Source organism: Adiantum capillus-veneris, chromosome 2, assembly GCF_014529385.1.
Source record: "Adiantum capillus-veneris isolate H3 chromosome 2, ASM1452938v2, whole genome shotgun sequence".
Classification (NCBI taxonomy): Eukaryota; Viridiplantae; Streptophyta; class Polypodiopsida; order Polypodiales; family Pteridaceae; genus Adiantum; species Adiantum capillus-veneris.
This window is the reverse complement of record NC_140932.1, coordinates 95,365,873-95,654,230: the sequence shown is the minus strand read 5'-3', so window position 1 is coordinate 95,654,230 and position 288,358 is coordinate 95,365,873. Positions and strand designations below refer to the sequence as shown.

Here is a 288,358-nt window from a genome sequence, read left to right as displayed (position 1 = left end):
TGCAACATTATATTTTCCATTAAGCCAACTATCAAGTGGAGTTTTACAACAGTGAGTGACATTAATTGTCTTTGTGCATCACCAAGAATCTTGCTCTTTGTGCAACTAAGAACATGGATGTGCATAGGTTAATCATAAGTGTTTGTTTGCAGGTTGTGCCACTATTTTTCATGGAATTATAAGGTACTCGACGACCTAGGAGTGTCATTGACTCCATTTCATGCAGCAATGTACAAGATGACAGTGGATGTTGGGTGATGATGGAGTTCAAACGATTAATGTGGGTGACAAAGCAGCCCAACTCAAGAGGTGCACACAAGGTCTCAAGGCGACACATGGCTTCTTGAGCACACAATTGGAAGGGAAGGATCATGGAGTTCAAGCAAACCCATGAAGGAAAGGGGCTTGCAAAGCTACATCATGTGTATGCAAATTGAAGCTAGAGACAACATTGGCTCGATCGAGGTTTCCTGCAAGCTGTAATTGCACTCCTCTGTCAAGTTTTAGATTGTTTATTTTGTATTCTGTCGTATACGCTACTTTGATGTCTATATTCATTGCTTGTTCATGTTTGCAGATGTTTTCCCATCCAATTTTGTAGAGTGGGAGCCAATAGAGTCCTTCATAGGAACTTTTCAAGCCATCCACGTTGACCTTGGCAAGCTGCTCTATGATGGTTGTCCATCTGCGGAGTTTGTCCCACGGGACATATTTTTTACAACCATACTTATGTAACGCCTAGGCAAACTGGGTATGGTAATCTGTCTCTGGTTCACCCACCAACCTTGCAAAGTAGGCAATGGCCTAAGCGAGATAGTGCCTTGATCACAATATCCAAAAGGAGAATCGAGACGGATGTGCATGCAGCAATGAAGTGCACCTATGGTTCCCACAAAGCTTCGCTAACTTGGTTTATGTCCCTTCATGTGTTTGTGTTTATCTTTTGACTGGAGAGTGTTCACATGACACCAACAATGTGGACTTGCAAAGGGGGAAGTGCGATCAACAGCTTCCTAGCAGTTGGATGGGAGACTAAGGTGGTCAACCACCAAGGAGATACAGTCAAGTGATCTATAGTTGATGAGAATGTGGTGTGCAAATACCATATTGCGAAGCAAAGCTTGTCAATTGTCTTTCCCTACAGAAGATGGAAGCTGACGAAGGGAGAATGGGAGGCACTAGACTCTGATGTTGCCGCTAGAGAATCAATTGATCTACAAATATGCCTCCACGACGATGCAGTGCACGACATCTCAATGAATAACGATTAGAATCTCAGTCACCTTCGCGAGTATCTTAATCTTAGATATACCTTGTCCAATCAAAATGTCTTTGTAATCAACAAAAAGTTTGTTCGTTCGTTCTAGAAAAGAGAAGAGCTTTTTGTGTGCAAACACTGGTTTTTCTCGATGTATTAATGTAAAAGATTGTATCTGAAGCAAATTTCACTCCCATTAATACATATAGTGTTTTGAATCTCTTCTCTACGCAAACTTTTTCATTCTTAATCTGTTCAAGATTTTGATTGAAATGTGCAAGTTTTTTAATTTGGAGCGTGAATGCTTTCAATGTTGGTGTCTTTCAACGTCTTCTTGCGTGATTTTGTTTATAATTATAGTTTTAAGTTAATTTGACATTAATTTTAAGTGATTTTAAAAAGTGACATTGAGTGTAAAACTAACTTTCTAGATTTTAAACTTCATTTGTCACATTCACCAAACTCTAGCTTTCAGCTCTCTTCCCATCTTCTTCTTTTTTTATGCACTTCTCACACAACTAGGAAAGATAGGACTTACCGATCGTGCACATGAACTAGTCAGTGTGTTTGAGGGGACGATCAACATGCATGCCACTGCTAACCTTCATGTAGAGGCATTCCAAAGCTTTCTTGACTACATGACGGAGCACATGGAAGAATATGCACTAGTCTTTGAGGGATCTGACATGGCGTGGTTGCCTGTGGATTTTCTCAAACACCTCTACCTGGCCGAAAAACACTTTTGTTGTCGCTTGTTGAGGTTTATTAAAGGGCTCACTGAACGGGCCTGCAAGACACAGGATGAGGATGACCTCATAGACTTGGGCATGTTGTGCATAGGCACCCAATTCATCTCTTGGGACATGGTTATGGTCTTGCTTGTGCTTGAGGGCATGGAGAAGGGAAAATCAAAGGAAAAGGCCAGCCAAAAACCGCCTATGACCATTGTGGAGAAATCAAATGAAGTTATCCAAGAGGTTGATGAGCAAGCTGAAGCATCTATGGCACTCATCCTCCTGCAAGATCCCAGCTCCACCAAGGACGAAGATAAGATGACAAAGGGGGATGAGGTGTTGGAGAAAGTTCATAACCTCCAAATTCTTACTTTCCATGCAGTCGTGGTGGATGGTCGTCACTTTTTGTTCCTTGATGACATTGCAAAGGCACTAGTACTTAGAGAAGACATTTTTTTTAAAAATCTTGAGAAGGAGACAATTAGTCTTTGTGTGTTTCAAGTTCATTGATTAAAACAGAACTAAAAATCGTTTGTTATGCTTTCGAGCTAACCTTTTAGCCTGAGTGTGACTAAGAAGAGGTTCTAGATCTAACTTTTGGTTAGCTTGTAATATGATTGAGTATTTTTCTTCCACCTCTCTTTATTCATCTTGTGGAGCATGAAATATACTTAGATGAATATATGAAAGATAAGAGAGAAAGAGCTATGTAACCAAGAGAGTATATGCCATGATTCAAAGAGAAAATTAGCATAAAAGATGGCAAAAGTGTATCTTTTACAACTACGTTTGGATGGAGATTTTGATGGCTCCATTGGCTTTGAAAGGGGGGTAAAACCTCAGTTCACCTACTCAAGCTGCTCTCAGAGTGCTTGTCTTTCTCGTGAAGAGCCAAGAAGTTGATTCTAGCTAAAAAAGTGTGGTGCGCACAAAGACATGATTTTGGGATTCTCTTTCTCTCTTCATGCATGCACCCAAGAATAGTAGGTAAAGGAGAGTTATATTTACACTGCTTCTTTTGAATGGTTTCTGTAAATAAAACATAAGCAAAATAGCTAAATTATCCAAAAGTAGTAATAGTGATAACACACACACAGATGGTGGAGCATGGAGCAAGCTTTCACTCCTACAACTATTCGCGCTAGGCTTCACTATGTACTCCTTGTTCACTTGTATAGAGATAAGAATAATTTAATGGCTAGTGAGTGATGAGTGGGTGACCGACCATGGCTAGCTTGAGCATAATGGTCCTTTACCCAACATCTAGTATGCAACCAACCATCTCACAAGTAGTATCTATGCTGTAATGCCATGAAGTAGCATGGTAGATGCCCATGCACTTGACATGAATTCCAAAATCTTTTTCTTCAAGTTCTACCTGCACAATACAAGTCTAAAGCAATTGGCAATGGAATTTACTCAAGAAAAATAGGAGTGCGATTTGAAATCATATCTAGATTTCTTTGGATTTGTATGATCCAACTGTAAACAATAAGCATATTGGCAATGGGATTTAGTCAAGAAAAATAGGAATGCAATTTGAAATCATATGTAGATTTCTTCGGATTTGTATGATCCAATACAAAATCTCACAAATGCAAGGTGACATCTAGTTTAGCACCACAACATTGTGCTTATGCTGATATAATCAACCATAAAGGTCTTGTTAAGGTTATAATTCTCGCTCTTATTCGTTGGATTCCTACATGCTTGAATGGATTTTTTTAATACTAGTGAAGAAACAAAGGCCTTGCCTTCCTTTAATTTTGATACTTCAAATAGTTGTAATAAGCATTTGTTTTGTAAAAGACATTCTGAGAGCAACTTCTCAAGGAGAACTAGAAAGATCCCCAAACAATTGCTCCCACTAATGCTACTCCCATGCCAACTTTTATTGAAGAAACCCTTAAGAATATCAATTGTTGCAAATGCCATGGTTTTTGTCATTATACAAACACGTGTTCTCTACGCTCTACAGGCTCTGACAATAATGGTGATGACTCCAAAAATAAACATTCATTAGATGAGACTCTATCAACATCATAAGCCATGAATTTAAAGTGGAAGACTATGGCACAATTGATGCCAATTTTGGCAATCCCATGGCCCAAAATATGATGGTAATGACAATCAAAATACTACAAGTAACACCAACTCTCTTCACAGACAACTTAAGGTTAAGGGCATAGTGCAAGTCATCAATGTCACAATTGTGCTTGATCACAAAAGTAGTCATGATTTCATTTCCTCATAGTGAGTACAACTCAATCCACATCAAATACAAAGTGAAATCTATTATTAACAAAGATATAGCTACAGTCACCACATATAGCTACGAAACTCTAGACAAGAAAGACCAAAGTATATGCATCCTTCTTGGTAGTGATCCACCTTGTAGAGCACTTTATAGAATAAATCCTTTATCACAAAAGAGATACATCCTTGTGTACAACATATACTAGATAGAGAACTCGTTATGACCAATTGTTCACAATATCGCACACATGTGCTTCTTGTCAAGACAAAGAATGATACTTTCTATATGTGTTTGGACACTATAGAGCCTTACATAAGATCATTATCAATAATTGATTTCCAAATTCTTAGGGTAGACGATCGACCTACTCGATAGACAGAAAAAGACTACCATGTTTAGCAAGATAGACCTTAAATCAAGATATCACCACGTATGAATAGTAGGAGAAGACATTTGCAAGACTATCTTTAGGGCTACGACAAGGCTTTATAATATTATATTCATTCCATTTGGGTTAAATAATGCACTCGACATGTTCATTTGTATAAAGAATCATTTTTTCATCGATCTCTTCAGAATTTTATGGTTGTCTTGCCTTTTTCGTATGTTTGTGCTAAAGAAACAATAATCTTTATTTGAACCCATGAGAAAAGCACGTTCTTATTTTTTAATATTGAATACTTAAGACCTATATTTTTTCAAAAATGCAAATTATGTGGATCCTAAAAACATAAAAGCTCTTAGTTCTTGTCCCTACATGAGTTGTGAACATCCCTTTACTTTTATACTTATTGTCAAATGTTTGTTAGGAATGTTCATCCCAGTCACCATTATCTTACTTTGTTGTTGAAGAAAACTACATCGTATATACGGTTTAATTTAAAGGATATTACTTTTATACTTATTGTCAAATGTTTGTTAGGAATGTTCATCCCAGTCACCATTATCTTACTTTGTTGTTGAAGAAAACTACATCGTATATACGGTTTAATTTAAAGGATATTCATTTTCTTTTTTTTTTATTTTTAGTAACACATAGGTGAAAAAAAGTGTTGGCCTTTTATAATTGTCCAAAGGAGGTAGCTTGGTTGGTTGAGCACTCGACCACCGTGACCCGGGTCATCAAAGCGACCCTAGTAGTGCTTACAGACATTCGTATCGCCTCACACAGGATATGTGCGATTTGCTACAAAAACAAAAACAAAAAACACTTTGAGGTGAAAACGTTTTGGCCTTTTATAATAAATCTCTCAAACCATATATTTGAAGCTTTCTTTGTCCCTCTTTATATGGAGTATTCACACACTTAATGTTCGCTTTTTTTAAGCTTTCAACAACTTCACTCATCGATGTCACGTGTTGAGGGTTCATTGGAACTTTAGGAAAAGTGTTGAAACTTCACGTTCTCTTCCTTGGTGGGGTTATTTTTCACGTTGTACACAAAAAAGACAAAAGGGTGTACTATTGAAATCAAGCATAGCCATGTGGATCTTAGTTGCAACTTAAAATTTTCAAGGCCAAAGAACTCTCCATGTGTCATTCATTGGTTCACTCAAAGAAAGCCTTACAAAAAATCTAATCTAAAACTTAGGAAGGGTTAGATTTAAAATACAAACGTGAAAGGTAAGCATTATCATCGCCGCATTGCATGCCAATTATGTTCACTTCATTGATGAATGTACAAGTGCCTTGGATGCTTGGGATATCTCGGAGAAGAACTTTAGGACATAGAAAAAGAAGAGTAGAGTTGGCCTTAAGAGACAATTCTATAGGCTCACCATGGAGAGTGGAGAGGATATCGCAAGCCTAACTGTTAGAGTCATTCATTTAGTCACCCAACATACCTACATAAAGTGTGAAATCAAGGAAGAAGATAAAGTTGCAGGCACCAAGGAGCACTTCCACCACAATATGACAACACAATCACTATCTTGGAAGAAAAGGAACCACCACCAAATCTTCAAGTTACAATCAAGTCTCTATAACAAGAAGAGAAGAAGCACAAGAATCAAGCACAAAGAGGAGTGTACCTATCCTTGACATCAAAGACCAAGTGTTTTACTTGTGGCGAGTTGGGTCATCAAGCTAAGGAGTGCTCCACAATTAATAAGTGCACCCATTGTGGCACAATAGGGCATTCTCCTATATGTTTCTACTTCAAGGATCAACCTAAGAAGAAGAAGGCCATCACCAACAAAGAGTCAACTAAGAATGAGGTCAATGTTGTAGATGATGATGAAGAACAAGGCCAAGGATCTACTCATTTTTGTGTCGATTCTGATTCCGACATTGTTCAGAGAGCACATATGATTATCACCATGTGCGCATATGCATCACGTGTCAAAGCAAGGGACTTGCCATACACTGTGTGCGAGCCACAAATGGCTGCAAGCACACAACCATATTAATATAGCAAGCTCAAGAGAGCAAGGGTGTGTCACTCACCGCTCTACGCTCGTCTTCGTGGAGGATTCCTTGCTGCAAAAAAGAGGGAGCTACCACCGTGCCACGCTCAATCCCCTCGCCGCTGCCGTGCCATCGCAATGCTCGATCACACTCTCTCTCTCTCTCTCTCTCTCTCTCTCTCTCTCTCTCACACACACACACACACACACACACACACACACACACACACACAAGGAGATGAAGAAAAAGATGGAGATGGAGCAAGAGCACTCTTCAATTGCACAAATGAGAGAATGAGTGATTTTAGGTTTAGGTGACTTTTATATGAGCCTACCCATTCACACTTGGCGCCCATGCTTAGCCAACTAACCCATGAATATTCCAGTTAGAGTGCGCCTCTCATCAGCGATCACTCTTACCCTTTTCCTATTGGACCAACAAGCCCGGCCTATGACTACTAGAACTGGATGCCGATGCTTAACATGCCCCGCTTCTTGTGATGTAGATTCCATCCTCGTAAGCTATTGAGTCGAAGCTCGTTCATCGAGGTGGAAGAGCATTTGAGATGAATGCCCTTAGTCTTCTTCAGTCACTACAAAATCAAACAAAATTGGCACGGTATTTGCATGCTTATATACAATTAGAAAGCACATGCAGTTGTAGGCAGACAAATTGATTGGTAACATAATATTAAACAATTTGTCAGCATTAAACATTAAATTGTAATATAATCAAACGCATAAATAGTTGTAAAGGTAAAAAAGTAAACAAGTATGGGGTTGCTAATTTAACGGTCGAAAGGCACTAGAGATCAACTATTAATACCATGGGCAAACTTCTCAATTTTCTAAGGTCAATTAAGTTGTTTAATCGCGAGAGCCAAGTATTTCATGTCCGAGGGCTGACTAGAGGCTATACCTAGAAGACCTTGTCGTTAAGATATGATAAAAGAAATTGCTTATGAAATTATTGCCTGACTTATTTCCTTTTCTTTGACCCACCAAAGTCTTTTCACATTGATTCAATTTCGATGTGTGTGCTTATTTTGTATACCTTGGTTTTTTTTGCTTTTCAAGGAAAAGCGCCCACATTGGGAACCTATAGGGCTCTAGTACCATAGGTGATACATGTGAGTGAAGTACCAAATCAAGCTGAGATTTCTCTTCCCGCTTAAGATTTTACATTGTGGCACTTTGTTTTTCTTTTGTTTATTCGTTTTCAACATTTTAATTTTGTAACTTTGGGGAGTCATATAACACTATTACCCTCCCCACGCTCATCACATTAGTAAACTCCCTTTATAATACTTAAGCTAAAGGTCAATAGGGACTAAGCCCACTAGAAAGCCCTAGTACATTAAGTAGCCATTGATTATTAGGAAGGCAATCCCCATGGTATTAAGAGAAGATCTATAACACTTAGCTTGGTCAAACTAGCTTAGTCGGATTGCTTGATTTTTAAACCTAGACAAGTGATTATGACAAAAAAACTACATTGAATTTAATGTTTGATACTAAGCAAATGCGTTGAATATTATGCTACCAATCACAATTAAGCAGACAAACATGGATGCAAAAAAGATTAGGGACAATGCTAATGGACAAAAAACACCTGTTTGTGTTGATGATCGCACTTGATTTGAAGAGTGAAAGAAAGAAAGATTCCATGAAGGTCCAAATCCTAACAGCAACAATACGTTCATGTACAGACTAGGAAACACAAAGAATACATCTAGGAGGCACATCGATGGAAAGAGGTACCAACCCTTATTGAACACAATTAAACAACATAAGGAACCCTAACCTAATTATTTGCACTCCCCCTAGAGAGTCAAGGGAATAGGATATTGTAGAGATTGGGGAGGAACCCTAAGGCTAAACCCCTATCTTCGTCGTCCAGAAAAACAAAGTCATCATCCGTGAGACCATATGTGCCATCCGTGTAATCATGTAAATCATCTTCATCATTAGAGGCACCAATGTTTACTAAGAAGGTCATTAGATGCCTATAGTCATCTGGTCAAGAGGATAGTCTTATGCAATTGGGGTGACGTCCTCTACTAAGTATGGATTAGTTGTGGTGAAGGGACATATCAACCATTCTAATTCCTCAAAATTCCTCTCACATACTAGCGTACCTACCAAATCCCATTCACATGCAAGCACCGGGTAGACTATGTGAAACACTTGTGCAAAGTAAAGAGGGTACCTCTCAGCCAATGCAGGAGTGGATGACTCTAGCGTACTAGCCTTATCTGTACACACAGATAGATGGTGGTTAGAGTGCAAATATTACAAGGGTAATATCAAAAGTTCATGTCCTTGTGTATACTGTGTTTTTATGATTTTATGTTATGTATAGAACTCGTAGGTTTCCAGATTTTTGTTTGGTGGCTCTTGCTCTTTTACTTTCTTATTTTTGTTTTTTGTGAGTATAATGCTTTATATATACATTCCCTAAGATTGGGAGATTGAGAGGTCAAGGAGGAAGTTTGAGAGGGAAGCAAGTGAATGATGGATGTCAGCAAACACTCCCCCCTTCCTTGGGTAGATCATACCTTTTGGAATGAAGTCGTCACCTTTTGAAACCAATTGTTCCAAGTTATTATAAGTGAAGGCTTTAACCAATACTTTTTGACCGCTCTATGCGTTTCATTTAGTTGCAAGGGTGGTAAGGTACTCTCCCACTATTTTATTTGCAACGTTGTTGTAGATGGTGAACTTACAACGGGAGGTGCAAACTCTTCCTTGTTTGTATGGATATGTACAATGGTAGGTGGAGGTTGTGTCGAAGCTTCTATTTCCGTATAGGAACTACATGAAGAGCAAAAAGCTTCATTTGACTACCCTGTTCCTGAGCTAGGTGGAACAAATCGTTCTTTCTTTGGTCCCCAAACTAGCTTTGGAGTGGGTGTGTAGCATTCTGTGATTTTTTTCTTTCCGCCATCATCAATTCGTTTTGGAGCTACAAGATTGGGCTCACATGGGTCAGGTGACAGGTAAGAGCACAATTTATGTTTTGACACCCAAATTTGATCATTTCCTTCATATTAGCCTCGGGATTCCAATAGTTTTTTATGAATCCAACGCAACGTTTCTTTACATTTCTTGGGAGCAGTGGGACGTCTCTTACCAAGTTCCTGCTTTTTAGCACTAGCTATGGTCACTAAAGAAGCTTTAGGGATCCACTTGTATGTTTTCTTTGTTATATTAGGATGGGTCTTGTGTATCTCAAGCTTTATTTCAACTACAGCAGTTGAAGCTCTAGAGAGTTGGGCTATGGGGACATATGGTTCAACCTCTTGGACATGCAATGTTTTGGGTTTTATTTCCTTAAGAGGCAATATCTCAAGGACTATGGCTTGAGTGGCAGGGCTAAGAGTTGGTTTCTGCATTGTGACACCCCCATTTCCCCAATCAATAGTGCATTTTGTGGCTATCATTCACGTGCGTCCTAGGTTTATATTACCCTCCATAGTTCCAGCAGGCATAGCCAAAAAGTCTTGAGCTACAACCCATTGTCATAACTGATAGAAGTGTGCCAAATTCCAAAAACTTCTTGTTGACACCCTTGACTTGGATAATACTCTCAGATAGAGGTGGCTTCCCTAACTGACACCACACCCCATATATTGTAGATTATACTTAGCACCCATGTCCAATAACGTGTTATATAGCACTTTTCCATAGGTGCTAATTAACTCAATAGGGTATCGTAGAGGTGTGTCAGAGTCCAACCAATCATCCTCTGTTTCAACATGGAATGCATGTGTAACTCCAAGGTTGGCCTCTCGTTGGCGTCTTAAGCGTTGTTGTCGCTCTTTAGCCTCAGCTTGAGCTTGTATCTTCTTCAATTCTGTTTGTGCCTTGGCTGCCTTTTTTTTTATTGTTGATGGCACGTAGCTCCTCTTGGCTTAAAGGATCATAAATTTTTTAAAATTTGCTACCATTGAGGAATCCGATGGTTTCAACTCCATCGAGAGTCTCCACAGGAGTGGTTCCTTGTGGGGTGATTTCACATACTCTACATGGTCCTTTTCCCGTATATTTCAACTTTTTCTTTTCGTTACGCACTCCATACATAAGGACGTTATCACAAACATTGATATCCTTGTTCTTTAGATGACGGTCAAACCATTTCTTCCTCCTATCTTTCTCCACAAGTGCGTTTTGCACAGCCAATTGCCTTTCTTCATCTAACCTCTCAAGGATATATAAGTCATTAGGAAATTTTGGAGGTCATTTGGAGGGCCTTATTAAAGAGGGAGAAAAGAAGGTGCAACCAATGAGGAGCAACCTTACGTAATGTAGAAATGCATGGAAAATATCACAAAAATGAAAGAAAGCATTTTAAAATATTGAGATTTGTCCCATTTTTGTAAGGTAACTTCCTCGTCTCACAAAGTAGGGCCCACTACAAGTAGCCGTCAAGTTGCTGAAACCTGACTACTAATTGATAGCTAACTCTCTCCCTTCATTAAAAGATATCCACTTCCTTTATGAAAGACTTTCAAAACTCATTCTCCCTCCATTATAGTTGTGGCTTCGTCTTCTTCCCGCCCAAGAAGTTCTAGAGATTGCTCTACACTGTTTCAAACTAACCTCACCATTAGTGTGCCAAGAAGACCATGTAGTAGCATAAGCATTATTTCAATCTCAAACTCTCTCACTACAGATAATAGGTGGCAAGAGCAGAGGATAAGCAAAGGTTATTGGGTTCTTATGCAGCCAAGAAGGAGAAAAAGCTTGAAAGCAACAAATATCTTTGGTTCTGCATGGAAAGCAAGAGTTCTGGATTTCAAAGTCGAGGTTGGTAAGAAGACAGTGAAAGAGGTCTGTGTTCAACATGTTTTCACTCACTTTGATGTGATTGCTAATGGTTGTGATGTCTCCATGGTGCATAATCCATGGTGCAACTGTGATTTAATTATTTAGCACTCCTCTATAAATGATATCTTACATTTCAAATGTGAATCTGTTTTTTTCTTCTCTTATTACAGATATTTAAGTAGGTTATACAGATGTTTGTATTTATTTCTATTCTTTTACATTCACAGATGTTTATCCTTCCTCATATGAGGAATGGGAGCCACTGAGTGCATTATAGGTCTCATCTCTGTGACCCATGCTCATATTGGGGTCTTGCAATATGCGGGTAGAACTAGCAAAAGCCTTGCAGACGAGGGTATTTTCTTCTATGAACATTTCTACCAACTCAATCAAAGGAATCAGAGAGGAGTGTTGGTGAAGGTTTCACTACCAACCAACTGGAACTCAGTGGATTGGCCCATTCTCAACACAACAATGAGTGAGGCATTGAGGAGCAGGCTCTATAGGGATGTTCAGAGGCCTCTCCAAAACTCTGTACCCACTAAATTGGTGAAAGTTGCAAATTTCTATCCTATTGGTCTCTTTGTTGAGATATTTCATACTTGCAATGTACATGTTGCTAAAACTATGCTGCTCTGCAAATCATTTGATTCCCTCTAGTGTGATAAGCTTCTTGATCGAGGGTGGTATGTGAAAGAAACAGATGGCATATGTTGCGAGATTGCTCTTGACACTTTCATTGTCAAGTATATGCTTGCGACATAGACATTAATAATCTCCTTTCGATACAAGCGTTCTCATGTTGTTGAAGGTTGCTATGTGCCTATGAATCAAGAAGCAGCAAGTTTGGCAAACAATGTTGTCATTGACGTGGAAGTGGTGGACAAAGACCTAAATCTTATGACAGTAATTACAATAAGGCAGCAATGCAATCTTTTGCAACTTCGACATGACATAGTGGAGGAGACTGCCGACATTGACTCCATAAACTTTTATTTCTTGTTGGGCGGATGAAGAGTAATGCAACGAAGGGAGAAGCATTTTCTGTGTGGAGATCTTTCTAGCCATATTCAAATTGTGCCCATGTAATCTAGCGTGAATGGATTCTACGAAATGTAACTTTTTTGACTAGTTTAATCTTAATATTAAGTGTTTGCTCAAGGCTCTCTCTCTCTCTCTCTCTCTCTCTCTCTCTCTCTCTCTCTCTCTCTCTCTCAGTATTCGAAACACATAGACAGGTAGACAGTATCAATTTTAATGTATAAACAATGAATTACTAAGTACATTTGTAAGTACAAATTTCGATGTGCTCAATGGGCTTAAGTACATTCCTTGTAGGTATGGGACCAAAATGTTCTCTAGGTAAAAATTGTGAAGATGCCCTTCAAATGAAGGTGGGAAAATAGTAGTGCTGGGTGGATTAAGTAAACCCTTATGTGGTGTGTCATCAATCAACAAAGTATTGAGAGCATCATAACGCACACTGATATGTTCAAAGGGCTTGTAGAAAAGTGGTACATTAGCTTTAGTTGGGTGGAAATATCCCACAATGGTATTACAATTTCTTTGACTATACACAAAATAAAAATCCGATCTCTAAATTTTAGCCAAACTGCAAACTATGGAAACAAGGGGATTCAAGTTTTGGGCCTGCATTGAAGACCAAATAGCAACCCTAAACCTTGAAATCAAAAAATTCAAAAATTCCTTTGTGTATGGTCAAATTACTAGTATGAGATTTCCCAAGTGAAAATTACGTAAATCGGAGATCTCTGTATGTACACTGTACGGCTGTCGTAGTAGCAACAATCCATTGAGATCCAGAATAATTAGTCTCAGCAATCATTGTGTGCATACATATAAGTAGTTAAAAACAAAAAAGACTATATTATTTAAGTACAATGGATATTATCGGAACAACCATATCTACTTGAAGCAAGAGTCCATACCGGTCATTTCTAATGTTGACATTCTATTGTTGAGTGTCGATGTTCCCTTTTGTATTGCCAAGGGTATCCACCTCTTGTGGTTGTGCAGTACAGGACTCTTATGTTTCCATGGCCGAATGGTTAACTTGTTCTGTTGTCTGTTCGTGGCTTTGATTTGCAATGTTGGTCTCCTCCTCCACATGTCGAGACACACTGTATCTTCTCTCAGCTCTGAAGAGTTCTTCACATCAGCAATTATAGGAGCTTGGACTCCCTCATATTGATCATGTGCCTCATCCTATGCCACAATAATAAGCACTCCCTTATCCTCCTCTACTCGGCCTAGACCCTCTATTGCATTCCTTGGCTCTGAAGAGCATTTTACATCTGCATTTTCAAGAGCTGTCTACTTCACATTGATCAACCCCGACTTCGGTTTCAGCCGCTCCAACTGCAAAGCAAACCGATGTCTGTTCCTCTAATATGGGGTCAGTCTTAGGGATTTGGTTTCCAGTGGTGGAAACTGGCATGACTTCCTCATCACCGGTCATTGTTAAATTTATTATATGGTCATCGACAAAACTGTCTTCTGCAACTAAAACTCTTGGAATTGAAAGAGATAGTAGATGTTGAATCATTGATGCACGTACCTTTGTAAATATTCCAATGTATAATATTCCACAGCATTCTGCAAAATTAGTTTAACTTGTGGTCAATACTTCAATTAATAATAGCACCAAGTTGGTCCAAACCATAGCACGGAAATACCTTAGACATAAATGGATTCAAAGGAAAAAAACTCTTTAGTATGTACTCTGCGTGGAGAAGGCATCTCCAACCATAGGAATTTAGATCTGTTTGATTAGGCACTTCAACAGCTTTAAAGGTTGCTCTGTAGAGTTCATGATTTCCACAAAGCCTTCCATAGACGTGAAGTAATCTTCTACACATCTATGAACAATGAAAGTTATTTGTTATTAACTTATTGAGGTCATCATCCATAGCCCAAATAAAAACTCAAGGTTATATCAACACTCACACTCTTATCTATGAATGTGTTCCTCGTATAGAGTTGATAGTCCATACCACTTGCTTGTCCAGTTCAATGCATACAAGGCTCCAATGATTATTTGATCCGTATGGAAACACCAGAGTTGTGACCTGAAGCATTGGACAGTGGACAAACCATCTATCCAATGTGCCATGAGGGGTGTTTTTTATTCGGAGTGGCAAAGACAGCTGTGGACCTAAAACGTGTATTTCACTATGGGTTTGTTGAGGGAGTTGGCTCTTTATTAAGCTACAATCAATAACAAGGATTCAATTAGAGACCAAATACAAAAGTAAAGGATCTTAAAGGTAGAGAAGAGAACCTCCTTTAGGCATAAATAAACAATAGAGTTTGTAATTTATGCATTGGGATCCTTGAAAATCCCAATATCAACAGAATCCATAGCTAATTGTCGAGTACCATCAGCAAGGGGAATGACTGCTAACAGTCCTTCTTTCATAAAATGTAAAATATCGTTGTTTCTTTCATTTAAATCTGTGGTAACTTACCCATAATTTCTCCTCTATGCCTCTTCATCAACAGCAGCAGTCTGTATCCTCTTTAATTTCTTTGATTCCAGGTAACGTCTTTCTTCTTGCTCAGCTCTAGCTTTGGTGTTCACATCATGAGTAACCTCATGAATCTTAACCCCATGATTCCGTCGGCCTGGTGGTAATAGCAATATATCCTTCATTTTAGGGTCAATAAACTCATTAGGGATGAGGAGCTTATCGTATCTCCAACGTACTCTCTTGAGCGTCTAATTGTCCTTGTCCATTATTGTGACCTGGTGAGCATGAGCAGCAACAATGGTGATATCATTAAAGTACTCCAATAAAAAATCTTTTGCTGCTTCTTGAAGACAAAGCAGGGCAACAGCCTTCCATCTCATTGTACCAACACATGCTTCCTCGCAAATTTGCCTTACTTCTCTTTGGAAAGGAAGTTTAGGGACACAAAGCTAAATGCATTTCTGAGCTTTTCTGATCTCTCTAAATAAACACATATTTCTCTGAATATTCTTCATTCTTGGTCCCTTCAATATCTTCATTGGTTTACCTGAACTTTTCTTCTTACTAGCAGACCTTCCACATGCTTTCTTTGCAAGCCCTGGTCCTTTCCCTGCCTTGCTTGTTGTTGCCTTTGTTCTTGCCATTCCACTATAAGAGATAAATTCAAAGGATCTCTCTCTCTCTCTCTCTCTCTCTCTCTCTCTCTCTCTCTCTCTCTCTCTCTCTCTCTCTCTCTCTCTCTCTGTGGATCACGGTGCGCAGACTGAAAATTGAGAAGAGAATATAGCCTATCGTGCATCGTCCACCAATTCTTGAATTCCCTCTCTCTCTCTCTCTCTCTCTCTCTCTCTCTCCTTTCTCTTCCCCTCTCTCTCTCTCTCTCTCTCTCTCTCTCCTCCTCTCCTCTCTCTTCCTCTCTCTCTCTCTCTCTCTCTCTCTCTCTCTTTGTATGGATCACGACATGCGAGCTCAAAATTGAGTAAAGAAAATAGACTATCGCATGCCGTGCTCCAATTCATGATTTCCCTCTCTTTGTCTCTCTCTCTCTCTCTCTCTCTTTGTGTGTGTGTCTTCCTCTTTCAAACCCAACAAACACACAAAAACACTTTCTACTTTCTCTCTCTCTCTCTCTCTCTCTCTCTCTCTCTCTCTCTCTCTCTCTCTCTCTACATCAACAAACACTCTAGAAATACCTCTCTTGGTGGATAGAAGTGGTTTGAAATGAGTATACGAGGCGGATTCTCCTATGTGCTGTTTTAAATTGGTTGAAAACGCTCGAAGGATCTTTGCACCTTGGTTGCAGAGGTCGTCTCGGAGGTTAGGTCTCTCTCTCTCTCTCTCCCTCTCTCTCTCTCTCTCTCTCTCTCTCATCATGAATCCAAGTGTGCATTTGTTACCATAAATAGCACGGGTATTTTTTGGTTGTAAAAAAATATTTATTGTGGTCGTACCAGCCATTTATTGCATGTCGGCGTGCTTCATTAAAAATGTTAACTGTAATGTTTATTATTGTATGAAAAGGAAAGAGGAGAGAGAGAGAGAGAGAGAGAGAGAGAGAGAGTAACTTAGTAAAGGGGAGAAGAGAAATCATATTGGAGAAGAAAATACAGACATCGAGAGAGAGAGAGAGAGTTAAAAAGGCCTCTGCCTCCTACAAGGTACAGGAATCAGAAGCGTGAAGACCAACAACAACATTCCCAGTCCTAAATCTCTACTCCAAGAGCAATGTCTAATCCTCGCAAAGTCAAAGGCAATCTCTTCACTTTCATTTGGTCCATAGTTTAGCTGTGTCTAGGAATTATGCTTCAAAATGTAAAAGATCATTTAACATTTCACCAACCAAAATTGGATCACGGTGCACTGATAGTGTTGTGGAGGTTCGTTTATGTACTGCGCGCGTCGTGATCCACTTTTGAAATTGTAGAAAGGTTTTTTTTTGGAGATAAAATTCTTTGATGTTTTGGTAGCTATTACTTTGTATAAAAACCAATCAAGTGGATCACGGCGCGCCAGTAGTTTTGTGGAGTTTTGTTTATGTACTCCGCGCGTCGTGATCCACTTGATTGGCTTTTGCTCTTCACAACTATAAAGCTATTTTGCATTCTATCAAAGGATGCACACATGCTAATCATCTTGTGTTATTGTCTATATGATTAGTTGGAAATAATTGAGAGATACCTACCTATTGTTTGTTCAAAACTTATATGATCATGTGGTGCTCTTCTTGTTATTTATGTTTGAAGAAACTTATATTTCTCAGTATGAAAAATTGGCAGGATTATGATCTCATAGGAGGAAGAGGCAGAAAATAGATCATGAGCGCATCGTTGGCCAAGAAAACGTTCTAAGAAGATTGCCAAAACTGTTATAAACTTCAATGAAGAGGAATGTAGACTTCACAAAACCCATTGATATATCTAGTGCAAAGCCTGCCATGAGTTTGGAGAAGCTTGAAACTGATCCATCTGTCAAAATGGAGTCCCCTTCTACTCCAAAATTTACTTTGCTGAACTCACTTAAGAGAGATGTGGTGTGCAGAGTGCCCAATGTGTTGCAACAATCCCAAAGAAAAAAGAGGTAGTTATTTATGAAGACCCTACAAGGATTGATGAAAGGATTTTAAATTTTGCAGTTTCGTCTAGGGTTGGTGATAAGTTTGACTTGGTCTCCTGTATTTTTAATGCTCCATTTAATCCTGATGTGTTTATAGCTGGACAGAGTGAACACTTGAATCTGGAACGAGAGAAGTTTGAGCTTCACACTCAAGAGGGCAGGGTTAATGTTGGTAGTCCATTTAAAAGAATGTGATCCTAAAAGACAGTCTTACAAGAAGTATAATCAGCTGTCTCTTATATACAGACCCCATTGGTGCAACTTACATGAACGAGAGTGCAAGCTGGTTCAAGAATCCTTTGGATTTATAATATTTTTAAATGGATTATTTACAAGTCTTATGAAAGATCCTAAGGAGGTCATGGAGGAACACAATTTACCAGCAAATGAAAAAGAGGAAAAGGATGAGGAATATATTGAAGTGATGGAGATAGAGGAGTCCATTGATCTTGAAGAAGAAGCAAAAGAGGTGGAACGAAGCAATCTTCTCACCGCAGATATCAAGCTTCCTCTAGATGTGTCAGGTTTCAATGAGCGACAAGCCACCTTAATGCTACCAAGAGTGCTAGAGTTTAAATTTGCGGATAGGTCATACATTTTCCTTCATGATATACAAAGTATTTTTTGTTTGCGGGAGGACTTTGCATTGGCCACTATCTCCAAGTATCAGGAGGAGAGGAATGGATTTGTTTCAGATGACAGTAGTGATGACGAGGCAATGGAGATCTCTAGTAACCCACTGGACTACCTCAAACTCTGCTTTAAAAAGGAAAAAAAAGTATAAAGAAAGCCTTCCTGATGAAGCCACATTTCAAACTATTCGAAGTAATCTCAAGCCATCAACTTAGTAAACAGAATATAGAGGATTGGTTTAAGCGACCAGCCCAGAGGTCAACCGAATCAGTCAACCTATGGAAGAATGAGCTTTTTTTGCAAGATGAGAGTTTCATGGTATAACATCCTGCCCCCGCTCCCCCCCCCCCCCCCCCCCCCCCCCCAACCCCCTCTCTCTCTCTCTCTCTCTCTCTCTCTCTCACACACACACACACACACACACACACACACACACACACACACACACACACACACATACACACACACTTCTTTTGTTTAGAGTCATGGATTACTAAAAAGGACGACTTTTTTCGTCATCGAAGAAGACAATTCTGTGGTAGGGATGCAACTCTAGGACAATATCTTCCTAGTTTATGTGAGGCACCCAGCCTAATCTTCCACAACGGAATGTCATAAGAGGGAAATACTGCACCCTACACTTTCAAGACATTATCTCGCTTCTTAGGTGGTCCAATGCTGCCACAAAATGCTGACAAAGTTATCCTCGTCGACAAGGTTTTTGGGAGAGAATGTTTTGGTTACTCGCCAGGATATACTGGGGGCCATGCAGCATATTACTACACATACACAACAATGGCATTATCTTTAAGGAATGAAAACCCTATTGTACTCGATATGGCAAACATTTAATGATCAGATACAAGGGTGAGGTTCCAAATGATATTTGCAAGTCATCAAAAGTTTAAAATAGTTGTGGTACATATTGAATTTAATTCTACAGGCATTTGTGGTACATTCGATCATCTAAACTTTAATTCTCTTGTTTCACCGATGATTGGCAAATTGCATTGTCTCGCTCCACCTCATTTGACTTTCAAGAGCACTTGAGTTGTTGAATGCATCTGCTTGCTTTCTTTTCTGAAGTTGCAAATGTCTGATTGCCTGTACGATTGCTGAAGAGACCAATACTTGCTTTTGTTGCATGCGATGAATGATTCTGCGATAAAACCATTGAAATAACTCCTTCAAACTATTTGACTTATTTTGAGAGCCTCCATGCTGTGTGTGTCTGAAGTAGGCATTTGTAGCCATGTAATAAGACTTCTCCAGGCCCTGGGTGTTCCATTTACCTGGATTCCCATACTTTTGGATGAACTATGGCAAATGATTAAAAATAATGTGTTGCAAAACAAGCAATTTATTTAGAAATTTAAACACAAACTTAGTACTAAGACTATCTGAGGTGCTTTGAATTTACCATGTAATGAGTGATTTGAGTGTCAGTCCATGCCGTCTTGAAGGATTTTTCCAATAGCCGAAGGTTCTGTTTAAACTTGCTCATATTATCATGCGACCAATCATCATTCTCACACATTTGAAATAACGTGTCAATGGAACGCCACACATCACCCTTTGCATTGCGAGTTGTTGGCTCTTGGTCTTTCACTACTAAATTAAGTTTTTTCCAGTGTATATACTCAACTGTGCTAATGTAGGTAGAGTGATATACTCTCCCTCGTTTTGGTAGCTTCACATCTTTCATATCTTCAGGTTTAGATAGAAAACGGTGTGCCTTGACCCCACCTATGGATGGTTTGAAGGGTACATCTTTCTCATTGGTCGACCTTTTTTCGTCTCGCTGGATTTTCACATTGCCCCCATGTAGACCAATATCTAACAAAACTAATTCCAAAGCCTCTAGAATGACTTGTCGTTCAGATGACTTTTTGATTATCCAAGCAAACCGAATGTATAGATATACCAACTTCTCTACAATTCGGTAGAGACCATGCATTGTACAAACATGGACATTAGCAAGTGGTATATCCAGAACTGGTCGGAAATTAGAGTCTTGATTGTGACTAATAGGAGCTTTTCGCCACCACTTTGGGTCCATCACCTTTGCAGGCTCCATGCAATACAAGCATGGAGACTTTGCCATGGCACCCATTCCACAATTATACATACACTTCAGTGTTATAAGGTCACCTGCAAGATGCCATTGAACTTGAAAGTCTTCTCTCCCATCTACAACCAGTACCTCTCCTCGATTCATTTGCCTATCAATGATATCTGGAATAGGGGTTTGATGGAACAACACCCAAAATAAAATGTCATGGTCTTCTTTCTTTACCTGCAAGATTAATCCTTATGAGATACGAAAAATAAATCTAAAATTTAGGTACAATAGAGGGCTTGCTAGATCTGCAAAATTGGAAATAAATGGATCACCTGAAATGCACCAAGCCACCATATGTTTGTTTCTGATTGAACACTGAAGTTTGAAGGGTCATCAATGGGACATTTGGAACGAGCCCTATTCATTAACGTGTTTGTAACTCGCTCTAGCTTCTTCTCTTTAAGAATCTCACACTCATCTAGCTTCAAAACAAAATGTAGAACGCCACCTGTCTCTTCAAATGTGATAGTGTAGAATTCTACCATTCTAGTTTGCAACAAAGTCAAGTCCATGAAGATATTGTTGTACTCGTCATAAGTGACAGTAGTTCCATGTGAGCTATAAATATGTTGAATATGAAATGGACATCCAATGAAGTCAGTTTGTTCATTATTGAGCTGGAGTCTTTCCTTCCAAACACTTGCAGTTGTTGGTAAAAGCTTAGACTTTATTCCCTTCTTCACAAACATGGAAGAGATAGATTGTTGAATAGCTGAGTAACCTCTTTTACTAACGCCAAGGGAGTCCAATGTACCATTTGTTTGCTTGGCAGGCACTGCATTCTTTGAAATGAATCTGTCAATGACATCCCGTTGCAAAACCTTAAACTTTTTATCATGCATTATATCCTTTGCAAGACCACTAGTTATCAATAGCTTTAACTGCTTTCCTACATTGGCCTTCGGATCTATGTTTTCTTTGTCTGGATAGATAGAATCTCTACAAAAAAAGCATAACTAACATAAGCAAAAACTTAGATTAGTTTAAATTAATTAAACAGTTTACAATGCTCACTTCAATGCATGGATTCTTTTCTTAAGGCCGCCAGAGCCTACCTTCAACGTTTCAAGATTTTGTAGTTTCTTCTTTCGCACACGAGTGCCTGACATTGTCTCTTTGTTTTGTAATGACCGCACCTTTGTTCGCAAGACCTGTGATTCTTGTGTGTGCTGCATTACAGTCTTTTGGTCCTCATAATGCAAGTTTGAAAGTCTCTGAATCTCATTTGCTTGGTACTTCACCATGTCTTTATAAGTTTCTGATTTGTTGTTTAGAGCTTTACAGTAGCCAAGCAATCCATTCTCTCCATTACCTGCAAAGGTCAATAAGTTAGTGGGATTTGAAAATGAAGGGAAATCATTGGTCATGGGATTCAATGGATAGAGTGAGCCTTTTGTCCAAATATCTAAGTGTTTTGCTCCCTCTGCTCTGAGTCTCTCTGTCATGGTCGGTGTCACTTTGATGTTAGTTTTGCCTCGCTTACACAATGGCGTATATTGGGGATCCAGGTCAATGTGTAGATGATAGAAGGGTCTTTTAAGGAGAACATTTGTGGGGGTGGAAGAAGAAGCCATGTATGCAACAATGCAAGAAAGGGAGGATTTCTTTGAGGTCAGCGCACAAACAGTGAGAGAGTAAGGAGAGAGCAGGTTTGGAAGGATATGTCCTATTTCCTTTAGTCATACATTCCACGTACAGGAAACTCCCTCGATTTCTAAGACGTTCATTAAATGCAATTGAAAACGATTTGTTCTTGAATCATCACGGCCATTATGACGCTGTGGCAAGAATCTAGTTGTAAGTGCACTTTTCGAATGGTTATTCCAAGTTTACAATTGCTTTTACCACACTTTTTTTCTAGAGAAAGAAAGTCAAAATTCTATTTTTCTTAGAAGGCCCTCCAAATGACCTCCAAAATTTCCTAATGGCTCAACTAAAGGGTTACCATCCAACCTTCTTGTGAAGCTATGCGCAGACTAGGAATTACAAACTCCCATGGCATAACTGCTTCTTGGCCATATACCATTTTGAATGGTGTACAATTAATAGCCACTTTGTAAGAAGTGCGATAAGCCCATCGGGTTGAAGTCAGCTTCAAATCCCAATCAATTATAAACCTGTTTCCCAGAGGATGTGCTCGACCAGTTACAAGATCCACTCGAATGACAGAATCTTGGAACTGCAGATAGACATGGTTTTTAGACCAGTCATGCACCATTTTTGCTTCCCTCATGAAAGGATGTTCTAAGATCATCTCGGATATCATAGTGTGCTTGAAGAAATCCATAACAATGAAGGTATTTCTTATTTTATGTCCAAAGGCCTTGATCTTAAGATCTTCTAGCATCCCAATAGGTTTAACAATAGACCCATTGGCCATCTTTACTACTATGGTTGTGGTCCCAAGGTGAGGTCTTCCCATAGTTTCCTTGCAATTTTTAGTCACAATGCTAACCCCAGTGCCACCATCAAGAATTCCCTTCATAGTTAATCCCTTGGTGGTGATTGGTATGGTTGCATTGGATTCATCACCCCTAAGAGTATTGTCCCAACTTATTAACAGGTATTTCTACAACAGGGTTCTCATCTAGGTTGGGTTGTGGATCTAAGTGTTCCTCCTCTATTGGCATATCCCTAGCTCAATCCATCTGTTCAAATTGTGGTAGCCCGACCTTTAGTTCTCCATTGAGGAAAGCTCGAAGAGCTAAGAATAGCTCAGGGTCTCCATATAGTTTGGACATGATGGTGGTTCTAACTTTTGAAGCCATGAAATCCATCAATTTGGTAATTTTTAACGGAACCTTTTGGGCTTCAGTCCTTTGACGTGGGGAAGATGGGATCTTCGTTTCTTCCGTAGGGTCAAGTAGTCCCTCTGTAAACATTCTTTCCAACAAAAAGTGAGTCCGTCCACTTTCCCATGACTTTAAGTCACTTTCTTCTTGGATGACACTAAGTATGGCTAGGGGTCTATGGAATTTGTGAGGTTGTTGTTGCGTAGGGAACAATGTGTCTGTAATCTGGATATGCCTAGGTGCTGGTTCTAGATCCCTTTGGGTATCTTCTACCAAACTCCTTAATTGCTTGACTCGCTCGATCTTCGTTGCAGGGTTTGGGTAAGTTCCTATCTTCTTCTTGGGTCCTGGCCATTGGGGCTCATTGATCTTCCTTGTTGGTTTCTTTCTTAGTGGTCGTTTTGGTCTCCATGGTTTCACCTGAATCACAATTCTCTTCAGCGTCGTTCATATATATGGGGTAGTCACCAGTCCTTATGTTGGTCTTTGAACTGGGGTCTAACTTCGCTGCTTTTTGCAATCTCTTTCTTCATGTTTTCTTCTTCTTCTTCAGAGATTGGGCAATTGATGCCGTGTCTCTTTCTTCAAGATATAATTTTGTTTTTGGAGCATCGATCGTGTGAGTACATTTACTGGTATCAGGTGTACTTTGTGATGGCTCCTCGGTAACCTCAATGAAGTTTAATGATGTGATCTTTAGCGCATTTGGATTATTCAAACATTGGGCAATCAAATGATCTATGCCACATCGATTACACATAAGTATTGGCATTGTAGACGTGCTCGGTTGATTGGTTTGCATTAGTGTGGCGTTCTTTTGTAGCCTAATAGGACACTCGGCCACACGATGTAGATCTCCACACTCATAGCATTAAAGAGGTGGTCTCTTGGCAGTGTAATTGATATTTTGGCCTCTTCCAGCAAGAGCAGCTACTTGATAGACATGTTTGACTTGTCCCCAGTAGTCCTCCATGTAGTATTGTGGACTTTCTTCAAGCATATCAATCCCATAGGCAATATTAGGGTCTATATCTTCCTTAGAGCCTTCCAAACAAGCAATAGATGACTCACAACCCACTTGATTCACATAAGTGATTCTTGAATGTGGTGGTTGCTGTCCTAGCACTGGAGGTGGTAAGGGTGTTGTTTGAACAACATTTTGGGCCCCAGGGACCATGTGTTGTACGTTTGTTCAAGAGGTTGGGCCGGCATCAATGCAGTCACTCGAGGTGTGTGTCCATGCTAAGGTTGGTCTATTGGCCATCGTGCGCTTAAATACTATGTAATCCTTAGCTTGATGACCATACCATTGCAATTCCCATTGAATTTTACTCTAAAAGTAGGGCATTCACTGGTACTATGTGGACCATAGCATAATGAGCACCATTGTTGCTCCCTTCTTAGATACACATGATTGTTTTGCAGAACACGATTGTCTCTAAGACTCTCTTGAATGGCCTTGGTGAGATCTGCTAAAGTCATCTCAGATATCTTTGGCTCCTTAGCAATAAGCTTTAGGGTCATTGGTTGATGCCCCGACACTTGCGAGGTAGTAGATTTAGGCTCAACAGACACTCTTTCTCCTTGAATCATTAAATTATCCTCCAATTGGATCGCATTGGTGGTGACTGCTTCCCAAGTAGTGATATCTCTAATGACTAGGCCATTGTAGACATCCTCATCTCATAATCCCCTAATGAATCTATCAAGCAATTGATTATTATTGAAGCGCTCATTTGGATTACAACGAGAAAATTCAAATGCTTCAAGCAACTAATAAAGTCTCTGCTTTCAAGAGTTGAGAGGCTATACCCCAAATCACTCCCTCTCGTATATATTCTTTCAAGAGCAGTCTCCTAGAGTAGGGTAAATAGTTTTTTCTTCCATGCTTAGGGTTGTATACCAATCCCCAGCCTTCTCACTTAAGGTTAGACTTAAATCATTACTCTTATGCAGGTCATTGTGTTCTCCTAGAGAATCACATATTTGTTCAAACACTTCAATATGTTTTCTCACATCCACGTCTCCTCTAAACTTTCGTGTGAGCTTGGCTATTTGTACTCCCTTACTTCTAGGCTCTCTATCAGGCGTGTTACGCATATTCTCAACAATAGATCGATCGATGCTTTGATCAAATGTTGCCAAATCTCCTAAATAAGCAGGTATAGTGGTCGCAAGTGCTAGCGCTCCTAGAACTACATGTGGGATGGGAGTTGGCCTTGGCCTTGGCATACGGGCAGCCCTCGGGTCCCATTCCTCGTATGGTGGTGTACATGGTGGTCCAAAGTTCATAGGTGTGGCCCTGGGCATAGCCGGTGTCGGATACAACATGTTATTGCTAAATAGTATGGCCCCACTTGAATAAGAGCTCGGATAATGCCATCGTGGAGTGTGAGCCCTTGGCATAATTGGGGGTGTGGGAGCTACGTGGGCATGAGGTGCAACCGGTACATAGGCTTGATGCACACCTGTAGGTATTGTTGGGGGCACTGTGCTACTAGGTAATGGTGCAGTGCTAACAAACAAGGTCCAAGGTGTACTTTTTGTACTCATCATCGGAGTAGGTATCATAGCTGTAGTGTCTCCGAGAGACATATGAGCTAGATTTGGAAAAGTAAAACTACTACTTGTGGGTTCAGACTGTATCGAAACTCCAGGCGACACAATATATGAAGGGTCCATTAGACTCACCGAAGGAGTTTCCATATGTGATAGTGTCAGTTATCTGGCCTTGCCCGTATCCAAGTATCTCATAAGGCCCGTTGAAGGAATGTTAATCCCTCAGTTTTGTCTCTCCGTTGGATGATATTGCATACCATCTGCTGTCTCTCCTCTAAACTTGTGGCACTAGAAGATTGTACAAGTTCTAACCAACCTATATGGTATGTGTAACCCGTGTACAGGTTAGTCAAGGTTTCAGTTTGTAGGTCATATTCCCAATTTTCATTGAGAAATAACCCTTCCAAGCCGGGCGTACTAGAGGTTTCCCTTTAGGTGGAAGCATTGTTGTTCCCCACAATTTGACCCACATTGCCTACTAACTCAGGAACACTCGATTGCACGATTGCTATGCCTGTTTTCCTAGGGGTCTTTCCCTTCATGGCTCGGTGTTTTTGTAGGAAACTCTCCATTTCCCTCTCCCTAGCCGCTTGCATATAGGCTCAACTTCTTGCACCTCCGCAAGACTCCTACCATCAGGTAGTAGAACTTCGGGGAGTGATTGCTTTGAAGGGTTTTTCCATGAAAGCAGGGGGCAGGATATAGACGTGGACACTCTTGGGGAGTATAGGCTCCCCCTGAGATACCAAAGGTGAATCTACCTCTCCCTCACCTTCGTTAACTTCACTAGCCGCAGGCCCAGAGCGAGTAGCTCTCCTAAAGGTTTCTATAAAGCGGCTAAGCACACTAGATCCAAGCAAAAACAGGTACATTTTCATTTACTTGCTCAGGGTTTGATTTAGGATGCCCTGCCATAATATCATAGCCAGATGAAGAGTCTAGCCACTATGTTTGGGTTGTACTACCTTGGGTCCCCACCTAAGTGGGTATTGAGAATCCGCGTACGTCGAAGTGCTTGCTAGTTGCTCGGTCTCTAGCACACAAATAGAGCACCGATGCATGTGCCTTTGGCACCCAAATGTCGGCAAATACCCTCGAAGGTTAACCGCTTGACTTTATAGGCGTTTTGCACCTCGTTTTCACTCGTTTTTTGATGTTTTTTAATGTCTTTCTACGATCGGTTTTTGGATCAAAGCGTGTGATAGCTCGGAATGAGCGTATCGCTTAGGGGGGTCTTGGTGTGCTTTACAGCACAGTGTTTGGTTATCCGAAGCTCCGATGGTCCTCAAAAAGGGTCGATTTTTACTTAGGCATGAGGCTAAAATAAGTAAGTCCAAAGGGTGACTGAGGCTGAGCTCGGGCTTGGGGAATGTTCCTGATCCCGGTCCTTCCTTTTAAATAAATTTTTATATTTTTTATTTTTTTGGATAAAGTCACCGCGCGTGCGCGTGCACACCTAACCTACCTACTTGCAACTAATAGAGCTAATGTTACACATTGTTTAACATAGTACTACAGCAATTAATTAACTAGCATATCTACTTACTGCACCTTACAAATCTGACATTATAGATCTAATACCTTAAATTTCACACCTCATCAACAGAAAACAGTACATTGTAGCAAAAAATCTAACAACTTATTAACAGAAAACAATACACTGCAGCAAAAACAAAGTTCACAGATCCTTTTTAACAGCCACACACCTTCTTTCTCTACCTTTCCTACATCTCATATTGCACCACAAAGCAGCGTAGAGTGCTATTTGAGCTTAGTGCAGGGCATCTCCCTGTCAACGGCGCCAAAAATGTGCGCATCTGTCGCACGTGTCAAAACAAGGGACTTGCCGTACACTGTGTGTGAGCCACAAATGGCTGCAAGCACACACCCAGATTAATCTAGCAAGCTCAAGAGAGAAAGGGCGTGTCACTCACCGCCCTACACTCGCCTTCGTGGAGGATTTCTCACCGCAAAGAAGAGGGAGCTACCGTCGTGCCGCGCTCTACCGCCTCGCCGCCACCGTGCCGTCGCAATGCTCGATCACACACACACACACACTCTCTCTCTCTCTCACACATACACGCACACACACAAGGAGATGAAGAAGAAGATGGAGATGGAGCAAGAGCACTCTTCAATTTCATAAATGAGAGGATGAGTGATTTTTAGGTTTAGGTGACCTTTATATGAGCTCGTCCATTCACACTTGGGTGCCCATGCTTAGCCAACTAACCCTTGATGTTCCAGTTAGAGTGCATCTCTCATCGGCGATCACTCTTACCCTTTTCCTATTGGACCGAGAAGTTCGGCCCATGACTACTAAAAGTAGATGCTGGTGGTTAAAACGCCCTCTTTTTCTATTGTATCAAATTATGAGATATTCCCCATGAGTGCTTGGTCTCGATTTTTGAGCACTAGTTTGAGGGGAGGGTACATAAGTCACATTGGCACCCATGATTATTCTATGATCATGGAGCCACTTTCACATAGTCATAGTAATTAAAGAAAAATAACATGTACCTAAGTTTGGAAATGTGGTCAATTCACTTCAAGATGAAGAAAAGAAGAATTCTAGCAAAAACTCTACATCAAATGGAGTTTATGCAGTGCAAAAGGCTAAGTGCAAGCATTGTGGCAAGCGCAATCACAAATCAAGTGATTGTTTCAAGGTCAAAGCATGAACCTTGTGCGGAAAGCTTGGTCATACACCCTCAACATGTTTCAAGAAAACTCAAAAGAGGGATAAAGGCAACATCAACCTCACCGATGATGGAGAAGGAGAAGAGGAGCCATCACAGACATATGAGTGCTTTCACACAGTATAGACCTTAAGGTGAGGCTTGTTGTGTATGGGATGTAGTCTATGAACAACTTCTTACTCCATGTACATTGATATTACATGAGATGACACCACATTAGATGAAATGATATGCACGTAAGAGTTCATGCACTTTGTAATGAGTCCAAAAGCATCTTCTATCATAATGGGTAGACCCACTTTTTTGAGGACTTTTGCATGTGCCTTTTGGCCTCTTGTATGAGCCATCACTTACACTAGAGGCACCTAATCTCATGCCAAGCTTCGGGCTATTAAAAAAAGTCCTTATACGAGTTTTTCCTCTAATTATATAATCAAGCTTTGCATCTTCCTTTCTCTATTGTGTAACTGTTGAGCGGATGTTCATGGTGAATGGGTTTTTGTCCAATCCAACATAATACTTTACTCCATCAATCTTCTCTCTGTCTCTCTCTCATATATATATATATATATATATATATATATATATATATATATATATATATATATATATATATATATATATATATATATATATATATATATATATATATAGTTTTAATGACTCTACAAAAAATAAAATCCCTACAATATGTAGGGGAGGGAAACAAGCAAGGACATACCAAAGACCCATAAATGCACTCTTAATGGGTGGGAAGAAGGCTTTTTGACTTTTCATTATGTCAACCTTTCATTTACAATTTCATTTAAGTTCTCATTAAGATTAATAGGTCCTCCCAATTTTTAGAAAAAATATTTTTTTGTACAATACTCGTTTGGATTCCCTCCAGACTCCAGAATAAATTGGGATGGTTGTCATATTGTAAGGTTGTTAGTACTAACTAGGGCCCCACTATTTGGGAAAAATGAAAAGCCATTTGAAAGCTCAGTTTGTGTCTCTTTATTGAATATGGAAGGTTAGGAGTTTGAGTGCCATCATCTACGACATATCTAGAGCATGATAGATGCCATCCTTCATTTCAAACACACGCAAGGGATTGATCAAGAGTAGAGTGCATGCCTGTGCACTTGTGCCCCATGATAGAGAAGATCCAAAAGGAAAGAATTGTAGATGGCTTGAATATCCTCTCGCACCCAATCATGCCTTGGCTCTTCTCTTCACAACTTCATAAGTAGTGATAGCTGCAGCAAATGGCTAGCCAAGGCTGGAATCAGGAGCACCGCTCGGACTCAAACTAAAGCTATATGTTGCAGGAAAAGAACTACTCTGTGAAGAAAAAGGGTGAGGTTTCCACTACCACAAAGCATCATGAGGAGGAAGACAAGCAACAAGCCATTCAGGAATAGGGTGATGGTGACGCCACGCAAGGTGACAACGAAGAAGCAGAGATCTGACATGGATTCCAAAATGAAGACTTCACTGAGGTGCCTTTTCTGATGGCTTGTCACAGAGCCATAATGGGCAACAAAATGAGGCTAGGCTATGGTGCTATCAAGCTGCAAAAGCCCACGTGGACACCATTTGTGTTCCCTAAAAGCACTCTAGTATACCACCAAGCGTCTCTCTTGCATTTCTCTCTCTCTCTCTCTCTCTCTCTCTCTCTCTCTCTCTCTCTCTCTCTCTACGTTGCGTTTCTTAACACTTATGATTAGTTTGTTGGTGCATCCCATAATAAACGCTACTCGATCATCGAAGTGCTCGTGAAAGAGCATCTCGCAAGAAATGATGCATTTCAATGTTTTTATAGCCATTCTTCTATTTGTTATTTTATTCATTTATGGAGGTGAAATGTAATCTATAATGTACCTCGGCTATGGGATTACATGTGTGGAAAATGAGTTGAGTGGTCTGGCCTCGACACTAAATCCCACGGGCTATTAAGTGAAGTGAAGCGATGGGATCGATGATGGGCAACTACACATGCAAATCTCAAGGCGTTGGAGGGTTGAGAAAAATGTGGCGCTCAGTGCCCCTCACGGGATTTGAACCCTGACGGGCATCGTCCGAGGCGTGTGACCTATCCAACTCTCCCATGTGCGTGTGGTGATCATGATGGGAAAGAAATGCATTATAAGTAAACTTGGACATGGATAAGAGTAAACTAGGACAAAAAAGGTAAACTCGGACACATGGGGTAAAATCGGATGGATGAGCTGATCTCGCATCACTCGTGCCTAGTTCTCCACCATAAATCCCATTAGGGCCTTTAGCCTTGAGGGTGGTCACGTATGCTTAGAGACCTCAACACTCATTGACACGCTATATTGAATGAAGTGCAAGCGGTGGGATCGACCGCACTGAAGTGAAGCTCGTTTCCCGCGAAGCTCGGATGTCATTTGATTTATCCGTGTTTACTTTTCCGCTGTTCGAGTTTACTTTTTATGGGAGTGGAATGGCCTTGGGGGCAAGAAACCCCACACATGCACGTGATTAGGCCATTGGGTTGTCGTGTGCCAAGTCGTGGGTTCAAATCGTGGGCTAGAGCCTCGGGTGGGTCATCACATTGACTTTTTGGTATCATTTTGGTTCAAACCGTGGGCTTGAGTCTCGGGTGGGTCATCGCGTTGAATTTTTGGTAGCAGTTCCCCTTCCTCGAGATATGCACGCAACAACGTCCGCTGTCGATCCCACCACTAATGGCACGAAGGCTTTTTTATCTAACCTTATCGTCTGTAGTGGCTAATGGCACAAAAGGCTTTTTGAAAATTTACTGCAAACAAATGATAAGGTTAGATAATAAAGGGTATAGTTTAAAAGAAACTCCAAGACTTTTTAAAATTTTACTGCAAACAGACGATAAGGTTAGATAATAAAGGGTATAGTTTAAAAGAAATGTCACGTCATCACGCTTAGCATCAAAGAGACAGAGGCTCACGTACAGGCTGCTCGAAGCCATGCCAACTCAACAATCAACACAACGTAGGAGATAGACCTGCGCTCACCCGACACTTTGCGTGCTCCCACCTGCTCTCGCGAGGGCTAACCTTTGACAGCTTCCTCTGTGTGTGTGTGTGTGAGAGAGAGAGAGAGAGAGAGAGAGAGAGAGAACTACCCGCTAGGGCGGTTAGCCCTGGTTACACATTTCCAGAACTCCCTTTGCCAAACATGCTATTTTCAAAATAGCATGTTTGTGTGGCTTTTCAATTTTCAATTGAAAGATGGAGGGAATCGCCATTGGTATCCCATCAAAAAAGCCCACACTCAACATGTGGGTGCCCTATTTTTCAAAATAGCATGTTTGTGTGGCTTTTCAAATTTCAATTGAAAGATGGAGGGAATCGCCATTGGTATCCCTTCAAAAAAGCCCACACTCAACATGTGGGTGCCCTATTTCGTGGGTATGCTTTCTTTAGTTGCATTCCTCACATTTACACAATAAACATCATTGAGCTTAGGTTAAGGTTAATTATTATTGTGCACGCGGGAGGAATTCTGCGTACATGGCATGGTGGCCAGGATGACCAAGAGAGGATGAGCAGGAGAGGAGTATGTTGTTACTTCTGAGGGGGCGTTACTGGGGCGGGCGCTTGGTGTGCTCTTCCTCTCCATCCTTCTATATATGCCATTGCTCTCCGGCAAGCGACAGTTCTGTATCCATGGCGTTCCGTTCACCTCCCGGCCTCGCTTGTGATGACCTACCCAACTTCTACCACTCTCTTCCTCACCTCGGGCTTCGCTGTCTCCGTCACAACCACCTCCTCTCACTCCCTCTCAGGCACTCTTTCTCGGTTAGAAGCATCATGACGGCGCACCAAGGTTTGCCTTTGTTTGTTTTGATCGTGCATGCATTTATTCACCGTATGGAGTTGCGTGCGCGCGCACACACGCACACACACACACACACACAGAGAGAGAGAGAGAGAGAGAGAGAGAGAGAGAGAGAGAGAGAGAGAGAGAGAGAGAGAGAGAGAGAGAGAGAGAGAGAGAGAGATTACTATCTGTTAATGACGGAGAGTTACAAACATCGTCTAGTAAGTGGGCAAATGAGAATAAGGAAAGGGGGGGGGGGGGGGGGGTGGGCACTAGCAATGGTATTGTTGAATGAGCTAAATGTAGGATGTAATCAGATGAGCTCAATTGAAAAGGCAGGAAAACACAAAATTTTCTGATACAAGCGTACATAGAAAGCTGGATTTTTTCTCTTTTTTGGGTTGTGTGTGGGGGGGGGGGGGGGGGGGGGGGGGGCATCACAGACCCTTCATTGATATCACACATGCCCCATCAACTTCACACGCTGCTGTTGATTGTATCATCCAATGAAATGGTGCATGGGTCTTTGCAATGTAATATCAATCTCCTCCAAAGCGAAAAATTATCGAGTCTTTGTGCAATGTCAAGCAATAATGTCCCGGACACATTAATCCAGTGTTCGTTTTTCCAGCCATGTATGGTTTCATTAATTCCAACACATCTACCCTGTTAAACCATGCCTTGATACATCTACAGATTATTTGACTTGTTTGTGCTAGTCTGGGACCACTCGGTCCTGCCCTCAATCTATAGACACATACAACAGAACTTGCATCATAATTGATAACTCTGCTCGTTAAAACCTCCAACCAGAAAGTCAAACTATCTCTTCAAGAAAAATCCTTGTATTGGGGATCATGGGAGTCTTGTCAAGCTTTTCATGCAAAGTATTAGACTTCCCATGCCGTTGAAGCGTGATCAATTTATTTTGGAAAATATGAATTGGAAAATTGGAAGATGTATGTTTTAATTGTGGAGAGGAAGGACATATGAAGCTCGTCTGCCTTGTTCAGTAGCAATGGCAGGAACAAGCAAGCTTGAACTCCATTCTTGATGTACAAGGGAATACTACTGAAACGGAGAAAGGGAAGCGTTAACTCCTAAAAGGTTGGGGATCTCTAAGTGATCATCGAGTATTGATTCTATGATCTAGGATCAACGGACAACTTTGTCTTACTTGATATTGTAGAACGCTTGAGCCTCACATTGGTGTAGCTATGCACGTTGGATCAGCATTTGAGGGATTGACCACCAATGCAACTCGCGTGCAAGGACAACTCAATCTTTGGATTGGCGAGTATAAGGATTGCGAGTCATTTTTGATGGCACCCATTGAGATATGTGATATCATCTTGGGTATGCCATAGCACTTCCACATCCAATCGGTCCCAGAAATATGTGGAGAAGTCCCTTACCTTTGAACATGAGGGCAAGAAAGTTAATGTGAGGATTAGTGGTGCTAATCCTAGAAGTAAGACTAAAATTTGTACTTAAGATTAAACTGAGACTCAAGAGAGGAGAACACTTGTTGAATTGATTTGATTGAATGAAAATGAGTACAATAGACTCCTTATATAGGAGACGAAGTGTCATAAATGAAAAGACGTCTCATGGTAAAAAGACATGTCTGTAGATATCCTTTAGACGAAGAGCTGCAACCATTGGTTAAAGGGGTGTGACCAGTCGTCGAAGAAGTCCTTTTGGCGAAGAGACATGTCTATAAAGCAAAGAGTCATGACCATCCTAGTGTAGGGGTTCTCCTTGGCATGTCACTTCTCGTATTCGCAAATAGGACTAGATGTAATAATGTAACATAGTCACAATGGTGACATTCCCTTCCATTTAAAATGAGAGTCTCGGTTAAAGAAATGACTTTTGATGTTGATAGAATTCTGGAAAAGAAGCGAATCTCCAAAATTCTTCAATCTTTGAGTTATCTGGAACCTTTGTCTTGAACTGTTGCTTCTTGTGAAACCTTTTTGTTTTGACTGCTAATCCCATGTCATTGCATTGTTCAAAGACTTTTTACAGGAATCTGGTTTAATCAGGTTGATAACAACAAGAGAGTGATCTTCAAAATCCCTTATGTGATGTAAGTAAAACTTCTGGTTCAAAATCTTCCAATAAGTGTGAAATATCAAGAGAAAAACGTCTTAAGGCATTCTTCGAATGGGGTGATGCCAATTTACGAATCATTGGAGATGATTTTTGATTGAGACTGCAATCATCTTTCAGTAATGAATCCCAAAATTCTTCAGAATCATCTGCAGAAACTACCACTTCATGACTTGCAATTGGCATATCATCATCCAACAAAGAATCAAAGAAAGCATAATTGTCTTCTGACTCAAAATGTGCAACTGTGTCTTTATCTGTGTCTAGTAATGAAGTATCACTGAGAATTTCTTTTTGCTTGATATCATCTTCGTCCTCATCAATTGATTCAGGAGAAGTTAGTGAATTAAAAAATTCATCAATAATATTTTTTGCATCCGCATTGGAAATCATATTCATTTCATAATCCACTGCATCATGTTGTTTTATTTGTACACGTGAGGCTTGAATCACTCGTTCCCCATGATAAAGCCCGTGTAAAATAAGTTTTTGTCCATCTTTGAACAAATTGATAGTATGTTCTCGAAAGCTAATTGCTGGTGTCACCAGGAGGTGTATTTTTCCTGTTGCCTTCCGTAAATAAGTATTAGATATATTTATTTTATTTTTACTTGTTTGTCCCAAAACCCTTGAAAAGGTGCAAGTGGACATTGCATGGCCAATGTGAAACGGCTGCAGCCAAATGGGTTTCTCACATCGGGGATCTAGGTCGGTCAGACAGGGACTGCCCGGGCCAGTTAGCATTGAATTCTGATGAGTATGGAAGCTCGTGTGCGCCAAACTGGAATTTGGGCCACTCGTCAAGTCACTGTAACTTTATAAGTTGAAAGGGGCCAGTAAATTAACCCACATTGTAGATGGTGGTCAAATGGTAGTCTTCAATGATGGTCAGGAGACCGATAGGGACGCCATGGAAGCATCTCCTAAAATTTAGGGAACTCTTATTTTTGACCGAAAAATGTGTTCGCGTCATTAGCTCTAGAATGACAAGGGGAACATTTTATTGCTCTGCTGCCAAGTCAACTGACGCACCAGTTGAGATATTTTTAGCAGGGAAAGCCCAAACTCGGAAACTGGGCGACGTGTCAGCCTGTGAGCGATTCTGCCACTCTGGGAGGCAAAAACGAGCTGCATATCAACAAAGGGGGTGCCATTTTCAGCCTCAGGTGGATTGTAGCAGGTACAGAAGCTATGGAATGCTTATCTTGCCCTCTATGCACAGTATGGTGACGGGAGTGATGCCCCGCACGCTACATACTGCTCTCTTTCTCCCCTACGTACAATATGTTATGCCCCACTAGTGGGCTTCTCATTTGACCTATGTACAGTTCTGGGGGTTTATGCGCGTTTGCCAAGGCAAGAGCCTTCTGAACATGAACCGGATTAGCTAATTGCTAATCCCCCACAGGTACGCACAGTTCCATCACGAAAGATTGCGAGTTTGGAGAGTTTTCTCGCGTGAAAACTCGTTCAATTCACAGGGGAACTGTCCCATTGCGTGCGGGAGCCCTTGGGACACGCGTAGGCGTGTTTGCTCCGCTAAAAACGATCCGAAACAGGGAATTACAGCCTGCTATGTTTTTCTGCAGGTTTAGGGTTTCGCACCTAAACTGCAAGGGAACATCGGGGGAGCCTCGTGAGAGCCTTGGGATGCGTGAACAGGCTTTTGGGCTCCCGGCAGTGAAAAACAGAGAATTACAGCCCGCTGAATTTCTGTGACAGCTCACCAGAAAGCTTCCAGATATCGAGGGAATCCGTCCTAGATAGGTGTTTTTGACCTACAGGGTTTTTTGCGTCGTTATGCTCTCGAAATCCGGTCGAAAACCTGCGTTTTTAGCCCTCGCCAGGTTTGGACAGCTTTGTGAAAGCTTGTGCTAAGTGGTCGGATCGTCTACCTTAATTTGAATAAAGAAATACCGAAAGGGGCGCCAGTCTTTGGGGCCTACAGGGTGTCGGTCTCGTGTGCGCAGTGACCTTCTAGTCGCTGGACGCAACTGTGTTCTCTTCCCTTCTCAGTGCTTTGTGTAAAGTTAACAGGTAATTGAAATAGTACCGCCCTCTACGTTGTACGGGCCGGTTATATGGTTCCATCGACGGGATAGTCACTTTTTCTTCAAAAAGTGCAGCGTGGATTGTTGTGGGTGAAAGCAACACAGAGCTTGTCGATATGGCAGAGAAGAGAGACCAAGTACGTTCCAGTTGTTTCTGCTTCTTCTATTTCATCTGTAATAAAGAATCATCTTTCTGCGTACTTGATCTTTGCAAAAGAAGTACCTCAAGTTGTATCTAATTTGTCTACCTTAGATAAAGACAGGTCAACTTTTTTGAGTGGTTTCAGTGATTGTTTTTCGGACTCTTTGCCAGGGGAGTTACCTCCTGAGAGACCTGAGGATCATACTATAGATCTTGTGCCAGGTTCTAGTCCACCGAATAGACCACCATACAGGGTTAGTGCAGCCCAGCAGAAAGAGATTATGGGTCAGGTCAACGAGCTTTTAGAGAAGGGGCTGATTCAGCCCAATTCATCCCCTTTTTGTTTGCCTGTACTCTTGGTGCAGAAGAAGGATGGTTCATGGCGCATGTGCATTGACTATCGGGCCTTGAATAAGAATACTATCAAGAATAGGTTCCCCATACCGAGGATAGATGACATTCTTGATCGGCTTGAGGGAGCGTCATTGTTTACAAGAATAGACCTAAAGAGCGGGTATCATCAGATACGCATTAGACTAGAAGATGTCGATAAGACTGCGTTCAGGACAACATTTGGTCTCTATGAGTTTCTTGTCATGCCATTTGGTTTCACAAATGCTCCTGCCACACTTAATAGGATGATGGACATAATTTTTAGACCACATAGAAACTTCGTGGGTACCTTCTTTGATGACATGATTGTCTACTCAAAGTCTGAAGAGGAGCATAGGAATCACTTGACCGCAGTTTTCATTGAGCTACGCAAGAATAGGCTACTCATCAATGCGAAGAAAAGTGAGTTCTTTTTGCAAGAAATTCACTTCCTTGGGCACATTGTTTCAAAGGATGGGGTACGCATGGATCCCGCTAAAGTGGAAGCAATTAGGTCATGGCCAGACTTGAAGTCCGTACATGACATTCGAAGCTTTCTAGGCTTATGTTCCTATTACAGGAGGTTCATCCGAAATTTTGCTGAGATTGCTTCTCCACTTCATGCACTGCAAAGAAAAGGAGTTACTTTCAAGTGGACAGCCAAGGAAATTTTAGCGTTCAAACACTTGAAAGAGAAGCTGACTTCAGATCTGGTAATTATTTTGCCAGATCTTTCTAAACCTTTTGTGGTTCAATGTGATGCGTGTGGCCATAGTCTTGGTGCAGTTATGATGCAGAATGGCCGAGTAGTCGCATATGAGAGCAGAATTCTTTTGAAGACTGAAAGGAACTTGCAAGTCTATGAGAAAGAATTGCTCGCAGTAAGTCATGCTCTCACTAGTTGGAAACACTATTTGCTAGGGGCTGATTTTGTTGTCCAAACGGATCATCAAACCTTGCGATATTTTCTCACACAGACGAAGTTGTCTGAGAAGCACATGCGATGGGCAAACATCTTGTCAATGTTCCATTTTCAGATTGTGCATGTGCAAGGGAAAAAGAACGTGGTGGCTGATGCGTTGTTACGAAAGCCCCAAATTTCAGCAGTGTTAATTCCATACCATTGTGAACTAGACGAAATGAAGACACAATATGCTGAAAATTCAGATTTTGCAAGGATCTATGACCAGCTTGTTGATGGGCAACATCATGAGCACTATATGCTTAAGAATGACTTTCTCATGATGCATGGAAAGCTATGCGTTACTAAATAGTTACGGCCAAAGATTTTGATGGAAAGTCATGCTCCACCTTATGCTGGGCATCGTGGAATTGATGCGACAGTGAAAGTGGTTGAGGCATTCTTCTATTGGCCAGCTTTGCGTCAAGATGTTGACACATTTGTAAGATCATGCTTAGTATGCCAAAAAGTCAAATTTGACAGACAAAAGCAACCGGGATTGTTGCAGCCATTGCCGATCCCTGATAGGCCATGGGAAAGTATAGCAATGGACTTTATCTTTGATCTTCCAAGGACGCAAACAGGAAATGATGGGATTTGGACTATCATTTGTAGGTTTAGTAAGCAGGCCCATTTCATTCCTGTCAGGAAGAAGATAAAGCCAGAACACATGGTCAAGATATTCATGAGCAATATCTTTAAATATCATGGGATGCCTCAGTCAATTGTCAGTGACAGGGATCCACGTATGACGAGTCTTTTCTGGAAGGCATTGTTTGAGAACATGGGCACTACGCTCAAGTTCTCTTCTTCGTTTCATCCGCAAACTGATGGACAGTCAGAAGAGGCAAATTCTACTGTCTTGGACCTACTCAAATGTTATGTCTTAGAGCACAAGGCAACTTGGGAACACCATCTCCCATTGGTTGAATATGCTTACAATAACACTGTGCATACATCAACAGGTAAGGCACCATTTGAGATAGTGGAAGGAGGAAAGAAAGTCCCACCCATTTTGCAGACTAAGGACAAGATATTTGAGGCAGACAAGTATGTGCAAGATATGGATGAAACATACAGGAAGATAAAGATTGCTCTTGAGAAGACTCAGGCTAAGCAAAAGAAAGCTGCTGATCGTGACCGTCGTGAACTTGTATTTTCACTTGGTGATTGGGTACTTTTGCGCTTTGAAAAGGCCAGGTTAAGGAAAAGGAAAGGCAAGGAACGCTTGTTTCCTAAGCTCAGTATGCGATATTATGGTTTTTTTTAGATTTCAGAAAAGATCAGCGATGTAGCTTAGAGGTTAAAGCTACTAGAAGGCTGGAAAATACATAATGCTTTTCATGTCAGCCTTCTAAGGCCCTTTGTTGGTGATGTGCCAGAGAATATGCTTGATGAGGAACAACCCGAAGTGGAAGAATTGGATGAAATCCTTGTTCCTGAACAGATATTGGCACATAAAGAAAGAAAGGTTAGAGGAAAGGTTGCAAGACGCTATTTGGTGAAGTTCAAGAACTATCCATCATTAGATGCCAAATGGATGGAAGAGTCTGAATTGCTTGATTCACCTCAACTATTGCAATTGTATCTTGAAGCCTTTCAAATGGAACCCGCAGTGACTTGATGCAACCTTTTTGGAGCAAGGCAAGAGCATGGTTCATGATGCTCAAGAGAGTAGTTAAGCAATTGTATCTACTCTTTCCATACAGAATTTAGCTAGAGAAGTTTGTGCTCAAGAGTACACTAGAAGACTTCTATGCTCGATATATATGTCGTAGCCAGGTTGGTGGGATTGTTTAATCGTCCAACGCTACATTTCCGGAAGCATGTATATCTTGGATTTCCCATCATAGAATATATGTGATATCAGGAGATATCTGCATGTATTATTGGCATGCAAGCGAGGTCGCTTGCAGTATTTCAAGGGTGGGGTGTGTCACCAGGAGGTGTATCTTTCCTGTTGCCTTCCGTAAATAAGTATTAGATATATTTATTTTATTTTTACTTGTTTGTCCCAAAACCCTTGAAAAGGTGCAAGTGGACATTGCATGGCCAGTGTGAAACGGCTGCAGCCAAATGGGTTTCTCACATCGGGGATCTAGGTAGGTTAGACAGGGACTGCCCGGGCCAGTTAGCACTGAATTCTGATGAGTATGGAAGCTCGTGTGCACCAAACTGGAATTTGGGCCACTCGTCAAGTCACTGCAACTTTATAAGTTGAAAAGGGCCAGTAAATTAACCCACATTGTAGATGGTGGTCAAATGGTAGTCTTCAATGATGGTCAGGAGACCGATAGGGACGCCATGGAAGCATCTCCTAAAATTTAGGGAACTCCTATTTTTGACCGGAAAATGTGTTCGCGTCATTAGCTCTGGAATGACAAGGGGAACATTTTATTGCTCTGCTGCCAAGTCAACTGACGCACCAGTTGAGATATTTTTAGCAGGGAAAGCCCAAACTCGGAAACTGGGCGACGTGTCAGCCTGTGAGCGATTCTGCCACTCTGGGAGGCAAAAACGAGCTGCATATCAACAAAGGGGACGCCATTTTCAGCCTCAGGTGGATTGTAGCAGGTACAGAAGCTATGGAATGCTTATCTTGCCCTCTATGCACAGTATGGTGACGGGAGTGATGCCCCGCACGCTACAAACTGCTCTCTTTCTCCCCTACGTACAATATGTTATGCTCCACTAGTGGGCTTCTCATTTGACCTATGTACAGTTCTGGGGGTTTATGCGCGTTTGCCAAGGCAAGAGCCTTCTGAACAGGAACCGGATTAGCTAATTGCTAATCCCCCACAGGTACGCACAGTTCCATCACGAAAGATTGCGAGTTTGGAGAGTTTTCTCGCGTGAAAACTCGTCCAATTCACAGGGGAACTGTCCCATTGCGTGCGGGAGCCCTTGGGACACGCGTAGGCGTGTTCGCTCTGCTAAAAACGATCCGAAACAGGGAAGTATAGCCTGTTGTGTTTTTCTGCAAGTTTAGGGTTTCGCACCTAAACTGCAAGGGAACATCAGGGGAGCCTCGTGAGAGCCTTGGGATGCGTGTACAAGCTTTTGGGCTCCTGGCAGTGGAAAACAAAGAATTACAGCCCGCTGAATTTCTGTGACAGCTGACCAGAAAGCTTCTAGATATCAAGGGAATCTGTCCTAGACAGGTGTTTTTGACCTACAAGGGTTTTTGCGTCGTTATGCTCTCGAAATCCGGTCGAAAACCTGCGTTTTCAGCCCTCGCCAGGTTTGGACAGCTTTGTGAAAGCTTGTGCTAAGTGGTCGGATCGTCTACCTTAATTTGAATAAAGAAATACCGAAAGGGGCGCCAGTCTTTGGGGCCTACAGGGTGTCGGTCTTGTGTGCGCAGTGACCTTCTAGTCGCTGGACGCAACTGTGTTCTCTTCCCTTCTCAGTGCTCTGTGTAAAGTTAACAGGTAATTGAAATAGTACCGCCCTCTACGTTGTACGAGCCGGTTATAGCTGGATCATATTGGAACAACCAATGCTGACCAAGAATCATGCCGTAGTAGTTGATATGCGTAATTTTGAATATTGAACTGCAATTGTCGAACTGTCTCATCACAAGTTAAGAATGATCCATTTGCTAACTCCACATCATACAAGTGAGATGTCTTTTGAGTTGGCAAGCCAAGTTGTTGAACTATCTGAGTGTTGACGAAGTTTTTAGAACCACTGTCCACCAAAGCATTGATGGAGCGACCATTGAAAGTTCCAAGAAGGCTCAAAACTTGCTTTAAGAGAGGCTCCAAAACTAGAGAATCACATTGAGCATGCTTCATAGGATACTCATTCGATGATGTTTCTGCGTTGGAATTTCTTCTCAAATTAGACAAATTTGGTCTCTTGGGACACTCATACCTACCATCTATGGTCACCACCACAAATTATACATAATCAATCCTTTTTTGAAGTCAAAGAAGCATTTGACAAAGAGCCTTGTTGAGTATTGGAACGCCGGTCTTGAGGAAAATCATGTTCTTTACCATGATAAAGTGGAACATTTGAGGGAGATCTGCTTTGAGATTGTGGATCTTGAGAGATTAGAACCTTGAAGTTGAATAAGGCATCATTGTTTGCTGTCTGAATTGAGATTGTTGCCGATTGCACTGTGACAAGCGAGCCTTGTTTGAAGATCAATCACCAGGAAGACAATTCCTTGTTGGGTGACGATTATTGCCAAGACGTTTCACATAAGCAATAGCAGTATCCAAGGTGGTAGGGTTGTACTACAGTACATTGTCCTTCAAGGTTGATTCAAGCTTGTCAATGAAACTATGTAGTTTATCAAAGGGGTTGAGGTTCTCTATCTTCAGAGTTAGTTTCTGAAACTCTGTTATGTACGCGGCCAAGGAACTAGTCTGGCTTAGGCGGGAAAGAGAGGACCGGGCATGAAAATCCGCATTAGCAGGTTCTAAGGCCTTGCAAATAGTGCGGTGAAATTTATCTCAAGGTGTGTGTTTGCCATCAACAACCTGTCGTTGCCACCAAAGAAATTATGTGTCTTTTAACAGAGAACTAGTAAATGCAACCTTTTTGCTCTCTACTAGATCCGTGTTGGACAAGTAGACTTCCATTTTGAACAACCATTGGTCGAGTATACGCTTGTCACGGCGTCCATTATAAGGCTCGGACAATTTTACATCCAATTTCTTCTTTTGTGCAACATTAAAATTTTATGAAGTAGTTGAACTTAACGATTGTCTACCTTTTGGGTCTGGTTATTCGTGTTTGTCCACAAAAGTTTGGGAAGAAGATAGCGGAGAAGCTTTATGGGTAGCTCAAGAAGCAGTATGGTGAGTCTATGAAGAGGTTTGCGTCTGCATTTTTGGGAGGTGAGTCCGAATTGATGCGAGGCTTTATGGGTAGTTCGAGAAGCAGTATGGTGAGTCTGTGAAGAGGTTTGCGTTTGCATCTGTGCGTGAAAAACTGGGTTCCTCGCAATTGCCAATGTGCTTTGACTGTCAGTGTAGATAGTGTTGGCAGTGTCTTGTCCAACACCCAAATCAGCCATAAGGCGTCTTAGCCATATACACTCAGCCGTAGCTGTGAAGACTGCCCTGTACTCAACCTCACAACTAGAAGTGGCCACAGTAGGTTGCTTCTTGCTCAACCATGATATACATGAATTGCCAAGCATGAAACAAAAACCTCTTGTGGACACTCGCGTGTCAAAACAACCAGCCCAATCTGAGTCCGAAAAAGCATGTAAGTCTAACGGCAATGATCCCCCCTTGGGATAAAACAAGGCAAGATGTAAAGTGCCACTAAGGTAGCGGAAAATCTTCTTGACAGCTTGCCAATGCTTAGACCCTGGGTTATGCATAAATCTGCTGACCTGTGAGACTGCAAACTGAATATCCGGCCTCCTGTTGCATACATAAATGAGGCATCTGTGAGACTGCAAACTGAATATCCGGCCTCTTGTTGCATACATAAATGAGGCATCCAACAGCGGTTTGGTAAAGAGTGACATCTGCAGGATCACGAGCATCATGAAGACTCAATTTTAAACCTGTTTCCATGGGAGTGGCAATAGGTTTGCAATCTTGAAGTCCAAACTTACATAGCAATGTCTCTATGTAACTTTTTTGACACAAGGCAATACCACCATCACATTGCTTAAACTGGCCCAAGTGATGATGCAACAGCCCCAAATCTTTCATCTTGAAAGTAGCATTCAAATCAGCAATATGTCTCTCATTTGGTCCAATGATCAGCAAATTATCTATATAAAGAACCACAATGAGAAGTACATCAACCTCACGCTTTACATACAATGTGCTTTCTGTTGGACTGTTACAGAAAGCCTCGTTTGACCAAATGAGTGTCAGCTTTTTTATATTAAGCACGAGGAGATTGCTTCAACCCATACAAAGCCTTCTTACATCTGCACACTTTGTCCTCTTGTCCTTTCTTGACAAAACCGCGAGGCTATGTTACATAAACTTCCTCAAATGTCACGTGACATATCCAACCCTATGTGTCCGTGGACAAGCTACAGCATGATCAGGGTTCAGTCAGTCCAGTCAAGTCTAGATTTAGAAGTGATCTGGCACTTTTGTGAGTCTATTCGTAGACCGTGCATGCCCAGTCACTTAGTGTAGATGCATATCCTCTGGTTGCACACAGCATGATCATCAGTATTGCCTTCAGAATCCATCAGATTCAGTCAGAGGAATTTTCCAGTGCATTTAGCTTATTTTCCCTATTTTTGGTATTTTTCACTTATTATTTTTAAGTAACTTCCCAACAAAAGTAGGTAGGGCAATTTTGCTAAGTTTATATATAAGCAAACCCAAGTTAGCACTAAATGGCATAAGAGGCAGTAGCAGCACATGCTCAACAGGCACCTTCTCAGCAGAACCCCGCAAGAACCCCTTTGCGTTTTGATCTCCCCATCCTCGCCACACCCCCAAGCACCTAGCGTTTTCTGTCCTAGCAGTTTCCCGCATCAGCAGTACCCGATTCCCCTTGGCGTTTCCAGTCCCTGCATCATCGCCATATTCAGCACTCTGGCGTTTTTCTCCCACGATCGCCAGCCCCCCAGATAGTCATCAGATTTTACTAACGCTAGCAAGGGCCATTAGCGTTTTTGGTTTTCAGCCAACCCTCGGCAGAAGCAGATCAGCGTTTTGATTTTCAGCCCATTTGTAGCAGATCAGTTCAGCGTTTTCAATTTCAACCTGTTTTGAAACAATTGCAGCAGCGTTTTCAGCCTTCAGATCGGTAGCAGATTCAACCCTAGAAGCATTGCAAAAGACCCCCATTTTCAGCCATCGAAAACACAGCCAAAACAGTCATCTTCAGCCACCGAAACAGCCCCAAAATTCAGCAGATAGAAGACCACAGATTTCAGCCCTAAAGTCGTCGTCGTCATCACCGTCGTCGTCATCGGCATAGTCCCAGATTGCATCAGTCCATTGCATCGTCATTGTACCTCTTTGTGCAATCATAAGTAGACCACTCTCACCGACGAGAGTGGGCCTTCGGAGGAGGGTTTTACAACGTCTCTGGTGTCATATCTCTCTTCTCTCTCTATCTCTCAGTCTCATACACTTGCACGCACAGTGTCCATTCACTTTGCTTGTGATCATAGCACTCTCTCATTAAGAACGGAAGGCTCTACCTTCCATAAGAACAAAAGGAACCTTGAGCACAGTTCGGAGCACTCATCTTGAGCAAAACACAAACAATCATTCCACTGCACCTAACATTGGTATCAGAGCTTTGACAGTGTTCTGTATCACTCAAGGAAAGAACCACAAGAACCATGAGAATTTTTTTTGCTTGTTGAGGTCGCACGAACCCAAGTTCGCTTGGGCGTGTCGATTCCTAATCGTGTTTTGTTGAAGAGTGAAAGGAATCCCAAGAAAGAAGGGCTTGTCCAGCCTCCCCTTGTGTCTCTTTTCACTCATTGAGAGCGGACCGTGCACTTAGCGGCCGGCCAATCGACGTGAGGTGGGAAAAAGCAACCTTGGTGTGAGTGCAAGGCCGCCAAGGGGTGCGCCCGCGTAAAAGAGTAGAACTCGGGTGAAGAGAAGATCCTTCTCCAACACGGTTTGCAAGCGAAAGAAAACCTCAAGAACCTCAAGAACTCAAGACCCCCAAGAACCCAAGTTCCTCGTGAACTCAAGAACTCAAGACCCCTAAGAACCCAAGTTCCTCTTGAACTTGAGAACCCAAGACCACAAGAATCCACAAGAAACCACGACTTCAGAATGGTCATCACTCGAAGCGGAATGGATACTTCGCTTGGAGGTGATGAGCATGAGAGAGGCGAAGAAGAATTTTCCCCACCAGGAGGTTTTTTCGACCCTCCCCTTCTCCATCTATGACAAGGATTGCACTAACTCCTATGGAGGCTTTCGACAAGAGGATGATGGACAGGAAGTTAGAAAGCGAAGAAAGAATCGCAGCCATCGAGCGTAAGTACCAAGAAAGAATGGTAGCCATAGCGGGTGACCGCGAGCAAGCACGCTTGGAAGCCAAAGCAAGAGAAGCGGAATTTGATCGAGAGAACAAAGCAAGAGAAGCAAAATTTGATCGCGAGACCAAAGAAAGAGAAGCAAGATTTTATTGCGAGAACAAAGCACGAATGCAAGAGATGTTGCGACTCTTTTCTCAAGTTCAGGCACCGATGCAAGAGATTCGGGAAAAGAAGACTTTCTCAATCTCTTCTTCTCCAAAGCAGGACACACAGGATTTGCATGATTGTGTGAAGGATGATGATGATTTGATTGACAATGACTTGCATGATGTTTTGATTGACAATGATAAGCACAATGATTTGGATGACAAAGATAAGCATGATGATTTGAATGATATTGCTAAGCATGATGATTTGCATGATCAAAATGTGATTTCTCACGAGCATGATGATTTGCATGATCAAGATGTGATTTCTCACAAGCATGACGAGTTGCATGAAGATGATGTGATTGTTTGCAAGGATGATGTGTTAGTTGATGCTTTTTCTAGCGAAGCCAACCTCATTGCAGATTCGATCAATCACGAAGGATCGATCTTGGCTCTCGAGCCTAGGTCCAAAGAACCCTCATAGGAAGTATTATGTGTTCGCATGATTAATACGCACACATTGTTCGAGTGTTTCATTCGTGATCGTTTCCTATATTTTAGTCAACGTCTTTATGTGATCCCTTTTCTTACGCATGACATATTGTACGTTGAGCACGTTTCACTTATGAATGAGCACGAATGTATGCGGATTGTTCGTGAAAAGTTGAAAAGTATGTATGTAAGGAAGTCACATTCCATGTCTCTTCCTTGGTACGACACAGTTGTAGAAAGAGCACATGAAAGTATGAGCACCAAGCATGGGCATTTCCGTTTTGAATTGCCACAGTTGATTGTTCTAGATCATAAGAGAAAGATTCGATCTCATTGTTTGCAATGTGCATGTGTTTGTTGAACGGGTTGTCACTCCGTCTCTATGTTCATCTATATTGCATAAACAGTCTTTAGAGAAGACAAGATTTTTTTTCTTCACTTTACATGAAATGGGTATCTTCATGGTTTTGTGTTGGAGATGGTTTCAGGAATTTTCAGCCATGGAGATTCTTGAAGACGGAAGAAGCAGGTCTCTAGACAAAGTTGAAGCAAGGGAGGAGCCATAGAAGACTTTGAGTCGCTTTCGGGGCGGCCCAAAGAAGCAAGCGTTGCAGACCTTTATGAAGTTCAAATACCGCACGACCCACACATCAGAGTGGGCCGGCGAAGAGTCCCTTCCAGGATTCCGGATGCTATTGGCGATCTCCCTCGACGCCATACGGTTCGGTACCTGTACCTCATTTTGAAAAGGAGGGGATGTCACGTGACACATCCAACCCTATGTGTCCGTGGACAAGCTACAGCATGATCAGGGTTCAGTCAGTCCAATCAAGTCTAGATTTAGAAGTGATCTGGCACTTTTGTGAGTCTATTCGTAGACCGTGCATGTCCAGTCACTTAGTGTAGATGCATATCCTTTGGTTGCACACAACATGATCATGAGTATTCCCTTCAGAATCCATCAGATTCAGCCAGGGGAATTTTCCAGTGCATTTAGCCTATTTTCCTTATTTTTGGTATTTTTCACTTATTATTTTTAAGTGACTTCCCAACAAAAGTAGGTAGGGCAATTTTGCTAAGTTTATATATAAGCAAACCCAAGTTAGCACTAAATGGCATAAGAGGCAGCAGGAGCACATGCTCAACAGACACCTTCTCAGCAGAAGCCCGCAAGAACCCCTTGGCGTTTTGATCTCCCCATCCTCGCCACACCGGCAAGCACCTAGCGTTTTTTGTCCTAGCAGTTTCCCGCATCAACAGTACCTGATTCCCCTTGGCGTTTCCAGTCCCTGTATCATCGCCATATTCAGCACTCTGGCGTTTTTCTCCCATGATCGCCAGCCCCCCAGATAGTCATCAGGTTTTACAAACGCTAGCAAGGGCTAGTAGCGTTTTTGGTTTTCAGCCAACCCTCAGCAAAAGCAGATCAGCGTTTTGATTTTCAGCCCATCTATAGCAGATCAGTTCAACGTTTTCATTTTCAGCCTGTTTTGAAGCAAATGCAGCAGCGTTTTCAGCCTTCAGAGCAGTAGCAGATTCAGCCGTAGAAGCATTGCAAAAGACCCCCATTTTCAGCCATCGAAAACGCAGCCAAAACAGTCATCTTCAGCCACCAAAACAGCCCCGAAATTCAGCAGTTAGAAGACCACAGATTTCAGCCCTAAAGTCGTCGTCGTCATCGGCATAGTCCCAGATTGCATCATTCCATTGCATCGTCATTGTACCTCTTTGTGCAATCATAAGTAGACCAGTCTCGCCGACGAGAGTGGGGCCTTCGGAGGAGGGTTTTATGTCGTCTCTGGTGTCGTATCTCTCTTCTCTCTCTATCTCTCAGTCTCATATACTTGCACGCACAGTGTCCATTCACTTTGTTTGTGATCATAGCACTCTCTCATTAAGAACGGAAGGCTCTATCTTCCATGAGAACAAAAGGAACCTTGAGCACAGTTCGGAGCACTCATCTTGAGCAAAGCGCAAACAATCATTCCGCTGCACCTAACATCAAATATGTCACCATTGAAGAAAGCAGTAACAATGTCTGATTTATGTACATCCCAACCAAAATGAGTTGCCAATGCACATAGAAAACGCACAGTGACAAGTGGGAGCAAAAGTCTCTTCATAATCTATGGCCTTTTGTTGTGCATAACCCTTTGCAACAAGTCGAGCCTTATGGCGATCGATCTCACCATCCGGCTTGCGTTTCAACTTGTAAACCCACTTCGTACCAATGGCCTGTTTGCCAAGAGGCAAATCACATAAAGTCCATGTGTCATTTTCTATAAGTGCATCATATTCTGATTGCATGGCAGCCTTCCAATTTTCTGAATTTTGTGCTTCATCAAAAGACAGAGGTTCCTCAACATCATGTAAGCTAGACACAGTCAAAGCATAATGTATATCTGCACAAGTAATAGGCCGATCTGCAACATTTTCGGAAACCCCCATAGGAGGCTGTACATTTGCCTCATTGGAATTTACATTCGCACTTCCATCACTGAAAAGAGGCAACAAAGTGTCATAAATGTCTTGTACATTACTGTCTCTAGTACATGACAGCAAGGGTTGAACAGAATCTTCCACAAGCACAACATCCCATGAAACCAGATACGCTTTGTTTGCGGATGATACAAACTGTAACCTTTGCTTTCACCACTATAACCAACAAAAAACATTTGACAGCCTTATCATCCAATTTTCTGCGCCGTGTTTGTGGCACCAAAGCATATGCCAAACAACCAAAAACACTTATGTGCTCAATAGAAGGCTTTCTATCATGCCATGCTTCATATGGAGTAATAGACTGCAGAGCTTTCGTAGGATACATGTTAAGTACATAAGTGGCATACATGATGGCCTCAAGCCAAAAAGAATGCGGCAAAGCTTGACTTTTGACCATACATCGTGTCATTTCCGTAAGTGACCTGTTTTTCCTCTCAGCAACACCATTTTGCTGAGGTGTATAAGGCACTATACATTGGTGTTTTATTCCACGACTAGCGAGAAATGCATTAAATTCATGAGACATATACTCCTCCCCTCGATCGGAACAAAGGTTTCGATACATTTTTAGCCATAGCCAGAAATTGTTTGAAGTACATAAAAACTTCGGACTTCGCTTTAAGCGGAAATACCCATTCACGTCTGGAGTAATCATCAATGAAAGTCACGAAGTAAAGGTAATTGCTCGGAGTTTGCATGGGCCGACAAACATCACTATGCACAAGCTGCAACGTGCATGTGGCCCTAACTGAACCATTCTTTGGAAACTACGAACGCTGCATCTTACCCAAAATACAGCCTTCATAAACATGTTTGACAGGTGCTTCAAGAGGCGGCAAAGAAGCAACCATATTGCAAATGTAGCAAACTGGCAAAATTCAGATGCCCAAAACGTGCATGCCACAGTTTTGCATCTAAAAGAGCCCTTGAATCTGCAACTGCATTTGCAAAATTTTGTCTACACTTATTATACAAAGTGAGCTTATATAGCCCACGACACAAAAGGCCAGATGCAACAATTTCATCTCCAAAACTGAGATCATGAATTGTACATCTGTCATCCACAAATTTGACTACAAGTCCAAGTCTAGCAAGTGCAGATACAGACAAAAAGATTCTTCTTGATCGCAGGTACATAAAGTGCATCAACAAGTATGAAAGAACTGCCATTTGCATTAGTAAGCACAATCTTTCCAACCCCCTGAACCGGATAAGAGGTATTGTTGGCACAAGTGACTGAATTCCCATGAGAGACAGACTCAAGAGGTGTGAACAATTCACGATGTGAGGTAATGTGCTTTGTAGCACCACTGTCGAAATACCACACGTGAATCTGCAGCAACTGACATGCATGCATCATTGACAGCAGGATTGGAAGTGCACTTTGCACTAAAAGCCCATTCTGCATCAACATCAGCATCACAGTCTCCTTTCACAGAAGACTCAACAATGGTTGCATTTGTAGTAGAACCAGCATTTGCAGTGGAACCACCCTCTTTCTTCTTAGCCTCTTTGGCCTTCAACTTAGGAAACTGCTTGATGAAGTGATCATTAGCTTTACAATAATGGCAACGCATCTTCTTTTTGTCCTTGTCACCAGAATTTCCAAATGAATTGCTGCTAGCAGAAGCATTAGGAACATGTGATTTTCCACTCGCAGAAGGACCATAAGCAGTGGCTGCATTGATGTTACCACCCTTTCTTTGAGAAGCAATAAAAGCCTGTTCAATTGCACACTCTCTAGTCCTGTTTTTCCTGGAAAGTGACTCTTGCAACAGCAATGTGCACAATGTATCAAACTCGACAACTTCATGATTTCCTTGGGTCATAAGTCTCCAAGTACTAGCAAAAGTCTGGTAAGAATCTGGTAAGGTTTCAAGGACAGTCTGCACAAGGGAACTGTCTGAAGTGACTTCACCTGCAGAAATAAGTTGCTCATTGATATCCTTGACACCAGCAAGGAAAGTGTCCATATCATCTTCTTCGTGCATAATCTTCGACTCCAGCTCTTTACGTAGCAATGCAATTTTAGCCTCATTGCGACTTGCATAAAGACCAGCTAGAATATCCCAAGCCTGTTTTGCAGATTTCGCTGAACGAATGTGAGGAGTAATGGTCCGCTTCACAGACAACGCAATCAAGCATGAGCCTGCGCATCCTTTACATCCCAACGAGCTTGTTTTGCTATAGGCAAAACAACTTTTATAGCAACAATCCGTGCAGCAAGACCTGCAACATTCTCATCATCGCCTACATCCTCAGAACCAGGGCGTACATCAATGCTTTGCACAATATTTCAAACGCCCTTTGACACAAGGACATGTTGCATCATGTAAGCCCACATAGGGTAATTGTCCCCATCCAATCTGTCCTCAACAGCAAACATCTTGAACACATCTGTGTTGTTGTCAGCCATGGTAAATGCTGCACTTGATGTGAAAACTGCCCGAAAAGAGGAGAAACGAAGCGGGAACAACACGAGCTTTATGGCACAAGCTGTAGAAGACTGTTAGGCACCTGGTTATGCAGAAAACGGCACTAACATAAATTTTGCACAAAATGACGAAATAGCCTGTGGAGTGCTACATGTAGTGGAAATGGAGGCCGAAATGAGCTCAAATTAGAAATTTGAGCCCAAATTTTTGTCGACCTGCGAACGCTTGCCAAAGCTCACTGAAATTGGAGAAAGTGAGCATGCGTGTGCTGGAGCTGCTGGCGCCTATGCCTGGGAGGACGGAACTTGCTCTCATACCAATTGTTGGAATTAGGGTTGCAGGAAAACACACACAGCTTGGAGAAGACGAAGGAAGCTCAAGGCACACAATAGAGTGTGTATTACTTAGTGTGCAATGGAAAGATAGATAGCCCTAGAGTGATGGGCGTATATACAATGCACCGGGGAAAAAACCTCCTAAAGAGGGAGAAAATGCCTTGGCGGTCCTAGTGTGTTCACACATTACTACCACATGTATATGGTAACATATAGCTACCAAGCCGCACGCTCCAAGGACTTGGCAATATTTTTGCACGGAGCCACATGACTTCCGTATTTGAAGTACAACTTCTGTCAAAATGGGGTAACTTGAAAATGCTTTCCACGAAAACCATGGAAGATTACAATCAAAGGGTTCTCGATGTTTATCTTCCGGTGTCATTCTTCAAGCTGATCACCTTGGAGGACCAATGCGAGCGTTGTACTATTGGACTTCCATCACCTTTTCAGGAGTATTGTTTATCCAAACAAGTTGCTAAGTTGCAAGAACTTATGAACTATGCTACAGTCAGATACAAGCTTATGAAAGGAAAACTAGAGTTTATTATAGAAGATCAACCGGCAAAAATAAGAATCCTTGACCACAACGAAAAAATTTCTCGGATTCTCTTGAAAATTCAACACAAAGGCCTCATTTGACGCTACAACAACGAGAAACTCTATTACAAGAAGGCTGATGTTTTGGATGTTTTCAAACAGGACATAATTTTTATAGATGTCCTTCAAGAGCAGATACACCCTCAGAGCAAACTCCTGCTCAAAGAACTGATTAAACCTCAGGACCACCTTCGGCTAAAAGAGCTGAAACTGCGATTGGACTTGTTCTCGACATTTATGGAATAAATCTTGAAAGTTCTAATGAATTGTGCAGAGCCTATGTAAAAATCAATGGCTTTAAAGCACTTATCTTCTCTCACTGGGGAGCCACTGAGAATTTTATCCAACCAAACTTCTTGAAGTAGATGGACTTTGAGTATGTTCAGTTTGTTGGAGAACTTGAAGCCAAGTTAGCCACATCGGAAACTCAAAAGGTTGTACCCCTCATTGGTTCTCTTTCGGTCACTATCCAAGGGTACCATGGAAAGGCAGACTTCCACATTATGAAGTTAGGCAATTCTGACGCTCTCTTGGGCATGCCTTGGCATGACAAGAATGATGTGACCATTTAGATCCGGAACAGAACCATCACTTTGATGCAGAAAGACAAGCTAGTCGTCCTTAGAGTTTGATTGTTAGAGACAAACCTTGCATGAATTTTACAATTGCTTTGTATTTATATATTTTTTGAACTTTGTTTGAGAACATTGTTTGGAATTTGTTTGAAATGGATCTATTTGTTTTGAACCTGTCTTGGTGCCGATTTGCATTGCTTGATTCTGGTTTTGATGGTGGTTTCAATAATGTTGGAAGACCTTTGAATCACGCATGGCTCGGGCTTTCTTGAGAGGAGTATTCAAGAGGGAATTGTGATTGAAAAGTTGTGTTGTACTCATGGTTCGGGCTTTCCCGGGAGGAGTATTGAAGAGAAAATTGGTGTTTGATAATGTTGGAACATATTCGGCTCAAGCTTTCCTAGGAGGAGTGGTCATGGTAGTTGTAGATCCTCTCAACGTTATAGGCTGCTGTAACAAACTTGATCACTCCAAGTCGAGAATCTACCACAACAAACGCGAGAAAATTGAAAGAAGTGAACAAAACTGAGAGAGAGACGACATGGCATGGCGAAGTTTTGCTCCTAGAGATTGGTCCCAAAGATTGGCGCCCCTGTCGGTATTTCTTTATTATTAATGCTTCACAAAGTACAATGTCCGAGGGTCCTTGTGTTAGCAATGCTCCCAAGCGTATCTGCCCAAGTATGAGGCCTTGACACTTTATTTATAAGCCCTGGGCCTTCCAAAAGCAGTGAAAGGCTTCAAGTCTAAAAGCATATGGGTCCCAAAAGCTAGCCAACGCAAATCGCATAATTTTTGTACAGGTGCCAAGTCAGCAACGTGAATCGCGAAAATCCGTATGACAGCCACGCCAGCAGCGCAAATTGCGGAGGTCCATACAATTGCCACGTCATCAGCCTTTTATGCTTGTCTTTATAGCCTTTGTCCCTTTGGGCCCCATCGGACAAGACCCCATAAGTTGGTACAACTTATAGAATTGGGTGTCCTTTCATATTTGGCCTCTCGGATTGGTTCTGCTAGTTGTCACAACTTCTGTTGCATCTTTCAACGGGGCTCTGACCTCTTTCTGGCAGGAGTCTGTCCTTAATAAGGTCATGCCACATCATCACTTTGTGACATACCCCCCTCTTGAAAGGAGTGTAATCTCCCTCGATTACGCCTCCAAAACCAACACAAGCCAACAACCAGTTCAGTTGACACTGACTCTAAGTACCGACACACTGGACAACATATATCTAGTACTCGCACGAAGACGACAATCACTGAACATTCACATGACATTCACATCACTATCCCTATCGAGATCTTTGATGAGAATCATGATCATGGTAACGTATTTAGCAATTACATCCAGATCTCACTGATCTCTAGCACATGTCGAAATTGATTAAATCTTGTCACTATCATATCCACATCACCCCTCAGGTGAATCAAGACGAAAATGCTGCAATCATTTCGTCTTTCAATCATGCACTCAAACATATCACACATGAGAGAGCACGTATATCAAAATCATTTAAGGAATTCCATTACAAAGTACTTCGTTTCTTAAAGTCATACAGCAGAATAGTGTCAGCCCATCAACACCCTTGAAATTTGACAAGAAATCAGTGACTTGAATCCATCTGGGTAATCTGTGACAAAGGAGCGGAGTAACTCCCCTCTTATGCAGTACGTACCGCACCAGATTCAACCCGCTGATCATCGGTAACTCTTGGAATAGTCGAAGCTAGACCAAAAGCCTCAAGGTAAAATTCTAAAATCTGAGGAGCATCTGCTAGGTCTTCCTCCTCCATCTATTTTGCATCCAATGTCGGATAGTTCTTAAACTTGACTAAGTACTGACGTATCACTTTACCTTTCACTTTCCTTTCCTTGTGAGCCAGTATCTGTTCTGGAACGAGAATTTCCTCGGTTTCTTCCACTTCAGGTTGCTCCTCAGGCTCCCTATCCACTTGCACCTCACCTTTGAAAGGTCTCAACAGACTCACATGAAATGCATTGTTAATCTTCCAAAGTATTTGGTAACTTCAGTGTGAAGGATACATCATTTATCTTTTCCTAAATCTCGAAAGGACCATAGTACTCATACTCAACTTTGCAAAAAGTTCGCTCCTTACCCTTTCATTTCCATAGGCGTGCCTTCTCAAACCGTAGAAGCACCCAATCATCTTCCTTCAACTGCAATTCACGTCGATGCTTGTCCTCTGCCTTCTTATGCCATGCTTGAGACTTCTCAAGAGCCTCGTGCACCTTTGCAAAAGCAGTCTTCAGATCCTGAACATACTAATCTGCTTCAGGGATCTTATCCTTGGTGCGCTCAAAATAGGTGGAACCTTCTTAGCACCCTCAATGATCTCAAATGGTGTCTTCCCCGTGTTACACCACTCTGTTGCTTCACAGGTCTAGGGCATGCATGTACGGCTAGTGTGCCTTCGGGTTGGCCACCCATAGCATATGCATGTAGGCTGCATTGTCCGGCCGCCCACTTCTGGGCCGGCCGCCTTCTCTTGTCCAGGCGCCCTACACAGGACTCTATTTTGCTGGGTCGTGGGGCATTCATCTCGATTGCACGACCCCCCTTGGGCACTCGTATATACAGGTTGAGGGCATGCATGTACGGCTAGTGTGCCTCCGGGCTGGCCACCCATAGCATATGCATGTAGGCTGCATTGTTCGGCCGCCCACTTTTGGGCCGGCCGCCTTCTCTTGTCCAGGCGCCCTATATCACAGGACTCTATTTTGCAGGGTCGTGGGGCATTCATCTCGACTGCTCGACCCCCCTTGGGCACTCGTATATATGGGGCCAGGGGGTACCCACTGCATACAAATTGTATCTGGCATTGTACGGTCTCATGCTGTGGTAGTCAGGGGGGCTGATCGCCCCCTCTTCCCCTACACCAGCGTTTGTGTCTACTCTCTCTCTCTCTCTCTCTCTCTCTCTCTCTCTCTCTCTCTCCTCTCCTCTCCCCTCTCACGCTTCCACACACGTGCACTCTCACATGGTATCAGTCGCTAGTTGAGTCCAAGGCACATCATCCACATCAGGTTTTCCTCCCAAGGGTTGGATCAGCCAGCGTTTCTGCACAATCTGCCAAAGTTTTCAGCATCAGCCAGGCAAGCGAAGAAAAATGGAGCTTTTCATTGCGGAGAAACCTTTTCAACCTTCGTTTTTGCTTTCCCATGGCGATCACCAGATCTGGCAGTCAGCGCTGGCCTTCTCAGGCTCTTTCCTCGCCAGAAAACCCCTTCCTCCATCAGCGTTTTCTGCTGCCCATGCGTTTTTGGGAGCATCTGCGTTTTCAGCCAGCAGCTGCGTTTTTGGCAGGCTGCTGCATTTTCAGCCGAGGAGGGGAGTGCTTGGCCACACCCTCTACGGACCTTGCTTTTGCCCCACCGGCTTGGCACCGGGTGCCTTGCCGGGGCACATCCTCTCCATTGTACACTGTTTACAGCCAGGTTCACCTGCTATTTTTTCTCTGTTTTCGGCCCTCCAGGGGTTGTGCCATTGATTTCCCACCCTCCCCAGACCATCGCACCACTCCGGACCCTACCGGGAGCGTATGAGCACGCTGAAAATCACTGGACAGCAGCGTTTTCATCACCTCGCAGTTGCTTTACTGGGTTGACAGCAGCCCCTTGACTTGTGTTTTTCACAAAGGATGAAGTTACCTCCTGCCAGGACACCTTTTTCTAGCCCACCAGGGGTTGTGCCATTGATTCCCCACCCTCCCTAGACCCTCTGCACCGCTCCGGACCCTGCCGGGAGCGTACGAGCACACTGAAAATTGCTGGACAGCAGCGTTTTCATCACCTCGCAGTTGCGTTTTTGGGTGGACAGCAGCCTCTTGGCTTGTGTTTTTCATAGAGGATGAAGTTACCTCCTGCCAAGACACCATCCGGTGGTGGTTCGTGCGGTCTCTCAGTGACTGTTGCAATACACGGTATCTTCGACATCGGCTTTTGAGAAGATCTCGTTCAAAGAAAAGATTGAGCGGTTACCTTGGGTCTTCCTATAGAGATCTGAGATCACTGCTTCGAACAAAAGTTAGCTTCAATTCAGGAACTGATGAGTCATGCGAAACGGGGTTTTGCCATTCACTCAAGCAGTTTGAGCTACCCCACAAATGAGAGCATGACGCAGAGAACTGAACAGACTTCGGGAAATGAAAGTAAGAAGAAGAGCACCCCATAAACGAAAGAAAAGGATGCACGACCCCAGCTCACTCATCGAGAGAGGATCAACTATATCAAAGAGCGGAAGTGTTTTGAATGCAGGGAAACTGGGCATATCTCCGCGAAGTGCCCTAACAAGGCGTCAAATGAATAGGATGAAGAAAGGCCAGAAAGTTCCAAAGCAGGTGAGAGACGTGGCGGAAAAGGCAGATAAAAAGCATAACTAGTACCACATTGCGTGGGGCTCGAACTGAATCAAATGAATGAAAGTACAAACTTTGCTGCTTTTAGGGCAAAGTGAAGGATCAGGAAGCCCTCTTTTTGTTTGATGAAGGAGCCAAGGCCAACTTCTTTTCACTTGGATTGGCGGCTCGATTTGGAATTACGTCCGACAGGTTGAGGCCACAGGCGGAGGTAGTTCGAGTGGCACCCGGACGGGATGTTGCCATTACACCGATCATTGGCAAACTTCGTTTGCAATGACAGGGGTGTTTAGGGCACGAGGATTTCTACGTAATTTCCTTGGGAGATTGTGATGTCCTACTTGAGATCCCTTGGTACCACAAGAACAACGCCGTGGTTGAGTACTGGGCCGAGAAAGCGACTTTGACAAAAGAAGGGCTTAGAGATTGTACTTGATGAACTTCAATTCCTTTACTCACTTTTTTTTTTGGGAGAGAATTGAACAGTGAATGAAGGTCGAATATGTTTTGAACGCCAAGATTTTTCTCCACACTCATGCCGATTGCTTTTCAGAGGGCTTTGTAGGCGAGTTGCCACCAGCTCGTCCTAGGGATCATACCATTGATCTGAGACTTGGAATCACACCAACGAACCACTGTGTGAGCCAAGCCCAGAGATACACCTGTTCGGGACACTATCTCAGCAGAAGGAGTGCAGATGCGGCCAAGATAGAGACTATCCGTGATTGGCCTGATTTGAAGAATGTGCATGAAGTTGAAAGCTTCTTGGGCTTATGTTCTTACTACCGGCGGTTCATCAGAAATTTTGCAGAGGTTGTTTACCCCTTTGCAATTGTCAACATAGAAAGGAGTCCTTTTCTCGTGGGGACCCACAAAAGTGACTGCCTTTCAGGAATTGAAACAGAAGTTGACTACAGGACCAGTTTTTGACTTTGCCGGATTTGCAGAAGTCGTTTGAAGTATATTGAGATACTTGTGGTCGTAGTCTAGATGCGGTCTTAATGCAAGAAGGCCAATGTCATTGCCTATGAGAGCCTATTGTTTTCAAGGCCGGAAATCGATAAGTACAGATATTTGAGAAAGAGCTTTTGGCGGCTATCCATGCTCTTACTTAGTGGCGACATTACCTACTCGGAGCCGATTTTACGGTTTGCATAGATGGTTGGAGTCTATGCTACTTCTTGTCACAAAAGCAGCCATCGGAAAAGCAGATGCGGTGGGCAAACATCTTGTCATAGTTTTACTTCTGGATTGTCCATGCGCAGGGACAAAAGAAATTGGTGGCAGATACTTTGTCCCGGAAGTTGTTGGTTCTGGCTATTTCCGCGATACATTATAGAAGCTTCGAGGATATAGTTGGTCAATACACCACAGATACAGATTTTGCAGACGTATTCAGTTGAATACAAAATGGGGAGGTAGTAGTGGAATATTCCATTCGGGATGGCTACTTGATGAAGAACACGATGTTGTGCGTTTCACAGCCGTTGGGGGAAAAGGTTCTAACCAATTGCCACTGTCCACCTTTTTACGAGTCACCGCGGCATTGCTACCACCTTGAAAGGGGTAGAGAGATACTTCTTTTAGTCGAGACTCAAGAAGGATGTGGACGAGTTTGTGCGCAGTTGCTTGGTATGCTAGAAGGTCAAGTTTGACAGGCATAAAGCACAGGGATGGTTACAGCCATTTACCCACCCGCCCAACCCTAGGAAAGTATTGCAATGGATTTCATTTTTTGATCTTCCGAGAACACAGCGTGGGCACGATTGTTTATTGCCCAGGTCTTCAGATTACATGGCATGCCTGAGACGATTGTCTTCGACAGGGACCCCAGGTTCACGAGTTTGTTTTGGACGGTTATTTGTGAGAACATAGGCACGCGGTTGCAGTTCTCGTCATCGTTCCACCCGCAGATTGACGGGCAATCAGAGATTGCTAATTCAGTGGTACTGTATTTGTTGAAGTCTTCTTCGTGGGATCGGAAGACTACATGGGAAAGGTTATTACCTTTGGTGGAACATGCCTACACAAACACAATTAACTCTGTGATGGGAAAGGTGCCATTTGAGATTATTGAATTTGCTACGAAGGTTCCACCCTTCCTTAGCACGAAAGATAAGATTTTTCTTTGAAGTTGACTGTGAGGATTCTAGGTGCTAATCCTTAATTAAGTACTTAAACTCATGATTAAGACTTAAGAAACTTTAATTGTACTCGAGACAAGACTTAGAGGACTCTGCGTTCGATTGATTGATTGACTTGTTGAAAACTGAGTACAATAGGCTCCTTATATAGGAGATGAAGAGACACAAATGAAAAGACACGTCTCTTGGTGAAGAGACATGACTTTAGACGTAAAGACGCATCCTTTCGGCGAAGAGCTACAACCGTAAGGCGAAGAGTCGCACCCGAAGAGCGAAGGGGTGTGACCAGTCGTCGAAGGAGTGTGGTTTTTGGCGAAGAGGCACGTCTCTTGGGCGAAGGGGTGTGACCATCCAAGCGTAGGGGTCCTCCTTAGCATGGCACTTCGCGTATCTGCATCAATGAGTAAGTATTGTAATGTAGTTAAGTCACAAACGTGACATTCCCTCCCTCTTTAAATAAAACCGAGGGTAGTTGAAGAAACTCCGGGAGAAGGAAATGTATTGTTGTTGTGCTTCTGCATCCAAAGCTCTTTCTGTTAAGTCCCACGTCATGGTAGTGTCATTGACCATGACTATTTTGCCAAACTGAAAACTGATGATATCTCCAACTTGTCTCATCTTTGTCAAAAGTATATCACATCTGCAACTTGATTAGTGCCTTTGTCAAAGTCTTTTGTAGCTTCGAGCTTTGTCCAATAAAAGATTGAATCCGTATCTGCTTCGAGTGAAATTATTGGTAAATTGACTTGAGTTTTCTGTTGAGTTATGACCACTGGTTGGAAATCTGTAAGGTATTCCATTGGTTTATTTGGAACAATAAAATTCTCCTGAAGGGATGTTGTAGACTGAGACAGAGTAGTGTTTGAAGATATATCCATCTGTAAAGGTTTATCTGTGGAACAAGCTGTGTCCAAAGATTCAATTGCAGCGACTAAAGTCGTGTTGCAAGATTCTGTATCTGCTTTATCCTTTGCACCATTGAAGGTAAGAACTGGTATCTTCAAGTTTGAAGAATTATCATTCACCATAGCATCTGGTATCTGTTTAGAGACAAAGACTGTATTCTGCAGAGGTGGTGATGAGGTGGCTTTTTCTGCCTGGATCACGGCCATAGAAGGGGTTATGTGCTTGTTGGTTGTCGCATAAGAATTGGAATCTTCTAAATCTTCAGCTTTCTTAGCGGGTATTAAGGCTTCCAATTGAGATGGGGGAGGTTAAGGGAGTTGTCGCCTCTTAGACCTCTGAAGGATCCTCTTGCATAAGGAAAGGAATAAATCTTCGACTTTACCACCATCAGATAAGAAAGACTTAAATGTAGCGCATGGCTAGCGAGGGGGAACTTGTCCAGCGTTGTGGCATTTACGACCGAGTACTCGACTAGGGTCGGATATATGTGCCACTAAGGAAGCCCATCTTGATATTGCTGATGATCTTTTGGAAGCTTCATATTGTTGCTTTTGTTGCTGATGATTCGATTAAGAAGTTGGTCGCATAGAACTGTAACTTTTCCAAGAATATTCATGCTCAGACTTTTGCTGCTCGCACGAAGGTACTTTGTGTCTAGTTGTCTCTGAGAAACCATGCTTTGGGTGAGAGAATTTGAGTTCCAAAGCCTTTAGTTTGAGTGGTTCTTCTTGATCAACCACTGAAGCGTCGGAAGAAGATGGTAGAGAAGCAGCATTTGTAGTCCGAGAAGTAGTAATATGACTCCGGGAAGAGGTTTGCGTCTGCATCTGCTCCAAGCGAGTGTGAATTGAAAATGTCTATTCGGTTTTTATTTGTATTTTACTATAAGTGCGGGAATTTCATGTGCGTGCATGTGCGGGGGCAAAATATTTTTTACTGTGGGAAAATTTGCCGGAATTCTGTTGCACATTGTTGCATCTTTGAGAAAACTCACTTTCCGGGAAAATTTCTTTGAAATTTGGAGAGATTTTTAATGTATCCTAGGGGGTATTGAATTTTTTTTCAAGAGGGGGGTATAAGGTTTTTTTTTTAAAATCTTCAAAGGGTCAAGTGAAAGGGTGGGTGCCCCTTCAGAAAAATCGTAAGGCGGGGCAGCCTTGTAAAAACAATTACGAGGGGAGACTGTTTTGCTGGGCGCAAAAGAAGGGTTGGGGGGGGGGGGGGGGGGGGGGGGGGGGGGGGGGGGGCTGTTTTCCGCAAGGGAGAGGGGGGCTGTTTCTACCTCTTTGCACACTCCCAGAGCACAAAGGCTTGGCTTAGAGGGCTGAAATTTCAGCAGTCCATTATGTTTCTCTCGCTTCCTCTCTTCGTGCTTCTCCACTTGCTGTCCGTACACACTCCCTTTATGCTCTTGCTGTAATTTCTGTTTTTTCAACGGTTCCGATGAAGGGGAAGCCGGCGAAGAGGTGCAAGGTGTGTCTTTTCACGACACCCGTTCACGAAGGTGTATATCTCCGATCGAAGGGTTGCCGATAGGAGACTCCGGGTGAAGGGGCATGACCGTTAACGAAGAGGCATGGCCATTCACGAAGAGGCACGGCTGATTTTGAAAAGCCACCTTTCGGGAACCAGGTACAGAACATATGTGTGTTATTGCTGAATTTTAAATCATGTTACCTCTGTACACATGTAGGAACTTCTCCTCTCTTCTTCTTCGATTAAACCCCGGAGAGGGAGAGGGAGAGGGTAGCAGCGAGGGTGAGAGGCTCACAACCTTAGGGTCCAGGAATTTTTTTTGCTCTGATACCACTGTGAGGATTCTAGGTGCTAATCCTTAATTAAGTACTTAAACTCATGATTAAGACTTAAGAAACTTGAACTGTACTTGAGACAAGACTTAGAAGACTGTGTTCGATTGATTGAATGACTTGTTGAAATCCGAGTACAATAGGCTCCTTATATAGGAGATGAAGAGACACAAATAAAAAGACACGTCACTTGGTGAAGAGACATGACTTTAGACGTAAAGACACATCCTTTCGGCGAAGAGTTGCAACCATTAGGCGAAGAGTCGCACCCGTAGAGCGAAGGGGTGTGACCAGTCGTCGAAGGAGTGTGGCTTTTGGAGAAGAGGCACGTCTCTTGGGCGAAGGGGTGTGACCATCCAAGCGCAGGGGTCCTCCTTGGCATGGCACTTCGCGTATCTGCATCAATGAGTAAGTATTGTAATGTAGTTAAGTCACAAGCGTGACATCGACCAGTTCACGAGGGACTTGGTCCGGAAGGCTTTCGAGAAATCTCAGAAAAAGGGCAGCAGATCGACTTTGTCGTGATTTGAAATTGAAGGAGAACTATTGGGTACTCTTACATTTTGGGAAGGCACGCCCGAGAAAGAAAAAAAAAAGGAAAGAAGTGGCTTCTTTGAAAGCTTAGCATGAGATAGTGTGGACCTTTCCTGATTTCCCGAAAAGATAAATGATGTCTCCTTTGGATTGAAGTTGCCAGAATACTTGGAAGATTCACAATGTTTTTCATGTGAGTCTCTCGAAGCCTTTTGAAGGCAATGTGCCTGATGATGAGCAACCTGAAATGGACGAAAACGAGCAGATACTCGTTCCAGATCATAAATTTTCACAGAAAGAAAGAAGGTAAAGCGAAATGACGGTTCTTGGTTAATTCAAGACCTACTCCGCATTGGATGCGAAGCGAATGGAGGAGGAGGACCTAGCAGATACTCCTCGGAATACAAATCTTTACCTTGAAGCTTTTTGGTTTAGCATAGTCTATTCCAAATGGAACCCCGAACTCAGCTTGCCGGAGATCTGGTGCAGTGGGTATGCACAAGAGGGGAGTTACTCCGCTCCTTTGTCAACAGATGCCTCGATTTTTGAATACTAGAGTCACTCATGTCTCTTTGAGCTTCAGGGATACTGAGAGCTGATAGTATTCTTTTATGAATTGGAATTCAGGAAAATATGAAACCGACTTGTTCTTGACTTGTTTAAGTGCAGGAACTGATAGACAAAATGTCTGCAGCATTTTGGTCCGAATGATCTCGATAGACATGGTTGCAATAGGGATTAGTCAATCGGGCATCTATGAGGTCTTGAGTGGATCTAGATACGATTGCTAATTGCATTGCCGATAAATCATGGTCTGAGATCCGAATGAATGTTAAATGTGATTTGTCATGTGATGTCAAGTGATGTCCCGTGACGTTGTGTGATGTGACTGTCGATTGCATGTGCTAGATGTGTGTTCCTAGTGCGTCGGCACTAGCAGTCAGTGTCTGCTAAGACAATTTATGGCTTCTGTTTGTTTTGTAGGCATAATCGAGGGCGATTACAATGCTTTCAAGAGGGGGGTATGTCACAAACTGGTGATGTGGCAGCTTTGTACACTCACACCCTCTTTGGCATGGAACAGGCCCGGATTCTCCGCTGTCTGGCTGACGTGGCAAGCCCATACGGACAGTCTCGAAAAAGACGGCGTGTCTTGCGGAATGTTGATGTGGCAGCATGTCACAAAGCGGGCACCACGTGCCAATATAAAAGAGCAGACTGAATAGACTTTTAGCACTTAACTAGCAATTGAACTGAAATAGAGAGAGACGACACGCGACACGGAGTGGCGTAATTCCACCCCAGAGAGTATTGGCCCCAAACCTTGGCGCCCCTTTCGGTATTTCTTTATATTGCATCAACACAGTACATGCCGGTACTTGAGACTCTGCACCTTCGCACTGAAGCATGCCAGAGAATGAGCCCTAGCCTCATATTTAAAGGCCCTTGGCCTGAAAAGCAGTTACAGTAAAAAGCCTTTAAACTTAAAAGCTTCTGGTTCAAAAGCAAAGCTAAAAAGCTGCCAGCGTAAATCATAGAAATCTGTACAGCCTGCCACGTCATCACGCTAGCGCAATTTTCGGAAATCTGCCACGCTGTCCTTAGGGTTAGGGTTAGGGTTTTTGCAGTTTTAGGGTTAGGGTTAGGGTTTTTGCAGTTTTAGGGTTAGGGTTTCCAGAAATTAGGGTTTCAGCAGTTAGGCTTTGACACGTCAGCATTTTGTTACATAGCAACGTACGAACGGCAATTTCTTTTCTCTGCTTTATTCTTTGCAAAGGCTGCAGATTTTTCTATGCTGGCAGTTTTTTGGGAGTTGTTTTATTTCCCAAGAGAGAGCTTGTGAGAGAGCCTTGCTTTATTTTTAGATCTTTTAACTTTGAATGCTTTTGGGAACAACTTTCGGGGCTCTGCTTTTGGCATCCCTTGTAAGATCTATAAATTAGTGGCTTGGCCACTCACTTCTCAGAGCATCTGGACGTAGAGTCTGAGAGTGAGTTTCGACCACTCCTTTGTTGTAGATTAATATAAAAAGAAATACCGAAAGGGGCGCCAGTCTCTGGGGCCAACATCTCTAGGCACGAAACTCCGCCGGGCCAATGTCGAATCAATTGTGAAATGTGAACTGTTTTGAAGTGATTTATTGTGGTGTTGCGGTAGATTCTCGACTTGGAGTGTCCAAGTCTGTTACAACACACCTACCTACTTCCCTTATCCTTGGACTGACATGTTTCGTACAGGTCGATAATGGTCCTTCTTGAACTAGGGACCAATTACAGTTAGCCATGACATTCTTTACAGTGGGGAGAGACAGCTTCTTCTTGGTTCTCCCAGACAAGGTTCCAAGTTCCACAGGTATATTTTCCTTTTAGAGACTGTTGGAGAGTTATCCATGATTTGGGTATTATCCCTTTAGAGGGGGGTATGGAGCACCACCTTGGGAGTCAGTTTCCGCGGACTACTTCCTTTTAGTACCAGTGGTTCCATGTGCAGCGGATAGGATTGACAGTCTATTTGGTGGCTTTGTATAGCACCTTGTTCTTCTCTTGCAGAGCGTGGATTGATGGTCTCTTGATCTTGCTGTGTTAGCTACAGTCTCAGTATTGATGTGTGTTTCTTTCTATTGGATGTTAGTCCCGGATTCACTTTGAGCGTGCGTTGATATTCTCTCGGGTGGTGTTCCAAACAAATGAAGATCAATAGCAGTTTCCCTCTCAGTTCCGATGAAGTTCCTTCAAATACAGTTTGCAGTTCACCATTCTATATGGTGGGTGGTGTAGTTCTTTGGACTTCTCGTAGCAGCTTGGAGATTTTGGCATGTGTTATGTGACTGGAGGTGTAGATTTCTCACACTTTTCTCAAGGGTGGAGTACTTCAGATTTCGGGAATGATCCGGATACCAATAGTTCATGCCTTTACCCTTAGTTTTGATGCATTGTCTTGGAGCGGTCAGTAACAATACATTCTGCAGATGCTGGTTGTGCGACTTGTGAGTCGGTTGAGTTGAGGAGATTCTTGATAGAGCTGGATTTACTTTTAGCGGACAACATTTTTACTTCCCGAATGTCTTTTGAGGGTAACAGCTGGATTGTATATTGTAGGATTTGTTTCTATTGCGGACTTTGTAGCAGATATCGTCGTCCACAAAGCCCCTCTCTTTTCATTTGCAGATTGCTCACTCTAGCTTCCTGATCCAACTTCCTTTCCAGGAGTTGAGAGGAGGTGTTGAATGAGAGGTCCCCAACCCACAGACTCTAAAGTCGTGATGGGGTCCTTGGCAGGTCTCTAGGCCTAATAAAAATTAAGAGTCTCTAACTAGAAAAATCCAAGGAACAAGCCTTTATCATTGGCAATGGCTTGGGACTATAGCCCTAGGAAAAGACCTAGTCTTGTCTCACAAGCGGAAACGAAACAAAATCTAAAAGACCTTAAAACTTTTTCGGCCCTATGCAAATGGTCTAAGGAATCCTCTTCCAACGCTTTTTTCCCTCTAAGCGAGTGAGAGCATAGCCGTTGGTGGACTCCTCTTCCACTAAAGAAGTTTACTAAACGTTAATGCGTGGGGATGGATAGTTACCCGACTTATCGGGTCCAATTCGTCCATGATCGACAACCTTAGTCAATCCCCACTTACCACCCCGCACTCACATATGCTTCATTATTTTCTAATTACTACTATATTCTTTTTACACTTAAAAATAATGGTTCCTTTTAATTTCTAGTAACAATAATTCCTTTAAACAAGTATTGAAAGCAACATCGAAAACATTCTTTATCAAACAAACATCTTTACAGTTAAGATAAGGTACTGTCAATAAAATATTGATCATAAAATCATGAATAGTACTCCTCTTGTTTCAATGACACCTATATATGGGTGAAACTAGTCTTGCTTGGTGGGCGTTGCTATAGAACATCTATAGAACATAACATGACATACGTAGATTCAAGTATCTAGCATTGAAGTAAACAAGTACAAACTACTGAGCATGCACTAGCGAGAAAAACATGTGGCTAAATTAAACTTGAGGAATCGTTGAAAAATCCACAAAATACAGAAAGCATAAACAAATTATAAAAATTGAATTGCATTACCGACCTGGTAATCGTGTACGGGGATTGTTCAATTGTGCAAGTCGGAGGAATCAAGCTACATAAAAGCAATGTGAATAGTTAAAGATTTCGTCTTGTAGCTAGGCGCAAAGTAAAAATGCTAAATGTATAGTGCACGTCATGCAAAAGTGCCATACAGAAGTATGGTGGAGAGTTGGCACTGTGGTCTCTCCAAAAATTATAAGAAACGGAAGCCGTGTCGTGCCCTACCCTGTAGCATTTATCTGTTGAGCCAAGCAAACACATAGACATGGGAAATTGAATGTAGATAATGGACCTTGCAGTGTTGTCGAGTTGGAGTCATGGTTGTGCAGTCGAAACGTCCACTTTTGTGAGTATATGTCCTTTCTTTCACACACAAAACTGCTTTCCTTCCTAAATATTCACCCTCCCTCTCATCAGTGCCCCCGCGAGTTGCTTGTCCACGAGGTACAGATACCCTTCGGCTTGCTCCATAGGAGCATCATCACCCTCTCCTCATCTGCTTGTACACTTGAGTCTTCTATAGCGGTTGCCCCTTCTTCCCTGCGCAAGCCAAGCAGTGCCCGCCCCGCCCTTCACATGCCCTTTAGAGTTGGTATGATTCGCCTCCAAGCCCATACACATCTTCCATGGTTCGTCTCTAAACTCTCTCTCTCGGCTTCTTTGAACAGTCTCCCCTTATCACAACCTCTTCTCTCCCTCCTCTTGTTCAAGACGGTGACCTCCAGAACCATCCAGCATTGCGGCCCATGCTCCCCTTCTCCCAAGAGCCTCGCATGGCTAAGTTCCAATCTCGTGGAATGGCATCATTAATCTGAACAGCCTGTGTAGGAGAACAAGAGCTCAAGTTGCTTTATATAATGCAGTGTGGACTGCAGAATTTTTGAAAAGCTTCGCGATAAAAAGAAGCGATCTTTTTTTTATTTCTACTTGGTTGGGATCTACGGTCAGGATTGAGCCAAGTGGCTCAATGCCCTGATCGTATTTGAAAAAAAGAGCTTTGGCTCACCAAGTAAAAATGGCACCCTTTTCTTTATTTATAATCTAAGATGGAAAAGCCATCACCCAAAAGTCCGGGCGTCCATATGCCAAACTAGTTGCCCATACAATCGGGCGGCTCCCCTAGGATAAAAAACGGTATCCGAAGATATGTACTGACATATACATGCACGGAGTAAAGATTCTTCGTGCATGAGAGTAACAGACTTATCATTGGCTGAAAAGCCTTCATTGCTCATCACTTGAAGTGAAAATATTTAAAGGAATAAGAGGTGGTCTTGAGACAAGCTGTCTTAAGGATGATCAATCAAATCTTTCGTAGTTCATCCAAACTAACCAACACATTTCTTTTCTAGTTTAACAAACAAATGCTCGATGTTTCTTGGAAGGTGTTCATCCATTCTTACCCAATTTAATATTTCCTAAGTAGTAAGTACTTACCTATTTCCTAACGGATGCAATATTATAACTTTAAAACAATGTATGTTAACTTATAAACTTTGTCATAACCAAGGATCCACATGGGAAGATTCTCTTTCTAAGCTAGAGAGAATTTGCCAGGGTCTCTCGAGTCTAAGGGCAAATTGTGAAGACTAGGGTCCTATTTATAGGCTTCGGGCAAGTAAAGCAGCTCCTCTCAACTCTCCCAACAGCGCCCCCCCCCCCCCCCCCCCCCCCCCCCCCCCCAGCTCAAGGAAGCGCCCCTTGCTGGTCCATAATATTTCCACTAGCACGTGTCCTACTTGATTTTTCAAGCCCGCTTACTTTATTACTTCAATTGGAAATATTTGGTCCATGTGATAAAATATTTGCTAGGCCATGTGAAAAGCCCATGTGAGTAAAGGTTTCCAATTTTTTTAATTTATTAAAGTGAGTGTGACGACTTCTGGCAAAGATTGGGGCTCAGTTTTAATTTGAATTTGATTTAGAAAATTTCTTGCTGAAGTAAAGCTGTGCATAAGATTTTAAAAATACCAAATACAACTATTTTCAGTGGAGTCTTTACTGGTTTGCAGATTCAAAATTTCTTAATTAGCTTTGTACACCCTTTATATTATTGCAAAAAAGTGGAAACCTCACAATCTCCCCAACTTAAGAACTTGAGATGTCCTCATCTCAACCGAAGTTGGAAAAATCTTTGAAAAGAGAGGCTTCTTGTTCCCAAGTAGCATCTGTCACAAGGCAAGCACCACGTGCGAATAGAAAAGAACAGACTAAACAGACTTTTAGCACTTGAATAACAACTGAAACTAAAAGAGAGAGCACACGCGACACGGAGTGGCGGAATTCCACCCCAGAGAGTATTGGCCCCAAACCTTGGCGTCCCTTTCGGTATTTCTTTATATTACTTGAACTCAATACAATGCTAGTACTTGCGCTCTGTATCTTCTCATTGAAGCGTGCCAGAGACTGAGCCCTTTGCATTTATTTAAAGCCCCTTGGCCTTGAAAAGCAGTTTACATGAAAAGCAGTTTACATGAAAAGCTTGAAACTCAAAAGCAACTGGCGCAAAAGTTGGTGTTGAAAACTGCCAGCATAAATCATGGAAATCCGTACAGGTTGCCGTGTTAGCAGGCCAGCGTAAAATCAGGGAATTCCGTACAGGTTGCCCCGTGGCACTCTCAGCGCAAATTGCGGGCGTCCATACAGTTACCACATCATCATCTTTTACGCACCTCTATCTGTGTGTGTAAGCCGGTCTTGCTTTATTTTAATCTCTTTAGGTTCCTGGGCCCCATCAGACAGGATCCCACAAGTTGGTGGGAACTCTTCTTTAAAAATAGACCCACTCGGCGAGGATCTGTAAGTTGGTGAGAACTTCAACTTCTTCTGCTGCTCCTAGGGTTTAGGCCCCTCGGCCGGGATTTGCAAGTCGGCTCCGTTCTTCAGTGGCTTGACACGTCAATAATTTGTGACAGTATCTTTTGTGGTATAGTCTTTCCACTTTACCTGATATTACTCTATTTGTAACGGTTCTTTCTCTGGTTACAGTCTCGTTGGAGTTAAAGCACTTCTTGCCTTTGCATCACTATTTGTTCATAATCTAAAGCATGAATGGATTTGGGATGTAAGGCTTCGAAAGACTGATATGGATAATGGAATACATCACGAACCTTTGATGTGTTCAAGCAGTTTCAATTTATAAGCTTGATTATTGAGTACTTTGATTACTTCATAGGGACCCAATACCTAGGGTTGAGCTTTTTAAATCTTCGTAAGGATAGATTGCTTCTTTTTGGTCGGACTCGAAGAAATACCTTATCACCCTACTTAAAAGTCCGGTTAGATCGCTTCTGACGGCATAGTGCTTTTGGCAACGTGAATATCTTGTCTTATGGCCTTGGTGTGTGCTTCCTTCTTTTCTAACATTCTCTTCGAAGCTTCTACCCTTATAGTGGGATCATATAAAGTTGAAGGTGATACCTTATAGTGGGATCATAAAAAGTTGAAGGTGATATACACTCATGCCCATAAAGTGCATTGAAAGGTGACATCCCAATGCTTCTATGGAAAGAAGTTATAAGCAAACTCCACCAGAGATATAAATTGAATCTATCTGCGAGGCTCTCTGCTGCAACAAGCTCGGAGAATGTCTTCAATCACCCGATTTACCCGTTTAGTCTGTCCATCAGTCTGAGGATGAGGATGATATGTTGTATGGTGTTATCTCTGTCAGATTCTCCGCGAGAACCCATGTGTACTCTTGGGTTCTTTATGGCCTTTGCCCCTTAAGAGAGAGCGATGGAGACGGGAGCGCGCCTGATGCGTGATGGATGAAGGGTGGGAGTGGCTATTAAGTCCGGGGCAACGACACCAAGATTCCTTGACAAAATCTTCGCTGCTCTGTCCAATCCTCCTGGAGAATCTATGTGTGTTGCAGAAGGGATCGGATCCTCCGTAGAAGAAGAATCTTTTTGAGGTCTGATACCACTGTTACATGCCTGGACACTCCAAGGGAGAAATCAATAGTAGCACACGAACAGAAACTTCAAAATCATTGAACTTTATTTTGAGTGAGAGAGAGAGAGAGAGAGAGAGAGAGAGAGAGAGAGAGAGAGAGAGAGAGAGAGAGAGAGAGAGAGAGAGAGAGAGAGAGAGAGAGAGAGAGAGAGAGAGAGAGAAAGAAAGAAAGAAAGAAAGAAAGAAAGATTTTTAACGTCTATGTCAGGCCGAAATCGGCCTATGAGACAAATCAAATGTACATGGTGTGTATGTCATCCGTCTATCGGAAAGACAAATGAAACAAAATTGATACAAAATTGAACTGAATGTAGGTAGTGGATTATCTGAGGAGGGATGGAGCTCTATCTCTAGGGGTATATGCATGTCTATATGCTCAAGGTAGTACAATCATGAGAATGCATCAAGCTATCTAGCTCCATCTTGTACTAATGGGGGGATGTAAGATGTGGTACATGGGTGGGTCTGGTGCCAAGGCTACGCGGATGAAAGCTGTTGGGTCGGCCCTCATCTGAGCCACTCGCTCCTCAGTGGCACGGCGCTCCCGGGCTCGGATCTCCTCGATCTGTCGGTGGTGGGAGCTCGCGTCCCTGTAGCCTGTGACTCGTGGTCGTCGTCTAGCTCGGTTCACCTCCGCCTGTGGGAGTGTCACTCCCCTCTGAGTGTCTGGTGAGGGAGGGGCGGAAATCCTCTGAAAGAAGTCTGTGAGCTGCGACTGTCTCCCCTCTGTCTGTGTAGCTGTGTGTGGCTGTAGTAGTGTGTCCCGATGGCTCTGTATCTCTAGTAAGAAACGTCCGAGCTGTCTCTGATCTCGAGATTCCATGATCTCTCGGAGAGTGGGCTGTCCTCTGAATAAGGCCTCATACCTGCCTCTGATCTGAGTGTATGCTCTGCATCTACATACAAAGTGCTCCTCACTCTCCACCTCCTCTGTGCAGGCTCTGCAGATTCGCTCCTCCCTGGGAACACCAGTATGTCTCCCGATCTCAATCTCTAACCTGTGTGAAGCCACTCTCAGCTGACCAATCGCCACCCGTGAGCTATGTGGCATATATGTGTCCATGTAGCGTGGTCTCTGTATGAACCCTCCAGACAATATGGTGAGAAACTGGTCTCTGTAATCTGACATCCTCGTCCCCAAGCCAGGTGCCTCCCAAACTCTCCTAGTGTATACCTGCCACAGATCCTGTCTCAATACCAAGTTCCTCTCACTGCGAGAGAGGTGAACATATGGTGAGTGGGGGTCGTACTGGAATGGTGGTAGGCTCTCCATGTCAAGACCGTTTCCCTCAAACCATGCTCTGACCTGTGAGTACCATGCTCTCTCATGCCCATTCTCTGATAGCTGTATAGCTGCCTCAAATGCTCTACGGGTAAGTATGTCAGGAGGTAGCTCTCTCATCCTCTGGATGAAGCAAACTGTCTGGAATAGTGCCTCTACAACCATAGGTGGTGTGGCGAGCTCGGCTCTAATAATGTCATGTGGCACTGTCTTCTTGCTGCGGAGCAAGCGTGAGATCATACATACCTGTGGTCTCTCAAGCTGTGTCCACTGGTCAGCTGTCAATCCTGGTGCCCATACTGCCGCCGAGTACATCAAGGCCGGGGTGACTAAGGTGTCGAAAAGCCACCCCTTCGTGCGGGGCTCCTGAAAGTGTGCCTGGTGGCACCTCCGCTCTAGCATGGCCAGAGCTGCATATCCTCGGGTGAGCCTGTCAACAGCAGCCTGCCTCATAGTGAAGGGTCCTGGTAGGCTGGTGAATGTGATGCCAAGGTAGACATAGGAGGTGACTACATCAACCTGTCCTCCTGCTGCTGTGAAGGTGGCGGCGCTCCTCACTGCACTGGATGTGTGAAAGATCATAACCTTGGTTTTGCCAAGGTTCACAGTCAACTCCCTGTGTGTGCTGAATTCGTCCAAGGCCTCAAGATGGCGTTGCAAGCCCTCGGGTGACTCTGAAATCAACACAATATCATCAGCATATAACATGATGTGGACCGGAGTACCTGCCAAGTCGCTCCCCTCTCCCCCTGCTCGCAGTATGTAGTCGGAGATCTCGTCGATGTAGAGCCCAAAGAGTGTCGGGGAGAGTGGGTATCCTTGCTTAACACCAATGGTGCTAGCAATGGTCTCTGAAAAACCGCCTGGGCAACGAACCCGACCCGTCACCCTCTGATAGAGAGCATATATGGCCCAAATCATCTCTGTTGGTACCCCAATGCTGTGAAGGCGCTGGAAGAGTCTCTCGCGTGGGACTGTGTCAAAGGCCTTGCGGAAGTCCACAAAGCAGCAGTAAAGCCTCTTCTTCCGCGCCTTTGCCCCATCAATGAGGCAGCGTAGAACGAAGATGTGGTCAATGGTGGAGAAAGCTCGTCTGAAACCTGCCTGGCCTGGAGCTCGTAAACCCTCGATCTCTGCGTAGTAGCTGAGCTGTGCCTCAAGTACTGCTCCATATAGCTTGGCCATCGTGTGGCCAATCATGATAGTCCTGTAGTTCCCTGGGTCCAGGGTGTCGCCAGATTTGTGGATAGGCACTATGGTGTGCTGTGTCCACTCCTCTGGGAAGCCCTCCCCTATAGCCCGGTTGAAGACATGTGCAATCAACGGGGCTATAGTGGAGGCCGCATAAATGATGTGCTCACTCTGTAATCCAGTATGGTCAGCTGATCGTCTGTGCTGCATGCGGCGTATGGCCCTCTCTACCATCTCTGCTGTAAAGAAGGAGGAGCACGTGGGGCGTGGCTCGTGTGGTTGTGGGATAGGAGGCTGCCCTGGCACTTCATAAAGTCGCTCTGCATAATCATGCCATATCTGTGGATCCTCAATAGCTGTAGTCGGACGTGCCTCGCGCAGGGTGCGCCATGCCGTCGCGCTATCCATGCTCATGAATAGGCGGTATAGCTCAAGCTCCTGTGCCTCTTCGAATGCTCGCCGCTTTTGGCGTGTCAGCGTCTTCATATGCCGTCTGGCCTCTCTCTCTGTGATCTCTCCTAAGTCTCGCCGTGCACGGAGGCGTCGGTATAGCTCTCTGCACTCATCATCATACCAGCGGTTCTGAGGCATAGTCCCGGGGGGGGGGAGTGCGTCCTGTGTGAGTGGTGTGTGGAAAAGAGCTAATAGCTGAAGTGTGGAGAACGGAAGAGATATGTGATGTGAGAACTGAGAGTGGTGTGGATGGGTGGAGGAGGCATAGGCCATGTTCGACCTTGGCCGAGTAAAGAGAGGCTAGCTCATGTGTGAAATGGATGGTGGTGTGTGGAGTGTGTGCTGTGGAGCTGTGTGGGATGGTATCTCCGGTGATGGAGAAAGAGAGGTATGTGTGGTCGGCTCCGATGGGTATGGGTGGAATGGTGAAGGATGTGATAAGGTGTGTAGCCTCCCTGGGTCCCAGAATATAGTCGACTGTACTCCCCCCTCCTTCTGCAACTCCATGTGGCATACAAGTCAGGCCCCCTGAGGTGGGCCACTGGACCATCCCGTTATAAATAACGAGACGGTGCTGGGAGCCAAGTCGAAGTAGATGTCGTCCGTAGGCTGTGACTGGAGCTCTGTCTGCTGTATCTCTCATAGTAGCCTCCTCATCTAGAGTGTGTAGTGCCTCTGGGTCCTCATGGTCATATGCCTCACACTGCTCACTGCGCGTACGAGCATTGAAGTCTCCCATAAGGAAGACTTCACCCAGTGTGGAGTACTCCATAATCTCCTCCGTGAGGCATGCGTACGGTGACTCCTGCTCAATAGGGGCGAATCTGGAGCCTGTGGGAGCAAAGTAGCAAAGGGCAATGTAGACGATCCTGTCTCGCGAGAGCTCGAGGCGAATCCACATGTAGCGGGCCTGTGGGTCCCGGGCAACAATCTGTAGTCTGCTGTGAAGCCCCTATCTAAAGAGTATGGCCACTCCTCCTGAGCCGCGAGTGGTGTGCTGGCGCATACATCCTCGATGTAGAGACTCCCACTGGAATCCATGTATCCGTGGTAACCCTCTCTCCGGGCTCTCGTGTGTCTCTGTAAGTAGAATGATGTCTCGACCTCTCATCACCTCCTCAAGTCTCTCTGGGTGTGTCCATAGGTCTCCATTGCAATTCCAAACCGTGACATGAATCTCCTCGTGTGTCCCATAGGCCGCGAGTCCCTATGCGATGGTCTTGCCATCAATGATAACCCTACCATCTCGATATACTGCCTTCTTCCCTTCTCTGCGGGCTTGGTGGACTCGAGGCATGCACGCGCGACGGTGATCTTGTTGCATCTTTGTGAGGTCATCATCAAGATAAATCGGGGGCCTTCTATCCCTCTCAAGATGACCCTCTTTCGGAGGAAGGAAGTTCGAGACTCCTCGGAGGCGAATTGGAGGATGACAGCTCTTTTCTTTGGATCTTTGCCGGCTCTCTAAACTTTGGAGAAAGGGATCTCTTCTTCCTTGTATCCCACTTTCTTGCATAAAGCTTTCCCATCGCTTTCGGGTGTAGACCCTTCTTCTTCTTTGATGCCGGTCACTCGCACATTGAGACGGCGAGCTTGTCGCATCTTCTCCTCTTCGATGGTTGTGTGTACGATGAGTACCTCATCTTTTTGGGCTTCCTCTCTTGCTACCTTCTTGATGTTCTTTTTGACCACTTCGACCCATCCTTCTTTGGTGGCCTCTAATTTGTCCTCAATGCTTGCGGTGAGGGCTTTGGTGATCTCCTCCTTGAGGGCTTCCTTAGCCTCCCCTTTAATCTCTCCTTCCTCGGGGGTGAGGGATGTGATGGAAGCATGAAGGAGATCGATTTGTGCCTTCATCTCTTCTTGCTCTTTCCTCCATCTCTCCCTCTCCTTCTCGTTCTCCTGTTCCCTTCTCTCCTTCTCCTCTTTGAGATTTTGGATTTCCGCTCTCATGTCCTCCTCCTCTTCGTTCCATAGCTTGATGAAGGTGGCTTTCTCCTCCTTCCATATCTCTCTCTCCATCCGCCATTCTTTCATGTCCTTCTCCAGTTGTGCAAGCCTCTTGTTCGTGAGCATGAAGGACGTTGTCTTCGTTGTCGGTGTCGGCGTCTTGATGATGGGGGAAGACATGGTTGTCTTCGTAGCTACCTTCTTTTCATATTGTGAAGAAGAGGGGAGAAGGGGAAGAGAACACTCAGCGTGTGTGTATGTGTGTAGTGTGTGTGTGGGTATGTATCCGTATGTGTGTGTGTGTGAGAGAGAGAGAGATGGCTGCGGGTACGGCAATAAGCAAGACGGTCAGAGAGCAGGGGGCAGCGGGCAGGGGATGGGGATGGGGTGTGTGTGTTCAGTGGATGGGCTGGAGGTAGCGCGCTGGTCGTCTTGGCGTGCAGGGAGCAGCGCACGGGGGGGGGGGGGGGGGGCACCGCGCAGGAGGGAGCAGCGCACAGGGGTGGGGCAGCGCGCAGGGGAGGCAGCGCGCAGGAGGGAGCAACGCGCAGAGAGAGAGAGAGAGAGAGAGAGAGAGAGAGAGAGAGAGAGAGAGAGAGAGAGAGAGAGTTGACACGGCACGGCAAAGTTCCGCGTCGAGATGCCGTGGCCTCAAAGACTGGCGCCCCTTTCGGTATTTCTTTATTATTGCTCAGAGCAAAAGTACAACTCCCGAGGGTCTTCTCCACTCAGACTCTACGTCTAGATGCTCTGCAAAGCGAGGCCCCAAGGGTCCTTATAAAAATAGAGCCCCAAAACCAATCAGTTCAAAAGCACTAAACCCCAAAAGCATCTGCTCCCAAAAGCTAGTGATGGAGACTCCAAAAGCAGCCAGCTTAATTTGCGGAAAAGCTTGCCACGTGGCATCAGCAGTGCAAAACGCAGAAATTCCGTACAGCAGTGCCACGTCAGCATGTCGTCGTATTTTACGGAAAACCTCCTCAGATATCAAGATCTGGGTTTTTAGGGTTTCAGGCCCCACGGCCGGTGCTCATAAGTTCTTTCGGTTCAGTTCTCTTGTCCACTCGGCCATTTCTCTTCCTGTTGGGCATGCCACGTCATCACTTTGTGACACACCCTATAGAAGATTGCAACTGCTGCTCAACTGAAATATTTGGCTCACTCAAAATATAAGTGGTCATGTGTCTGCGCTGGAATCGTTCATGGAAAATCCTTACAGAAATAGCTGTTTTTTAATCTCCTTTAGAATAGCAGACTGATTCGTGCTGAGCTCACAGTAAGAAGTTTGCTAATCCCCTTTAGAATAGCAGGAGAGAAACCTTTACTGCTTCTTGTCAAAATTTTGGTGTTTTTCATTCCTTCTTCACCCATTTATGCTTGGAGTAGTAGCAGTCATGGTGGAAGTATTAGCTTCTATTTGGTTAATCAAATTTTGTGTTGGAATAAAAAAAAATCTTAATCAAGCATTGTGCTTAAAACAAGAAGTTTCTGCAAGAGATTTTTGGAGGTCGGAAGTGAGGAGTGGTCTTTTCAACGTGATATTGAGGACAAACATATTTACTTTCCAAACGGTCTAAAAAGGTCACATATTTATGTTTGTCCATAATGTGACAATTTCTGTGCATGCTTATAGGTGCTGCTTGGTTGTGGCCTCGGTTTGCTTTTGATTGCATGTAAGTTGTGTTTGCAGAGAATTCAAATGGAGCACCATATGCTTGGGACGAACAGGCTGCTGTTGTAAACATGTTAAGAGAGATTGATATTCATCTTGTATCATATCCCAGAGACGTGCAGATACGAAGTATGTGTCCAAAGGTAAGTAATTTGCGACCTACTTCGTCCTTTGTGGTTTTCTCCATTTGTAATTACATAATTTCTGAGTGCACATAACACATTAAAAGCGTCAGATTAACATTGCTTTTTATTCCTGATTTGCTTCATATCAAAGAAATTAAGATCATGTCCCATTCTGACAGTGTGTAGGAGGTAGTGGTAGAGAGAGGAGTCTTTCGATATATATATATCCTAACGGGTGAGCTTGGTGATTCATTGGCTCTTTTATTTGTTTTTCATATAGTAACCAAAGTACTAGAGTTCTTCAACATTAGGAGCTTGACTGCTATTTAGAGTTGTATGTTTTGTGTAGGTTGAAAGCAAAATGGAATTGCTTTCGTAGTACTTGTGGTTGGTCGGGATATACCGAGGTAATCAATCGAAAGCTTAAAGCTGCTGCAAGAGTTGAGTCATGCCATATATACTGAGTGCAGTTGGGTTTTGGTCATCCTTTTCTCTGGAATGTAGGTACCAAAAAGACTTCCAGGGATAAAACAGCAGGCTAAAACCTTACAGAAAGAGCTTTTTGAAGACCGCGCTCGATTACTTGATTTGTCAGACCCGGTATGTTCTTGTTACACTTTTAATATCTTTGTCAAGAACTAGTCTATTTTCAAGAACTACATGAATTTTTCTGTTTTCGCCATTGAGAGCCAAGAGTCATTGTGCACAAAAGCCTTAAAAGATCGCTTTCAATGTATTACTGGGGGACTATTTCTTTTGGCTGCTTTGAACAGTGGAGCTTGTAGTGTTCTCAAGGGTGTGAGACAAAAACTTCAAGCCTTATACTGAGGGTGGGATATGGGCTTGTCTGGTAATGCTTAAAGATTTCTAAGCTTTGCTTCAGCAGCTCATATGCTTGCCGTTTTGTCAAGCGCATGAGCTGAAAACGTCCAGCTTGAATTGAAGAGCTTTAAAGAACCAAACCTTGTTTCTCAAACTCGGTTTCACCTCTTTTAGTGAGGGTGGGACATGGATGTAGTAGGCAGTCACATGCTTCTAGTGTTGTGAAGCACTTGAGCTGAAAATTTCAAGCTTGTAGTAGAGCACATGCTGAAGATGCTTTTGGATTCCAGCTAAATAAAGAGTGAAAAAAGTTCTAAAAAAGTAGTTGCTTTTCTTTTTGTCCCCGTTTTCAGCTCAATTGTGAGGATTGTTGTAGGCACAACTATGCCTCAATTGTGCTTGTATATGGTTTGCAGCAACTAGGCTACCTAGAACTTCAGGGGATCTCCGAGCAGACGTTGAAACGCAACGGTGTCAAACAATTGCGTAAAGGCCCAAATGTAAGGGTATCTATCACTCAGGTTATCTTATTATCTCTTAATATTTTATGTTCTCAGGTTGCAGTGGATTCTTTTTCTGCTTTTTCAGAGCTTGCTAGCTTTCCCATACAAGCATGGTGGAGAGATAGTGAGTTGCAGATACTACAACCATCACTTTGAGTTTGAGGAGGTAATTTCTAACCTAACAGATGAAAGAAGTTGTCATAGAGCATCTGTTGTCCACGATTTCACACTCATCTAGAGAGGATAATGGAGTGAAATGGAGCAGAATTTTCTGAGTACAAATCTATTCCATTTTTTCCAGGAAAAATGTGCTTTCAAAATTTTTTATGGCCTTGATGATATCAAGGATGCATCTCAAGTTCTTATTGTAAGTACGATTCCATGAGACTATCCATTTTTGGTCTCTTAAGATTTATTTAATGCTCTTCTGATACACAAAAATGACAGGTGGGACACGAGCTGGATAAGCTAGCGCTAGAAGAGGCTGGTTTTCTTAATTGCGTCAGTGTACCAGATTTACCACATTGTAATCCACAAGTTAAGTCTTTGGAAAGGAAAAGCAAAATACAGGTCTGTAAAAGCTTGTGAGCTACGATAGATTGCATAGGTGTGCATGCGGGTGTATTATTAGCAAATGACTGTGAAACATGTATTAGCATATCTGCTGTGCTGATTATTGTGACTAGCTTGAGCTGAATGTATGTTCCTTGGACACTGACTCTTTCTATTGCTTTTCATTTTTTAGAAGTGTACAATTAACATCTGTCTAGAATTCCTGGTTATTTTTCATTTGTTTTGAGTTTCAGGACAAGAATTTTGAGTATCTGCTTGACTGCCAAGAATATTTGGCCAAGGTACAAGGTGTTGTATGAGTCATACGTTGCCTCTTTGCCTAGTGCTCACTATTTTACTTGTGAACTACAGGTAGACTCTTTTGTGTTAGCACTTGGGTCCGATGATAATCGCAAGGCTCTTACGGAAGAGCTTGCACGTAGGCTTGGCCGAGAACGGTGAGTGGTGATTTTATGGATATTGTTTTGTATTAGGTGCTAAAATATGGGCAGTGGTCTTGTTTGGTGAGTGGTTATTTCTTTGTGTGATTCTTTGGCTCCTCTTGAAACCAGGTGCTGGCGTGTGAATTGGCCAATTGATGAAGAGACTGGAGCTTTATGCAAGGATGCAATTGAGGTTCGTTTCAAACAGACTGTATAGGAAATAGGCTCATTTCTTTGGAAGATTGCTGGAAAAACCCTATTTTGAAGAGATAATAGGTTTCGGAGGTTATGTAATTTTCTTGTTGACCAAGAAGTCTACATGGCTGTTCTCTCGAGAAAGTGAATTCATTGACGAAGTTCTTCAATTGGATACATGCTGACAACTTTTAATGCACAAGATGTTGTAAAAAACACTCAGGCATCTGTTTGTCTTTAATTGTGCAAGGTACTGCGATTGAAGGGCTCCCAAGCACTACAGGACATGATTAAAAATGCTGAACTCTATCCTCTCCATGGGCTTTTTAGATTTTGTTACTTTGAGAAAGAGATAGATGATTTTTATCATGAGCGGTCAGGATATGAACAAGGGGTGTCTTCTGGATGGAAGTCACTTGATCCATTCTATCGGGTAAGTGATTTTTTCTATTGCATTAAAAGAATGTTTGTAAATGCTTTCTCTAGCCTTTCAAGGGGTCAATTCCCCTTTGTTTTTCTGGTGGCTTGAGCTATAATTGCATTAAAACTGTGAGAGTAAAGAAAATACACTTTCAATTTGTGAATCCATTTCTAGAGGTTTCTTGTTTGGCATGTTGTAAATGGTTGGCACCACATGCCGACTGGAGAATCACTGATACAGACTTTCAATTCAATCAGAAAGAACAGAATTTGAAAAATAATTCACACTTTATTCTTGACTTGAAGCAACACCGAAGAGGCAGAGTTCCCCTTCAAAGAGTGTTGCCCCCTCAACTTGTCGCCCCTGGCGGTATTTCTTTATTTAATTTGTCAATTGTCGTGGTAACGATTTCTCCGTAGGATCACACACTTTTGACCTGATCTGATACAATCTGAGTGCTAATGGCACCCTGGCCTCTCTTTTATAGGCACTTGGCCTGAAAAGAACTTAATGTCATTGGCTATTAAAAATATAGCCCAAAGCAACTCAATAATCTGTCCGGTATTAGAAACTGGTGCTCAAAAGCAGACCTCAGCAGTAAAGTAACTGCCAGGTCAGCACTATCCACACTGCTAGGTCAGCAGCTGCCATGTAAACGTTGCCATCATACGCTGTACGGACTACCCGTGTTTTATGGCGCACTTCCCGTAGCTGTACCGCAAGTCTGGGTTGGTCTATTCCAGCTCTGATTGGGAACAGTCATGCCACATCATCCTTTTGTGACATGTCCATTCCATTGCTTGTCACTTGTTGATTCACAATCTATGAAACCTCGCTTTTAGGTTGCTTACAAAATGATGCTTGTGCGAATTTTTGTTCGTTTCTGCAGTCCACCTTTTATGTGTTTTGAAAATTTACAAGAGTTGATTCACCATTGAGGATGTGTACAGGTGATTCCAGGGGAGGTCACCTTGGTCACAGGAGTTCCAAGCTCAGGAAAGAGCGAGTGGATTGATGCGCTTCTGTGTAACCTGAACCGGGAAAGGAAGTGGAGCTTTGCTTTGTGTTCCATGGAGAATCAGGTAGTGACAAAAATAACTTCTTCTTTTGGCTTTTCTAGTGGTCCCGTCTTAGCAGTGGGTTTCATCTTTCTTCCACAGATGGGCATTAGTGTTCTATGCGAGCATGATTATATGATTTAAAGTGCGATGCTGGTTGTTCTTGTAGCTTGTGGGTCATCTCCTCAAGAGATTGTCCAATATTTGTCGTATGTGAACCGTGGCTTACAGATGATCCGCCACAACACAACAACAACAAGAATGCAGGCAAAATACTTGGTGGAGAGAGATGCCATTTGTGGTTGGTGATTATTGTTTCCCAGGGCCAGGGACCTATAATACACGGCAGCTCCATGCTCCTCTTTCTTACTCACCCATGTATGCCCTCCAGGGCTGTGTACTCCCATTTTGGAATCATCTTCGTTATGCCCTTATTGAGGGGGTTCCTCACCTCAATGCTTCAGGCTTAGGGCTGTCAAATGTTTTCTGGCTCAGCAATATTGATGACTCTCTCGCTGCTCTCCTCTCCCTTGCATGTTGTTGGCTTTGTACTATCTGTTGCACATTTTGTCATTTCTAAGTTGGTGTTTGCTGACTTTGAATGGTCTCTAGGTCAGTTTTTGGTTATATAGATACCTTATCAGCATCTACTATTTAATTCTTGTTGTTTAATGTCTTTGGTTCAATCCCCCCCCCCCCCCCCCCCCCCCCCCTCTGCGGCTGTATCCTAGTTACCCATCGGCTTCATTACCCTTGTTGGTAAGTAGAGGTTCTTTAGGATGTAGGATTTTTCCTTATTATCTCTCTCCCTGACAATTGTATCACCTCTTGTGTGGTTGTAACTTTTGGTCTTATATGTCATTTTGGCCTTTTGAAGACGTTAATATAACATTTCATTTCTCTCTCTCTCTCTCTCTCTCTCTCTCTCTCTCTCTCTCTCTCTCTCTCTCTCTCTCTCTCTCTCTCTCTCTCTCTCTCGCTCTTTGATACTTTAGTAGCCTCAGCTATGATGTATGGGGTACAGGTATGGGGACCTTCTGTAGGCCAGGATGGTTGGAGATGTATGGAGAGGCCCTTGGTATCTATGATCTCCCGATTGATTAGAGCCAAGGCCTCCGTACCTCACGCGATCATTCGGGCAGAGCTAGCTGCCCCCCCCATGGAGATTGAGGCGCTTACCAGATCAGTGTCCTTTGTGCACAGCCTATGGGATACTACTAGAGACAGATATGCTAGACTGGCCCTTGAGTCTTCCAGACAGTTAGCTCTACAGGGGGACACTTCATGCTGGTATGCACAGATGACTTCATGGTTTCAGACGCATGGCTTCACCATGGACAGGTTGCCCCCTTTCCAGTATTCTCTTCAGGCACCCTCGCTGTCTCTTACACGGGTGGAGATCACTAGACTCATTCGTCAGGACCTGATCCAGCTCGACACCAGGAGGACATGGATAGAGCCGCCTCAGGAGTTGAGCACGAAGATGGCTTTCTATAGAGAGCATCTTCTCCACCTCACAGGAGATGGGTTTGTGATTCGACCCAGCTACATGGACACACATATGTCTCATGGTTTGCGTTGTGCCATTGGTCAGATACGCACATCCTCACATCAGCTCGAGATTGAGACTGGTAGATTCAGAGGGATACCAGCAGACAGCAGGATATGCCGATTATGCCAGAGAGAGCCAGAGACAGAGTTGCACTACATATGTCATTGCACAGTGTTCTATGAGATACGGGGGCGTTTCCACTGCTTATTCAGAGAAGGTTTTGGTCCTCTATCTAGGGTCATGAGTTATGAGGATCAGAGATGTCTTGGACTATATCTACTTGAGTTACACAGGTATAGAGACACTTTACTGGGGAGAGCTAGAGAGAGGCAGTCCCAGAGACACATTACAGATTTCTTTTCACTAGATATGGGACAGCCAGAGGAGCAGCCACCACCGCAGAGCTCGTCCCACACTCATTCGACCACTACTGGCACTCTCATCGACCGAGCATTGGAGCTACAGAGATACAAACGACCGCGACTGAGGAGAGGAGCTACACAGCATCGACGGAGACTACAACAGAAGATTCGAGCCATACTCTCTCGACATCCAGAGTGCAGATGAGGATGGATCCTCACCATTTCTTCCATCTTTGTTTCACACACTGTTACATCCAGTTTACTGGGTACCTATTGTATCAGCTGCTACACCCACATAGTTTTAGATTGTAGTAGTAGTAGTAGTATTTTGTTCCACTTTTAGTTCTTTTCTAGTTCTTTTGTACCCAGACATGGTATTAGATTCACTATTTTGTAACTGATTGGTCTCATAGGTCATTTTGGCCTTTTGAAGACGTTAATATAACATTTCATTTCATTTCATTTCTCTCTCTCTCTCTCTCTCTCTCTCTCTCTCTCTCTCTCTCTCTCTCTCTCTCTGTGACAAAGCTTTGGCTCTTTGACACTTTGGTCACTTTGGCCATGCTGTACGGAGTGGAGATATGGGGCCCCCTCAGTCGATCATCATAGCAGAGCTGGCAATACTGATGGATGGAGATATATGGAGAGGCGCTTGGTGTCTATGATTTCTATGATGATTAGGGCCAAGGCCTCAGTACCACATGACATTGTTAGGGCGGAGCTCGCTGCTCCTCCATTGGTAGTGGAGGCACTCACTCGATCAATTTCTTTTATGCATAGCACCTAGGCTCTCCCTAGAGGCTCGATTAGCACACTAGCCTTCGCGACAACTAGCATTGCAGGGAGATAGATCATGTTGGTATGCAGAGATGGCATCTTGTTTCAGTTACATGGCTTTAGTATGGATCGGCTACCCCCATTTCAGTACTCTCTGGATGCACCCTCCATCTCCCTCACAGGGCAAAGATTACCAGGCTCATCAGATAGGACTTGATTCAGTTGGATACGAAGAGGACATGGATACAACCTACACACGAGTTGGGTACGAAGATGTCTTTCTATAGAGAGCATCTTCTCCAGTTTACAGAGGATGGTTTTGTGATCAGCCAGGATACATGGATACTCATCTATCCCATGGGATACGATGTGCTATCGGTTAGATACGCACATCCTCACATCAGCTAGAGATCGAGACAGGCAGATTTAGAGGAGTACCCGCTGAGTCCAGGATTTGTTAAGTGTGCCAGATAGAGCCTGAGACGGAGCTCCATTACATATGTCACTGCCCAGTATACTATGAGATACGAGGCAGCTTTCACTCTCTATTTAGAGAGGGTTTTAGACCACTTTCTAGAGTCATGAGATACCAGGATCAGAAATGCCTCGGATTATACTTACTAGAGATTCGTAGACACAGAGAGGACCTCTTGAGGTGAAGAGTGTCACGATTGTGACTATGTTGCAATATTACATCTACTCCTAATTGCAGATACGCGAAGTGCCATGCAAAGGAGATCCCCTGTGCTTGGATGATCACGACCCTTCGCTCAAGAGACGTGCCTCTTCGCCAAAAGCCACACTCCTTCGACGACTGGTCTCACCCCTTCGCTCTACGGGTGCGACTCTTTGCCCAATGGTTGCAGCTCTTCCCCGAAAGGATGTGTCTTTACGTCTAAAGTCATGTCTCTTCACTAGGAGACATGTCTTTTCATTTATGTCTATTCGTCTCCTATATAAGGAGCCTATTGTACTCAGTTTTCAACAAGTCATTCAATCAATCAAACACAGAGTCTTCTGAGTATTTCTTTGAGTTCAATTCAGTTTCTTAAGTCTTAATCGTGAGTTTAAGTACTTAATTAAGGATTAGTACCTAGAATCCTCACAATGGTATCAGAGCAAGTTTTTTTCCGGGACCCGAAGGTTGTGAGCCTCTCACCCTCGCCGCTACACTCTACCTCCTCCCTGGAGTTGCATGGAAGCAGACGAAAGGTGGTACACACACACACACACACACAAACGAGCATGAGGTAACTTGAATTGTTTTATTCACTTCTATACTCTACACATATAAAGACGAGAGACGGGTGTGCGTGGCATACCCGAAAAACCTTGTACATTGAGAAGGCACCCTGCCCCCTCAAGGGTTGCACATAGGGTGTGCCCCTTCGCGGCACCCTTCCCCAGGGCCCACACACTTCATGGCAAAGAAAGCATGGCATACCCCCAGAGTATGCGTTGGAGTCCGATTCGTGAACCTCTTCATCGGGATGTGTCCTTTCGGAACTGATTCGCACACTTTGATGTGAAGAGACACCACCTCGTACCTCTTCACCCGGTACCCACCCTCCTTCAATTGGCGTCCTGACGGTTTTCCACACACCTATGCCCTGCAGCCAGCGTGGGGTAATTTGCAGCCAGTGTGCCCTCTCAATCAGCACAATACAGCCAATCAGCCAGCATTGCACAATGGCACATTTGCGGCCAGCAGCATATCCAATAGTGCATGACGGCACATTTACACCTCTTCAGAAGAGCCCTTCGTTAATAATTCTTTGCTGGCCTCCTTACGTAAAACATCTGCAGCGCCCAATTATTAAAACCAGCAGCGCATCTTCTTTTCCTTAACGCTGGACATTTTTTACGCTGGCAGCCAGCCCATATACAATTTGGGTTTAAATTTTTGAAGCCTTTCAACTTACTACTCAATAATGTGAACAGCTGCAAAGCGTAAAACATTTAACAAAAACAAATAAACTCCAGCGAATGGCCAACCTGCATGCGCTCCTTCGTTTCTCCAGTGCTGAACTTTCGGGAACTCTCCCTTTATGCGCAACATGGCTGATGGCGGACTTCATGTACCCGCGCTTTACATCAAGTACATAGAGCCTATTTCGGAGGAAATCTTGCCCGAAAACCACCCTCCACGCGAGGTGATCATTATGCGGGATACTCCAGAACCCGACATCATCGTGATTCGAGATTCACCATAACCGAAACCCGTTCCAGACGTGGGTGGTGTGGCATATTTACTTGACGCGCGAACCACTCCATTTGCCGCACTTCGAGTATATCCTTGGCCGAGTCACCTTAGATGAAGACGCAAAACGCTTTCCGAAGTCGTCTTACTACTTCTCGGACGAATGCCACTTGTCTACCATCTTCTTCCGACGCTTCAGTGGTCGACCAAGAAGAACCACTCCAATCAAAGGCTTCGGAACTCAAATTTTCTCACCCAAAGCATGGTTTCTCAGAGACAACTAGACACAAAGTACCTTCGTGTGAGCAACAAAAGTCTCAGCATGAATATTCTTGGAAATGCTACAGCTCTAAGCAACCAACTTCTTATTGGAATCATTAGCAACAAAAGCAGCAATATGAAGCTTCCAAAGGATCATCAATGATATCGAGATGGGCTTACTTAGTGGCACATAGATCCGACCCTAGTCGAGTACTCGGTCGTGAATGCCGCGACGCTGGACAAGTTCCCCCTCGCGAGCCATGCCCTACATTTAAGTCTTTCTTATTTGATGGTGGTAAAGTCGAAGATTTATTGATCCTTTCCTTGTGCAAGAGGATCCTTCAGACGTCTAAGAGGCGACAACTCCCTCAACCTTCCCCTTCTCAATTGGAAGCCTTAATACCCGCTGAGAAAGCTGAAGATTTAGAAGATTCCAATTCTTATGTGACAACCAACATGCACATAACCCCTTCTATGGCCGTCATCCAGGCAGAAAAAGTTGCCTCATCACCGCCCTTGCAGAATACAGTCTTTGTTTCTGAACAGATACCAAATGCAGTGGTGAATGATAAGGCTTAAAACTTGAAGACTCCAGTCCTTGCCTTCAACGATGCAAAAGATAAAGCAGATACAGACTCTTGCAACATGACTTTAGTCGCTGCAAATGAATCCTTGGACACGAATTGTTCTAGTGATAAACCTTTACAAATGGATATACCTCCAAACACTACTCTGTCTCAGTCTACGACATCCCTTCAGGAGGATTTTACTGTTCCAGATAAACCAATGGAATACCTTACAGATTTTGAACCAGTCGTCATCACTCAACAAAAAAATCAACTCAGTTTACCAATAGTTTCACTTGAAGCAGATAAAGATTCAATCTTTTATTGGACAAAGCTCGAAGTTACAAAGGCACTTATCAAGTTGCAGATATGATCAGTTTTCAGTTTGGCAAAATAGTCATGGTCAATAATAGTGCCATGACATGGGACTTAACAGAAAGAGCTTTGGATGCAGAAGCACTACAACAATACATTTCCTTCTCCCGGAGTTTTCTTCAACTACCTTGGGTTTTATTTAAAGAGGGAGGGAATGTCATGATTGTGACTATGTTGCAATATTACATCTACTCCTAATTGCAGATACGCGAAGTGCCATGCCAAGGAGATCCCCTGCGCTTGAATGGTCACGACCCTTCACTCAAGAGACGTGCCTCTTCGCCAAAAGCCACACTCCTTCGACGACTGGTCACACCCCTTCGCTCTATGGGTGCGACTCTTCGCCCAATGGTCGCAGCTCTTCGCCGAAAGGATGTGTCTTTACGTCTAAAGTCATGTCTCTTCACTAGAAGACATGTCTTTTCATTTATGTCTATTCGTCTCTTATATAAGGAGCCTATTGTACTCAATTTTCAACAAGTCATTCAATCAATCAAACACAAAGTCTTCTGAGTCTTTCTTTGAGTTCATTTCAGTTTCTTAAGTCTTAATCATGAGTTTAAGTACTTAATTAAGGATTAGTACCTAGAATCCTCACAAAGAGGGGCACAATGAGAGAGAACCAGCGACAACGGCAGATTACAGATTTCTTTCAGTCACAGACAAAGGAATTCCAATAGCCCCCACAACATAGCAGCCCCAGAAGGCATACTGCTTGATCGGGCGATAGAGTTGGGGCGATCACGTTGCCCAAGGATGAGGGGGTGTCACCAACGTGTGACTACTATCTATCCTTTTTGTTGATTTCTTTCTTATTATCTATTTACTTTCACTTTTTGGAAACCCCTCGGGAAATCTAACTGCCCTGCATTGCATAGCTAGTGTGGAACTGTCCAGAGGGAGTCCAGGCCTGAGGGCAAGAGAGCACTAAGCTTGGACAAGGACTATGGTTAGCCAAGTGGGGTCATTGACTAGCCAAAGTGGAATCCTTTGCTACAGAGGCTACATTTCAGTTCTGGATGTGGCCGCAGTGTACAAAGAGGGTCGGATGACCTAAAAAGATACAATGGCAGCATCTCCTAAAATTTAGGGAACTGCTATTTTGGGACCTGAAAATGTGTTGGCGTCATTATCTCCGGAATGACAAAGGGAACATTTTCTTACTCTGCCGTGAAGTCAACTGGGCAACCGGTTGGGATATTTTTAGGCGGCAACCCCGAAACGGGAAAATGCTTGTAAAAGTGCCAAGTGGCACCTTCTGGTGCACTTGCCTTATGCAACAAGAAGTGGCGCTGAATTTGAAGAGGAGAGAGCCTCATTTTCAGATTTTGTCACAGGTTAAGAGCTATGGAGTGCTTGCTTTCCCTCTTATGCACAGTGCGGTGCCAGGAGTGATGCCCTGCACGCTACGCACTGCCCTCTCTCTCCCCTTTGGCAGTATGTTATGCCCCTCTAGTGGGCTCTTCATTTGACCAATGTACAGTTGTGTGGGTTCATGCGCGATTGCCGAGGCAAGAGCCTCTTGCACAGGTACTGGATTAGCTAGCGGCTAATCCCCCCGCAGGTACAGGTGAATTCGGAGAGGTTTCACGCCAGAAATCTCGTCCGATTCAAAGGGCAAGTAGCCCTACAGGTGCGGGAGCTCGAGGACTTGCTAGGGATGCGACCGGCACGCGAAACGGAGCCCGAAACAGCGAATTACAGCCTGCTGTGTATTTTTGCAGGTTTAGGGTTTTGGCCCTAAACGGACCCTAATACCCCCAGGAGGTTCGGGGACGCAAGGGGACCGCTGTACAGGTGATCTGGCGCATTTTCAGGGCTGAAAACAGAGAATTCAGCGTGCTGCAGATTCTCGCCAGGTTTTGCAACGCGCCCGTATGCGTCGGGAAAGTCAGTCAATGCGTGGGAATACTGACCGTGAAGGGTTCTAGTACAGTTATGCTGCCGAAATCGGGCTGGAACAGTGGAAATTCAGCCGAGTTTGTGCGGGGCAGCTTGTAGGAACCACAACGTTTATTCCCTCTTTTGAACAATAAAGAAATACCGAAAGGGGCGCCTAAGTTAGGGGCCAATCTGGTGTCTGTCTACTCATACAGGTGCAATCTAGCAGCGTGTATCCCTCTCCCCTTTGTTGTGTCTTGAAAGTACAGGTAAAATAGACGACTAATAATGGGTGAAAGCTAAATCAAGGTTTAAAGTAAAGTCTACCGCCCTTTTTGGATCGTACAGGCCGGTTTCATGGTTCCATCGACGGGATTAAATCACTTTTTCCCATAGAAGTGAGCCTTGGTCAGTTTTGGGCTTGAAGACACAAGGGATCATAGACCAGACACAGGGAATTGCAATTATGGCTGACAGACCAGATGATGTGACTGAAGAGGTTTCCTCTTCACAGGGTCAACAGACACATGAAGTGGGTGAGTCCTCAAGACCACCACAGACTGATGATGATATATTCAGGACCCAGTTGGCTACTGCTGTGGCTATGTTCACACAAGTAATGCAGAATCCGAGGTTTTTAGCCTTTCTGCAACCTCCGGTTCCGTCTTAGCAAGTTGGGTCACTGGATCATATTCAAAAGCCTGTTAAGGCTCGAATACAGGTGATTCATACCGCACAGTCAATGGAAACACCTGTACACTTGACGGAGAACATGCAGTCTCCACAACGTATGCCTAAGGTGCAAGAACAGGTGGCTGAGATGCCAGTTTTTCAAGCTGTACCAATTCAGCCCGCCACCTTTCAACAGCCTATAGCTGGTTCTAATGGGCAGGGAAGCAACTTACAGGCTATGCAAAAGGTCTTCCCACCACCTTCAGTACACCCTGGCTATTTTGGAGGTGGATCGGTATTCCAGAGCATGGTTGGTCATGCACCTGGAAATCAGTTTTACACGCCAGGAACAGTGTTTGGCGGTGCTCAAACGATGATGCCTAACCCCATGTACAGTGTCATGGGTATGCAACCAAGGTTTCAAAGCACTCAGGGACAATTTGGGATGCCACAAGCAAATTTTGGTATGGCTGGAATTACAAATCAGCAGCCAAATATGGCATTTCCAGGTCAAGTTAATAGCGGCCAAGGAACACAGATGAACCCTAATAGTGTTCCCATGTTTCAGTCACTTCCATATGACAATTTAACGCCGCTGGAGAGGCCAACTCCGTACAAAGAAGGTGGCAAAGGAGTGTCATTCACGACCTTTACAGGGTTTGATGACAGGAAGAAGGCTCTTTCATTCCTCCAGCAGTTTGACAAGGCCTATGCAGGGGGAAACTTTACAGAGGCTTCAAAGGTCCGCAAGGCAGCCACTTTCTTGACAGGGAATGCGGGACAATGGTGGACAACTTTATTGCTTCAAGGGCAAGCTCCGTCCACATGGATTTACTTCAAGCAGATTTTTGCAGCAGCATGGTTATCTGATGACTTTGAAGCAGATGTCATGACAGAATGGCACCAGCTTAATGCTGCCACTTGCAGAAATCTGGATGATTACAATCGGAAGTTTTGGAAAGCTCTACTTCCAGTAACTTCCTATAGGTTTGTGCCATTGACAGAACAGATTGAAAAATACTGTTGTGGCCTACCTAAAGGATTGAGAAAGTACTGTACGAAGACAAAAGTCACTACTTTGACGCAGCTCATCGAGGTAGCAAACACTGGCAATGGTTTGCTCAAGGGAGAAGATTGTGAATTTAACACTGGCGTCAAGGCAGGATCAGGCAAGAAAAATTCAGCCAAGAAGCACGTTCCCAATGAGGCTCCTAAAGGGACTCAGGAGTCAGCCAACGCAGGGAAAGACAAAGCTACGGCTGAATCAGAAAAAGGACCAGCAAAGAAATGGAAAAGACGTTTTCCTCGCAAGTCAGAAGAGCAAAAGAAGGTCCTGAGGACAGAGAACAAATGCTTTATATGTGAGCAGCCTGGCCACATTGCTTACAACTGTCCTACAAAGAAAAGGCCAGCTGATTCTGAAGACAAGGAGGACAGGAAGGGAAAGAAGCCCATGGCTGGTCTAGTGCCAGATATGGTGGGCGACAAGCCAAATTCAGATGCAAGTGAGCTTTGCAGAGCATGGGGAAAGGTTAGGGATCAAACAGTGCTTATCTTCTTTGATCCAGGTGCCAAAGCCAACTTCATTTCCCCAGAATTGGCTTCAAAGTTGGGAATCAGACCTGAAGAGATGGGGTATACAGCAGAGGCAGGTTTGGCATGTCCTGGCCATACAGAGGCTGTGACACCCATCATTGGAAAGTTGCGTCTACATATCCAGTCCTATGTAGATGCTGAAGAATTTTACATCATGCCACTGGACGGATGTGATGTGTTGTTAGGTATTCCTTGGTTATTTCGTGTACAGGGAATCATGGATGCCTACAACAAAAAGATCACTGTACAGAGCAGGGGAAAGACTCACATTCTGGATGTAAAGCTTAAAGGGGAGTCTATTCCTACTGTATCAGCTTCTGTTATTACTTCTGTAATGAAAAAGCATCTTTCTGCGTACTTGGTTTTTGCACGTGAAGTGTTAGATTGTGATAAATCAAATTTATCTGTGCTAGATAAAGAAAGGTCAATGTTTTTACAACAGTATAGTGACTGTTTTTCCGATTCATTACCGTCTCAATTACCGCCAGAGAGACCCGAGGACCATGCGATAGATTTGGTGCCAGGCAGTAGCCCACCAAATAAGCCTCCGTACAGGGTTAGTGCGGCTCAGCAGAAAGAGATAATGGGCCAAGTACAGGAGTTGTTAGAAAAAGGGCTGATTCAGCCCAGTTCATCTCCATTCTTTTCTCCAGTGTTGTTGGTGCAGAAAAAGGATGGCTCATGGCGTATGTGCGTCGACTACCGTGCACTGAACAAGAATACCATCAAGAATAGGTTTCCTATACCTAGAATTGATGATATTATGGACAAATTAGAAGGAGCAGCTATGTTTAGCAGGATAGATCTAAAGAGTGGGTACCATCAGATCCGCATTAGATCAGAGGATGTGTACAAGACTGCTTTTAGAACAACGTTTGGCCTTTACGAATTTTTAGTGATGCCCTTTGGTCTCACAAATGCTCCTGCTACGTTCAATAGGATGATGGACAGAATTTTCCGTCCACACCAGCAGTTTGTTGGTACATTCTTTGATGACATGATAGTCTACTCAAAGAATGAAGAGGAGCATAGGCATCACTTGGCCATTGTGTTCAAAGAGCTACGCAGTCATAGGTTGCTCATCAATGCAAAGAAAAGTGAGTTTTTTCTGGAAGAGATTCACTTTCTGGGACACATTGTCTCAAAGGATGGTGTCAGAATGGATCCTGCAAAAGTTGAAGCGATCAAGTCATGGCCAAATTTGAAGACGGTGCATGATGTCCGAAGCTTCTTGGGACTATGCTCCTATTACAGAAGGTTTATCCGAAATTTCGCTGAGATTGCTTCACCTTTACATGCTCTTCAAAAGAAGGCAGTCACCTTTAGATGGACACAAAAAGAGATTTCAGCTTTTAATCTCTTAAAGGAAAAGATGACTTCGGATCCAGTCATTGTGTTGCCAGATCTTAGGAAGTCATTTGTGGTCCAGTGTGATGCCTGCGGTAGTAGCATTGGTGCTGTGCTAATGCAAGATGGCAGGGTAGTAGCCTATGAGAGCAGAATTTTGCAAGGGCCAGAGATGACCATGCAGGTCTATGAGAAAGAGTTACTGGCTGTGATTCATGCGCTCTTAAGTTGGAAACACTACCTGCTAGGTGCAGATTTCGTTGTCCAAACGGATCATCAGACCTTGCGATACTTCTTGACACAGACAAAGTTATCTGAGAAGCATATACGATGGGCAAATATCTTGTCCATGTTCCATTTTCAGATTGTGCATGTGGAAGGCAAGAAGAACGTTGTGGCTGATGCCTTGTCAAGGAAGCCACAAATTTCAGCTGTGTCGATTCCTTATCATCATGAACTTGATGATATGAGAGAACAGTATGCAAATGATGAAGATTTTGCAAGGGTCTTCGAGCAACTAATGGATGGACAACGTCATGAACACTATCTTCTTAAAGACGGGTTCATGATGATGCATGGCAGATTGTGTGTCACAAAGCCATTGCGACGCAAAGTTATGGAAGAGAGTCATGTCCCACCGTATGCAGGGCATCGTGGTATCGATGCTACAGTTAAAGCGGTTGAGACATTCTTCTATTGGCCTACATTGAGAAGGGATGTGGATGCCTTTGTGCGAAAATGCCTAATATGCCAAAAGGTCAAGTTTGACAGGCAAAAGGCACCAGGGTTATTGCAACCACTACCTATTCCAGATAAACCATGGGAAAGTATTGCTATGGATTTTATCTTTGATCTTCCAAGAACGCAGACAGGAAATGATGGTATTTGGACCATTATTTGCAGATTCAGCAAACAGGCTCATTTTATTCCTGTCAGGAAGAAGATAAAGCCAGATCAGATGGCACGCTTGTTTATGAGCAATATTTTCAAGTATCATGGGATGCCACAGTCGATTATTAGCGACCGTGATCCACGCATGACTAGTTTGTTCTGGAAAGGCTTGTTTGAGAATATGGGTACCACGCTCAAATTCTCTTCGTCATTTCATCCTCAAACAGATGGGCAGTCAGAAGAGGCAAATTCTACTGTCCTAGATCTGTTGAAGTGCTATGTGTCAGAGCATAAAGGAAAGTGGGAGCAGTATTTGCCATTGGTGGAGTAGGCATACAATAATACAGTGCATTCATCAACTGGTAAGGCACCTTTTGAGATAGTTGAAGGTGGCAAGAAAGTTCCTGCCATACTGCATACAAAGGACCAGATATTTGAAGCAGATAAGTATGTTCAAGACATGGATGAAATGTACAAGAAGGTCAAAGTGGCCTTAGAAAGGACTCAGGCAAAGCAAAAGAAAGCAGCTGATCGTCACCGTCGTGAAGTAGTATATTCACTTGGTGATTGGGTGCTTCTACGGTTTGAAAAGGCAAGGTTAAAGAAGATGAAGGGCAAGGAAAGACTCTTTCCAAAGCTCAGCATGCGTTACTATGGGCCTTTTCAAGTGTGCGACATAATCAGTGATGTTGCATATAGGCTGAAATTGCCTGACAGTTGGAAGATTCACAATGCGTTTCATGTGAGTCTTCTCAGACCCTATGTGGGTGATGTGCCAGAAGATATGCCAGCTGAAGATCAGCCGGAAGTCGAGGAACTTGACGAGATCTTGGTCCCTGAACAGATTTTGGCACACAAAGAAAGAAAAGTGAAAGGCAAGGTTGCTAGGCGTTACTTGGTAAAGTTCAGAAACTATCCACAAATGGATGCTAAGTGGATGGAAGAAGGTGAACTTGCAGAGTCACCAACTGTGTTATCACTTTACCTGGAAGCCTTCGATTTGCAACCTACCTTGACCCCTTGAGTTTCAAAGCTAAATGGATTGTCAGTGTGACAATGGCTTCTGAAACAAATGATGTACATGGTATTTAAAGTGAGCTCAAATGAAATACCTGTTACATGAATGTTAGAGCTGTACAGATTGTCAGTTTGGCAATTGCTCTTATGGAATGTCCAAAAGTTTGGTTAGTGCTATAGAAGTGAGTATTTCTTGTCAGTTTGTCAAGGATACAATGATTGCTTCTATTCAGGAGTACATGTGTAACTGCATTCTTAAACTGTCGGTTTGGGTATGCTCGAAAGTGTTACGGGATCCAACGTGTACTATAAGACAGTGGCAAAATGTGCAGCTACCATTTCGTCATTGGAAAGTTAGTGACTCAAAGCAATGGCAGAGTGCGAAGCTACCACTATGTCATTGGGACAGGGTTCACACGCAGGCAATACATGAGTCGACGAGGTGTTGAATACACCAGGGTTGACAATGAGCATGTATGTGTCGTATATGTGTCGACAGGTGTTGAATACATCAGTGTTGACAGTGAGCATGTACGACATAGATGCAAACGAGGACGTTTGAGATTTCAAGAGGGGGGTATGTCACCAACGTGTGACTACTATCTATCCTTTTTGTTGATTTCTTTCTTATTATCTATTTACTTTCACTTTTTGGAAACCCCTCGGGAAATCTAACTGCCCTGCATTGCATAGCTAGTGTGGAACTGTCCAGAGGGAGTCCAGGCCTGAGGGCAAGAGAGCACTAAGCTTGGACAAGGACTATGGTTAGCCAAGTGGGGTCATTGACTAGCCAAAGTGGAATCCTTTGCTACAGAGGCTACATTTCAGTTCTGGATGTGGCCGCAGTGTACAAAGAGGGTCGGATGACCTAAAAAGATACAATGGCAGCATCTCCTAAAATTTAGGGAACTGCTATTTTGGGACCTGAAAATGTGTTGGCGTCATTATCTCCGGAATGACAAAGGGAACATTTTCTTACTCTGTCGTGAAGTCAACTGGGCAACCGGTTGGGATATTTTTAGGCGGCAACCCCGAAACGGGAAAATGCTTGTAAAAGTGCCAAGTGGCACCTTCTGGTGCACTTGCCTTATGCAACAAGAAGTGGCGCTGAATTTGAAGAGGAGAGAGCCTCATTTTCAGATTTTGTCACAGGTTAAGAGCTATGGAGTGCTTGCTTTCCCTCTTATGCACAGTGCGGTGCCAGGAGTGATGCCCTGCACTCTACGCACTGCCCTCTCTCTCCCCTTTGGCAGTATGTTATGCCCCTCTAGTGGGCTCTTCATTTGACCAATGTACAGTTGTGTGGGTTCATGCGCGATTGCCGAGGCAAGAGCCTCTTGCACAGGTACTGGATTAGCTAGCGGCTAATCCCCCCGCAGGTACAGGTGAATTCGGAGAGGTTTCACGCCAGAAATCTCGTCCGATTCAAAGGGCAAGTAGCCCTACAGGTGCGGGAGCTCGAGGACTTGCTAGGGATGCGACCGGCACGCGAAACGGAGCCCGAAACAGCGAATTACAGCCTGCTGTGTATTTTTGCAGGTTTAGGGTTTTGGCCCTAAACGGACCCTAATACCCCCAGGAGGTTCGGGGACGCAAGGGGACCGCTGTACAGGTGATCTGGCGCATTTTCAGGGCTGAAAACAGAGAATTCAGCGTGCTGCAGATTCTCGCCAGGTTTTGCAAAGCGCCCGTATGCGTCGGGAAAGTCAGTCAATGCGTGGGAATACTGACCGTGAAGGGTTCTAGTACAGTTATGCTGCCGAAATCGGGCTGGAACAGTGGAAATTCAGCCGAGTTTGTGCGGGGCAGCTTGTAGGAACCACAACGTTTATTCCCTCTTTTGAACAATAAAGAAATACCGAAAGGGGCGCCTAAGTTAGGGGCCAATCTGGTGTCTGTCTACTCATACAGGTGCAATCTAGCAGCCTGTATCCCTCTCCCCTTTGTTGTGTCTTGAAAGTACAGGTAAAATAGACGACTAATAATGGGTGAAAGCTAAATCAAGGTTTAAAGTAAAGTCTACCGCCCTTTTTGGATCGTACAGGCCGGTTTCAGGGGGCCCTCTCGACATCGACGTAGATTGCGACAGAGGATCCATACCATAATAGCGAAACATAAGAGCCGTCAAGACAAAGTGCTTACCGTGGAGGATATTGAACCTCTACAGCCTTTTTGATACTGATGTCTCTATTGTTAGAGAGCTCCATTGTATTAACCCCCCCCCCCCCCCCCTATTTTTTATCCCCCTTTGTATCAGCTTTCACCCCACCCCTACCCACTATTTTCTTTTCAGTTCTTTGTACTTTTGTACCCAGACTTGGTATTAGATTCACCACATGTAACCTTTTGGTCTCTTAAGTCATTTTGGCCTTTTGAAGACGTTAATATTACATTTCATTTCACACATCTCTCTCTCTCTCTCTCTCTCTCTCTCTCTCTCTCTCTCTCTCTCTCTCTCTCGCTCGTCATTACTTCTACAAAGACATGGACACAATATGCATCCTCTCTTTGCGCAGTAGTAGAGCAACTTGTCGGAGCTCTGTTCTCCCACTTCTACTGTCTTCACAGTAGAGATGGTGAGGCGAGTCTTAGCAGATTGCACATAGGGAGAGCATTGGATCATGATGGCATAGTAGAAGGGAATTTCATACGTGCTAGAGATCATATTGATGGTTTGTTGGCCTCCATGTTCAATAGAGCCATGTGTGAGGGTTTCGAGAGACTTGGAGGAAGTCTACGATTGTACCACTACCCAAGTTAGGAGATCAGACCCATCCAACTAGCTATTGCACTATCATGATTGGCCATTGATTGGCCAAGCTATATGCATCTTTACTTGAGCATGAGTTGAGCAGATGTGCAAAGAGAGAGAGAGAGAGAGAGAGAGAGAGAGAGGGTATATGAGCTTGTGGGTAGGTTGGATTCAGGAGGGGATTCTCTACACTTGGGTCATATCTTCATGCATAGAGTGATCATCGAGGAGGGCAGAGAACACGGTACGAGGATTTATTGTAGCTTGGTGGACTTCTGCAAAGCCTCCAACGCAATCCCGAGAGCCACATTGATACAGAGACTACATGACTTGGGAGTCGCACAAGAGCTTGTAAGGGGTATCATGGCACTCTATGACACAGTTATAGGCAGTTTATGGACAATAAAACTTGCTCACTGAACTATTTCTCGGACGTTGTTTGGATTGTATATTGATGAGATTTCTGACTATATTAAGATTGTGGGGGATAGAGCGACACAATTGTTAGATACATGGATGCTGTAATAGACTGAGACACTCCAAGCCAAAGATCTAATGCAACACACGAGAGAAAATTGAAAGAATTGAACAAACTGAAAGAGAGAGGCGACATGGCACAGCGAAGTTCCGCGCCTAGAGAGACTGTCCCCAAAGACTGGCGCCCCTTCTCAGTATTTCTTTATTATTATGCTTCACAAAATACAATGTCTGAGGGTCCACTGGGGAGATCCTCCACTCTCCCCAGTGCTCCCATGCTAATCTGCCTGAGAGGGGGGCCCCTTGCAATTCTTATAAAGGCGTGTGGCCTAAAAGCAATACATGAAAAGCATCAGATTCAAAAGCATCAGGCTCCAAAAGCTATCGCTACCAGCAACCATCGCTATTTACGGAAATTCGTATGGTGGCCATGTCATCAACGTAAAATGCAAAGGTCCGTACAGCTTGCCACGCTTTCAACACAATTTGCGGGCGTTCGTAAAGTTGCCACGTCAGTACGTTCCACGCAAGGCTTGAGAGTGTGTTTGAAAGGTTTCAAGAGACTCACATGAAATACATTGTGAATCTTCCAAGTATCTTGCAAATTCAGTATGAAGAATACATCATAAATCTTCTCTTGAATCTGGAAAGGGCCATAATACCTCATACTTAGCTATGGAAAAAGCCGTTCCTTTCCCTTTCGTTTCCTTGGGCGTGTCTTCTCAAACCATTAGAGTATCCAATCATCTTCCTTCAGCTACAAATCGCGTCGATGTTTGTCGGCTGTCTTCTTATGCCGCGCTTGGGACTTCTCAAGAGCCTCGTGAACCTTGGCAAAAGCAGTGTCCAGATCTCGAGTGTACTGATCTGCTTGGAAAATCTTATCCTTGGTGCTTAGAAATGGTGGTACCTTCTTAGCATCCTCGATGACCTCAAATGGCACCTTCCGCGTCGATGAATGAGCTGTGTTGTAGGCATACTCCACCAAGGGTAAATACTTTTCCGATCTGAAATATAAGACTTTAATAAATCTAGAACCATTGAATTGGCTATCTCAAATTGCCCGTCAGTTTGTGGGTGGACGAGGACGAGAACTGCAACCGCATGCCAATGTTCTCCCAGATTGCCCTCCAAAACAAACTAGTGATATGGGGATCTCTGTCCGAGACTATGTACTCAGGCATGCCATGTAACTGAAAAATCTGTGAAACAAATAGTTGCACCAAATGATTGGGCTTGATTGTCTTCTTTACCGGAATGAATTGAGCCTGCTTGTTGAATCTGTCGATGATTGTCCAGATACCATCTTGCCCACTTTGAGTCTTGGGAAGATAAAAAATAAAATCCATGGCAATGCTTTCCCATGGACGGAAGGGTATGGGTAAAGGTTGTAGAAGTCCTGGTGCCTTATGCTTGTCAAACTTGACCTTTTGGCATACTAAGCAACTGCGAACAAACTCGTCCACATCCTTTTTGAGTCTCGGCTAGTAGAAGTAACGCTCAACACCCTTCAAGGTGGTATCTATGCTGCAGTGGCCCGAAAAAGGTGGACAATGGCACTTTGTCAAAACCTTTTCCCTCAAAGGCTGTCTAACACACTACATCGTTTTCCGCATGAAATAGCCGTCTTGTATGGAGTATCTTGCAACGGTCTTCCCACTGTGCAATCGTTGAAAGATGTTTGCAAAATCAGGATCTGTGGCGTACTGATCTATGATATCCTCAAAGCTTTGATGATGAATCGCGGAAATAGCCAGAACCAAGGGCTTGCGAGACAATGCATCTGCCACTAAATTCTTCGGTCCCTCAACATGGACTATCTGGAAGTGAAACTGTGATAGAATGTTAGCCCATCTCATCTTCTTTTTCGAAAGCTGCTTCTGAGACAAGAAGTAGTGTGAATTCTGATGATCAGCCAAGACAGTAAAGTCAATTCCGAATAGAAAATGTCGCCACTGAGTAAGAGCATGGATAACTGCCAAAAGCTCTTTCTTGTAAATTTGTGCAACCCGCTCAGGACGTGAAAACATCCTGCTCTCGTAAGCTATGACATGGCCTTCTTCCATCAAGACTGCTCCCAAACTGCGACTTTTTTAACATGCATCACAGTAAAACTTCAAAGGGCTTTTGCAGGTGTTGTAAAGCCAATACTGGTCCTGTTGGTCAATTTTTCCTTGAGAGTTTGAAAGGCTGCTACCTCTGACGGTCCCCAAGTAAAAGGAACCCCTTTTTGAGTTAACACATGCAAAGGAGAAGCTATCTCTGCGAATTTTCGAATTAGCCACCGATAATAGGAGCACAAACTCAAAAAGCTTCGAACTTGATGAACATTCTTCAAATCGGGCCAATCACGAATGGTCTCAACTCTGGCTGGATTCATCTTCACAGCTTCCGTTGAGACGACGTGTCCCAAAAAGTGTATCTCTGGCAAGAAAATCTCGCTCTTTTTCGCATTTATAACCAAGTTATGTTGCTGTAGTGCTTGGAAAACCTATAACAGATGGTGTTGGTGCTCTGTCTCACTCTTGGAGAAGACGATGACGTCGTCAAAGAAAGTGTCCACAAATGATCGGTACTCTCTCAAAATCCTATCCCCATCATGCGGTTAAATTTAGTCGGAGCATTCGTGATGCCAAAGGGCATCACCGAATATTCGTATAAACCAAAAGTCGTCCTGAAAGCTGTCTTGTAGACGTCTCCAAGAGCAATTCGGATCTGAAGATAACCACTCTTGAGATCAATTCGAGTAAAACAAGTAGAACCCTGAAGTCTGTCGAGTATATCATCGATCCTCGGGATAGGGAATCTGTTCTTGATGGTGATTTCATTGAGAGCTCTATAGCCAATACACATTCTCCAAGATCCATCTTGCTTCAATATCAATAACACATGCAAACAAAATGGTGATCTCAAGCAGTTCTCTTACCTGGTTCATTATTTCTTCATTTTGGGCTCTGCTGACTCGGTAAGGTGGCCGGTTCGGTGGTGTACTACCGAGAATCAAGTCAATCATGTGATCTTAAGACGTGAAGGAGGTAACTTGCCTGGTAAGCCTTTAGAAAAACGGTCAGCCTGAGCTTGCAAAAATTCTTGACGTCACTTTTCGAGATCAGACAGATTGACCTTTGTTCATCATTTAGTTCTTTCAAGAAAATCGAGTAAACAACACGACTGAATTTTATTTTTGACATACGAAGCTCGCTCTTACTCTGTCAATCGGGGACGTGTGTCTTTCTTTTTCTGAAACTTCCCTCTTCTTTTGTTATCATTATTCGAATTTTGTTTGGCCCTTGTTGTCAGGAGTTGATCAGTTGGATACGTAAGTGTACCCGCATGCATTGCAAAACCTTGCTTAGTATGTCCCACCAGTTGTTGTATGGACTTGGACTTTTGCAGTAAACAGTAATCTCGTATCTCTTTGGGTAGACCACAACAAAATCTCTTGATGTGTTGCTCAAAGGTGATTTTTTAAAAAGAAGAGACCGGTAGAAAAGTATCTTAAAATCTCTGGCACTAGATATCCAAAGTATCTTCCTCGGTCATCCGAAGATGATTCCAAGCGGTGAGTGACCACATCACGTTTGTACTTCTGAGTGAGCCCAGAAGGAGTGAAAAGGTGCTTGAACTGCAGCCACTTTGTTGGTGCTTCCTTTCGTATTAATAGGGTGGAGCACATGTTTGTGCGTTTCCCTTCAAACAGGATGCTACCCTCTTGACCTTGGAGTGCTGTGAGTAGCGCCCTCCAGAGTAAGCTATGTCTAAGCGTTGAATAAAGGCGAGGGCCTTATGAGTATCTCAGAAGCCTGAAAAAGTATCAAACTTTAGGGCTTGTCCACCTTCCTTGAAATCTTTGGTCTTGTTGCTCTTGTCCTCGAGAAAGTCCTATTGGTTGGCTCTGTAAAAGTGCTTCCTCTTAGAATAAAGGGCAAATTACCAAAATACCCCTCTAATTTGTGGAATCTTTAAAATACCCTTCAAATTTCAAAAATTCCCAATATACCCCTCATATTTTGTCATAAATTCCCAAAATACCCCTGGTTGTGAAAGTAAATTTATCCAAACATTTTTTTTTAAAAAAAAAAGCTTTTCATAAGAAGACTGATTGTCTATCAATACAAGATACTAAAACTAGAATTTTGAGCTGGTTATGTAGGCTTTGGAGATAAATTGCTTCATTATTTTTAGACATAATTGTCTTTTTTTGTGAGGTAATTTGTGACAAATTACATGCTAAGCACTAAAAAAGGGATATCCATTGTCAAAAAAGAATAAAGATTAGGAAATCGTGAACAAACCTACTAAAATAGATACAAGGGTATTTCGGGAATTTTTGAAATTTGAGGGGTATTTTGGGAATTTCCACAAATTAGAGGGGTATTTTGGTAATTTTCCCTAGAATAAAACATCTGCTCATCGGAGTCCGAACTCTCAGAAGAGGATAAATCCTCCTCAGAACTGTTTGAATACTTTCGAGATCTTTGGTGGGATCTGCTCTTCTTAGCCTTCTTCTTGTTCTTTCGGTGTCTTTGGGTCTTTCTTCGTTTCTTGCCCTATGTGTCCTCATCACTGGAATTAGAGGAGGCAGAGCTGTTGGAAATATCAGAAGAGGATGAGGACGAACTCGAAACACCCTCAAAGCGTATGCGCTTATGTCTTTTGTGCATTTGCAAAAGTAGACTTGTGACCCAAATAGCCAGGGTAGACTAGGGTAGTCTATTGCCCGACTATGTCTCTTCGGTTTCTTCTTGGTCTTCCAGAGTTGGTTGACTCGTCTTTCTACTACTTCGTCAAGTTCATCTTCCGTATACACCCGCGGAGCAAGTGTTTTCTTCAAAGTTGGCTTCAGAGGTGAATCGATGGTTGTACGACACTGAGAATGCACTCCGTCGATTGGGTGCTTGGTAAAAAATTTCTCATACTGGGGATCTTTTGAATACTAGAGCATCCACCGAGCACAAGCATCAACATGCTGTTGATGCTGCATCTCCATTCGTTCATATTCTGTAGGTGGGAATGGCTCATATTCTTCTCTCAAGTCGACAGAAGGTGGGCGTCGTCCATTCAAATCTTCCGTGCTTTCACCCGAACCTGATTGGTCAGGTGCAACCGTTTGCTTCTTGCAGGATTCGTTGACTGAATCCATGTGTGTCGTAGTAGAAGGGATTGGATTCTTTGTAGAAGGAAAATCGACTATGCTGTGATACCACTGTAACAGAATTGGACACCCCAAGTAGGGAATTTGGCATGACACACGAGATAATACTTATAATCACTTAATTGAACTTATCACAGTTAGAGACAGACGACACGGCCTGACGTAGTTCCGTCCCAGAGGTATTGGCCCCAAAGTCTGGCGCCCCTATCGGTATGTATTTTTATATTAATGCTTGAGCAAAGTACAATGTTCGAGGGTCCTCTCTGCCCAATGTTCCCAAACCAATCTGAGAGAGGAAGAGACCTTGGCAATGAATTGATATGCGCATGGCCTTCCAAAAGCAATTAGATGAAAAGCTTTAAATCTCAAAAGCATGAGGTCCCAAAAGCTGCAACGCAGCCGAGCGGAAACTCCGCTGCAACGTCCATACAGCCTGCCACGTCAGCAATCAGCATGAAATGCGGAATGCCCTACATCCTGCCACGTCAGCCAGGCCACACGATTTCTTTTTAATTATTTCCTTGTGTCCCCGAGGTCCCCATCGAACGGGACCCTATAAGTTGGAACAAACTTATAACTTTAGATCTTGTCAGCTTCCAGGTGGACATGCCATGTCATCATTTTGTGACAATACCTACCCTTCCTACTTTTCCCTCGGATTGGCAATTGAATGGACATTGGAGACAACTATGCCATTTGGAAAGCTATCATGATGGCGGTCTTTGACTCTTACGAGCTTGGAGGTTTTGTCTCAAGCAACTTTCAAAAGCCAAAGGACCTTGCCAGAGCAAAGTTATGGGAGCGTGTCAATGCTCGAATGCGGTCTTTCATTATCCTCAACAATACACCATCAGTTATTAGCCAGATACGATTGATGAAAGATGCGAAGTTGATTTGGGATCTGCTTTCTTTACTCTATGATCGAGTTTCTCCAATGAAGCGGATAGCCCTCGAGGTGCAATAGAGAACCTTGGATGCAAAGCACTCTTCCATGTGGGATCGCATCAACAAGGTGCAGGAGAAGCTTATCAGTTTAGAGGATATGGCCATCAAGCTTTTGGCCCAATTGCCCCCTCGGTATACCAACTTCTACTCTTCCTTGATTACGAGTGGCCGAATGAATACTATCTCTTGGGACGAGATTGTTAAAATGGGGAAGAAGTCAGGCTCCAAAGCCTTGACGGGTTCTTCCAACAACAACAAGAAGTAGAAGGGTAAGAAGATAGCTACAACACAAAAGACAAGAAGAGTGATGCCGAACAAGACGCCTTGAAGGGAGAACGGCATTGCAACAGTTGCGGTGAGAAGAGACATTAATGAAGGAAGTGTCCAAAGTGAGTTGGAGATGCTTCAACTTCTTCATCGGCAGTGGTGCAATGGAAGGAATATCACTGATGCTTCAATAAATGCAAATATATACCTGATTCGGAATATTTGCTTTGCATAGGCCCACAAAGATCACTATGCACAAGTTGCGACCTGAATGTAGCCCTTACTGGATTATCCTTTGGAAACTTTGAACGCTGAATTTTATCCAAATTACAACCTTCACAAACATGCTTAGAAGGTGCTTCAAGAGGCGACAAAGAAGCAACCATATCAGATTTCTATAACCGCAGTAAACTAACAAAATTCAGATGCCCAAAACGTGCATGCCAAAGTTTTGCATCTAAAACATCCTTTGAATGCACAAATGCATTTGCAAAATTCTACCGACACTTGTTATACAAAGTGAGCTTATACAACCCACGACTCAAAATGCTAGATGCAATTATTTCATCACCAAAACTGAGATTATGAATTGTACATCTGTCATCTGTAAATTTGACAAGAAGACCAAGTTTTGCAAGTGCAGATACAGACAGAAGGTTCTTTTTGATCCCTGGTACATAAAGTGCATCAACAAGTGTGAAAGAAGTGCCATTCGCAACAGTTAGCACCATCTTTCCAACTCTCTTGATCGGATAAGAGGCATTGTTGGCACGAGTGATTGTATTCCCATGAGAGACAGACTCGAGAGAGGTAAACAAGTCACGATGTAAAGTGATGTGCTTTGTAGCACCACTTTCAAAGTACCACACTGTGAATCTGCAGCAATTTACCTATATGCATTATGGGCAGAAGGGTCATAAGTACACTCTGCACTAAATGTCCACTTTGCATCTACATCAACATCACAATTTCCTTTTCTAGAAGATTCTACAATAGCTGCACTGTAGTGGAGCCATCCTCTTTTGACTTCAACTTAGGACATTGCTTTATCAAGTGATCATTAGCCTTGCAATAATGGCAATGCATCTTCTTCTTGTTCTTTTCACCAGAATTCCCAGACGAGATGCTGCTAGCAACAACATTAGGAACAGGTGATTTGCCACTTACTGAAGAACCATGAGAAGTGGTTACATTGTTGTTACCACCTTCTTTTTGAGCAGCAACAAAAGTTTGTTCAATTGCACGTTGTATAGCCCTGTGCTTTCTTGAAACTGACTCTTACAACAACAATATGCATAATGCATCAAACTTGACAGCTTGAGTGATTCCTTGGGTCATAAGTCTCCAAGTACTAGCAAAAGTTTGGTAAGAATCTGGCATGCAGAAATGAGTTGCTCATTAATGTCCTTGATACTAACAAGGAAAATGTCCACGTCACCTTCCTCTTGTATAATCTTCGACTCCATCGCTTTACGCAGCAATGTAATTTTAGCCTCGTTGTGACTTGCATAAAGATTAGCGAGAGTATTCTAAAGCATGTTTTATTGATTTTGTTGAGCGAATGTGAGGAGTAATAGTGCGCTTCAGAGATAATGCAATCAACCCATGACCCTACGCATCTCTAACATCCCAACGAGACTGCTCAGCCGTAGGCAAAACAACTCTAGGAGCAACAGACCTGCTAGAACCTGCAACATCCTCAACAGAGCTTGTATCCACGGAAGGCGGAGGTACGTTAATGCCTTGCACAACATTCCAAACGTCCTTTGACACAAGTATATGTGTCATCATGTAAGCCCACATTGGGTAGTTATTTTCATCCAGTTTATCCTTAGCAACGAACCTCTTGAAAACATCTGTGTTGTTGTCAACCGTGGCGAGTGATTGCACCTTCTATAGAGACTGCCCGAAAAGCGGTATCCACGGAAGGCGGAGATACGTTTATGCCTTGCACAACATTCCAAACGTCCTTTGACACAAGTATATGTGTCATCATGTAAGCCCACATTGGGTAGTTATTTTCATCTAGTTTATCCTTAGCAACCAACCTCTTGAAAACATATGTGTTGTTGTCAACCGTGGCGAGTGACTGCACCTGCTATAGAGACTGCCCGAAAAGAGAAAAACGAAGCAAGACTAACACACGCTATATAGCACAACCCAACGAGGACTGTAAGAGACTTGTTCTGCACAAACATGCATTTCAGCTGAGGTCTTGTTGTGCTAACTGTGTCAGAGAGGGCCAGAGACAGAGTTTCACTATATATGCTAGTGTACAACATACTATGAGATATGTGTCCGCTTTCACTACCTCTTAGAGAGGGTTTTGGGCCTCTATCTAGAGTTATGAGATACTAGGATTAGAGATGTCTTGGCACAACCCAAAGAAGACTGTAAGAGACTTGTTCTGCACAAACAGGCATTTCAACTGAGGTCTAGTTGTGCTAACTGTGTCAGAGAGGGCGAGAGACAGAGTTTCACTATATATGCTAGTGTACAACATACTATGAGATATGTGGCCGCTTTCACTGTCACGGGGACGTGGCAACTGTTAACTATGTCACGAGGACGTGGCAACTGCTAACTTTAGTTGTTGGTTTCTTTCCAATGGGTTTTGTTTTATTTTTGAGACCCTCTTCTTGAAGTAGCAAACGATCGGACATTGTATGGCCAATGTGAACGGTAGTTTCACGCGCAAATGGGTAGTGGTCGGCACTGGAATTCGTATGGTAAGAGGATGTCTAGGCTCAGAGCAAGATCATATAGGTCCCCCCGTCGCACTTAGCAAGTTGGTGGATACTAGGAAGTGAACTCAATAAAGGCCTAAAGTCAAGGTGTGACTACCAACAGAAAATATGCGACAGTTGGGCCACATTGCACTTTTGGATGCGGTCCGAATGAGGATAGATGGTCAGATGACCACAGGGAGCCCAACCAAATCATTTCCTAAAAATTAGGGAACTGCTATTTTGGGCCACAAAATGTGTTCGCGGCATTATCTCCAGTATGACTAGGGAAACACTTTACAACTCTGCCGCGAAGTCAACTGAGCGACCAGTCGGGAGATTTTTTGGCGGCAGATCCGAAACGGGAAATGGTCTGTAAATGCGCCAAGTGGCACACTCTTGTGCACTTTCCTCATGCAAGAAGAATTGGCGCTGAATTTCATGCTGGGAGAGGCCTCATTTGCAAATTGTCACAAGTTAAGAGCTATGGAGTGCTTCCTTTCCCTCTTATGTACAGTGCGGTGCCAGGAGTGATGCCGTGCACGCTACGCACTGCTCTCTCTCTCCCCTACGAGCAATATGTTATGCCCTCTAGTGGGCTTTTCATTTGACCAATGTACAGTTATGTGGGTTCATGATTGCTGAGGCAAGAGCCTCTTGCACAGGTACTAGATTAGCTAGCGGCTAATCCCCCGCAGGTACAGGAGGTTTCACGTGAGAAATCTCGTCCGATTCAAAGGGCAAGTAGCCCTACAGGTGCGGGAGCTCGAGGTCTTGCTACAGATGCGACCGGCACGCGAAACGGAGCCCAAAACAGGGAATTACAGCCTGCTGTGTATTTTTGCAGGTTTAGGGTTTCGGCCCTAAACGGACCCTAATACCCCCAGGAGGTTCAGGGATGCGAGGGGACCGCTGTACAAGTGATCTGGCGCATTTTCGGGGCAGAAAACAGAGAATTCAGCGTGCTGCAGATTCTCGCTAGGTTTTGCGAAGTGTCCGTATGCGTCGGGAAAGTCATCTATTGCGTGGGGATACTGTTTGTGAAGCGTCCTAGTACAGTTGTGTTGCCGAAATCGAGCGAGAACAGGTGTTTCTTAGCCTAGATTGTGCGGGGCAGCTCGTAGGAGATCACAGGTTTTATTCCCTCTGTTAAAGAATAAAGAAATACCGAAAGGGGCGCCAATTTTGGGGCCTACAGGTTGTCGACGTCTGCTCGGAGCATTCTAGCTTCCGAGTTGTGTGTGTACTTAGGTGTTAATCCCCGTTATAGGTTACCTTTGCAAAGTACTCTGTGTGTCTAAAGTAAAGAATTTCGGGTGAAAGCCAACGCCTACCTCCCCACGGGCCGGTTTCATTCACTACCTCTTAGAGAGGGTTTTGCGCTTCTATCTAGAGTTATGAGGTACTAGGATTAGAGATGTCTTGGCTTCTATCTAGTGGAGATTCAACTATATCGAGCACGGTTACTGAGAGAAAGGCTCACACACCAGGAGACAGACCCAGAGACAGATCACAATGTTCTTCCATCCAAAGATTGAGCAGAGACGATGTCACAAACTGATGTCGTGGCATGACCACCCGCGGGCTGACGATGACGTGGCAGTAGATAGTATGAGATTTTGGAATTTGCATTGTCATGTTGACGTGCCAGACAGTACGGATTTTCACGTTTTGCATTGACAGCTGTTTACGTGGCAAGCTGTATGAAAAATCCCGCTTTTCACGCTGACAGGCTGACGTGGCAAACTGTACGGACATTTCCGCTTTTTGCGTTGGTTATTTTTAATGGGAGATTTTGGGACTAAATTGCTTTCGAGTTTCATGCTTTTGGGGCTCTGCTTTTAGCACCCCTTGTAATCTTTATAAGTGACCTAAGGGGGCTCACTTCTTAGAGCATCTGGACATAGAGTCTCTGAGAGCGAGCACGCGCAAGAAGTTGTACTTTGCTCGTAGATTAATATAAAAGAAATATCGAAAGGGGCGCCAGTCTTTGGGGCAACCTCTTTGGCACGGAACTACGTCGGGCCGTGTCGTCTCTCTATAATTATGAATTGTTTTTAAGTGAATCTCTGCTGTGTCTCAATAGAATTTAGACTTGGGTGTCCAAGTTTGTTACAGTGGTATTAGAGCATGACCGATTTCTCTTTTACTGGGAAATCCGATCCCTTTTCTTGAAACACCTATAGATTCTGAAAAGAATCAATCGATCTCTTCTGCAACCGTTGAGGCGGGAGAAGGCAATACGGCAAATTCTAGCAACTTAGCAATAGATGAGTAGGGGCCACCTCGGCCTACACAGTATGAACTTTTGGAGATGCAACGTCGACAACAGATTGACGAGTGCACAAAGTAGATGCTTCAGTTTGCTAAAGATCCCCAGTTTGCAAAATTTGACCCAGCAGTCCATGGCTAAAGTGCGTACTCAGTGGTAGAAAGACACTCAACCACCAATCAAACCGGCAATCAAGAAACCTCCTACTCCAAGGATGTTTAATGAAGAAGAACCTAAAGAGCTGGTCCAGACCCATATTAGTCAGCTTTTGGTCACGAAGAAGCAATCGAAGAAGCAATCGAAGAAGCAATTGAAGAAGCGCAACAAGGGGATTGACTACCCCGGTTACTTGGGCCGTCAATTTCATTTGCATCTGCAAGAAAGCAAAAGAAGCGTGTGCGTTTTGAAGGACTACCCAGCTCCGCTTCCTCTTCTTCTGACAGTTCTTCTAGCTCTTCCTCTTCTGACTAGAGTGAGGAGGACAACAAGAGCAAGAAGCCAAGCAAAAAGCAAAGCTTTTGAAAGAACAAGAAAAACACAAAGAAGATCAGATTCCGACCAGTTTCTGATAGTTCTACGGAGGAGTCATCCTCTGACAGTTCGGACTCCAACAATCACATGTATTGCGTGATCACAGATTAGTTATCAATGCCAAAAAGAGCGAGGTTTTCTTACTGGAGATACACTTTCTGGGACACATCGTCTCAGCAACAAGAGTGCAGATGGACCCGGCCAAGATTGAGACTATCCGAGACTTGAAGAATGTTCATGAAGTTAGAAGCTTTTAGGGCTTGTGTTCTTACTACTGGCAGCTCCTTTGGAATTTTGCAGAGATAGCTTCCCCTTTGGCGCCTTTTGGTGAACGGGTGTGTACTCTCCTGGTGCAATGAGGCTTTTCGCTCGCCCCGTGTCCGTACCTCTTCGACAGATGAATGCACCTTTTGGCCGGTGATAGTAGCTTGTCAAGCCTCGTCTGCCGATGATCGCACTTGCTGGCTGGAGCTCGCACCCCTTCACGCTGGCAGATGGCTGCCCACGCTAGTGCTAGCGCACGTGATTTTCCCCACGTGGTGCCTTTTGACTTTGCTCATGTGCCTTTTACCCATTTCACACAAAGGTTGGGCACTTTTAAAGCTTGAAGACCAATTTTTTAACAAGTTGGCCACTTTGGGGCTCATTTGGGAAGCCACGTACGAATCCGCATATTCAAACAAAACCCACCGTGGGTTCAGCAGATTTGAAAGTCCCATTACCCCGAATATTGGCAGTCATCCACCCTTAGCCCACAACATGGTTTCGCTACCCCCTTGGTGCCTTGTTTCCAGAATGTGACAACCAACAAGCACATAAGCCCTTCTTTGGCCATGATCCAGGTAGGAAAATTCGCCTCGTCACCGCCCTTGCAGAATAAAGTCTTTGTCTCTGAACAGATACCAAATGCTATGGTGAATGATAATTCTTCAAACTTGAAGACTCCATTCCTTGCCTTCAACGATGCAAAGGATAAATCAAATGCAGACTCTTGCAACACGACGTTAGTCGCTGCAATTGAATCTCTGGACACAACTTGTTCCAATGAGAAACCTTTACAGATGGATATATCTTAGTCTACGACATCCCTTGAAGAGGATTTTACTGTTTGAGACAAACCAATGGAATACCTTACAGATTTCCAACCAATGGTCATCACTCAATAGAAAACTCAAGCCTGTTTACCAATAATTTCACTCGAAGCCGATACAGATTCAATCTTTTATTGGACAAAGCTCGAAGTTACAAAAGACTTTGACAAAGACACTTATCAAATTGCAGATATGATCAGTTTTCAGTTTGGAAAAATAGTTATGGTCAATAACAGTGCCATGACATGGGACTTAACAGAAAGAGCTTTGGATGGAGAAGCACAACAACAATACATTTCCATCTCCCGGAGTTTTCTTCAACTACCCTGGGTTTTATTTAAAGAGGGAGGGAATGTCACTATTACATATACTCCTAGTTGTAGATACGCAGATTGCCATGCCAAGGAGGACCCCTGCGCTTGGATGGTCTCGACCCTTAGCCCAAAGGACGTGCCTCTTCGCCAAAAGCCACACTCCTTTGATGACTGGTCACACCCCTTCGCTCTACGGGTGCGACTCTTCGTCTAATGGTTGCAGCCCTTCGCCGAAAGGATGTGTCTTTACTTCTAAAGACATGCCTCTTTACCAGGAGACGTGTCTTTTCATTTGTGTCTCTTCGTCTCCTATATAAGGAGCCCTTATATCACACAATCAAAGAATCAAACACAGAATCTTCTGAGTCTTGTTTCTGAATTCAGTTTAAGTTTCTTAAGTCTTACTCAAGACTTAATTAAGGTTTAGTACCTAGAATCTTTATATTTGGACTGTCATTGACAGATTTAGCAAGCAAGCTCACTTCATTCCAGTGAAGAAAACAATCAAGCGGACCATTTAGTGAGACTGTTCATTGCATAGATATTTCGATTATAAGGCATGCTTGAGACAATAGTTTTCGACAGAGATCCTCAATTCACGAGTTTGTTTTGGAGGGCTATTTGGGAGAACATTGGCACACGGTTGCAGTTCTCGTCATCATTCCACTCGCAGATAGATGGGCAATCTGAGATTGCATATTCAGTTTTTTTGGATTCATTGAATTCTTACATCTCTAATCAAAAGACTCAAGGGGATTTTTTTTTGCCTTTTTACAATAATATGGTTCACTCTCGACGGGGAAGGCGCCATTTGAGATAATTGAAGGTGCTTAGAAGGTTCCACTCTTTCTCAGCACTAAAGACAAGATTTTTGAGGCGGACTCTACTTTTGCCAAGGTCCGTAGGCTTTAGAGAAATGTTAAGAACGACATAAGAAGGCATGAGATCGACATCGACGAGATTTGAAATTAAATGAAGACGATTGGGTGCTCTTACGTTTTGAGAAGGCACGCCTAATGAAACGAAAGGGAAAGGAGCGACTTTTTCCAAAGCTTAGCATGGGGTATTATGGCCCTTTCCAGATTAAAGAAAAGATAAATGATGTCTCCTTTCGACTCAAGTTGCCCGATACTTGGAAGATTCACAATGCATTCCATGTGAGTCTCTTGAAACCTTTTCAAGGTGAGGTGTCAGTTGATGGGGAGCCTTATGAGCAACCCCAAGTGGAAGAGAGCGAGGAGATACTCGTTCCTGAACAGATTTTGGCACACAAGGAAAGAAAGATGAAAGGTAAAGTGATTCAGCGGTTCTTGGTTAAATTCAAGAACTATTCGACATTAGATGCGAAGTGGATGGAGGAGGAGGACCTAGCAGATACTCCTCAAATTTTGGAACTTTACTTTGAAGCATTCGGTTTAGCATAGTCTACTCCGATAGAACCCCGAATTCAGCGAGGGTGAATCTATTGCAGCGGGCTTGCACAAGAGAGGAGTCACTTCGCTCCTTTGTCAACGGATTACCTCGATTTTGAATAAAGTCATTGATGTCCCCTTTGGGTTTCAGGGATATTGTTGGGCCCATAGTATTTTGCTGTATGACTTTATAACAGGAATTTCCGAAAATGAACATGATTAATTTGTACTCTCTCATTTGACTTCTTTGAGTGCAGGAACTGAAAGACAAAATGACTGCAGCTTTTCGGTCTCATAAATCTCTATATCGCAATAAGGACTAGTTAATCCGGCATCAGTGAGGTCCGAGATGGATATAGATGCAATTACTAAATATGTTGCTGGCAGTCATGGTCTGAGATTTGGAATGAATTTTTCTGTGATTGATTTGTCATGTGATGTCGTATGATGTCGTGTGATGTGACTGTTGTCTTTGTACAAGTGCTAGATGTGTCGTATCTAGTGCGTCGGTACTTAAAGTCATTGTCCACTGAATTGGTTTATGGCCTCTGTTTGTTTTTGCAAGCGTAATCGAGGGCGATTACAATTCTTTCAAGATGGGGGTATGTCACAAATTGATGACGTGGCATGACCACCAGCAGGCTGACAAATACAGATAGTACGGAGATTCCGGAATTTGCACTGGCATGCTGACGTGGCAGATAGTACGTATTTCTGCGTTTTGCATTGACAGCTGCTGACGTGGCAGGCTGTATGGAAATCCGCTTCACGTTGATAGGCTGACGTGGCAGAATTGTATGGAAATTTCCGCTTTTCGTGCTGGGTATTTTTACTTGCACATTTTGGGACTCAATTGCGTTTGAGTTTCATGCTTTTGGGGCTCTACTTTTAGCACCCCTTGTAATCTTTGTAAGTGACCCAAGGGGGACTCACTTCTCAGAGTATCTGGACACAGGGTCTGAGAGCAAGCACCCGCGGGAAGTTGTACTTTGCTCACAAATTAATATAAAAGAAGTACCGAAAGGGGCACCAGTCTTTGGGGCCAATCTCTTTTGGCACGGAACTACGCCGGGCGGTGTCGGCTCTCTCTTGAATTGTGAATTGTTTTTAAGTGAATCTCTGTTGTTCACGACAAAATCTAGATTTGGGGTGTCCAAGTTTGTTACGGACGAGACCAACGAGAGAGGAGGGAGCAATAGAGCTGGGGAGATCCAGGAGGCCCAGGATGAGGGGATGCTTCTGTCGACGGAGGAGGTTGCAGCAGAGGATCATATCTAGATTGGTGAGACATGGGAGATGCCCTGTGCAAACGCTCACCACCATGAAGAACATCGACACGATTATGTAGCGACTAATGTGAACCATCTTTGGATTCTGATACACATATCCACCATTTGGTATTTGTTCTCTGAAATGCACACCCACTTTTTGTATACGCACCTCTCAGGCTTTTGATACCCACCTTTTACAGCTCCAGTAGTCGTTCTATTTAGTTAGTTTCTTTCTTTCTTTTTATCCAGACCTTGTATCAGATTCAGCATGATGTAACTCTCTGGTCTCATAAGTCAAGACTCAAATTTGGTCCTCCTCGACTTTTTGTATCATCAGTACTTAACGTAATGCAATCATGATTTTCTCTCTTCCATAATTTTTGCCTCCCATCATTTATTCTTGAAAGTTGGGTCTTTCATGTATGATGCTCTTTATGGAATGTGAGAAATTAATGCTTGACACTTGTAGATATGGTCTCTGACTCTCTAGACCCTAGTCTACAATCGGTATTCTACAAAGATGCACCTTGATGTATCGCAATGGACATTCTTAATCAAGGAATTCTTATCTAGAAGGTTAACACTTGTAGATGTTAATCACACGGTGTACACATAGGATGTGACTGTACGTGTCAAACCTAGTAGCTGTCTCAACCCAGCTAAGGTCCACATCTATGTGCCTTTTGAGTGACTCTGTATGGTTCATAACGTGTATCGTCCCACTTGGGCTTGCTTCCCTTTTATTTGAATGTATATGGGCTCCCCTAGCTCCACAAAAGGGATGGCCTTCCCTAATCTTCTCTCAGGAGATCAGTTTCAATGCTGTATTTTGGGATATCCTCTTCCTGTCCTCCTTTTGCCCAATCCACAGGCAATCCACCCACTCTAATAAAATTCTGCAAACTGTCCATTTTCTCTTTCTCCTTGATACCCACAACGCTTCTTTGAACAACTTACCTTTGGTGGATTTTTAAAACCTTTTCCAGTAGTATCTGTGGGAGCTACTTTGATCCCAATAATTTAAGCAGCAGCAGCATATAAAAAGAAATGTGCACAGAGAGATGTCAGAATAGGAAGGTCTCCCGTAGTCCCAGTTGCTAATACGAGGAAGAGCAAGAGGAAGAAAATCCAGATCATAGTTTTTCTCTCTTTCTTTCTCATGCCCTCTCCTTGTTATCTTGTGCATCTTTTCGCTACCGAGTTCGACACCTTTGATGGTAATTTATAGAAGTGCCTATCTTTCTAGACTCAAGGAGACCTAGGTTTGGCTTTGATAGGTTTTGAGGGTGCTTTTCCTCCTTTTTTTTGCCCCAACTTTCTCATATCTACCAGGTTATCTTAATTGAGAAACTCAATGCAGGTAAAAGAGCATGGAAGAAAACTACTCGAAAAACATATAAGGAAGCCTTTCCTTACTGCTTCGTGAGTGTTTTGTTCTGATTATGCCGTAAGCTTGTTTTTCTGAGTCGGTGTTTATATACATGTAAAGTGGCTTTCAGGTATTCAAATGGCATGGGAAGAATGAGCGACAAGGAATACGAGCTTGGCAAGTTGTGGTTGAACAAAAGTTTCTATCTAATAAGGTACAAAGCTGCATTTGAAAGCAGGGACAGGGATTTAGGAGCATATTTTGCCTTTATGTAAAATTTGACTTTCTTTTTCTTTGCAGATGTGAGAATGATGAACTTCCATCAATCGATTGGGTTCTAGATGTTGCCAAGTCAGCTGTTTTGAGATTCGGTATACAAGGATTAGTAATCGATCCTTACAATGAGCTGGATCATCAACGTCCTTCAAGCATGTGAATGCCTCTCAGCTCTTTCACTCGATTCTGCTTTGGTGTATGGAAGTTCTTGGTGTACAAGGTCCACACAATTACACACGATTGTAAACCATAGCATATTCTGAAATCTGGATGCTATGTCAAAACTCAGTTCTGGGTTTGGAAGGTCAAAGCATGATAGGGGATCACGGCACATCCCACACTCATCACATTTTTGCATTTCAGTGTATCCTTTTTGCACTTGCCTTTGATTGTTAAAAGCTCTTCAGAGTAAGTGAGTCAAATTCAGTGATGATGCAGGAATGAGACGGAGTATGTCAGCCGAATGCTGTCAAAAATTAAGCGTTTTGCACAACTTCATGACTGCCATGTGTGGTTTGTTGCCCATCCAAAGCAGGTAATTCATATGCTACTAGGTAACAGGCTTTTGTAAGGGGATCTTTGATTTAAGGTTGAAAGATACAAGTTGAGTAATTTTTGCTGTTGAAGGAAGAGATGTTTTGTGATGTGTTTGCAGCTTCAAGGATGGAGAGGGGAGGCTCCAAGCCTGTATGACATTAGTGGCAGTGCACATTTCATGAACAAGTGTGATGCGGGAATTGTTGTGCATCGCAATAGGGATCCTTCGAAAGGCCCGGTTGACCAAGTGCATGTAACTTTTCTTCATTCTATACACCTTGATGCTAACTGTCCTTAAGTAGACCTCTTAATCTGGAAATAAAATTGTTCTGCCTTGTTTCACAGATACTTGTTAGAAAAGTACGTAATAAGGCTGCAGGAATGATTGGTGAAGCGATACTGGATTATGACAGGTAGTGTAGGAGTTCGAACAAGCTTTTAGGAGCATTGTTAATTTGCGTTGTCAATTCTTCATCTTGATGGGTTTTTAGAGAGTGCTATCTGGAACACCAGCTCACACCCAAACTTGCATGAAAGGGGATGCACAGAAGAAGCAAGGATACTACTGGCGAGCCATCTATTTGCATAACCTTCACTGGATTGCGCAAAGATGGGAATGTATTTTAAAAAGCTTTATTTTTATTGTGATTTGGTTATTAACATGCATAAATGGAGTCATCACTTCCACATAGGTGGGCGATTATGGTGTTGATAGTTCTTCACTGCTGCAGGAGTAATTGAAAAGGGGCCAGCCTAAATGTAATATTTGGGCTGCACGTTAGCTTCTGGAAACATGTAGTTTTTAAGCCACCCATATTATAAACCTTGGGGAAACAGCGTCACATGAAAACCACTTAAGGTGAAAGTAAGAGGAACACATTCAAAATACCAGCCTTTTTCTCCCATTTCCGACTGCTGGCTTGTGGAGACACTCCTGCAACAAGGCTGACTCTTGTCTTGATATAAACAGTTGAAACTGACCGTAAGTGATATAGCCATGGTTAGCTAGAAGTCAGTTTCTTGTCTTGAAGTTTTGCATGAAATTGATGCTCTATTTCCTAGGTTTGTATAGGCATAATTTTGATTGCTTAGCATATTAGCAGTGAACACACGTACTGACCAGGGCATTGAGTTAACCCCAGTAAAAATTCACAATTTTATCCTTCAGAGGTATTGTGTAAACAAACTGTGGTTTTGGAAGTTAGGAATTGCTAGAGATCACGGACGTCGAGTGGTATGAAACACCCAATTGCTGTTTTAGAAAGCTCTTTCATTACTTAGGTACTGTGATTTATGGTTTATAAAGATTCCTCTTCATGTGCTGTGCAGGGCTACTGGCGAGTACAGGGATTACTTGGCTTAGATGCTGATTGCTTGCGATTACATTTGATTGCAAAAGGTAAGTGTCGTGATACCAAATGTGCATGCCAGTCTTTTGTTTGTGTCCTTGGACATTTTATCAACGGGACGTGTAATGTTTCTTTAGTCCAGGAGAAATATTACCTGCTTCAAGTGAGTATATGCTCGTATATGCTCAGACAAGTCTGAGCATCCTCGAGAAGCCATGTCCAGTGACATTTACAAACCCGGTCTGGCAGCCTTTGTCGACATCCTTATGTCTAAAGCTGCAGCTTTTTGGCAGCGGTGCACAACTAGACATTTTCTGGTTTGTGCTGGTGTTGGTCACAGGTAAGCTTTGGATTCTGTGCTCAAATTTTTTATTCACCTTTACCAAAACGGTCAATAAAGTGAATTATCGGTTTTAGGATTTTAAAGAAAAATTCAATCTACGGACATGCGCCACTGAAGTGCAGGGAACGAGAAATATCTCTGTGGTTGGTGATGAGAGAGCATTGTAGGAGTACACAAACATGGGCCCATGTAGGGGCATCCGGGTGCTTTTTAGGGCAGAATGAGCTGGGATGACATAATCCCCATAGGTGTAGTTATATAATTCACGCATTTCCTTGGGAGGCAAATTGCCATAACTGGTTGTGCAATTTTGTAAGCTTAGCACACATTGTGTACATTTTGTAATTAAACGTATACTTGAGGATCATACAGAGATACACAGAATTGTTTTATCAGGCTAACCATGGAATGTTGTATACGAAGAGAGATTATTCCAAAGTGGGTTATTTTGCGAGTCATTCCATTATCTAACATTTTGCAAAAAGCACTCTGCACAAAAGTATTCCATACACGTGTGATGCAGTCGTCTTTGGTAAATTTTAGTAAGCTCTCTTTTGTGATGATATGTAATCCACAGAGAGAGAGAGAGAGAGAGAGAGAGAGAAAGAGAGAGGGCAAAACTAGCACTGTTCTTACTATTCACGACTCTAGCCAATGGTCCAAAGCCCTCTCTGAGTAGACAATGAAAACGGCCTCGTATCTCATAGTATACTGGACAACGACAAACGTGATGTAACTTGTCTCTAGCTCTATATGACACAATTGGCATATCCTGGCCTTTGCTGGTATTCTCCTAACTTGCGTATGAGAGAGAGAGAGATATTTAAGGAAAAACTAGATTCAAAAGCACTGTTCTTACTACTTATGACTCTAGCCAACGGTCCAAAGCCCTCTCTGAATAGACAATGAAAACGGCCTCGTATCTCATAGTATACTGGACAATGACAAACGTGATGTAACTTGTATCTAGCTCTATATGACACAATTGGCATATCCTGGCCTCTGCTGGTATTCTTCTAACTTGCGCATGAGAGAGAGAGAGAGAGAGAGAGAGAGAGAGAGAGGACATTTAAGGCAGAACTAGATTCAAAAGCACTGTTCTTACTACATTCTAACAACAAACCAGCAAAATGAGAGCCAAATCAACTTAGAATCCACAATTGTTTTTAATCAGCATCACTTAATTATGTATCTTAGCAAACAGGTTGTGAGAGATCTTAGGCAGTTTTAAAACTTTTCTAGACTTAAATACGACATCAGAAGATTAATTGAGAATTTTCAATTAGTTGAGTCTAGATTATAACAATCAAAATTGTAAATGTCTCTCTATGCCCTATTAGGATATTATATTACCATCAATCTCCCCATTTTGGAAAAGGCTGTCAGTGAGAAAATAGTTGAGGGTCATGTAAGCCCATAGTTAGAAGTGTCCCTCGTACAATGTGAAAAATGGAATTGCCGCACACTTTTAACACCATTTGGAACAAATCACTAAGAACTTTCAAATCAGATTTTTATTACAATATTACCTCAACTATGCATTCTATCACAGGGATATCCTTCCCACGTACACCTCTAATTTGTGTAAAAATATATCAGAAAACAAATACGAAACATTTACATTTGTAAAAAAAAACAGTACGGAATATTTAGGTAGGTTCTCGACACATGATGTATCACATTAAAAAAAAAGAAACACTCGAAGTTCCATTCACTTTTGAGCTATGTACTTATGCACCATGTATGTCCTTATCAAGACCACTTGTTCACTCGTCAGCTAATTGCATCACTACGGATACTTGGAACTATGGCAGGGACGAGGCTTGAGCTTTCTCTCCAACCGCAAAGAGAATGATAAGAATACTTAGCACTACTATGTTCCGAAGTAGAGACGCATTCTTATGTCTCTAGAATATTTGTGTACACCGTATGTGTGGTGTGAAGAGCTATAAATCCAAGGATCTTTTCAAGTTCATGTGGAAGTATTGGTGGCTCTGCAAGCTCCACCAAGTGATCATTAAAAACCACATCCTCTTGTGGATGAAGGGACTCCTTCAACTTGCGAACATGAATAACTTAATGCACTTGAGAGCTTTTCGAAAAGTTTGTAAGATATGTCCTTTCTTAATTTTGAAAGTTCAACAATATTGTGGGGAATGTTTTAAGATACTTTTTTGTTTCTCGACTACGCAGGAACCCTTTAGTAAAAAACTCACCTTCTTGAAAGGTGATGTATCTACTCCTTTTGTATGAAGACACATTTTGCACTATGGGTACTTTCCCTTGTTGCCTTTATCATGTCATTTATGTCTTCAAGGAAGTCCTTTATAGACCAAATCTTCTCCTTCTTTAGTTCTACGACCATAGAAAATCTAAGTTAAAAACCATGCATAAACATGAATGGTGTGAAGTTTATAACCGAATGTTGATATCTATTTTAAGAAAACTCTAAATGTGGTAGATAATCCTCCTAACAATTAAATTATTTCTTGGTCACATAAGAGCACAACATATCCTCAACACTTGGTACCAAAACATGACACTTAAGTGTGCTTTTTTTATAAATTTAGATTAAATGTTACTTGCACCATATGGTGTATTTAAGAATACCATCTTGATGATATGCTTAAGTATGTTAGCTAGAGGGTCTTTTAAAAATATAACTTTACATTTTAGAAGCTAACATGATCAAGAAATGTACTCATCAAGTGGATTCCCGTAAGACTATGGTTGATGCTTTAAAGAAATCGACTTTATAAGCTCAAGAAAAAAATGAAAAGATCTTGTAGAAAATTTTACGCAATTTTCTCACAATTGTGCTATAGATAATTGCATGTTTCATGTGCAAATTTTTTTACTTGAGAGTATATAAAATAATGAAAAGTTCTACGTGTTTGATATGCCATTTCAAGCATATTGTTGTATACAAACAAAAACATGTTTTTGATGTATTTGTGAGTTTTGAAAAGTGATACATTGTTTACCCTTTCCACTGAGGACTCAAGGTGGCAAGTAGAAGTGCTTTGGTAAGCAACAATTATTGGATTATTTCAAATATTCAAAGCTGTGTATGTGAATTATGTCTATAACTTGCAAGTGACTTGGAAACTTTTCTTTGAAGGTCATTCCATTGCTTTGTAACACCAAGTACTAGCACTTGGCCTTTACAAACATAAAAAAAGGTCATCTCTATAAACATATATAAGAATTTTATGAGGTTTTTTTTGCAAAACAGCTTGAAGTTTTACTAAAATTTACGACTTAGAACTTACCACAATTTTCTCCATAGGGCCTGTATTTTGAAATTGAAAAAATGCAATGTTTTCTTTCCCTCATAACCAACCTAAGGTAGAAGCAAGGTATAAAAAACTTCTTTGTAGCTTGACAAATAAATTGCCAAAACTTGGTGGAAAAACATCACACTTACACTTGAGTGTCCAATTACAGGACTAGTGTTAAGATGTGGTTGACTCTCTTTCTCAAGCCATCAGACTGCAAATGTTCAGATATACTCATACTTAGAATATTGTCCAACTTTTTGAAGCTCTCCTCCAAAAGTGAATGTTGAACTTTCTGTCTCTATCTAATACATCATCTATGGTCATGCCATATTGCTTGTAGAGATGCTGAACAAATAATCTAAATAGTTCATGTGTTTTCACATCCTTTTTCATGGTATAAACTTCGTCATTTTAGTCAACCTATCCACTACTACCCAAAGTGAACCATTCCATGGACTCTTTTGAGAAATTCTATAGTGAAACCTATGACATGCCTTCTTCTCACGTCCATAAAGGAATACCCAAAGGATGGAGCAACCATTCAACCTTGAGGAATTCTTGTTTATTGGCATGACACTTCTTGCATTGCACAGAGGTCTCAATCTCTAACAAACTGGACAAAGATAATTGCCTCCTCACTAGTACATAGGTCCTCTAAAATCCGAGATGACGTGCATTCCAACCATTGTGACTCTAAAAAAAAAAGTGGCGCTTAAAGTCACCATTAAGAGGAATAGGCCACAGTAGTTACATTGAGCAGGATCGGGCTTCTTAATTTCAAATGCACCAACAAGGTGCTCCCTCTAGAATAAAAGGGATTTTTTGTTTTTCAAAACTTAACTGTTTGGACTCTCCCCAACTAATATTTTCTTGGTTTTGATTTCAATTGATGAGTTAAAGGGGATACGATTTTTGTGTAGTTATTTATATATTTCCATTAAAAGCCTCAACTTTCTCATTTTTCATTTGTGTTCCCTTCACGGATATCACACATGACTCAAATAGTGAATTTTTGCAGCAAAAAAATCACAGTTTTTTCCTCCACAAATAATGTGTGTTTATGCAACAATTTGGACACTATACATAGATGTCTGAAGCGTTCTCGATGTGACTTATCATATGCAAGTATGTCAAAAAACCACTCTGGATTTTCCTAAATATGGACACAATATTATCCATAAAGATCATAAACATCTCTATTGCATTGTTCAATTAAAATGACATGACCAAAACCCGTAATGTCCAAAGAAACCTCTAAACCTAGACTTGAGAGCATATTGTTTCTTAATTCTAACTTGATGATAACCCGATTTCAAGTCAATTTTTGAAAATTATATTTTTTTATGAAATTGGTCAAACAATTCGTATATACGAGGCATATTGTTGCTCCAATTTCTATGCTTTGGAGTGGTTGAAAGCATAAGAAAGTTTGCTTCTCTGTTTGGACCTCGGGAGCATCTCAAACCTATGGTCGATATATTGCATCAATGATTTGCATGTCATGGAGCAAGCATCCAACTGATGGCAAGATCCCTATAAGTCGTTCACCTATAAAAATGCTCTTTGTAATATCCTTTCAAATTGGACGCAAGTGGTGGGATGAGCTATCAAAATCATATGTTGCTTGTATGCTTTGCCTATCAAAGACATGTTAGCATCTACGCGTCTAACCGTCTCAGGGAGATGTTGTAAACCGGGCAAATCGGAGATGCCGTAAACCGTACAAATCGGACCAATTAACCGTGTTTTTAATTCTATGCTTTCCTCATCGCTAAATGTAGGTGTCTTGTTGAGGAAGTTGGAGCCCATTGTTGTAGACTAGGCTATACGCATTGCCGCTTGCGCCTTAAACATTGGCAAGTCTATGCCGTACTAAGACCTAACCAGCCTCAAAGCCTATAGTCTAGCGTCATGGGTGATGGTCCATATTAAAACATCTAAATGGATGGAAATGTGACTTGCATGATAGCTATGTCAATCTTCCTCTGTGAAGGACAACGATACACATGGAAAGACGCCTAAGTGCTTCATGGGTTACATACACCGTATAATCTCTTAGGTCATCATCATTGCTAATTCAAAAATATTGGGATCCGCAACATCCTTAGGCACCATATCCACATCCTCAAGCTCTACGGTTTGAGCTAAACAAGCTCAAAAAATGATGGTATGTATGTACTTGCGGATACGGTCACGAGATGTTGACGGCATTTGCGAGTCATGTGGAAAGTACTCGGGGTGCCCGCCAACAATGATAAAAACCTGGCGTGTACGGTTGGAAAGTTTGGGGGACAGTAGGGCAGCCATGGAGAACAACAGTTCACACAACCCTAAGCTAGGTTGAGATGGTGGGGGAAACTACATGATGTAGTGCCACGTGGCGGACGTTGAATGTTGGAAAGGGTTTTTTTTTCCTTCCAAATGGAAGTTTGTGGATGTGGAAAAACAAGGGTTTTTTTTTTTCCAAATGGAATTCTGTGGATATGGAAAAGCAAGGGTTTATATGTATGTCAAATATGGAACTCGCATGGAGAGTGTGAAATCGAGTTAAGTGGAGAATGGTTTCATGCAGATGCTAAGCATGTCAAGCTTGCCAATCAATGCCAAATATCAAAGAACACACGCTTTTCAGCTATTTTTGGAAAGGAGGGAATGGGTAGAGGAGATAGGGATGGGTGACCTTTTCTAGAGATTATTCACATTTTGGGTGTTTTTTGCCTTGGAGAAGAAGAGAGGAAGAAGAAGAGTAGAAAGGAAGGATTCTTTTCGGAGTGAGAGCCGAAGAGCAATTCCTTGTTATCTCTCACCATTGAGTGCTAACAGGTTTTTAGAGTTGAACTTCATAAACTTATCTACATCCTTGTCTTGGAGCGAGAAGACAAAGGCGAAAAATCTATCTGCTTTTAGGGTTTTTTGAATCCGTTTGCACCGGTGCAAGCTTCGAAGCTTGACAACATTTTTGGGTGATCAATTAAGGTGCATGTCAACCGAAGGTCAAACTTTTTTTTTTCCGACACACCAGAAGGCCCACAGGGGAGATCCCTTCAAAATATTAGCCATGTTACATGGTCGGGCAAGGGCCGTCTACTATAAGGCAAGAGCCACGTGTAGGCATCACCATGGCCACCTAATTGATGCACCACGTGCTGGGAACGACGGAGAGAACTCGTAGCAACCAGCTAGGAACCTCCTCCTCGGGTGACACACCCTAGGAGGAGGATGCACTCGAGTGTCCAAGGGCAAGAGCCCTGGCAACGTGAACACAAGGGGTCCCTCTAGAGTGTGATCCAATGGGGGATTTGAACCCACAACCCTTAGGTTGAGAGGCCAAAGCCTTACCGTTAGACCAACTCTTTGGGGCGACCAAAGGTCAACCTTACAGAATTAATTACATTTGTTTGGTCATTTAAATTATGGTTTTGAAGTAATCTATAGTATTGTGTTCCTAAATTTGTCAATAATCATTTACACAGTTAAATTCAACTCTAAATTTTATCTTTTACGCTGTTAAGTAATCTAGTGTAACTCCAAAGGCTTGACGCTTACCCGGTCCTCTTTTAAGCAACAAATTTATTTTGAATTTTATTTTCAAAAAATACATTGTTCTCATTCTTATATTAATTTTACTTATTTTGTAAAATCGTATTATTAATTCTAAGCAAAAAAAGTAGTTACCCCTTGTTCTTCTCATGGAGAGCACTGTTATTTTAATTGATGTTACGGCTATGGCGGGTGCTTGTGAGCAAGATCCCTACATAGCATATGAACCATGGATAAGAGAAAACCTTCCCATCATCATGTGTTTCACAAAATTCAGGTTATTTGAAGTCACCTTCTACCAAATTGCACATTTAGGTTTTTATTAATACCAAGTATTTACTTTGAGATATCATAATCTCGGTCCAAGTGAAGAGGATATATTCTATGCTTCCCATGTCCCAAAGAATTTGCCACATATATCTACTAACATAATATGGCGGAAGGGGGAGCCCTTTACACATGTCGCAATCTGTGACTTGAAGGCTAAAGTCCAAAACGAGAAAAAACCCCTTTGCACGCAATAAAGAGGGAGAGAGGGGGAGAGAGAGAGAGGCCGCCGAAGGAGGCGCGGCTGTACTAGTATCAATTATGTAGCATGTATCTCATAAACCATTGAAGACAAAATCAAACCTTAAAGCCAAAATCCTTTTTAGTCTAGGTTTCTAGCCATGGTAATGATTAATTTTAGATCACTTTTGAATATGGAGCATTTGCAAACCTCATTAATACGGAAATGCATGCTTCTCCTTTTTAGGCTTATAAATCTTTATATTTTGCATTTCAAAATAGCTCTCCATGTACTTGAATCGAAGACAAGCAGAGGAAAAAGCCATAAGTAAAAGCTCCATGACATAAATTTATCAACAAGATATTGAGCAAGAAAGAAATGAAGCAAAGTAGAAATTCATCAACTTGACAAGGTCCTTCTCCCCAAATACTATTCTTTCGCGCAGATTTTAAAGCCTCAAAGGTATTTCGTCGCTTTAATTATAGAGATTCAATTGCTTACGATCAAATATTAGATCTGACCGTGTGTGTGTGTGTGTGTGTGTGTGTGTGTGTGTGTGTGTGTGTGCGCACGCGCGCGAGAAAAAAAGATAACATAGGTAAGCTTTGCATAGTTTAAGGGAGTGCTAGGTAGTTTTTACATCCTACTGACCAGCACACCGTCATGTATTAAGGCTACATGCAAACCCCCTTCCCATGTGAGTTTATATTGCTATATACACTGCTGGTTAAGAGAATAGAAGCTATAGTCTCTCGACAAAAACCCTTGTGAGAAAAGTGTGTTCTCTTGTATTAAAGTATTACAGTGGTATGAGTTGTAGTCAAACTAAAAGTCCTATGTTAGAAAAACAACTAGGTTTTCAGCATTGCTAATCAAATTTTACTATTTTATTTCCCCATGTCCAGCATTGTGCATTGATCCAAGCTATCAAAACCATATTCACTAAGCACCATCCTTACCACACTCTCCCAATGTGGTTGTGTAACAGTATCCATGTTGCCAAGGTTATTGATTAGCATGCGCACGCACACATACACACACGAACTTGATTTGCCCCTGTTAAGCTAGGACTCACTTGTTGGATAATGCTAAGCTTTTTACCCGCCATGACCTAAGGGCATGACCTAACGGATTGCCCGGTGTTGCGGGAGCGAATCACAACACCTATAAATTGCATGCAACACAACCTAGATCAACATAATGTCAATCGAGCACACAGATGACATGATAGGCTCATAGAGGCAATCTCTTTAGCTTGTCACGCTAAGACCATCCCACGCATACAACACTTTGGAAGGCTAACTAAACCACAATCTAGAATCTCATTGCTCTCAACTACACCACTCAACCCGGAAACTCACTAAACCACACCAGAATCGTACGAAACTTAAGGAAGACCATCCCATCACTAGGATACATCTATCCCAAAGCCTTTACACTAAAAACCTTCATTCTATACCTATCTGCAAGAAACACGTATGAAGATAGAGCCAAAATTTTGAAGTGCCCAAAATTGAAGTCTATGAGTACCTATGCATAGCTTATGTCGCCATGATTCTGATAATTACTTGCAGCCTGAAAACAGACATCGTTTGATATACTTACAATCGCAAATAGTTCGTAGATACGCGAGCGCGTTCGCTTCATTCCGCAAGGGATGCTTGGCGTTGTCGCGTAGCTCTTGTCGAGCCTACCATGACGGTGTTGTCGGATCTCCAATGTGATGAACGAGCGGGGGAGTTGCGTCAAGAAGAAGCGCACGCTCTGTCTCTTTCTCTCTCACACCCAATCGACGATAGCTTAAAACTTGATTACGATAAGAGTTTCTTTAAAAAATGACCTAGGTACCTTATATATTAAGGCTACCATAGGTTAAACCTAAAACAAAATTCAAGGGGTAAAATGGCTTTGTATGTACAATCAAGAAGTGCCATTGCACCCCGACTTCTACAACTAGACTAGCTACTTATTACAAATGATGTTTATAACCATAATCCGTAGCATTTCATAACTCTCAGAAAATAAGGTTTTGTTGCGTTATGTCGTGCGGTTGACCCACGGGTCAACACTCCTCCCCTCCGAGGTCATGTCATCTCGACATGACCTGGGTTGTCAATGTCGGTGCGGTCTTTGTTGTCGTTTTTGCTTTTGTTTGCTCCATTGTTTGTACTTTTGTCAAACCACAACAAGAACTATGATCCATGAAAATCATAAGTAATGACGAAACTTATGTCCTTCACATCCAATCCCCAAGCTGCATCATCTGTTGCTATCATTATAGGGCTATTTCCAGATCTAAATTCAAAAAGATCCTGATCTCGTTCAGCTTGACTCTTATCCTCATGGATAGATAAAACTCCATCCATCACTTGCTCCAGCAAATTTGTCAATTGTGAGTATTTCTCATTCTCAGAAACAACTTCAACAATTTGTAGAATTGAGTGATTGGCTTTCAGATTTTGTGTGCCAATGACAACTTTGTAAAATTTCTATAGAAATTGTCCGGCTAAACCTTCAACTTCTTTACTACAAGTTGCACTTCAATACAAAGTCTGTGAGTTAGGCCGAATCTGGGAGATGATATTTGATTAGAGGTTCAAAACCCATGTCTAGCGCTTGATCCGCCTCATCAAGGACAAGATATGTAACCCTACAAATATTGGTTTGTCTACCATTTGTGTCTGATCTTCTCCGTGGGTGACTCCTTTGTTCCTGCATCAAGGTGATCAAAGTTGCATTTACCACTGTTATCTTTTGTGTGATTTAAATCATTATATTGCTTCTACTTGATACATGACTTAATTAAAGCCCGACAAATCCCACTTAATTCCCCAAGTTACTTGCATCAAAAGGGATTTATCCATCATTATTCATCGTCGATGAGCTATTTGTCCCCAAAACTCATATACATGATGTACGAGGTATGGAGATGGCTATCATGACTTTAGATTTGAAAAATTGCAGCTTTGACTAGGGGTTAACTTTTTATAAAAAAAAACCCTTGGCTTGGTTTGGACTTGTATTTGGCTTTACAAGCTAACTTTTTGGATTTCAGTCTTTGGAAATGATTGACAGGCATCTCTGACAGCTTTTGGCTACCAAACACATGTAGAACCAATGATGATGACCAAAATTTGGCTTGACCTTTGATTGCTCCTGTAGACATCTAGCATGATAGATGATTGGATTTTCACTTTTGTCCCTTTTGTTTTTGTCAGTACTGTTAGTCCCTTTTGTTTGTTAGGCTTCATTAAGTCACATACAAGATAGAAGATTTACAGTATAAAGATCTAATTCCTGTACACGGCCTTGTAGTCGCATGAAGTGTATGATAGGCAACTTTACACTTGATGGGTGCTTTCGTTTAGTCGCATCACCAACTTCCTTTGTCCTTGTAGTCCATCCCGGATTTTTATGACCATTCTCAGTCATGTTTGGGTTCATGTTGTTGTTGAAGGTTGATCGGCATTCTTTTTTTACCTCTGACATTACCCATTGTGCATATGGCATACCTCATGAAGTTTTCTCATTTTCTTGTACCTACTTCTCTTTGTACTGCTCGACATCTCTTCAGTCTGTTCATTAGGTGGATTATGGATTTTTTTGATTTTTTTAATATAAGAAATCTCAAAAATAACAAAATAAAACCAAAAATCAACTCAACCAAAAAGCAAAATCATTTTAAAAGAATTCTAACGCTATGTATAATGTACACATGTCCGTAGGGGCTCATATATGGCTTTTGTCCACGTAGTCCTCTTGTAACTCTATTATGAGGGCATACACTCTGAATTTTGCCAAAAAATTATCACAATCAAACGAAAATATTAAATACAACTCACAAAACATTGCCCTCTAATATTTCTATTATTAGGTCCGCATTTAGAATGCCTCCCCCCCCTCCAATTGTAGTCCTCCTTGACGGCAAGGTATCGCCAAGGGTATGTGTTGTGCTTGGGCAATTAAAAATTGTGCCAATGCAGACCTTGTAATGTAGCCCTATTATGCATACACAGTCAATGCATGGAAAAAATTGTTGTTGTGCAAGATGTGGGTATAAGCAATTTTCTTATTGGCATTTGTTGGTGAGGCTTCCTATTCTAAGCAATGTGATGGTCTTTGAAGCTTTTGTGTCGTTTGCAGGATTGAAGGTTGTAGAGCTTTTTTTTCGAGCTTTTCTTGTGCACGCACTTCATCTCCTGATCCATAAGCCTTGTGCAACATACAATGGTGCAGTGAGGGACTTCCTCTCTTTTAACTGTACAGTAACTGTAGGAGGAATTGAAAGAATTCAAGCGGCAGTGAAGTGACAAAAGTTTTATTGGTTTCCTTTGGGACCCACTTCTTTGTGATTACCGACTGTTTCATTGATGATGCTCGTTTGGGAACCTATACTTGTCTCTACTTTGTTTGTGTTTGAAGAGACTTCTTTGGGATCCACCTTGCCTTTGTGTGAGTGTGCAACGGTCTTTGCTTCAGCCCTTGTACGTTTGGTTGAGGACGTAATTCAGACTTTGGGAGTTGATGTTTTATTTGTTTTGGAATCCAAATAAACTCTTCACCTCCTTGTGCTTGAATCAACTTCTTTGGAACCCAAATCTGATTTGCAAAAGCTTACGACTTTGTCTTTTTCTTAACCATTCTTGCACACTTTGTTTGTTTTCCGTTGGCGTTGGATCTTGTGGTTTTTCATTAGAGATCTTCGTCTTCTTGATCCATACCTGCTTTTGGCCAAGTTGACTCTTTGGTATCCAGTTTTGTCGAGCTTTTTGGCTCTAAGTTGTTGTTCTTTTCTTTTGGCCTTCTTTGGTTGTTACAAAAGTTGCAAGTGATAATAATGACCTGAGTTTCTGGTAGGGGATGTCATAAGATCCTTTTGAAGACCCTCATGTCTCATTCCCTGGATAAAGATCAACATTAACCGGGCATGCGTAGGAAGTTTTGCTCTTGGACAGAACTTGACATATCTCTTGAGTCGTAATGCCACTTTGCGCACTAATTGACCCTCTTTTTGTTTGAATCAGTGAATTTGCGAGACCGTATCGTGAGCTATGCCTTTTTGCGAGAATTCTTTGATGAATTCCTCAAACAACTCGTCTAGAGTCCTAAAATCACATATTTCCACTGAGTCAAACCATGTAGCCGCATCATCTTCCACAGTCAGTCCAAATCTCGCAAACTGTGTCGCAAAATTTGAAACTTCCTCTGCTCTCATTAGTCTTTTGAAATTCCATACATCATCTCTCGGATCTTTATCTCTGAAGTATTTTCTATTTACCTATTTCTGGATCTGGGATGGTCTAACTCGCTGATTGTTTACAAGTCTAATTATAAACTCTCTCAATCCTTCTCTCGCTTCAGGTCTTCCACTATGCCTAGGTTCTTCTTCGAAGGGATTAGTCGTTCTATTGGATATTGGTCCTTGAGAAGGCATGTCTGCCATCTCTATGATTGCTTCATCTCTCATTATCGCTCTAGAAGGAAATCTAGGTGGCTCCCCTTTTGGAATTCTTGTAGGAATTCTTATGTTTGGTGGAGGTATCTGTGGTCCTTCATTGACCAAATATCCACTTATGTCTAATGCAGTCCATGGATTTGTGCTTTCTACAGCTCTGTATTCTCGTCCATACTTGTCAACAACTATAGACTTCCATTGATAGTCGACTCCGTATGTATATACATATAAGAGCTTGTAATCTGTCAGCTCTTCTAGGTATGGCTCTGAGCAGCTGTCGTCAATATATCTATACATTCCTTCACTCTTATGATCTGTTATCTAAACTCTTTCAACAAGCTTCGTCTCTATCAATTGCTCCATTATGGGTAGATGCTCCTTTATTGCTGGGATTCCGAAGCTTATATAAGCCGAGTTTGACTCTAAAGAGAACATGATCTCTGGGCTTAACATTTGTAGCTTGATATAAGAAGGCTTATTCCAAAGTGTTCAAGTGCTTTGGTTAGGGAAAATTTGAAATTATGTCCAAAACCGTGACCATTTTCTCATACTTCTCTAAAATTGTCAGTTTTAGACACCCCTAACTTTTGAATGAATTTTGAGGCTTTAAACGACGTTTTTTCGAATGCTGACTAACAATGAATGACCCATAGGGTCTTTCATTGTTATTTATTCATGGTCGACAGTGAATCTTGTAGAGCTTTGTTTTGATTTTAAAAAAAAATGAATCCGATATTGGTAGCTCAAGTTATGGCCAAAACAGTCAATCTATGCCTGGAGACTTCATACTCATATGATGTCTACTGGTCTCAGAATTGCTCCAAACTTTAAATGTAGTCTCTTCTTGATGTACTCCAACCACTCCAAGTCTCAATTTGTCATTCTGACACTTTTAGACAGGTCTATCAGTCATTTTTCTGTTTGTTGCCTACAACTTTCCGGGAAGGTTTACTAAGCCAAAAGTGATCCAAATTGAATGAAACTTGGTCTCTAGACCTATTTTGTGATGGAAAACATTTTCGTGAGCTCAGATGTAACTTTTGACCTCTAATTTGACACTTGAGACATTATACGCGTATGATGTCTTTTGTGGAAAAATGAAGTGTGTTTTGTCCCACTGGCTCCTTATCAAATTCAATTTGAACACTTTTTGTGCAAGTTATGGTCACTACAAGCAGAAACTTGACCAATTTTTGTCTTTTGGCACTTTTTAGCCCAAATAATCTCCAATTGCAATGAAATTTTGGCTAGGGACTTCTTCTATGCTCTAGGACACTAGGGTATAGTCAGATGTCTCATTTGACCCAAATCTGCCCCCCTAAGACATCATACACATATGATGTTTTTTTGTTTAGATTTCACTCAAAATCACTACTTTTTCACCTTGACCTTCTTGTATCTGCAAAAATCTCTTTAAATGCAAAAGTATGTGTCTAAATGAGATGAAATTTTGTAAGCAAGCTTAACACATCACTCCCAAACCCCCTATGTGGTCAAAAGTGCAATTGGATTGTCATATATGGCCTTGAGACATCATACGTGTATGATGTCTTTGTGCTCAAAGTTGGCCCAAACTTGGTTTATAAGCTTGTTTTGTTGTGCTTAACACCCTGGTAAGGTCAATTTTTAATTTTGGTCCCTAAAAGTGCCATTTAGACATCATACACATATGATGTCTAGCTAGTCAGTTTGAAGTGAAATTCACTCCAGGGGTTCCTCACTACACTAGCAACTCACAACAACTTTTAGAATTGAATTTGACCATTTTTTGTGCAATTTATGATCACTTCAAGCAATCACTTTGCCTAGATCCGTTTGTGGTCTTTGCAAGCCCAAAAATGCTTCAAATTTGATGTCATTTGGTCTATATGCTTCTTAAATGCTGTAGATCACAAGGGTGCAGTCAATTGTAATTTTTGACCTTAGATCTGGCCTCTAAGACATCATACGCATATGATGTCCAGGCGGTCAGAATGGACTTCTGTTTCTACCCAGGTGCCCCTTGGTCTGTACAATAGGAATATGTACTCACAACAACTTTGGAACTAAAAAATGCACAAAATCACTAGTTTTTGACAAGGAAATTCCCTGAAAGAGTAAAAGTCCCTTAATTCTCAATGTATAAGCCCAAATGATATGAAATTTGGTGTATGTGCTCAACACAACATGCAGAAGATGGGTATAATGTCAAAAGTTCAAATTTGCTACCAGAATCACCCTTCAGACATCATACGCGTATGATGTTTGTTGATGAATTTTTGGAGAGAATTCATTCACAAGCATCCCCAAGTCTCTAGCACTGGCTTTCAAGCACTTCTACTGATTTTCATGCAAAAATGTGCTCAGAATCACAAGTTTCTCTTCTTTTTTTTTCATTTTCGACACTTCGTCTTTTGTCTTTTTGGGTGTCACGGGTGGGTCAAAACACTAGTCTCAAGGTGTACTTATGGTAAACACCCTCTTATGAACACTCTGGTGCAGTCAAATTTTTCAAATTTGGTCTCCAAATGTCACTTGAGACATCATACGCGTATGATGTCCAACTTTTCAGAATTTCAATTTTTCTTCACAGAACCCTTGCACACACCCTCTTATATGCTCAACATCAATGAGTCATACAAAAATATCAGTAGAAAGATGTTTATTGCATTTTTTTCCTCAAAAGCAAAGATTCTAAATGCAAACAAGCACTTCAGAAAATAAATCAGTGATGAATAGCTCTAAATCAAAATTAGATCACTTACCTAAAGCTACTCCTACATATCAAATGGGGTTTTGCATTTATGAGTAGAAAAACAATTCAATGCCACACACAAATGTTTTTATTACCTCACAAATCACTCAACCACTAACAACTACTCTAGTCTACAACTAATACTACAAATCCTAACTAAATCTACCTAGTCGTAGACACTCGGCAAGACACACGCTTCCTGGGTATCCTCTTGATCTCAGAATAACCTCTTCCGAATCCACTTAAGAAAATTGCTTTCTTTAGCCAAAATAAAAGCAAGCAATCATCACCTAAGTGTTAGTAGGATTATCTACTCAAGTCCTTGTATCCCCGACAATGGCGCCAATGTTGCGAGAGCGAATCACAACACCTATAAAGTGCATGCAACACAACCTAGATAAACGTAATGTCAATCGAGGACACAGATGACACAATAGGTGCACGAAGGCAATCTCTTTAGCTTGTTAGGCTGAGACCATCTCACACATACAACACTTTAGAAGGCTAAGTAAACCACAATCTAGAATCTCACTGCTCTCAACTACACCACTCAACCCACATACACAAAAATGGAAGAAAACTCACTAAACCATACCAGAATTGTACGAAACTTAAGGAACACCATCCCCTCACTAGGATACACCTGTCCCAAAGCCTCTACACTCAAAACCTTCACTCTATACCCATCTACAAAAAACGCGTGTGAAGACAGAGCCAAAATTTTGAAGTGCCCAAAACTGAGTCTATGAGTACCTATGCGTAGCTTATGTCGCCACAATTTCGATAACTACTTGCACGCAGAAAACAGACATCGTTTGATATACTTACAGCCGCAAATAGCTCGTAGATGCATGAGCGCGTTCGCTCCGCTCCGTGACGAATGCTTGGCGTTGTTGCGTAGCTCTTGCCTAGCCTAACACGATGGTGTTGTCGGATCCCGAATGTGATGAATGAGCGGGGAGTTGCGTCAGGAAGAAGCTCATGCTCTCTCTCTTTCTCTCTCCCACACAGTCGACGGCAACTCAAAACTTGATTATGATAAGAGTTTCTTTACAAAAGGACCTAGGTATCTTATATATGCTACCATAGGTTAAACGTAAAATAGAGTTCAATGGGTAAAATAGAGTTCAATGGGTAAAATGGCTTTGTATGTACGATCAAGAAGTGCCATTGCACCCCGACTTCTGCAACTAGACTAGCTACTTATTACAAATGATGTTTATAACCATTATCTGTATCATTTCATAACTCTCAAAGAATGAGGCTTTGTTAACACCTGGACATGACTCATTAGATAAAACTGATGAGTATACCATTTTATAAGATTAACATAACCAATGAGGAGGATCGCCTTACGTTTGTATGGTCCTCAATAGGTGAATTTGAGTTGTGCTAGCCCTATTGGTGCGGATGGCTATTTGGTCATGAGGATGATTTATAAATAGCTTTTCTCAATAGTGATTTTGAATTGAATTTAGACAGATTTCACCCCTCCACTTGGGGATTGGTAGTTGTACACACACAATTGGTCATTAGACTTGGGTCTAATTGCTTTCTCCTGCTATTTTCTTTTGTTGACCTTACCATAATTACCCCTACCTCTCCTCATTAGCGGTAGCTACCCTAGGCATGATGGAGTTGAAGGTTACATTGTCGTGTCTCAAATCAAAACACTGGCTCTTGGTGGGTATTAAGGTTTGATTATTTGGTGGGACCTCACCCCTTGGCAAAGTCTCATGCTTTGGTTCTATTACACAAGGTCTGGGGTGGGAAACCAAGCTTTGTTAAGTGGGTTAGCACATAATGAGTTTTCTATTTTTTGCCTACCGACCATTACATTATTGGTTAATGCATTTTTCTTGAGTTGCATCGGGGCCATGTCCCTCTGTGGCACTACGTGATCTTTAATCCATATGCCCCCGAAGGTCTTTTGCTGCTCTCTTTCTAATTCCATAACTTTGTTTTTCCCCAACCCAACACGAAAATGATGCTATGATGGTCTATTGCCCTCTCTCCCCTTTGTGTTGGCACGATGCCTATCCTGGCTCTTGCATACTAAACCTTGGCAATGTGGCTAGTGAGAGCTCTATTGCCAGTTTCTATGCATCTTACTGAGGACTATACACTCAGGTGCATAGGAGATTCTATAGCTAAACCGCTTAATCTCGTGACGATTTTCGATGTGGTGGGATGGAAACCTTCATAGTCGTGCTACCTATTTAAAGTGGTGAGGGATCTTTATCTCCCTCACTTAGCCTTGCTTTACTGTTTTTTCATAAATATTTGAAAGTGTGTGAGTGTCGCGATGCTGGCTCTACTAATCAATAACCCTGGCAACATGGATACTATTACACAATCTGCTGCTTCTAAGGTTTTCTTTTGTTTCCTCCTTGGATAAGGTTAAAATTTTTGTCGTGATTTAATTGCTTGCCACTGCTAGATTTGCTATGCATAATTCAGAAGTCTTTCAAAATAAACTTAAAGTTTGTTGTTGATCTAATGCTAATCACTATTAATAGTGCCAGGTCTAATTTTTTTTTAAGGCTTTTTGTTGGTAAATTGTTTGGCCATTGTTATGTTTTGTTATTGTTGAATATTGTGTAATCTTCAGCCGATTTTGGTTGATGATAAATGAATATGTGGTCACTCCGCAGGTAATACTTAATGCTATTAGCTGCTAAAATTTTCGATGAATTTATAAAAAAAACCAAGAATCCAGGCTTGGACATATTTTGGAATGTTGTAGTCGCTACTTTGTATAGCTCGAGCATTCTTGTTCATGACACTTATTCTCGATTGTGAACTGATGAAATAGAGGTGCCTTGATGGTTTGCTTATATTGAAACTTCAATACCAACGCCTGAGCTACATTGATTGTAACATATAACTGAGTGAAAGCTACTGTGATGGTACACTTGCTTAAAGGATAAGTGGAAATATGGTCGCAAAAAACTCTCAGAAGATGTCGGAGGTTTGAGTGCTGGTCTCTAGAATATGTAAACTATTTTGAGGAATTACTATGGAACACCTCATCTAAAACCTTAGATGATTATTGATATTCTAAATGGCTTGTTGTCTTTTTTGTATTCATTAAAAAATCATCAATTTTTATTTAAAAAAGTTATCAGACTTTGAATATGATATTGCTATAGATATAAGGGCATTTATGGTATACTAAATCCAACCTAACGACCCCTTCTGATACCAAAAAAATATATTAGAATGCCATCACCCCTTTTGATGTAAGTGGCTCAATCTTAATTACATTTCATTATTCCAAGTTAAACCGTATTTTCCAAATAATATCCTCAAGATCATAAGGCCATCACCCCTTCTGATTCAAGTGTCACTAGGTATTTTACACAATGTAATTTACCCATAGTAAAATTTATCAACTATACACAGTAAAAACTCAACATATTTTCCCATTCACTTTAGATGAGCAGAAAAAATAGTATCAACCGTAAGGTATGCCAACCAATACACACTAGTTCAAGCAACATTACAAGCCATGCAAAACCCACATCAAAGGTGAAAGTTTCCCATAATGTCAATAAAACTGCATGCAAAAAATAATTGTAACAACCAGCATTTATTGGAAAAACTTGTGAAGAGGTAGTGAATCCAGCTGGCTCACAGAAAAGAAAATTTGCCATAGGATAACATCCCTACTCACTCTCTCAATAAAGATGCACAGTCAAGATGTACGATTACCATGATTCCCATTCAACTCAAGTGGTATTGCTAGGCTAAGCGAGTCTAAGATCAGAGAATCTGTAGTAATCCCAATAGGCTCTCTTGTAAAAGGGGACAATGTTATGCAATAGCAAGAGATGCACATTATTCCTTACTTTCAAATTACCAAAAGGTATCGCAACAATCCCCAAGTTACATGTGTACGTTGAGTATTGCCAATCAACCAAATGCAGTTCGCCATGGCCAAACAATTTACCAACAAAAAGTCTTAATTTCTTTTTAAACCTAGCATTGTTCATAGTTATTAGCACCAGATCAACAACAAACTTAAGTTTTTTTTTTAAAGACTGCCAGATTATGCACATTAGGTTCCAACATTGGCAAGCAATTAAATCATAACAATAAGTTTGACCTTATCCAAGGAGGAAACGGAAGGAAACCCGAGAAGCAACAAATTGTGTAACAATATTCATGTTGCGAGGGTTATTGATTAGCAGGGCCAGCACTGCAATACACACATTCAAATATTCATGAAAAAACAATAAATCAAGGCCAAGTGAGGGATATGAAAATCCCTTACCTCTTTAAATAGGTAGCACGACTGTGAAGGTTTCTAGCCAACCACATCGAAAATCGTCTTGAGATCAACTAGGTCAGCTACAGAATCTCCTCCGTGGCTGAGTGTCTAGTCCTTAGTAGGATGCAGAGAAACTCGCACTAGAGCTCTCACTAGCCACCTTGCCAATGTTTAGTATGCAAGAGCTAGGCGTAGGCATCGTGTCAGCACATAGGGAAGAGAGGAAAGTAGACCATCATAGCATCATTTTAGAGTTGGGGGGGGAAGAACAAAGTTACAGAATTAGAAAGGGAGCAACATAAAACCTTCATGGGTACATGGATTATAGATCACGTAGCACCACAGAGGGAAAGGGCCCCGATGCAGCTCAGGGAAAATGCATTAACCATTAATGCAATGGTAGGTAGGTACTTATAAAGTAAAAACTCATGATGTGCTAACCCACTGAACAAAGCTTGGTTCCCCACCCTAGAACTTTGGTAATAGAACCAAAGTAGGGCTCATTGTCAATAAATTGTAAAGACTGAGAGAGAGAGAGAGAGAGAGAGAGAGAGAGAGAGAGAGAGAGAGAGAGAGCACCCTCCCAGTCAAAACTATCTTGAAGTGCATATTTATTTTTAACCTAGGTTTTCCTACCCAGATTATGGGTACTATACCATTTCTTTAGGCAAACAACATTGTTAGCACTCTGGTAGAGTCAAGTTTTTTAGAAAGCAGGGTAAGAGGGGCAAAGTGAAGGAGGGGAGACAATTATGACCAGAGAAGAATTACTTAGGTAAAAAATTATTGAAACCATATTTTTATAGAGAAAATCAGTCACACAGAGAGAGAGAGAGAGAGAGAGAGAGAGAGAGAGAGAGAGAGAGAGAGAGAGAGAGAGAGAGAGAGAGAGAGAGAGAGATTGACAAAATAGTTTACTCATCAGGTCCATCTTGCACAAGAGAGCTAGATTCTCTCATTGAGACCAAAGTGGGATAAACATTCTAGGTAATTAACACAAGGCAATATAAGCTCTATTAAGGATAATAAAAGGCAATTACGATAGTTTTAGGATAGTAGGTGGAAACAATTTCATAATAATGTATAATAATGGGCTAAGGAAACTTAGGAAACTGTAGCTAGATGTAGCACTCAAAGCAAAGTATATTGATCAAGTGACTTTTTTAGGAGGTGAAAAGCCAAAAGCAAGATCCTAAAAAGTCCCCATTTTTAGTCAAGTATATATAGTGACCATGTCTGTGTGCGCGTGTGCGCTCTTCACAAGCCATATGGAAAATCCTATCTAGTCAAGTCATTAGGTTAGGCCAAGTATAGTGACAACGTGTGTGTGTGTGTGTGTGTGTGTGTGTGTGTGTGTGTCCACCCTTACCCAGGCACCATGCAGAAATAGCTGTAACAACCAGTAGGTATTAGAAAAACCTGTGAAGAGGTAGTGAATCGAGCCGTCTCCAAGCAGAGAAAATTCCCCGTAACACAACATCCCTAATCACTCTCTCAATAAAGATGCACAATCAAGATGTACAATTACCATGATTCTCATTCAATTCAAGCAGTATTGCAAGGCTAACCGAGTCTAAGATCTGAGAAGCTGCAATTATCCCAACAGGCTCCCTTGTAAAAGTGGACAATGTTATGCAACACAAGAGATGCATGGTATTCCTTACTTTAAAATTACCAAAAGGTATTGCAGAAATCCCCAAGTCACAGGTGTAGGTTGAGTGTCTCCAATCAACCAAATGCAGCCCGCCATGACCAAACAATTTACCAACAAAAAGCCTTGAATTTGTTTTAAAACCCAACACTATTCATAGTGATTAGCACCATATCAACAACAAACTTTTAAGTTTTTTTTTTCTAAAACTGTCAAATTATGCACAACAGATTCCAACAATGGTGGCAAGCAATTAGATCACAACAATAAGTTTGACTTATCCAAGGAGGAAACAAAAGAAAATCTGAGAAGCAACAGATTAACAATATCCATGTTGCCAAGGTTATTGATTAGCAAAGCTAGCACCACGACACTCACACACATTCAAATATTTATGGAAAAATAGTAAAGCAAGGCCAAGTGAGGGAGATGAAGATCCCTCACCTCTTTAAATAGATAGCACAATTGTGAAGGTTTCCAGCCAACCACATCCAAAATCTTTTTGAGATCAAGCGGGTTAGCTACAAAATCTCCTTCGCAGCTGAGTGTATAGTCCTCAGTAGGATGCATAGAAACTGACACTAGAGCTCTCACTAGCCAGCTTGCCAATGTTTAGTATGCAAGAGCCATGCATAGGCATCGTGCCAACACATAGGGGAGAGAGGGGAGTAGACCATCATAGCATCATTTCAGAGTTGGGGGAAAGAACAAAGTCATGGAATTAGAAAGGGAGCAACAAAAAACCTCCAGGGGTACAAGGATTAAAGATCACGCAGCGCCACAAAGGGACATGGCCCCGATGCAGCTCAGGGAAAATGCATTAGCCATTAATGCAATGGTAGGTAGGTAATAATAAAAAATAAAAACTCATGGTGTGCTAAGCCACTTAACAAAGCTTGGTTTCTTCGGTAATAGAACCAAAGCACGGCTCACTGTCAATAAATTCTAAAGACTGAGAGAGAGAGAGAGAGAGAGAGAGAGAGAGAGAGAGAGAGAGAGAGAGAGAGAGAGAGAGAGAGAGAGAGAGAGAGAGAGAGAGAGTGCCCTCCCAGTCAGAACTATCTTGAAGTGCATATTTATTTTTAACCCAGGTTTTCCAACCCAAACTATGGGTATTATACCATTTCTTAAGGCAAACATCATTATTTTGTAATACCAATGGTTAGCACTCTGATAGAGTCACGTTTTTTAGAAAGCACGGTAAGAGGGGCAAAGAGAAGAGGGGAGACAATTATGATCAAAGAAGAATTACTTAGGTAAAAAAATTAATGAAACCATATTTTTAGAGGAAAAATCAGTCTCTCTCTCTCTCTCTCTCACACACACACACACACACACACACACACAAAGAGAGAGAGAGAGAGAGAGAGAGAGAGAGAGAGAGAGAGAGAGAGAGAGAGAGAGAGAGACAAAATAGTCTACTCATGCACAACAGAGCCAGATTCTCTCCTTGAGACCAAAGCAAGGTAAATATTCTAGGTAATTACCACATGGTAATATAACCATTAGCTCCATTAAGGATATTAAAAGGAAATTACAATAGTTGTAGGATTGTAAGAAGAAACAATTTAATAATAAGGTTTAATAATGGGCTAAAGAAGAGTATACCGGTCAAGTGACTTGCTTGGGAGGTGAAAATCCAAAGGCAAGATCCTAAAAAGTCCCCATCCACAGTTAAGTATAGATAGTGACCTTTGTATAGGTTTAAGGGAGTGCTAGGTAGTTTTACATCCTACTGACCACCCAATTGTAAGGTATTAAGGCTACATGCAAAAAACTCTCACATGTGAGTCTATATTGCTATATACACTGCTGGTTAAGAGAATAGAAGCTATAGTCTCTCGACAAAACCCTTTTGAGAAAAGTGTGTGTTCTTGTATTAAAGTATTATATTGGTATGAGTACTAGTGAAACTAAAAGTCCTACACTAGAGAAAAAAACTAGGTTTTCAATATTAATTAACAAGTGATAATCAAATCTTACTTATTTTATCTTCCCATGTCTAGCATTGTGCATTGAACCAAGCTATCCAAACCATATTCACTAAGCACCATCCTTACCACACTCTCCCAATGTATAATAACTAGCACACAAATAGATCTAGGTGAACTTAGAACCCACATCTAATGTTAAGAACATAGGTCATATATCTTAGTTGTGTATCTTAGCAAACATGCTCAAAAAGATCTTAGGCACCAATATGATATCTGCATCCAAGTAGTTTAAAACTTTTGTGGTTTTAAAAAAAACAGATCTATACCACCACACCCTCCCCATCTCAAAGTTGCATAACAGTACCCAACATTAGATCAACTAGGAATTTGCAACAACCAATTATCCAAGTCCATATCATAGCAGTAAAATCTTAGTAAATATCTCCATCAATGGACCAAATTGAGTCATAGGATGCATAATGAATTATCTTTATTATCACTCCCCCCTTTTTTCAAAGCTATATACACCATGTTATTAGCTTATCAATAGTAAAGTAATCAAGAAGGGCTATATAAGCTTAGAGATATGACCTTATGGAGTTCCAACATCATATCTTTCATTTCCACCTCAATTCCCTTTTTCATGTATCCTTACATGTCTATCCAAACCCACACAATGTATTATCAGGCCATGCTTGGTCAATCAACAATGTGTTAACTCTTTTGAAAGATTACAATCACTTTTGAATATTAAGCATCTGCAAACCTTATCGATACAAAATTAACTAGAAGTAAAATAGTTCAGATTATGCTATCATATCAAAGACAACAACTTTCCTTATTAGGCTTCTCATAACAGTAAATATTTGTGCTTTGTAATTCAAAAATAGCTCTCCATGTACCTAAGGTAAAGAAGATGGAGAGGACACACCCACAAGCTGAAGCTCCAAGACATAAGTTTTTTAACAAGATACCAAGCAAGAAGGAAATGGAGCGAATACTAAGTGAGACACAACACAATCGTGTCACCTATTTGTTAGGTGTCCAAGCAATTGAATCAAAGCCATCTTCCTGCTCATGTTTGCATTCATTGTTCATGTGAGGTTTCTCTCCTTGAATATTGTTCTTTCCCTCCAAAGATTAAAACCGTAATACTATTCAAGGTAGAGAAAACAAGGTTTTTCGTTGACTAGTAGTGAATATGAATAATGGAGTGGGGAAGTTAAATAATCATCAAATGTGGGGTGAAAGACTTGGAGGTTCATTTCCACCTATCCTTAGAGAGAGAGAGAGAGAGAGAGAGAGAGAGAGAGAGAGAGAGAGAGAGAGCTTTATCAATGTCTTCCAAAGGCCAAAGTTGGCCTATGAGCCGTAGCCAATCGGCTAAGAAATGCTTCGTAGGCAGAGAGGTAATTTCAATCCTCAAGGGGACTACCCTTTCACCAAAACGCACTTACGCTCTTTGGTAGATTTAAATCAAACACTCCCCAACGTTGGTCGATGAGACTGTACATGAGCAGATCCTTTGCACTGGATATGCTGGATGTAACCCATCACGGTGCTTTACATTCGAGTTTATTTGACATACAAAACAAGTTTCAACAAAGTGTACCACATCTTTATACATACCCTTCACACCAATATCGATCTTTGATTTTTGCAAAAGTGGCCAAAACTCCCCTATGACCTGCCCATAATGACTCATGTCCTTTTCCGATAGATGGACACATACATGTACGTTTGATTTGTCTCATAGACCGACTTTGGCCTCTTCTAGGTGTAAAAAGATCTCTCTCTCTCTCTCTCTCTCTCTCTCTCTCTCTCTCAAACCTAGGGCCATTTAAGCATAGAGAGTCACTCCTCTAGTTACTCACTGTTGCACCTCCTCTTACCATTCAAAGAGAGTCATATTGCAGCAAAAAGTTGAGATTATATGAACCAATCCTCAAGAGTATATCTAAAAGAGACTCGAAAGATCATACACTATAACAACAACTGGATAGGAGAGGTTGGAGCAACAGGCTTTTTACAACCCATTGCTATTATTTGTGGGTTCTTCATGCCATATCCCACCCTCTATCCTTCTAGAAGAGACCTCAACCATTGTCATGTTACATGCCCAGTTCCATTCGAGATGGAGGTAGATGGACACATGTAAATCATGGTATTAATCCTTAAGCATATAGTTAGTTCCATGGGAGATTGGACATACTTGAGCCAAGTATAAAGACATAAGAGTTCACCTGCAATAAAGTCCCATCCTTTTTAGCATTCTGAAGTTGTTAAGAACATCGTGTCGTACCGGAAACATGCCACTCTCGTTGCCTAATACCTCTAGTGGAGGACGACAGTCCCAACTCATCAACTTCTTTCGAAGAGCCATTTGTGCACTCCCTATTGACAGAGGGACCAAATTGCAAAATTGGCACTGGAAAAGCTTGCTTGGTCTCGCAAATGACCTCGAGCACCTGAGTTTCGAGCCATGAGAGTTCAACAAGGGAGATCTCTCTCTCTCTCTCTCTCTCTCTCTCTCTCTCTCTCTCTCTCTCTCTCTCCCTCCCCCCCCCCCCCCCCCCCCCCCCCCCCCCCCCAACAGAAGTGAAAACGTGTAACACTGGCAATCAAATAGTATAATACAAGGAATTGAAGCATAAGGGCGAAGGAAAGATAGGAATGGGTGTGGGTCAAGGGAGGAATGGGTGTGGTTCAGGGGATCATCCCATGAACTGACCCATGGGTCTCTACAATATCACACTTATCTCCTCTCCGATACAGAGGTGAGTAGGCATTGTCCTATATGTAATATCAATGTGCATAAGGCAAGTGGTTGCCTATAGGCTAAAGCCCATACACAAAAAACCTCCCCTTGATGTATAGATTGTGTGAGAGTTTTACAAAATCACGAGAAAACAAAATTTTGAGTGACCCATAGAGCTAATCACTAAAAAGATTGAGTAAAGAATACTACTTGTCCACATGTTTACAAAAGGAAGATGGCATATAGAACACAATTAAAATTTTATGTTCATACTTCCATTGAAAAGATGTTGTGGGTTCATGACTTAAAACCCAATCATTTAACTTCCTTTGTGGGGAGAGTAAAAACTACTCGTACTAGCTAATGTGCATGCTAACAATATTGAAGAGATTTCCTTGCATAATGACCTAGAACCCATCCCTCTAGAGACTGTAAAGATTGCAATAAATACATTCGATATATAATTCAAGATGCAATAAAGTATGTTAAAAAATGTTTTACTTCAATTTTGCGAGAAATATAGACTAACAATAGAATATTAGGACATTGATATTCATTGTTATATCCCATGGATATGCTTTGTTCTAACACTTAACAAAAGAGACGTGGACGTGACTTAAAACCCCAAAATGTATTTTGTGTAAGATCACAGAGTCTTTATTATCATAATACTATGTGAAAGAGAGAAACATCGCTAATTTTTATTTGTCATTGCGTTTGAAATGTCCGTAAATCTTAGAAACAATCATTGCATTGAGATAGCCCTAAAACCTTGAAAGTAAATATCCATATGTCTTATATGAGGTCAAAAGCTTCAAAAAGGCTTCACATTGATCTAAATTTCTTTATCTGCTACAATTTGACAATCTTGACTACAATTTTGCATTCAAAACGTCCAAAACCCTTAGAAACAATTGCCCATATATTTCATTTTGATGCTCAAAGTCAGAATTTTGAACCAAAAAAGGCCCCAAAATCTCTGGAAAGTGTCGCAGATCGATGTGGGAACATTTTTAAGAGCTTTTAAGATGGAATTTGACCACAATGGTGCATCCAAAATGGCCCATTTTGTAGATGGAATTGGATAGTTTGGACATAACGTTGCATCCAAAACAACACAAAATCCACAAATGCACAACAATTGTGGAATTTGGGTCATCCCAGATGCAACATTGTGGTCCACTTTGTCGAATTCCATCTTAAAAGCTCCCAAAAGTGTTCCGTGTTGATGCGAGAGTGTTCAAAATCTTTTTTAGTCTCAAACCCCTTCTTTGGGTGTCAAAAATAGACACATATATAATTGTTTCAAGGCTTTTTGGGCGTTCTGGACGAAATAGTATGGTCAAAATTGTCCAATTCTAACAAAATATAAAAGTAATATTGCTGCAAAGCTTTTTGAAGGTGTTTACTTCATTTTGAGTCTAAAACTCCGTCTCTAAGCTCATAATGACACGTATGGATATTTACTTCAAAAGTTTGGGACATTTTAAATACAATAATGTAGTTAAAATGATTGAAGTTCACCTCTCTCTCTCTCTCTCTCTCTAACTCTCTCTCTCGTATTGTCATGCATAGAAATATTCAATGAATTATTTTGTGTAGATGTAGATATTTGAGGAGGGAATTAAATCAATTTTTAAGTCAAACATGTCTTTCCTAGGTGATATATGAGGCATATGGTTGCTTCATTTTTAAGTAAAGAATATCAAATGTACCTTTGGTTTTAGCTCAATCTTGTGTTTTCTATATGTGTTCTTTTAATAAAACCATTTAAAACTATCAAAACAATGTTGTCTATTGGCGTTTGTAATGTCCTCTTGTTTGTAGAAACCAAGAATTGATAGCTTCTAAAAGTAATTTGTCTTCCATCTTTTGAGTGGGTACATAATAAGATTATGGTCAATAAAAATTAAAGGGTGCATGAACATTTTCACTAGCTTTCTCCATAAGTTTCCAAATACCCTAGGAGTTTCAAAATTAAGTTGATGTCAAGCCATTGCAACACTATGAGGTCTTGGAATCTAAACACTATAACCTTCTTCACCATAGACTTGATGTATCTCCTTCTATTGACACCAATCGCATCCCAAGCTTTTATGAATGTTGCAAGTTCAAACCGGTACTCTTTCAATTTTCTTTTCGATCCATTTGTCTTAGAGACAAAATTTTATGCATTTGGAGTAGTTTAACGAAGCTAGGCTACTCATGGTTCCATATAGAAATTATACGCTATTTAAAGATGTTGATCACTTTTTTGTCCCAAAACTTGATTGAGATTATACTTAGCAAGTCTATGCCTTAGCATTGCATGTTTTAGATGATGAGTCAGACATTTTCAAGGACCTTTTTCTGTCTCTCATTCCAATCAGTGTGACCTTCAAACCGTTTATGTTTTATGCATTCAAGACATTGAAGATTTCAAGGAGACAAACTTGGAATTTAATTCTTTTGCATATTTTGATCTTGGCCAATATTCATTTTTTAAGATGCAAGAAGATGTGTTTGTTCACATGCTTTTGTGCTCAATCCAAAAGCAATATCCTAGCAGGCCATTCATTCCAAAAATAAATAAAATGAATCAAATCATGCAATGTATTGGGATGAATTGGATAGATGCTATGATCAACCAAAAGGTCACCATGTTTTTTTTCCTTGGGCACAAAAACTATTTACCTGTGCTCATGTTGTTTAAGATTTTCAATTAGCACTTCTCCAGAAAGAATATTTATGATGTATTTTGATGTGAAGATGACATGACTTATTTGCTATATGTATGTTTTCAGGTAATAGTTTGTAGACAAGAAGCTCAAGTTAGAGAGGTACGATTTCATAAAAAGCTCGACAACACGAGAAGCAACTAGTACGGGAAACCCTTGAGAGAAAAAGAGATGAGTGAGAGACACTTCAGATGAAAGATGCTCCTAATTGTCTATTTGCTTGCTACTTTAAGTTAAACATAAAAAGTTTTAGGGAACAAAAGATTAAACAATATAATCATAGGAGTTTGATCCCATGATGTGAGGACTTTAGTGTTCAAAAAAGGTGTGCTTGAGCTTCCCCTTAAGCCGGTTGAAAATCAAGATTAGTCGGTTGCAAAGGATGGTAAAGGGAAAAACACTCGATAAAATATACTAGAAAATAGTTCCAACATCTTGCAAACTTGGAAATTTCTACTAGTATTCCAGTTTGCATCCATATAAGGAGGAAGCTTGCTGCTTAGGCAAAAAGACTTTTTCGAACATTGTGTGATAAAGGGTCCTTTCATTTAAGGTTTTTTTATAAAATCATTTCACTAAATTGTTTTATTATTTTTTATGCCTATTAAATCTTTCTTTTCCTATAATATAAAAGCATTAAAAAATTCATTTGTTTTAACTTTTAATGTGTCTTTTTCTTTTACTTCCTTTTTATTATATTTTGTTTCAAGATGCTTATGTGCAGTGTACACCTTTTACCTTATTGTATAAGTGGGGCCCTTCATAGTATGTAAACCATTTGTGTGTAGGGGGTACCGACTAGAAGAAAATTAAAAAATGGCCCATTAGTAGAGATGACAAGAAGATGCCTGAGGAGATTTAAAGGTAGAGGAGTGAGGAGGAGGAGGTAGGCCACATGGAGGACATGCTTCCCAATTAGGGATCTCTCTCTCTCTCTCTCTCTCTCTCTCTCTCTCTCTCTCTCGCTCTCGTTGCAGAGCAGAGGTAGGGATGCTTCATAAGGCATATGCGAATAAAATCTCTTCTTCTTCCTCTCTCTCTCTCTCTCTCTCTCTCTCTCTCTCTCCAGCTCTCGCGTCCTTCCTCGACACATGCATAGTGGAGATGACATGGAGGGACTAATATGTAGGTGCAAGTCCATGAATGATGGGGGAAGCTTATGTGCAAGCTCGCAGGGAAGGCGAATTTGCAGGCTCGCAGGGACACATCGAGAGGTAGGAAAGGGCAGCATGCAGGTGAGAGAAGGTTTTGGCGACACTAGCAGAAGGTGAGGACTAGGCAATGAAGGCAGAGGGAATCTTGAAGGCATCTTTCAATTAATGTATTTTATTTTAGGTGAGCTAGTAGGAGCCACTTTTTAAAAATAGATAATACAATTTTATATTAAAACACAACAAAAATTTCACCTGATTGCAGGCACTTGTTTAAACTTACTCTCCCTCCTCCCCCTTTAACTTAACTTGTTTAAACTTACTCTCCCTCCTCCCCCTTTAACTTAGCAGGCCTTTATGCCTCTTCACCTTGTTTACCGATGAACCATAAGTGTGTGTTGGGCCAAGTTATGATGGCATTTACAGTCAGAACAATATTTTCATAAAACGTACCAAGTTGAAACAATAATTTTTTATTTTTCACGGAAGGTTATTAGATTAAGCTTACATGCTGAATTGCGCAGGTGCTCAGTCGAGCTCGACGGCTCTTTCTTTTTAATCATGTGAAAATTAACGAAAGGAGGGCACAGATCTAATAAGAGCTGCAGCCATGCAATTCAGGTATGTCTTTCTGCGATTTTATACCTGCGTTTCCATATTCTATCCATGCCAGCAAGCATGCCATTGAGCCGAAAAAGCTGGGCCACACACACACACACACACACACACACACACACACACACACACACACACACACACACACCATCGCAGCCATCAGCCCCTATTCACCCAGATAAACTCACTTTGGAAAATCATGACTTTCCTGTTGTGGGCATTACATAGAATCCAATGTCATTGAATCACGGATGTTAAGTGTTTTCTGTCTGGTTATTCACGAACTTTTTAATGGTTTCTCACAGGTTTCTGCTAGTGTTGCTAGTTTCGCAAAATTTGGTGCTGCCTGGACATACTGAACATGGGGGACAAGACTCTTTGGCTAACAAGTTCCGACAGAGAGAGGCCACTGATGATCGACTACCATATCCCAATCTGTGAGTGGCACAAAATTCTCCACGTATGGTGCACATTTAATATTTCTCCTTAATGAATTGGAACCTGAAGTGTGAGTGTGTTTAAGGTTTTGTGGACAAAATCTGGCAAGCAATGTTTTGGCAATCTTGTCATGGAATATCTGCGATCCTGCTGCTAGTAAAACTCTTCAGAGTAAACTAATTTGGCACTGTGTAAGGATTGCTCAGGACAACATATGGACAAATGTGATTGCTTGTTAGGTTCCTGTCTTCACCTGTTTCAAATATATGAAGGCCACCGTGATGAGTCACAAGTTGGTTCACCACTTTGTGTTTGCTTTTTCTATGAAAATCTTTCCAAATAATCGATGTGATAACAGTTGCTCAGGTAATTAATTCCTCGTTCGTAGCTACTTTTCACTTCCTCTTTTCTTGGAGGCCTAATTATAACCATGAATTTTTTCTGTACCCCAAGATTCTTCTCCTTCACCACCTTATCCAACAGTCCTACTTTTTTTTGTCCTTATCCACCTCCCTCTCTTCCTCTCAAATGCCGACTGGAGCCACTTAAAATTTAATGACACCTGCGCTCCAGGCTCCAAAGATGAAGGAGGGAATATGAAATTTTGCACGTTCTCTAATTTCAAAGACCACAATAGCTTGAGTCGCATGCTTCTCAAAGATAATGCCATGTAGTGGTGGAGTTCATTATGCTGGATGCTTTAAGTACCTACACCTTGGAAGCATAGTTACAAGGTTGGAAGGACTTAAAGATAGTGTTCTTTAACACCTATTTGGCACCTTGTGAACTTTATTTGCTTTAAGATTCGGGAAATCTTTGGATGTTTCTCTTGGATGTGCTGCCTGCAATCAGAAGTTTTGGGAATTTCTCCTTTGATCAGAAATTTAACTTTCTTGAACTGTTCAAAAGATATAATGGTGGCTTACTTGCTTCTTTCAAGGATTAGAGTCTTGAGAAGGTGGTCTTTCAACCTGCAATAAATGCTGGATCATACAAATATGGGAAATGAGAGATCTGAAGTATCTGTTAAAGTTATGCTTTTCATGTGAACGTACTCAGGTTTTATAGCTTATTTACTTAGTTATTTATTTTATGGGGTTGGGTTGGGCAACTTTCTAGGAGAAGTATGTAAGGGCCTTTGAGGCTAAAACTTTGTATCCATCTGGAAAGAGTTAATTGGAGCAATCTCAAGCTTGGCTTCTCTCTCTCTCTCTCTCTCTCTCTCTCTCTCTCTCTCTCTCTCTCTCGTTCATGTCTGGTGCCGCGAGTGTCTCGCATCTACACTTCTGCATTGTGCTATTTTGACATGGTATCAGACATCGCTGGCTCGTGATCCTACACAATGACGACGCGAAGAGAGGAGGAGATCTTTGAGGAGACGGAGCAGACATAGCGTCGGCTCGTTTGATCTGCCCAGTTACTTGCAGCAAAGATTGGATCTGTCCCTGAATTCACTGGTGGCAGGGTGTTGAGATTGCCCTGCTATTGTGTTCTTCATTTCTTGCTGTCCCTCCAGTTCTCTACCCACGTTATTTCCAAAATGCTGCCTATTAAAGTCCTTTCTTTGAAGGCTTCTTGCTCTTGCCTCTAGCGTTTCTTCTTAAACGCTATAGCAAAGGCTTTGAAAAGCGTGTTATGCATGCTGGCTTTTGGCTATCACTAGCGTTTTTAATGAACAGTACGACAGGTGGCTATTTGGCAAGAGACTTTTGGGCCATTGTGTTAGAGAGGAGTCATTGCAACAGGCACAAGAGTACTTCTCAGAGGTGCAATTGCTGCACGTGGCCGATGCAATGTTGAAGGGGATACTCATGCAATGTCGGGGCAGAAGGTGGCCCATTGGTGTTTGTGTTTACAGTCGGCAACCAACCCCAATAGAGGGCCCTTTGCGCACGTGATCTGCGCTTTAGCACCTTGGAGGCTACAAGGCATGCTTGACTTGCAACTTGTGAATTGATCCGGAGTGGGTATCCATTAATACCTTGGCTTGACAATTTTAGATGTGGAGTCTAGGACCTACTTGGTGTGGTCCATTCGCAAGTTTTGGATTTGAAGCTAACCATGGCAGCTTGGAGTAGGAATAGGATGGATTTGATTTGAGTTATCCTCGAGCACTTGATTCTTGACACGATACCGAGTTTTGTGTAGGAGATGATAGGACTCCTTGTTGATGGGATTCAGAGGATCATTTCATGGATGTGGAGCTGGTTGATTTGTCGTGGGATTGAGATGCTTGGAGGGTTGATTGATTGGAGTTTCTTTTCGATCAAGAGTAGTTGTTCACTCGTGGTGCCACCAATGGAGAGGAGGATGAGGGGGTGATTCTTCTCAACTAACCATAATATGTTCTCCGTTCACATGCTTTTGCCAGATTGTGGCACGTGTGAGGCAGAGGGGGCAACCTATTACTCCAACCTGAGTTCCTTGACCACTATGTGTTGGTGATTCTTGGGACAGACAACTTGCTTGGCAACCAGCCTGTTTCGAACCTTGGGTGACATTTTTATGATAGAAGGCCGGAAAAGAGCTCTAGAACTTGCACTCATGATGTGTTTGTGAGCCAATTTTCGATGGCCTGGACGTGATGTGTTCATGGCTCTTGCTATCAGATTGTCGGGAGCAGGATGTGTTCATTGTTCGAATAACAAGGAAAACGGATCTGTTCTATGTCGACTTTAAAGGAGATAGGATGAGTTCACTGTTCGTGAAAGCAGTCTTGGTTCGGGAGGTCTTTGGTGCGAGTGCATGTGGGGATGGAACTATCCGCCGTTCTGCGTCAATTCTCCTCTCTCTCTCTGTGGAGATACAACAGAGTACCAGCAGAGGACAGGACATGCCCCTTGTGTAACATGGAACTTGAGACAGAGCTACACTATACATGCCGCTGCCCCGACTACTACGATATACGAGGCCGCTTCCATTGCTTGTTCAGAGAGGGTTTTGGACCACTCTCAAGAGTCATGGGATACGAAGATCAGAGATGTCTGGGTTTGTTCTTGCCCGAGCTGCGCAGACACAGAGATAGCCTGATGAATGGCGAGGCTAGCCAGTCTCAAAGACGGATCACAGACTTCTTCAGAGCAGACACGGGACAGTCGCAAGAGCCACTCCCACAGCAGAGCTCCCCCTCGTCTCACACCAGAGGCACACTGATTGACCGAGCGATTGAACTGGGGAAATCCAGGCGCCCGCGACTCGGAAGAACTACACAGCATCGACGGAGGCTACGACAGAAAATTCGGAGTAGGCTAGCCAGGCATGCACGACGCCCGGTCAGACTACTAACCATGGAGGAAATTGATGAGATTCGCCAACGACCGATGCTAGATCTCTTGTGATTCAGCTATCCCAACAAGCCGCCCATTTTTTTGCTTAGATTTTTGCTTGGCTCACATCGACTAACCTAGGACCCCATAGTATATATCTTTGTTTTGTACTATTGTTAGGTTATTTTGTTACTCTGACTTTGTATCAGATCCACCACTTTGTAACTTTCGGGTCTCATAGGTCATTATGGCCTTTTGAAGACGTTAATATAACATTTCATTTCATTTCATTTCTCTCTCTCTCTCTCTCTCTCTCTCTCTCTCTCTCCAAGTCCAAGCCAGAAATCAATAGCAATACGAACAGAAACTTCAAAATCAGTGAACTTTGAGAGAGAGAGAGAGAGAGAGAGAGAGAGAGAGAGAGAGAGAGAGTCGACACGGCCTGGCATAGTTCCATGTCCAGAGAGATTGGCCCCAAAGTATGTGATTTTGAAGTTTCTGCTCGTGTTGCTATTGATTTCTGGCTTGGACTTGTTGGGAGAGAGAGAGAGAGAGAGAGAGAGAGAGAGAGAGAGAGAGAGAGAGAGAGAGAGAGAGAGAGAGAGAGAGAGAGAGAGAGAGAGAGAGAGAGAGAGAAATAAAATGTTATATTAACGTCTTCAAAAGGCCAAAGTGACCTATGAGACCAGAAAGTTACAATGCGGTGTCTCTGATACAAAGTCAGATTGACAAAAAATAAATAAATTAAACTAGGATAACAAAATATAAATACTGCGGAATCCAAAACTAAGCTGATAGGTGTGGAAGGTGAAAGCCGTGAAATGTGTGAACTAAGCAGTACACTATGTAGACAATATGGGAGGGAAGTAGAGATCCATCTTCATAGAGATTCATCTTCATCTGCGCTCTGGTCGACGAAAAAGTATGGCTCGAATCCTTTGCTGTAGCCTCCTTCGAAATTGTGTAGCTCCTCTTCTCCATCGGGGTCGTCTAGATCTCCCTAGCTCCAATGCTCGGTCTATGACAATGCCGAGAGAGAGAGAGAGAGAGAGAGAGAGAGAGAGAGAGAGAGAGAGAGAGAGAGAGAGAGAGAGAGAGAGAGAGAGAGAGAGAGAGAGAGAGAGAGAGAGAGAGAGAGCAGCCCTGGGTGAACCCTAGCAGCCCTGCGCGCGAACCTGCACCCCTACGCGAACCCTAGTCCTGCCTGCCTGCTGCCGCTCGTACTTGCTTACTTGCCGCCTGCCCGCTGCCACGTGAACCTGCCCTTCGCGTCCTGCCTACTGCCGCACGCGCCCCACCTGCCTGTGCGAACCTGTTGCCCCACTCTGCGAAACCCTAATTCCACGAAACCCTAACTACCAAAAAAACCCTAACTGCCCCAAACCCTAACTGTCCCACACCCTAACTGTGCGCCTCTTTCTACCACCTGCAAGAGAAAGAGAGAACGAGAGAAAGAGAGAGAGAGAGAGAGAGAAAGAGTCCAAGCTTCACTTCCGGTCTTGCTTTTCCCGTTTGCCAGTCTCGCCCATTCTTCATGGCGGCTTTTCCGGTCTCGAGTGCTACACACGGCGCTCCATCACCACTTGCCTGTCGCGTGGACTGTACTGGCGACCTGTTGACACGCATTGACTCCAAAGTACAACACTTGGCACTGCATGCCTTGGTTGGCCGGATGATTGGACAGTCTCCACCTCGATCTTCTATACGTGATTGGTGTCAGACTGCATTGGGCACTACTCAGGGACGGGTCTCGGAGCTTACATTCCTTGGCAGGGGCATATTCATGGTACGTCTTTCAGATCCCGCCACTGCCTCAGCTCTCCCGGCTCGCTCTCCGATACTCTCTGATCGCAGGATGATATACTTGATGAGGTGGTATCCCGAGTTTACTACTGAGGAGTTTGACAGTCGACACCTTATTCCCAGATTCCCTCTGACGCTCTCCTTCTCGGATATGCCTCTCCATTTTATTGATGAGCATCTCCTTCAGATGATTGCTGCTCATTTTGGCGCAGTAGTTCTAGGATCCTGTATATTCTTCTCTGGTCCACCTCGCATTCAGGTCTTGGTGTTTGGGGACACTTCACTACCAGATACAGTTACTGTGGCTGTGCGCGATTGAGACTACTCTTGCCGAATCGTAGTCACTGGCCGCCCAGGACAGTGCTTACGCTGTCACGAGATGGGACACTTGGCGCGTGAATGCCCCTCCCAGCAACGCCATCGGCGGCAACAACAGCCGGCTCGTGGCACTCATGCTCAGCCACGTGGTCAGCGTCAACAACCGGTTCCTCCTACTACTACTCAAGGACCTCAGCAGCCTGCAGGTGCTCCTAGAGCTTCGACCCTCCATGTTCCTCCCCCCGCTTCAGCTCCTACTGAGGCAGCATGGCAGATAGTGGGTCGTAACCATTCCTTCCGTCCTCGTCAGCAACCTACATCGCATGCAGCCCCCAATGTTACCTCTCCTGCTCCCTCTCAAGTTTCCACCACCCCCTTACCCCCTGCTTCTCCTCACCATTCTTCTTCTTCAGCAGAGGATCACTTACCTCTGCTACCACCTCCTCCTTCACCTGCCGTTCCCCCGCCCGCTCCTTCCCCTCTTCCCGAGGTCCCTATTCCCATGCAGATGGATCATTCACCGCTATTGCCTCTCCCTTTTCCTCCTCTTCCTCTCGCCCTTACTCCCCCCCCTCCACCTTCTGGTCCTCCCCCTCCCTCAGCCGCCCATACTTATGTCCCACGCAGTTTTCTCAGCTCTTGCCCTCTTTCCTGGGGCACTCATCGGGCTGAAATGTGCGGTGACTCAGAAGGGCCATTGTGGGTGCAGCTCTACCTTATGCATCACAAGACAGGTTGTGTTCCCTCTTTAATAGGCAGTCGCTCTCAGCCTACCCATTCTTTTTTCCTTCCATTCCACGCGGCTCAGGAATGGTCCGAGGATCAGGTTCTACATTTTGTGCATGCACAAACTATGTCTCAGCTTCATTTATGGTTGTCTACTTCAGCTCCGGATGTATTGTCTCCACACTTCCCTTCATGTATTGGTGCTATGGAGTGGAGTGATGTTTATGCTTGCTATTCCTTGCCTATGGTCATTCATGTATCCTCAGATGTGGTGCTTCCTATGTCTATGCGCATTTGGGGTGTCAAAGCTGCAACATCGGTAATGTAATGTAAACAAGTTGAGGTCCGCAGTTGGTGCAATGAGACACCATATTTTAGAGAGGGCTTGTGGGTTGCTTTCTTACTGCCCGAAGCTCATCCCTTGGATGGCCCAGCTGCCTCCAAGAAGATGCGCAGTTAGTCAGATGCTCTACAAATTCTTTCATGCAGACTATGGATTTACATGTAGTTTCTTGGAATGCTAATGGTTTACAGACTTCTCGGGTAAGAGGTTCCCGTAAGCTTTTACTTCGCAGAGATTTACACGCTCATGTAGTGGGTACTGTGGATATATTACTAGTACAGGAGCATAAGATTGCCACTCCCTTTGGTAATCTCATGCCATCGGGCGCCCACACTTTTTGGGAGCTTGCTCTAGTCCTTCATGGACAGAGTTGCGGTGTATGCATCTCAGTGGGGCCACGTTACTTGGCCTCAGTTCAGCAGCATGGCACACTTGTCGCTGGCAGAGTAGTCTATGTTTCTATTCGGATTCGGGACTCTATCATTGGTTTTATGTCAGTCTATGCACCCACTACTCCTCGGGAGAGGGCTACTTTTTGGTCCTCCTTGGCTGGTGTTCTACCTGCTGTAGACTTTTGGGTTGTTGGAGGCGACTTCAACAACGTCGAGAGCGACTCTGATTGGCGATCCATCACACCTCCAGTTCTATTATCCATTTCTCCCGATGAGCAGCCAGCTTGGGATCGATTTCTTCTAGCTATTCAAGGTGTTGACGCCTGTCACTTACCCTCTTTTGGTCACCACCCTGCGACCCTTCATTACTCGTGGGGATTTCAGAGACAACAGGGGAGATTATTAGAGCGACTTGATCGTTTTTACATTGGCCCTTGGGCAGCAGCTCTAGGTGGATTTACTACGATTTGGAGAGGGACCAGCCTCTCAGATCATTTACCCATCTCATTGTTTATCTCCTTCACTAGATCCTCTGCACAGAGACGAGGCTGCCGCATCCCTGACAGTGTTCTCACCACTGAAGTCTTACAGCAGCAGATTCGTGACTTATGGTCCACAGGTGCTTCTTATTGTGGTCCCCCTGGAGAGTTCCTTGCTCATTGCATTACTAGTATTTACTGCCGTAATCAGACTGCTATTATTCATTGTCAGTTGAGAGTACGCGAGTCTGATCTTCACATTCCTCTTGGTTCCACTCAGCGGTTGCTTGAGGAGTGGCCTCAGGATGCTTATCTCGCTGCTAGACAGACAGAGCTCACAGCGAAGATTCGTTGCATACAGGAGGCTAGGTTTGAGCTCACTCATCATGCTTTAGTATCTCATTGGATAGCTAAAGCTGATCGAATGAATAAAGACTTCTTCGCTGCGCATTAAGAACGCCCTCTTGGCACCACCCTTCGGACTTCGTGCGATGCTCAGGGGACACTACATATGCATCCTGATGTTATTCTTGATATGTCTGCCGATTATTTTGAGACATTGTTCACTGCTGATGTATGCACTACTGAGGTTTTACTTGCCCGTGAACAGATCTGGAATCACACCCGACACCGTTGTATAGACACCATGGCAGAGATCTTGTTGGCACCTTTCACACTTGTAGAGCTCCATGCTGCTATCGAGAGTCTTGATCCATCCTCTTGTCCAGGAGAGGATGGCCTCACTAGAGCTTTCTTTTTGACTTATTGGGATGTATTGCATATACCACTGCTTCGCGGTTGTCAGGACATCTTTGCATCAGGGTATATGCATCCGGATCTTTGTTCAGGTCTCATATCTCTTATTCCGAAAGGGGGTGACACCACTTAGCTCCGCCAATGGAGACCTATTACCCTACTCCCTTCGGTCTATAAGATATTAGCGTTACTGATCAGCCATCGCTTGCGACCGTTCTTGCCAGATATTATTCATACTTCTCAAACAGGCTTTGTCACGGATCGATGCATACTGGATAATATCTTCACTTTTTATGAGGCAGTAGAGTGGGCCAGATCATCTTCTGAATCTCTCGCTTTTTTCATCCTTGACTTCGAGAAAGCATATGATCGTGTTGAGTGGGACTTTCATGAAGGATCATTAGCCAGGATGGGTTTCCCTTCGAGATGGATCTCAGGCATTTCTGCTCTCTTCAGGACTGCAAGCAGTGCGATTACTATTGGTGGCCGTGTCAGTCGCAGTTTTGAGCTTTCTCGATCTGTCCGTCAGGGATGTCCTTTAGCAGCATATCTGTATCTGTTTGTAGGAGAGACTATGTCCGACTTTCTTCGTGCTCAGAGTCATGCATTTCGTGGTTTGGCCATGCCAGTACCTTCAGCTCTGGACCTTATCGATTAGGAGTTTGCTAATGACACTATGCTGATGTTGCGTTATTTGCTAGCTACTCTTGTTGCCATGTGGGAGGCCCTCGAGGTTTTTTGCATTGCCAGTGGTGCACGCATTAACTGGCATAAATCCTATGGGTTACTGGTTGGCAGTGATGACATACCTACTTGGGGGGTAGCTGATGGTTTCACTTGGCTGCAGCCGGGTCAGACATGCAGATATCTGGGCTTTCAGATTGGATTTGACGTTTCCTCACAGTAGCAGTTTGCACCTGTACTGCAGTCTATTCGCAGGAAGCTATATCATTGGTCTTCACGTCATCTGTCGTTGGCTGGCCGTGCATTGGTCGCCAACCAGGTCATTCTGGCTACAGTATGGTATACGGCCTCTTGTTGGATGCTACATTCTGGTGTGATAGCTTAGCTCCGCCGACTAGTGCGGAACTTTTTATGGAGTGGCACAGATGGGACTACTGATACTCGTGCTCGAGTTCGCTGGTCCACGATTATTTGTCCTAGGTCAGAAGGAGGCCTTGGCATTATTGATCCAGAGTTACAGAGCTGCGCCCTTCTTACCAAGCTTATTGTTCGGGGCCTTTTTCCCGGGCAAGAACCTTGGAAGATGCTTCTTCAGGCCGCTATTTGCACCGCGACTCCACGCCTCGGCACTAGAGATGGTCATACTTGGCATACAGGGTATCGTTTTCTCTTTACGGATGCTCCCTTGTTCACCAGCACTCTCTCACCCTTCATCCGATCGCTCCTTCAGATTTGGGTTTCCATGCGACGGGCTATCATACGCTCACCTCCCTCATGTCGTGAGGAGATTGAGCGCCAGCCTCTCATTTGGAATGATGCAGTTCTTGATTCTTCGGTTAATCCACCTCGTCAGCTTGGAGAGAGGACTCACATTGATTGGGCTGCTTGGGACACTGGCCTTGCTGCCTCTATGCGGTTGTTTCATGAGACACGTATGCAGGATGTAGATTTTGTGGCAGAACATTATGACATTGGTCGCGGGGTGACAGAGAGACTGCTTGAGATTGACTCCGTCGTTCCTTCACAGTGGGATGCAGTCATGCGAGGCACGGTTCAGATGCCTCCACATTGTGGCTGGGAAGGCCTCTTTGCTCAGAGCACTCTCTTATTAGTTTGTTTAGACACCATGCTGTTCACAGTTGACATTGACTACTCCCAGGGGATTCATCCTAGATTGACATATGCTACCACCTCTCCACACCTTGTCTACCCCGGCGCTCGATGGGAGGCCATACGAGTAGTTGGCTCCCGTGGGAAGCGGCGTTGTGTTGACCCCCGTTTCGCTTCCGCTGATGCCGCACTTTGGAGGCTTTGGGTGTGGGAGGGTCGTGCCCTATCTCAGCTTTATTGGGACCCAGGAGAGTGGCATTGGCCTCACTCTAACCCCACCGGTGCACCTGTATCATTCTTTGAGTACACTGTCAGAATTGGAAGATTAGCATTGATGAGACAACACCCAGAGCAGCCCACTCGTATGCGTTTTTGGTTACATTCAGGTCTCTCCCATGCCTATCTACAACAGTTTTGGTCAGCCATCTGGGATTTACATGCGGCTCGTCGTATTTCTTTTTTCATGTGGATGATTGCATATGCAGGACTTCTAGTTGGGACTTGGCTAGCTACTATGGGTCATGATCCGTTATGTACTCGCTGTCCTTTGTGACTACTTGAGTCACCTGCACACTGTCTTTGGTCATGTTCAACTTCTCATATAGTGTGGCTAGCAGTTTGCTTTTTACTCAGCAGAGCGGGTGTTCAGCATGGATTTCTCACTTGGGGATTTGTCTCATGGTTGATGCCGATGCCCGGACCGCATCTTTTCTACGAGGGCTCAGACACAGATCCAGCTTTTATGCTTACCTCGACTGGTTATCGGCGAGGGACTTTGGCTATGTTACCAGAGATTGCTTGGCAGGGGGATCCTCAGACACGTGATGAAGTATTTTCAGTCATCACTAGCATTACACTATGGAATGTTTGGCGAGCTCGTTGTCTTTACATTCTTAGTGCGGCTCCACAGCTCCTTCAGGATACCCTCACTACCATCTGGCTGGACATCATTCACACCCTGATTTGGCAGTGGGATTCTTCCTCAGGTATATCTCGAGCAGCCGAGGCTCATCGCTTTGCCTTCCTTCGGCGTTGGGCCCGATCCCCACTCTTCTTCACACTTACAGGTAGCCAGATTACATGGCATTATGCTCCCCCTCGGTGGTTTCTCCTCCACTCATCACACAGACCACCCTGAGATTATTCTAGTCGAGTTGTCACTATGGTGGCTCTCACCCTTACATTCAGCTTGTACACCCCACGAGATAGGCTATTTTGGCATCCGCTGGGGATTATATTGTACTAGTAATATACAGCTCTGACTTTTTCCAAAAAAGAGAGAGAGAGAGAGAGAGAGAGAGAGAGAGAGAGAGAGAGAGAGAGAGAGAGAGAGAGAGAGAGAGAGAGATGATGAAATGAAATGAAATGTTATATTAACGTCCTCAAAAGGCCAAAGTGACCTATGAGACCAGAAAGTTACAATGTGGTGGATTTGATACAAAGTCAGAGTAACAAGATGACAAAATGACAAAATAAAATACTATGGAATCCTAAACTGCTAGGTGTGAACTAAGCAGCTAGCTGGGATAGCTAGATCACAAGAGATCCAGCGTCGGTCGCTGGTGGATCTCATCAATCTCTTCCATGGTCAGTAGTCTAACTGGGCGTCGTGCATGTCGGGCCAGAGTGATCCGAATCCTCTGATGCAGCCTCCGTCGATGCTGTGTAGTCCTACGCAGTCGTGGGCGTCTGGATCTCCCCAATTGGGTCGCTTGGTCGATCAGTGTGCCTCTGGTGTGAGGCGACGAGCTTTGCTGTGGTAGTAGCTCCTCCGGGTGTCCGGTGGCAGCTCTGAAGAAGTCTGTGATCTGTCTCTGAGACTGGTTAGCCTCTCCTCTCATCAAGCTTTCTCTGTGTCTGCTCAGCTCGATCAAAAACAAACCCAGGCATCTCTGATCCTCGTACTGCATGACTCTAGAGAGTGGTCCAAAACCCTCTTTGAACAAGCAATGGAAGCAACTTCGTTTCTCGTAGTAGACGGGGCAGTGGCATGTGTAGTGCAACTCTGTCTTAGGCTCCATGTCACACAAGGAGCATGTCCTGGCCTTTGCTGGTACTCCGCTATATCTCCCAGTCTCGATCCGCAGCTGGTGTGAAGATGTGCGTATCTGGCCAATAGCACATCGTATCCCATGAGACAAGTGGGTGTCTATGTATCTGGGCCTCGTCACAAAACCGGCCTCCGTAAGCTCGAGAAGATGCTCTCTGTAGAAAGCCATCTTTGTGCCCAGCTCCTGTGCTGGCTGTATCCATGTCCTCCTTGTGTCTAGTTGAGTCAGGTCCTGGCGGATGAGCTTGGTGATCTCGGACTGTGTAAGAGTCAGAGAGGGTGCATCCAGTTAGTACTGGAAGGGAGGCAATCTGTCTATGCTGAACCCATGCGCCTGAAACCATAATGTCATCTCCCCATACCAGCATGCTGTATCTCCCTGCATGGCTAACTGTCGAGAGGACTCAAGTGCAAGGCGGGCATATTTGTCTCTGGGATGTTCCCACATGCAATGTATGAAGGAGACAGATCTGGTGAGCGCCTCAACCACTATTGGGGGGGCAGCTAGCTCTGCTCGGACAATAGCACGTGGTACTGAAGCCTTAGCTCTAATGAGCCGCGAGATCATAGAGACCAGAGGCTTCTCCATGTCCCCCCATCCATCAGTGCAGCCTGTCCTCCCGTGATGATCCAATGAAGGTCCCCAAATCTCAGCTCCATAAAGCAATGCAGAAGCCACCAGAGTGTCAAAGAGCCAGAGCTTCGTCCGAGGCTCCTGAAACTGAACCTGTGAACATATCCTTTCCAATCTACCCAATGCTGCATGGGCTCCGGTCAATCTAGTCTCTGCTGCCCTCCTCAATGAAAATGCTGGCCCATTAAAAACCACTCCAAGGTAAGTGTAAACATCTGTATACTCCATTGTCTCCTGGCCGTATGTAAATGCGGGCGCTAACCTCCTGATCCACTGTGGGGTGGTATTAAATACCATGACCTTGGTTTTACCAAGATTGACGGACGGACTACTTTCCTGGGCAAACCTATTCAAAGCATCCAAGTGATGTTGCATCCCCTCCGGAGAGTCAGAGATCAACACAATATCATCAGCATATAACAACAGTGGAATCCATGTCCCTGCTAGTTGTGCACCTCTATCACCATCTCTCTCAATGTAGTCAGAAACCTCATCCACATACATACCAAATAGAGTAGGAGAGAGCGGGCAACCTTGCTTCACCCAGTAGTTGAGTGAACCGGTGTGTATAGACCCTCTGAGGTGCGTACATGCCCCATTACTACCCTGTATAATGCCATGACCCCCCAAATGAGCTCTGTCGGTATTCCATTTGCTGTGATCTGCGCATCAATCTAGCTTTGGGTACTGTGGCAAATGCTTTGCGGAAATCCACAAAGCTACAATAGATCCGTCTCCCATGTGATCTGCCCTCCTCAATGATGGCTTTGAGTGTCAAGATATGGTCAAGAGTAGAAAAACCTCTTCTGAACTCTGCTTGCCCGGCTGCGCGTATCCCCTCCCTCTCTGCCCATGTACTCAGTTGCTACTCAAGAATAGATGCGTACAACCGTGCCAATGTGTGTCCAATCATGATAGTGCGATAATTCCCAGGCTCCATAAGGTCTCCCGACTTGAAGATACGTACAATAGTAGATAGGCTACAAGTATCAGGTAAGCCCTCACACATGGCACGGTTAAACATAATTGCTAGAAGCCCTGCTAGTAGATCTCTGGCATGCGTGAAATGCTCAGCCATTAAGCCACCATGATCATATGCTCTCCCAGTCCTCATCTTGTCAATGGCCTTGCTCACCATCTCAACGATGAAAAAAGCACATGTATGTGCCATGTGGGCATGGATCGGGGGGGGTCAGGAAGGGGGGGTTGCTCAGGAACTGTGTACAGAGATGATGCGTACTGGCCCCAGGCCTCTATAGAAGTGATGACAGAGGGGGGGGGGGGGGGGGGGGGAGTGCTCATGAAAGAGCCGCCATGCCTCACGTGAGTCCTGACTCAAGAATAGCTGGTATAGATCTTGCTCTAGGAGCCAAAAATGCCCTCTTCTTCCGCCGCACTAGGCGTCGAAAGTCAAATCTGTGACTGTCTGTGAGTGATGTCCCCCAAAAGCACCTCCCTCTGAAGTCTAGCTCTAGTGTCCCCGCATTCCTCATCATACCAACTGTTTTGGGGCATCATGCTCCCCGAACGGCGTCTCTGCTAAGGCTGGGTATGTGGGTATGCCTCTACTGCTGCATCATGTAGTGTCTGTGTCAGTATAGTAGTAAGCTCCTCCAGAGGTCGCTCTGGCTCCTGTGTGCACAGGCGTCTGTAGATCCCATCTATGTATACAGAGTCCGTCTCCCGCGTGAAGGTGTAGCGAGTAGGGGATGTTGCCCGTGGCCTGTGTGCTACACTAAACTGCAAAGAGATGGTCAACGACACAAGAGCATGATCCACTGCCACACCAATAGGTCTGGGTCCAATTGTGAGATCCTGGATACTAGAGATGAGGCTCGGCTGTGCCATGACATAATCCACTGTGCTGGCTCTATGTCTGTGTGGAAAGCGTGTAAAACCCCCCGCAGCGGGAAAGCTCTGTAGGCCATTCAAGATGGCCAATCCATGTGCAGTCCACATGTCTATCAAGTGTCGTCCATACTCAGTGTGTTCCCCATCCTGTGATAGTCTGGATAGGCCCGTCTCTGTAACATCCAGCTCTCTCAGCATCTCCTGTGAAGCATCATAAAAAAGAGAGAGAGAGAGAGAGAGAGAGAGAGAGAGAGAGAGAGAGAGAGAGAGATAGAGAGAGAGAGAGAGAGAGAGAGGGCCTGGCAAAGTTCCATGTCAGAGAGATTGGCCCCAAAGTCTGCCTTTCCTTTCGGTATTTCTTTTTATATTAATTATGGCAAAGTGCAATGTCCGAGGGTCCTCTCTCTGTGCTTAGTGCTCCCAAGCTCATGTGAGGGAGAGAGGCCGTGGCAACTCTTATAAAGGCCTCAGGCCCAAAAGCAGTACATGAAAAGCTTCAAGTTCCAAAAGCACTTGATCCCAAAAGCATTTGGTCTCCAGTGCTAGCTTTAAAAGCTACAAGCGCAATTTGCGGCGAAAAATCCGGAAATCCATATGCTGCGACATGTCAGCAGCAACCCGTATGCTGTGACATGTGACATGTTGGGCTCTCAAGCTCATGTGTGTGAGAGAGGCCCTGACAACTCTTATAAAGGCCTCAGGCCCAAAAGCAGTACATGAAAAGCTTCAAAGTTCCAAAAGCACTTGATCCCAAAAGCATTTGGTCTCTAGTGCTAGCGCCAAAAGCTATGAGCGCAATTTGTGGCGGAAAATCCGGAAATCCATATGCTGTGACATGTCAGCAGCAACCCGTAAATCGCGGAGCCATCCGTACAACCGTGCCACATCAGCAGGTCCAGGCATTTTCATTATCTTTTATTTTGTCCTAGTGTCCCCTGGGCCCCATCAGACGGGACCCCATAAGTTGGAACAACCCATTCCAACTTATATCATTCTATCTGTCACTTTCCACTAGTGTCTGTCCGGCTGGTCATGCCACATCATCACTTTGTGACAGATGGGAGTTAGAGAACCTCATAGATTCTCTTCAATTTGAGGTGTACCAAAGGGGAGCCACTCCAGTCATAGGTTGCCTAGATTGAATAAAGTCACTAATTAGTAATTTCTCCTAATGGTCTAATAGTATTCTCCGGAATGACTTTATGGAAATATGTACATTGAATTGGAAATTTCCGTAATTGAACTTATTACGTGTGCTCTTTGTTAGAGTAATGTAAATAAAGATAAAATGTCTGCAACATTTTTATTTGATGAATGGTTTGAGAAATTTAGTGCGTCTAGACATGTGTTATAGATCAACGATTTCTACATGTGATGATTGATCGAATGTTCTATTTGGATGAGATGACTGGATATTGTTGTGAGTGCATCAAGAGTTTCAAAAGGATGAGATGGCTACACAGGGATCTAGGTGCATCAAGAGTTCTGGACTGGATGAGTCAGCTAGATTGAATGATTGAAGACGTTGGTCAGTGTGGTCTATGTGTGTGATTTGTACACTGCATGTTCTATCAATGTAGTGACTTGTGGGGATGGTCATGGGCATGGTTTGCTTGAAATGACAGAAAGGATATGAATATGATAGTGACAAGATTTAGGAGATGGAAACATCCGAGTAGAGATTAGCATGGTCTGGATGTGATTGCTAAAACATGTTACAATGATCATGATCTGTATCTTGGACGCTTGAAAGAAATGCGATTGATCATGTCACATGTTTGTGACGTGGCATGCCCAACTTAACAGATACGGAGGAGAGGACCAGAGAAGATGTGGTCGAGGGGCCTAGGGGTTTATGGTTTTAAAAAACCTAGTGCCTACCAATTTGAAGAGCATGGCCAAGGGGCCTAAACCCTAGCTAACAAAAGCATAAGGGCTGGAGGAGATTTTTGTAAATTGCGTTGGGCTGCCATGTGGCATTGCTGTGCTGTTTTGCGCTGGCTTCTGAGTTGGCAGATCTATGCAATGCTTTTGGGAGAAGAGCTTTTGGGTGCAAGAGATTTTGGATGTAGTGCTTTTGGGCATCCCTTGTACTGTTTATAAGAGCCCTTGGGGCCAGTCTTCAGGGAGCATCTAGACGTAGAGTCTAGAGGAGCTGGATCCTCTGGAAGTTGTACCTTTGTGAAGCAATAATAAAGAAATACCGGAAGGAGCACGAGTCTTTGGGGCGAGTGCATTTGGGGACAGAACCTCGCCATTCCGTCGACTCTCTCTCTCTCTCTCTCTCTTCCAGCTTAGTTCAGGTATTTGGAGTTTTTGTTTGTGTGTTGCTCTTGATCTTTGGCTTGGGGTGTCCAAGTCTAATACAATTTCTAGGGGTTATGAACAATACTTTTTCCATACTTCCGTACTCATAAGTGTTTGCCGTATGGAAAATTATGCGTGTAGGTATCATACTTATCACTAACTCTAACGCAATGACTACAGAGTGAAAGCCCTAAGGGCTCTTATATGTTTCTCTTATGAAATTGCCTGACCCAACTTTTTCAAATAGGAGAATACCTAAAAACGTAAATGAGCTATGAACTGGGCACCTCACATGAGATGCATAACTTTAACACCCCCTATGCAGGACTCGGGAAAATTTGGCCTGGATGTATGTGAGTTAGATAGACTTGTACCAGCCTGTCAAGCCATGTATGTGCCGTCTAACACGCTCACTAGCGGCAGGACCACCCCTATATCTAGGCCTTTTGGGGGTTAGTCTCTAGTTTTGCAAGTTTCAGCATGTCACTTTGTGGTGATGGGGCATTAGTGTGCCAAGTGACACATTTATGCCGTGGTGGCATATGTATGATGATTTTTTCATAGTGCCCCCCCCCCCCCCCCCCCCCCCCCCCCCCCCACCCGGCCCCCCTTTATTTGTAGGTCATGGGGTTTTGGGTGTGTGTAGGGCATGTATGGGGGATCCCTATATAGGGACACCTTGCCCCCTTTTGTATCAACATGGAGTAGTAGGCGTAGCGAGGGTTTTGGGTGCTGATATTGCCCCCCTCTCTATCTCGCTCTTTTCGTCCGTGTCCTCTCTGTCTACTGTGATCATTGTCCCTTTTTATCATTCTCTCTCTGCAACCCGATCCCTTGCGTTTTGCGTATGCAGGTGCCATATGATTCTAAGAGAGGAGGCAACCACCTGTCCATTGCCTCCTGTGTTCTCCTTGGGTTGCTCTACCACCCCTAGGTGGAGATCTAGGAGTCTGAGGAGCCTTCCACTATTTGGCGCAGATTTGGAGCGAGACTAGGGTTGAGTTTTTGAGTCTTTGCGGCTGTAAACTCTTGGAGAGAGTCATCTTCACCACTTGCAATGCCTTTCATCATCTGATTCACCATTTCCTTAGCCGCTTTGACATGGTATCACAGGTATGGTATGCTCAAGAGTCGGGTTATTGATCAAAGCTTGTTCAAGGTGTTGACATAGAGGGGCATACGGCTGGTTGCTGTTGTTTTCCACTTGTTCGGGGCTAGCTAATCTATCACGGATAGACCGCTTTTATGTAGGAGACTACTTTGAAGTTTGGGGAGTGTCACAAAGTGATGACGTGGCAGATAGCAGAAACCCTAATTTCTGCAAACCCTAATTTCTGCCAGAAACCCTAATTTCCGAAAATCGCGGAGGCTGGATTTTTTTTTTTTAATTTTAAATTTTAAAATGATGAGCGACGCGAATTTCGCTTTTGAAGAGAATGCTTTTTTTTTAAAAAGGAGAACTTGAGAGAGAAGAGCTTTTGAGCTCTTATGCTTTTTATTTTAAAAGCTTTTGGGGCTCTGCTTTTGGGCATCCCTTGTACCTTTAAATATGTGGAGAGGGCTTCACTTCTCAGAGCATCTGGACGCAGAGTCTGAGAGTGAAACCCTAGCCACACTCTTGTACTTTGATCTGATTAATATAAAAAGAAATACCGAAAGGGGCGCCAGTCTTTGGGGCCAATATCTCTAGGCACGGAACTCCGCCGGGCCAGTGCAAATCTATTGTGATCTGTGAATTGTTTTGAAGTGGTTATTTGGTGCTGTCGCGATTGATTCTTGACTTGGAGTGTCCAAGTCTGTTACAGTGGTATCAGAGCACGGCCGATTTCTCTTCTACGGGAAATCCGATCCCCGATTTTTTTTCCGCGGCACTGATGGCTTCAGGCAATGATCAATCGACTCCCTCTGCATCTGGAGATGCGGGCAGGGATCACAACGAAGATTCAGACAGAGAGTATGGCCCGCCTCGGCCTACTCAGGCGGAGCAAAGAGAGATGGAGAGTCGTCAATTGATTGGCGATGCAACAAAGATGACACTCAATTTTGCCAAGGACCTGAAGTTGGCAAAATATATGAACCAGACCTCTTTGGAAGAGGTACAGATGGAGTGGCAAAGAACCACAACACCACTCCCGAAACCCGCTCTCAAGAAACCTTCTGCCTCCAAGAAATATACGGAGAAGGAACTGGAGAACGTGGTGATGCACGGATTGCTCAGCTTTTCGACATGCAAAAGAAAGACAAAAAGCACGGCAAAAAGCAGAAGAAAGGCACTGACTTCCCCGGATATTTGGGTCGTCGGTCGACATTTGACAAGGCAAAGAAATTGAAGAAGCGCGTCAAGTTTGAAGACCTACCCAGTTCTTCTTCTTCTTCTTCTGACAGTTCTTCCATCTCTTCAGACTCGAGCGAAGAAGACAGGAAAAGCAAAAAGCGAAGCAAGAAACAAAGCTTTGAAAAGGGCAAGAAAAAGGCAAAGAAGGCTACATCTCGCCCAGAGACTGACAGTTCTACAGAGGACTCGTCTACAGACAGCTCAGATTCCGATGACGGAAACTTTTATGCGAACAAGAAGAATTTTTTTTTTACAAAGCTAACCAGTATGACTTTCTTGAAGATAAAGGCAAGAAAGTCCGAGAGTTTAAGGAAGGTGGCCACTCGATCAAGTTTGATACTTTTTCAGGATACTCAGATGCTTCGAAGGCTTTGTCTTTTATACAACAGTTTGACATCGCTTTTGCGGGAGGACGCTATTCAGAGCACTCCAAGATTCGGAGAGCTGCCTCTTACTTTAAGGGGAATGCTCATACTTGGTGGTCCATGCTTCTTTTAAACAAGACTGTGCCAGTTAAATGGCTGAAATTTAAGAAGCTTTTTATTTCTTCTTGGTTGACGCAAGAATATGACCGAGATGTACGAGCTGCTTGGAACCATCTTTGGATGACCAAGAAAGATACAATCAATGCTTATTGTGAAAGATTCTGGAGCTCTTTTCTACCCGCCTCTTCATTCAAGAAGATCTCGTTCAGAGAACAGATTGAGCGGTTTACCTTGGGTCTACCTACAGAGATCCGAGATCACTGCTTGGAACAGAAGTCAGCTTCTATCTAGGAGTTGATGAGTCATGCGAAGCGGGGCTTTGCCATTCACTCTGGTAGTCTGACCTACCCCACAGATGAGGCCATGACACAACGAGCCGAACAAACTTCTGGGAATGAAAGTAGAAAGAAAAAAGAGCAACCCAGAGAAAAAGGATGCACGACCCAAGCTTACTCCTGAGGGGAGAGCTCGCTTCATCAGAGAAGGGAAGTGCTTTGGATGCGGGGAACATGGACATATCTCCGCGAAGTGCCCTAAAAAGGCATAGAAAGAACAAAATGATAAAGACGACGACAGGCCTGAGAGTTTGAGAGCAGCTGAGGAACGTGGCAGAAAAGGCAGATAGAAAAACAGAACTGGTACCACATGGCGTGGGACCTGCACCGAATCTAATGAATGAAAGTACAAACTTTGCCGCTTTTGGGGCAAAGTGAAGGATTAGGAAGCTCTTTTGAAGGAGCCAAGGCCAACTTCTTTTCACTTGGAATTGGCGGCTCGATTTGGAAATTACGCCTGACAGACTGATGCCACAGGCGGAGGTAGTTCGACTGGCACCCGGATGGGATGTTGCCATTACACCGACCATTGGCAAACTTTGTTTGCAATGACAGGGGTGTTCAGGGCACGCGAGTGACGTTCTACTCAGGATCCCTTGGTACCACAAGAACTACGCCGTGGTTGACTACCGGGCCGAGAAAGCGACTTTGATAAATGAAGGGCTTAGAGATTGTACTTGATGAACTTCAGTTTCTTACTCATTCTTTTGGGAGAGAACTGAACGATGGATAAAGGTTGAATATGTTTTGACCTGATCAAAAGAACGCCAAGATTTTTTTCTCCACACTCATGCCGATTGCTTTTCAGAGGGCCTGAAGATCAAACCATTGATCTGATACCTGGAAGCACGCAACCAAATCGGCCACCTTACCGTGTGAGCCAAGTACAGAATGAAGAGATTATGAACCAAGTGAAAGACCTCTTGGAAAAGGGTCTTGTCCAGCCTAGTACTTCACCATATTGCTCTCCAGTGTTGTTGGTTTTGAAGAAAGACGGATCTTGGAGAATGTGCATCGATTATAGAGCTCTCAACAAAATCACCATCAAGAACAGATTTCCAATCCCTAGGATCGATGATATACTCGATAGGTTACGGGGATCCTCGTGCTTTAGCAGGATTGACTTGAAGAGTGGATATCATCAGATCAGGATCGCGTTGGGAGACGCCTACAAGACAGCTTTTCGGACTACTTTTGGGTTATTTGAGTTTTTGGTGATGCCTATTGGCTTAACCAATGCTCCTGCGACATTTAACCGGATGATGGACAGGATTTTTCGAGAGTACATGCTATTTATTGGCACTTTCTTTGACGACATCATTGTTTTCTCCAAGAATGAGGCAGAACACAATGATCATCTGCTTCAGGTCTTTCAGGCATTACGAGATCACAAGTTAGTGATTAATGCAAAGAAAAGTGAATTTTTCCTACCAGAGATACACTTTTTGGGACACATTGTGTCAGCAGCAGGAGTGCAAATGGATCCGGCCAAGATAGAGACTATCCATGATTGGCCCGATTTGAAGAATGTCCATGAAGTTAGAAGCTGCTTGGGACTGTGTTCGTACTACAGGCGGTTCATACGAAAGTTTGCAGAGGTTGCTTCCCCTTTGCATATCTTGACACAGAAAGGAATACCTTTTTCGTGGGGACCCATAGAGGTGATTGCCTTTCAGACAGTGAAAGAGAAATTGACTACGGGACCTATTTTGACTTTGTCGGACTTGCAGAAGTCATTCGAAGTATCTTGTGATGCTTGTGGTCGTAGTCTGGGTACGGTCTTGATGCAAGAAGGCCATGTGATAGCTTACGAGAGCCGTTTGTTCTCTAGGCCGGAGATGAAAGCACAGATTTATGAGAAAGAGCTTTTGGTGGTTATCCATGCTCTTACTCAGTGGCGGCATTACCTACTCGGAGCGGATTTCACTGTCTTCACAGACCATCAGAGTTTGCGCTACTTCTTGTCACAGAAGCAGCTTTTAGAAAAGCAGATGCGGGCGGCAAACATCTTGTCACAGTTCCACTTCCAGATTGTCCATGTGCAGGGATAGAAGAATGTGGTGGCAGATGCTTTGTCTCGGAAACCGTTGGTTCTGGCTATTTCCGCGATACATCATAGGAGCTTCGAGGATATGGTCGATCAGTATGCCACAGATACAGATTTTGCAGATATTTTCACACGGCTACGGGATGGGGAGACAGTAGCTGGATACTCCCTTCGGGAAGGCTACTTGATGAAAAAGACTATGTTGTGCGTTACACAGTCGTTGAGAGAGAAGGTTATGACTAAATGCCACTGTCCACCTTTTACGGGTCACCGCGGCATTGCTACCACCATGAAAGGGGTAGAGAGATATTTCTTTTGGCCGAGACTCAAGAAAGATGTGGAAGAGTTTGTGCGCAGTTGCTTGGTATGCCAGAAGGTCAAGTTTGATAGGCATAAAGCACAGGGATTGTTACAGCCTTTACCCATACCCACCCGCCCCTGGGAAAGTATAGCGATGGATTTCATTTTTGATCTCCTCCATTTTTGGATGGAGGAGGACCTAGCAGATACTCCTCGGATTGTGAAACTTTACCTCGATGTTTTGGTTTAGCGTAGTCTACTCCAAACGGAACCCAGAAATTCAGCTTGGCCGGAGATCTAGTGCAGTGGGATGCACAAGAGGGGAGTTACTCCACTCCTTTGTCAACAGATGCCTTGATTTTGATATTAAAGTCACTGATGTCTCTTTGAGCTTCAGGGATACTGAGAGCTGACAGTATTCTGCTGGATGACTTTATGAAATGGAATTCCTGATAATGATACTGATTTGTTCTTGACTTCTTGTGAGTGCAGGAACTGATAGCCGAAATGACTGCAGCATTTTGGTCTGATTGATCTCGAATAGACATGGTTGCAATAGGGGTTAGTTAATCGGACATCGTTGAGGTCCCGATTGGACCTAGATGTGATTGCTAGCTACATTGCCGATAAATCATGGTCTAAGATCCGAATGAATGTTGAATGTCATGTGATGTCTTGTGATGTCCTGTGATGTCGTGTGATGTTACTGTCGATTTTGTACATGTGCTAGATGTATGTTCCTAGTACGTAGGTACTAACAATCAGTGTCTGCTAAGACGGTTTATGGCTTTTGTCGGTTTTGCAGGCGTAATCACGGTCGATTACAATGCTTTCAAGAGAGAGGTATTTCACAAAGTGATGACGTGGTGGATGGCAGAAACCCTAAAATTCTTGCAAACCCTAATTTCTGCTAGAAACCCTAATTTTCGAAAATCGCGGAGGCTGGAAAAAATTTTAAAAAAAATATATATAAAAAAAATGATGAGCGACGCGAATTTCGCTTTTGAAGAGAATGCTTTTTTTTAACAAAAAAAAGGAGAACTTGAGAGAGAGGAGCTTTTGAGCTCTTATGCTTTTTATTTTAAAAGCTTTTGGGGCTCTGCTTTTGGGCATCCCTTGTACCTTTAAATATGTGGAGAGGGCTTCACTTCTCAGAGCATCTGGACGTAGAGTCTGAGAGTGAAACCCTAGCCACACTCTTGTACTTTGATCTGATTAATATAAAAAGAAATACCGAAAGGGGCGCCATTCTTTGGGGCCAATATCTCTAGGCCCTGAACTCCGTCGGGCCAATGCAAATCTATTGTGATCTGTGAATTGTTTTGAAGTGGTTATTTGGTGCTGTCGCGATTGATTCTTGACTTGGAGTGTCCAAGTCTGTTACAGGGAGCGTGAAGGATCCATTGAGATTCTTGCTGGTACCTCCTTTTTGGACCATGCGATAGTCATATTGACTCTTGAGGAGCAGACACGAGTGGCCAGCCTTTAGTTGCAGATTCAAGGGTGTGTCATTGCATATACCAACCTATCTGAGGATATAGAGCGTATATGTAGGCTAGCCAAAGCATAGACTTAAATGCAGTAGAGCAGCAACCTACATCATAGTGGGTGGAGACTCAGCTGAGCTAGGCAAGATAGGAGGCCAGAGGTCGAGGAGAGGCGGCATGAGTTCTATTATCATTGCCAGGCCTCACAGTGGAGTCAGTCAGGGGACAGAGTGACTAGGGAGTTCTTCGAGATTAGTGACCCTCACCATGCTCACCCCTTGGGCAAGAGAGCATCAGCAGAATGGCACGCTAGCCATTGAGGTTGATGAGATCCCGTCTGTTGCCACTGACCTTTATAGAGACATGCTGTTAGTGGAGCTACCTACAGCGGCTAGAGATGCATGTCGACAGACTGTTTGGGCCCATGTATAGAGGAGAGTCAGTGATCGCATGTGGACTGCCCTCGAGGATGGATTTACGCCTACCTTCTTCATGCGGTATTGGGACATTGGCTTCCAACATATTTTGGACACAATAGTGATGCCACAGAGATTCTCAGAGGGTTTGATTTTTCTAATCCCCAAGGGGGAGGGAGTTTTACATGATATTCGGCAACGGAGGCCTATTACGATCCTCAACATAGTCTACAAGGTCTTAGCCAAGGCCTTGAGTTTGAGGATCAAGCCTTGGGGATTGGTACATGCTACATAGACGGGATTTGTCAAGGAGCGCAACATCCTTGACAACATCCTCTCTCTGTGGGAGGCAATAGCCTTGGCTAGGCTCCTAGGAGAGGACTTGGTAGTTCTCCTTCTTGATTTTAGAAGGCCTATGATTGGAGCTTTTTTGAGGGGACTTATGCTCCACATGGGATTTGGGGCACAATGGATTCGTGGAGTTGCTTCTTTATACTCCATAGTGCCCAGCCAGGTCCATGGTAGGAGGATGGGTTCCTCGTTTCGAGTTGACTCGATGCGTAAGGGATGCCCCCTTGCCCCTTTCCTCTTTCTCTTCTTTGTAGAGACTATGAGCATGTACTTGACAACAACAGAGGTAGGTTTGAGGGGACTGTAGCTCCCTACGCGAGAGGAGTGTGATGGGTTTTAGGGTTAGGGTTTTTGCATCGAGGTCATAGACGCATCGGTCCAATGCGTTTGTTTGGCCTGCCTCAGACTCACTCTCCCTAGGCAGGTGGTCTATACTAATCTCTTGTTCAAAGCTTTAAATCCTCTATGCCATGATCGATTCTCTCTATTTGGTATCTGCATCGAAAGTCATCTGCATGATTCTAGGACAATTGTGTGACCTTCGGGTCCTGGGCTAACTTGATTGTGTTTCGCAAAATCCGGCCGAGAGGCCTAAAACCTAGAAGAAGAAAATGAAACAGAAGGAATTCCAACTTGTGAAGTCTCGTCGAGTGGCCCAAAGTTATAAATGGGTTAGGATTTTAATCCTAACTCCCACCCAACCTACAGATTCTTGTCGAGGGGCCTAAAACTAAAGGACACACATACACACACACACGCGCGCGCGCACACACAAAATTGTGTAAAAATGATGACATGGTAGGCTGTACGAATATTTTCGTGATTTACGTTGATGTGATGATGTGGCACTGCTGTACGAAATTCTGCAATTTGTGCTGGCAGATTTATGTAGTTTTACTGCTATCTTTTGAGAAGTAGTTGCTTTTAGGATTAAGTGCTTTTGGACATGATGCTTTTGGGGCTCTACTTTTGGCATCCCTTGTATTGTTTATGAGTGCCTGGAGGGCCATTGCTCGAGAGCATCTAGATGTAGAGTCTCGGAGAGAGTCGGACCCTCGGGAGTTGTACTTGCTAACAATAATAATAAAGAAATATTGAAAGGGGCGCCAGTCTTTGGGGCCACTGGGTCTTGGCACGAAACTCCGCCCTAGTCATGTCGTTTACTCTCTCTTTTCTTCACAATTATTCAAATGTTTTGAAGCGCTAAAGTGTTGCCAAGTATGTAGATTGCAGTTATCTTTGTGCTCTGTTCGATTCCTCGCCAAAAGTGATTACAATGGTATCAGAGCACAGCTTGCCGGAAGTGATTACAGTGGTATTAGAGCACAACTTGCTCCCTTGCGCTCTACAAATCGGAGCACGGTCTTGTTGACATGGACGGAGCACCCGAAGGTCACACTGCCAAAGGAGGAAATCCACCTAGCCTATCCATTTTCAGAGGCACCCTGACGAGACACATGCCCATTACGTGGTACGACAATTGGTATATTTAGCTAAGCAACAAAAGCAGAGTCTGACGGATGACAGGATTGACTTGGAAGCTTTGCTTAACTATTTGAGCACCTTGAATTCCTCTGCTAACCCTGTTATGCCACCCCTAACCCTCTGAGATGACTCCTCTCTTCCGCTTGACCCTTCTCAAAATCACTTGATTACCTCTTCACGACAGAGCTCGGGAGATGTCTCTGAGTCTTTGGAAGGCATTTTCAACAATATGGCTTCAGGAGAACGATCGCATGTGGCTTTCGAATTAGCAGTACCGTTGCTCCGTGCACCTCCACCCTATGTATCACCACCACCTACTGCACCCTCCTACTCATTAGATGGGCACCATCATCATTACTATTATTATTCAGCACCTCAGGTGTGGCAGATTCAAGTCCAAAACCCTTTAAAGATGGTGGTGCTACGGTTAATGTTTTCACCTTCTCAAACGTCCAACATTCTCACAATGCTTCAAGTTCTTACAACAGTTTGATGTCCTGTTCAGAAACAAAAATTTTACAGAAGAATCCAAGTTGCTACGAGTCACCTCTTTTCTCAAAGATAGTGCCTTGAATGGTGGGTTGCCCTAACCAAGAAACCTAACAGTCCGAAAACCTGGTATGACTCTAAGCTTGCTTTCTACCCAAGCTTCCTTAATGAGACCTTTGAAATAGACATAATTGCAGCCTGGTCCGGCCTCAAGTTGCTACGAGTCTCCTCTTTTCTCAAAGATAGTGCCTTGACATGGTGGGCTGCCCTAACAACGAAACATGGCAGTCCGAAAACCTGGTACGAGTTTAAGCTTGCTTTCTACCCAAGCTTCCTTGATGAGACCTTTCAAGTAGACATAATTGGAGCTTGGTCCGGCCTCAAGATGTACCCTTGGACAATCTTCACTTTTTGAGACATTACTCCTGAAGGACAAATTGAGTAGTACACTGTGGGCCTACCTTTTTCATTGCAGGATTATTGTATAGGAAAATGGTCTTGAATATGCGTCAACTAATGTCACATGCAAGAGTGGACTATCACATTATGAAGAAAGAACTAGTATTCACCGACATTACCGCCCCTTTGCAAAAGAGAAACTCAAGTTCATGATCCTCTGCCCGAGCTACCTCTCAACCGTGAACGAGTACAATTTCCAACACTTCTACTGGACGGTTGACTCTTGAAGAGATGGCACAATACTACTCAGAAGGAAGGTGTTACAAATGTGGCATTCGCGGCCATGTCTTTTGGACTCTCTGAAAAACCCCAATAACAAAAAAACGTTCCCATATGCAAGCATAGAAAACAAGAAAGCTCGACCCTCAGTTGGATTGATTTCTAATTTGATAGGTGTTCCTACCGTCGACACAGCTAATGAACCATGCAAAGCTATGGGAAAAGTGAAAGATCAAGATGCCCTTATCCTCTTTGATTCGGGTTCCATGCAAAAATTTATCTCCCAGAATTAGCTGCAAGATTAAATATTGAGGAACATGCCAAGGGGACGTAGATTGAAGCACAAATGGCTAATGAAACTTACACGTCATCGACACCACTGATTGGATCACTTCGACTACAAGTTCAGACATTTGCAGATCCAATTGACTTCTATATTATGGATTTGGAGGATGTGATGTTCTACTGAGCATGCCTTGGTTCTACAAGTATCATGCCATATTTGACGCGAGAAAACGAACGATCCAATTGAAGCACAAGGCAAAGAGTTAGTGCTGGACTTGAGTAATCCAGCTACGAAAAGCTAAGAATCACAAATCGAAGGAAAGAAGTATGACTTTGGAAATGTGTATGAATTTATGATGAATATACATCATGATTCTGACTAAGATTAAGATTTTGATTTTGGGTGCCAATCTCTCGGTCAAAGCCTGAATAAACATTATGAATCTGACTAAGATTAAGATTTTGATTTTGGGTGCCAATCTCTCGGTCAAAGCCTGAAATCCTTTGTGCCATGATTAGTTCTCTCTATGTGGTATTTGCAGCGGAAGTCATGTGCATCATGCTAGGACAATTGTGTGACCTTTGGGTCCTCGGGTAACTTTACTTTGTTTTGCAGAATCTGGCCGAGAGGCTTAAAACCCAGAGGAAGAAAAAGAAACAAAAGAAATCCCAACTTGTGAAGTCTCGTTCGGTGGCCCAAAGTTATAAATGGGTTAGGATTTTAATCCTAGTTCCTACCCAACTTACAGGTTCTTGCCGAGGGGCCTAAAACTAAAGGACACACACACACACACACACACACACACTCTCTCACAAGATTGCGTAAAAGTGACGATGTGGCAAGCACAGATATTTCCACGATTTGCGCTGGCATGATGACATGGCACTGCTGTACGGAATTCCGCAATTTGCATTGGCAGATTTTGGCAGTTTTAGCGCTAGCTTTTGAGAGCAGTTGCTTTTAAGATTAAGTGCTTGTGGACATGATGCTTTTGGGGCTCTGCTTTTGGCATCCCTTGTACTGTTTATAAGTGCCCAGAAGGCCACTCCTCGAGAGATGCAGAGTCTTGGAGAGAGTGGGACCCTTGAAAGTTGTACTTTGTGAACAATAATAATAAAGAAATACCGAAAGGGGCGTTGTCTTTGGGGCCAGTGTGTCTTGGCTTTGAACTCCACCGAGTTGTGTCGTCTACTCTCTCTTTCCTCCACAATTATTCTAGTGTTTTGAAGTGCTAAATTGTTGCCAAGTGTGTAGATTGCAGTTGTCTCTGTGTTTCCGTTTGATCCCTGGCCAATGGCAAGGACCTTTTGGACTCTGAGTTTGCTGACAACATTGGGTTGGATTTGCATGGCCAGGAGGCCAATCTTGAAAGAGCTGAGCAGTCATTGCTCTTGTTTTATATGGCTTCGGGAGTGCTGATCAATTAGCGCAAGACAATGGCCTTTTGGGTCCCCCACCCTAGCTTGGAGTCCAGACCACGGCTTTAGATGGATTCCTCGTGGCATAAGAGTGCGCTTCTTGGGATGCTAGATTGGACTTGACTTGTCAGCAGATCGCCCCACTTGTTCTAGGGATTCAGAAGAAGCTATTTTTTTTGGAGCACAACTCGACCTTCTTTGGCTGGGAGAGTAGTAAAGACAAATTAGGTCCTATTGGCGGCGATGTGATTTATCACTTCTTGCAGGATCTTTTCTAGTTCTTGTGTCAGCCAGGTTCAACGGTTGATCAGGAACTTCTTTTCGTTTGGGCGTTATGGTCAGCCGGGCTGGGTGAAGGCAGCCTGGTCAGTTATTAGCCTCCCTCTGACAAAGGAAGGATTGGGCATCATAGATCCAGTTGATCAGAGTCAGCCTTGCTGGGGAAGCTTATTGTTCAAGGTCTCCTTCGAGGTGCCGAGCCCTGGCAAGAGATTCTTTTTCAGAGGATACAGGTAGAGTGCACTTGGGCGCCAAAAATTCAACGGATTTTTATGGAGATGAGGAGAACTGGCATCAACAGAGGATGGGAGGACTGCTTTGCTACGAGTATTTTACGAGCTTGTTACTCCGCCTAGGAGAAACTCAACGCTCGCCCACTTGTGACAAGGAGCGGTCTAGACAACCACTTCTTTCGAGCCCTATGGTGCGCACTGAGCATGGACGTATGTTGCGCACACGCCCTCGCTCAGCATGGGGCCTTATAGCTGCTAGTCCAACATGCAGCTTTGGAGAGTGGGAGGCCTTTTGTAGTCTTCCTTCGGAGGTCTAGCTTGAACGTCTGGTCATATAGAGGAGAACAAAATATGCGTGATGACATCTTGGAGGTGCTCACTGTGGAGTGAAAGACACCTTATGGGTGCTTTTACACAGTTTGAGATCTTGATTGCAATCAGAGCTTGTACAAAGGATGGCAGATGCCTTTATTTTGAGATACAGGATGAGGGCAGACGTATGTTGCGCACACACCCTCGCTCAGCATGGGGCCTGTTAGCTGCTAGCCCAACATGCAGCTTTGGAGAGTGGGAGGCCTTTTGTAGTCTTCCTGAGGAGGTCTAGCTTGAACGTCTGGGTCATATAGAGGAGGGAAAACTATGCGTGATGACATCCAGGAGGTGCCCACTGTGGAGTGAAAGACACCTTTTAAAACCAAGGCCCCTAGTGGATGGGTGCTTTTACACAGTTTGAGATCTTGGTTGCTATCAGAGCTTGTACAAAGGATGGCAGAAGCCTTCATTTTGAGATACAGGATGAGGGCAGACTTCAGAGAGTGGAGGGGGAGTCTCTTGTAGTTGCTGGATGCACATTTTGAAGAGTACTGATAGTTGCCACTGCACATTGACCTTGACCCAACCGAGGTTGATGGAGACTTGTGTATATGGGTACATGGAGCTAGACCCCTAGCCTGACATTAGTGGGACCCTGGGAAGTACCTGTGGCATGATCCATATGAGCCCACGGATGCCCCCGGCATTCGGCTTGGACTAGGACAACTCATCTTGTGTCACGTGACACATCCATCCCTATGTGTCCATGGACAAGCTACAGCATGACCAGGGTTAAGTTCAGTTAAGTCAGTCTAGAATAGGAAGTGTTCTGGCACTTTTGTGAGTCTGTTCGCAGACCGTGCATGTCAAGGCACTTAGATTAGATGCATATCCTTTAATCAGATTTCCATCAGAACCCATCAAGAGCATTTTTACAGTGCATAGACCTATTTTCCCTATTTTTGACATTTTTCACTTATTATTTTTAAGTGACTTTTGTTGGAAAGTAGGTAGGGCAATTTTGCTAAGTTAATATATAAGCAAACCAGAGTTAGCACTTTCTGGCAGAAGAGGCATCAGGAGCACCTTGCTCAACAGGCAACTACTCAGCAAGACCCCCCACATCAGCAAGGCTAACGTTTTTGCATTTGCAAGGACCTAGTGTTTTCATCCACAGGCAGCCTGGCGTTTTGTGCACAGCAGATCAGCCCCGGTAGTAGCAAGACAAAACAAGAAGCCTAGCGTTTTGCATTTGCAGGACATCCGGCAGCAGTAGGAGGATTTTCAGCCCTAGCGTTTTTGCATCTGCAAGGCCCTTCAGCGTTTTTGCAGATCTTCGCGACGGAATCTCCACAAGCACCAGCGTTTTCAGTTTTCAGCAGTCAAACTCCGCAGTAGAAGTCCCGAACCTCGCAGATCTCACCTTCTCGCAGCAGTTCCTCGCCGCACGGTCAGATCCAGCGTAGTTTGCAGTTTCAGCCCGAAAAACACAGATTTCAGCATCTGCGTTTTCAGCGCGTCGTCGTCGCATCATCGTCATCGACATTGTCATCGACATCGTCACCGACATAGAGTCAGCAGATTTCAGCCCCTTAGCATTTTCAGATTTCAGCCGTCTCGTCGTCGTCCTCATCGTCGTCGACATCGTCGGCAAGTCCAAGCATTGTAGAGATTTGTGCAATCAATAGCATAGACCACTCTCGCCATCGAGAGTGGGGCCCTTGGAGGAGGGTTTTAGGTCTTTGGTTTCGTATTCTCTTCTCTATGTAACAGACTTGGACACTCCAAGTCAAGAATCTACCGCGACAGCACCAAATAACCACTTCAAAACAGTTCACAGTTCACAATTGATTCAACACTGGCCCGATGGAGTTCCGTGCCTAGAGATATTGGCCCCAAAGACTGGCACCCCTTTCGGTATTTCTTTTTGTATTAATCCGAGTTCAAAGTACAAGAGTGCGGGCAGGCGCTCACAGTCAGACTCTGCGTCCAGATGCCCTGAGGCTTGCTCACATATTTAATGGTTACAAGGGATGCTAAAAGCAGAGCCCCAAAAATTGAAAATCAAAAGCTCAAAAGCTGCCTGCTTTTCCACAGGTTCTCTCTCTCTCTCTCTCTCTCTCTCTCTCTCTCTCTCTCTCTCTCTTCATCAAATAAAGCAAAAGAGCTTTCTTTCTGTCTCCAATTGGGTGGAGCAAAATCAAGCAAAATTGCCAAAAGCTGCCGCACAAAAATTGCCAAAAAGCTGCCATACGGAATCCCGCAATTTGCGCTGCCTGCCATGCATCATTTCTGCCGCTAGGGTTAGGGTTTTTGCAATTAGGGTTTGTGACAGAATTAGGGTTTCTGGCAGAATTAGGGTTTTTTTGTGTGGCAGCCACGTCATCACTTTGTGACATACCCCCCTCTTGAAAGCATTGTAATCGCCCTCGATTACGCCTGCAAAACAGACAGAGGCCATAAACCGTCTTAGCAGACACTAACAGGACAAAAATTAAGGCATCTGTTGACAAAGGAGCGGAGTAACTCCCCTCTTGTGCATCCCACTGCACCAGATCTCCGGCCAAGCTGAGTTCTGGGTTCTATTTGGAGTAGACTATGCTAAACCAAAAGCTTCGAGGTAAAGTTTCACAATTTGAGGAGTATCTGCTAGGTCCTCCTCCTCCATCCACTTTGCATCCAATGCAGGATAGTTCTTGAACTTAACCAAGAAACGCCTTCGGACTTTACCTTTATTCTTTGTGTCCTAATGTGCCAAAATCTGTTCAGGAACAAGGATCTCCTGGTTTTCTTGCACTTCGGGTTGCTCATCAGGCTCCCCATCATCAGGCACATCACCTTTAAAAGGTTTCAAGAGACTCAAATGGAATGCATTGTGAATCCTCCAAGTGTCAGGCAGTTTCAGTCGGAAGGAGACATCATTGATCTTTTCAGAGATCTGGAAAGGTCCGTAGTATCGCATACTAAGCTTTGGAAAAAGCCTCTCCTTTCCCTTCTTCTTTCTCAGGTGTGCCTTCTCAAAACATAAGAGCACCCAATCATCCTCCTTCAATGTCAAATCGCGACGATGGCGATCCGCTGCCTTTTTCTGTCGTTCTTGAGATTTCTGCAAAGCCTCGCGGACCTTGGCAAAAGCCGAGTCTAAGTCGCGCGTATTCTTATCCGCTTCAAAAATCTTATCTTTCGTGCTTAGGAAGGGTGGAACCTTCGCAGCACCTTCAACAATCTCAAATGGCGCCTTCCCCGTCGAAGAGTGTATCGTGTTATTGTAGGCGAATTCCACCAAAGGTAGATACTTTTCCCATTGAGTCTTTTGATCTGAGATATAAGACTTCAATAAATATAAAACCATTGAATTGGCAATCTCAGATTGCCCGTAAGTGACCAGTCTGTGGGTGGAACGATGCCGAGAATTGCAACCGCGTGCCAATGTTCTCCCAATTGCCTTCCGAAACAAACTCGTAAATCTGGGGTCCCTATCGAAGACAATCGTCTTAGGCATGCCATGTAATCTGAAGATCTGGGCCACAAACAGTCTCGCTAAGTGATCCGGCTTGACTGTTTTCTTCACTGGAATGAAATGAGCCTGCATGCTAAATCTGTCAATAACAATCCAGATACCATCGTGACCACTCTGAGTTCTCGGGAGTTCAAACATTAAATCCATTGCAATACTTTCCTAGGGGCGGGTGGGTATGGGCAAAGGCTGTAACAATCCCAATGCTTTATGCTTGTCAAACTTGACCTTCTGGCATACCAAGCAACTGCGCACAAACTCTTCCACATCCTTCTTGAGTCTCGGCCTAAAGAAGTATGTCTCTCCCCCTTTCATGGTGGTAGAGATGCCGCGGTGATCCGTAAAAGGTGGACAGTGGCATTCGGTCATAACCTTTTCCCTCAATGGCTGTGTAACGCACAACATGGTTTTTCTCATCAAGTAGCCGTCCCGAATGGAATATCCCGCTACTGTCTCCCCATCCCGTATCCGTGTGAAAGCGTCTGCAAAATGTGTATCTGTGGCATATTGGTCGACCATATCCTCGAAGCTCCTATGGTATATCGCGGAAATAGCCAGAACTAACGGCTTCCCAGACAAAGCATTTGCCACCACATTCTTCTGTCCTTGAACATGGACAATCTGGAAGTGAAACTGTGACAAGATGTTCGCCCACTGCATCTGCTTTTCTGATAGCTGCTTCTGCGACAAGATGTAGCGCAAACTCTGATGGTCTGTAAAGACAGTAAAACCCGCTCCGAGTAGGTAATGCCGCCACTGAGTAAGAGCATGGATAACCACCAAAAGCTCTTTCTCATAAATCTGTGCTGTCATTTCCGGCCTTGAGAACAATCGGCTCTTGTAAGCAATGACATGGCCTTCTTGCATTAAGACCGCACCCAGACTACGACCACAAGCATCACAATATACTTCAAAAAACTTCTGCAAGTCCGGCAGAGTCAAAACTTGTCCCGTAGTCAATTTCTCTTTCAATGTCTGAAAGGCAGTCACCTTTGTGGGTCCCCACGAGAAAGGGACTCCTTTCTGTGTCAAGATATGCAAAGGGGATGCAACCTCTGCAAACTTTCGAATGAACCGCCTGTAGTACGAACACAGTCCCAAGAAGCTTCTAACTTCATGGACATTCTTCAAATCGGGCCAATCACGGATAGTCTTTATCTTGGCCGGATCCATTTGCACTCCTGCTGCTGACACAATGTGTCCCAAAAAGTGTATCTCTGGTAGGAAAAATTCACTTTTCTTTGCATTAATCACTAACTTGTGATCTCGTAATGCTTGAAAGACCTGAAGCAGATGATCTCTATGTTTTGCCTCATTTTGGGAGAAAACAATGATATCGTCAAAGAAAGTGCCAACAAATAGCCTGTACTCTCGAAAAATCCTGTCCATCATCCGGTTAAATGTCGCAGGAGCATTGGTTAAGCCAAAAGGCATCACCAAAAACTCAAATAACCCAAAAGGCGTCCGAAAAGCTGTCTTATAGACGTCTCCCGGCGCGATTCTGATATGATGATATCCACTCTTCAAATCAATCCTGCCAAAGCACGAGGATCCTTGTAATCTGTCGAGTATATCATCGATCCTAGGAATCGAAAATCTGTTCTTGATGGTGATTTTGTTGAGAGCTCTATAATCGATGCACATTCTCCAAGATCCGTCTTTCTTCAAAACCAACAACACTGGAGAGCAATACGGTGAAGTACTAGGCTGGACAAGACCCTTTTCCAAGAGGTCTTTCAGTTGGTTCATAATCTCTTCGTTCTGTGCTCGGCTCACACGGTAAGGTGGCCGGTTCAGTGGTGTGCTTCTAGGTATCAGATCAATGGTATGATCTTCAAGACGAGCAGGTGGTAACTCGCCTGGTAGGCTCTTTGTGAAGCAATCGGCGTGAGAGTGGAGAAAATCTTGGCGTTCTTTATCAAGTTTAGACATATTTATCCTATTCTCATCACTCAACTCTTTCATAAAGATCGAGTAAACAAACAGACTGTATTTCATTAATTTAGAAATGGCTGAAGCCGATACAATAGGGACAGACTCGCCCTTCAGTTTAATGTCAAGTACAATGGTTTTGCCCTTCTCTGTAGTCAATGTCGCTTTCCTCGCCTGATAATCGACCACGGTGTTGTTCTTGTAGTACCAGAGAATTCCCAAGAGAACATCACAACCTTCCAAAGGCATTATCTAAAAGTACTCATGCCCCAAATACCCCTGACAATGCAACCGAAGTTTGCCAATGACAGGTGTAATGGCTACGTCCCTGCCAGGTGCCGGTAGAACAGTCTCCGCAAGTGGTCCCATCCGACCGGGAGTGATCTCGAGCCGCGCCGCCAATTCCGATGAAATGAAGTTGGCTTTGGCTCCTCCATCAAAGAAGATCAGGGCCTCTTGGTCTTTCACTTTGCCTCAAGCTCGGCAAAATTCTGTACTCTCGTTCATTGTGTTGGGATCGGTACCCACACAATCTGGAACCAGTCCTTTTTTCATCTTGCCTTTTCTTCCACGTTCTTTAGCTGCTCTGTAACTCTCAAGCCTTTCGTCGTCCTTGTCATTTTGTTCTTTCTGTGCCTTTTTAGGGCACTTCGCGGAGATATGTCCATGCTCCCCGCATCCAAAGCACTTCCCCTCCCTGATGAAGCGAGCTCTCTCTTGAGGAGTAAGCTTGGGTCGTGCATCCTTTTTTTCTGGGTTGCTCTTTCTCTTTCTACTTTCAGTTGCTGAAGTCTGTTCAGCTTGTTGTGTCATGACCTCATTGGTGGGGTAGGTTAGACTGCGAGAGTGAATGGAAATTCCCCGTTTCGCATGACTCATCAACTCCTGAATAGAAGCCGACTTCTGTTCCAAGCAGTGATCTCGGATCTCCGTAGGTAGACCCAAGGTAAATTGCTCAATCTGTTCTCTGAACGAGATCTTCTTGAATGACGAGGCGGGTAGAAAAGAGCTCTATAATCTCTCGCAATAAGCGTCCACTGTATCTTTCTTGGTCATCCGAAGATGGTTCCAAGCAGATCGCGTTCATACTCTTGAGTCAGTCAAGAAGAAATAAAAAGCTTCTTAAATTTCAGCCATTTAACTGGCGCAATCTTGTTCAAAAGAAGCGTGGACCACCAAGTTTGAGCATTCCCCTTAAAGTAAGAGGCAGCTCTCCGAATCTTAGAGTGCTCTGAGTAGCGTCCTCCCGCGAAAGCGATGTCAAACTGCTGTACAAAAGACAAAGCCTTCGAAGCATCTCTATATCCCTAAAACGTGTCAAATTTAATTGATGGTCCTCCTCTCGGACCTTCTTGCTTTTATCTTCCAGAAAGTCATATTGGTTGGCTTTATAAAAATTCTTCTTCTTTGCATAAAAGTTGCTGTCGTCAGAGTTTGAACTGTCTGTAGACGAGTCCTCTGTAGAACTGTCACTCCTTGGGCAAGATTTAGACTTCTTTGCCTTTTTCTTGCCCTTTCCGAAGCGTTGTTTCTTGCTTCGCTTTTTGCCTTTGCGGTCTTCTTCGCTCAAGTCAGACGAGCTAGAAGAACTGTCAGAAGAAGAAGAAGAATTGGGTACATCTTCAAATCGAACAGGCTTCTTCTGTTTCTTTGCCTTTTCAAATGTCAGATGACGACCCAAATAACCCGGGAAGTCAGTGCCTTTCTTCTGATTTTGCCGTGCTTTTTTTGCTTTGTTTTGCGCGTCCTCTAATTCCTTCTCTGAATATTTCTTGTGAGCAAAAGGTTTCTTGAGAGGGGGTTTTGGGGGTGGTGTTGTGGTTTTCTGCCACTGCGCATGCACTTCCTGAAAAGAAGTCTCGCTCATATATTTTGCAAATTTGGGTTCTTCGCAAAGTTGAGCATCATCTTTGTTGCATCGCCGATCAATTGACGACGCTCCATCTCTCATCGCTCTGCCTGAGTAGGGCGAGGCGGGCCATACTCCCTGCCGGAATCTTCGTTGAGATCCCTTGCCACATCTCCGGATGCAGAGGGAGTCGATTGATCCTTGCGTGAAGCCATAGGTCCCGCGGAAAAAAGTTTGGGATTGGATTTCTCGTAGAAGAGAAATCGGCCGTGCTCTGATACCATGTAACAGACTTGGACACTCCAAGTCAAGAATCTACCGGGATAGCATCAAATAACCACTTCAAAACAGTTCACAATTCACAATTGATTCAACACTGGCCCGACAGAGTTCCGTGCCTAGAGATATTGGCCCCAAAGACTGGCGCCCCTTTTGGTATTTCTTTTTGTATTAATCCGAGTTCAAAAGTACAAGAGTGCGGGCAGACGCTCACACTCAGACTCTGCGTCCAGATGCCCTGAGGCTTGCTCACATATTTAATGGTTACAAGGGATGCTAAAAGCAGAGCCCCAAAAGCTGAAAATCAAAAGCTCAGAAGTTGCTTGCTTTTCCACAGGCTCTCTCTCTCTCTCTCGCTTCATAAAATAAAGCAAAAGGGCTTTCTTTCTCTCTCCAATTGCGTGGAGCAAAATAAAGCAAAACTGCCAAAAGCTGCCACACAAAAATTGCCAAAAAGCTACCATACGGAATCCCGCAATTTGCGCTGCCTGCCACGTGTCATTTCTGCCGCCAGGGTTAGGGTTTCTACAATTAGGGTTTTTGGCAGAATTAGGGTTTTTTTCCTGGCAGCCACGTCATCACTTTGTGACACTCTATCTCTCAGTTTCATGCACCTCCACTCACAGTGTCCATTCACTTTGTTTGTGTCCATTGCACTCTCTCAATAAAGGAACGGAAGGCTCTCCCTTCTCTAAGTAAAAGGAACCCTTGAGCACAGTTCCGAGCACTCATCTTGAGCAAAGTTCAACATTCATTCCGCTGCACCTTACATTGGTATCAGAGCTTTGGCAGTGTTCTGTATCACTCAAGAAAAGAACCACAAGAACCACATAATTTTTTTGTGCTTGTTGCGGTTGCACGTAACCCAAGTTCACATGGGTGTGTCGATTCCTAATCGTGTTTTTGAAGAGTGACAGGAACCCAAGAAAGAAGGGCTTGTCAGCCTCCCCTTGTGTCTCTTTTCACTCATTGAGGGTGGACCATGCACTTAGTGGCCGGCCAATCGACATGAGGTGGGAAAAAGCAACCTTGGTGTGAGCGCAAGGCCGCCAAGCGGTGCGCTCGCGGAAAAGAGCAGAACTCGGGTGAAGAGAAGTTCCTTCTCTAACACAGATTGCAAGCTAAAGAAGAACCTCAAGACCCCAAGAACCCAAGTTCCTCTTGAACTTAAGAACCCAAGACCACAAGAACCCACAAGAACCCAAGACTTTAGTGGATGGTCATCACTCGAAGCGGAATGGATACTTCGCTTGGAGGTGGTGAGCATGGGAGTGGCGAAGAGGAATTTTCCTCACCAGGAGGTTTTTTCGACCCTTCCCCATCTACGACAAGGATTGCACTAACTTCTATGAAGGCTTTCGACAAGATGGTGATGGACATGAAGTTAGAACGCGAAGCACGAAAAGTAGAAAGAAAGGCAGAACACAAAGAAAGAATGGCAGCCATAGAGCGTGAGCACAAGCAAGCACGCTTGGAAGCCGAAGAAAGAAAAGCAGAATTTGATCGAGAGACCAAAGCAAGAAAAGCAATGAACGACCGACACATGAAAGAGATGTTGCGACTCTTTTCTCAAGCGCAGGTACAGATGCAAGAGATTCGGGAAAAGGAGACTCTCTCAGTATCTTCTTCTCCAAAGCATGACACACAGGATTTGCATGATGATAAGCATGATGGTTTGAATGATAATGACAAGCATGAAGAATTGCATGACAATCACAAGCATGATGATTTGGATGACAATGACAAGCATGATGATTTGCATGATGATCAAGATGTGATTTCTCACAAGCATGATGATCTACATGACGATAATATGATTGTTCACCAGGATGATGGTTTAGTTGATACTTCTCTAGTGACGCTAACCTCATTGCAGATTTGATCAATCACGAAGGACCGATCTTGGCTCTCGAGCCTAGGTCCAAAGAACCCTTACAGGAAGTACTATGTGTTCGAATGATTCGTCAGCACGCATTGTTCCAGTGTTTCATTCGCGATTGTTTCCTGTATTTTAATCAGCGTCTTTATGTGATCCCTTTTCCTAGGCATGCTGTATTGTACGTTGAGCACGTTTCCCTCATGAACGAGCACGGATGTATGCAGATTATTCATGAAAAGCTGAAAAGTATGCATTCAAGGAAGTCACATTCCATGTCTCTCCCTTGGCATGACACAGTCTTAGAAAGAGCACAAGAAAGATTGAGCATCAAGCATCGGCATTTCCATTATGGTTTGCCACAGTTGATTGATTTAGATCAGAAAGAAATGATTCGATTTCATTGTTTGCATATGTTTGATGAATGGTTTGGCACTCCGTCTCTATGTTCATCTACATTGCATACACAGTCTTTAGAGAAGACAAGAGCTTTTCTAGTCACTTTACATGGAATGGGTATGTTCATGTTTTTGTGTTGGAAGTGGTTTCAGGAATTTTCATCCTCGGAGATTGTTGAAGAAGGTAGACCATGACTCTAGACGAAATGGAAGCATTGAAGATGGTGTCGCTTTCGGCGCGGCTCAATGAAGAAGACTTTGCAGACCTTTATGAAGTTCAAGTATCTCACAACCCACACATCAGAGTGGGCCGGCGAAGAGTCCTTTCCAGGGTTCTGGATGTTGTTGGCGATCTCCCTCGATGCCATACAGTTCGGTACTAGTACCTCACTATGAAAAGAAGGGGATGTCACGTGACACATCCAACCCTATGTGTCCGTGGACAAGCTACAACATGACCACGGTTCAGTTCAGTCAAGTCAGTCTAGAATAGGAAGTGTTCTGGCACTTTTGTGAGTCTGTTCGCAGACCGTGTATGTCCAGGCACTTAAATTAGATGCATATCCTCTGGTTGCACATAGCATGATCATCAGATTTTCATTAGAACCCATCAAGAGCATTTTTACAGTGCATAGACCTATTTTCCCTATTTTTGACATTTTTCACTTATTATTTTTAAGTGACTTTTGTTGGAAAGTAGGTAGGGCAATTTTGCTAAGTTAATATATAAGCAAACCAGAGTTAGCACTTTCTGGCAGAAGAGGCAGCGGGAGCACCTTGCTCAACAGGCAACTTCTCAGGAAGACTCCCACATCAGCAAGGCTAGCGTTTTTGCATCTGCAAGGACGTAGCATTTTCATCCACAGGCAGCCTCGCGTTTTGTGCACAACAGATCAGCCCCGACAGCAGCAAGACAGAACAAGAAGCCTAGCGTTTTGTAGGATATCTGGCAGCAATAGGAGGATTTTCAGCCCTACCGTTTTTGCATCTGCAAGGCCCTTCAGCGTTTTTGCAGATCTTCGCGACGGAATCTCCACAGGCACCGGCGTTTTCAGCTTTCAGCAGTCAGACTCCGCAGTAGAAGTCCCGAACCTCGCAGATCTCACCTTCCCGCAGCCGTTCCTCACGGCACGGTCAAATCCAGCGTAGTTTGCAGTTTCAGCCCGGAAAACACAGATTTCAGCATCTGCGTTTTCAGCGCGTCGTCGTCGCATCGTCGTCATCGACATCGTCACCGACATAGAGTCAGAATTCAACAGATCAAGATTTGCAGATTTCAGCCCCTTAGCATTTTCAGATTTCAGCCGTCTCGTCGTCGTCCTCATCGTCGTCGACATCATCGGCAAGTCTAAGCATTGTAGAGATTTGTGCAATCAATTGCATAGACCACTCTCGCCATTGAGAGTGGGGCCCTTGGAGGAGGGTTTTACGTCTTTGGTGTCGTATTCTCTTCTCTATCTCTCAGTCTCATGCACCTTCTTTCGCAGTGTCCATTCACTTTGTGTCCATTGCACTCTCTCATTCAAGGAACGGAAGGCTCTCCCTTCCCTACGTAAAAGGAACCCTTGAGCACAGTTCGGAGCACTCATCTTGTCACCAGAGTGTGACTACTATCTATCCTTTTTGTTGGTTTCTTTCTTATTATTTATTCATTTTCACTTTTTGGAAACACCCCTCTGGAAATCTAACTGCCCTTCATTGCATAGCTATTGTGGAACTGTTCAGAGGGAGTCCAGGCCTGAGGGCAAGAGAGCACTAAGGTTGGACAAGGACTATGGGTAGCCAAAGTGGGGTCATTGACTAGCCAAAGTGGAATCCTTTACTACAGAGGCTACATTTCAGTTCTCGGTGTGGCTGCAGTGTACAAAGAGGGTCAGATGACCTAGAAAGATACAATGGTAGTATCTCCTAAAATTTAGGGAACTACTATTTTGGACCTGAAAATGTGTTCGCGTCATTACCTCCGGAATGACAAGGGGAACATTTTATTACTCTGCCGTGAAGTCAACTGGGCAACCGGTCGGGAGATTTTTAGGTGGAACTCCCGAAAGGGGAAATAGCGTGTAAATGTGCCAAGTGGCACATTCTGTGCACTTTCCTCATGCAGGAAGAAGTGGCGCTGGTTTTAGGAGAAGCGAGGCTCATTTTCAGTCTGTCACAGGTTGAAAGCTATGGAGTGCTTCCTTTCCCTCTTATGTACAGTGCGGTGCTTCACCTTTACCTGAAATTTCGCTGAGATTGCTTCACCTTTCCATGCTCTTCAAAAGAAGGCAGTCACCTTTAGATGGACACAAAAAGAGATTTCAGCTTTTAATCTCTTAAAGGAAAAGATGACTTCAGATCCAGTCATTGTGTTGCCAGATCTTAGGAAGTCATTTCTGGTCTAGTCTGACGCTTGTGGTAGTAGCATTGGTGCAGTGCTAATGCAAGATGGCAGGGTAGTAGCCTATGAGAGTAGAATATTGCAAGGGCCAGAAAAGACTATGCAAGTCTATGAAAAAGAACTGCAGGCCGTGATTCATGCGCTCTTAAGTTGGAAACACTACCTTCCACGTGCAAATTTGGTTGTCCAAACGGATCATCAGACCTTGCGATACTTCTTGACACAGGCAAAGTTATCTGAGAAGCATATGCGATGGGCAAATATCTTGTCCATGTTCCATTTTCAGATTGTGCATGTGGAAGGCAAGAAGAACGTTGTGGCTGATGCCTTGTCAAGGAAGCCACAAATTTCAACTGTGTCAATTCCTTATCATCATGAGCTTGATGATATGTGGGAACAGTATGCAAATGATGAAGATTTTGCAAGGGTCTTCGAGCAGCTAATGGATGGACAACGTCATGAACAGTATCTTCTCAAAGATGGCTTCATGATGATGCATGGCAGATTGTGTGTCAGAAAGCCATTGCGACGCAAGGTTATGGAAGAGAGTCATGTCCCACCGTATGCAGGGCATCGTGGTATCGATGCTACAGTTAAAGCGGTTGAGACATTCTTCTACTGGCCTACAGTGAGAAGAGATGTGGATGCCTTTGTGCGAAAATGACTAATATGCCAGAAGGTCAAGTTTGACAGGCAAAAGGCACCAGGGTTATTGCAACCACTATCTATTCCAGATAAACCATGGGAAAATATTACTATGGATTTTATCTTTGATCTTCCGAGAACGCAGACAGGAAACGATGGTATTTGGACCATCATTTGCAGATTCAGCAAGCAAGCTCATTTTATTCTTGTCAAGAAGAAGATAAAGCCAGATCAGATGGCACGCTTGTTTATGAGCAATATTTTCAAGTATCATGGCATGCCACAGTCGATTGTTAGCGACTGTGATCCACGCATGACAAGTTTGTTCTGGAGAGGCTTGTTTGAGAATATGGGCACCACGCTCAAATTCTCTTCGTCATTTCATCCTCAAACAGATGGGCAGTCAGAAGAGGCAAATTCTACTGTCCTAGATCTGCTGAAGTGCTATGTGTTAGAGCATAAAGGAAAGTGGGAGCAGTATTTGCCATTGGTGGAGTATGCATACAATAATACAGTGCATTCATCAACTGGCAAGGCACCTTTTGAGATAGTTGAAGGTGGCAACTCCCATATTGCATACAAAGGACAAGATATTTGAAGCAGATAAGTATGTTCAGGACATGGATGAAATGTACAAGAAGGTCAAAGTGGCCTTAGAAAAGACTCAGGCAAAGCAAAAGAAAGCAGCTGATCGTCACCGTCGTGAAGTGGTATTTTCACTTGGTGATTGGGTGCTTCTACGCTTTGAAAAGGCAAGGTTAAAGAAGATGAAGGGCAAGGAAAGACTGTTTCCAAAGCTCAGCATGCGTTACTATGGGCCTTTTCAAGTATGCGACATAATCAATGATGTTGCATATAGGCTGAAATTGCCTGAGAGTTAGAAGATTCACAATGCGTTTCATGTGAGTCTTCTCAAACCCTATGTGGGTGATGTGCACGAAGATATGCCAGCTGAAGATCAGCTGGAAGTCGAGGAACTTGACGAGATCTTGGTCCCGGAACAGATTTTGGCACATAAAGAAAGGAAAGTGAAAGGCAAGGTTGCTAGGCGTTACTTGGTGATGTTCTGAAACTATCCACCAATGGATGCTAAGTGGATGGAAGAAGGTGAACTTGCAGAGTCACCAACTGTGTTATCACTTTACCTTGAAGCCTTCGATTTGCAACCTACCTTGACTGCAACCTACCTTGACCCCTTGAGTTTCAAAGTTACATGGATTGTCAGTGTGACAATGGCTTCTGAAAGAAATGATGTACATGGTATTTAAAGTGAGCTCAAATGAAGTACATGTTACATGAATGCTAGAGCTGTACAGATTGTCAGTTTGGCAATTGCTCTTATGGAATGTCCAAAAGTTTGGTTAGTGCTATAGAAGTGAGTATTTCTTGTCAGTTTGTCAAGAATACAGTAATTGCTTCTATTAAAGAGTACATGTGTAACTGCATTCTTAAATTGTCGGCTTGGATATGCTCAAAAGTGTTACTGGATCCAACGTGTACTAAAAGACAGTGGCAAAATGCGAAGCTACCATTTTGTCATTGGAAAGTTTGACTCAAAGCAATGGCAGAGTGCGAAGCTACCACTATGTCATTGGGACAGGGTTCACACGCACGCAATACATGTGTCAACGAGGTATTGAATACACCAGGGTTGACAATGAGCATGTATGTGTCGTACATATGTCGACAGGTGTGCGCACACCCGAGTGTTGACTGTGAGCATGTACGACATAGATGCAAACGAGGACGTTTGAGATTTCAAGAGGGGGGTATGTCACCAGCGTGTGACTACTATCTATCCTTTTTGTTGATTTCTTTCTTATTATTTATTCATTTTCACTTTTTGGAAACACCCCTCTGGAAATCTAACTGCCTTGCATTGCATAGCTAGTGTGGAACTGTTCAGAGGGAGTCGAGGCCCGAGGGCAAGAGAGCACTAAGGTTGGACAAGGACTATGGTTAGCCAAAGTGGGGTCATTGACAAGCCAAAGTGGAATCCTTTGCTACAGATGCTACATTTCAGTTCTCGGTGTGGCTGCAGTGTACAAAGAGGGTCAGATGACCTAGAAAGATACAATGGTAGTATCTCCTAAAATTTAGGGAACTACTATTTTGGACCTGAAAATGTGTTCGCGTCATTACCTCCGGAATGACAAGGGGAACATTTTATTACTCTGCCGTGAAGTCAACTGGGCAACCAATCGGGAGATTTTTAGGCGGCAACCCTGAATCGGGAAATAGCGTGTAAATGTGTCAAGTGGCACATTTTTGTGCACTTTCCTCATGCAGGAAGAAGTGGCGCTGATCTTAGGAGAAGGGAGGCTCATTTTCAGTCTGTCACAGGTTGAAAGCTATGGAGTGCTTCCTTTCCCTCTTATGTACAGTGCGGTGCCAGGAGTGATGCCCTGCACGCTACGCACTGCTCTCTCTCTCCCCTATGGCAGTATGTTATGCCCCTCTAGTGGGCTTTTCAATTGACCAATGTACAGTTGTGTGGGTTCATGCGCGATTGCCGAGGCAAGAGCCTCTTGCACAGGTACTGGATTAGCTAGCGGCTAATCCCCCGCAGGTACAGGTGATTCGAAGAGGTTTCACGTGCGAAATCTCGTCCGATTCAAAGGGCAAGTAGCCCTACAGGTGCGGGAGCTCGAGGACTTGCTACGGATGCGACCGGCACGCAAAACGGAACCCGAAACAGTGAATTACAGCCTGCTGTGTATTTTTGCAGGTTTAGGGTTTTGGCCCTAAATGGACCCTAATACCCCTAGGAGGTTCGGGGACGCGAGGGGACCGCTGTACAGGTGATCTGACGCATTTTCGGGGCAGAAAACAGAGAATTCAGCGTTCTGCGGATTCTCGCCAGGTTTTGCAAAGTGTCCGTTTGCGTCGGGAAAGTCATCCAATGCGTGGGGATATTGACTATGAAGGGTCCTAGTACAATTATGTTATCGAAATCGGGCCAGAACAGTTGAAATTCAGCCAAGATTGTGCGGGTCAGCTTGTAGGGAACCACAACTTTTATTCCCTCTTTTGAAGAATAAAGAAATACCGAAAGGGGCGCCTATTTAGGGGCCAATCTGGTGTCGGTCTTCTCATACAGGTGCAGTCTAGCAACCTGTATCCCTTTCCCCTTTGTTGTGTCTTGAAAGTACAGGTAAAGTGGGCGACAAATTAAATGGGTGAAAGCAAATAAGGTTTAAGTCTAAGGTCTACCGCCCTTTTTGAAAGTACAGGCCGGTTTCATGGTTCCATCGCTGGGATTAAATCACTTTTTCCTATAGAAGTGAGCCTTGGTCAGTTTGGGCTTGAAGACACAGGGGATCATAGACCAGACACAGGGAATTGCAATTATGGCTGACAAACCAGATGATGTGACTGAAGAGGTTTCCTCTTCACAGGGTCAACAGACACATGAAGTGGGTGAGTCTTCAAGACCACCACAGACGGATGATGATATATTCAGGACCCAGTTGGCTACTGCTGTGGCTATGTTCACACAAGTAATGCAGAACCCGAGGTTTTTAGCCTTTCTGCAACCTCCTCTTCCGTCTCAGCAAGTTGGGTCACTGGATCATATTCAGAATCCTGTTAAGGCTCAAGCACATGTGATTCATACTGCAGAATCAATGGAAACACCTGTACACTTGACGGAGACCATGCAGTCTCCAAAACCTGTGCCTATGGTGCAAGAACAGGTGGCTGAAATGCCAGTTTTTCAAGCTGTACCAGTTCAGCCAGCCATCTTTCAGCAGCCTATAGCTGGTTCTAATGGGCAGGGAAGCAACCTACAGGCTATGCAACAAGTCTTCCCACCACCTTCAGTACATCGTGGCTATTTTGGAGGTGGATCAGTATTCCAGAGCATGGCTGGTCATGCACCTGGAAATCAGTTTTACACGCCAGGAACAGTGTTCAGGGGTGCTCAAACAATGATGCCTAACCCCATGTGTGGTGTCATGGGCATGCAACCAAGGTTTCAAAGCACTCAGGGCCAATTTGGGATGCCACAGACAAACTTTGGTATGGCTGGAATTACAAATCAACAGCCAAATATGGCATATCCAGGTTAACTTAATAGCGGCCAAGGAACACAGATGAACCCTAATAGTGTTCCCATGTTTCAGGCACTTCCATATGACAACTTAACGCCGCTGGAGAAGCCAACTCTGTACAAAGAAGGTGGCAAAGGTGTGACATTCACGACCTTTACAGGGTTTGATGACAGGAAGAAGGCTCTCTCATTCCTCCAGCAGTTTGACAAGGCCTATGCAGGGGGAAACTCTACAGAGGCTTCAAAGGTCGGCAAGGCAGCCACTTTCTTGACAGGGAATGCGGGACAATGGTGAACAACTTTATTGCTTCAAAGGCAAGCTCCGTCCACATGGATTTACTTCAAGCAGATTTTTGCAGCAGCATGGTTATCTGATGACTTTGAAGCAGATGTCATGACAGAATGGCACCAGCTTAATGCTGCTACTTGCAAGAATCTGGATGACTACAATCGGAAGTTTTGGAAAGCTCTACTTCCAGTAACTTCCTATAGGTTTGTGCCATTGTTAGAACAGATTGAAAAATACTGTTGTGGCCTACCCAAAGGATTGAGAAAGTACTGCACGAAGACCAAAACGCAGCTCATCGAGGTAGCAAACACTGGCAATGGTTTGCTCAAGGGAGAAGATTGTGAATTTAATACTGGCGTCAAGGAAGGATCAGCCAAGAAAAATTCAGCGAAGAAATACGTTCCCAATGAGGTTCCTAAAGCGACTCAGGAGCCAACCAACGCAGGGAAAGGCAAAGCTACGGCTGAATCAAAAAAGGGACCAGCAAAGAAATGGAAAAGACCTTTTCCTCGCAAGTCGGAAGAGCAAAAAAAGGTCCTGAGGTCAGAGAACAAATGCTTTATCTGTGAGCAGCCTGGCCACATTGCTCAGAATTGTCCTCAAAAGAAAAGGCCAGCTGATTCTGAAGACAAGGAGGACAGGAAAGGAAAGAGGCCCATGGCTGGTCTAGTGCCAGATATGGTGGGCGAAGCCAAATTCAGATGCAAGTGAGCTTTGCAGAGCATGGGGAAAGGTCAGGGATCAAACAGTGCTTATCTTCTTTGATCCAGGTGCCAAAGCCAACTTTATTTCCCTTGATCCAGGTGCCAAAGCCAACTTCATTTCCCCAGAATTGGCTTCAAAGTTGGGAATCAGACCTGAAGAGATGGGGATACAGCAGAGGCAGGTTTGGCATGCCCTGGCCATACAGAGGCTGTGACACCCATCATCGGAAAGTTGCGTCTACATATCCAGTCCTATGTAGATGCTGAAGAATTTTACATCATGCGATTGGACGGATGTGACGTGCTGCTAGGCATTGCTTATTTGTTTCGTGTACAGGGAATCATGGATGCCTACAACAAAAAGATCACTGTACAGAGCAGGGGAAAGACTCACATTCTGGATGTAAAGCTTAAAGGGGAGTCTATTCCCACTGTATCAGCTTCTGCTATTACTTCTGTAATGAAAAAGCATCTTTCTGCGTACTTGGTTTTTGCACGTGAAGTATCAGATTGTGATGAATCAAATTTATCTGTGTTAGATAAAGAAAGGTCAATGTTTTTACAACAGTATAGTGACTGTTTTTGCGATTCATTACCATCTCAATTACCGCTAGAGAGACCCGAGGACCATGCAATAGATTTGGTGCCAGGCAGTAGCCCACCAAATAGGCCTACGTACAGGGTTAGTGCGGCTCAGTAGAAAGAGATAATGAGCCAAGTACAGGAGCTGTTAGAAAAGGGGCTGGTTCAGCCCAGTTCATCTCCATTCTGTTCTCCAGTGCTGTTGGTGCAGAAAAAGGATGGCTCATGGCGTATGTGCATCGACTACCGTGCACTGAACAAGAATACCATCAAGAATAGGTTCCCTATACCTAGAATTGATGATATTCTAGACAAATTAGAAGGAGCAGCTATGTTTAGCAGGATAGATCTAAAGAGTGGGTACCACTAGATCCGCATTAGATCAGAGGATGTGCACAAGACTGCTTTTTGAACGACGTTTGGCCTTTACGAATTTTTAGTGATGCCCTTTGGTCTCACAAATGCTCTTGCTACGTTCAATAGGATGATGGACATAATTTTCCGTCCACACCAACAGTTTGTTGGTACATTCTTTGACGACATGATAGTCTACTCAAAGAATGAAGAGGAGCATAGGCATCACTTGGCCATTGTGTTCAAAGAGCTACGCAGCCATAGGTTGCTCATCAATGCAAAGAAAAGTGAATTTTTTCTGGAAGAGATTCACTTTCTGAGACACATTGTTTCAAAGGATGGTGTCAGAATGGATCCTGCTAAAGTTGAAGCGATCAGGTCATGGCCAGATTTGAAGACGGTGCACGATGTCCGAAGCTTCTTGGGACTATGCTCCTATTACAGAAGGTTTATCCGAAATTTCGCTGAGATTGCTTCACCTTTACATGCTCTTTCAAAAGAAGGCAGTCACCTTTAGATGGACACAGAAAGAGGTTTTAGCTTTTAATCTCTTAAAGGAAAAGATGATTTCAGATCCAGTCATTGTGTTGCCAGATCTTAGGAAGTCATTTGTGGTCCAGTGTGACGCCTGTGGTAGTAGCATTGGTGCAGTGCTAATGCAAGATGGCAGGGTAGTAGCCTATGAGAGTAGAATATTGCAAGGGCCAGAAAAGACTATGCAAGTCTATGAAAAAGAACTGCGACGTAAAATGCAGCAGATCTCTCGTGTAAAGCAGGCCTGAAAACGCAGACCTCAATGACGGCGATGATGGACAACAGTGGAGCACTCGATGCTGGCGAGGGAATGGCCGAGGGAGGCTCGATGGGCTGCCGAAGAAACGGACCGCAATGGAAACACGCAAAGCCAGATCCGAGCCGCTTTCCAACGAGGGAGATGGGCTGAAATCTGAAAACGCTGGCTGATTTACTGGGAAGAGGAGCGGTAGGGCTGGAAACAGGTAACGCTGGGTGATGTTGTCCAAAAATGCTAGCTGTTCTGCAGGGCTGAAAATGCTAGGCCTGAGATTTGCAGAAACGCTGGGCTACTTGCTCCTTCTGCTAGCGCTCTACAATCTGTTGGAAAACGCTAGCCCTCTTGGTCCCTTTATAGGTGAAATTTGCAGGTTATAAACTTTTTTAGGCTTAGGTAGGGCAAACTGTTCACCACACCAAACAAATAAATCATAAAAATGATTTATTAAAAAGTTTGGCCAAGGGGGTCAGTTTTGGGTGAAATTTTCACACATTGTCCCACCTGGAAATCCAATCATCGCAGGGAATGGCTCGTTGGATTCCTCTATTCTAGAACTACATGCTCATCATGTCAGATGCCCACCGTAGTGTAACAACATCTGTCAAAATGCGTATACAAACCATTTATGCAATAGGGTTCTAAAACCGGAAAACCTAATTGAATGGACTTGTCCAGACATGCTGGTCGTGCTAACAGGCTCACAAAATTGCCGGTACTAATCCTCCTAGGATTCTAGACACTCCTATTAAGGAAGAAGGGGAAAACTGGCTCTGTACGATAAAGCATGTCCACGTAGCACACAGACTCACGTGCCGTCTCCTCCTGCTTAAGGTGAGGTATTGGTACCGAACTCCATGCACGCCATAAGATGGTCTCGATGAAGGTCCTTCTAAACGATGTCCTACATGTCGGCTTGGAAGAGAGAGGCTTGCTTCGGTGTTGTGGAAATTTCCAAAACACAAGGATGGTGATGATGCATCTACTTGCATACAATGGATTGCCTCTTGGATCAACAATGCCCTTGTTGGTTACCGACAAACGATAAACTTTACTGTCCCAACTCGGATGGTGTGAATGAAACTGCAAACCGCATGGATGCTCGTAGAGCGAGTGGTTGATATGCAAAGGCCGATGTCTACGAAGGGTACCGGCTAGCCTATGCTACTCCTACGCGGGAAGATTGGCTAGAGCAACGTCGAATGGGAGATGAAGATGGGTATGTCCTTTGGAATGCCCACGAACCATGACAAGCCTTCTGTATGATGTCTCATGAAACTGCCACGTAACTCGTCAAAGATGGAGGCTCGTCTTGGGGCTTTGACTAGATTGCTGTATGATGGAAGCTCCGGATGAATCTTTGTCTGTGCAACAGATGTGGCTGCGAATGTAGGCTCACGATGCTCGCGAACTCTCGCGGTGGTTGCCTCGGATTAGAACCCTTTGGCTCCGGATTGATGGCTACCGATTACTAAGAAGATGCAGATGGTGTGGACCCGATGTGCTGCCAAAGATGTGTACAAATCAATGACGATGCAATGTCTCTTCTGGGATGATGGAATTCTCCAAGCAGATGGGAGAGATGGCTGTTCAAACAATGCCAAGATTCCAAAACTAATAGGTCTGAATGGCGCCTTCCTTTGTCGTAATAGGCCACTAACAAATCTTGATACTTGCAATCAACATCTTCATGTTTCCAATGCATGTCTTCAATGATGCAATCTGTCATGTCAAAGAAGCTATGACTGCAAATATCCATTCTAGGATTTCTTTATGTCGAGATGGTCGAGCGCGCACACCAAGTCAACCCCTCGCAGGCGCACGACAATTGTGACCCCCGATATATAGTGTGTGCATTTCCTATGCTCAAGGTGCATGGTCCTGAGCGCAATGGCAAGTACTGCAGTCCCCTGAGTGAGAGAAGCTTCCTTGCTATGGCGTATAGATCTAGCATATCCTCGAAGCTGAGGTGATGAACCCCTGAAATCGGCTCTGAGTAGAAAGTGTTTCCACTGAGTAAGAGCATGGATAACTGCCAAAAGCTCCTTCTCATAAATGTATGCAACCCGTTTTGGTCTCAAATGGCTTTTGCAAGTCTGGCAAAACCAACAATGGACCAGTTGTCAACTTCTCTTTGAGAGTCTTGAAAGCTGCAATCTCAGATGGTCCCCATGAGAAAGGAACCCCTTTTTCTGTCAAAGCATGTCAAAACCGTTGGTAGAAAGACCACAAATCCAAAAAGCTTCGAACCTCATGCACATTCTTCAAATCTGGCCAATCTTGGATGGTCTCAACCTTGGCCGGATACATTTCGACACCCTCCGTAGAGACATGGTGTCCCAAAAAGTGGATCTTTGGTAAGAAAAACTCGCTCTTCTTCCCATTAACCACCAACTGATGTTGCCGTAGTGCTTGAAAAACCTATAGCAGGTGGTGTCGATGTTCTGCCTCATTCTTGGAGAATACAATGATATCGTCGGAAAAGGTGCCCACAAATGACTTATTCTCTCCGAAAATCCTGTCCATGATCCCATTAAACGTTGCAGGAGTATCCGTGAGATCGAAAGGCATCACCAGATACTTGTACAGGCCAAAAGGCGTCTCGATTTGGTGTCTTATAGACATCCCCAGGAGCTATTCAGATCTGATGATAACTACTCTTCAAGTCAATTCTACTGAAACAAGTAGAACCCTGAAGTCTGTCTAGTATATCATTGATTCTGGGTATAGGAAATCCGTTCTTGATGGTGATTTTATTGAGAGCCTTGTAGTCAATGCACATTGTCCTAGATCCATCTTTCTTTAAAATCAACAGCACTAGCAAACAATAAGGTGACGTATTGGGCTGAATGAGACCTTTCTCTAGAAGCTTTTACACTAGATTCATAATTTCCTCTTTCTTCTCTGAATCCTCTGATGATCTATCATCCGGATCCCTCGATTTATTCTCTTCATTGGAAGACTCTTGCCATGTTGAGATGGCTGCTCTCCTGACCATAGGATAAGTCAGTGAGCCGGCATGCATCCCAAAACCTTGCTTAGTATGTCCCATAAGTCTTTGAATAGAGTCAGACTTCTCTTTTAGACAATAGTCTCGAATCTCTGCTGGCAAACCACAACAAAACCGCTCAATGTGGTCTTCCGAAACGAAGACACTGGCAAACAAGTATCCCAAAACCTCTGGTAGTGGTCAGTTCTGTGAGTTATTTTGAAGTGAATCTCCGCTGTGTCGCGGAAGAATCTTGACTTGGGGTGTCCAAGTTTGTTACAATGGTATCAGAGCATGGACGATTTCTCTTCTACCGGGAAATTCGATCCCTTATTTTGCGACACTTATCGATTCCAAAAAGAATCAGTTGACTTCTTCTACATCCGCTGACGCGGGAGGAGATCACGCAGAATATTTAAACGAATTAACAGAGAAAGAGTACGGGCCACCTCGGCCTACTCAGTATGAACTTCTAGAGATGCAACGTCGATAGCAGGTTTGACGAGTGCACAAAATAGATGATTTAATTTGCGAAGGACCCTCAGTTTGCAAAATTTTTGTCTCAGCAATCCATCACTAAAGTACACACTCAATGGCAGAAAGCCACCGCACCACCCATCAAACCGGCAATCAAGAAATCTCCTTCTGCGAGCAATTGAAAAAGCGTAAGAAGGGGACTGACTACCCTAGTTATTGTTAGAGTGTGCTGTACAGATTGTCGTATTGTTTGGTTGGCGTCATCATCCTCTTCTCCGGGATTCACATCTTCTCCAGATTACCAGGCGTGTTGCATTTCTTCCTCGACAGCTTCTCTGCATCTGTTGTTGAGGGGGGTGTTAGATTTTCTTCATCTCCAGATGCTTTGCACACTGTCTATAGGCTCCTCACTTTCACGTGCATTGGCCCTTGGTTGTGGGTTGGCCACCCGTACACCTGCTGCACAGGGATCTCATGCACATTTAGGGTTGTTTCAGCACATTTCCCACTTAGACCTGTTTTGGTCACTTCACATTTCCCCATTTATATTGGAGGGTCATTTATTAGGTAGGGTGATTTATTAGGCATTTGCCCGACCTACCCTTGTTCTCCTATATATAGGAGAAGGGGTGTCCTCTTTTCCATAGTCTCATCATCGTACATGTTCGGCATCTGGAGTATATTGGCTTGCCAGCCTTTCACCATCTCTCTCTCTCTCTCTCTCTCTCTCGTGCCATTGTCTCTTTCTCTCTCTCACCTTCCGCTGCATACTCTGACAATTATTTGGTCTGTCAATCTTCTTTTGCATCTGCAAGAAAGAAGAAGCGTGTACGCTTTGAGGGACTACCCAGTTCTTCTTCTTCCTCTTCTATTGACAGTCCTCCTAGCTCTTCGGACTCGAGCGAGGAGGGCAGAAAGGGCAAAAAGGGAAGAAAAAGCAAAGCTTTGAAAAGGGCAAGAAAAAGGCAAAGAAACTGAGATTCCGACCAGTTTCTGATAGCCCTAGGAGGAGTCATCCTCTGACAGTTCGGACTTCGATGACCATATGTTTTATGCAAAGAAGAAACACTTCTACAGAGCCAACCAATATGACTTCCTTGAAGACGAGCAAGAAAGCAAAAGAATTTAAAGGTGGACAATCGATAAAATTTGAATCCTTTTCTGGATTCCGAGATGCTCCGAGGGCTTTGGCCTTCATCTAGCAGTTTGACATAGCCTTCTCTGGAGGGCATTACTCAGAGCACTCCAAGATTAGGAGGGCTGCATGTTTTCTCAAAGGAAATGCTCGACCATTGTGGTCCACTCTTCTTCTGAGGAAAGAAGCTCCAGTCAAGTGGTTGGAATTCAAAAGGCTCATTATTTCTTCTTTGCTGACCCGAGAGTACGAACGGGATATAAGAACCGCTTGGAACCATCTTTGGAGGACCAAGGGAGATTCTTTGGGCGCTTATTGCGGGAGGTTTTGGGACTACCAGCCTCTTCATTTAAGAAGGTCACCTTTAAGGAAGAGATTGAGTGGTTTTGCTGCGGACTCCCTACGGAGATCCGAGATTATCGCCTTGAACAAAAGTCAAATTCTATTCAAGAATTAATGGGTCATGCGAACCGGGGTTTCTCGATACATTCGGGAAATTTGATTTACCCCATTGATGAGATCTTGACCCAGAGAACTCGACTGACCTCCAACAATGAAAGTAGAAAGAAAAAGAGTTCCCAAGAAAAGAAGGATACACGACCCCGACTGACTCTTCGAGAAAGGGCTAACTATATCAAAGAGGGAAGTGTTTTGGTTGCGGGGAACAAGGGCACATCTCCGCCAAGTGCCCCAAAAAGGCACAGCAAGGACAGATTGAAGACAGGCCACAGAATTCGAGAGCAACGGAGGAACGTGGCAGAAAAGGCAAGATGAAACAGGACTGGTACTAGATTGCATGGGTATTGACTCAAGCCTGATTGATAGAACTTTGCTGAGCTTGGGGCAAAGTGAAAGATCAAGAAGCCCTGATTTTCTTCGATGGCGGAGCCAAGCCCAACTTCATTTCACCTGAATTGGCGGCGCGGCTCGAGATTACATCCGATAGGATGGGACCACCAGCAGAGGCAGTTCTAGCGACGCCCGGACGGCACATAGCCATTACACCTGTCATTGGCAAACTTCGTTTGCATTGTCAAGGGTATCTAGGGCACGAGAGCTTTTACATCATGCCTTTGGAAGGGTGTGACGTCCTCCTAGGAGTCTCTTTGTACCATAAGAACAACGCCGTGGTCGACTATCGGGCAAAGAAAGCGACCTTGACGAATGAAAAGGGCGGAAAAATGGTACTTGATGTAAAGCTGAAGGGCGAGTTCGTCCCTATTGTATCGGCTTCGGCCATTTCCAAATTAATGAAATCCAGTCTCTTTGTTTACTCGATCTATTTGAAAGAGTTAAATGATGAACACAGAACGAACATCTCTGAACTTGACAAAGAATGCCAAGATTTTCTCCACACACGCTGATTTTTTCTCTAGGGGCCTGCCAGGTGAGTTACCCCCATCTTGTCCTGAGGATCACACCATTGATCTGATTCCTGGAAGCACACTACCGAACCGGCCACCTTACCGTGTTAGCCGAGCCCAGAATGAAGAGATCATGAACCAAGTGAAAGACCTCCTGGAAAAGGGTCTTATCCAGCCGAGTACTTCACCCTACTGCTCTCCGGTGTTGTTGGTATTAAAGAAAGACGGATCTTGGAGAATGTGCATGACTGACCTCAGAAGACAAGCCCTCCCATCAATACAAAACCAAGCGGAGCACTCCTCTTTGGGCTTAAAACACAGCCAGTCTATCCAACAACTAAACCACAGGTTCTAGTGGCCGTCAAAGCTGAAAACAGAGCACGTTTACCCCTAGAAAATGCTGCCAGAAACTAGTCTGAAGAAGGTGCAAGAGAAAACTTCTCTGAACTTGACAAAGAACGCCAAGATTTTCTCCACACACGCTGATTTTTTCTCTGAGGGCCTGCCAGGTGAGTTACCCCCATCTCGTCCTGAGGATCACACCATTGATCTGATTCCTGGAAGCACACTACCGAACCGGCCACCTTACCGTGTTAGCCGAGCCCAGAATGAAGAGATCATGAACCAAGTGAAAGACCTCCTGGAAAAGGGTCTTATCCAGCCGAGTACTTCACCCTACTGCTCTCCGGTGTTGTTGGTATTAAAGAAAGACGGATCTTGGAGAATGTGCATGACTGACCTCAGAAGACAAGCCCTCCTATCAATACAAAACTAAGCTGAGCACTCCTCTTTGGGCTAAAAACACAGCCAGTCTATCCAACAACTAAAACACAGGTTCTAGTGGCCGTCAAAGCTGAAAACAGAGCACGTTTTTCCCTAGAAAATGCTGCCAGAAACTAGTCTGAAGAAGGTGCAAGAGCAAACTTCAAGGCTGAAAGTGGAGAACGGATGGAAATTTCAACCCTTCTCCAGAAGGGAGTGAAAAAAATGCAGGTTCTAGGGCCTCTCCTGCTGGGTGCAGAAACTCCGGTTCTAGGCCTCTCCCGCCGGGTGCAAAAACTCAGGCCCCCGCGGCCCAAGTGCTGGAAATGTTAGTCACACATGTAATGTGAGTCCCTTATCGGACATAGTTATTATCAATCAATTTACCAAAAAGCCACTACCTCACATTCTTCTGATTTTTCTCTGGTCGTATTCTTGCAACTGGATATGTATTGAATGATTTTTTTGCTCTCTACACAGTGATGAAGAAGCTTTGACCAATATACAATGCCCACAGCATGTGGAATTGCGTTGGCAGACTGAAGTTAGCTCTAGTGTGTATGCTACTCCTCTGGTCGCTGATATCAACAGGTGTGTTTGTGATGCTCTTATATTTTGCACTAGTTCATGGCCGCCGTTATTGGTCAAGATGCTTCATGAAGTCTATCTCTTAACTTGGTACTTGATAAATGTAAGCATGTAGTTAGCAGTGATTTGTAACTTGAATTTGGCATTTGGATGAATTTATTCGGTCTTCTAGCGATGGCAAGCTGGAAGTAGTGGTTCCTTCATTTGTGCACAACATTGAGGTACTTGATGGCTCAGATGGGGAGAAATTACCAGGTATTTGTTTTCTTAACAAGTTATAAGGTAACTGAAAGTTCTCATCTCACACAGCAAAATTCGTTTCACTGCAGGGTGGCCAGCATCTCATCAATCAAACCTTCATTCAAGTCCTTTACTTTATGACATCGACAAGGATGGTGTTCGAGAGATAACTGTGGCGACGTATCATGGAGAAGTACTTTTCTTCAGGTGATATTTGGCTGGACAACTGGTATGAACCTGACCAGCAATAAATTAACTCAAAGTGAATTTTATAACCATTTGCACAGGCCATCAGGTTATCAGGTACCAGATAAGCTTGTTCTCCCAAGGGAACGTGTCCGAAAAGATTGGTATGTTGGCTTAAACAAGGATCATGCAGATCGGTCTCATTCTGATGTGAAAGATGAGGGCCTGAAGTCCAAGGGTTTAAATCAGTCTTCCTCCAATGGTATGCTTTTGTTTGTACGTCCGAAATTGTTAATAGAATGAAAATCTGAAGTGTCACTACCCCATTTTTTTGGTTTGATAAAAACTGTTGATTCCCTCGATCACCTCTCCCATAAAAGTTCAGCATATTGTAAAGGTTTGGTTAATTTCAGTCTGCCCCCCATCTTCTGTAGTCTGTAGATGATGTGTAGAATTGAACTTTATGGGAGTGCTTATCTTCAAAATATGTTGCCAAGGGGGATTTCTATTCCAAAGTGATTCATCTAAGCATTTCTTGGTTATGCAATCTAGATGATAATTAGTAACCAGTAACGAATCGAGGCATTCCTTGGTTGTCAAAATTTGAAAGATAACTAATGGATCCATATCATGTGACTTATTGTTCTTCTTCATGAGGGAAGTCTACTTGCTAGCCTGATGATAATTTGTACTTGTATGACTGTGGTACACACTATAGGTCCTTGGGTCATTCCTGAACAGGAAATTGTTGTAGCAAGTTTTACTGCCTACCTTTGACACTTTAAAGAAAGGAACCATTGCTACTCATGCCTTGCTTACCGAAACGGCATTTTCAATGCTTGAGTTATGGCTTGAATTTCACAATGACTTGCATAGAAAGGATTTTGAGACTTCAGTATAACCTGTGTCTCAAATCTCTAGTTACATTGTGCTACTATAAACAAGAATCAAGTGATGTTGGTGCTCTTAAGTGATGGCCATGTAGCTCAACAATAAATGTTTGAAATTCTCTTTTGGGAGCGCAAGTTTTTAGCATGAAATTTAAAGCTTGATAGCATGCGAAACTGATCACATTTACCAAGGTCTTCTAGAATAAGCATTCACAACAAGATCAAGTTTACCTGGTACGTCAGTGGAAATGAAAGTGAAAATTGCGAAAGAAAGTCATAAGCATGGGAGAACCAGGTTTCCAATTTTTTGAGGGGGCATTAATGGAGTCTGATCGCATTTGTATAGCTACCCCAAATTTCCTTGGAAACCAGATTTCTACTCTCATAAGCTGTTGGCAATGTGGGATGGCCAAGTGTGTGTCATAAGACTTTCTTTGAGTTAAAGAAGAGGTTTTCCTCACCATCCCTTGAAATAAATTTTTTCCAAGATCATGCAGTGACCCTATGGGGATTGAGGATTTTTGTAAAATGTCCTGCACGATAAGAGAGACTGGTAGACCTTCAAAGGTTATGGGGTTCTTTTATCTAGTTTGCTGTAATCTTGAGCTCTTCAGGATAGGTAATGGTCTTGCACAATAAGAGAGACTGGTAGACTTTCAAAGGTTATGGGGTTCTTTAATCTGGTTTGTTGTAATCTTGAGCTCTTCGGATTATATAGCCTACGTAATGATTTTCCTGCATCTTTTTCTCTTGTACTAGGCACCCATTGTTTCAGTGATCACACATATCCCACACAGTACCAGCTAGTAGCACTCCTATTTTCATTTTTAGCGTCTCTTTTTTTGTACCCAGGCATGGTACCAGATTCACCAGTTTGTATCGGTTTGGTCTCATAGGTCATTTTGTCCTATCGAAGACGTTAATATATCATTTCATTTCATTTCATTTCTTGAGTATATTCAACCTAGAGTATTGCACCGCTTTAAAGACATGCTTGAGATGCTGTCCGTGCTCCTCCAATCCCTTAATGCAGATCATATCTTATTGAAAAGACTTGTGTAGAGGTAACCTTATGGATGCCTATACTACTGATTTTCTTTATTTAAGTTTGAGCATGCACGGCCCTTGGTTGTATGTTGATCATGTACCCTAGTAGGTTAGGTAGGTGTTCAACAGGCGCTTCTGCTTGGTGACCTTCCATTTGGTTTTGGCTGCCTTGATGTAGTCACTCCCTTGAAAGCACCTCCATCAAGAGGATGGGCAAAATATGAGAGAAATACGAGGAACATTATAGTCAAGACTGTAGCTAGATCTTCTCCTAGAGTGACTGTTCACCCTACAGATATTGCGTAGCAAGTTCCATATCTTTTAGGCAGAGTAAATCAAGCAAAGAGTGTTCAAGATAGAAACTGATCAATGGAGGAAACTGAGAATAACCATTCATAGTATCTCATGCCTACGGTATGCCAGGGTAAGTAATCATGTCGTGAGATGCAACTGTTAGAGCATTAGCTTCACCTTCCAGATGGTTTTTCTCCAGCATACAAGCTTTCTCGTCCATGAGCACTTTCCCTTCGTTGTGGGTTGGCCACCCGTACACCGGCAGGACAGGGATCTCAGACAGACTTAGGGTTTGCCCCTGCACTTTGCCCGTTTGAGGCATTTTTAGGATGAGGGTTTTATTTTTGGTCGTGTTATGATGGAGATATTTGCTTGATATACATAGTGTTCTCTTGCAAGGACCAGCGGGCTGCCCTCTGCCTACGTGTCCATGGTCTTGCTGGGTATTGCTTCACCCTAACAAGACATGAAAACCATCTCCCCTGCTCCACCTTCACAAGACACGGAAGCCATGAATGTTTCACCTGCTTGCAAGCCGCGAGCAAAGGCCACCTTCATGCTCATGAACAAGCGGATGACGCAAATGGAAAGGGAAATGAAGGAATGGAAAACAGAGATGGAAGGATGGTGGAAGGAGAAGGCCAACCTCCTTCAGATGGTCTTCAACGAAGGTGCACAATGGAAGAAGGAGAAAGAGAACCTAAATGCAGAGATACAAGCACTTAAGGCGGACTCATAGACACTCAAAGAAGAAGTCTCAGCCCTCAAACGGGAGCTTGTTGACAGAGCAAGCAGTGGACTGGATGAAGGTGAATTTCAGCCCTTTGTGATAGAGGAAATCAAGGTAATCAAGGAACAGGTAAGGATGATCAAAGAGGAAGAGAAACTGAATGTGGCAAAGACGTCTTCATGGGCGGATATGATAACAAAGACACAAAAGAAGGCGGACGAGGCTGAAAAATGGATTGAGGTCGCCAAGAAAGGGAAGGTAAGGAAGCTCCTTGTACACCGACACTTATCAACATGACCCTTGAAGAGGAACAAAGAAGGCGGATGCGGCCTCTACATGTGAGAGTGACCAGCCTCAAGGACATGAACAACGTGGAGAAAGAGGTCACAAGCCTCACATCCATGATGGGGGTGGAGAAGCCTTTGCACACAAAGGCATGGAGAGTAGGCAAGAAAAGTGATGGCCCGGGAGAGTCTTCAAATGAGAGAGCTCTCATACTACGCTTCTCCTCCTTGGAAGAGAAGAATGAATTCTTGAGGAAGAGGCCTACTCTCAAGAAGACATGTATTTTCCTCGACGATGACCTTACTCTCTCACAACTCGCACATATGAGAGAGGTAATGCCAGAGATTACAGTGGCAAGGGAGAAGGGAAAGATAGCCTTCTACAGAGATGGTCGGGTGTTGATCGTAGAGCGGTGCGTTGCATGACGATGCGAGACCTATGGGACCATAGTGAAGATTGCTACTTGGAATTGTAATGGGTCTATACATGTGATGCCACATATGGTGGGATATAGATGGGAGACCACCCAACCGGACAACTACGAGATCTGAGCTTGGGAGACTGGAGTAGAGGTTCAGGAGGAGTAGTAGTGCTATTTAGAGAGGAGCTACAACCACTACTACATATTGTACGGAGAGATGAGCATGCTAGATACATGTGGGTGAGACTGAGAGGTGACACATGTCGATTTCTATGCATTGCCATATATTACTTTCCTTCCAGTACGTCAGTATATGCTGCATCCAAAGGGCAGTCGCCTTTCTCTATACTAGACGATGACATATGGGAGTTTCCTAGGGATGGTGATATCATTCTTCTAGGGGACTTCAATGCCTGAACGGGCAACTCTCAGACAGTCTTCTACGACACTTCAGATGAGATGCTTAGAGAGCTGGATGTGGGTGAGTTGCGGCTTGACAGATGCTCACATGACAAAGAGCAGACGGAGTATGGGAGATACCTCATGGAGATGACGACTACATATGGGTTAGCCATACTTAATGGCTTACAACAATTACTTGGAGCAACCGATTTCACATGCTTTCCACACAAACATGGGGCCAGCACAGTGGACTATGTTATGACACAGCTGAGCTTTGTCCCTTGCATTCAGGATTTCAGAGTGGGAGCCAGGCCCGTGAGCGTAGCAGTGGATCATGCTCTCTTGACACTGTCCGTTTCATTTCAATATAATACAACCCAGACATCATGAGATAGGTCACACACCCGTTATACATTTACACCAAAGACTGATTCCATTTGTACAGAGGAGATCTGGGACCGTCTATCGGAAGGCACAGCTGTTACAGGCCTCTCAGTGGAGGAGTGCACCACTCTATTGACTGAGACATTGCATAGTGCTGCATCAGTGCCATACCCACACACTCAGCCGGGCAGGAGACGACATTCTGGGAGCATGCCCCAGAATAGTTGGTATGATGAGGAGCGCAGAGAGATGAGAGCCCAGCTTCAGAGGGATCTTCTTTTAGGAGTCATCACTTACAGACAGTCTCGGATTGCTTCCCGGCGCCTTGTGCGACGGAAGAAGCGAGCTTACGTGGCTCAGATGGAGCGAGACTTATATCAGATGTTCATGAGTAGGGACTCAAGAGAGGCACGGTGACTCTTTCATGAGCACTTCCCTCCCCCAATGATTACTTCACCTGATGTGTGGGTCCAATATGCGACATCGTTATATACGGTTCCTGGACAGGAACCCCTTCTAGACCCTGTAGAGCCAAGCCCAACTACGAGCACCTTCTTTACCACTGGGATGGTACAGAGGGCCATTGACAGGATGAGGACCGGGAGGGCATATGATCGCGACGGTCTAGTAGCAGAGCACTTTATACATGCTAGGGATATGTTGGAGGTTCTTGCAGTGTTGTTCAATTGTGCCATGTGTGAGGGGTTACTTGAGACTTGGAGGTTGTCTACTACTGTGCCTATCTTCAAGGGAGGTGATCCTACAGAGCTTGGGAACTACCGCACTATTATGGTTGGACACACATTGGCACAGTTGTATGCATCCATTCTTGAGCAGCACTTGAGTAATTGGGCAGAGGGTGAGGGTGTACGAGCAAAGGGTCAGGCCGGTTTCAGGAGGGGTTTCTCCACTCTTGATCATATTCTGGCACTCAGAGCCATCATTGAGGAGGGCAGGTCACATGGGAGACGGATTTATTGTAGCTTTGTGGATTTCCGCAAAGCATTTGACATGGTACTGAGAGCTCAATTGATGCGCAGACTATAGGAGATCGGGGTGCCCATAGAGTTGATTTGGGGGATTATGGCTTTGTATAGATCAGTGATGGGACATGTACGCACTACGGAAGGGGTATCTGATTTAGTTCACTCTACTATTGGGGTGAAACATGGATGCCCATTGTCCCCTACTCTATTTGGTATGTATGTTGATGAGGTGTTTGATTATATTGACAAAGAGGGTGAGAGAGGTGCCCAGCTGGTAGGGACGTGGATCCCATTTTTGTTACATACTGATGATGTTGTGTTGATATTTGGCTCACCAGAGGGTATGGAGCTATATCTAGATGCACTACATAGTTTTGTAGAGGATAGTGGATTGTGTGTAAACCTTGGTAAAACCAAGGTTATGGTGTTTAACACCACGCCACAATGGATCAAGAGATCAACACCTACTTTAAAATATGGGCAGGAGAGTGTGGAGTATACAGATGCATACACTTACCGGGGGGGTAGACTTTATGTGGGGGAGCAGGAGAGAGAGCCCACTTGCTATCCTATGCAATGAGAGTGAAGGAGAAGAGGAGAGTGGCGCAGAAGAAGCTCACGCAGAGAGAAAACGTGAGAGAGAGAGAGAACGCTCGTCAAAATCTGGGAGAAGTCACAATTTTTTATTTGGGCTTGACCTTTGAGTATATGAGTAAGTGACTAGGGGGCCATTCACACTTGGGCCCCCTCACTTATAAGTCTTTTAACTTATAAGTTAATAAGTACAAGGCACTTAGGCCTTTATTCCCTAACAACCTCCCACCTAAAGGCAATGTACCTTGGGAGATCAAAGAATCAACTAACTATAATACATCAGCTGATCATGCACTTACTCCTCCAACACCCATCATCTGACGGCAATATGCAAACCGCTCTGCTGGAAGACTCTTGGTCAAAAGATCTGCAGGATTGTCATCTGTGTGCACCTTGACAAGTGTAATGCTCTTGTCATCAAGCACACTCCTGACAAAATGGTACTTCACCTCTATGTGCTTTGTCTTGGCATGAAAAACAGGATTCCTTGCAAGCATAATAGCACTCTGACTATCACAGTGTAGCACAGGAACCGGTGACTTAATGCCAAGCTCTTCTACCAAACGCATGAGCCACAAAGCTTCTTTGCATGCCTCAGTGGCAGCCACATACTCAGCCTCAGTGGTAGACAAAGCAACACATTTTTGCAGTCTAGAAATCCAAGAAACTGCACCTCCTGTGAATGTAAACACATATCCAGAGGTAGACTTCCTGCAATCTGGATGTCCAGCAAAATCTGCATCTGTAAAGCCATGCACAGATGTCTCACTCTTCCCAAAACAAATGCACAAGTCTTTAGTGCCTTTCAAGTATCTCAAGATACACTTCACTGCTTCCCAATGCTTTTTGCCAGGATTGCTCATGTACCTCCTTACTACTCCCACCGCAAATGCAATGTCCGGACGTGTAGCAACCATAGCATACATCAAACTGCCAACGGCTGATGCATAAGGAATCTTGGCCATTTCAGCCCGCATATCATCTGTGTTTGGGCAGTCATGTGCAGTCAGTTTTACATATGGAGGCAGCGGAGTACCAAGTGCCTTTCCCCCATCCATATGAAAACGATGTAGCACCTTATTAACATAATCTCGTTGAGATAGATACAGACGCCTGTTGGGTCTATCTCGAGAGATACGCATACCCAAAATATGATTAGCATCACCAAGATCCTTCATGTCAAAGCGATTCTTTAAGCTTTGCTGTAGTGCATTCAACTCCGTGACATTTTTACCCGCAATAAGCATGTCATCAACATACAAAATCAGCAATAGAAGAGATCCATCACTTGCCGTTTTGATATACAAACAGTGATCAGAATTACTTCTTTTGTATCCTTGAGACCTCATGAATGTATCAAACTTGTGATACCATGCACGGGGAGACTGTTTCAAACCATACAAGCTCTTCAAGAGTCTACATACTTTCTTCTCTTGCCCCTTTGACACAAAACCTTCTGGCTGCATCATATAGATTATCTCAAGCAAATCGCCATGCAAAAATGCTGTTTTGACATTCATTTGCTTTAACTCCATATCTTCAGAAGCAACCAGGCCTAAAACAAGGCGTAATGTGGCAAGCTTTACAACAGGAGAAAAAATCTCATCAAAATCAACACCATGCTTTTGCTTGTACCCTTTAGCAACCAAACGTGCCTTGTACTTAGAAGAAGCATCAGATGTGACCTTGGTCTTGTAAACCCATTTACATGGCAGAGCCTTATGCCCTTTAGGCAAATCAACCAAGTCCCATGTATGGTTTTTCTCCAAAGACTGCATTTCCGAAACCATTGCTTTGAACCATTTCTTACTGTCTTCTCGTTGCATAGCCTCTTTATAGCAAGACGGCTCACCACAATCAGTAAGCATGACATAGTCCAAAGACGGTTCATATCTATCGGGGGGCCTTGTCATCCGAGTAGACCTACGCACTCAATGATCCATAACAGGTGGATTTTCAGCCTGTAAACCATCAAAAACAGCAGGCTGTTCAGCCGGTTGCATCGCAACAACGGGCGGTCTAGGAGCATCAACCTGTTCCCCTACCTGTGGTGCATCAATGGCAACTTGTTGGGGCTGATTTTCAGCAGCTAATGGCTGATTTTCAGCACCATTTTCAGCATGTAAAGGCTGCTGAACATTGGGCCTTCTTGGCTGTCCATATGTAACATCTTCACGAAAAACAACCCGGCGCACTTCCTCGACCTTTGTGGGCTGTTTGTGCATGCAATTCTCATTGAAGATGACGTCATTGCTGCGTATGATTTTCCGTAATGCGGGATCCCATAATCTATACCCCATTTCACCATCCTCACCATATCTTAGGAAAATGCATTTATGAGACTTTGGTTCTAGTTTGGTGCGGAGTTCACTCCGGATGTGAACATAGGCCTCACAACCAAACACTCTTAAATGTGCATATGAGGGTGGCTTGCCAGACCACACCTCCTCAGGCACCTTTCCACCCAAAGCCTTGCTAGGTGAGCGATTAATCAAGTGAATAGCTGTTTGCACAGCTTCTGCCCAAAAACCATGAGGTAATGCAGCATGTGACAGCATACTCCGAACTTTCTCTTGGATAGTCCGGTTCAACCTCTCTGCAACTCCATTCTGAGAGGGATTAAAAGGAGCCGTGAGCTCTCTTTTAATACCTTTAGTAGCACAAAAGTCAATAAATGCTTTTGATACATACTCCCCCCCATTGTCTGAGCGCAAAGACCTAAGCTTCTTGTCAGTTTGATTCTCAACAAACGCAAGAAACTTCTTGAAAGTATCCAAAACATCGCTTTTAGCACGTATTGGATACACCCACACCTTACGTGTAGCATCATCGATAAACGAGACAAAATATTTCTTTCCCCCTAAGGACAACTGTGGCATTTCACATACATCGGAATGCATTAAGTCTAACCTGTCAGACTTCAAAGAAAGAGACCTTTTGTGCGGTGTTTGACTGTGCTTACCATAAATACAGTGCTCACAATGAGAAAAATCAGCATACCTCAAACACGGCAAATAACCACAACGAGACAGAGTTTCCATTCCTCTTTTACTCATGTGTCCCAACCGGCCATGCCACAAAGAAACACTTGGCTGCTCGGTTACGGCGACAACATGGTCACGCACACTAGATACATGCAAAGGATACAAAGTGTCCGATTTACAACCCTTGGCTACAATCCGGGCCCCTTTACAAATTTTCCACTTGCTATCACCAAAAGTGGTGTGATAGCCTGCATCATCTAGCTGCCCTGTACTAATCAAACTCTTCTTGAGTTGTGGCACATGACGCACTTTGTGCAAGACAAAAGTCATACCATCAGCAAAGGAAAACTGGACACTGCCAATACCTGCAATGTCACATGCATAGTTGTCTCCCAAATAAACAGTGCCCTGCACCTCACCTGAGTACTGTGTAAACCAATCCCTATGAGGTGTTACATGAAAGGAGGCACCTGAATCAAGAATCCAAGTATGCATGTCCACATCAGAACCCATAGCAAGGGTATGTGCATCCACAGAAGAGGCATTGAGTACATCAGTGCTGCTGTCACTGTCACAACTACTAGCAACATTGATTTCCTCAATCAAAACAGTGCTCTTCTTGGCATTTCCCTTGTCCTTTGCATCAGTTTCAGCACCCTTGTTCTTCTCTTTCTTCCACTCATAGCATTCCCGTTTATAATGCCCTTTCTTTCCACAATGATGACACACAACATCTTTCCTACGAGATTTGCTGCGTGCCCTGTCCTTACTGTCAGATTTCTCCCTCTGTTGAGACCTGCCTCTCAAGTGCAATGCATTAGAAGACCCACCTGTGGTGTTCTTCCTGTTCATCTCTTCCATCAAGAGAGAACTCTCTACATCTGCATACTTAAGTGACGCACTTGAGTTACTAAGAGCTGTCCGGAATACATCCCAACTCTCGGGCAATGTGCATAGCAGAAAAGTAGCTTTGAACTCCTCATCAATCGTGAATTTCAGCTCTGTCAGTTGGCTGAAAATAGAATTGAATTCATTGAGGTGCACTGACATGTGCGTGCCCTCCTTCATGCGGAGATCCATAAGCTTCTTAAGCCAATACACTTTACTGGCAGTACTCTGCTGTGCATACAACTCGTCTAAACGCTTCCACATGCCCCATGCCGTCTGCTCATTCTCTATATTGAAGAGTAAATTGTCAGACACCGAAAGCATGATCGTGGAGCGAGCCAACTCGTCCACTTCTTCCCATTCTTCAACCTCCATATCAACCGGTTTCACACCCTGTAACTTAATAGGTTTCGCCTGTTTCTTCTGCAACATCACATTATAACATTGCTTCTTCCATATAGCAAAGTTATGGGCACCTTCAAGCTTGCGAATGTGCAACAAATTGCCACTTTCACTGCTAGAAGCCATTCTGAGTGATTGCAAACACTGAAACCTTGTTTTGCCGACCTAAACACGCCCAAATGTGCACAATCGGGCAAAAAACAGCTTGCTGTTACAGAAAAACAGCGAGCAAATTTCACGCGAAATCACCCCAAAACGGCGTACATTCACTGCCAAACCCTTACCAAAGGTTTCCACAAGGTGTATACATCATTTGCTTGCTGAAATTCCCTGTTTTAGGACAAAAATCAGACCTGTAAACACCTGTTTTGCTGAATTTTCAGAACCTCGTTGGTGGAAACACCTGTAAGATTGACCTGTGAGACTTGCCCTAATGAAATTGCATCAAATTGTCCCCGAAATTGGTCAATTTCAGCAGAAATAGGCTGCTGTTCGTCAGTTTTTGAAACCCTAATTTTGGGGAAACTGTCACCGGAGGTCGATTCTACACGGTGAGAGGATCCCTTCGCGACAGAGTTGATCGAAAACGGTTGAATATCCTTCCCGCAGCGAGCAAGAACAGAATTCTGATCTGTGTTGCGAAAATGGCTCTCTTGGAAACCCTAAAGCTCTGATACCATGTGTGGGGGAGCAGGAGAGAGAGCCCACTTGCTATCCTATGCAATGAGAGTGAAGGAGAAGAGGAGAGTGGCACAGAAGAAGCTCACGCAGAGAGAAAACGTGAGAGAGAGAGAACGCTCGTCAAAATCTGGGAGAAGTCACAATTTTTTATTTGGGCTTGACCTTTGAGTATATGAGTAAGTGACTAGGGGGCCATTCACACTTGGGCCCCCTCACTTATAAGTCTTTTAACTTATAAGTTAATAAGTACAAGGCACTTAGGCCTTTATTCCCTAACACTTTACTCGGCCGAGATTTTCTTTGAGAAGAGCAGCAGAGACTAGACTGACTAGAGCTTATGCGGCTTTGGGAGGATTGGAGAGGATGTATTCGCAGGTTCAGTTCCAGGAACCTAGGACAAAGTTATGGCTCTTTGATACTTTGGTTGCCTCTACTATGCTATCTGGGGTGCAGGTTTGGGGACCTTCTGTAGGCTAGGATAGTTGGAGACGTATGGAGAGGCCCTTGGTATCTATGATATCTCGGCTGATTAGAGCCAAGGCCTCCGTACCGCATGATATCATTCGAGCGGAGTTAGCTGCTCCCCCTCTGGAGATTGAGGCGCTTATCAAATCGGTCTCCTTTGTACACAGCCTATGGGATACTACTAGAGATAGATATGCCAGGTTGGCCCTAGAGTCCTCAAGACAGTTAGCTCTACAGGGGGATACATCATGCTGGTATGCACAAATGATATCATGGTTTCAGACACATGGCTTCACCATGGTCAGGCTGCCTCCTTTTCAATACTCTCTACATGCACGCTTAATGTCTCTGACACGGTTGGAGATTAATAGACTTATTCGTCAGGATTTGATCCAGGTGGACAGGAGGAGGACATGGATAGAGCCGGTATAGGGGACAGGAGTTGGGCACGAAGATGGCTTTCTATAGAGAGCATCTTCTCCACCTCACAGGGGATGAGTTTGTGATTCGACCTAGCTATATGGACACACATCTTTCTCATGGTTTGGGTTTTGCCATTGGCCAGATACGCACATCCTCACATCAGCTCGAGATTGAGACTAGCAGAATCAGAGGGATATGAGCAGATAGCAGGATATGCCGCTTATATCATTTAGAGCCAGAGACAGAGTTACATTACATATGCCATTGCACAGTGTACTATGAGATACGAGGCCGTTTTCATTGTCTATTCAGAGAGGGTTTTGGGCCTCTATCTAGGGTCATGAGTTATGAGGATCAGAGATGTCTTGGACTGTATCTACTTGAGTTACACAGGCATAGTGACACTTTACTAAGGAGAGCTGGAGAGAGACAGTCCCAGAGACAGATTACAGATTCCTTTACACTAGATATTGGACACCCAGAGGAGAAGCCACCATTGCAGAGCTCTGCCCACACTGATACTCATACTACTATAACTTGTATTCTCATAGACCGAGCGTTGGAGCTAGGGAGATCTAGACGACCCCGATTGAGAAGAGGAGCTACAAAGTATCGACGGAGACTACAACAGAGGATTCAACCCATACTTTCTCGACGTCCAGAGCGCAGATGAGGATGGATCTCTACCATATCCCCCCCCCCCTCCCCCGCCCTCTCATTTTACTACACATTGTACTGGGCACCTTTTGTATTAGCTGGCACATCCATACAGTCCTAGTTTGTAGTAGTAGTATTTTTTGTTTCAGTTCTTTTTGATTCCGGACATGGTATCAAATTCACTATGTTGTAACAACTTGGTCTCATAGGTCATTTTGGCCTTTTGAAGACGTTAATATATCATTTCATTTAATTTCTCTCTCTCACCCATTACATGCAGACCCACATTGTGTTGTATTAGCCCCCAGTCACTACTTTCACGGCCCTACTCATATCCTACACAGTTCTAGCTAGCTGCTTAGTTCACATCTAGCAAAGATTTTAGTTTTTCACTTTACTTCATTTTATTTTTGTACCGAGACATTGTATTAGATTCACCAAGATTGTATCAGTTCTCATAGGTCCTTTTGGCCTTTTGAAGACGTTTAAAATAACATTTCATTTCATTTCTCTCTCTCTCTCTCTCTCTCTCTCTCTCTCTCTCTCTCTCTCTCTCTCTCTCTCTCTCTCTCTCTCTCTCTCTCTCTCTCTCTCTCTCTCTCTCTCTCTCGGTCGAAGATCGTGTGGCTTTCACGCTACGTGAACGGCAACGACAGGAGGATATTGCCCTCAACGTTCGCATTGGTGGGCTTCCAAGCGATTGGAAAGGGGAGGGGGATCCCAAGTTTCGCGAGTCATTTGCCCGCATCCAATCCGCAATCCCTATGGTACAGTGTGATCAAGCAACAATCACTTCTCTTGCACACGAGAATCGCACCAATCATGCAATCTACACTTTCAAAACCAAGAGGGACCGAATCAAATTTCTTGAGCAATCAAGACTTCTAAAGGACACCAAAGTGTGGTTTGCAGAAGATCTTACACCCGCTCAACTCAAGCAAAAGAAGGCAGAACTACAGAAGATGCGAGAAGCGCGCATAGCAGGAAAATGGGCAGTCTACCGAGGAGGTAAAGCCATTATTCAAGAGTTTCGAACTCCCAAACCGGTTCCCTCCTCACCCCCTTTTGCATAGATTTTGTTCATCTTATCTTATCTTAACTTTCTTTTTGGACCCTCAGTCCTTAACTGAGATGTATCCCACAATCCCCTCACGCTTGTAATGTTTTGTTTTTGGTCCCATAGGTCATATCTGACCTCCGTGGACGATAATACAATCTCTCTCTCTCTCTCTCTCTCTCTCTCTCTCTCTCTCTCTCTCTCTCTCTCTCTCGCTTGCCACAAAAGACAAAGAAAAGAAATTTTTTGTCATCGAGCCTCATACAGGACATCAAGAAATGGTTCGCTAAATGGAATGTAGAGGCTTATGTGGACATGCTTATTGAGGAGGGCAAGGAGGGAGAACACATGCTGAATTTTGACATTGCATTACTAAATAGTCTCCACACCAAGTGGAAGACAACGCAACACCGCTCGAAATTTGAATACTACTGCAAGCATGTCAATACAAAGTATTGGGCAGGCTATAGAACAACCCCAATGGAACCCCAGGCCCACTCACGAACACCCATGCCCCACATGGCACGAAGAGCCATTTCTTTGATGCGCACAAGGTCACATATGCTCAAAATAGAAACAGAGGGCTGGCTGAAAATTGATGCTTCTAAACGGATATGCACATCATGTACAATGCAGGCTCCCGAAGATGAAGCACATGTGACATTGGAATGCCCAGAATATGCTCACATCCAGGCTAATTTTCAACCACTCCTAAGCGGTTGTTCTACCTTTGTGGATCTATTATCCAAGACTGACCCCTCCCCTATAGCTCTCGGAACATACCTCACCCGCATACTTGAGCATCAAAAGACACTCATAGGAACACAAAAAGAGAACAACACACACCATACACCCCCGTGAGGGGAGACTATGTATCACTTTGAGGTCCCATGGGTCATTTCTGGCCCCCCGTGGACATTAATACCAAATCAAATCTCTCTCTCTCTCTCTCTCTCTCTCTCTCTCTCTCTCTCTCTCCTTTGCATTATCCGATAGCTGGCAAAAACGATTCAGACGATTGACTGCGCCTTGTATAATCCAGCCAAGAGGGGTATGCAAGGCTCCGTACTAATCAAATCGATTTATCCGAATATCTAGTTTAGGCTCACGAAGGTGCCCGTAGCAAATTCCCCTGGCTTTCTTTGTCTTTCGGTTCACTATGGGTTGTCGGAGTACTGAAGTGCATGTGCCGCAAGACCTTGGGGTACCAAGGTAGAAGCACAAGTAGCAATAGTTTGGTATGGGCATCATATAAATTGAGAAGCCCTCGCCATGAATGCGGAGCAAGGAGGTCACTTTTGTCTTTGAAATGGCAAGGGGAGAGCCATCTAAATCCATTGAAGGAGAGGACCATGAACACACATATCTCAGTTCTCTATGTTACGTTTCCAAGGAGGTCTCAATATCAAATAGGTTGCAAGGAGGATCAACCTTGATCTTGCCCCACATTATCCATAGAATTGAAACGAAATGTTATATTAACGTCTTTGAAAGACCAAAGTGACCTATGAGACTAAAACTTACAACCATATTAGAGGTGATACAATCATGTGAGATAAAGCATAAAAGGAAACATCCTAGATCGTACAACAATCCCAGCAGGAAGGATAATGGAGCTGGCAGGCAAGTAGGATACAATCTCATGTTACAAAATGTAGAATGGGGGTATGACAATGAGGAAGGGGGGGAGGGGGAAGTGATGAATCATTGCATGAACTCTTGCATAGGCCCCTGCAACATAGCATCAATCTCCTCCATTGTGAAAATCTAGGGAGGTCTCACTCAATCATCTCGAGCAATGATACCCACCATGTATCCTCATGTATGACGCCAGCTATGCATAGATCTCTGAGGTCTTAGACGTCTCGAACAACCAAGCTGAATTGCTCGATCAAGCAATATACCTTGTTGAGGGGTATATGGTATTGCCGCTCAACACCATCCTGAGTGGTGTTGATAAAGAAATCCGTTAGCTATGGTGCTTTGTGTGTCGGCTTTTTTCTCCTCAAGAGTCTCTCTAAATTGGCATATCTCTAGAAGAAAGAGCCCCAAGCTTGACAAATCAGTGACGTGGCACCACCAAGTTCCAACCAATGGAATAGATCTCGACCGAGGGGCCTAAACCCTAGCAAAAGAGGCAGCAACAGAAGACCTGCCAACGTACTAAGATTGGTCGAGTGGCCTAAACGACAAAGTGGGTTAGGATTAAAAATCCTACCCCAACCAACTTACAGAACACCGGCCAAGGGGCCTAAAACCTAAAATAAAGTAGGACACTTGCACACACCTTAAGTTGCGTAACAGATGATGATGTGGCATGCTGTACGGAATTCCCAATTTGCGCTTGCTAAATTTGGCAGGGACTAATGCTTTTGGGCATCCCTTGTACTGCTTATAAGAGCCTCTAGGCCTAGTCTTCAGAGGGCATCTCGAAATAGAGTCTCGGAGAGGTAGACCCTCGGGGAATTGTACCTTTGTGAAGCAATAATAAAGAAATTCCGATAGGGATGCCAGTCTTTGGGGCCAATGTTGTCTAGGAGTGGAGCTCTGCTACTCCTGTTTCTTGCGTGGACTCTCTCTCTCTCTCTCTCTCTCTCTCTCTCTCTCTCTCTCTCTCTCTCAGTTATTCAAGCTGTTTTGATGTGATAAAGTGTGTTGAGTCTTGCAGTTTGTAGTTATCTTTGTGTTTTTGTCTGAACCCTCGTTGGAAGTGATTACAATGGTATCAGAGATCAACTGGCTTCCTTGCCCTCCGGAAATCAAAGCACGATCCTAACAACGTGGACGGAGAACATGGAGATCACAATGGAGAAGAGGGAAATTGACTAACCAGAAGCATTCAGAGGAGAGTTTTTCCATGTCGCAGAGGCCTCTAAAAATCTCCTTAACGACTGAGAATTTGGATATGCAACAGAAGTGAAAGTTGATCCTCTTGACGCAGCCTACGCATGGACGCGAATGAATTTGATTCCGACAATTTTGAAAATTAGCGTTTTCAGCAGCAAATCAGGGTTTCTGCAGAAAATTTCTGCATGTAAAAATTTCATGTTTTTGGAAGCTCTTGCTATTTGTGTGTAGATAATAGGTAATAGGAACGAGGAACATACATCTGAAAGCCTTTGGGAGCAACGGCAACTTAGAAATGAATACGATAATGTTCCGATTGATGATAAGAAGCGTGAATATTGTTTTGTTTTATGAAATCTGTATGTATGTATGATGATGAGGAATGATGATCATGAATTTGACATGGTACCAGAAGATTGGTCCTTGGGGCTCTTAAAATCAATACAAGGGATGCCCAAAAGCAGAGCCCCAAAAGCTTTGATCCAAAAGCACTTGCCCCAAAAGCTATTGCATCCAAAAGTTGGCGCCAGAGTAGCCCATCTGTACCCAACTGTCACGCCAGCAGATTTCCACAATTTGTGGCCAGCATGCCACATAAGCACTCAACGGAAATTCCGGGCAATCTGTATGTTTTGCCACATCAGCAGTTTTGCGTCAGTTTGGGGATCCTTGGTTCATTGAGTTTGTAGGCCCCTCAGCTACAGGTTCTAAGTTCCATACGGTTAGGTTTTTAAAAACCCTAACCCCTTTTTCCTAGGTTGCTGCCATGTCACAAACTTGTGACATACCCCCCTCTTGAAGAATTGTAATGGCCCTTGATCACGCCTGCAAAATAGACAAAGGCCAAAAAATTTCTCCAAGAGACACTGACTCTATGTACCCATGTACTAGACTGCACACATCTAATACGTGCACAAAGACATTAATCACATTTCTATCTAGGGTCCAAAACACAAATCATGATCATTGTAACCTATTTAGCAATCACATCCAGACCTTGCTGATCTTTTCACGGATGTCTTGATCCACTAAATCTTGGTACTATTAGATTCATATCCTTTCATACATTTCAAGGAAACCATGCCCATGACCATCCCCACAAGACAATACATTTTATAGAGCGTGCATTTCACAAATCATACAATTAGTTTACAGTGAACGTCCTGTTTCAATCAGTCAATTTAGCCATCTCATCTAGTCCGAAACTCTTGATGTACCTAGATCTCTGTGTAGCCATCTCATCCTTCCGGAACTCTTGATGCACTCACAACAATATCTAGCCATCTCATCCATATAGAAATCTTGATGCACTAGAATCACATTCACTTAGTCGTCACATTCAGATCTCATTGATCTCTAACACATGTCTAGATGCACTAAGTTCATCAAATCATTCATAAGATAAAATGCTAGAGACATTTCATTTTTCCAACACATACTTTAACAATACACACATGAAAGAGCATGTTCAATCTAGGAAATTTCCAATTCAATGTACGTATTTTCATAAAGTCATTCTGCAGAATACTATCATACCATCAGTTTCGCTAAAATCTCAAAGAGACATTAGTGACTTTATTTTATCTAGGCAACCTGTGACAAGGGAGTGAAGTGGCTCCCCTCTCGTGGAGCGCGCACTGCACCATATTCAACCAGCCAATTCGATGTGCACTTAAGGAATAGACATCAGTACAGCTCAAAATTGCAGGAAATCTGTGAAAATCTCCTCCCCCATCCACTTTGCATTGAGAACTACGAAATCTTTCTCTTGACCAAATTATTGGTGGACCTAGCTTACCCTATTGTTCTTTTTCTTGTGCCTTGGGACTTGTTGGTTGCTGCTGTGTCTCCGTGTCTACCGGTAGATCATTGTGAATCGTCGGAACTCTCTGATCATCTATCAGGTGGTACCCTCGGTTCTTGCAAAGACCTGTCCTTGTTCATCACAGCCATAACACTTGCCCTCTTTGAAGTACTCAACACGATGCTCTTCTGTCGACTTTGGCCTCGTGGATTTCTTCTTTTGATTCTGCTTTCCCTTGGAAGACTCTTGCTCCATTGAGGTGGACACTAACTTGTCTGTAGGACAGGCCAATGAGCCAGCATGCCTACCAAAACCTTCCTTGGCATGTCCCATTAGCCTCTGAATGAATTTTGACTTTTGCTTCAGACAATACTGTCAAATTTCTTTTGGTAGTCCGCAACAAAACCGCTCAATTTGGCCCTTCAGGGTGATCCTCTGAAAGGAGGACATTGGCAAAAAGGTATCCCAAAACCTCTGACACTAGTCAACCAAAGTGTCTTTCGTTTTCCTTCCCAGATGATGCTAAGCCATGATGACATCTTCTTCATATTCTTCCGTTAGCCAATCTGAACTGAAAATTCTTTTGACATTTATCCAGATCTTAGGTCCTTCTGTATGCAACAGTAAAGTAGAACACCATGTTTGGATGTTACCTTTCCAGATGAGACGCTACCCTTCACAAGGGCTCGATGGGTGTCCTTGTAGCTTGAAAACTTATCAATTTTAAGTGCTTGACTCCATCCTTGAACTCCTTGGTCTTCTCTCTCTTTTTCGCATTGTCTGAATTGTCAAAAGGAGACGATGTCTCCTCCTTTGAACTGCTAGATTGCTTCTTGTGCTTACTCGACTTTTTCTTGGATCTACTTTTCTTGCCTTTAAACTGCTTTTTCTCATCTTTACTAGAACTAGAGGAAGACAAACTGTCGGATCTCTTTGAAGACGAAGAGAAATTTGGGTCATCCTTGAAACGAACACGCTTCTTAAATCTAATAGCCGCCTCGAAATTCGATTTCCAACCCAAAAACCCATGGCAATCCACTGATTTTCTTTTCTATCGAGAGTGCTTAATGCTTTTCATCAACTGGTTTGTCTTCTTTTCAAGAGCTTCCTCAAACTCTTTTTGCAAGCACAACTTTTTCTTTTCTGCATTGGCTTTGCTTTTCGCTTCATTTTTGACTTGAGAGGAGACTGGACGGCTTCCTGCCATCTTGAGTGAACCTCGTCAATGGAATGATTCTTCAGGTGCTTCAAATACTTTGGGTTCTAGGAGTACCTAATCAACCTTTTCACACGTGTCAACGTGCAGTTGACATTAGTGGTCTGTCTTGTCAAGATTCCCCGTGGAAATCTGCGATTCTCTCCCGAATCTTGTTTTGGTTAAAATCCCCTTGATTTCTTTTGTACCCTCGCGGAGATTTAGGTTTTCTTCCACTCCCTGAGATGAGTAGTCGGAGGGGTGTAATCTCTGTCGGATTCACTGCTAGAACCCATGTGTGCTGCAGAAAGGATCAGGTCCTCCATAAAAGAAGCATCACCACCTGAGCTTTGATACCATTGTAATAGATGTGGACTCTCCAAGCCAAAGATCAAGAGCAACACACGAACATAAACTGCAAATAAGTGAACTGAACTTGAATAGATACATATATATATATATATATATATATATATATATAGAGAGAGAGAGAGAGAGAGAGAGAGAGAGAGAGAGAGAGAGAGAGAGAGAGAGAGAGAGAGAGAGAGAGAGAGAGAGAGAGAGAGAGAGAGAGAGAGAGAGAGAGAGATGAAATGTAATATTAATGTCTTCAAAAGGCCAAAATGACCTATGAGACCAAAAGGTTACATGTGGTGAATCTATTACCAGGTCTGGGTACAAAAAGTACAAAGAACTAAAAAGAAAATAGTGGGTAGGGGTGGGGTGAAAGCTGATACAAAGGGTGAGCTGATACAATGGAGCTCTCTGATAGTGGAGGCATCATATACATATACATTAGTATCCGGGACGGCTCTTATGTCGCGCCAGTATGGTATGGATCCTCTGTCGCAATCTGCGTCGATGTCGAGAGGCCCCTCTCATCCGTGGGCGACGGGACCGCCCCAAGTCTATTGCCCGATCAAGCAGTATGCCTCTGGTGCCTCTGGTGGTGTTATGCAGTGGGGGCTGCTCGAACTTCTCTGTTTGTGACTGAAAGAAATCTGTAATCTTCCGCGGTCTCTAGATCTCTCTCATTGTGGCCCTCTTCAAGAGGTCCTCTCTGTGTTTGCGAGTCTCCAGTAAGTATAATCCGAGGCATCTCTGATCCTGGTATCTCATGACTCTAGAAAGTGGCCCAAAACCCTCTCTGAATAGACAGTGAAAGCGGCCTCGTATCTCATAGTATACTGGGCAGTGACACATGTAATGTAGCTCTGTCTCTGGCTCTATTTGGCACACCTAACAAATCCTAAACTCAGCGGGTACTCCTCTAAATCTGCCTGTCTCAATCTCTAGCTGATGTGAGGATGTGCATATCTGACCAATAGCACATCGTATCCCGTGGGATAGATGAGTATCCATGTATCCTGGTCTGATCACAAAACCATCCTCCATGAGTTGGAGAAGATGCTCTCTATAGAAAGTCATCTTCGTACCTAGCTCATGTGTGGGTTGTATCCATGTCCTCTTCGTATCCAACTGAATCAAGTCCTGTCTGATGAGCCTGGTAATCTCTGCCCTAGTGAGGGAGATGGAGGGTGCATCCAGAGATGGGGGTAGCCGGTCCATACTAAAGCCATGTAACTGCAACCAAGATGCCATCTCTGCATACCAACATGATCTATCTCCCTGTAATACCAGCTGTCACGAAGACTCTAGTGCTAACCGAGCATATCTGTCTTTAGGGAGAGCCCAAGTGCTATGCATAAATGAAACTGATCGAGTGTGTGCCTCCACTACCAATGGAGGAGCAACGAGCTCCGCCCTAACAATGTCAGGTGGTACTGAGGCTTTAGCCCTAATCATCCGAGAAATCATAGACACCAAGGGCTTCTCCATACATCTCCATTCAGCAGTGCTGCCAACTCTGCTATGATGATCAATTGTGGGGTCCTATATCTCCACTCTGTACAGCATGGCCGAAGTGACCAAAGTGTCAAAGAGCCAAAGCTTTTGTCCGAGGTTCCTGGAACTGAACCTGCAAACGTATCCTCTCAAGTCTCCCCAATGTTGCATAGGCTCTGGTCAATCGCATATCTGCTACACGCCTCTGGGAAAATACTTGACCACTGAAAACCGCACCAAGATAAGTGTATGTATCTGCATACTCCACAGTCTCTCGACCATATGTAAAAGTAGGGGTGGACCTCCTTACCCATGGTGTTAAACATCATTACTTTGGTCTGACCAAGGTTTACAAACAATCCACTGTCCCGTGTAAATACATGCAATGCATCCAAATGACGCTACATCCCCTCTGGAGAATCGGAGATCAACACAATATCATCAGCATATAATAGCAACGGAATCCATGTTCCTGCAAGCTGAGCACCTCTATCACCCTCTGTATGTACATGTCATAAAAACTAATATCTAATTTTCCTAAATGATTATCTCATGTTAAACTGATCATTTAATATGGGGAAGTGCCAGGGGAGAAAAAGCTAGAATATTGGTTAAGTTGGCAGACCGGCCACAGTAGGGATCCAAAGGAGGGAAAATAGGGATCCAAAGGGGGGGCCATCTGCAAAAGAGCAATGTGCAACAATGGGCCTAAGGTTCAGCCCATTAAGACTTCCAAAATGCTAAGGTTCCAAAACTCAAAGGTTGTGTCCAAAGGTCAAACTTTAGAGAAATTGGATGCTTTGTGTGTGTCGCAAAAGTCTTCATGCATCCCTACATAGGAGGGGGCGAGCCCTAGTTGTAGGAGATGAGAGAGAAACTCACACACACACACACAAGCTTTCTTTACACAAAGGAAATGAGGGACACATGTCAGCTCCCTAGCCCAGATGCCCACAAGGTGTACTCAAATCCTATCGGATGATCTTGGAGGTGGACCAATGAGAATTAGGCTAGAGTAAATCTAGTTTAATTAATTTAAAAACACTTAATAAAAGAACCAATAAGAATTAAGCTCTCTAAAAGACTATTGGACAGTCTCCCAAGGGGTCCAATGAGCATTCAGCAGCCCAATGGCTTGCCTGGTTTCTATTGGCCAGAAGGCAAAGGGGTCCAATGAGAGTTTAGTTGCATTTATTAATTACCTAAAGTTTTCACAAAAGGGAAAAGGGGGACACATGTCAGAAGGCTATCACTTATGCTGCTTAATTTCCATTGGCTGAGGCTAGGGAGGTCCAAAAGGTTGTGAGCATGAGCAAATAGCAAGAGGGGTCGACCAAGAGAGAGAGGGGGCTGATTTTTCAAAGGCATTATTGACTTACACACTCACACAATCTATGTGTGAAGCAAGAAGACTCTCTCTCTCCTTCTCAAGCTTTAATGGAAAGCTTACCACCTACTCCAAGCTTGTGAGAAGGGAGGCCTATACCAACAACTCTTGGCTTTGTGATGCAAATCCAACCAAGAGCCAAGCTTCAATGCATGCTCATCTCCTCTACCATGCTAATTACTAAGCTAAGTTATGCTAATATGAGTGATTATGTGAGGAGATGTATATCTTTCTCGTAAGAATACTCCTTCCTCCTCTCAATCTACTCTCATACCCCGCTAGCTCTCACCATCTTCGAAGGTGTGTGAGGTCTTGGGTCTGAGACCGTGAGGCAATTGATGTTGTGTTTAATAAGTGTTGTGCTTAGTGCTTGAAGTTTCTATCTTCATAGCACTAGCTAGTATTGAAGGAACACAAAGAATTGTATTGTAAAATGTCTCTCTTGATGGGAGAAACCATAATACAAAGCCTTTTGGAGGGGGGACCGGTTCCATGCAAATCCGGTCCTCAACCGTTGTCAATTGCTTAATTTCTCTCTCTTTTGAAGTATTGTTCATGCTATCTAACTAGGTGTTATACTTTTTGTTGCTCTCTCCACCCAAGCACTCTTGTTATTCTCATTAGGAATCTATTCTAATGAAATGCTCACTATGTGCATGCTATTTTCCGCTACACACAAGTTACTAGGCCATTAAAAGTTACAGTACATAATCTGAAAACTCATCTACATATATCCCAAAGAGAGTCGTAGATAGGGTACAACCCTGCTTCACCCCAATGGTGGACTGAACCATGTCGAACATGCCCTGAGTAGTGTGTACCTGTCCTACCATTGTCCTGTATAAAGCTAAGATCCCCCATATCAGCTTTGTGGGCACCCCCATGTCTTGCAATCTGCGTATGAGTCTGGCTCGTGGCACTATATCAAAGGCTTTGCGGAAATCCACAAAGCTACAATATATCCTCCTGCCATGGTGTCTACCCTCCTCAATAATGGCTCTGAGTGTCAAAATCTGGTTAAGAGTGGAGAAACCTCTCGTGAACCCTGCTTGTCCTGCTACCCGTATGCCCTCTCTCTCTGCCCATCCACTGAGCTCATGCTCAAGAATTGATGCATATAGCCTAGCCAAGTGTGACCAACCATGATGGTTCGGTAATTCCCGGGAAGCATAGAATCTCCCGACTTGAAGATAGGTACAATAGTGGACATACTCCAAGTCTCAGGGAAACCCTCATACATGGCTCTGTTAAACATCATAGCAAGAGGCTCTGCAAGCATATCTTTGGCATGAATAAAGTGTTGTGCTACCAGACCATCATGATCCTGTGCTCTTCATGTCTTCATTTTGTCAATGACTTTCCTTACCCTCTTAGCAATAAAGAAAGTACATGTTTCTGGGCATGCCTCTGGAGGGTCAGGCAAAGGTGGCTGCCCCGATGCTGTATAGAGAGAAGTAGCATATTCCCCCATGTCTGTGTGGAAGTGATGGCTGGCGATGGGAAGTGCTCATTGAAAAGCCTCCATGCCTCACTAGACTCCTGACTCATAAACAACTGATACAGATCACGCTCTAATTGAGCTAGGTAAGCCCTCTTCTTTCGTCGCACTAGGCGGCGGAAGATAATCCGTGACTGTCTGTGTAGTATTACCCATGAGCACCTCTCTCTGTAATGCGATCCTCGTCTCTCTACACTCCTCATCATACCAACCCATGAGCACCTCTCTCTGTAATGCGATCCTCGTCTCTCTACACTCCTCATCATACCAACTGTTCTGAGGCATGCTCCCAGATCGTCTGCGTGTAGGCTGGCTGTGGGGATATCCCTCTGATGCTGCATCATGTAGCGTCTCTGTCAGAATCTAGGTGAGCTCACGTGATCCGTCTCCCTCGTGAAGGTATACCGAGTATGTGTGGAGGCCTCTCCCAATGGAGCTGTGTTGAACTGGAACGATAGAGTGAAAAACAAGATAGCATGATCGATTGCTACCCCAACCGGCCTAGTTCCCACCACGAAATCCTGAAAGGAAGGAAGGAGTCTTGGTGGAGCCATAACATAATCCATTGTACTAGCGCCATGCCGATGTGGAAAGCATGTAAAACCACCAGCTGCAGTGAATCTCTGTAGGCCATTCAAAATGGCCAATCCATTGCAGTCCCCATATCAATTAAGTATCTGCCATACTCAGTGTGCTCCTCATCCTGTGATAATCTAGACAGGCCCATTTCTGTAATATCAAGCTCCCGCATCAACTCCTCTGAGGTATCGTAGAATACTGTCTCGTGATGGGCATTCCTAGCATTGAAATCCCCCAAGATAATATTGTTGCCATCTCTGGAAAACTCCTATATATCATTATCTAAAATAGAGAAGGGGGACTGTCCTCTAGGTGATGCATATACTGACGTACTAGGAGGGAAATAGCAAATAGCGATGTAGAGATATCTGCTTGCCTTCAGTCTCACCCACATGTACCTAGCATGCTCATCCCTCCGAGTTATATGTATCAGAGACTGTAGCTCCTCCCTGAATATGACTGCCACTCCTCGTGAACCTCGTCCTCTGCACTCTGATCGAGTCTCCCGTCTGCAAGTTGTCTCCCATCTGTATGCGCTCACATGGGGCATGGACTGCCCCGGGCCTGATGCGTCTCAGAGCAGAAAATGATGTCTCTCCCTATTAAACTATCCTCAAAGGCCCCTACATCAAGGTGCAAAGATCCATTACAATTTCATGTAGCCACTCTGAGTGTGGTCCCACAGGTCTCGCACCGTCATGCGGGACGCTTCTCCAGAATAACCACTCGCCCATCCGTGTATAAGGCCACTTTCTCTTTCTCTCGAGCTGTCATTATCTTGGGCATAATTTCTTTCATATGAGCAAGCTGTGTAAGTGTATGCCCGTTTTCTTTAGTGTAGGACGCTTCTTCAAGAAGTCCTTCTTTGCCTCCATGGACGGGAAGCGCATGATTAGAGCTCTTTCTTTTGAAGTCTCTCCATTTCCTTGTGTCTTCTTCCCTACCCTCCATGCCTTTGTATGAGTAGCCTCACTACCCATCATGCGGAGAAGTTCTTTGACTTCCCCTTCCACGTCATCTCGGTCTTTTAGACCGGTTATTCGCATGTGCAAAGCTCTAGTCTTCCTTCGCTGCTCTTCTTCTAAAGTCATGTTGATGATTGTAGGAGTGGGGATAGATGTGGTTTCTTTCCCTTTCCCTTTCTTAGCGACTTCTATCCATTTCTCGGCCTCATCCGCCTTCTTTTGTGTCTTCGTGATTACATCCACCCACGAAGACGTCTTTGCCCCATTCCGTTTCTCTTCCTCTTTGATCATCCGTACCTGTTCCTTGATGAACTTGATTTTCTCTATCACCGAGGGTTGGAATTCACCTTCCTCTAGTCCATCGCTTGCTATATCTGCAAGTTCTCGCTTGACGGCTGAGACCTCTTCTATGAGTGTTTGTGAATCCGCCTTAAGTGCTTGTATCTCTACGTGCAGGTCCTCTTTCTCCTTCTTCCATTGCGTGCCTTCGTTGAGAAACATTTGAAGAAGGTTGGCCTTCTCCTTCCACCATCCTTCCATCTTTGCTTTCCATTCCTTCATCTCCCTTTTATCTTGTGTTATCCGCTTGATTGTAAGCATGAAGGTCGCCTTCGTACGGGTGTTGCAAACTGGTGAAGCGCTCATGACCTCCATCGTAACGGCCCTTGTTACGCAGGCCCTTAGTTCTGCTCGTGTTTAGTAACACTGCTGAGTACTGATGGAGTTCTGCTCCTCCAACCAACACTGGCTAAATGCGATGGCGACTTGCTGGCCAAACTGTCCCAGGTCTGCTGCAAATAGACCCACCTTGTCGCGACCTACTGCGCAAACTTTCCCAGGTCTGCTGCAAAGCCCCGTACACCATTCGCATTGTACAGCGTGTGCTACCTGCTTTGCTCAACACATGCTGCTTGCTCTGCGTGCACTTGATAAGCAACAACAGGGTTGCGCGATGGTGGGGGATGGTCTGCGCAGACCAGCAGGGCTGCGCGAACTAGCAAGTCTGCTGCTATGTGCCGCCTTCGACAGCGCCCAAACCCCTATACTGCACTGCTGTAAGCTGCCTGCCTGCGCGTACTGTTGTGTTTGCACCTGTGCGCTACTATGACTGCTGCTGTGTAGCCTGTTACAGCGTGTCTGCAGAGAGAGAGAGAGAGCCAGAGAGAGAGGGTGTACCTACGTGACCTGCTCCCCCTGCGCTTCCACAGCCTTGCGCATTTAGCAGCCCTTGTGCGCTCAACAACCCCAGCCTTGCGTGTCCAACAGCCCGCCATGAGAGAGAGAGAGAGAGAGAAATGAAATGTTATATTAACGTCTTCAAAAGGCCAAAGTGACCTATGAGACCAGAAAGTTACAATGTGGTGGATCTGATACAAAGTCATAGTCAGAGTAACAAGATGACAACAATGACAAAAATGAAATGACAAAAGTCACAATAAAATACTATGGAATCCTAAACTACTAGGTGTGAACAGCAGCTAGCTGGGATAGCTAGATCACAAGAGATCCAACATCGGTCATTGGCGGATCTCATCAATCTCCTCCATGGTCAGTAGTCTGACCGGGCGTCGTGCCTGTCGAACCAAAGTGATCTGAATCCTCTGATGCAACCTCCGTCGATGCTGTGTAGTCCTCCGTAGTCGTGGGCGTCTGGATCTTCCGAGCTCAGTCGCTCGGTCGATCAGTGTGCCTCTGGTGTGAGACGACGAGCTCTGCTGTGGTAGTAACTCCTCCGGGTGTCCAGTGTCAGCTCTAAAGAAATCTGTGATCTGTCTCTGGGACTGGCTAGCCTCTCCTCTCATCAGGCTCTCTCTGTGTCTGCGTAGCTCAAGCAAAAACAAACCCAAGCATCTCTGATCCTCGTACTGCATGACTCTGGAGAATGGTCCAAAGCCCTCTCTGAACAAGCAATGGAAGCGGCCTCGTATCTCGTAGTAGACGGGGTAGTGGCATGTGTAGTGCAACTCTTTCTCAGGCTCGATGTCACACAGGGGGCATGTCCTGGCCTCTGCTGGTACTCCGCTGTATCTCCCAGTCTCGATCCGCAGCTGGTGTGAAGATGTACGTATCTGGCCGATAGCACATCGTATCCCATGAGACAAGTGGGTGTCCATGTATCTCTGCCTCGTCACAAAACCATCAACCGTAAGCTGGAGGAGATGCTCTCTGTAGAAAGCCATCTTCGTGCCTAGCTCCTGTGCTGGCTGTATCCATGTCCTCCTGGTGTCTAGCTGAGTCAAGTCTTGGCGGATGAGCCTGGTGATCTCGGACTGTGTAAGAGTGAGAGAGGGTGCATCCAGTGAGTACTGGAAGGGAGGCAATCTGTCTATGCTGAACCCATGCGCCTGAAACCATGATGTCATCTCCCCGTACCAGCATGCTATATCTCCGTGCATGGCTAACTGTCGAGAGGACTCAATTGCAAGGCGGGCATATCTGTCTCTGGGAAGTTCCCACATGCGGTGTATGAAGGAGACCGATCTGGTGAACGCCTCGACCACTAGTGGTGGGGCAGCTAGCTCTGCTCGCACAATAGCACGTGGTACTGAGGCCTTGGCTCTAATGAGCCGCGAGATCATAGAGACTAGAGGCTTCTCCATGTCCCCCCATCCTTCACTGCGGCCTGTCCTCCCGTGATGATCTAATGATGGTCCCCAAATCTCAGCTCCATAAAGCAATGCAGAAGCCACCAGAGTGTCAAAGAGCCAGAGCTTCGTCCGAGGCTCCTGAAACTGAACCTGTGAACACATCCTTTCCAATCTACCCAATGCTGCATGGGCTCTGGTCAGTCTAGTCTCTGCTGCCCTCCTCAATGAAAATGCTGGCCCACTAAAAACCACTCCGAGGTAAGTGTACACATCTGTATACTCCATAGTTTCCTGGCCGTATGTAAATGAGAGAGAGAGAGAGAGAGAGAGAGAGAGAGAGAGAGAGAGAGAGAGAGAGAGAGAGAGAGAGAGAGAGAGAGAGAGAGAGAGAGAGAGAGAGAGAGAGAGAGATGAAATGTTATATTAACGTCTTCAAAAGGCCATAGTGACCTATGAGACCAAAAAGTTACAAGGTGGTGGATCTGATACAAAGTCAGAGTAACAAAATAACAACAGTACAAAACAAAGATATATACTATGGGATCCTAGACTGGTCGATGTGAACTAAGCAAAAATGGGTAGCTTGCTGGGATAGCTGAATCACAGGAGATCTAGCATCGGTCGTTGGCGGATCTCATCAATCTCCTCCATGGTTAGTAGTCTGACCGGGCGTCGTGCATGCCTGGCCAGAGTGCTCCGAATCTTCTGACGTAGCCTCCGTCGATGCTGTGTAGTCCTCACAGTCGTCGGCGCCTTGATTTCCCCAGTTCAGTCGCTCGGTCGATCAGTGTGCCTCTGGTGTGAGACGAGGGGGAGCTCTGCTGTGGGAGTGGCTCTTGCGGCTGTCCCATGTCTGCTCTGAAGAAGTCTGTGATCCGTCTTTGAGACTGGCTAGCCTCGCCACTCATCAAGCTATCTCTGTGTCTGCGCAGCTCGAGCAAGAACAAACCTAGGCATCTCTGATCCTCGTATCCCATGACTCTTGAGAGTGGTCCAAAACCTTCTCTGAACAAGCAATGGAGGTGGCCTCGTATCTCGTAGTAGACGGGGCAGCGGCATGTATAATGCAGCTCTGTCTCAAGCTCCATCTCACACAAGCGGCATGTCCTGGCCTCTGCTGGTACTCCGCTGTGTCTCTCAGTCTCAATCCGCAGTTGGTGAGAAGATGTAAGTAACTGGCCAATAGCACATCGTATCCCATGAGACAAGTGGGTGTCCATGTATCTGGGTCTCGTCACAAAACCATCCTCCGTAAGCTGGAGAAGGTGGTCTCTGTAGAAAGCCATTTTCGTGCCCAATTCCTGTGCTGGCTGTATCCATGTCCTCCTGGTGTCTAGCTGGGTCAGGTCTTGGCGGATGAGCTTGGTGATCTCTGACTGTGTAAGAGTGAGAGATGGTGCATCCAATGGGTACTGGAATGGTGGCAGCCTGTCTATGCTGAACCCATGCGCCTTAAACCATGATGCCATCTCCCCATACCAGCTTGTTGTATCTCCTTGCATGGCTAACTATCGAGAGGACTCAAGTGCTATGCGAGCATATGTCTCTAGGAAGTTCCAGAGAGAGAGAGAGAGAGAGAGAGAGAGAGAGAGAGAGAGAGAGAGAGAGAGAGAGAGAGAGAGAGAGAGAGAGAGAGAGAGAGAGAGAGAGAGAGAGAGAGAGAGAGAGAGAGAAAGAAAGAAAGAAAGATTTTTAACGTCTATGTCAGGCCGAAATCGGCCTATGAGACAAATCAAATGTACATGGTGTGTATGTCATCCGTCTATCGGAAAGACAAATGAAACAAAATTGATACAAAACTGAACTGAATGTAGGTAGGTAGGGGAGTATCTGAGGAGGGATGGAGCTCTATCTCTAGGGGTATATGCATGTCTATATGCTCAAGGTAGTACAATCATGAGAATGAGAATGCATCAAGCTATCTAGCTCCATCCTGTACAAATGGGGGGATGTAAGATGTGGTACATGGGCGGGGCTGGTGCCAAGGCTACCCGGATGAAAGCTGTCGGGTCGGCCCTCATCTGAGCTACTCGCTCCTCAGTGGCACGGCGCTCCCGGGCTCGGATCTCCTCGATCTGTCGGTGGTGGGAGCTCGTGCCCCTGTAGCCTGTGACTCGTGGTCGTCGTCTAGCTCGACTCACCTCCGCCTGTGGGAGTGTCACTCCCCTCTGAGTGTCTGGTGAGGGAGGGGCGGCAATCCTCTGAAAGAAGTGTGTGAGCTGCGACTGTCTCCCCTCTGTCTGTGTAGCTGTGCGTGGCTGTAGTAGTGTGTCCCGATGGCTCTGTATCTCTAGTAAGAAGCGTCCGAGCTGTCTCTGATCTCGAGAGTCCATGATCTCTCGGAGAGTGGGCTGTCCTCTGAATAAGGCCTCATACCTGCCTCTGATCTCAGTGTATGCTCTGCATCTACATACAAAGTGCTCCTCACTCTCCACCTCCTCTGTGCAGGCTCTGCAGACTCGCTCCTCCTTGGGAACACCAGTATGTCTCCCGATCTCAATCTCTAACCTGTGTGAAGCCACTCTCAGCTGACCAATCGCCACCCGTGAGCTATGTGGCATATATGTGTCCATATAGCGTGGTCTCTATATGAACCCCCCAGACAGTATGGTGAGAAACTCGTCTCTGTAATCTGACATCCTCGTCCCCAAGCCAGGTGACTCCCAGACTCTCCTGGTGTATAGCTGCCACAGATCCTGTCTCAATACCAAGTTCCTCTCACTGCGAGAGAGGTGAACAGATGGTGAGTGGGGGTCGTACTGGAATGGTGGTAGTCTCTCCATGTCAAGACCGTGTCCCTCAAACCATGCTCTGACCTGTGAGTACCATGCTCTCTCATGCCCACTCTCTGATAGCTGTATAGCTGCCTCAAATGCTCTACGAGTAAGTCTGTTAGGAGGTAGCTCTCTCATCCTCTGGATGAAGCAGACTGTCTGGAATAGTGCCTCTACAGCCATAGGTGGTGTGGCGAGCTCGGCTCTAATAATGTCATGTGGCACTGTCTTCTTGCTGCGGAGCAAGCGTGAGATCATACATACCTGTGGCCTCTCAAGCTGTGTCCACTGGTCAGCTGTCAATCCTGGTGCCCATACTGCCGCCGAGTACATAAGGGCCGGGGTGACTAAGGTGTCGAAAAGCCACCCCTTCGTGCGGGGCTCCTGAAAGTGTGCCTGGTGGCATCTCCGCTCTAGCATGGTCAAGAGAGAGAGAGAGAGAGAGAGAGAGAGAGAGAGAGAGAGAGAGAGAGAGAGAGAGAGAGAGAGAGAGTCAGTCAACATGGAACGGCAAAGTTCCGTCCCCAAATGCATTGGCTCCAAAGATTGGCGCCCCTTCTGGTTTTTTTTTTTATTGCTTAGCAAAGGTACAGCTCCCTGAGGGTCCAGCTCTCCGAGACTTTGGGTTTAGGTGCTCTTAAAAGACTGGCCCTAGGGGTTCTTATTAAAAGTACAAGGTATGCCCAAAAGCAGAGCCTTTGATCCAAAAGCACTTGCCCCAAAAGCTATTGCCTCCAAAAGCTGGTTCCAGAGTAGCCCAGTCGTAGCCAACTGCCACATTAGCATATTTCCGCAATTTGTGGCTAGCATAATGTGTCGGCACTCAAAGGAAATTCCCGGTTCTGCAGGTTAGATTCTCAAAACCCTAACCCCTTTTTCTTAGGGTGCTGCTACGCACAAACTTGTGACAAGTCCACTAAAAACCTCTCCTAAATAAATATAAGAGTTCACATACTCTTATCTCCTCATGCCCATACAGAAACACTGGCACTTATGCTTTGACCCACTGAATTGTAAGATGTCTTTGAAACCCTTGCGGCAAGTTTGCAATAAGTACTATCATTTATATTCAATAGAAGGGGTATCCAAGTGTTGAGAGAGGGGCTCCTCTGTCTCCTCTTGCAAAATAATCTGAAAACTCATCAACGTAGAGGCCAAATAGTGTCAGGGAGAGTGGACATCCCTGTTTCGCCCCAATAGTTGAGAAGACAAGTCTTGAGAGATTCTCTGATGTGTGCACTTTACCCACCATTGGCTCATAAAGTGCCATAATTTCCCATATGAGCTCCCTAGGCACATCCATGTCATGTAGTCGACGCATCAGCCTGGCTCTCGGAACTGTGTCAAAGGCCTTGCAGAATTCCACAAAGCAACAACATATCCGTTTCGTATGTGCTCTACCCTTCTCTATAATCCCCTGAGTGTGAGGATATGATCATGAATGGAAAAGCCTCTACTGAAACCTGCTTGCTCTTGTGCTCGAAGACCCTGCCGCTCTACCCAATGGCCTAGCTCGTGCTCCAATATGGATGCATATAGATTGGCCAGTGTCAAAGGCCTTGCAGAATTCCACAAAGCAACAACATATCCGTTTCTTATGTGCTCTACCCTTCTCTATAATCGCCCTGAGTGTGAGGATATGATCATGAATGGAAAAGCCTCTACTGAAACCTGCTTGCTCTTGTGCTCGAAGACACTGCCGCTCTACCCAATGGCCTAGCTCGTGCTCCAATATGGATGCATATAGATTGGCCAATGTATGACCGATGATGACAATGCAATAGTTAGTTGGCAAGATCGGATCTCCTGATTTGAATATGGGCAGCATGGTGTTTGCGCTCCAACTCTCTGGAAATCCCTCACACATAGGTTTGTTAATCATACGAGCCAAAAGCTCTCCCATTATACCTTTGGAGTAAAAAAGGTGCTCAAGCCTCGGCCACCAAGCCATCATGGTCTTGTGCTCTTCCCTTGCAAATTCTGCTTGTGCAGAGAACCTTAGTAAGGCACTAATTCTAGCAATGGCATCCGAGGATATCCTGACAGAGTAACCTGTAGATCTTCCCCATGTATACATGATCAGTCTCTCTACAGACATAGTATCTCGGATATCAACAGGCTGTCTCTTGAGCCTGACCCATAGTTACCGGGGAACGGCCCGGAACGGCCAGACGTTCCGCAGAGGTTTTTGATTCCGGAACTGCCGGTCTGGAACGGCCCGGAACGGCTGGGAATGGGCAGATTTTCAGATTTTGGTGATTTGTCTTGTGAGCCTTCCCCTTGTTAAATGTCCCTTCCCCCACCCCTTACCTTCACAATGCACACAAGCTTTCAAGGGCCAAAGCTAAAGCCCTACCCTCTCGAGTCTCAACTCTCAAGCTCTAGCCTCTTTCAAGCTTTCAAGTCTAGACTCTAAAGTATACAAGGCTACTAGCTCCCCCTCTCTCTCTCAAGCTCTGTCCCTCTCTCTCTCAACTCTCAAGCTCTGTCCCTCTCTCTCTCTCACAATAATCTATGATACTTCCGAGGAGATGCTTAGGGAGCTGGAAATTGCAGAGATGGGTCTATTCAGACTATCACAAGATGAGGAATACACTGAGTATGGCACATACTTAATACATATGGGAACCGCACATAGATTGGCCATTTTGAATGGCCTACAAAGATTTTCGACAGCTGGAGGTTTTACTTGCTTTCCACACCGACATGGTGCCAGCACAGTGGACTATGTTATGGCCCAGCCAGGTCTCATTCCATTCTTTCAGGATTTCATGGTGGGCACTAGGCCAGTTGGAGCAGCAATTGATCATGCTATCTTGTCTTTCACCCTTACGTTTCAGCTCACACTCGGTATACCTTCATGAGAGAGACAGATTCTGTGTATATGGATGAGATGTACAAGCAGCTATGCACCCAGGAACCATGACGGCCACTAGCTAAACTCACTTAGATACCGACAGAGACGCTCCATGATGCAGCATTAGAGACATACTCCCACAGCCAGCCTACACGGAGACGATCTGGGAGCATGCCCCAAAACAGCTAGTATGATGACGAGTGTAGAGAGACAGAGGATCAAATTACGAGGGAAGTGCCACACATAGACAATCACGGATTATCTTTCGCCGCTTATCTATCTCAGCTAGAGCGGGATTTGTATCAGCTATTTATAAGTCAGAACTCTGGCAAAGCATGGAGGCTATTCCACGAGCATTTGCCACCACCAGCGCGACATGGGGGGGATATGTCACATCTCTCTACACAACATCAGGGCAACCACCTCTACCGGACCCACTAGAGACATGCTTGAAGACATGTTCTTTCTTTACTGTTGAGAGGGTAAGGAAAGCTAGTGAGAGGATGAAGACAAGGAGACCACATGATCATGATGGTCTGGTAGCAGAGCACTTCATCCATGCCAGAGATATGCTTGCAGAGCTCCTGTCTTTGATGTGTAATCGAACCATGTATGAAGGCTTCCCTGAGACTTGGAGTATGTCTACGATTGTGCCTATCTTCAAGTCAGGAGATCCCATGATTCCCGGGAATTATCGCACCATCATGGTTGGTCACACATTAGCTAGGATGTATGCATCCGTTCTTGAGCAGGAGTTGAGTAGATGGGCAGAGCGAGAGGGCATAAGAGCACCAGGGCAAGCAGGTTTGAGGTTTCTCCACTCTTGACCAGATTCTGACACTCAGAGCTGTTATTGAGGAGGGTAGACACCATGGCAAGAGGATCTATTGTAGCTTTGTGGATTTCCGCAAAGCTTTTGACACAGTGCTGAGAGCCAGACTTTTACGTAGACTACAAGACACGGGCGTGCCTACAGAGCTGATATGGGGTATTCTGGCTCTATAAGGACAGTGATGGGGCGGGTACGCACCATTGACATGGTCCACTTCACTATTGGAGTAAAGCAAGGATGCCCCGTATCCCCGACTCTTTTTGGGATGTATGTGGATGAGTTTTGGGACTATGTAGAGTGTCAGGGAGACAGGGAGACTCAACTAGCTGGGCAATGGATTCCGTTGTTACTATATGATGACAATATTGTGCTGATTTCAGACTCATAAGAGGGACTGCAACGTCATTTGGATGCTCTGCATACATTTGTCGTGACAGTGGATTGTCTGTAAACCTGGGTAAAACCAAGGTTATGGTGTTCAACACCACACTAGAGTGGGTCAGGAGGTCAGCACCCACATTTACGTATGGCCAGGAGACTATGGAGTACACAGATGCATATACTTATCTTGGGGTAGTTTTCGGTGGACCAATGTTTTCCGTAAGGAGAGTATCAGAGACTAGACTGACGAGAGCATATGCAGCTTTGGAAGGACTGGAGAGGATGTGTTCGCAGGTGCAGTTTCAGGAACCGCGAACAAAGCTCTGGCTTTTTGACACTCTAGTGACTCCAGCTATGATCTATGGAGTTTAGGTATGGGGACCCTTAGTAGACTACCATGGGAGATCTGGCAACATAGATGGATGGAGATGTATGGAGAGGCCTTTGGTCTCTATGATCGCTCGGATGATCGCCTCAATGCTGCATGAGATTATCCAAGCCGAGCTAGCCGCCCCCCCTCGTGGTGGAGGCATTGATCATATCAATATCCTTTATGCACGGTCCATGGGATCTCCCTAGGGACGAATACGCTCAACTTGCCGTGGAGTCATGTCGACAACTAGCTCTACAAGGCGATACAGCGTGTTGGTATGGACAGATGACAACATGGTTTCAGTCGCATGGTTTCAACATGGATAGATTGCCTCCCTTTCAATACTGCTTGGATGCACTCTCCTGTCTCTCACACGGATAGAGATCACCAAACTCATACGCGAGGACTTGATTCAGCTAGATACCAGGAGCACATGGATACACCCAACACAGGAGTTGGATACGAAGATGGCCTTCTACAAAGAGCATCTTCTCCAACTCACGGAGGACGGCTTTGTGACTAGGCCTGCATACATGGAACGCACTTATCTCATGGGATAAGATGCGCTATTGGGCAGATACAAACATCCTCACATCAGCTCCAGATCGAGATTGGCCGATTTCGAGGAGCAGGGGCCAGGATATGTCACCTATTCTTAGAGCCAGAGACAGAGATGCACTACACATGTCATTGCCCGGCGTACTATGAGATACGTGGCCGCTTCCACTGCCTGTTCAGAGAAGGTTTTAGAACTTTTTCTAGAGTCATGAGATACAAGGATCAGAGATGCCTTGGATCGTTCCTGCTAGAGCTGTGCAGACTTAGGGAGAGCTTGTTGAGTGTCATAAAATATAATATCTAACTTTACCAAATGATTTTCTCATATTAAACTGATCATTTAATGTGGGAGAATAAACAGGAACAAGAGCTAGAATCGAGACATGTGCTTCAGACCTATCTCAACACGGGACCAAAAGGAGAGATGGTTGCATCTCAATAGGGCCCAAAAAGGAGATGGTCTATCAAAGAGCAATGTGCAATAAGTGCTTCTATACTTACCTCAGGAGGGGACCAAGAGGAAAGATTGTTACATCCCAATAGGGGTCCAAAAGGAGGTAGTCTATCAAAGAGCAACGTGCATCTAATGGAGCTTAAAAGACCTTAGGGTTAGCTTCATTAAAGACCTCTAATTGTTAGTGTTAAAAGTCCTTTGACTTTAGGCAAGCTAGGGCTGAGCTTGAGGTGGGAACCCGACCTAAGCTTGAGGTGCTTGTCGTGCTTGATGACTAAGGTGCTTGAGGTGCTTGTCATGCTTGATGACTAAGGTACTTGAGGTGCTTGTCATACTTAATGAAGAAGGTGCTTGAGAAGATTCCCATGCATGGGGGGTAAGGTGCTTGAATAAAAAAGAGACCCTACAAACTTAATGAGGAAGGTGCTTGAGAAGCTTCCCATGCATGGGGGGGGGGTAAGGTGCTTGAGTCAAAAAGAGACCCTACAAACTTAATGAGGAAGGTGCTTGAGAAGCTTCCTATGCATGAAAGTCCCAAAGTTAGGGGAATCTTTGACTTGACCTTCCACTCACCCAAAGGGCACCCCTTTTCTCAAAGGGCACATGGGACACATGTCAGACTCTCCCTATGCTTAACCACATGGTGTGCTTGAATGCTATTGGTTGGGCTAAAGAGGGGTCCAATGAGCTTCGAGTTCCATCCAACAAATATCTAGATATTTTCAAGCTCTCTCCCTCTAAGGGGTAAGGAGGACACTTGTCAATAGACTACCCATGTACTTGACTGCATGCTACATGTGATTGGCTAGGGGGAGAGGGGTCCAATGAGCGTGCAACATGTGGAAAAGTTGCAACTCGCCCCAAGCAAGCAAGGGGGGTGCTAGGGGGATATACACCACACACACGCTCATTTTGTGGACCATTGTTGAGGAACACCACCTCCTTCTCCAAGCTTGTGAGAAGTGAGAGCCTACATCAACACTCTTGGCTATGAAATGCAAATCCAACCAAGAGCCATGCTTCAATGCTTAAGCTTGCCATCTTCTCCATCTTCATTACTATGCTATTATGTATGTTAGCAAGAAGAGTAATGATAAGTGGGGAACTATTTCTTTCTCATATGAAATGTTTCTTCTTCCTCTTCCCTATCCTCATTCCCCGCTAGCTCTCTCCACCTTCGAAGGTGTTTGAGGCCTTGGGACTGAGGCTTGGGATAGTTAAAGCTTTCTACAAAGTTTATGTTATGCTTGTGATGCATGAAGCCTTCCATCTTCATTGCATCACCTAGGTCACAAGGAACACAAAGATTGTATTGTACCAAGTCTCTCTTGATGGGAGAAACTATAATACAAATGCCTATTGGAGGGGGGACCGGCTCCATATGAATCTGGTCCTCAACTATTGTCATGTTCTCTAAACTCTCTCTCTTGCAAAAGTATTGTTCATGCCAAGTTAACCAAGTACCATGTTTATGTTGCTACCATCAATCAAGTTCACCCGCTATGCTTACAAAGTAATCTCACAAAAGTGCTTTATCTAATTTCCTAATTCCGCTACTCTCAAAGTTCATAGGCCATTTCCATTACACTGAGGACATCAGGGGAAAGACAGTCTCAGAGACGAATCACAGATTTCTTGACACCACTCAGGGGAGAGCCAGAGGAGCAGTCATCACAGTAGATCTCAAAGCCCTCCCACACTAGAGGTACGTTGCTTGACGGAGCCACTGAGCTAGGCCAATCAAGACGCCCACGACCTCAAGGGGTCTCCCACCACCGACGAAGGTTGCAACTGAAGATACAAATCACTCTAGCTCGACATGCAAGACGCCCAACCATAGTACTGACCATGGAGGAGGTTGATGAGATCCGACAGCGACCGATGAGAGATTTCATATAGAACCCCTCCCCCCCAGTATCTCATCTCAATCCTGAATCAACTTCAGATTTATTTCCTTTCTCCTTAGTGCTTTAATGTTAGTTCTTTGTAACTTTGTAGTTTCCGTACTCAAACATGATATCAGATTCACCAATTGTAACTTTTTGGTCTCATAGGTCGTTTTGGCCTTTCGAAGACGTTAATATAACACTTCATTTCAGTTCATTTCATTTCTCCCTCCTTCCCTCTCTCCCCCTCTCAAGCTGTCAAGCCTACACGACACACGTTTGCCATAGTAAGGATGAATGGTCTTCAAATCAAGTGTTTTGTGAGTGTTAGAGTCAAAGGACTCTGATGCTACTTCTATTCAATCACACAAAGCTCAAAATTGCATTATTTGGGTGTTTTTATGCCTCCCGTTCCATGCCGTTCCTGTTCCAGACCCCTCCCCGTTCCCCCGCTCCGCGAGGATTTCATCGCCGTTCCCGTTCCGCGTTTCGGTAACAATGGCCTGATCAATAGTGTACTGATAATCCACCGAGAAAGATATGTAAGCGTCATAGCTGCGCCACCAATAGATCTAGGAGAGAGAACTTACTTTGAAAGAGCTACTTTGAGAGGGGACTTTGAGAATGCTTGATCTTGCTGCAGTCTGCCAAACATTTCTAAAAGGGGCCAAAAATTCTACTGTAAACATTGAGTGCTCAAGTCTAGTGAAGTCTGGCGAAGTCTTCTGAACACAGGCTTTGGATATTGGAATAGATAAAAACACTTAAATTTGCCAGGATCTGCAAAACAAACAACAAATCACAGGTGTAGAGGCGCTTGGAGAGATGTATCAGGCTTAGACATACAAAACCTTATGCAGTGGAGAGCTGCAAACAGAAATGCTATGATGCAGTGGTGCAGCCGTTTCAATCACGGAAAGTGCTGATGAAGCACCCTGTCTTGGCCTTTTTGCTCTTAACAGGACCTGCTTTCAAATGAAAAATATGTTTTTGGTCAGCTCAAAATGGGGCGCTTTCCCCTTTCTTTTACATGAGAGTCCTTTTTTTTGTGCCTACTGCTGCCTCCTCCTTCCCTAGCTTTCAGCTACCTGCACATGTCAGAAAAGAGAGAGAATGGATTCGATAACATGACAGATAGGTATGCATCTAGCTCAAGACTGTTCTTCCTAGCCATGAGCATATCGTTGACATAGGGGATCAATATAAAAAAAATACCATCTGTAGCTTTCTTCATGTAGAGACAATGATCAATCTCCCTCCACCCTTACATTGAGACTTTTAAAAATCATCAAGCACATGATACCGTTCCCGTGGTACCTACTTCAAATAGTAAAGGCTTCTCTTAATCTTTCACACCAACTTCTCTTTTCCTTCCTCAACAAGAGCCTCTGTCTGTTGCATGTAAATGTCCTGATAAAGATCGACATCTTAATGATGGGCGTAGAGTTTTCAGTGGATGATTCATGTTTTTTGTAAAAGTCACGTGATTACTTTTATTGGTCGAGACTGAACCTACTAATTACTCCAGGTCATGTTGATTTGGTTCAAGAAACTGTCAGTAAGGGGGATGCCAAGGTTACTATCCCAGGTAGTGCTGATGTTACTGATACAACTAAGGATGTGGGAAACAAAGTTGAAGGGCAAGTCCCAGCCAAAAAGCTGGAGAGCACAGAGAAGCCCAACTTATCTGATTCAAAGATAGGGGAAGAAACAAAGCAGGAAGAGTTATCAGGCAATGGCCTTCAAATGGCTGCCGCTTCTGCCAATTTATCTTCAAATTCAGATGGCTCAGCTTCTCGTGGGGCGCAGAGGAGGCTGTTGGAAGATTCTGAAGTCTCACAAACACAGAATATTGCAGGAGATAAGAATCAAACTCCGACTGTAGAGAATGACCAGGAATCCTTGGAAGATGTAGCTGATGCATCTTTTGAAGTATTTCGGGATGAGGATGAGAACATGGAGGATGGTTTGACGGAGGAATACCAGTATGATTATGATGACTACGTAGATGAGTCAATGTGGGGTGATGAGAACTGGAAGGAAGCTCAGCATGAAAGGGAAGAAGACTATGTCAACATCGATGCTCATATTTTATGTACTCCTGTAAGTAATGTTTTATGTGCTGATTGGAGACCAAAATCTTGAATTATGTGTCTGTCTACATTTGCATGATCATTTGCCATGTACTGCTACAATGTCAATTTATAACACGTACGTTCTGGGATTTGCATCTCTAGAGGTAGTGGGCTTACTCCATGATCATTCCTAGATCCATGTGCAAGAGAGAGGGGTATAATGAAACCAGGAGTCTAGAGAGGATGGCACTAAGTCAAAGAGACAAATTTTTGTAGTTTAAATTAAAGTGTTCGCTAAACCTTTGATGCCATTTTGTAGAATGGAAATTTGCTATTGGATGATCAATATGTCGAACAGGATCTGGATAAGTTTTGGCTCTGGAATTAGATTGCATTTGATATAGGGACCTGGGTTAAGATTGTTGCTTGAAAAGGAGAATAGATCACCTGCATCTTGTAACTAGACTGTTGCATATCCTGCTGGGTAAAGATTGTTGCTTGAAACGGAGTGGATGCAGTCAGGGGAAATGTTCCCTCGAGTTAGTCTGGATCAGCATGGGGCATGTCATTAGGTGAATAGCATCTTATTCATAGTCGCTACATAGGATGCTTTCTGGGTTGGTTCAATTTGCTGATAGTATGGTACTTATTGGGCTCAAAAAAGGTGAACGTACATCTCAGGCTATGTCAAAAGGAAAATTAATGCGCGCGCGCATACACACATGAAAGACTAACCATTCAACTAAAGTAAATCCCAATATGGTAGCATTGCCCATAGAAAGTAGTTGCCAAAATGGAAATGTTCATATGACACAAGTAACAACCTAGAGGTTCTGGGATTGCATCTCTAGAGGTAGTGGGTCTCACTCCATGATCATTCCTAGATCCATGTGCAAGAGAGAGCGGGTATAATGGAGCCAGGAGTCCATGCCGAAGGTTTTTGGACAGGACACAGGAGGGAGGGAGACGTGCCTGATTGTGCGACCATGAGAGGGAACAGGCCCCAAAATGGATTAGCTTTGGGTGCTGAATACAGCTCCCTAAAATGGACCCAAACAAATTTGCCCCCCTTTTAACCTGGTTCAAATTGTTTGACTGATGGGGACCAGACGGAACTCGCCCACTATATCTACTGGAGAAAATTGGCTGGATTATACTGTAAGGATCTGGATCCCAAGCTTGATGGTACTATTATGTTAATGAAATCTCTATTTTATCCTGGTTTTCATTGTGAATTTTTTCAAAGCACAGCATGGAAAGTCTTCGTTTCAGCTGCAACCTGTCTGGATGCTATAATGTTACACCTATTATCAATGTACTGATTGCTTTAAGCATGATCTGATAAAGCTTGAACGTCATAATTTGTTGTCTTGCATACCGTTATGCTGATTCAGGTTATTGCTGATATCGATCAAGATGGTGTGGACGAAATGGTTATTGCTACTTCTTATTTTTTTGACCATGAGTAAGTCACTGTATTGCTCTACGTGTGTGTAAAGCAATTGTTTTTGGAGGTTTGCAAAATACTGTGTGTCTTTGTAGTAATTGTTGCTTTGTAAGTGAATCTAATACCAGGTCTGGGTACAAAAAAGTACAAAGATCTGAAAAGAAAATAGTGGGTAGGGGTGGGTGAGAGAGAGAAGAAGAAGAAGAAGAAGAAGAGAAATTTTAACATTGTGGGAAACTATCCCCAGAGAGAGAGAGAGAGAGAGAGAGAGAGAGAGAGAGAGAGAGAGAGAGAGATTTTATTTACGTCTTCATAAGGCCAAAGAAAACTGCCCTATGAGACAGATCCATGTACAAAAATGTGAATATCCTCTGGATATTTGGTATGTGCAAAATGACCGGGTAATAGTAGCATCCGGTGTACAAAGTGTAGTGTGGTAAGTGACCGGGTAATAACAAAGCATCCAGTGTGCAGATGTGGGGGTGACCGGGTAATAACAGAACATCCGGTGTACATAAAGAGGCATGTATGTGTGTAGTGAGAGTGAGGGGAGGAGGGAGGGGGGTGGTGTGGTACATCAACTCCATCCAGTAGTGATGGCAGGGTGTAGTATCTGGTACATCCATGAGTCTGATGTGAGGACTTTGGCTATGCCCGCCATGTCTAGTGTCTGCTCTGCCCTCCTCTGAATATATGCTGTATGTCGATCCCTGATGGCCTGGACCTCTCGTCTGTGTCTCTGAGAGGCCGTGGAGCGCCAATGGCCGTGAAGGTGTGAGCCAAGTCTGCTCTACATGCCTCTGTATGAGCTCATATCTGACAACTGTGTTCCTCTCAGTGTGTGAGAGGGCCTGGCGTGGTGCATCTGGATCATACTATGAGGGAGGCAATCTGTCCATAGAGTAGCCGTATGTCTAAAGCCATCTAGTCACACTAGCGTACCATGATCTCTCATCCCTAGAGTCTGCTAGCCCGCGGGAGGCCTTAAGAGCAAGGCGAGGTAGTCTATCTGCCCTCATGTCTCGCAGCCTCTGGAGGTATCCCACTGTGTGATATTGTGAGAGCAGAGTTCGGTGCCCTCATGGGTGGGGCACCGAACTCTGCTCTCACAATATCATGTGGGATTGATAGCTTGCTCCGGATCATCCGGGCAAGCAGCAATATCTGTGGCCTCTCGAGTCTGCTCCAAGCCTGCTCTGATAATCCTGGGGTCCAACTGGGGCAGTGTATAGAAGAGCTGGTGTCACCAAAGTGTCAAATAGCCAGCTCTTCGTGCGGGGCTCCTGGAAATGTGTCTGATGGCATCCCCTCTCAAGCATGGCTAGAGCTGCATACGCTCGTGTGGTGCGATCTCGGGCTGCCTGTGCCGTAGAGAAGCGGCCAGTCCTGGCTGTAAAGGTGATGCCCAAGTGTACATATGACTCTACTACCTCAATCTGGCTGCCCTCAAAAGGAAAAACTGATCTCCTCCGAACAATGCCTGATGTGTGGAATATCACACATCTTGCGTACCTCGGCATTCAATGCCTTGTCGGCCTCCTTCTTGGCTTGTGTGACCGCCCTTGCAATCTTCTCCTCCACTTCTCTTATCGAGAGGCACCATGTTCGGTTTTTTCCCGTGTTGGCTTTCGGTAATTGTGTCCCGGTTGTCCCAAAATCCTCAATAAGCCATACGGAACCGAATGCGACCCGAGTGTTGGTGCTGGTAACTCAGTGGGATTCCCAGCAATAGAGCAGCTTCTTGGAGTCTGGAACTTGAATTAGTATCTTGTTCGTATTGTCCCGAATGAAGCGGTGAAAATGATAGTGAGGGGTAAAGGGGTGTGTGTGTGTGTGTGTGAAGAGGGGGCTAGCTGGATAAGGTTACGGCTACAATGGCGTTGACTGGATAGCTATGCGTGGGCTGCGTGTGCAAAGGTATGCTGCCAACGGGCTGAGCAAATGAGTAGAGCAGCGGGAGGGGAGATAATAGTGCGGGCAGCGGCTGCACAGCCTGATGCAGCAGGACAATGTGAAGGTGAACGGGAGGGGGAGGTTGTCACCAGGAGGTGTATTTTTCCTGTTGCCTTCCGTAAATAAGTATTAGATATATTTATTTTATTTTTACTTGTTTGTCCCAAAACCCTTGAAAAGGTGCAAGTGGACATTGCATGGCCAGTGTGAAACGGTTGTAGCCAAATGGGTTTCTCACATCGGGGATCTAGGTCGGTCAGACAGGGACTGCCCGGGCTAGTTAGCACTGAATTCTGATGAGTATGGAAGCTCGTGTGTGCCAAACTGGAATTTGGGCCACTCGTCAAGTCAACGCAACTTTATAAGTTGAAAGGGGCCAGTAAATTAACCCACATTGTAGATGGTGGTCAAATGGTAGTCTTCAATGATGGTCAGGAGACCGATAGGGACGCCATGGAAGCATCTCCTAAAATTTAGGGAACTGCTATTTTTGACCAGAAAATGTGTTCGCGTCACTAGCTCTGGAATGACAAGGGGAACATTTTATTGCTCTGCTGCCAAGTCAACTGACGCACCAGTTGAGATATTTTTAGCAGGGAAAGCCCAAACTCGGAAACTAGGCGACGTGTCAGCCTGTGAGCGATTCTGCCACTCTGGGAGGCAAAAATGAGTTGCATATCAACAAAGGGGGCGCCATTTTCAGCCTCAGGTGGATTGTAGCAGGTACAGAAGCTATGGAATGCTTACCTTGCCCTCTATGCAGAGTATGGTGACGGGAGTGATGCCCCGCACGCTACATACTGCTCTCTTTCTCCCATACGTACAGTATGTTATGCCCCACTAGTGGGCTTCTCATTTGACCTATGTACAGTTCTGGGGGTTTATGCGCGTTTGCCAAGGCAAGAGCCTTCTGAACAGGAACCGGATTAGCTAATTGCTAATCCCCCACAGGTACACACAGTTCCATCACGAAAGATTGCGAGTTTGGAGAGTTTTCTCGCGTGAAAACTCGTCCAATTCACAGGGGAACTGTCCCATTGTGTGCGGGAGCCCTTGGGACACGCGTAGGCGTGTTCGCTCCGCTAAAAACGATCCGAAACAGGGAATTACAGCCTGCTGTGTTTTTCTGCAGGTTTAGGGTTTCGCACCTAAACTGCAAGGGAACATCGGGGGAGCCTAGTGAGAGCCTTGGGATGCGTGAACAGGCTTTTGGGCTCCCGGCAGTGAAAAACAGAGAATTACAGCCCGCTGAATTTCTGTGACAGCTCACCAAAAAGCTTCCAGATATCGAGGGAATCCGTCCTAGACAGGTGTTTTTGACCTACAGGGGTTTTTGCGCCGTTATGCAGATTTTGTGGCAGAACATTATGACATTGGTCGCGGGGTGCCAGACAGACTGCTTGAGATTGATTCTGCCATTCCTTCACAGTGGGATGCAGTCATGCGAGGCACGGTTCAGATGCCCCCTCATTGTGGCTGGGAAGGCCTCTTTGACCAGAGCACTCTCTTATTAGTTCGTTTGGACACCATGCTATTTACAGTTGATACTGACAACTCTCAGGAGATTCATGCTAGATTGACATATGCTGCCACTTCTCTACTACTTATATCCCCCGGCGCTCGATGGGAGGCCATACGAGTAGTTGGCTCACGCGGAAAGCGTCGTTGTGTTGATCCCCGTTTTACTTCCGCTGATGCTGCACTTTGGAGGCTTTGGGTGTGGGAGGGCCGTGCCCTATCGCAGCTTTATTGGGACCCAGGAGAGTGGCATTGGCCTGACTCAGACCCCACAGGTGCACCTGTATCCTTCTTTGAGTACACTGTGAGGATTGGAAGATTAGCATTGATGAGACAGCAACCACAATAGCCCACTCGTATGCGTTTCTGGTTACATTCAGGCCTCTCCCATGCCTATCTGCAGCAGTTTTGGTTCGCCATCTGGGATTTACATGTTGCTCGTCGTATTTCCTTTTTCATGTGGATGATTGCTCATGCGGGACTACCAGTTGGGACTTGGCTAGCTACTATGGGTCATGATCCGTCATGTACTCGTTGCCCTTTGCGCCAACTTGAGTCACATGCCCACTGTCTTTGGTCTTGCTCAGCTTCCCATGTAGTGTGGCTTGCAGTTTGCTCTCTACTCAGCAGAACAGGTGTTCAGCATGGATTTCTTACTTGGGGATCTGTCTCATGGTTGATGCCGATGCCCGGCCCGCATCTTTTCTATGAGGGCTCAGCCACAATTCCAGCCTTCATGCTTACCTCGACTGGTTATCGGTGAGGGACTTTGGCTATGCTACCACAGATTGCTTGGCAGGGGGATACTTAGACACGTGATGCAGTTTTCTCAGTCATCACTAGTATTACACTATGGAATATTTGGAGAGCTCGTTGTCTTCACATTCTCAGTGCGGCTCCTCACCTCCTTCAATACATCCTCACTGCCATTTGGCTGGACATCATTCACACCCTGATTTGGCAGTGGGATTCGTCCTCCGGTACATCTAGAGCAGCCGAGGCTCGTCGATTTGCCTTCCTTAGGCGTTGGGCAAGATCCCCACTCTTCTTCACATTGACACGTGGTCAGATTACTTGGCATTATGCCCCTCCTCAGTGGTTTCTCCTCCACTCCTCACACCGACCACCATGAGATTGTTCTAGTCGAGTAGTCACTATAGTGGTTCTCCCCCTTACATTCAGCTTGTACACCCCACGAGATAGGCTATTTTGGCATCCGCTGGGGATTATTTTGTACTCAGTAATATACAGCCTTGACTTTTTCCAAAAGAGAGAGAGAGAGAGAGAGAGAGAGAGAGAGAGAGAGAGAGAGAGAGAGAGAGAGAGAGAAATGAAATGAAATGAAATGTTATATTAACGTCTTCAAAAGGCCAAAGTGACCTATGAGACGAGAAAGTTACAATGCGGTGTATCTGATACAAGGTCAGATTAACAAAATAAATTAAACTAGGATAACAAAATATAAATACTGCGGAATCCTAAACTAAGCTGATATGTGTGAAAGGAGAGAGAGAGAGAGAGAGAGAGAGATGAAATGTTATATTAACGTCTTCAAGAGGCCAAAGTGACCTGTGAGACCAAAAATTACAATTGGTGAATCTGATACAGTGTCTGAGCACAAAAAGTACAAAGAGCTGAGAAACTGAAACTGAAACGAATTAGGCGGGGAGGGGCGATGGGTGAGGGATGATATAATGGGTTAGCTGATACAAAGCTGAAACAGAGATGGATCAAATGAGATACAAATTATCAGACTCCATGGTCATTACGCTGACTGGTCGTCTCACATATAGCTAGATGGTCAGGATCCTCTGCTGCCACCTCCGTCGATGATGTGAGGCCCCCCATGGTCGTGGGCGCCTGGATCTACCTAGCTCAATGGCTCGATCAATCCACGCACCTTTGGCGTTGGTGGGATCTGAGATTTGCTATGATGACTGCTCCTCTGGCTGTCCCCTGGCTGGTGTAAAGAAATCTGTGATCCGTCTCTGAGACTGGCTATCCCGCGAAGTCCTCAGCAAGCTCTCTTTATGTCTGCGCAGCTCTAGTAGAAACAATCCAAGACATCTCTGATCTTCGTATCTCATGACTCTAGAAAATGGTCCAAAACCCTCTCTGAAGAAAGAGTGGAAACGGCCTCGTAACTATACCGGGCAGTGACATGTGTAGTGCAGCTTTGTCTCTGGCTCCAGGCGACTTATCCTAGCCTCTGGTGGTACCCCTCGAAATCAGCCAGTCTCAATCTGAAGCTGATATGTGTGTGTGTGAGATTTGATTTGATTTGATTTGGTATTAACGTCCGCGGGGGGCCAAAAATGACCCATGGGACCTCAAAGTGATACATAGTCTCCCCTCACGGGGGTGTATGGTGTGATGTGTGTTATTCTCTTTTTGTGTTCCTATGAGTGTCTTTTGATGCTCAAGTATGCGGGTGAGGTATGTTCCGAGAGTTGTAGGGGAGGGGTCTGTCTTGGATAATAGGTCCGCAAAGGTAGAGCAACCGCTTAGAAGTGGTTGAAAATTAGCCCGGATGTGAGCGTATTCTGGGCATTCCAATGTCACACGTGCTTCATCTTCGGGAGCTTGCATTGTACATGATGTGCATATCCGTTTAGAAGCATCAATTTTCAGTCAGCCCTCTGTTTCTATTTTGAGCATATGTGACCTTGTGCGCATCAAAGAGATGGCTCTTCGTGCCATGTGGGGCATGGGTGTTCGTATGTGGGCCTGGGCTTCCATTGGGTTTGTGCTATAGCCTTCCCAATACTTTGTGTTGACATGCTTGCAATAGTATTCAAATTTCAAGCGGTGTTGCGTTGTCTTCCACTTGGTGTGGAGGCTATTTAGTAATGCAATTTTAAAATTCAGCATGTGTTCTCCCTCCTTGCCCTCCTCAATAAGCATGTCCACATATGTCTCTACATTCCATTTAGCGAACCATTTCTTAATGTCCTGTATGAGGCTCGATGACAGAAATTTGCTTTTTTTTGTCTTTTGCGGCGCACATCCCGTTTCTCATGCAATGCGGGGGATTCGAGTAGTAGGCATCGCTTTGACCTTCATGATATACGTGTACATTTGTTGCAATGCTTTCATTTCTAGTGGTCTCTTGCCTGTCTCCAAGAGTAGCACGGAGTATGGTGTCATCTTTTTGACCCCCATGTGTCAACATAGAAGCTTTTTCTGAATTTTTTCAATTTCATTCCATGTGTGTGTGCACATGTTTTCAAATTGATAGTACTTGGCATGGCCGATGTCAATTCTATTATGTGCGCATTGTCCCCAGGTATGGTTGCACGGGATGTCAATCCCCAAGTACTTGAAACTGTCGACTTTCTCAATTTGTTTCCCTTGATACATGAGGGGGGCGTGGATATCCATCTTACGAGTCTTTACAATCATGAACTTTGTTTTGTCTACATTGATTGATAGACCCACATTTTCACAAAAAGCATGTAGCGCATCGACCAATTTCTGTAGAGCTATAATGTCATGGGCGAAAAGAGCCACATCGTGTGCATAGATGAGCATGAGAAGTGTAAGCATCCCGATGGATGGTTCATCCCCTTTTAGTTGAGGGAGGAAGCTTTCTATTTGATCAATGCACAATCCAAAAAGAGTAGGGGAGAGAGGGCATCCTTGTTTGACCCCCATGTTGCTCGAGAAGGCTTTGGACAGCCCTTCGTGCGTTTTTAGTTGACATATGACTTTGTCATAGAGACGTGTTACCGTATTCCTGAGATGCATCGGTACTTTTATGCATTCCATCCTTTTCCATATACCCATTCTCAGGACCGTGTCAAAGGCTTTAGTGAAATCCACAAAGCAACAGTATAATGTTTTTCCCTTTAGCCGACTCTCTTCCATTAATACCCTGAGTGAAACAAGGTGATCAATGGTGCTATGTTTTGGTCGAAAACTTGCTTGTTCTTTTGCTCGTTTTCCATTTGTCTCTGCCCATGTGCTTATGCTTTGTTCTAAGATGCTTCCCAAAAGCTTTGCTTCTCTCATCATGGCTCCATACATGGAGTTCCTGTAGCTCTCAACGTTCGCGTGCATTTCCTTCCTGATGTCATCCCTCATATAGTTTAGCTCTGATTTGAGCATCACCTGGACCTTCTCCATCAGTAGCTCATCATGTATCCTGGAGGTTTTCCCAACTTGTAAGGATCCTGGTGACACTACAGTATCTCTGTTTCTCCGTTTGAAAGGAGCCGTCGTTTTTTTTGGGGTGGTGTAGCTATCTACACCCGGCCCTTCCCCTTCGGTAGGCGGATCCATCGAACCCGCCCCACAAATGTGGGGTAGGGTATTAGGGTGAGGGACTGAGAATAAGGCAAACTTTTAGAGAGAGAGAGAGAGAGAGAGAGAGAGAGAGAGAGAGAGAGAGAGAGAGAGAGAGAGAGAGATCCTGCGTTCGCCCTCGCTGGGTGAGAAATGAAATGTAATATTAACGTCTTCAAAAGGCCAAAATGACCTATGAGACCAAAAGGTTACATGTGGTGAATAGAGAGAGGGGGGAACAGCTGGCTGCCTCTAGTGCTGTGACGAGGTGCTCCTGGAATAGAAAAAGAGAGAGCGAGAGTCCTCCTCGTTTCCAATCAGGAGAGAGAAAGGATCATCTCCGCAGGCATCTGCGATTTTCTCATTTTTTGCCATGGTGCAGACATAATGGCAGGGGTTGCTGCCAGAAATGTTGTGGTCTTAAAACCCATCACAGCTAAAAAATCTACAGTTTGCTTTATCTCATGCTTTAGATATCAAGATCCTAGACCTGTTTGTAGTTTGTCATTCTCAAAAGCTTTTTCTCTTTTTTTGGATTTTTTTTGTACATATTTTACTGCAAAGTAGTTGCACTGCAAATCTTAGAGGACTGCCTATGTTGTGATGAGTACTTGTATGTGGCTGAAATGAGCATGAAAAACAGGTCACATTTCATTTTACATGAAATTTGTCCTATGCCTGGACTTGAACATTGAAGGACTACTGCCATGCATAGACGTGATGCGCAAAAACATTGTGTTTCTGCAGTAGCTTTCATGTCCTTTGGTTTTCAAGATCTTTATTTTAGTGTATGCTGTTGTGAGTGTGTGGGGGGCACATGTTGGTACCTAGCTTTACACCCAGTAACGGAGACTGATAATGTTTATGAAGATGCCGTAATACTTAGGCAACACTTTCATGATGGAGCTCATAGTTATATTTTTGTGGATGACTGTCCTGAGTCTATACCTTGTACTTGCTTTTAAAGATGAATTTGGGCTTTTCCTGGATTCAATTAGGTTTACTTTTCCATATTGTGCTGCAAATGTTATGATACATTGAACTCAACTCACATGAAACCTTGCAAGAAAACCTTAAACTTAACTCACAGGAAGGGTAACTTCAATGACAATTCTTCTCAAGGATCTAGGATATAAGGCTTCTATGGGGGCCTCAGGTGATGCTGTCTGGGTTTTTTCATTTACCCATGTTATACGATGGCCAACAAGAACTTCTAGGCTTGGGAATCAAATCTTCACAAGGTTTCAAATCTTGTCCACAGATTCTTGAGAGAGACAGCATCCCTTATTTATAGCCACTAACTAGGTGCAGATTGGTGTTCTTTTTTTGGTGCATATTTGAGGTCATCTTGAGTATCTTCGTGGAAGAGGGACGACATTTTTAAAGTAGTAAATAAGGTTGAAATTTTAATAGTGAGATCATAACGCATCATTCATTGTAGAGCCAGTGAGACACGGAAAAGGGCAGAGTTTAAAACTACTAGAATGGTCTTTTCTTTGCCAAAAAAAAAACATATGAAAGCATCTTAGGGGAGAGGGGTGCAATTTGTGTTTTATTATTCAGTGTTGGATTTACCTGTATTTTCTGCAGGTATTATGATAAGCCCGAAAATATCAAGGAGCTGGGCAACATTGACATCTCAAAATTTGTTGCTTGTGCAATCTTGGTTTTCAACCTGGACACAAAACAGCTTAAATGGAAGAAGCTGTTAGATCTTAGTACAAATGAAGGTCACTTTCGTGCATATATCTACTCATCTCCCACTGTGGTTGATCTTGATAATGATGGATTTCTTGACATCATAGTGGGGACTTCCTTTGGCTATTGTTATGTTCTTGACCACAGAGGTAGTTATTACGCTCATCGCTGCAGTTTTATAGTCATGTTGTGGTGTTGGGTTTGCATTTTCTAATCCCTTGTGGTTTATGTAGGTGAAGTTCGGGAGCATTTTCCTTTGCTAATGGGTGAGATTCAGGGGCAAGTGTTAGCTGCTGACATCAATGATGATGGGCTAGTGGAGTTGGTGACAACAGATAACCGAGGAAATGTAGCTGCATGGTCAAATAAAGCAGAGAATCTTTGGGAGATCCACTTGAAAAGCTTGATTGCCCAGGTGTAATCTTCTTTGCATATTTTACTTGGATACTTTTCATATAGAAACTATTCATGGTTGTAAATTTGATTTCAAGCTGGAATGATCTCAGCAGTAGCTATTTGTCAAAGCTTGTGACACTCATGTAGATTCAGCTGAAGTGATGCAGCATTTTTCGTTAGTCACCTGACCCATAGCCGAAGGCTGCTAGTTATTAAAATACTCTTAAGTCTTACCTTGTTTTGAATGCCTAGGCATAGGGTCTTGAAACTTCAGAACATCCCAACCTTCCTATCCACTTAGAAACGATCTTCATGCAAACTTCCATTCCCTGCTCCCAGTCCCTTCGTCGAGCAGGAAAGTGAAATCTCCTCATAATCAAGTCTTAGTATGACCTACAGTGACAGTTCTTGTCAGGAAACTTAGACTTTTGATACATACAACTCAGTCCCTTAGCCTTAGCATCAAGTGTCCGAACTTCACTCTCCTTTAGCATTTTGGGTCCAGCAAACTGATAGTTGTGGCACCACCTTCAGCCAGCAAGATTGCGCTCCAGTCTTGTCCCTCGGTGGCCACTGAAATTATATGGTGCACATGCACGCCTTTAACTGCAAGGTTTCCGCAGCCTGGTCTAGCCATCCAGATCCCAAAACCTTAAGGTGTTAGGGACCTCTTGTCCAAACAATTTATGCAAGCCTTATAGTTAGGCAACATTGGAGTATGAGACAAAGCTCATTCTCAACAAATCTCCCCTTGAGCTTTGGATCTTGACCTCTTTACTGCAATGGTTTCTACTGAAGTGATACACCTGCAATGGTTTGAGTGCTTTTTAGCACATATTATAAACAGCAAATGATTTTTAAGTTGCTTTTTGGCCAGGTGCCTATAAATTATGGCCAAGGGCCAGTTGTAAATTACATTTGGCAAGTCACAGACTCTTCTCTGTCTAGAAAGGTGGTCCATGCCAATCTCTTCATCAAAGCTAGAATCCTTCTATGCTGCACACTGAATTTCTCTCTCTAGACTCTCGTTGCTTTTTTTTTTTTGGCAATAGATTTTCTCTCTTGTTTTTAGAGCGGGCTGATTTCTCTCCAAATTCTGCTTATTTTCTCTCTAGAAATCTGCAGAATTCTCTCTCTAAATAAGATTTTGTTTCTAGGACCTGCTAATTTCCTGTCTCTAAAAATCTGCAGATACTAAAACTTAAATTTTCTTTTAATAACAACTTTCTCTCTTCCTCTGTTTTTGGGCCAGCGCTTGGATAAAGCAGAAGCTTTTGGAGGAGGGGGGGGGGGGGGGGGGGGGGGGGATTGGGCCTATAAAGGCATCCCTCGGTGCACACTGCACACACACATGATCTGGAGATTTTTTCGCAGGATTTCATGAGCAGTTAGATTTCAGCCCTCCGACCTTTGTATCAAAATAGATCAGTTAATAAAGAAATACCTGACCGGGGGTGCTGACAGTGGCAGTTCAGTGCCACCGACTGTGTACAGGGGCATCTCACTCCAACATCTTCTCTCTATCTCTTCACTCTCTCTTCCAGTTCAGTTGTTCCGAGTTGTTTAAAGTGATAAAGTGTCCGAGAGTTTTGCTGACTGTTGGCAAAGCTCGATTCCATTGAGAGGAATGCTACATGGAAGTTGGTTTCGAGACCACAAAAGCAAAAGGTCATTGGTGTCAAATGGGTCTACAAGAACAATTATAAATCAGATGGTTCATTGAAGGAGCACAAGGATCGTTTGGTAGCCAAGGGGTTTTCTCAGCAGACCAGGAGTTGATTATGAGGAGACCGTTGCATCAACTGCATGTATGGTGACTATTCATATAGTTTTTTCTCTAGCAGCCCATCATCGATGACTTGTGTTTCAGATGGATGTCAAATCCGCCTTTCTCAACAGAAATTTAGAGGAGGTGTATGTGTAGCAACTTCCCGGTTTCTCAGTTCTAGGATGAGGCGACAAGGTTTACAAGTTGCCAAAGGCTCTATATGGCCTGAAGCAAGCTCCGAGCTGCATTCCACAATTCGCACTCTTTGCAGACTACCCACATGGATTATCTTTAGTTGCTTTTGGGCCAAGTTGCTAATAAGCAGATGCTTTTGATTGCTTTTGGGTTCCAACTCCCTTGGGTCTATAAATTAAAGGCCACTGCACTATTTGTAAACTCCGATCATGTGAGTGGTGACTTAACAGTTGTAACACAGTTGGAATCCTTAAAGGTGTTGCTATTTGCATGGCGAAGATTGAGGCGGCTGGCATGCAATAATTTGTGACAAGATGACCATGCCACTCCATGACGGTTGTTGGGGTTACTTTGATCGTCATGAACACCCTATCCCCGACACGAAGGGTTTTATGGTTTTTTCGGCCACCGAGGATCGGTATCATGATTGGTTGAGATTTCAGTATGTGGGGCCTACCTCACAGCACATTGATTTCACGTGGCAGCCTATTAGGGTGGTGGGTTCATGTGGCAAGAGAGCTTATGTGGACCATTCTCTCCTTTGAGGGCTTTATGGATTTTGGAGGGCCGTCCATTGTCGCGATTAGTTTGGGACCCTGATGAGCAGTTGTGGCCTTCCAGTCACACACCAAAGGCTACGGGACCCTTTTTTTTTTAGTACACTGCACGTATTGGCAGGTACATTATGCTCAGGACTGATCCTACCCCTTACCGCCATCATCGTATGTAGCATGCTTTCCTTTCTCAGTTGGGGACATGTATCTGGCGTTTTACAGAGTCAAAAGGAGTACCCTTGTTTGTGTGTGGCTGTTAAATCAAATGCATCTGTAAACTTCAAAAGCAATATTCTTGATGGTATTTTAGGTTGATGGCAGGATGCATCTATTATCTGTTTACTGGGGGCTCTTCTGCTAGCTAGTGATCACGTTTCTCTTTCAGCTGGTTATGCTTTCTGCGAGAAATTTTTCTGAAAGAGCGAAAGGGACCGACATCAATCATTGGAACTGCTTGAATCATGATTCTCCCAAACCCTAGTATTAGGACTAGAAGTTAGTTAGGTTTGTAGGATGTCAACTCTCGACATGATTATTTCTCAACAGTGGTAAGAAAGGCTCTTTATTTATTCCTTTCTTGGATGGGAGGGGTGGAGGCGAGGGTAAGTCTCTGGTTTTGTTCTTTACGGTTATTTCAGGTCCAAGTAGCTCTCTTATCCACTCATAAATATAAATATACCAATACTCCCTCTTCTCCTTCCCCCCTTTCTACAGGAGATGGGGGTGCCCATAGAGTTGATTTGGGGGATTATGGCTTTGTAAAGATCAGTGATGGGACATGTATGCACTCTGGAAGGGGTATCTGATTTAGTTCACTCTACTATTGGGGTGAAACAGGGCTGCCCATTGTCTCCTACTCTATTTGGTATGTATGTTGATGAGGTGTCTGATTACATTGAGAGAGAGGGTGGCAGAGGTGCCCAGCTGGCAGGGACATGGGTTCCATTGTTGTTATATGCTGATGATATTGTGTTGATATCTGACTCACCAGAGGGTATGCAGTGACACTACACAGTTTTGCACAGGATAGTGGTTTGTGTGTAAACCTTGGTAAAACCAAGGTTATGGTGTTTAACACCACACCACAGTGGATCATGAGATCAACACTTGCACATATGGACAGGAGATTGTGGAGTATACAGATGCATACACTTACCTAGGGGTAGTCTTTACTGGGCCAAGATTTTCTTTGAGAAGAGCAACAGAGACTAGACTGACTAGAGCTTATGAGGCTTTGGGAGGATTGGAGAGGATGTGTTCGCAGGTTCAGTTCCAGGAACCTAGGACAAAGTAATGGCTTTTTGATACTTTGGTTGCCTCTACTATGCTATATGGGGTGCAGGTTTGGGGACCTTCTGTAGGCCAAGATGGTTGGAGACGTATGGAGAGGCCCTTGGTATCTATGATCTGTCGGCTGATTAGAGCCAAGGCCTCCGTACCGCATGATATTATTCGAACGGAGTTAGCTGCCCCCTCTATGGAGATTGAGGCGCTTACCAGACTAGTCTCCTTTGTACACAACCTATGGGATACTACCAGAGATAGATATGCCAGGTTGGCCCTAGAGTCCTCCAGACAGTTAGCTCTACAGAGGGATACATCATGCTGGTATGCACAAATGACATCATCGTTTCAGACACATGGTTTCACCATGGACAGGCTGCCTCCTTTTCAGTACTCTCTATAGGCACCCTTGATGTCTCTGACATGGGTGGATATTACTAGACTCATTAGTTAGGATTTGGTCCAGCTGGACACGAGGGAGACATGGATAGAGCTGGTACAGGAGTTGGGCATGAAGATGGCTCTCTATAGAGAGCATCTTCTCCACCTCACAGGAGATGGGTTTGGGATTCGACTTAGCTATATGGACACACAGCTTTCTCATGTTTTCCGTTGTGCCATCTGCCAGTATGCACATCCTCATATCAGCTTGAGATTGAGACTAGCAGATTCAGAGGGATAACAGCCGATAGCAAGATATGCCGCTTAAGTCATTTAGAGCCAGAGAGTCTTTAGAGAGGGTTTTGGGCCTCTATCTAGGGTCATGAGTTACGAGGATCAAAGATGTCTTGGACTATATCTACTTGAGTTACACAGGCATAGAGACACTTCTTGAGGCGAGCTGGAGAGAGACAGTCCCAGAGACAGATTACAGATTTCTTTACACTAGATATTGGACACCCAGAGGAGCAGCCACCATTGCAGAGCTCTGCCCGCACTCATACTACCACTACTAGCATTCGCATAGACCAAGCATTTGAGCTAGGGAGATCTAGACGACCGCGATTGAGGAAAGGAGCTACACAATATTGACGGAGACTACAACAGAGGATTCGAGCCATACTTTCTCGACGTCCAGAGTGTAGATGAGGATGGATCTCTGCTATATCTCCCCCCCCCCCCCCCCCCCCCCTCTCATTGTACTACACATTGTACTGGGCACCTTTTATATTAGCTGGCACATCCATACAGTCCCAGCTTGTAGTGGTTGTATTTTTATTTCAGCTCTTTTTGATTCCGGACATGGTATTAGATTCCGTATGTTGTAATAGCTTGGTCTCATAGGTCATTTTGGCCTTTTGAAGAAGTTAATATATTATCTCATTTCATTCCTCTCTCTCCTGGCTCGCTTGCTCTCACTCTTTCTTTCTTTCTATTTTTGTTCCATTCTCTCTCTCTCTCTCTCTCTCTCTCTCTCTCTCTCTCTCTCTCTCTCTCTCTCTCTCTCTCTCTCTCTCTCTCTCTCTCATTGTAAATGCTTGCAACAAGTGATACCTTGAAATTTGCAGAAGTGCAAACCTAAGATCTTCTAGTCAACATCCCTACTAGTTGGGATTTTGCAAGATCTCTCTCTCTCTCTCTCTCTCTCTCTCTCTCTCTCTCTCTCTCTCTCTCTCTCTCTCTCTGCCCTGCCGCTGTTGTTGCCCTGCCCTTGCGCGTTGCCGCTTTGCCCTCGCGTTGTGCTGCTGCTGCGCCTGCACCTGCACACTGCGCACGGTGTTGCCCCCCCTGCGCTGCCTCTGCAACCTCGCCCCCCCCCCCCCCCCCCCCCCCCTTCTTCTATGCGTAGAGCGTCCCCTCCCCCCCTTCTTCTACGCGTAGGGTTCCGCCCCCTCTTTTACACGTAGGATGTCTCTCTCTCTTCTTCTACGCGTAGGAAGTCTTTTTTTTTTTTTTTTTGAACCCCGCCCCCGTCCCCACCACTTTGTAACTTTCGGGCCTCATAGGTCATTATGGCCTTTTGAAGACTTTAATATAACATCTCATTTCATAAACCCCCCCTCCCCCCCCCCCTCCCCCCCCCCCCCCCCCCCCCCCCCCCCCCCCCCTCTCCTTCACTTTTGTTTTCGAGACACACACACAGAGCTGAGCATATTGAGGGCACCTGGCCACACCGCCTCGCGCTCCACCACTCGTCCCGATCGCCGCCAGTGTGGGTGCACACGTACATCTAGTGACTCCTAGCCGCCGCGCTCGCTACTAGGGGGGGTGCACACATACACCTAACTCCCTTGCGGACGGCGATCAAGCATGCGGAAGATGAACGATAAAGCCGACCCCCTAGAGGATGCCATTCAAAAATGCAAAGAGGAGATGACGGAGACCATGACCAAGATTAACCGCAACCTCTGGGGCACAATAAACATACTCGAAGGACGCGTGCTGATCCAAGAGAGCAAGATAAGCACGCTAGAAGACCGAGTGACAACCCAAGAGGAAGAGATCGCGTCACTCAAGAAAGAGCTCGCCGAAGCACGATCAAGAAACACACTGGAAGAGGGCGAACTGCAACCCTCAGTAATCGAAGAAATCAACACGATAAAGGAGCAAGTACGGGCCATCAAAGAAGGAGAAGAGCAGCATAAAGAAATGACGACTTCTTGGGTGGATGTTCTTACCAAAACTCAACAGAAGGCGGACGAAGCCGAGAAATGGATCAAGGTGGCCAAGAAAGGAAAAGGCAAGGAGATAACGCCCACGCCCACACCCAACATCATTAATCAGACACTGGAGGAGGAGCAGAGGAGAAGGGTGCGCGCTTTACATGTGAGAATTTGCGGTCTTAAAGACAAAGGCAATGTGGACGAAGAAGTAAAAGAACTCATAGCCCTGATGGGGATTCATGAGCCGACGCACACAAGGGCATGGAGAGTGGGCAACATAAAGAAAAATGGAAGCAGTGGAGAAACCTCAAAAGAAAGAGCACTCATCCTCCGCTTTCCCTCCATGGAAGCAAAGAAGTCATTCTTGAAGAAAAGACCAACTCTTAAAGAGACTGGCATCTTTCTCGGGGATGATCTCACCCTCTCACAGATCGCTCATATGCAGGAAGTAATGCCGGAGATTAGAGCGGCAAGGGAAAAAGGCAAGATCGCTTTTTACCGAGACGGAAAAGTGGTAATACTAGAACGATGCTCCACATGACGGTGCGAGACTTATGGGACCACACTCAAAGTAGCTACCTGGAACTGCAATGGATCTATGCGTCTTGATGTGGGTGCCTTTGAGGATAGCTTTACTGGAAGAGACATCATCTTTTACTCTGAGACACACCAGGCCCTAGGGCAATCCATGCCTCACATCAGTGGATACAGGTGGGAGATAGCCTACAGACAGGAGACACGCTCAGAGCACAGAGGACGGGGCTCGGGGGGAGTGGCAGTGTTATTTAGAGAGGACTTGCTGCCACTGATACATATAGCTCGCAAGGACGAGCAGGCTAGGTACATGTGGGTGAGACTGAAAGCAGAGACAGGCAGATACCTCTATCTAGCTATTTGCTACTTTCCCCCGAGTACATCAGTTTATGCATCACCCAGAGGACAGTCTAGGGACGGTGACATTATCATCCTAGGGGACTTCAATGCTAGGATGGTGACATTATCATCCTAGGGGACTTCAATGCTAGGACTGCCCATCATCAGGCAGTGTTTTATGATACTTCAGAGGAGATGCTAAGAGAGCTAGATGGTGTAGAGACGGGCCTTTCCAGACTATCACACGATGTGGAATGTACTGAGTATGGGCGACACCTGATAGACATGGGCACTGCACATGGATTGGCCATCTTGAACGGCCTACAGAGATTTCCTGCTTCGGGAGGTTTTACATGCTTCCCACACAGACATGGAGCCAGCACAGTAGACTATGCCATGGCACAGCCGAATCTCATCTCTAGTATCCAGGATCTCACAGTTGAGCCCAGACCGATCGGGGTGGCAGTGGATCATGCTCTGGTGTCGATGACCATCTCCTTCCAGTTCAGTGTAACACACAGGCCACGAGTAGCAGCCCCTACTCGCTACACATTCACACGGGAGACGGATTCTGTATACATGGACGGAATATACAGACGCCTATGCACTGAGGACCCGGGGCGACCTCTGGAAGAGCTAACTACTATACTGACACAGACATTACATGAGGTAGCAGCAGAAGCATACCCACACACCCAGCCTGAGCAGAGCCGCCGATCAGGGAGCATGCCTCAGAACAGCTGGTACGATGAGGAGTGCCGCCAAACTAGAGCCTGACTTCAGAGGGAGGTGCTGTTGGGGGACGCCACTCACAGACAGTCACAGATTGACTTCCAACGCATGGTGCGGCGGAAGAAGAGGGCTTTTTTGGCTCGACTCGAGCAGGATCTATATCAGCTATTCTTGAGTCAGGACTCGCGTGAGACGTGGCGGCTCTTTCATGAGCTGTCCCCCCCCCCTCCCCCCCCCTGCTATTTCCTCCACAGAGACCTGGGGGTAGTACGCATCATCTTTGTACACAGTACCCGGACAGCCGGCCCTCCCCAACCCCCCCGATCCATGCCCACACGCATGTGTCTTTTTCACCGCTGAGATGGTGAAGAAAGCTGTTGACAGGATGAAGACTGGGAGAGCGTATGATCATGATGGCCTAGTCGCTGAGCATTTCATGCATGCCAAAGACCTACTAGCAGAGCTTCTAGCAGTTATGTTTAACCGGGCCATGTGTGAGGGCCTACCAGACTCTTGGAGCCTATCTACGATCGTACCTATCTTCAAATCAGGAGACCCCATGGAGCCTGGGAATTACCGCACTATTATGATTGGGCACACACTGGCACTGTTGTATGCATCCATTCTGGAGCAACAGCTGAGTAGATGGGCAGAGAGGGAAGGGATACGTGCAACTGGGCAGGCAGGATTCAAGAGAGGCTTCTCTACTCTTGACCATATCCTAACACTCAGGGCCATCATCGAAGAAGGCAGATCTCATGGGAGACGGATCTATTGTAGCTTTGTGGACTTCCGCAAAGCTTTCGACACGGTACCCAGAGCTAGACTGATGCGCAGACTACAGGAAATGGGAGTACCCACAGAACTCATTTGGGGGATCATGGCATTGTACAGATTAGTAGTAGGGCATGTACGCACCCCGGAGGGACTTTCTACACCGGTTTACTCCACTATTGGGGTGAAGCAGGGCTGCCCGCTCTCTCCTACTCTTTTCGGTATGTATGTGAATGAGGTTTCTGACTACATTGACAGCGATGGGGATAAAGGTGCTCAGTTGGCAGGGACATGGATTCCACTTTTGTTATATGCTGATGACATAGTGTTGATCTCCGAATCCCCAGAAGGAATGCAACGTCAATTGGATGTTTTGCATACGTTTGCCCACGAAAGTGGTTTGTCTGTCAACCTGGGTAAAACCAAGGTTATGGTGTTTAATACCACCCCACAGTGGATCAAGAGGTCAGCACCTACATTCACATACGGCCAGGAGACTGTGGAGTACACAGACGCTTACACTTACCTTGGAGTGGTTTTTAGCGGACCTGCATTCTCACTCAGAAGAGAAGCAGAGACCAGACTTACTAGAGCCCACGCAGCATTGGGTAGATTGGAGAGGATGTGTTCGCAGGTTCAATTTCAGGAGCCCCGGACGAAGCTCTGGCTCTTTGACACCTTGGTGGCTTCAGCATTGCTCTATGGAACCGAGATATGGGGACCTTCACTGGATCACCACGGGAGGCCGGGTCGCTCAGACGGATGGGGGAACATGGAGAAACCTCTCGTCTCTATGATCTCGCGGCTCATTAGAGCCAAGGCATCAATACCACGGTCCATTATCCGAGCAGAGCTAGCGCCCCCCCCACTTGTGGTGGAGGCGCTTACCAGATCAGTCTCCTTCATAAACCGCACATGGGCACTTCCTAGAGACAGATATGCTCGCATAGCACTTGAATCCTCTCGACAGCTAGCCATACAAGGAGATACAACATGCTGGTATGGGGAGATGACATCATGGTTTCAGGCACATGGGTTCAGCATAGACAGGCTGCCACCATTCCAGTACTCATTGGATGCACCATCTCTCACTCTTACACAGTCAGAGATCACCAAGCTCATCCGCCAAGACCTGACCCAGCTAGACACCAGGACGACATGGATACAACCAGCACAGGAATTGGGCACGAAGATGGCTTTCTACAGAGACCACCTCCTCCAACTTACGGAAGATGGTTTTGTGGCGAGACCCAGATACATGGATACCCACTTGTCTCATGGGATACGATGTGCTATTGGCCAATTACGCACATCTTCTCACCAGTTGCGGATTGAGACTGGGAGATACAGCGGAGTACCAGCAGAGGACAGGACATGCCCCTTGTGTAACATGGAACCTGAGACAGAGCTACACTATACATGCCGCTGCCCCGTCTACTACGAGATACGAGGCCGCTTCCATTGCTTGTTCAGAGAGGGTTTTGGACCACTCTCAAGAGTCATGGGATACGAAGATCAGAGATGCCTGGGTTTGTTCTTGCTCAAGCTGCGCAGACACAGAGATAGCCTGATGAATGGCGAGGCTAGCCAGTCTCAAAGACGAATCACAGACTTCTTCAGAGCAGACACGGGACAGCCGCAAGAGCCACTCCCACAGCAGAGCTCCCCCCCGTCTCACACCAGAGGCACACTGATTGACCGAGCAATTGAACTAGGGAAATCCAGGCGCCTGCGACTGCGAAGAATTACACAGCATCGACGAAGGCTACGACAGAAAATTCGGAGCACGCTGGCCAGGCATACACGACGCCCGGTCAGACTACTAACCATGGAGGAAATTGATGAGATTCGCCAACGACCGATGCTAGATCTCTTGTGATTCAGCTATCCCAACAAACCGCCCATTATTCTGCTTAGTTTTTTGCCTGACTCACATCGACCAACTTAGGACCCCATAGTATATATCTTTGTTTTGTACTGTTGTTAGGTTATTTTGTTACTTTGACTTTGTATCAGATCCACCACTTTGTAACTTTCGGGTCTCATAGGTCATTGTGGCCTTTTGAAGACGTTAATATAACATTTCATTTCATTTCTCTCGGGATAATTTCCTACAACGTAAAAATTCTCTTCTTCTTCTTTGTGTTTTGTCACTGTTTTTTTGCTGTTTTTAGGGTTTCGTCATTGTTTTTTTTACTGTTTTTAGGGTTTCGAAATTGGTTTTTTGCTGTCTTTTTAAGGGTTTCGTCAGTGTTACTTGCTGTTTTTTGAGGTTTTGCCACTGTTTTTTGCCATTTTGTAGGGTTTCAAATCTGTGTTTTGCTGTTTTCTAAGGTTTCACGAGCTTTTCTTGCTGATTTTTAGGGTTTCTTGTCCCCCCCCCCCCCCCCCCCCCCCCCCCCCCCCGAGAAAAGGATTCTTCCATTAGTTAATAAAACTGCCCATAGGGCTACAACCACCTCTACTAGATAGGGCTACATCAACCATAAGGGGAGACTCTCCCAATGAAAAACAACATATGTACGATGAGGGCTAAATCAAGAGATGGGAGGAGGGAAGAGCCACACAGGTAGTGCCATTTGGGCTCACCCTGGACCATGGTGAAGAACGGCCCTGGGCGCCAGAGTCGTTGGAACGCCTCTCTGCGCTCGCGCATGCGGTCAAAGCTGCCCTGAAGTCTCTCGAACTGACCCCTGAGAGTATGGATCAACTCCAGCCAAAAATCAAAATCAAGAACAGTCTCCGCCAATGGGATAGAGCGCCTTGTAGATGCGGAAGCAACGTGCCCGCCAAATGAACCAGAGTGCCAGGCCACAAACGAGCTCCCAACACACCTCTCTCTCACTGCACCACTCGTGGGGGGTAAGCTTTGTAGCAGGCTGGAGTGTAGGTCGACCCCCGTGGATCACCATCATCCTGCTGGTGGAAGATAGCTCAAACTGTAGCGCAGGGCTCGTGAGGGTGGACCAAGCAGCTGCACCCCAAGTGTATTGTCGCGCTGCGGAGAGAGTTGGCATCAGTCGAAGAACCCGAAGCCAAACCTGCTGTGCCATGGGGCAGTCCCACAGACAGTGACGCTGACTCTCCAAAGGATGGTTGGTCGCAAGCTGCACAGGCTACCGAGAGGCCTCTATGTACCAGCCAACTCCCCAGTGTTGTAGCTCTGTGTGCAACTAGCCACTGGAACAAAGTGACTCGCCGTGGCTGTCTGGAGTCCCACAACCTCGCCCAAAAGCCCCTCTCTCTCTCCTTCCTTGTTTCTTGGTGGCTGCTTGGAGATGGAAAGTTTGAAGGTCGTGAAGGAGAAGAATGCAACAAAAGCGGACATTCCTCTCTGAGGAACCACTTTAGGAGACCCAACAGAGGCTCTCCGTATCCCCCTTTTCGCTTCTACACTTGATATTTGTCTTTCTTCTGACACTTTACGCGTCATTCAGGAATCTACTATGAGCTTGGAGTCTTGTTCTTTGGCCTGCAAAGTGGTGGGAAGCATATGTTCTGCTAGGCTATCGAAGGACTATTTCCAAGCTTCGCTATTGTATGTCAATCAAGATTGTGAATGTCTCCCCTCTCGAGAGACCCTCTGGGGAGAGGGTTCTTCAAAGTGCAATTAGAGTCTACAGATCAAGCCATGGAGATCTTAGCACAGAGATCTGTGGACTTTCATTTTGCTATAAGTTTTCTCGCCAGATGGACGTAGGGGATGGATCTCAATGGACATGATGGTGGAATCGCAGCTACAACTAGATTTCCAGGTCTTCGTCCAGAATACGCTCCACATGTAGATGAAATTGGGAGATGTATGGGATTTGTGGTTGGCGATGATGTGAGTCCCAAAGATGAGGATCACACAATCTCCATTAGGATGGTTCTTTACTCATCCTTAGCGAAGAATCCTCCGCAATTCATTTCTCTCTCGACCATCTATGAGGGAGAAATCTTGCAGAGAGTAATCTTCATTGGTCTTCTTGGCCACTGCTTTATTTGTGGTAGGAAGGGCCATGTTGCTGCAGTTTGTACGCATCGGAGGATATCTTTTGATCAGAGACAGCACGCATCAGAACAAGAGGCATTTCATGCAAATGGGGGATTGGAAGGTGTTAGTGTAAGGAAAAGAAGTGAAGCAGAAAAAGCCAGGAGGAAAGAAGCGAAAAAAAGAAGACGACGAGCTCGGAGGACAGAGACTCCAAAGCTTGTGTATAGACAGAGAGTTTCCGTTTCTCTTCCTTATTCAGATACTTCTTTGACACCTGTGCATGATCCACCACTTGATCCTCAAGGCATTGATTTGGACATCTGCAACAGTTCTGAAGGCATAAATTCAGGTTACGAGCGGCATTTCCCTTCTTTGGCAGAAATTGCTAAGAAGTCTGCTGAGAAGAAGGCTTTGAAGACCTCTAAGCTTAGGAGGTCATCTAACCCATTCCTAGCCTTGATTTGAGGCAATCGTGTACTTTAGATTGCCCTAGGACTTTTATCTTTTGGTGATACCATTTATGGTTGATTCTGTGTTGTATTATTTTCATGTAATTTTACCTTAGGGTTTGTGCCCTTGAGGTGATTCTTTAATGGAAAGATGATCTTTTTTGGAAAAATAAATAAATAATATACTTTAAAAGCAGTTCAGATCAGCTACATCAACATCAGAGAATAAAGTGCTGTATTTTTTCACTCTCTGCAGTCTTAATTTTTGTGAATATCACAATTACCCACTCTTTGTTGTCCTGCAGTCTGAGGTGACGGTACGATTTATTAACGTGGAAGTTTATTTTCAGGGGCCCACTGTTGGAGATATTGATGGAGATGGGACAATTGATATAGTTGTACCAACTGTTTCAGGAAATATTTATGTTCTGAATGGCAAGTCAGGAGCTATGGTAAAGCCATACCCGTTTCGTACCCATGGGCGTGTAATGGCTCCGGTCCTTTTGGTAGATCTGGGCAGGTTAGATGCTGAGAAAAGAAGTCTCACTCTTGTGGTCACATCATTTGATGGTTACTTATACCTTATCGATGGTGCCACAAGCTGCGCTGATGTGATAGATGTTGGTGAAACATCGTGAGTGCTTAATAAGCTGTTTTTAAGCATTCTTAGCAGATGTTTTTCCCAAAATTAGGTGCCTAGCTAACCGTCATGTGTATGCATTACTGTGGTTGCAGCTACACAATGGTTCTTGCAGATAATGTTGATGGGGGAGATGATTTGGATTTAATAGTGACAACTATGAATGGCAATGTCTTCTGTTTTTCTACTCCTGCTCCTTATCATCCCCTCAGGGTAAGGCTGTGCTTGAGGCAAGCACTATCATGCTGAGCGTAGTAGTTCTCACTTGGCTTTTGACGTGCAGTCATGGACCTCGCAAAACCAGGGGAGAAACTACCTTGCAGTTCGTAACCAGCGTGAAGGGATATATGCCATACCTGGATCCAGAGCTTTTCGGGATGAAGGGGGTGAAAGTTTCTGGGTGCAGTTTAATATTCTTGATCAGAACCGATCACCTTCAGGACCTTATAATGTCACGGTGAGCTTCCTCTCTGTTAGTACCTCGTAAGAGAAATTCCATCTTCCTTGCATATCTTTGATAAAGAAACACAAGCTTCTCATACCTTTCACAACATCATGTTTTGCACCTTTCTTCGCGCAATCTGGAAATTTATTTCGGAAATTCAGAGTTTAGAGTGATAGGGAAAACAAAAGTGCTGTTGTGGGGACTGACATGTATGTGTATCACATGTCGATTATGTGAGTTAACCAGGAGCAGTTCAGGTAGAGCACGCACAAAAGTTGTGTTTTGGTGATTATTCGAATTTTTGTTTCTTGTTTTGTATGCAGATCTTTGTAGAAATGTATGCTCACCTGTCAGTGCTTGGGGCAGGTGTGGGTGTATATGTTGATACGTAGCTGTACACCCACTGTTTGGGATTTTTATGTAGAGCACGCACAAAAGTTGTGTTTTGGTGATTATTCAAAATTTTGTTTCTTGTTTTGTATGCAGATCTTTGTAGAAATGTATGCTCACCTGTCAGTGCTTGGGGCAGGTGTGGGTGTATATGTTGATACGTAGCTGTACACCCACAGTTTGGGATATTTAGTGGGTGGTATTGCCACTATGCATGATGGAGCTCTTAGTTATCTTTCTAGTGGGTGAATGTGCGCTTTTTATAGATTCATCTAGGTATATGTTATGATGTTTGGTAGGTGTGGAATTGTTTCTTTCTTTTCATTCTTTGTTCGATTTCAAGATGTGAAACAATCTGAACAACTGGCCTCGTGGAATTCTTCAGTACATGACCATGTCATCATAGCCTGCATGCTTACTCTTTGCTTGAGGTAATGTGGGGGTTGGACTCGATGATTGTTATATGATATCACCATGAGTGCTCATTCTCTGGGTATGATATGTGGGTACAATTTATTTTGCATTCCATTTTGGCTGGATCTTGGTTGCTGACAAGGTATTTTGGTGATTTTAACTTTTTCAAGGCTACTCTTCTTGTGCCCCATAATTACATGGGTCCGAAACGCATTACAGAGAATCGGTTGATTGAACAACCTGAAAGGCATCAATTCAAATTGCCATGTGTCTCAGTGCGGTCTTCTGGCACAGTAATCTTGGAAATGGTAGATAAGAATGGCTTTTATTTCAGCGATGAGTTTTCGCTTACGTTTCACATGCATTACTATCGGCTGCTGAAGTGGATGGTTGCGCTCCCAATGCTGGGGATGTTCTTTGCTCTGCTATGGCTTCATCCTGAAGAAGGCATTGCTTCTCTTCCGTCATTCTCAAGGGATCGATAATGCTTGGTCCTTTTTTTTATCAGCCTATGCAGATAAAATAAAGTGGAAGCTTTGAAATTCAAGAAGCTTTTATGCTCAGACCATCATGCAAGACAAAAGTCTCCGCATCAGCGATTTTGCTCTTACACAAAGCTCAATCCGGTTAAGCCAGCAGATGGGGTGATTCAACCTGGTATGTTCTTCAGTTTTGTCGGGAGTGGAGGTCTTGATACCATGCCTTCAATATATTTTGGTGTAAGCTCAACAAGCCAGCCATACCTCTCAATGATCAAAGGGATGCAGAAGTTTGATTCCGCATGGGCATGATATAGTGTATTGGTGGGCACGATATGGTTTAGATTGATTTTCGAGGCCCATTGAGCTATATGTGGCTAATTCCCAATGCCCACACAAATGTCTTAGTATGCCATTGATGTTCCCTTATTTCGAGAATTTTGACTCCCATGTAAATTGAAATTTTGAAATAGATGACTGCATTTTTTTATTTTACAGTAAGTGCAGTAGAATTAGAGTTGGTCATGTGTGTGTGTGTGCACTTGTGCACGTGCTGTCCATGATCTTATATCTAGATTGCATTCAAGGAAATTTCTATGATTGTACAAATATTGGTTGTTGCATGCACACACCATCATCATTAAGTTGCTCATATGGTAGAATCCAAGCTTAAAGAGAACTCTCTCTCTCTCTCTCTCTCTCTCTCTCTCTCTCTCTCTCTCTCTAATAGATTGGTTTTGAAGACGTTAATATAACATTTCATCTCTCTCTCTCTCTCTCTCTCTCTCTCTAATAGATTGGTTTTGAAGACGTTAATATAACATTTCATCTCTCTCTCTCTCTCTCTCTCTCTCTCTCTCACAGTTTGGTCTCATAGGTCATTTTGGCCTTTTGAAGACATTACATAACATTTCATCTCTCTCTCTCTCTCTCTCTCTCTCTCTCTCTCTCTCTCTCTCTCTCTGAGATCTAGAAGACCTCGATGGAGAAGAGGAGCTACACAGTTTCGAAGGAGGCTAAGGCAAAGGATTCAAGCCATACTCTTTCGTCGTCCAGAGTGCAGATGAAGATGGATCTCTACTCCCCTCCCATATTGTCTTCACATTGTACTGCTTAGTTTAGGATCCCGTAGTATTTATATTTTTTTATCCTAGTTTAATTTATTTTGTTGATTTGACTTTGTATCAGATACACCGCATTGTAACTTTCTGGTCTCATAGGTCACTTTGGCCTTTTAAAGTCGTTAATATAACATTCCATTTCATTTTTCTCTCTTAGTTTGGTCTCATAGGTCATTTTGGCCTTTTGAAGACGTTAATATAACATTTCATTTCATTTCATTTTTCTCTCTTTCGTCGGGACCTGATCCAGTTGGATACCAGGAGAACATGGATAGAGTTGCCACAGGAGTTGGGCACGAAGATGGCTTTCTATAGAGAGCATCTTCTACACCTCACAGGAGATAGGTTTGTGATTCGACCCACCTACATGGACACACCTCTCATGGTTTGCGGTGTGCCATTGGTTAGATATGCACATCCTCACATCAGCTGGAGATTTAGACTGGTAGATTCAGAGGGATATCAGTTGACAACAGGATATGTCGCTTATGCCAGTTAGAGCCAGAGACGGCTACATTATATATGTCATTGCACAATGTATTATGAGATACAAGGCTGTTTCCACTAATTTAGAGAGGGTTTTGGTCCTTCCTCTAGGGTCATGAGTTATGAGGATCATAGATGTCTTGGGCTATATATACTTGAGTTACATAGATATAGACACTTTATTGAGGAGAGATAGAGAGAGAGTCCTAGAGACAGATTATAGATTTCTTTTCACTAGATATGGGATAGCTAGAGGAGAAGCCATCATTGCAGAGCTCGGTTCACACTCATTCGACTACTATTGGCACTCTGATCGAGCGAACATTGGAGCTATGGAGATCCAGACGGCCACGATTGAAGAGAGGGGCTACATAGCATCGACGGAGAGTACACTAGAGGATTCAAGTCATACTCTCTCGACATCCAGAGTGCAGATGAGGATGGATTCTAGTAGTAGTATCTTTGTTCTAGCTCTTTTGTACCCAGACATGGTATTAGATTCACCATTTTGTAACAGATTGGTCTCATAGGTCATCTTGGCCTTTTGAAGATGTTAATATAACATTTCATTTCATTTCTCTCTTTGTCGACGAACCATCATCAAATAGGAAACCTGTTACACCAACCATCTGTGTGTGTTTTTTTTTTCTATTTCCTATATGGGGATAGTCAATCTGTTGGAATCATTGATGGTGAGTTGACTCGATTATGGGATCTTGGTAGATCGGTTAGGCAAGGTTGCCCTTTGAGTGCTATGTTGTATGCTATTGCTACGCATCCTCTTTTGTTGTACTTGGACTCCTTGACTATGTCTGGGCGTTTACATGGGTTGGAATTGCCATCTAGAGATCATTTTGTGGCGCAAGCATATGCGGATGACTCTATGTTTGACCCTAAAATACATCGAAAGATATTCAATGTATAATGGAAGCATTGCATCTTTATGGACAGGCTGCAGGATTGCAAGTAAACTTTAGAAAATCTAAATTGTTATCGTTGCATCAAATGGATTGGCACTCAGTATTATGGCCAGGGGAGATAGTAAAGCTTGACCAAATTGTGAGACATCTTGGATACCCGTTGGCTTGGTCGGTTAATAATGCAAAATTATTGGATTGGGTTAAGAACAAATTGAGGTCTAAATTACACTATTGGAAATTATCCACTTGGCCGTTACATGTAAGACTCAGAATAGTACAATCCATATTGGTGGCATATGTGCAATTTTTCTTGCCTATGTTGCATTGGTCACCTCGTCGTATTCGAGCTTTGATGTCTCGAATACTAGAGAACTTTTGGTCTACTTCTTCTCAGAAAAAGGGTCTGCGTTTGCTTGCGATGGATAAATTATGTACTCCGAAGCGTTGTGGTGGTTTGAAAATTCTGCATCTGGGTTCTCATGTTATAGCAAGAAAAGTCACATTGTTGTTGATGTTGGTTGAGCAAAAGCAACCTTGGATGTAAATGTTTGCATTTTTGTGCTCTCATGCGGTTTCTACATTGGCTTTTGGCCATTGACAACCATCGTATTGGGATGTGGTTTTTGGTAAGTTTCAGGCCACGATACCTGGTTGTCCTTTTGTCTCCAGTCTTGTAGTGGATTGGAAAGTAGTCACATAGGACTTGTTGTGGCATGGTAGAGATGACGTATGTGGCAACTCGCTTCGGTTAGAAAGTTTACATTGGAGTTGGGTTTTTTATCAAACTCTTGTTCAATGCTCTCCAAGACAGGCTTATTTTCTCTCGCAAAATGGTATTTGTAGCGTAATTGATGTGCTGGATGCTAATGGACGGATGCTTTTGTTCAGACAAGTTGCTCATATCTTTGGGCTTGGGATGCATTATAGACGTATGTGGGACAACATTAAAAATCTGGTTGATTCCATATCTCTTGTTCCACCGCTGGTTGTAGAAAACCGAATTTGTGATTGGCACTATGATGGTTCTTCAGCCTCTTTGATTTTTGCAAAGAAAGTGTATGGTCATTTGCAATCGTTTTCTTGGATGTACGAACATTGTAATAAGGTATGGAATATGAACAAGAGTGATATTTGGTGGCGGAGTAAGGTCATAAAGGTGTGGCATGCGAAATTGCCTCTGAAGGAGAGACTGTTTATGTGGAGATGCATACTTGGGGTTCTCCCGATTGGCAAATTTCTATGTTTTAGGAGATTGGCCTCTTCACGATGTGTTAGATGTGGTGCAACGGTTGAGACCATTCCGCATTTACTCTGGTCTTGTTCTCATACGCTGCAGTTTGTGGATTGCATCGCTACTGCTCTTCGCATGCGTTTTCCTGGCATGCATTTTGGTAGATCTTTCTGGATCTTTGAAGTACTTCTGCCATTTCTTCGGCCGTATGCATACTTTTTTGGCTGGGTCAGATTCTGGGTGCTTTGGATGGTGTTGAGAGTACGTAATTCCCTCATGTTTCAGCAGATACGAGTCGATTATGTTTTCTTCTTCAAGACGGCTCTGTTGCAATCTCTCCGAGTGGCTTATGACTTGGATGAGATTACTCCCAATCATTACGAGCTTTATTTTGACTGTTTGTGATTTCCCGTTTGTAGTAATTTTCATGGGTTGTCTTCGTCTTGAGGTTTCCCATGGGTAATTCAAAATGACATTACAAAAAAAAAAAAGTGTGTGTGTGTGTGTGTGCGTGCGCGCGCGCGCGAGCGCGCAGGGCTTCAGAAATGAAAGGGGAGCAGGTCGTGCAATGCTGCAGGAGGTGTGTGTGTGTGTGTGTGTGTGAGTGCACAGAGCTACAGAAACGTAGGGGAAGCAAGTCGCGCAGGCGCACCTCTCTCTCTCTCTCTCTCTCTCTCTCTCTCTCTCTCTCTCTCTCTCTCTCTCTCTCTCTCTCTGTGTGTGTGTGTGTGTGTGTGTGTGTGTGTGTGTGCGCGCGCAAGCGCACTGTCACATGCTCCACATCAGTACTCAGCATCATGTAATTTTAGATGCAGACGTAGTAGTACGCACAAGTGGGCAGCTTATAGCAGTGCAGTGTGGGGTTTTGCGCGTTGTCAAAGGCGGCATACAACAACAGCTCAGTAGTACCTGCGTGCTACATCTTCTATAGCCTGCCAGACTGCCACCCACGTTTTGTGGACAGCATGTGACCTGTGTGCAACAACCAGCCTTCTCGAATCTTACACATGAGTCAAGACTCAGGATGCGAGCTACAGCTGATGGAGGCTTCGTGGGGCGAGTAGGGGGTCGGGGCATTGTGTACTTTGCAAAGTTTGCACATCCTGAACTTTGAAGCTTGAAGAGAGAAATTGAAATCTACACGGCTTGTGTTAGGATTGCACCATGGCAGGAGGATTTATTGTAGCTTTTTGGATTTCCGCAAAGCCTTTGATACAGTGCCACGAGCTAGACTCATACATGGATTGTAGGACATGGGGGTGCCCACAAAGTTGATTTGGGGGATTTTAGCTTTGTACAAGACAATGGTAGGGCGGGTACGCACTACCCAAGGCATGCCCGACATAGTTCACTCCACAATTAGGGTGAAGCAGGGTTGTCCCCTATCTCTGACTCTCTTTGGGATATAAGTAGATGAGTTATCAGATTATGTACAGACCGAGGGTGATAGAGGTGCCCAGCTATCAGGGACGTGGATCCCATTGCTATTATATGCAGATGATATTGTGTTGATCTCAGATTCTCCAAGAGGATGCAGCGTCATTTGGATGCATTGCATGTATTTGCACACGACAGTGGATGGTCTGTGAACCCTAGTAAGACCAAGGTAATGGTGTTTAACACTACGGCGTAGTGGGTAAGGACATCCGCCCCCACCTTTACATATGGTCGAGAGACTGTGGAGTATGCAGATGCATGTACTTATCTTGGGGCAATTTTCAATGGTCCAATATCTCCCTAAGGCGTGCAACTGATAGGATATTGACCAGAGCCTATGTAGAGAGACTTGAGAGGATATGTTCGCAGGTTCAGTTCTAGGAACCTCGGACAAAGCTTTGGCTCTTTTGACACTTTGGTCACTTCAGCCATGTTGTACGGAGTGGAGATATGGGGCCCCTCAGTTGATCATCATAGTAGAGTTGGCAATACTGATGGATGGAGATGTATGGAGAGAGCCCTTGGTATATATGATTTCCCGGATGATTAGAGCCAAGACCTCAATACCACATGACATTGTCACCCTCCATCTCCCTCACTAAGGCACATATTACTAGGTTCATCAGAAAGGACTTTGTTAGGTGTGCCAGTTAGAGCCCGAGATAGAGCTACATTACATATGTTACTGCCCAGTATACTATGCGATACGAGGTCACTTTAACTGTCTATTTAGAGAGGGTTTTGGATCACTCTCTAAAGTCATGAGATACCATGATAAAAAAATGCCTCGGATTATACTTACTGGAGATTCGCAGACATAGAGAGGAGCTCTTGAAGAGGGGCATAATGAGAGAGAACCAGCAACAACGACAGATTACAGATATCTTTCACTCACAGACAGAGGAGTTTGAGCAGCCCCCACAACATAGCAGCACTAGAGGCATACTGCTTGATCTGGCGATAGAGTTGGGGTCCGGTCTCCCACAAATGAGGGGGCCCTCTCGACATCGATGCAAATTGTGACAGAGGATCCATACCATACTGGCGCGACATAGGAACCGTCCCGAGAAGAGTGCTTACCATGGAGGACATTGAACCTCTACAGCCTTTTGGATACTGATGTTTCTATTGTCAGCGGGCTCCATTGTATCAAACCCCCCCCCCCCCTTTTGTATCCCCCTTTGTATCAACTTTCACCGCACCCCTACCCACTATTTTCGTTTCAGTTCTTTGTACTTTTTGTACCCAGACCTGGTATTAGATTCACCACATGTAACCTTTTGGTCTCATAGGTCATTTTGTTCTTTTGAAGATGTTAATACTACATTTCATTTCTCTCTCTCTCTCTCTCTCTCTCTCTCTCTCTCTCTCTCTCTCTCTAGATTGGTTATCCTAGCTCCCTCTTAGGTACCCCCTGCATGGAAGGGGGTAATTGTGAAACAAAGTGTGACGTGATGGATGTGACATGCTTGGCCTCACACAGAAGAGGCGGGGGGGGGTTAAAAGCTTGTTTTGCAGTTGCACTTCTTTGAGGTGCAAGTAGTGGAGGGGTAGCTCAAAATAGTTACCCCCTTCCCGTGTGAGCGTACCCTGAAAATAGTAGGTCTTCGCGAGTTAAATAATCCTTCAATAAATCCTTTCTTGGGGTTGTTTCGATGACGTTAAAAGCTCTCTCTCTCTCTCTCTCTCTCTCTCTCTCTCTCTCTCTCTCTCTCTCTCTCTCTCTCTCTCTCTCTCTTCAGCAACAAGCCAACTGTGGTTGTTCGTTCTCACCTTTTCAACGGCACGGCACAATTCTACCTACCTTGGCAAACTCCAGCTTAGAGTAGCTCGCTCTCCTGATGAGCAACCTCTTTACATCACAGGCATCATTCCTTTAGTGGTCTCATGTTGGCGAATAAATACTTACATCTAGGCCCTTGTCCGGCACCATCCCACCCACCCTCTCAAACTATAGCAGCCTAGAGTGGCTAACTATTTCAAACAACCGTCTCACAAGTTACATTCTGCCAGAGCTGGGGCTTATGCCAAGAATCAATTTTCTTCACCTTGGCAACAATTCGTTATCAGGCACAGTTCCACCCACACTTGGAAACTGCATGTATCTGGTGTGGTTGGATCTTAGCAGCAATGAGCTAAAGGGCATCATCCCCCGCGGCCTGACTGAGCAGGCAAGGAAGGTGATAAAAGGAACGCTCATCACTGGTTTGCGATTCGGGTATTTTAAGTATTTGTACGGAGATCTATGCACAGAGTATGGCTTGGGTTCAGTGCTTACCATGAGAAGAGTTCCCCCTTAAGGCTAAGCAAAATTCCAAACTTCTCGAGCAGAGATGCAACCTTAGCGTTTCTATGCAGACATTTCACCATACTGCATCCCTAATCCTCCAGGATCCAGTGAAGGCAGCCTTTCATTCTTTGACGTTGGCCAAAACAAGCTTACAAGCACTATTCTAGAGGACTATGGTAGCCTAATCTACACCCAGGTGCTTTCATTATTACATAAAAACCTCATTGGCACCATCCATTTCAGCCTAGGCAACCTGGTCCAATGCTCCAAAAACCACCTAGATCATAACCACCTTCAAGGCCCTATCCCCTCTAGGCTATCAAGGCTGGAGATCATAAATCATCTTGATTTGTCAAACAAAAACCTATTCGGATTTTTGACTCTAGCAAGCTCTCTACCTTTCCAGCTTCCAGCTTCGCCAACAATCGTTATTTGTGTGGCACACCTCTCCCACCATGTTAGGCACCGTCTCCTCCATCGAACAGTTCCCATACGTCCATGGATAGCTTGTCCTTGAACCACCATCGACGATCCAGATCCGAGATTACGATAGTTATTGTTCCTGTGGTTGTAGCATTACTCCTTGTTGCAGGTCTTAAGTGTTCATTCCGTATGATTAAAACACAGAAGCACATGAAAGATCTGATGCACGATAATTCCACGGACAAGCTACCGATCACTTATACGTCCTCAAGCAGCATTCCCACAGATCATATTTAGCAAGAAGATATCTAGAAAAGTCACTTAGCATCAATGTCGCCTTATGCAAAGGTACAAGGCTTTGCAAGATATCCTACAAAGAGCTCGAGGAGGCCACCAAGGGCTTCTGTGAAGAGGCCAGGATAGGCAGTGAAGGCTTTAGCATAGTCTACAAGGACACCTTAGACTATCAAACTGTGATAGCGGTTAAGAAGCTCATCCATAAGATTGATGAGAAGGGTGAGCAATAGGGAAAATCAAGCATCGTAACCTTGTCTCTTTGTGGGGTTATTCTTAGATAGACAATGAAAGGTTGCTCATCTACAAGTACATGGAAATTGGCAGCTTGTATAAGTAGCTTCATGGCACGACCTATGAGTACATGGAAAATGGTAGCTTGTATAATTCATGGCAACAAAAAAAAACAAGATGATTCCAATGGCCAACCTGCAGCTACAATAGGGCTTAGGTGGGAAAACAATTAGCTTACAATAGCTTCAGGAAAGTATCCTGATAGCCCATTGTCACTCAGATTCAATACTTCAAGAGAGAAGCACTTTGCAAGAGAGGCCCACAAAAGAATTTGCCAATACTAGGATTAAGCATATGATCACACAAGTTGTAAGTAACAGGTGCAATTAGGCTGAATCGGCCAACATTGCGTTGACCGACACTCACTACACCTTTCACACTAACATAAGGAACATGAACACGACATCTACTATACTCTTGTTCTAGTGCATTTAATAAATCGATTATACCTTGTGTTGCATGTAACCTACTCTCGCAGATCCATCGTCCCCATCTTTGTCTTTTTTCCAATGACTGTATACTAAATACACTGCACACCTTGCTATAAAAAGAGAAAGCATTAAAAGAAATTCATCTGAGAGATGTTAAGAATATGTTGCCACGTTCTTGCTAATTTTAATCGATTCTGATATTGTCTTTTTTTGCTCAAATTTACATATAGTTTCGCTAATTTAACAGATTTCGGATGAATAGGGTCTTTAGCTAGAGGTAATTTATACACAATCGGGCTTTGAATCCACGGGAGCTGGCATGTTAAGCGTTGTCGACTTTTAATTATTTCTTAAAAGAATAGATAGTAGAGCATATATTGAGAATAATAGAAAACCACAGAGACCAGAATCAAGATTAATGCTGGATGCTATACTTGGGTGTTCATCTGTGTTTAGCACAGGTATTTTGGTTTTAAGAAAATCAAAATCCCATGTAATAATTTGAAAGTCAAACTCAGTCGTAAAAGGTGTCAAAAAGTCCCATCCTTAAATCTATCTAGTCTATAGAAGTCTACGCAAATGAAACAACTAATGAGGGCAATGATAGAAAATGATACAATATAGGTTTGATTTTACATAAGAAGCACAAATAAAGGGAAATATTACATTAATTATTGGGGTCGGTAGGTACTGGTCAATACTTTCTCGAAGTTTGAAAAGCTACAAATCACTAAAAGGCCGATGCATATTATAGTAATTGGTTACACAAAGAGGTCCTAGTATCTTATCTTTCAAAACCTCGTCCCATGTGTTTTTTAAAGAAAGCCGCTTGATTACTTCGGCATTGGTCGCTTGGATTTTTCCTTTTTTCCTTATTTTATTTCCTACTTTTATTGTTTTGGATCTGGGGGCTACAAAATTGTAATATTTTTGTTTGTAGCTAGCTCTTTCCCTTACCTTTTCAAGAGATTCTTCTCCCCATACTACGGGAGTTTTATCTTCCTTTAAGACATATTGGTAGACAATTCCCCAAACCTTATGAGTACTCACATGACATTGCCGCCCTTCGAATTCTGAAAAGGCTTCGTGTATAACACTTTGTACTATGTTTTTACTAGCACTTTCATTCCACACACCCACGTGCTTATGATGCCCACCTTTTCCGTGAGTCTATGTACATATAATGATAGATTTACAGGTAAATCGCTCAGTGAGCCAGAAAATTAGATTATCCACTGTTACCAAAGAATGATTTTCCCTTTCAGCGTGATTCAAGGTAATCAATTAAAAACGGCGTAGAGAGAGGAAAGAGAAAATGTGAGATGATGTATTATGTGATGATGTTGAGGATGTAGGGTAGGCTTACATACCTACCCACTCTAGGTACCCTCATTTATTTTTATTTTTATGTATAGTACTAGAGTCAGCATGTGGACATAATACATTTTGGCCATTTTGGTCATTTTGGCCTTTTGAAGATGTTCATATAACATTTCATTTTTCTCTACTTTTGAGGGTTTATCTACATCAGCTCAATCCTTTATTCAGGTGACATTGCGATGTCCATTATTGCCTTCTCACTTGGGCATGTTCAATGATGAGTTCACATACTATATTGGCAAAGGAGATAATTGATCAGCATAGGGTTCCCTCTTGTATTGTATGCAACTGATATTATATTGAAAGTCGACTCTTGAAATGGGACATGGAGACATCTTTAGACATTACATTGCATAGCTTGTGGGCATTGCCAAGACACAAATATGCACAAGTAGCCTTGGACTCCTTTATATAGTTGGCAGAGAGAGGAGACACCACCTATTGATTGCATAAATGACAGCGTGATTTGCTCTACATGGATTCAATATGGGCAAACTACTGCCATTTGTTATGGACATGCCTTCTTTGACTTTGAGTCAATCTTACACAATTTGATATCGGCAAGACATGGCTTATACTTGCATGAAAGTTGGGTATGAAGATGTCTCTTATAGAGAGCATTCATGCTTGATATTTTTATCATATGCTTGAGATATTATATGGACCCACATCTCACATAACATGAACTAAGATGTATCATTGGTTGGATACGAATCCCCTCTCAACACTTAAATATGTGTTTTCCTCTCACCAATTGGAGATAAAAGTGTTAAGTATGGAGTCTGATTTACCCTTATAATTTTCTGTGGTAAAAGCGCACATTTGTAAGCCCCCCATTATGAGGAGAAGCCATCGTGCGTGAAGGGAAATCACTCACCGGAAACCAAAATTTTCACGAACAAGAATCAGGGGCAACTTTAAAGGCCTCGGGGGCGGAGGCCCCCGAGACTTTTTTTTCGCCGGAATATTCTTTTTCGCCGGAATATTATGGCCGGACGGCGGTCGAAAAGTGGTCAGAAAACAACCGGTCGGTTGGCCGGTGGCCGGTAGTCAATGGCCGATGGCCGGTGGTCGGAAGTCAATGGCCGGTGGCCGGTGGTCGGAAGTCAATGGTCGGTGGCCGGTGGCCAAATTCAAAAGCGGACTTGTCTTCTCAAGGGCGGCCACACATGGGCGGATTGGAGGGTCCGATTTGGACTTATTCGCACAAGGGCGGCTACACATGGCTGTCTCTCATAAGAGAGGACAGCCCTTTTGGCCTATAAAAGGAGGCCATTTCTACACACATTTTATAGTGTGAAGTTGATGCAACAAGGTGAGTGTGAGGTGGTAAGAGTGAAGCAAGGCGGGAGCTCCATTAAGGGTATAATCCCTTTGTAAACTACTTCTTGTTTTGAAGTACTAAAGCCATTGAGTGGCTGCTTTCCCGTGGACGTAGCCCACATTGGGTGAACCACATATATCGTGTGTACTCTCTCTCTCTCTCTACTCTTTAATCTCGTGTATATAAATCTGTCTCTCTCCATTAAGTAATCTACTCAATTATCTATTTAGCTACGTCTTATTTCCTAACAAAAAGTTGGGAGATATAGTGGAGTGCCTCCAGATTAGCACGTATGCTTGTTTTGTGCGTTTGCACTAGAGCACAAGGGACCAAGTAGCATTGCATCAGCCATGTCGTGCTCATTATGAGACGAGAACATTTCCATAGCTTATTTTGAGAGGGATTTGGACCACTTTCTATTCATGGACTCTCTTGCTTTATACTTGTTTGATGCTTGAAAACTTAGGGATACACTTTTTCCATATAGCGTACCTATGAAAAAATCGAGCACCTCTATAGAGACGATTCATGACAGGGTTTTTTCCCCTCCCAAATAGACAAGCACGATATAGTCAATTCTCCCACACGGCATTGTAGTGGATAGAGCCATTTAGGCCTCTGTCACACACGGCCGCCTAGACGTGTGTGATGATGAGGGGGCAAAAAATGATTGGATGAAGACGTCGTCCGCAGCTCCTCAAAATCTCCCGCAGCAGACCCCTCGCCAATCTACTCACTGGCGGACAACTGCAAAACAAGCAGCGTGAAATTCATCGAGGGGACTTGAACTCGTCACAGCAGCCAGAGATCACGGAACACGCACCACTTGGGCTACAGCTATTGGACAGATTGACTTTAAAAACTTTATGTTTTCAAGGATCATGAGTGTTCTCTCTTCATTGACTTGTTAACATTTTTGTAGAAATTACACAATCTCTCATCTCTCCAATTGTTTTGACCATGCTTTGTGTGATTGTGTTTCTCTCTTTTATGATGGTGCAATATCAGAGTTTTGGCCACCTTCGCTTGGAATCTACTTCACTCTCTTTTTTTCATTCGATTAATGAAAATCCTTGGTGATCATAAAGTAGTTATAGGTGCCAATGTAACTCGTATTCATGCACCCTCCCCTCAAATTAGTGCTTATAACCAAGATCAAGTGCTCATGGGGCTATCTCATAAATGATACAATAGAATAAAAGAGAGGGTGATAATCATATGTGCTATCTAGAGAATTTTTGAGTCAGAATCTACACAAAAATGGATATATCCATGATTCTTTACTTCTTCTTCATGTGCAACTTGACCTCATTCTTGGTTTTCTTTAGTTGGTAATGACCTTCTTCATCATCTTGATGACATAATTATATGTTATTTATCAATGGCTTCAAAATCTTGGTAATATCTATGCCATTGAATTTGTAAAAGGGATCTAATGGGCATACAAAGTGAGAACAAAAGAAGGTAATCAGCTCATCATAGTCAACTTAATTACTTGCCAATGATGTAATTGAGCATGAGAGTTCTCAACAACATTATTTGACGTAAATAGTTAGTGAATAAAAAGAAGATTTTATTGAGATTGAACTAGACCAATGCAGACTAAGGGAAGCTTAATCTAATGCCTACTCAACAAGTGATTAGCGGCACAAGAGAATTACAACCGTGTACATAATTACACTTGAAGGTCGAACATGAGATTAGAAGAAGAAAAGAATAGAGATTTTAAAAGCGTAGGGAAAAAATCCCTAGAGACCTCAAAGATCTATTCAATTAGTCTTGAACTCAAGAGATTCTAATTACCTACTAACAACAAGTAGCCTATTGGGTTGGCAAAACACCGACCTTGATAAAGCTTTGATAGCAATTGATGGAGCATAGAGATATAGGGGATTAAGTAAAGATCCATTCATAATCATGTGAAATTGCACAAAAAAGAAATAAAGAAGAAAACCTTGATTATTGAAGGAGGAAAAAACTAGCTCTATAGAGTCAATTTATCTCCTAGAATCTTGCATAAAATTATCTACATATAGTGAATGTAGTAACTTATACAAGAGGCTAAAGTCCATGTGAAAAGGGTCCTAGAAATGTGGGTCAACCCTACAAAGGGGGAGAGGCATTTGGAAGCTAGTGAAAATGTTCATGCACCCTTATTCTAAGTTGCATTGTACGTTATACGGTGTACGTATTATATGCCGTAAACGGGCGTATTATATGACACCTATCTTTATTCGACCGTATTATACGGTGCCAGCTCAACAAAAACACCATATCTTATAATTTCTGAGCAATTCGATCGAAATATTATTTCAATCGAAATAGTACTTCGATCAAAATAGTAATCAGATCGAAATAAATTTATTTATATACGCTGAAATGGACTGTTTTGCTCATTCCATCGATCTCTCTTCTCTCATCTCACCTATAGGTGAGCCTTACAACACGAAGAAAAATATAAAAATGCTAGTTTAAATTTAGCCATATTTTTTCTAGTGAAAATTTAGAGCTTGGATATATTTATTTTTTTAGGCTTTGGAGTTTTGAGTTACCTGCTCTCTGTGAAGTATATCTTACACTGAGAGGTAAATTAAGTAAGATAGTTAATGATTACTTGCCTTGTGTAGAGGAAACTCACACTTGAAGGTGATTCAAGGTAGTTAAAGTTAGCAATTATTTGCTTTGTGTTGAACTATGTTCACACTTAGAAGTAACTTTAGTTAAATAGTTAAAGTTAAGAGTTACTTGTTGTGTGTTGAACTATGTTCACACCTGAAAGTAACTTACGTTAGATTTATCTAATGATTGACTGTCATGTGTAAAGTAATACTCACACTACAGACAATTTAGGTAGATTAAATAATAATCTCTCTCTTTGTGTAGAGGTATTCTCACACCTAGAAGAGATTTACAGAGTAGTGAATTTTGATTGCTTGCCATGTGTAGAGTTACACTCACACTTAGAGGTAATTTAGATAGGTCTTTTAAAGATATTTTGCTTTGTGTAGAGTTTACTCACACTTGGAAGTTATTGAGATAGATTAAGCGATTTATTTATCACGATTCAGGTGTAAAGTGAAAGCTCACACTTGAGAAAAAATTAATTTTGGTATTTATAATTTAAAGAAGTTGAAAACGTTAATGAATAGAGTAATGTAAATGGTATTAGAGTTCGATTTTAGATGTGTCTTTAGTAACTAGTTCTGTTTGAGTTTGCAGATCTGAAGAAGATGGTGAAAGGATACGAGTGGAACTACGTAGATGAATTGGTCAGTGGGAAGAATACATCAAAGCTGAGATGTAAGACCTATGGCCA

General features: G+C 43.8%; 2 protein-coding genes across 5 annotated transcripts; both read left to right on the top strand.

Annotated features, from left to right (window-relative positions):
• Positions 1-31,851: 31,851 nt before the first annotated feature.
• Positions 31,852-117,948, top strand: LOC147463232 (primase-helicase Twinkle, chloroplastic/mitochondrial-like). 3 transcript variants are annotated; one of them, XM_086487792.1, is made up of 22 exons: positions 31,852-32,209; positions 77,267-77,391; positions 77,553-77,608; positions 77,723-77,780; positions 77,878-77,973; positions 78,612-78,695; positions 78,784-78,864; positions 79,000-79,065; positions 79,146-79,268; positions 79,505-79,552; positions 79,623-79,708; positions 79,823-79,886; positions 80,139-80,321; positions 81,260-81,391; positions 115,438-115,499; positions 115,577-115,660; positions 115,747-115,878; positions 116,161-116,257; positions 116,378-116,512; positions 116,605-116,672; positions 117,589-117,658; positions 117,751-117,948. In XM_086487792.1, exons 1-21 carry the CDS (start codon positions 31,942-31,944, stop codon positions 117,620-117,622), a joined length of 2,082 nt encoding a protein of 693 aa, XP_086343918.1. In that variant the 5' UTR covers positions 31,852-31,941; the 3' UTR covers positions 117,623-117,658; positions 117,751-117,948. The 3 variants fall into 3 exon arrangements, 2 of the variants coding, with proteins under 2 accessions (XP_086343918.1, XP_086343915.1); XM_086487789.1 differs by having other exon boundaries at positions 117,746-117,948; XR_015185019.1 differs by lacking the exons at positions 117,589-117,658; positions 117,751-117,948 and having other exon boundaries at positions 116,150-116,257.
• A 30,469-nt stretch (positions 117,949-148,417) lies between these two features.
• On the top strand, positions 148,418-273,936 carry DEX1 (defective in exine formation protein (DEX1)). Of its 2 annotated transcripts, none has more exons than XM_086487781.1 (14): positions 148,418-148,574; positions 148,874-149,005; positions 205,518-205,628; positions 205,798-205,880; positions 205,955-206,072; positions 206,153-206,313; positions 245,993-246,567; positions 247,934-248,004; positions 257,332-257,588; positions 257,673-257,854; positions 271,394-271,677; positions 271,779-271,896; positions 271,967-272,140; positions 273,103-273,936. In XM_086487781.1, the coding sequence occupies exons 1-14, from the start codon at positions 148,564-148,566 to the stop codon at positions 273,415-273,417; spliced, it is 2,592 nt and encodes an 863-aa protein (XP_086343907.1). In that variant the 5' UTR covers positions 148,418-148,563; the 3' UTR covers positions 273,418-273,936. The 2 variants fall into 2 exon arrangements, with proteins under 2 accessions (XP_086343907.1, XP_086343910.1); XM_086487784.1 differs by lacking the exon at positions 273,103-273,936 and adding an exon at positions 272,452-272,574.
• Positions 273,937-288,358: the final 14,422 nt, after the last annotated feature.

What these genes read in the sequence shown, in the direction of transcription:
- LOC147463232 (XM_086487792.1), top strand. Translation starts at nt 31,942, where the DNA reads ATGTTGTTACTTCTGAGGGGGCGTTACTGGGGCGGGCGCTTGGTGTGC. An exon ending in ATATATATATATCCTAACGG is followed by an intron (nt 77,609 to 77,722) that starts GTGAGCTTGGTG and finishes TGTTTTGTGTAG; the next exon opens with GTTGAAAGCAAAATGGAATT. An exon ending in CATCAACGTCCTTCAAGCAT is followed by an intron (nt 115,879 to 116,160) that starts GTGAATGCCTCT and finishes GTGATGATGCAG; the next exon opens with GAATGAGACGGAGTATGTCA.
- DEX1 (XM_086487781.1), top strand. An exon ending in AGATGGGGAGAAATTACCAG is followed by an intron (nt 205,881 to 205,954) that starts GTATTTGTTTTC and finishes GTTTCACTGCAG; the next exon opens with GGTGGCCAGCATCTCATCAA. An exon ending in GGAGAAGTACTTTTCTTCAG is followed by an intron (nt 206,073 to 206,152) that starts GTGATATTTGGC and finishes CCATTTGCACAG; the next exon opens with GCCATCAGGTTATCAGGTAC.